The sequence below is a fragment of the Narcine bancroftii genome, chromosome 4 (genome assembly GCF_036971445.1).
Source record: "Narcine bancroftii isolate sNarBan1 chromosome 4, sNarBan1.hap1, whole genome shotgun sequence".
Lineage (NCBI taxonomy): Eukaryota > Metazoa > Chordata > Chondrichthyes > Torpediniformes > Narcinidae > Narcine > Narcine bancroftii.
In genome coordinates this window covers 277606762-277852262 of record NC_091472.1, presented here as the reverse complement: position 1 = coordinate 277852262, position 245501 = coordinate 277606762, and the positions used below count along the sequence as shown (strand labels likewise).

General features: G+C 40.4%; 1 protein-coding gene across 3 annotated transcripts; it reads right to left on the bottom strand.

Annotated features, from left to right (window-relative positions):
• Positions 1–90932: 90932 nt before the first annotated feature.
• On the bottom strand, positions 90933–236833 carry nxph2a (neurexophilin 2a). 3 transcript variants are annotated; one of them, XM_069935120.1, is made up of 3 exons: positions 236351–236833; positions 235116–235270; positions 90933–92333 (listed from the first exon to the last, which is right to left on the bottom strand). In XM_069935120.1, exons 2-3 carry the CDS (start codon positions 235167–235169, stop codon positions 91584–91586), a joined length of 804 nt encoding a protein of 267 aa, XP_069791221.1. In that variant the 5' UTR covers positions 235170–235270; positions 236351–236833; the 3' UTR covers positions 90933–91583. The 3 variants fall into 3 exon arrangements, 2 of the variants coding, with proteins under 2 accessions (XP_069791221.1, XP_069791220.1); XM_069935119.1 differs by lacking the exon at positions 236351–236833 and adding an exon at positions 235417–235710; XR_011356706.1 differs by lacking the exons at positions 90933–92333; positions 236351–236833 and adding exons at positions 215629–216052; positions 235417–235710.
• Positions 236834–245501: the final 8668 nt, after the last annotated feature.

The following is a 245501-nucleotide window of genomic DNA, read 5'->3' as shown; positions in this document are numbered from 1 at the left end:
AGAGCTCCATATACTTTCCCTCCTCCAGTGGCTGCTGCAGAAAATTGGAAACATGGCATTCCGTCTCTTGATCCAGGGAACTTGCTACTTAGTAGTACCACATGATCAGATGTTATCTGCCTCAACTGGAATTGGACTTCTGCTTGATCAAACCATACACATGGTTGTGAAGTCCAAACCATTGGCAGTTTCAGAGCCACAGCATGCATCAAAGAAAAAATTTCCATGTTGGGGTCCAAATATCATTTGGACTGTCAGGGTCACCAGTGTAGTGATGTATTCTATACTGAGGTACTATAGGTGTCAGTGAGCATATTGTCAAATCACTGTGTACAATGTCAAGTTGATGTATATGCTGGGAAGCTGATATTCACACTGTGGAGTCTAATGCAAGACTGACACCTCCAGGCTTGTATGCTGGGCCTATATATCATCACTGCTTCTGTCACATGGACAGGAAGTGATGTCATCAGCCCAGATTAAAAACCTGTGTTGGATGCAGGGCAATTTCTTATGTTTTCCACACCACGTCCACCATTTTGGGAGCCAGTTTGGTTGCTGGTAAGTGGGTCACCACAATGTCAACTTTCTCTTTACCGTCACAGAAATTGCTTGACCTTTCGAATTCCTCCAGGAATTTGTTTTTGCATGCAGTTCAGTCACCCTTAAAACTGTTTGCGATGCTTTCCATATTTATCATGTGTAATATTAGAAACTTGGCATTCTATGCCATCGTTGATGTAATTTATAAATGCATAAACATGATGTTGTAACTAAACATGGATCTCTCTAGAATTGATTAATGCCAAGTTGACAAACTAAGCTACGTCTCAGAAACGTGGTTAAAGGATGGAGAGGATTGGGAATTAAATGCCCAAGAATATCAGGTAATAAGGAAGGACAGGCAGGTAGGTAAGGGAACTGGGGAAGTGTTCTTACTTAAGGATGGGATCGGGGCAACAGTGAGAGATGATTTAAGATCTAATAAGCAAAAGGGTTGAATCTATTTGGGTAGAGATTAGAATAGTAAACAGAAAAACAGGCAGGTGTAGCTGGGACTCATGGAGGTACCCATGGCTATTCCTTTGATTTGGAGGAAGTGGGGTGAGTTAAGAAGATGACTATCTTTTCTCCTCTGTTCCAATCCCTCCCCTCCTACATCCGCAACACCTCACATACCTTCCATCTCCTCAATGACTTCAGATTCCCCATGCAATCCCTTTATTACCTCTATCCTCCATACACAAGGTCTGAAAATATTTTGCCTCTTCTTGGACCAAAGACCTGACCAGTCGCCCTCTACCACCTCCTTCCTCCACCTGACAGAACTTGTCCTCATTCCAAACAACTTCTCCTTTAACTCTTCCACTTCATTCAAATTAAAGGAGTAGCCATGGATACCTGCATGGGTTCCAGCTATGCCTGCCTGTTTGTGGGCTTTGTGGAGCAATCCATGCTGCAAGCCTACACAGGCATGACCCCTCAATTTTTCCTCTAGTATATCAACGACTACATCTGAGCTGCCTCATGTACCACCATGTACTTGACAACTTCATCCACTTTGCAGACAACTTACACCCTGATCTCAAACTCACCTAGCCCATCTCCAACAATACTCTCCCCTTCTCGATCTCTGTCTCCATCTCGGGAGACAAGCTTTCCACCAACATATACTACAGACCCTCCAACTCCCACAACTTACTCACACCCTGTCCCTTGCAAGGATTTCACCCTTTTTTTCTGTCTCTGTCACATCTGTTCCCAAGATGAGGTCTTCCAGTCCAGATCTTATGAAATGTCTGCCTTCCACAAACATTGCTTCTCCTCCACCACCATCAACAGCCCTCACCCACGTTTCCCTGCTCATCTGCTATGGCCCCCTCTGCCCCAAGATACAACAAACAGAATCTCCCTCATCCTCACCTACCACCCTCCAGCCTCCACATCCAACACATTATCCACCGGAATTTTTGGCTCTTGCTACAGGATCCCACCACCAGATACATTTTTCCTTCTCTTTCCCTCTTCACCTTTCGCAGGGACTGTTCTCTCCGCGATTCCCTCGTGCATTAATCCCTCCCCACCCATCTCAGCCCTGGCACCTTCCCCTGTGCTCTCAGGACGTGTAACACTTGTGCCCACACCTCCTCCCTCACCATGGTCCAGGACCCCAAATAGGCATCCAGAGAATGTATTTACTGCATCAGTTGCACCCTTTGTGGCATTCTCTACATCGGAGAGACCAGTCGCAGACTCGAGATCTCTTCGCTCAGCACCTCTGCTCCATTCACAACCACAGCATCCAATTATTTCAATTCCCAGTCACACTCCCACGCTCACATATCTGTCCGTGGTCTTGTGTACTATCCCACCTTGACCACCTGCAGATTGAAGGAATAACACCTTAATTTCTGACTGGGCACCCTCCAGTCACATGGCATTAACATTGACTACTGCCTTCCACTAAACCTGCTTGCCTTTTCTTTCCCCTTTCCCTTTTCCTGTCTTTCCAGTTACTTTACCCACCCAGTCATCCCTCCTCCCTCTCATTGCTGTTGACCCCTCCCTCCTTTTTCCACCTATCATCTCTTGCTTTTGCCTTCATGCCTCCCTCCACCATTTTGTTTGGATGTTTGCTGGCATTTTCTCGTACGTTGATGAAGGGCTCAGTGCGAAACATCTGCTATGTATCTTTACCTTTGCTACATAAAGGACACTGACCTGCTGAGCTTCTCCGGCATCGTGTGTTTGACAACATACTTCATACAAAACCATGAAATGCAACATGTCATTGAAAATTAATTTTCTGCATTCACACCTGGACGTCTTCCCTGATAACCTTGGTGCAGTCAGTGATGATCACGGTGAAAGGTTTCACCAGGACATTGCAACCATGGAAAAGCGGTATCAGGCATCTGGAAACATTGGCCTCCTATTGTTGGACACTGACATGAGAGGCATCAGATGCTGAGTATAAACAAAAATCAGCAGCAAAACATTTTGGGGTCAGTTGAATAATGCGATATAAATCATTATATGATTTTTTTTAAATTAAATCCTTTATTTATAACTCACAAAACTTGTAACCTTCCTCTTTATTGTTCTATGAAAAGTCTTTAAGCAACATTCTAAGTATTTGATTCTTAATAACAAAATATTGGTGTAAAAGTTAACGTCTTAACAATATTTAATAACGTTGAACAGTATTCAATCTCTTAACGATGCTTAACAATGTTCAACAACCTTTAATGTTTTTTTTAGGATGCTTAACTTTCTTTAACAATGCTTAAATGTCACTTAACGTTGTATGATTAAACACATTCTAAATTAAATAAAAGTTAATGTTTCTCCAACTTTCTACTTGATAGAGCAAATCTAAAATTACTTTTGTGTTCAGCTTGAATTTGTCTATCATGATCTCCAATTTTTTTTTCAAGCGGCAAACCTTTTGGGGGAAAAAGAATTGGTTGTCCAGTGATATTTGGACTCTGGAACAAAATTAATTTTCTAGAAATAAAATATGCAATTAAAATGTTTTTTTTGTGTGTGGATAATAATATAGTGTCTTCCTTTGATTTTCTGTTTCAACTTAATTGACTATCATGCTTCAAAAGGTTCTAATGTTGCTGGAGGCAAAACTGAGATGCAACAAAGTCTTTTGAATCAAAGAAAAAAGCACATCCAATAATGGACCCTTGCAGCTATTTCTGAGGACCATGTCAGATTGAAACAATTTGAAGAAATAGATGGTATCAAAAGCTGAAATGATTTATGCTGACAACATTTCATTGAAATATTTCCATGTAAAAAGGGAATTAGAAGAAGAAACTGATCTGTTCCTGTTGTCAGCTTTGTGAGAATGTAGTGGACAATAAGATCCACTGTGTCTTATCCACTGTAAAAATATCAGCACTTCTCGATTCACAAAGTCATGGAAATGATTTGTATCTGTAGTAGTTGGGGAAATAAACTCAGCCTATTTCGAACTTTAAGCACTTAGACTGTGATCCTGCAGCACACTGCTCTTCAAGAGTGCATTAACCTCTACAACTCTGAGGCAATGAGATCCTGGCCCCACACCTCCACTCCCACACCTATCCAGCCCCATTTCCATATTTCCTCCAGTATTCCCTGTCACGTTAAATCTGTGTGCTTCATGTTTTTAAACCACTCCTAAGAGAAAAATATGTATTTTCTATTTCCTTTATCCTGCCCTTCAGGTGACTCCCTTCTCTTCCATCAAATTAACTTATCCAATCAGTAGAAAGTTTCCCACACATAACTTTAACTATACACGTTTATAGTAATATAACTGTTAGCCTTATCTTCAATGGTTATCTGAAATTGGCCACGTTTTTTCTTTGGTTTTTCATCTCCCCAAGAGCCACACTACCAGCATAGTGGACAGAGATAAGAAGTGAGACGGAGAGTGGGACAGAGAGAGTGGGATAGATAGGGAGAGTGTGGTTACGGAGCCTAGGGCAGGGGGAATGCTACTCTTGTACGATGTGGATTGTTAGGGAAGTCCGTAGTTTCCCTAATGACTACAAAAGCGAGAAGAGCTCCCAGCTGATGCTCTTGACAAGTCATGTTGAGGCTTCAGAGCAGGTGGTGGATAAACCCTGGAGCATTCGGAAGGATGAAGGTGTGATAGATAGGAGTTACAGGGACTCTGTTACACCTAGGAGACAAGGAGACAGTAGTTGGGTTACAGTTAGGAGAGGGAGAGAGAGCAGGCAGGCAGAGCAGGGCCCCTGAGTGGATGACCCCCTGAAAAATATGTATACCTTTTTGGATACTGTTGAGGAGGATGAGCTACTGGGTACAAGGCATGGCAATCAGGTCTCTGGCACAAAGTCTAGCAAACTTTAGTGATAGAGGATTCCATAGCTAGAAAGACAGATGAAAGGTTCTTTGGAGGAAATTGTGAATCCCAGATGGTATGTTGCCTCCCTGGTGCCAGGGTTTGAGATATCTCAGATTGAGTTCATGACATTTTTTGGTGGGAGGGTGATCAGCCAGATGTCGTGGTCTATGTAAGGACCAATGACATATGTAGGAAGGCTGAGGAGGTCCTGCAAGGGGAGTTCAGGGAGTTAGGTGCTAGGTTGAAGATGAACTCCAGGGGAGTGATCTCAAGATTGCTTTCCATACCATGTGCTGGAGAGGTTAGAAATAGGAGGATAAGGCAGCTTAACACGTGGCTGGAGACATGGTGTAGGAGGGAGGGCTTCAGGTTTCAAGATCATTGGGCTTTATTCCAAGAAAGGTTGGATCTGTTCCAATGAGACAGGGGATTAATATCCTTGGGGGTAGATTTGTTAGTCTTGTCTTGATGAATTTAAACTACATTTGCAGGGGGAGGGGAGCCAGTATTTTGGAGCAGTTCGAGAGAAAAAGGTCATGCGAGACTACATGAATAGACAGAAATCAAAGGTTTGTACATGATGCAGATTTTCTCAGGTGTATTTATTTTAATGCATGGAGTATTGTTAGAAAGGTTGACAAGCTTAGGGCATGGATTTTCATGTGGGATTATGACATTATTGCTATTAGTGAACCTTGGTTGTAGGAGGGGCAGGACTGGCAGCTCAATGTTTCAGCATTCCATTACCTCAGATGTGATAGAGGGGGAGGGATGAAGGGGGAGGTGTGCCATTGCTAGTCAGGGAAAATATCTCAGCTGTGCGGTCAGAATGGCCAGGAGGGTTTGTCTACAGAGGCCATATGGGTGGAGTTGAGGAATGGGAAAGGTGTGACCACACTGATAGGTTTGTATTATAGACTGCCCAATGGAGTGAATTGAAGTAGCAAATCTGTAGAGAGATAGTAGACCAATGTAAGAAGCAGAATGATTAGATCTAGGATATTTTAACTTTCTATATATTGGCTGGGACTCTTGTTATGAGCCCAGAGGACCCCAAAATCCAGCAGCAATATATATTCACCAAGACAAATGGTTACTTAAACAAAAGTTGCTTTTAATTATCTTTAAACATGAAAACAGAATCACACTTTAATTTAACTAACCTAACTTAACTCCCTTCTAATTCTAAGCTCACATGTATATAATGTGTGTGTAAGTTCAGAAAAGTTTTTTTATTCACAGTCTAATCTCACTTCTCATTGCTCCAAATTGCAGGCAATTCTTATACTGTGCACAGAATTTAACATTTATAAAGTTCACCAGGCTTTGGTGGTTGAAAGGTAAATGGTTACCACTCAGGAAGGTTCTTGTCAGTTTTCAGAGAGAGATTTATTGTACACTGGCAATCACAACTGATTCCTTTTTTAAATAAGCTACTTCCTGAAGAAACTTTCCCCCTCAAGGTTCTCCAGATGATAAACTCTTTATTTCAGGACACAACAAAGTGCCTTTTTGTTTCTCTTATTCCAAGTGAAACATTAGATAGCCAATCCTTTCCTTTTTCATGAACCACAAGGGCTTTGACCAGGTTGAACTAAGCATTCTCAACCCATCTTCCAAATGGGGTTTTCCACAAGCTTGTCAGCATGTCCTTTTCCAGTCTCAATTGCTGAAGCTGAAGAATCTCTCTCTCTCTCACACACACACACACACACACACACACACACACACACACACACACACACACACACACACACACACACACAGCCTGTTTGACTCTCTCTGCTTGAAAAACCACATGACCCTCTTAGAAGGGCAAGTTCCCCTCCAGACTATCTGTGGCTCCGACAAGCTCTTTCATCTGTTGCCTTTTTGTTCACAACAATCCATTAGTGAAATCTCTTGGGCACTCTCCAAACCATTTGCAAAGGCTCTGAGGCCCTGACATGTCCAGCATTAGCAGAGTCCAGTATTTTAAATAAGATCTGTTTTAAAGAGTTTGTATGTGACCTACACTAACAAACACTGCCCAAATTTATCTCCCAAAAACTATATACTGTCACACTCTTATTCTGTAAATGGGCTGGATGGATTGGAGTTTTGAGAACTGTGTTCAGGAAAGTTTTCTAAATTAATATATAGAGATACCAATGAGAGAGGATGCTGTACTTGAGCTTCTATTAGGAGACCAGACAGATCAGATGACAGAAGTATGTGAAGGCAAACATTTTGGGTCCAGTGACTATAATGTCATTAGTTTCAAGTTAATTATGATAAGGATAGGCCTTGTCCTCGAGTTGAGATTCTAAATTGGAGAAAGGCCAATTTTGTGGAAATGAGAAGGGATCTAGGAAGAGTGGATTGGGATATGTTGTTTTCGAGGAAGGGTGTGTTTAGTAAGTGGATGGCCTTCAAAAGCAAAATCTTGAGAATGCAGTTGGAATGTTCCTGTTAGGATTAAAGGGAAATGTAACAGTCATAGGGGACCACTGGTTTTCAAGGGATATTGGCGATCTGGTTAAGAAGGGGGTGGTGTATAGCTGGTATAGGCAACAAGGAGCTAATGAGGTACAGAAAAAAGCAAGAAAATACTCAAGAAAGAAGTCAGGAAGGCAAAAAGAAGACATGAGGTTGCTCTGGCAGTCAATATGAAAGTAAACCCGAAGGATTTCTATAAGTATATTAGGAGTAAAAGGATAGTGTGGGACAAAATTGGTCCCCTAGAGGATCAGAGTGGCCAACTATGTATGGAGCCTCAGGTAATTGTATCAATATTTACTCAGGAAACTGCCATAGTGCATGAGAAAGGAGGGGGAGCAAATAAAAGGCCCATGGAACATATGGAAGAGGTGCTTGCTGCCTTACAGTGAATAACATTGGATAAATCACCTGGGCCAGATATGATATACCCTTGGACCTTGAGGGAGACTAGTGTAAAAATTGCAGGAGCCCTGGCTGATATGAGGTGCCAGAGGATTGGAGGGTAGTTAATGTTGTTCCATTTTTTTTAAAGGCTCCAAAAATAAAGCATGGAATTATAGGCTAGTGGGCCTGACATCAATAGTAAGTAAATTATTGGAAGGAGTTCTCAGGATATATAGGTATTTTGACTGTCATAGGCTGATTAAGGACAGTAGACTTTAGTAAAGCCTTTGACAAGATCCCACATGGGAAGTTAGTTCAGAAGGTTATGTCATTAGGTTTTCATGGAGAGATTGTAAACTTGAATTATAATTGGCTGCGTGGGAGAAAACAGAGAGTGGTAGTGGATGATTGTTTCTCAGACTGGAGGACTGTGAAATAGTGGTGTGCCTCAGGGATCCGTGTTGGGACCATTGTTGTTTGTTGTCTATATCAATGACCTTGATGATAATGTGGTAAATTGGATCAGCAAGTTTGCTGATGACACAAAGATAGGAGGTGTTGTGGACAGCAAGGAAGATTTTCAAAGTTTGCAGAGGGATCTGGACCAAATGGAGAATGGGCCAAAAAATGGCAGATAGAGTTTAATACAGACAAGTGTGTGGCGATACATTTTGGAAGGGCAAACCAGGTTAGGGAATGCACAGTAAATGAGTGTGGAGGATCAGAGACCTGAGGATATAGGTACATTGTTCCCTGAAGGTGGTGTCACAGGTGGACAGGGTTGTAAAGAAAGCTTTTGGCATCTTGGCCTTTATAAATCAAAGTATTGAGTATAGGAGTTTATATGTTATGTTGAAGTTGTTCAAGACATTGGTGAGGCCAAATTTGGAATATTGTGTGCAGTTCCAGTCACCTAACTACAGGAAGGATATCGATAAGATTGAAAAAAATCGAGAGAATATTTATTAGGATGTTTTCAGGTCTTCAGGAGTTGAGTAAAGGGAAAGATCAAATAGGTTAGGACTTTATCCCTTGGAGTGAAGAAAAATGAGGAGAAATTTAATAGAGGTTTACAAAATTATGAGAGATATAGACAGAATGGATGTGAGTAAGCTTTTTTCCCCAAAACATTGGGGGGAGGTAAATACGAGAGGTCATAGTTTTAAAATGAAGCGGAAAAGATTAGGGGGAACATTCTTCACTCAGAAAGTAGTGGGAGTGGAAAGAGCTGCCATCTGATGTGGGATGAATGCAGGCTCGATCTTGTGCTTTAAGAATAAATTGGATAGATTCGTAGATGGGAGAGGTCTGGAGAGTTATGGAATGGGAGCAGATCAGTGGGACTAGTGAAATGATGTTCAGCACAGACTAGAAGGGCTGAATGGCCTTTTTCTGTGCTGTAGTGTGCTCTGGTTCTATCTAATAATCTGAGCATTTCATGCGCTATTAATAATTGACTAAAATAGCAAATATAAATCATTATTATTTAGATAAAATTAATTTATTCAACTTATTACTCTCATCCAAGAAAAAGTAATTAAAGTGTAGTGAAATTAAAAGAAAGAAAAATAAATTTACATAACTATAAACAAAACAGGTACATCACCCCTTCCAATTTATAAAAGGGAGAGAACAGCCAAATTTCACCTGATCAAGAGAAAAAAAACAAAAAGCTTTAGACACTAAATAATTCATGCAAAATATGATGTTGAAAGAGAATCTTCCAAAAATATTTTTGCCTCTTCTACCAAATTCAAAAATTCCTTGTGACCATTGAAGAGGGCTGGGGATAACAAAGCAGGGTTAAAACCTCTCTTGTACAGTTCAGCCATGACTTCTCTATGTTCTGTACATAGATTCATCACTTCACAACAAAGATTTTCTACAAATCTGATCTGTTGTTCACGATATTGAAGAGTTCCTTTCTGACGGGCTTCATCATTAACAAGATCTTTTATTTGGTAGCGAGGAAACTGAAGAATAACTGAATGTGGGAGATGTTCCGGTGCTGGCTTGGGTATCAAAGAGTGATGTGCTCTGTCAAGCTCAGGCTTAGTAGGAAAGAACTCCTTTCCAAAAACTTCCAAAAGCATCTCCAAAAAAAGTTGGTCATTTGGCCAGTTTCAGTGTTTTCAGCCAAGCCCAAAATTTGTATATTTTTTTTCTTCTGCTTCTGCTCTCCATGTCGATAACTTTCAAAGTTAATTTAAAGTTGTTCTCATTTATCCACATGATTATTTACTGTTTCCAAGTCTTGCTTCACAGATTCCAGATGTACATCAATTTCAGATAATGACTCCAAAAGTTTTTTCAAGTGTAGATTAGACTTCACATTGATATTCTTTCATGGTTTCAGTTATCTCTTGGGTTTGCTTGTTTAAGAGTTTTCTGGCTAGATTGACAGCAGTAGTTAGGTGCTCCTGTTCTTTTTAATATTTCTTCCATTCATTCATTTCTAATGTTTTAGTCAAAGTGATTTATACTTTATCCCTCCCCCCCCCACCTTGTTACTTATCATTACTAATTATAATGTCTACAGAGAGTGCTAAAGCTGAAGCTGAAAAAAAAATGCAAAAAAGGAGGAAATGGCAGCTACTTTAACTATGGGCTTCATTTCTGATCTTTTTGAAAATTTAAACATTTTTCCATAATCACAAAAAAATCTGGCCTATTTTAATAGCATTGAGTTAAATTTCCATCTATAAATTGATTCTTCTTTATCTAACATTGTAACTGTCATTAATAAAGGTGAAGGATCCAATAAAATTCTTGTTTTGTAATCAATTTGATTAATTCTACCTTGGAGAGATGCCAATATTAAAAATCTATCTTTGAATATGAATCATGTCTATTTGAATAAAATGAATAATCTCTCTTTCTCTCTCTTGGGTGAATTCTTCTCCATTCAACAATTGTCTATTAAATTCAAGTCCTTCATTAATGTCAAGGTGGCATTCACTGACTTTGCTCTTGTTACTGCTCTCACTGGTCTATCTAAAACAAATTAAGAAATATTTATTGTATAAATTTTTGGTCATCCATATTTGGTGCCTACATAGTCAGAAGAGTCCAGAATTCTGGAAAAAAAATTGACAATGTACTATAATATATCTTCCTGCAGGGTCAATCACTGCATTTGGTATCATAACTGGAAGAATCTTTTTTTATCAAGATTGGCACTCCACTTGTTTTTGAATTAAATTAAGAAGCTGTAACGTATCCCACCCAGTCTCCTTTTAATTTCTGATGCTCTGTTTCAATTAAATGAATATCTTGTAAAGAAGCTACATTGTAGCAAAGTATTCTATAGTGAGCTACTATAGACATTGATGTACACGTTGTGGAATCTCCATACACGTTGTCAAGTTGATGTGTACATGGGAAAGTCAATGTACATGCTGTGAAGTCTTGTGCAAGACTGACACCTCCAGGCTTGCATGCTGGGCTTATAAACATAATTTTATGTCACATGGACTGGAAGTGACATCATTAGTGATGTCATCAGCCCAGATAAAAACCTGTGTTGGATGCAGGTCAATTTCCCACGTTTTCCACAGCACGCCTACGAGTTTGGGAGCCGGTTCACTTGCTGGTAAGAGAGTCGCCACTTGACCCACCAGAACCAACAATCCCGCTGAGAACCCCCAAAATCTGTCTTTTTTTGGGGTGGCCTTCCACTCTGCCGAGGTGCCTGAACCAAGAATGGTCCATCCAGATCCAGATGGGCAGGTTTGAGGTGGTCAATTGCAAAAGCTTCCTCTTTACCTCCGATGTCCAAAACGTACATTGACCCATCGCATCTTCGTACCTCAAAGGGACCTTCATATGGATGTTGGAATGGTGCTCGGTATGCTCCTGTCTGTACGAAAACGTACTTTCAGTCCTGCAAGTTCTGGGGTATATAGGACCTGGCCTAACCATGTTAAGATGTCGGTATGGACGCTAAAGAATTGAGCTTCTTGCAGAGCTTGCTTAGGAACACTGTGGGTATCTCCTCCAGTCCTTGTGAGTCTGATACAAATTCTCCTGGAATTATCAGGGGTGCGCCATAGACCAGCTCTGCCGATGAGGCACCAATATCATCCGTTGGTGCTGTTAGTATGCCCAATTTTGTCATTCCAGTTTAGTTCTATGCAGATGTGCCATAAGGACTGATTTCAAATGCCTGTGGAACCTTTCTACTCATCTGTTGATTTGTGTGTGGTGCAACTTGGTTCCAAGCAGGGTGGCTATTACTGACCACAGGCTTGATGTGAATTGGATACCCTTGTCAGACGTGATGTGTGCTGGCAAACTGAAATGTGCTATCCAGGCAGAAATTAGGGCCCTGGCGCAGATGTTGGTAGTCATGTCTGCCAGTGGAACTGCGTGGTCCAATCCACATAGTGAAAAGAAAATGAGAACCATGTGACACCAGCAGGGGCCAACAATGACCATGTGTACACAGTCAAACCTCCGATGCATTGGCTCAAAAGATTATAGTGGGGCTTTCATGGGTTGCAGGACTTTGGATGCCTGAAAAACAAATGCACGTTTTCACCTAATTGCTGACCTCTTTTCGAAGGCCATGCCACACAAATCTGTTGGCTACCATTCAGACAGTTGTTCTGATTGATTGATGTGCCAACCGATGTACTGTGTCAAATACCTGCTGCTTCCAGGTCACCAGAACGATTAGGCAATGGTGACCTGTAGATATGTCACGCAGGAGTTTGAGCTCCCCTAAGTCTACCAGATTTTCTTACAGCTGCAGGTTTGAGTCTTCTGTTTCATAACATGGAATTCCTCTGTCTTCCTATTGCGCTTTATTGAGCGCAATGTAGTCCACCCCTTGAGCTAAGGTCTGCCCAGATTGTATGGCCGGGTGAGACAGTGCATCTGCCACTATGTCGGCCTTTCCTGAGATGTGTTCAATGGCCATCATCAGCTTAGAAGTATATGAAAAATGTCTCTGTTGATGAGCCACCGTGGATTTGATGCCTTAGTGAAGGCAAATGTTAGTGGCTTGTGGTCCATAAAACACCGTGAAATGCCTTCCTTCTCGAAAGTACCTGAAATGTCTGATGGCTTGATTCAGTACCAACAATTTGCAATCAAAAGCACTGTACTTGAATTCTGGTGGTCTTAGATGCTTGCTATAGATTGGGCATTGGAAACCATTTACATCGATGTACTGTTCAAGCACACCTCCTACTCCCATACTGGATGCATCCACTGTCAGGGCTGTGGGAACATCCAATTTTGGGTGGACCAGCAATGCAGCATTAGCCAGTGCTTCCTTGGCATGCTCGAGTGCTGCCCATGATTCTTTGAAATTCCAGGGCCCTTGGTCTCTCTTTAGTACCTTGTTCTGCAAGAGCCAACATTTTCTCTCTGCCTTGATAACAAAGATGTTTTATCAACATAGACCTTGGCGTCTGATCTGACGGAGGCTGCAGGTCTCAAGGGTCTATTTGCCCTTTCAATTTCAATAATATTTTCAAATTTAGCTGGTCCCAGGACCTCTGGAATCCATAGTTGAAACAATCTTATCAGATCATCATCTTCTTTAAGTCCAACAATTGTAATATCATATCTTCTACTAGTTTTCTAATAAATCAACTTTTCCCCAAAGTTGCTTCTTTTCAATGGCCCTTGGATCAGTCCCATTTTTCATTCTCACTATTTTGTCTTGTCCCTCCTCCATACTGGACTCTGCAGTTTCAACTCTTTCATCTACATTGTCCAAATTATTTTGCAATTTATGTACAATAGCAAAGTACTTCATCAATTTATCTGAAATTTTCATGTCTGCTCTCATCTCTCTCAGTTCTTTTAATAGCTCAGCATTTGTGTAGTCTTCTTCCTGTAGCATTTTAAGTTTGGAAGCTTTTATCTGCTCTGCTTCTTCCTCTTTCCTCCACTTCATCACTGGCCTGTGAGTCAGATAAAGACATTTCATCTTGTTCTTGTGGTAACAGTTGGTATTTATTGGAGCCAGCAAAAAAGCTGCCGGCTCCAGTAACATCTTGGAGCTCTTCTGGTCAGAACAATGCACGGGAAGATGCCGAGGAGTATCAGAAAGCCCCCATAGGGGTCTGACTCATCCAGGGATGAGCTCTCACCCCAACTCCCAGATCCATCCAAACAGCAGGCTAATTTCCTTGTCATGTTGATGTCCTGTCTGTGTCTCTGACATGCCAGTATTAGACTTCCCTCCTTTAGGTGATTCGTAAGCAGTTTTTAACAGTTTTGGTTAAATGGACTTTGCTTATTTAATACTTTTTCTACTAATTCTTGGAGAGTCACATTTCTACTTCCTGACTCTACTGCATCACGTGACATCCCTCCCCCCCCCCCCATTTCTGATCTCTTAATCAAACATAATTTTCACAGATATAATTATTTCTCTCATCTATATTGACAATCCCTCTTTGTTTTCACCCATCAATCTCTTCTCTCTCTACCCACATCTCATCTGAAAATATTGCAGCCAAGAATGTTCAGCTTCCAGTCCTGCCCCTAATTCAGACCTATTGCATATCTGTGTGTCTGTAAATGCCCTCAAATCATTTGGTTTATTCATCAAATTCCTTGCACTTAGCTACATGTCATTAAATGCACATGTCATCTTTAACATTTTGTGCTCTTTGATTTTTTTTCATCCCTTTAATTTTCTGTCATCAGAGTTGCTTTTCTTCTTTCTGAATCTCTGTTCAGATCCCACCCCACCCTTGCCACTCTCAAATCTGTTTGCAACTTGTCAGTCCTGTACAGGTCCCATCTTCCCCAAACCAGCAATTTCACCTGCTGCTGACAGCAGGATATGGTAGTCTTAACGAATTTTGTCAGACCATCAAATGAGGAGAATTTGATTATTCAAATGGCAATTAGATTTTAACCATCACTGCATCCAAGCATCTGACTGTTCTGAAACATTGCAGAAATAGATGAGATTATTCTTTATTCCACTGATGGAATTGCTGGTCTGTGACTGATGAAGCAAGCATATTTCATGTACTGCAGTGCAGACAGAATTGATTTTACTCAAAATAACTAGAAAGGTAGATTTGATATACTAACTACCTTTTTGTTCATTTAAACAATACTGAAAAATCAGTGTCTAAAGAGAGTAAGAAGAATGAAAACAATTTATCTTCTAAATAGCCACATAGGAAAGCGATGTAGGCGCCACAAGACTCACACTACCAGAATCAGGAATAGCTGCTACCCCTCCACCATCAGACTCCTCAACAGCAAACTCCATAAGGGACTCGTTTATGGACTCACTTTGGCATTTTTTTTCTCTCTGTGGTTGCACTGTCAGTTTGTTTACATTTTAAAATGTGTTTACATGTGATCATTGTGTACAATTTTTTTTTGCACTACCAATAAGAGGTAATTCTGCCTCGTCCACAGGAAAAAGGAATCTCAGGTTGTATGTGATGAAATGTATGGTCTCTGACAATAAATCTGAAATCTGTTTAATAGGTAAAATGCCTTTTTCCTCATATAAGCACAAATATATACCTGTGAAATGCAGAAGAGTAGATGCTGTGATTGGAGTAAACACACAAAGCTGCAGAAGAAACTTTTTATCGATTCTGATTTAGAATCTCAGATTTTAGATTCTGACAGCACAAGTGTGATATCCACACTGTTTAAATACTCAATGGACTACCAAAGAAAAGCTCTTTGGGGCTTTAGATCAAATGCACTGGTAATGGAAATATATTTAAAACATTCTAACCATTTTCAGCAATAATAGGACTACAGTTTGCAGTTGTTTGTGTCGGGCACTTTTAGTAGTTTTTGGTCATTGGAACTGTAGCCATTCGAACACTAATTTTTTTTTGTGTAGTTTACTTTAGATTCAATTAAGAGGAATGATCTGTTAAGTATTTAAGATGCCTCCAACATTGAGTACTGCTAGTGAGACCAGCCCAGCTGAGATAATTGCTTTCAGGAAAAGATGCCCTGCACATCTGTCTGATGGCAAAATGTTAGAATATTACAATTTATACCAATTATACAATTTATGAAGGTTAAATTCCAGTAACAGACCAACAAAATGTCACCTAGAAGCAAGATGTGGATAAAATACCTCTAAGCTATACAAGCAGTTCCCGGGTTTACAAACAGCCCATCGTTACAAACTGGTAAGCCGAATGGAAGTAGAATGGCGTTTCGGTTTGAGCATAATTTAAATTTTCAAAAGAGGTGCCCCCCCTCCCCCTCCAACGCAGTCCTTACCCCCCCCCCCCCACACTTGTTCTGTCGTGGCTGCCCTGATGTGCTCCCTCCCCACTCACACTGACACAGTCTCTCCCCCGCTCACTCTGACGTGGACCCCACCTCGCTCGTTCCGACACGGTTCCCCGCTCTCCACTTGCTCTGATGCCCCCCCCCCCCACTGAATTGGATAATTTCTGAAACCAATGGAAAAATTGACTGCAGTTTTCCATGTCACCCAAATAAAACTCTTATCTGGTCATTTTGGTAGCTACACCTTTATGAGAGATGAAAACTTGTACTCCAAACCAGCATTGTTCAATCTCAGAGTGAGAGCATTTGCTGCTGTGTCTTGAATTGAAAAGTTTTCCTCTTGGTTTTCTTCTGTGACCAGTCCGAGAATACTGGTCACTTCAAAGGCTTCCCTTCTCCTGTTTGATCCTTGGATTGTTCTTAATAGAGTGTATACTAAACAGATAAATAATCCACAAATACTCCCTTCCTCCACCCCGTTCTAAAGTAGTCCTTAATACTGAAACTTCCAGCACTTATTGACCTATAAAGGGGGTGCTGAATTGACAATAAAACTGACGCGATTTCTTATTTTTTTTATTTATAACATTGATAGGGTCGTCAAAGACTGGCTATAGAACTCTAATCTGTTTTGCTTAAAGATAAATCTTGGGTTTTATATACAGTACTGTATTATCATGTACTATATTGTTGTGGTTCTGGGAGAACATTTTCGGCGACACTAGGTATTATTCTATTTAGGAGAATCCTAGCGAAGATTTTGTCTGCAATGGAGAGCAGCGTGATTCCCCTGTAGTTTGAGCAGTCTGATTTCTCGCCTTTGTTTTTGTACAGGGTGATGATGATGGCATCACGAAGGTCCTGAGGCAGCTTTCCTTGGTCCCAGCAGAGCTTCAAAAACTCATGCTGTTTGGCATGCAGAGTTTTGCCTCCCGCCTTCCAGACCTCTGGGGGGATTCCATCCATACCTGCTGCTTTGCCACTTTTCAGTTGTTCAATTGCCTTGTATGTCTCTTCCTGGGTGAGGACCTCATCCAGCTCTAGCATTAAGGGCTGTTGAGGGAGCTGGAGCAGGGCAGAATCTTGGACTGAGCGGTTGGCACTAAAAAGAGATTGGAAGTGTGATGAAAGAACTCAACAATAAAGACACTGTTTACATCCAGTACCGCACGGATGGCAGTCTCTTCAATCTGAGGCGCCTGCAAGCTCACAACAAGACGCAAGAGCAACTTGTCCATGAACTACTCTTTGCAGATGATGCCGCTTTAGTTGCCCATTCAGAGCCAGCTCTTCAGCGCTTGACGTCCTGTTTTGCGGAAACTGCCAAAATGTTTGGCCTGGAAGTCAGCCTGAAAAAAACTGAGGTCCTCCATCAGCCAGCTCCCCACCATGACTACCAGCCCCCCCACATCTCCATCGGGCACACAAAACTCAAAACGGTCAACCAGTTTACATATCTCGGCTGCACCATTTCATCGGATGCAAGGATCGACAACTAGATAGACAACAGACTCGCCAAGGCAAATAGCGCCTTTGGAAGACTACACAAAAGAGTCTGGAAAAACAACCAACTGAAAAACCTCACAAAGATTAGCGTATACAGAGCCGTTGTCATACCCACACTCCTGTTCGGCTCCGAATCATGGGTCCTCTACCGGCATCACCTACGGCTCCTAGAATGCTTCCACCAGCGTTGTCTCTGCTCCATCCTCAACATTCATTGGAGCGACTTCAACACCAACATCAAAGTACTCGAGATGGCAGAGGCCGACAGCATCGAATCCACGCTGCTGAAGTTCCAACTGCGCTGGGTAGGTCACGTCTCCAGAATGGAGGACCATCTCCTTCCCAAGATCATGTTATATGGCGAGCTCTCCACTGGCCACCAAGACAGAGGTGCACCAAAGAAGAGGTACAAGCACTGCCTAAAGAAATCTCGGTGCCTGCCACATTGACCACCGCCAGTGGGCTGATATCGCCTCCAACCATGCATCTTGGCGCCTCACAGTTCGGCTGGCAGCAACCTCCTTTGAAGAAGACCGCAGAGCCCACCTCACTGACAAAAGACAAAGGAGGAATAACCCAACACCCAACCCCAACCAAACAATTTTCCCTTGCAACCGCTGCAACCGTATCTGCCTGTTCCGCATCGGATATGTCAGCCACAAACGAGCCTGCAGCTGACGGGGACATTACCCCTCCATTAATCTTCATCCGCGAAGCCAAGCTGTAATGGAGGATTAAAACCATGTACTCAGATGCTTTTTGCTTATGTGGAACTGACGACACTGGGTCCACACACAGGTCACCTTACTTTCAGAACTAGCAGATGTAATTAAACTCAGCCATGGGGACTTATCTGAAGATACACTTTGAAATGGAATTCCACCGTGAGGCCCAGGGAAAGCAGTTGTCAAATACGACACTCTGAAATTGACGTATTGGTCACAACCTGTCTTGCTCAAGAAGTTTTCATGAGTCCTTGTATCTACGAGATAAACCAGGATATCATAGCATCCTGCTCCATAATAATTAATCTTCTAAATTGTAGAATAGTATGCTCAGCTTTGATTTTGACTGACAAATGTTAGAGGGAGTGGGTGCATGATTAATTGTTTTTGGGGTATAAAAGTCTGTGGTCCTGCTGCTGAAGTTTAGACTCTCCGAGGGGTGGGAACACCCCTTGTCAAGAAGGAAGAACAGCCAGAGTCCGAGCAACGTCCCGGTCAGGGGAGGTGGAGAAGCTGCTACCAGCGCCCTGACAACCTACTACAAGTGTGCAGTTGTTGCCTCGCTTCGGCAGTTGGGACCAGTCCAAGCGTTGATAAGTATAGTTGGGAAGGGCTTGCATATTGTAGTGTGAAATCAGCTTTTGAATTAGTAATAAACATTTGTATAAACTGAACTGCTCTCGGTGTGTGTGTCTATTTTCTTTCGGTAGCTCAAACACTGTGACCAATCTAAAATGAACAAAATGAGAGGTATAAGTTTACCCAAGACACAAGCCAAAGGAAGGATTGTTGTGGTGGGGATATTTTGGTGTTGGGAAGTGTTTTATATGCTTTGAAAGGTAATATATATGTAAATATCCTATAGACAGTGGAATCCCATTATTACGTGATGGTTTGTGTCCAAAAACCATGAAAATGTAGTGTCACGCTAAATTGAGGTTTCAGTCCTGTGCTTCTTTCTGTTCATGGCAGCACTCACCACCCCCCCCCACCGATCGCGGCAGAACCTACCCCCAAATCCATTCACAGAAGCACTCACCACCCCCCCCAACACCCCGTACACGGAAACACTCACCTCCGACCCCCTGTTCGTGGCAGCCCTCACCCCCACCACCTTCATGGCAGCACTGACCCCCCCCCACCCACCCATCAATCCCCTTCATGGTAGTCCTCACCCCCCCACCCTCTGTCTGTGGCAGCATTCAAGCCCACACCCATTTGTAGCAGCACTCACCCCAATCCCACCCCGATCCCGATCCCACCCCGACCCCGATCCCACCCCGACCCCGATCCCACCCCGACCCTGATCCCACCCCCACCCCAATCCCACCCCCATCCCACCCCCACCCCCATCCCACCCCCACCCCCATCCCCATCCCCATCCCACCTCAACCTCCCCGTTCGCAGCAGCACTCAACCCCAATCCCCGTTCATGGCAGCATTCACCCCACCCCATTCGCGGCAGCATTTGAACCCAACCCCCATTCACTGCAGCACTCGCCCCCCCCCCCTTCATCCATGCGATGAATTCCCCAACAACATAAACATTTCTGCATTTACCTTAATCATTTGGATGCACCATTTCTAAACATCCGCTGCGCCACACGGTGGCCATCCTTGGTACAACAGCTTTTAAAATGAGCTCACTCAATGTCCTATATCTCAAAGAATGGAACATGGATGTTAAGGGGTCCAATAACTCATTGCATTATATCCAAATTTGCATTAAATCAGGGCATATTAAGTTGAGGTTCCACTGTAGTAAGATAAACATTTGCCTAACTGATGCTAAATAAGGACCATATCTTCTCAATCCGACTTCAATACAAACCCGAGTTAAAGACAGACCTAGGTAACGGAACTCGTGTTTAACCCAGGACTGCCTGTATCTTTTGCAAAGAGTATGCAGTGACTTTGCCATTAATCTCAAATTCCACAACATCATTCTGAATATTAATATCATCTTTGCATCTCTCAAGAGTAACAGATAACATTTGAGATCAGTAACATTGTATGGTGGAAAGGGCAGGTAGGTCCTTGGCAGTTGCATGAAAAAGTGATGAAATAATGTGGAAAGTGGAGTGGTCACTGGAGATGGAAGAGAAGAGTAGGAAATCTTGGAGGGGGCCATGTCTTTAGTGTGCTGTAATGGGAGGTTGAAGATATACCTCATAGTGGAATCCATTGAAAGTAATGCAAATTACAAAGGATGGTCAACTTCACCAGTGTCTGCATTCATTGGAAGATACTCTCCTTGTTCTGGGCAAAGTAGGAGCGGGAGTAGAAGTACTGGAAATAAAGAGGAAACTGCCGACAGTTAACAATACTGAAAGGGAAGCTACATTTAAAGATTAAAAAGATGTTTCGAAAGCACTGACAGGAGAGGTTCATTTGCAGAACTGATGCAATGAGACGAGATAAACTGGGAGAATAGCATGAGAAGTGGGAGGTTATGAATGGACTCACCCTTTCCACTACAAGTGGAAAATGTTTTCAACCCTCTTTCTCGTTTCCTTTTTAGCACTGCAGAATATTACTTTCAAACATATATAGTTCAAATCAAATTTATTACTGAACATGTTTCCATTTTTAAAACAATATATTTCTAGCTTATAACTTGGCTTTCTCTGCAAGTTCTCCAGTATTATAATTTTATAATTTGGTTTTCCACTTCATTCTTTGTACCTCTTAGTTTTGGAATCAAATGCTGCTTAAAATGTACTTTTGTCTAAGTGTTTGCTTAATTTAACCTTTAATTTGATGTGCATTTCCCCACTTGTGAAGGAAACTGTCATCTCTTACTATGCTAAAGATACCATATAAATGCTTGTGTTTGAGATGTGTGTAAAATGAAGAAAATGCCAAACATCCCTTTTTCTCAGAATGATGAGGGAGACCATCTTTTCTGACATCAGTGGGATCTTGGTGGACAGTCAAATTGATGTATGTAACTAAAACATAATTCATGATCTTTCTCACTAAATCCTGGTAATCCACAAGAAGAAAAACAGCAATGAACAAATGTATTCCAGAGTTTAAAATGTTGTCGTTTATTTTCAACTGATTAAATGTTAAACTGTAAAACAATGTTTGCAATCCAGTAGAGATTTGCTAGAGTACAGGAGTTGGTTAATAGAACATTACAGCACTGTACACTCTCGTCAGTGCTTAATGTTGTGCCAACCCATATATTCCTACCAAAAAAAAACAAACCCTTCCTTCTTCATAAACCCCTATTTTCCTTTCATCTATGTACCTGTCTAAGAGTAAATGCCCCAAATGTTTCACCCTCCACTACCACCACCCCTGGCAAAGCATTTCAAGCACTCAAACCTCTTTTTTAAAAAAAAAACTTACCCCTGATGTCTCCTCTAAACTTTCATCCCTTCACTTTGTACAGATGTCCTCTGGTATTTGTTATTCCTGCCCTGGGATTTTTATAAATAGATGCAATCAGTTCATGTGCAATCAGATATGTGACAATTACAGTATCAGGACATAAAAAGGCAAAAGGAAATGAAGAGCGTGAATCCACTGTTAAATTGACTTGATCATTGGTGGAAATTTTATTATTTTTCTACATATCCAGCTGAGTTGAATTTGAATCATGACTGACAAAACTGCTTGTTTCATCTTAAAATAAGTGTTCACCTTTTCCCCAAGCTCCCTTTTGTTTTACGCCATTCGTCATCATAATTCTCATTAAATTGAGAAAATGACAGGACACCTGTTTCTTTGTCTATTAAAATGTGGAAACCCTACTCTCTTGACCAGTTTTAAGGAAATTATTCTCTGCTCTTGTGGAACATTTGTAACTTGGAAAAGCTATGGAGAAAAATATCAAGGCATTGCCGCCTTTCCACAAATGCAGAGTTTGGGATTACGTACAATATAGAGGACTGAAGCAGTCCATCTTACCACCCTGCATGCTCCATATTCCATCTGCTTCCTCTTAGCCTTTCAGCATAATTTTCTATTTGCTTTCCTCTCATGTAAAATCACTCAATCTGTTGATACAGGCTCATTCTGTTTTGGCATGTTCTGCATTTTAACGACATCGAGTATAGAAATACTATTTCCTGATTAAATAATTAGCTTAACCCTTTGGACTCTAGCAATTTTTAATCTTTCATAATATATACTCTGGACTGGGTCCATGGACAAACTACAGTACAAACATCAGTATGAACCAGATGGTGGTTGGATATAAAACCAGTCCCGGAAAACACAAAGTATATGCGCTTGTTGGTAGTTTCTGAAATCAGAGTCCAAAAAATTAATTCTTCAAAAGATGCATAAGGAGAAGGGGTCAGAGATACATCTGAAAGAAAATGGGAAAGTGAGACTTGGGGTGAAGGTTAATGGAAATTGGTGAAGTTGATGTTAATGCTGTCTGGTTGGAGTGTGTGCTGATGGAATCTAAGGTGCTGTTCCTTGTATCTCTTTATTTGTCATTTGACAGGTGTGTGAGGATAAGGATCAAAAACAATGCTCTCAACATATTCACACTGAAAAGTCCATGCTGAGAAACACACCACTGATGTTACAAAATCTAAATTAAAGATTGGTAAAAATGGTGATTAAAGTGGGGGGGGGGGGGGTGATTCAAGGGCCAGGAAAAAAAAATGCTGTTTTCATTTGACTATTCCATGTTTTGAAGGAATATGATTCCATGTTATGGTGGTACACCACCAGACTACTGCAGGGGTTGACTTCTGTACCTGCAGAAGAGCACAGGAGGACAAGGCAACGCCTGGCCGGCTGTCAATCAGCTGACCTGAATGGACCAAGGCCCACCCGGTCAGCTGTCAATCACCCTCCGGGACATAAGCTAGATCCGGCCCTTCGAAGACAGCCTCGGAGCTTGCAACAGCATTCTCACAGCCAGCTCTGTGGAAGTTTATGTTGAATAAAGCCTGTCGAACAGACTTTATACTTTGTGTGTTTGCTTCTGTTCGATAGGGCACCACAGATGTAAAAAAAATCAAACCAGGCAGGTTCATAGATTAAAAAAAACATTTGTACATGTAATTTTCTGTCATTTTTTGAGAGTAATAAATATTTTCATGTCTTTGGATGTTTACACATAATTCATCCTGGGATTATCAATGGACTATTGATGTCCGGGAACTCATTATTGTTCTTTGTTTTCTTGGTGTGCATATCCAGTAATTGCTATCCAATTTATTATAACAAACTATAATATACCTCATTGTTAACTTTGGTAAAGTCTAGGACATTATTATAACATTCTTTGCCATCTAAGTATGGCTTATCTTTGTTATCCTTTCACATATTTTGCAATTTTGTACATTAATCCAAGCTATTTCTGTATGGGTTGCATTTGATGCATCAGTGGCTGAGACATGTATCTATCTTTAAACCTGAAACAATTTTTCTTGAAGTCCAAGCATTTTAGATAATTGCATTTTTTTGGATAACTGTGTTTTAAAGTAATTTATCACAATTAGTTTTTAAAATATATGGTGTAGTCTCAAACCATAATTATTAGATTAATTGTTGTTTGTAAATAGACTGCCTACATTCCTCCATTCTTTAATCACTTCAGATGATGTAAGATTAGTCATGAATTGGTTGGGGACATTTTTTGGTACAAAATGAAATGAATACCTCTTTAATAGCGAGCCGACTAATGAATGATATCCAATATTGTTATTCGAACTAATGCATGATGTCAAACGAATCCATCTTAGAAATTGCTTTGAGATTTATATGAGATTCATTCATTATTCTGGAATGGACTTCCTATATTGAGGACTATTAGGATTTCAGACAAAATATATTTCTGACCTATGCAACTACCTACCTCATTAAAAATTTGTCTTTATTAACATGGAAAAACTAGAGGTCATGTGCATCAAACCAAAACAAAGTCGCCTTTTAACTTATAATTTATTGTGATTTTCAATTTATAAAAAATTTTTTTACATTGTTAACCAGTTGCCCCTTTAACTCATCATCTTTCAGACTAACATAATCAATCTCATCCCCCTGCGTATTTCCCTGTATCTTTATTTTCTGTCACATGCCCATTCCTCAATTCTCCTACCACCCAAACATTTATAGTAGACCATTCCCCTGACCATGCATACATTTTTGGGATTCAGGAGGAATGGCGAATGTTCAAACGTCACACAGACAGCGCCTGAGGTCAGAATGAAACTGGGTGCTGGATCAGTGTGCCAGCTGCACCACTGAAGTTACTATTGTTGCCTCACTAACCTAGAATTAGTTTGTATTTCTGCCAATAAATCCAGAAAAACTGAAGCCAATCCAAGACCGTCTTAAACTTTAGATCCTGTAACTGGATTTTGCAGTGTAATAAACAGTTCTGAATGCTGTCTTGTATTCAATTGAAAATTCCAGCAGGACATATGTTTAAGTAAACTAGTACACACTTTTGACACAACTAATGGTATCGTGAAGAAAGCATGTCAGTACCTCAACTTACTCAGAAGTTTGCAGAGATTTGGTATGACATCAGAAATCCTGGCAATTTTTTTATAGATGTGTGATGGAAAGTGTGTTGACTGGCTGCATCATGGTCTGGAATGGAGACACCAATACCCCTGAATATAAAACCCTCCAAGAACTAGTGGACACAGCCCAGGACATCACAGGCAAAACCTTCCCCAGGATTGAGAACTGTCGGAGAGGAGCAGCAATAATCAAGCATTCCCACCACCCAGCACATGCTCTGTTTTCGCTGCTGCCATCAGGAAAGAGGTGTACGTTCCACAAGACTCACGCCATCAGGTTCAGGAACAGCTGCTACCCCTCCACCATCAGACTCCTCAACGACAAACTCAGCCAGAGACTCGTTCAAGGACTCGTGCACTTTATTTTTTTATTCTTTCTGTATTCCACTGTCAGTTTGTTTACATTTGTTATCTGTTTACTTTTCTTTATTTGCTTACATGTGTACTTTTTTTTTACATCACCAATAAGTGGAAATTCTGCCTCTCCTGCAGGAAAAAGAATCCTAGGCTTGTATGTGATACCATGTATGTATTCTGACAATAAATCTGAAGTTAATAAGTCACCAAGTAGGATGAGAGTGGTTGTTTTAAAATTGCCTTTAGGAGTCCCTTTTAAACGAAATTCCGTAACAATTATGCTGCAGTTATTGACCTGGAATTTCTTGAGAGCATGCATTTTCTCCAGAGGTTGTTGCACCCGTTATCCAGACATATGAAGGCAAGATTCACTCAGGAAGCTCCAAAATTGACTGATCAAAATAGATCAAAGGCAACCCTTTTTTATGTGAGTAGCACAGTAAGGAAAGCCTCGCCATTGAGTCTAGTAATGATAAATTATAATTTTAGAAAGCTTTGGATTTTTTAAGCTAGAGGGTGGTGAATTTATGGAATTTGTTGCCACAGACAGTTGTGGAGACCAAATCATTGGTGTATTTAAGGCAGAGATTGATTGGTTCATGATTAGTCAGGGCATCAAAGGTTTTGGGGAGAAGACTGGGAGTGGGGCTGAGTCTGAGAATGAATTAGCTTATGATTGAATGGTGGGGAAGACATGAATGGCCTATTTCTGCTTCTATGTCTTGTGTTCTTACTTTTTTACAATGTGCTTTTATAATGTTATCGATCATCTTATTTCTTCTCAATTCCATTCAGAATCTCTTAAAGTTGACTTTACCATCACTCTGCTCCATTATCTTAAACAACCCTACTTAATTTTTATTCACCTGTTACTTTTGTTGAAGAATCTTTAATTCCCACTTTGTCCTTTGCTAGCTACCTCAGAATTCACAGAAGTCGGTACTGTCAAACCAAGACCACCCATAAATTGGAGAAAAAACATTTAAATTTCCATCTGGGCACTTTCCACCCAGATGGCGTCATCATCAACTTCTCCGGTTTCTGCTAGACCACTCCCTGTTCTTCCCCCATCTCTCTGTTTCCTCTCCTCCAGCTTTCGACTCCCTCCCCTCTCCATTCACAGAGCCACCCTCCTCCATTTGTTTGCTGGTGTGCCCTCCCTCCCTTATCCACCTATTAGCTCCTGCCTGTGGCACTGTGCTCCTTCCCTGCCCCTCCCCATCACCATTTTGTTCAGGCACCTTGCCTACATTTTGCTCATCCCTTGATGAAGGGCTGAAGCCCAAAATATTGGTTTTTTTTTCTTATCTTTGCCCTCTAAAGTACACTGTTTATCCTCCTGAGGTTCTCCAGCAGCAGTGCTATTGATCAACCACATTAAACAGAGAGTCATGATTAAGGGATCAACACATTTCACATGTTGCTGGCCCAGTTCTAAAGCAGGTAATGAGGGAAGAGTTTGGGTGTAACAGCCTTTATAGGGATTTCTGGGAGGGAGGAGTCACAGGTTCAGGGGGTGGACCAGCTCACACAATACAAACAATACAGTGGTTGCACCACATTCACCCCTTCTTTTGAAAGAAATCCGGCAGGGTGAAGTGATTTAATGTTCGATGCAGGGTCAGCTTGTTGGTTGGTCTCATCTGTCGCTGTGACTGTTGTAATGTTTGATGTGGTTCAGCTGCTGGTTCCCAGGCGGTGTCTTGTGTGACAGGCTGTGACTCCAGTGGCTGGAGGGTGGGGGGTGGTGGGGGGTGGTTAATAGGACCATGGGGTTTCTTGGTCCGGGAATGGGGCACTGTATCAAATGTAATTAGTGGGGCTGGTTGGCCGGGGGTTACCATGAGGGGATGTTCATTGGTTGGTTGAGGGGTTCCCTGCTTGCACCAGGTCTCAGATGGAAACCATGTTCTACCACTCATCCTGGTAGTCCATGTAAATATATTGGGGGTTTGCGTGGAGGAGGTGGACCTTCTCGACCAGAGGGTCAGTCTTGTGGTTTCTGAAATGCCCCCGGAGCAATATGGGCCCAGGGGTCGTCAGCCAGGACGCCAACTTCCTGGAGAAGGAAAAGAGCCTTTGATGCAGTGTCGCATTAGTAGCGGCACAGAAGAGGAACTTGGTGGCATGGAGTCCCTCAGAGAGGACATCGACACTGGGAGATGGGCAGGCTTTTGATCTGAAGGCTAGGAGGGCAGCCTTCTAGATGGTGGCATTCTCCATTTCTATCTAGCCATTTCCCTGGGGGTTATAACCTGTGGTCCTGCTTATGGCTTTACCCTTGGCCAGCAGATACTGGCACATCTCCTCACTCATGAACAAGGATCCCCGGTCATTATGGATATAGCAGGGATACCTGAACAGAGCAAATATGCTGCACAGTGCCTTTATGACTGTGGCCATGGTCATGTCTAGGCAGGGGATAGTGAAAGGGAAGTGGGAGTATTCATCAATGATATTTAGGAAGTGTACATTCCTGTTGGTGGAAGGGAGGGGGCCCTTGAAGTCCATACTCAGTCATTTGAAAGGGCAGTTGGCTTTGATGAGGTGGGTTTTGTCTGGCCTATAGAATTGGGGTTTACACTCAGAACAGACTGGGCAGCTCTGTGTCAGCTCCCTGATATCCTCATCCAAGTAAGGGAGGATTCAAGCTTTAACAAAGTTATAGAACATGGTGACCCTGGGATGGCAGAAGTTGTTGTGGAGGATTGGATGTGGTCCAACTGCGCATTGGTGCATCTCCCCCAGGACAGGGCATCGGGAGGCTCATTGAACTTCCCGGGCTGGTCCAAGATCTCATAGTTGTTGATGGATAACTCAATTCTCCACCTCAGGATCTTGCCATTCTTAACTTTTCCCCACTGTTTGTTATTGAACAGAAAGGCAACTGCTTGTTGGTTAGCCAGCAGGATGAACGGTTTTCTGCCAGGTGGTGCCTCCAGTGACACACAGCTTCCACTATGATCTGAGCCTCCTCCTTGATGGTTGAGTGCTGAAGATTGGTCCTGGAGGGTTTAGGAAAAGAAAGCCACTGGCCTTTCTGCCTGGTTGAGCATGGCAGCCAGGACAAAATCGGACATATCACTCTCCACCTTAAAGGGGATGGATTCATCCACAGCTTGCATCACCGCCTTTGTGATATCACCCTTGATGCGTGTGAATGCCGCTTGGGCTTCCGCCAACAGGAGAAAGGTGGTAGATTTCACCAGGCGCAGGCTCTGTCTGCGTAATTTGGGATCCAATGGGCATAATACGAAAAGAAGCCCAAGCACATTTTCAGCTCCTTGAGGGTATGGGGCAATGGGAGCTCTAACAGGGGGCTCATGTGGTCAGGGTCAGGCCCAATGATGCCATTCCACACCACGCAACTGAGGATGGCCAGCCATGAGGTGATGAACACGCACTTCTTTAGGTTATATGTTAGGTTGAGGCTTTTGGCTGTCTGGTTAGCATCATGGTCCTGCTGGTCATGGTCACAGATGATCACATTGTCCAGGTAAGGAAATGTGGCCTTTAAGCCCATAGTCATCCACTATCCAGTCTATCTCTCTCTGGAAGACAGAGACCTCACTGGTGACCCCAAATGGGACCTGGAGGAAAAGGTAAAGGTGGCCATCTGCCTCGAAGGCAGAGTACGGGCTGTTCTCTGGATGGATTGGGTGTTGGTGGTAGGGCGATTTGAGGTCAATGATTGAGAAGACCCAAAACTGGGAAATCTCATTTACCATGCCAGTGTTGTGGGGGAATGGGTAGGCATCCAGCTGGGTAAAATGGTTTATGGTCTGGCTGTAGTCGATGATCATGCAGTGTTTCTCTCTGCTCTTAACAACCACTACCTGTGCCCTTCAGGGGCTGGTGCTGGGTTTTATGATTGCCTCTGCCAACAACCTCCTTTGATGAAGGCTCTGTCCCCGCGGCTGTATCACCTGCTCTTGGTGGTGACCGGCTTACATTCAGGGTGAGGTTCTCAAATAGTGGCGGAGGTGGGTCCTGGAGGGTAGAGACACCACATGTCATGTTTGGAGGGGGGATCAGGTGGTTTAAAAATTGGCAGTTGCAGAATGTGAAGGGGTGTGGGATGGGTCATCCAACTGCATTTGGATACTCTTTAGCTGGTGGTAGAAGGTGACTGGTGCACAGAGCTGTAGCAAGATGTGGAGCTTAAAGTTCTTATACTCTGTGCCCCGCACAGTCAGTGGCAGCTCCGTGGATCTCAGCCAAGTGGGATTTGGAGGCCAGGAGACTTTACACTTTGCTGGGGTTACCATGAGGGAGTAGCGTTGCACTGTGCCCAGGTGAATGAAGCTCTTCGTGCTCCCTGTATCAAATAGGTACTTCATGACATGACTATTTACCTCATGGCCCTGGCCGGTTGATGTGAGTTGTCCTGATCCAGGGTAATCGAGACCAATGTCTGGTCGCTGTCTGATTCATAGCTGTAGAGTTGGTTCAGAGGTGCCCTCCAAGATGGCTACCCCCATGCTGAGCATATGGTGCTGCTCCTTACCACTGGAAGTGGTGCTGTACTGATTTGCCATCCCCATGGTCCCTCCGAGCCCTTTCCCATGACCTGAAGTGACACCGGAGGTAAAGCCAAAAGTGGCGCAGTTCAAGATGGTGGTGGCTGCTGGCCGCACATGGAGCTGCTTGAAGGGAGTTACAACCTACATAGAGGCAGAGCATGTAGCGCTTCGGGCCAGGCAGTTCATTCAGGGATGTATCGCATGTCTGCTGATGTAGCACTGTGGGTGCTCATTGGTGGCAGTGGTGTCCTGGGAACCCACATCTCAAGATGGCAGCACTCAAGCTCCCCACGTGGCAGCCGCGTTCCCAATGAGAAGACCTCTGTATTCAGCTGTGCTGCCTCAAGCGTGTTAGCCAGGTCGATTACTTCTTGCTGGCTTCGATTACCTTTTTCCAAGAGTCTCTGTCTGATGTGTTCAGACTTGAATCCAGCCACACATGCATCGTGTATCAGTCCTTCTAAGTGGGCAGCAGCAGAGACTTCTCTACAGTCCCAGGCTTACCCCAGCTCCCACAGGACCTGCATGTACTCATCGACTGAACTCACTACAACTGCCCAGAAGGTACCTAGTATAGATAACATTCATCGAGGTCTGATACTGCTTCTGCAGGAGATCCATTACAGCCGAGTAAGTATCTCAGTCCATTATCATCTAGAAGACTCGGTAGCCAACCTGAATGAAGAGTAGATCTCATTTGTCTTCCTCACTCTGCACATCATTGCATCTCATGAAAACGTTGAGGCAGTGCAACCGTTGATTGAATTTGACTGAGGCCTCTGGATCTTTAAGGTCAGTGTCCAGTTTATTCGCACGTATTGCCTTGTCCATGGCCCAAAATTTAGGTGATTAACTTATAGCACTATCGATCAATCACATTAGACAGAGAGCTATGATTAATTCGCTTTAATAACCTTAAGGTATCAACACACTTCACATGTTGATGGCCCGGTTTCAAGACAGGTACTGAGGGAGGATTTTGGGTGTAACAGCCTTTATTGAGATTTCCGGGAGGGAGGAGTCACAGGTTCAGGGGCGGGCCAGATCATACAATACAAACAAATCAGTGGTTGCACCACACCAGCATTGTGCTTTTACCAGAAACATTAGAGTGAAAGTCAGTCATCCTTGATACTGGGCAAGTGTCCCAAGAGAAGAATGACAGAAGGAAGTTGTTGAAAATAATACTATAGATCTGTTTAAGGGAGGTTAGATAAGTAAAGAAAAGTGTTTGGAATATGTTAATGATCATGTTGAAAGTGATTGGATGAGGTTCAAATGGAGCATGAACACTGTTATAGATTAATTTGGCTATGTTCTGTTACTACATATTCTATATAATTTCTGATACTGATAGAATTGTGATGTGTTTATTGTAGCTAAGTACATATATTTCAGAAGAGAGTGAGACTGTGAGTGTGTGTTACTTTGCCAAGAAGAAATCAATAAACCTTGTTCACAGGCATGCAACAAGCAAACAAATTTAAGCACACAACAACTGTGTAAAATCAATTAAAAAATGTATCTTTTGGATGCGTAAAACCTTGAAAAAGAATTTTTATAAAAGAATTGGGTGAGTGATCTGTCATTAAATGTCTTCAAATTTTTGCAAAGATTTAAAGAAATGGTCTCCCACAATGTTTTGATCGGAATGTCCACCCATGCATTCCAGTGGAGAAACCAAGAGAAAGCTCATTATCCAAGGAGTAATGAGAATGAGAGCAGCCGACTGCATGTCCCATCCTACATCCACCACATCCCCTACTGTCGAGGAATCTGTAGTTCCCTCATGCCTTATTATCCACCTCAGAACCCATAAAGCTAGAATGGAATTAAGTCATCAGTGCCCCAGGAAAAGGAGCAGCTACTATAGGCAATATTTGAAAAGGATATTATAAATTCATTAAAGGGGTGGTTGGATAAGCAATCATAGTAAAGGGGAAGAGAATACAATTAATCACCTCACATAAAAAATGATAGGAGGAGCCTCAAACGGAGTATAAATTTGAGCAAATACTAATTAGACAAAATTGTATGTTCTATGGAATTTTATGTTGCCTTTAATCTGTAGACTGGATCAATTCTAACTGAGTAAATGGGTCAACTAATCACGAAAATCCAAAGGTTTTTTTTCCTGAGATTATTTGTTTCTATTCATTATTCTAAGATGTCCCCTTCACAAATGTCAAAATCAGAATTTATTGTCATGAGATTTGGTGTTTTGTGGCTACGTCACAGTGTAAACATTCATATTATAACCATCTTACAACATTGCAAAAAAAAAACAATAACAGTGCCTGAAGGGTAAGGCCATGTCTTTGGTTCATTGATTATTCAGGAATCTGATGGCAGTGGGGAAGAAGCTGCCCTTGTGCCTTTGAGTGCTCGTCTTTAGGCTCCTGTACATCTTCTCTGATGGTAGCAGAGTGAAGAGGGCGTGGTCTGGGTGGTGGGGGTTTTTGAGGATAGAGGCTGCCTTATTAAGACACCACCTTATGTAGGTGTCCTTGATGGAGTGAGGCCTGGTGCCTGAGATGTCGCAGGCCGAGTTAGCAGCACACTAGTGTTTATTCTTGTCCTGAGAGTTTGCGCAACCATACTAGGCTGGGATGTAACCAACCAGAATGCTCTCCACAGGGCACCTGCAGAAGTTTTCAAGAGTTTTTGGTGAAATACAAAATCTCCTCAGACATCTCACCAAGTACAGCTGTTGGTGAGCCTTCTTTGTGATTGGATCAAAGTGGAGGCTCCAGGACAGATTGTCAGAGATGTTGACACCTAAGAATTTGAAGACCTTGACCCTTTCCACTACTGAACCCTTGATGAGGACTATGTCGTGTTCCCCTGACTTCCTCCTGAAGTCACAATCATCTCCTTGGTTTTGCTAAGATTGTGCGCAAGGTTGTTGCGTTACACCATTCAATTAGCTGATCTATCTCCCTCTTGAATGCTTCCTCATTGCTGTTTGAAATCCTGACATCAACTGTGGTGTCAATGGCAAGTGTAGGTGGCATTGGAATTGTGCCTGGCCACGCAGTTATGTGTGTATAATGAGTAGAACAGTGGGCTAAGTACGCATGTGGTGCTGAAATCATTAATTGTCTAACTTGTGTTATTTATTCACTGACCAATTATGCACCAAAATCTTTTGTTGTAAGTGTGGAGTTCCATTCCTCAAAGGAAAAGGGGTGACACAGTTGGCATAGCAGTTAACGCAATGCCTTTACAGCACCAGTGATTGGAGCCAGGATTCGAATCCCATGCTGTCTGTAAGGAATTTGTACGTTCTCCTCGTGTCTGCATGGGCTTTTCCCAGAGGCTCTGATTTGCTCCCACTGTTCAAAAAAGTACCAGGGATATAGGTTAATTAGGTGTAAATTCAGTGGTATGGACTCATGGGCCAATATCCGCTGTTACTGTGGTGTATGTATGTATGTCTAAATTTTAAAATTTAAATTAAAAAAATATTTTGTTAAATTAAAATGTTTTCTTTCTTTTTCAATCTCTGTTTTCTATTCTTTTCCTCTCTTCATGGTTTCTTGATATCCCAATATGTTTTGCTTCCTAAAGATCATATTTTTTGCTTCAGGTTTAGTCTTAGTGAAGATTCTTTAGGCTGGTTGGAGAGACTTGCTCTTTCCTGCCTTGTCATAGATGCTGCAGATTTCCCCTAGATCTCTAAGTTGCAGTGCAACATAGACTCTGTGACAGTAGAGAGGAGAAATTAACCTGGTGTCATCTGTTCTGCACCAACAATAGTGACATGTGCATGCTGAAGTCTATTTCTTGATATTCCTGTTTGTGTAAGTCTCCAGACAAAAGTCTGCAAAATGTCTGTAAGTGACTTTAACGCAATAACAAAATCTAGACCATGTTTTCAATATAACAGCTGATGCTGCCATTTGCTGCCTTCAGAGTTCTTTACCATCAGCATTCATATTTCTGTGATGTAAATGGATGCATGGACTCCTCAGGATACTGAATTATATTTACTTTCTAATTAATAATTGAGAGACAGAATCACTATGGACTTGACTTCATGCCCAGTGCTGTTAATTATCATTGTCAACGTAAATATAATTGAACATATTGTGCCAGGAAGATTTAATAGAAATTAATAAAGAATAACATGTGTGTCAACTTGTATGTATTCTGACAATGCCCATTTCTGATTTTAAAAAGAGTTGTGGCAGTTAAAAATGGAGGGTCTCAGTCTTTCTAGAGTATAAATCTTCAATTGCATTAGGCCTTTTGCTCTATAAGAAAATTTGTTTACCACTCACTCTTTCACAAAATGAAGTGGGTGGAGTACAGTAATGGATTGAAACTTACTGAGTTGAAAGGTTCTTTGTTTTAACTTTAAACAATTCACATGCTAAATCTTTCCAATTGGCAAATAGAGTTCAATTTTAAGTAATATTAGTTGTGAGGGGAAAACATCAATGCAACTTTTCATCAGAATTATAAGATTATGTTGTTGAAATTTTGCATTGTTTAGGAAAAGACTGGCAAATTACTGTACTTTCTGTTAAGCATAGCATTTGTATACAATAACATCTGGATGACCTGAGTTATTTATTCAATTTTCTGATTTTATCCCTTCTTCTTTCTCTTCTTTGGCTTGGCTTCGCGGACGAAGATTTATGGAGAGGTATGTCCACGTCTGCTGCAGGCTCGTTGGTGACTGACAAGTCTGATGCGCGACAGGCAGGCACGGTTGCAGCGGTTGCAAGGGAAAATTGGTTGGTTGGGGTTGGGTGTTGGGTTTTTCCTCCTTTGTCTTTTGTCAGTGAGGTGGGCTCTGCGGTCTTCTTCAAAGGAGGTTGCTGCCCACCGAACTATGAGGCGCCAAGATGCATGGTTGGAGGCGATATCAGCCCACTGGCGGTGGTCAATGTGGCAGGCACCGAGATTTCTTTAGGCAGTGCTTGTACCTCTTCTTTGGTGCACCTCTATCTCAGTGGCCAGTGGAGAGCTCGCCATAGAACTCGATCTTTGGAAGGTGACGGTCCTCCATTCTGGAGACGTGGCCCACCCAGCGCAGTTGGGTCTTCAGCAGCATGGATTCAATTCTTGCGGACTCTGCCAACTCGAGTACTTCGATGTTGGAGATTAAGTCATTCCAATGAATGTTGAGGATGGAGTGGAGACAGCGCTGATGGAAGCGTTCTAGGAACCATAGGTGATGCCGGTAGAGGACCCATGATTCGGAGCCGAACAGGAGCGTGGGTATGACAACGGCTCTGTACACGCTGATCTTTGTGTGTTTCTTCAGGTGGTTGTTTTTCCAGACTCTTTTGTGTAGTCTTCCAAAGGCGCTATTTGCCTTGGCGAGTCTGTTGTCTATCTCTTTGTCGATCCTTGCATCAGATGAAATGGTGCAGCCGAGGTAGGTAAACTGGTTGACCGTTTTGAGTTCAGTGTGTATCCCTTATTATCTTCCTAAATGTATGTGGGTGACTTTCACATTCTTCATTTAAAATGCTCTTTTAATTAAAGGTAGTGAAACTTTTCTCATGTTGGATCTTACCTGATCAGAAGATTCCATGGATTTTTTTATTCCCACTCAAACTTTTTTTTGGCTATGGCCCACTTAGAACTCTGTTCAAAGTTTAAGGGCCCTCTTCCCTGTGAAGCAGTCAAGTTTAGTTGGTTTCTTGCACACTTCTTTCCTACCGACAACATAAATAACATAAAAAAAATTTATGTTAAGCAGTGAAAAGAAAACACATTCTTTACTCCAAGTGAAACAGCTGTAGCTTGTGTCTACAGAACAGATAAATAGGAAATCATTCTTAATAAACATGTAGCAAAGAAGAAAACATAAATGTACATGCGACCAAAAAAAATGTTAAAAACATTCTCAGATTGCAATGAAGCATAAACTAGAGGATGTGAAAACTTAATAAAAAGGACTTTAAAAAGTAATTCTTATAAAATGAACGTTTTAGTGAGATCGTTATGTTCCTGTGCAAAATTCTTTGAAGTCTGGCTCCAAATTGGATATTAATATTGGAAGATCACCTCTGGTTATGATATCAGGTCTGCTCCTACATTTTGTCAAGGAAACTACCCTACTGAATCCACACTCAACTCAGTATGTTTAGGGAAAGGCAATGAATTTTTTTATTTGGCCTTTTCCCATAATTTTGTAAATCCACTTGGCAGATCACTCTTAACTCAAAACATGTTTTTTTTAAAAATTGATTGATTGAATAGGGTGCAATTGTATCAGTCTGCAGATCAATCAACCTCTTTTGAATTTCTGCATCAACAATGTTGTGCTTCTCCTCAAATGGATCTAAGATCCAATTTGGAATATTGAGGTTTAACAGGTCATTAGATCAATACGGTCAACCAGTTTACCTATCTCGGCTGCACCATTTCATCGGATTCAAGGATCGACAACGAGATAGACAACAGACTCGCCAAGGCAAATAGCGCCTTTGGAAGACTACACAAAAGAGTCTGGAAAAACAACCAACTGAAAAACCTCATAAAGATTAGTGTATACAGAGCCGTTGTCATACCCACACTCCTGTTCAGCTCTGAATCATGGATCCTTTACCGGCATCACCTACGGCTCCTAGAATGCTTCCACCAGCGTTGTCTCTGCTCCATCCTCAACATTCATTTGAGTGACTTCATCTCCACCATCGAAGTACTCGAGATGGCAGAGGCCGACAGCATCGAATCCACGCTGCTGAAGATCCAACTGCGCTGGGTAGGTCACGTCTCCAGAATGGAGGACCATCGCCTTCCCAAGATCGTGTTATATGGCGAGCTCTCCACTGGCCACCAAGACAGAGGTGCACCAAAGAAGAAGTACAAGGACTGCCTAAAGAAATCTCTTGGTGCCTGCCACATTGACCACCGCCAGTGGGCTGATATCGCCTCCAACCGTGCATCTTGGCGCCTCACAGTTCGGCGGGCAGTAACCTCCTTTGAAGAAGACCACAGAGCCCACCTCACTGACAAAAGACAAAGGACGAAAAACCCAACACCCAACCTGAACCCACCAATTTTCCCCTGCAACCGCTACAACCGTGTCTGCCTGTCCCGCATCGGACTTGTCTGCCACAAACGAGCCTGCAGCTGATGTGGACATTTTACCCCTCCATAAATCTTCGTCTGCGAAGCCAAGCCAAATAAAAGATCTTTCCTGCAAATCTGTATGTATTTCCTTTTGCTATTTCACATAAGCCGTAATATTTTTGTCCTTCATTGTCTCTCTGTTAGTGTTCAGATTTGGAAATTGTAAAAGTTCCTGACATCTGATATTGCCCCAATTGATTTGAACTTTTTTAAGGAAAGAAACAATGACTTATTTACTATCAATGAGGTTATAATAGTTACACTGTAAGGTCTTGGTAAATAAATTAAGTTTGTCAAAGATACCACCTTAGCATCAACAAGTTTTTATCCATGTTTGTTATGGAAAAAAGTGAAACTATCATGTCCTAGAATACAGCAAAATGACAAAGACAATTTACTTTGGAGAGTCACTTCACCTTGATAATGCAGCAGCAATGTCTGGAAATGTTAGTCATTTTCTTCATATAGCTGCCAGAATAGATGGTCTTGAAGGAGATGTAATTTTATTAAGTTTAGTCTTTATGACAATTGCAAGCAAAATATTTAAACATCTTCCTAATTTTGTAGCTACTAAGTGTTCCCTATGAAATGTGCAATGAACTACAAAGTCTGAAGTTATAACATTTTTCAGACTTGTAATGAACCCTCTGTGGACTCGGGAGAGCCAGTGGATGTGGTGTATTTGGACTTCCAGAAGGCCTTTGATAAGGTACCGCACGGGAGTCTAGTGGGCAAGATCAGGGAGCATGGTATTGGAGGTAAGGTGCTGACATGGATAGGAAATTGGTTAAGAGATAGGTTGGAGTAAATGGGTCTTTTTCAGAATGGCAGGATGTGACGAGTGGAGTGCCTCAGGGATCGGTCTTGGGTCCTCAGTTGTTTGTAATTTATGTTAATGATTTGGATGAGGGGATTATAAATAACATGAGCAAATTTGCAGATGACACTAAACTGGGTGGCGGTGTGGGGTGTGAGGAGGATGTCAGGAAAATGCAGAGGGACTTGGACAGGCTGGAGGAGTGGGCGGCTAAATGGAAGATGAATTTCAATGTGAACAAATGTGAGGTTATTCATTTTGGGGGAAGTAATAGGAAAGCTGAGTATTATTTAAATGGAGACAAGCTAGGGAGTGGGGAAGTGCAAATGGATCTGGGTGTACTTGTTCACCGGTCACTGAAGGCTAGCATGCAGGTTCAGAAAGCTGTGAAGAAGGCAAATGGAATGTTGGCTTTCATAAAGAGGGGATTGGAGTATAGGAACAGAGACGCCCTTCTGCAGTTATACAGGGCCCTGGTGAGACCCCACCTGGAGTATTGCGTCCAGTTCTGGTCTCTAAACTTGGGGAAGGACATACTAGCTATAGAGGGTGTGCAGCGCAGATTTACAAGGTTAGTTCCAGGGATGGCAGGGTTGTCATATGCAGCAAGGCTAGAAAAACTGGACTTGTATCCATTGGAGTTTAGAAGGATGAGGGGGGACATGATTGAGGTATACAAAATCATCAGGGGGATAGACAAGGTGAAGTCTGATTACTTGTTCCCAATGATGGGGGAGACGAGGACTAGAGGGCATAGTTTAAGAATACAGGGTAAGCCCTTTAGGACGGAGATGAGAAAGCATTTTTTTACCCAGAGAAGTGTGAATCTGTGGAATGCTCTGCCACAGAGGGTGGTAGAGGCGGATTTGCTGACTATGTTCAAAAGAGAGTTAGATAAGACTCTTGTGGGTAACGGAGTTAAGGGTTATGGGGATAAGGCTGGAAAGGGGTACTGATGGTAATGATCAGCCATGATCTAAAATGGCGGTGCTGGCCCGATGGGCCAAATGGCCTACTCCAGCTCCTATTGTCTATTGTCTATTGTCTATTGTCTATTGTATCGTCCAACCATTATGTGGCACCATCAGTTGCAAAGGCAACCATTTTCTCAATTGGAATACTGTTCTTGATTATGTAATTCTTAATGTCTTCAAAAATAGTCAGTACCTTAGTTTTTGCTTTAATCCTTCTGCCAAATATCATCTCTTCCATTAGTTAGTTTCCTTTCTAGAATCTAACATAAATTATGAGAAGAGTATTGTTCTCTTGCAGAATGGATTCATCGAATTGTAAAGAAAATTTCTTGGATGGTAATGAAGCGACTGACTGTTTTTCAATATTTCTTGTCATCTCATCAATTCTTCTAGAAACCGTGGAATTATTTAAAGGAATTGATTAAATTGTTTCTTTTTAAGTTCATAACGACAGATTCATGCTGAAAGCAAAATAAGTGACTCAGCAACAAGTGAGCATTTTCCCTTTGACTGATCAGGTCACTTGTCTTGTATGATGCAAGAAGACTTTTTTTCTAATTTATTTGATGTTTCAGTAATCATCCCCTTGAACATTGGCCTTCTCTTGAAATTATCTTGAATGGTTTTTAAGTAACCCAAGGGGTTTATCTTTCTTCTTTTTATGTACGGTCTCTAAAAGTTGGTTAATTTTACTTGGCCTCATGTTTCTGTTTGAAAATGTATTCAAACAAATCAAACTGATAGACACCATCAATAACCACAGTCAGGACTGAGGGAAAGACAGGCTTTAATATACACAAGACTCAGGCTGGCTCAGATCTAGGTACAGGAATGGAGGGAAGGGAGAGGTGGCTCGACCTTTATTGCCAGGACAGAAGGGGAGGAGATATAGGGGATGAGTCATCAGTGGATGGGCCAGCCTCATATGTACAGAGGCTGATAGGAACAATATACATTGGAGGAAAACATATCATTACACAAACACATGGGAAGAGAAGGGTTTTGCAGAGATTTCATGACACCATACTATAAGGATTCCACTGAATACTGCCCACACCCTTTTTTGCTGACCAATTCATAGGTAAAATTATTTCTGGAGGTAACAAAACTTAACTATTACAAATGAAAGCACTTCTTTCATTAGCTTCAACTTTGGCTTAAATTTTATGGAAAATAATGAACAATACATTCTTTCTTCACTAACAGCGAACAGAAGGAGACATTCAATCAATACCCATCACAAAAACCTGAATCAAAATGAGAGCGCTTGTGGATGCAAGAAATATGGAGCAAAATATTTCAGCCTGCTATTTCCCAAAAATGAACGTGATAGAACAAAAGAGGGGAATTCTGTGGAAGGCATTGCCAAAGTTAGTCAAACACAATCATGCCAAACTAAGGAGAGATCTAAAAACATTGCAAATTTTCCACATTTATCGCTGTCATTCTGGGCTGTCTCTAAATGCCTTCAACCTTGAAAAAAATCTTGCATTGCTTGGCAGCTATACATCAAAGTCTAGCTGAAAAGTCCTTTCCTTTTCCAAAAATTGTTTAATCCATTCAGTTTCCAAACTTCCTTATACATCGTTGGCCCCTGTTATTAATGATTTCAGTCCATGGCCCCCTTTAAATGTACTGTGGCCCTTGGTGGGGGGAGCACCAGGGCATATGGCCCCCCCATTCAAAATGGCTGATTTAGGATGAGAATAGTTAAGGTACTTTTCATGATAGTGCTAGTGATCCTCTTGACCATTAGAGGGAATAGGAGACTAGTTTGTTGCAGCTTCAGTAGGATGGATGCCTCCTCACAGTCCTGAGTAAATGCTTTAGCTAATAAAATATAGTTATTTTAAAAGAACCCAAGTTTCTTTGTTACAAGAAAATAAATATTACATGGTATCAGGAGAGTCCATGCACATCAGCAGATAAATGGAGAGTGTAAATGTTTTGATGCTGTAAATTAGACTGGAAATGTTGACCACAAGTGAAGGTTGTTCAAACAAAGATTCATGCTGTATATGCAAGCCATGGGACTTGACGGCAAACATTAGGTACAGAAGATTTCACTCCTAATTACTGTTGTGGGACCACAAGCACTAGAGATTTTCAATATATGTATTTTTCCAAGGCAGAAAACCAGGGCAAGTTCAACAAGGTGATCGAGATGTTTGATGAACACTATTCACCAAAGGAAAATGAAACATTTGAGAGGTATGTGTTTCACTCACACACGCAGGTGCATGGAGAGAGCTTCGTACTTTATTTTAATGGACTTGAAATTAAAAGCAAGAACATGCAATTTTTGGATCGCTACAAAAATCAATGATCTGTGATCAAATTGTGTTTAGAATTTTTGATGAGAAAGTGAGTAAGGTTGCTGTGAGAGACAGAGCTTACCTTAGTTGGACCTGTGAAAACATGCCATGCCAGTGAATTAGCTATGTAGCATGCAAAAAAAATTTCAGTGAGAGTGCAAAAGCCAGTTAAAACGAAAGCATAGCTGTAGCCACAGTATATGTCCACACACATAATCAAAAAATAAGACATAGGAAACAACAAAAAGGAGAGACATTCATTTGTAAAAGATATGGCAATCAACATGCACCAAAGCAATGCCCAGTCTATGGAAAAGTCTGTAATAAGTGCAGCATCACAATGCAAAGCAATGTTTTTCCAAAGGGAAGCAAAACAGAAATGAAAACGTACACATTGTAGACACTATAGAAGAACTGCCCTCAGTGATACACTTTTTTTGGTACGGTAGTGTAGGAAGATTATAAACCAACAGACACTGAACAACCAATCATGAACAGAGTCAAGAAGAATAATGGACTAGTTTGTTGCAGCTTTAGTTCGATTCAAGATGGATGCCTCCATGTGGTCCTGAGAGAGTTCTTTAGCAAATAAAATATAGTTATTTTAAAATAACCCATTTTTTAAAATTACAGTAAAAAGAAACATCACTATACTTTCTGTCCATTTTTTTCCTTTGAAAAACTGAATGGATTTATGCTTCAAAATTTGGACCCAAATAGATATGCATTGTGGAGTTTGATCTTACAGCCTGATTCTTGTTTGAAGCTTTTGTAGATCTTGATCTAGTTAAACAATTCCTATCTTAATTTTAATTTTAACAAGCCATTTCAGCCCATGAGTCCATGCTGCCCAATTTACACCCAATTAACCTACACTCCTGGTATGCTTTGAAGAGTGGGAGGAAACCAGAGCCCTGGGGAAAACCAATGCAGACACAGGGAGAATGTACAGACTCTTTATAGATAGCACGGGATTTGAACCCCAGTCCTGATCACTGGAGCCGTAAAGGTGTTGCGCTAACCTCCATGTCATCCATGCATATCGATTGGAATCAAATTGTATTGTTAAATCTTTCAGCTTATGTTCTTGTCTACCAAGGTTCAGCAGAAGAAGTGAGGTGGCCAAAATATTGAGCAGACTTTGCAAGGATGTTTGCTGCAGTCAGAGGAATTGCAAATACTGTACAGGATTTGTATTTATAACAGTCACTGTTATTGTGAAGTCGACTATTTTCCCACAATCCTAAATTTGATATTCACAGCAATAGCTTCTGAAATTCTAGCTCAACAGACTTCTCCCCTTGGAGTTACAAGGATTAAGCAGGTGCATGCTTAATTTTATCGGGCCATACTGTGCATGCACATTCATAATCTAAATTTATACATTTATGTTTTGGGATTATTATTGTGGAGGTGGGAGTCCTGTGCTTCTGCTTGCCTCATCTACATCATGTATTTGAACCTGCTCTTCCCAAGTTGGTGATTTGAAAAGAGTGTTTTACTATCAATGACATTCGATATTCAACAAGACCTATTCATGAAAATAGTGTTAACCTTTTGCTACCATCTTTAATTGAATCCAACACGAGTTCTGCCTGTTTCCATCAAATTATGCACCAAACATATTGCAATGTCTGCCTGAAATGTGAGTCAGATTTGTATCTATGACATTTTCTATTTAAATGAAAAACATTACTTCAATTCAGTGCAAGTATGGATGACTTCTCTCAAATTAAGAGGAATTTGAGACTCATCTAATCTTACAATCCATTTGACATAAGATTATTGGCAGATTTATTCATGTCTGATACTCAAACAATTTTTAAGAACTTTGGTGTAGATTGAGTTAGCTGTGATTTAAGCATAACTTTTAGAGGTTTCTACACTGCTTTCCAAAGTGCCATAGCTTCAGAATTAGACTCAGTAATATGACTTCTCTCTTCCTCAGTGGTGGGTGCATTGAAGATCTGGTCATTTTGCATTCGTTAGAGAATATGTGGGTTATTTTCATGCATTGATTTTCATTACATTTCTTACAAATCATAGACAGTAGAAGAAAGAATGAAAACAGTTTCCCTATGACGTAACTGACACCAGGCTGCAAAACCATTGTGCAGAAGGAGGCAAATCACTCAAGCGCGTCAAAAACCCAAACAGTTCTTACTTCCATGCCCCTCGGAATAGAATGATTATTTTCTAGTTTAGGTCATAGTTCATATTAAATTCGGATTCTCCGGTGTCTGGGTTCAATACTCTTTGGTCTGGTTTGAGTGTGATGATAAACTGATGTTCATTTCATTGGCAAAACTGGTCCTGGCCCCAAGTTGAATAAATCACATGTTGAATTTCTTCCACCTGTGCTTTGTTTTAGATGTTTTAGGAAGCTTGTAAAGAATAGGTATTTTATTTTGGAGCAAGGATATCAAAAGGACATTTTTAATGATTTTCTAAAAGTAGTTCATTTACTTACAACAGAAACTAATAAATTGCTCTTCCTAGCTTTTTAAATTTAACTTTAGACATAGCACAGTAACAGGCCCTTTTGACCCATCAGCCCATGTTTCCCTATTACACTCAATTAATTGGCAACCCTGGTATATTTTGAACACTGGGAAGGAATTGGAGTACCCAAAAGGAACCTACACAGGCATGGAGAGAACACACAAACTCCTTGATTTGAAACCGCATCACTGGCACTGTTTCAGTTGGCACTAACCATATAACTGAGCGCCCTGCTATATTTAATATTATCTTCGCACTGTTGTGCACTGAGGTAGCAGCAAGCAAGGACAAAACTCGAAAGACTGTACAACAGGCTTTATTCAGATAAAAGTCTTTACACCAGTTCATGCTCAGGTGGCTCCTGTGTGACTGGCTCAGGAGGGGCTGGCTCAGGTCTATATTTGGGTCTACTGATTGACAGCCGGCCAGGTGGAGTCGGCCCCCTAGGGGAGGATCTATTCAGGTCGGCTGATTGACAGCCAATCAGGTGGAGTCAGTCCTCAGGTGGTTTTCCTGCAGGTACAGAGATCGCCCCCTGCAGTAGGCTGGTGGTCGTATCACCACACACACACATAAAATCAGGCTCATGGCAGATTTGACATGAACCAACATTTCACGTTATTTGTTATAAGCCTATTTTCAACTGCATTAGTGCAAACATGCAAGGTATCAATACTTAGGAAAGAATAGGACTGCTTCAAAGATTCCTTTTATTGTCATGTAATAATACATTAAAAATGTAGTGTACATGATATACTTGATCTTTTGCTTGCCTTAAGGCAAACAAAGGGTCGCCCTGAGCATTGCTCAGTGCCCTAACAATAAGAGAAAGAGGAGAAAAAGAGAGTCCCTTCAGAGGTACCAGGAATCCTTGGATTCATCTCCAGTGTTTCTGCAGCCGCTGCAGCTGCACAAACCGCTGTTCAAATCATTGGGCATCTGAGCTCCAGATCCAAACCTCCAATACGATCAGGAAGCATTCAGCCTGGCCAAAAAAAGAGGCCGATATCAACTATAGGTAGCTGGGATTGTGAATTCCTAGAGCAGTGCAGTGGATGCAGGTGTACACTCAAGGAGTATCAGGCAGAAATGAAGGGTTTAAGCTCAGACTTTTTTTTCCACTGGGGCATACAAGACTCAGGGTGATTCCCACCACCATCCCTCATAGTAGTCTCCACCTACTTTACTCCGCCTGTCTCCCCACTCTACCTCACCCACATTTATCTGGCCAATATCCTATTTCTCTCAGTTCTTCCCTAGCTCTTCCCCCACCCCAGTCCCCTCTTAATGCTTGCAATCTTCCCTTCCCATCTTGTTCTCAAGAAAGGATCCCAACGGCCATTTCTTGCATCAACTGTACCTCAAACCACAAAAATTACACAAATCCAAACCAGAAATTTCAGAAATGCGCTTTCGGTGTGGTGTGGGGATTGGAACATTTATCCGTTCAACCTGACTGTGTACAAGGGTGAGATCCTTCTGGAAGGACCTGGGAGACATTCTGAAAAAAAATTACAAAGGTGGATTTTCCACAGGATCTGAAATTGTACCTTTTGGGGAACATTATAGATGTGAGTTTTAAAATGTCTAAGTACCAAATTCAGTTTGTGAGTGTTTTCTTGGTGGTCTCTGGGAAATGTATAGCAATCACATGGAAGTCTGACTCCCAATATTACATGACAAAATATGGAATGCAGAGTTGTATTCCCCTGGAGAAAATTACATAAAATTTAAGGAAGAAATATGATAAATTCTATGGGGTATGGCAGCATATAGGTACACAGATGTAGCTACACCCCTTCCAAATAGAAGAAAGGTAAAAATCCATTCTATTAGTGAAGTAACTGAGTTAAGTGAAGTGGGTCGGGGCACAGATGACATGCTCTTGTTTTGTATCTTTTTCATTTCACTTTATGTTTCTCTGGGTTTTCATTTGGTTCCTTTAAGGTCAGTGACTCTATAGATTTTTGGTTCTTTATGTTTGTGTTTCATTTACATAATTGTTTCCTTGTGGTATTAGGGTATAGGAGGGAAAGGAGGGGGTGGGGGAAATGAATGTAATGTAATATATCATTGTTGAGAATATTGTTCTGTTTTGGATTTGTGTGAGTCTTGGAAAATCAAAAATAAAATATTAAAAAGGATCCCAAGCCAGAAGATTAACTCCATCTTTCTCCATGGATGCTACCTGACCCACTGAATGCTTCCAGCTTCTCATTACTTGCTCAGGGGCAAAGGTAATGGTCTTTTCCCCAGCTGAGGTGAGTCTCAAACTAGAGGCCTTAGATATAAGGTGAGAGGGGAAATATTTAAAGGAGCCCTTGAGGGGCACAGTTTTCAGACAAAGAGTGTTGTGTATTAGGAAAAAGTGTTAGAAGTAAGTAGAAATGCAACATTTAAAAGGCAGCGATATGGATGGGAATGATTCAGAGAGATATGGACAAAATGTAAGCAAATGGGACTATCTTAGGTAGCCAAATTTGGTCGACATAGACAAATTGGGTCAAGGGACCTGTTTCCATCTATATACATTAACTCTATGAATCCATTACATGGATAATCTTTTAAAAACAAAAATTAAAAGATAAACTATAAAAATCAAACCTGATATTGAGTATTGATATTTACTTCAACCTAAAACATTAACTCTATTTCTGTTGCATGAGCTGTTGAATGTTCACAGAATTTGTTTTTTGTTTCTGATTTCCATCATTTGCATTTTTTTTGCCTTTCCTGTAACAAGTTTAGTACAGGATCTGGAGTTTGCATAGATTCAAAACTTTGATTTATTTTTTTTTACATAACATCTGTAAGTTAGATTTATAATAGTGCTATCCAAAACAGTCATTGAGTCATAAAAAAAGTAGCTAAAGTTTTGATTAAACATTTTAAAGTATTACGATGCTTGACTTAACTTGTGTGAGAAGTCAGTTGTAGAGTGTACCTAATATGTTTAGAGGCTATCTTGTTACAGTGGTTGGCCCATCTGTTCATGCACAAGGATTAGTTATTACTTATTTGTAAGTGGCATGGCATTCAAGTGACTTACTATTTGAATGTTTAAAGGTTAAAAATTCTCAAATTAATTTGCTTGTAATTGAATCATGAAATTAAAACAGTCAAATGTATATAACGATGACAATCTTTATCTTTTGCCATTTTTGCCTCAACTTTAAATTTCATTGTAGATGAATAAGCTTGAATATCTTTGTTTATAAGTTTCCGATGCAGCTATTTTTCTTCCTTGGCACTTCAAATTACCAATCACAATTTACAACAACTGAGAAAAATCAAGAAATTGCATATGAGAGATGCAAATCTGTTTCTATTTCAGTAATTAAGGTGAACTGAAAAGCAATCAGTAGCTCCCACTACAGTGATTTTCGTCCATCTAAATAGACTGCAGAGTAACAGCATTTTTATTGTCTTGCAATAGCCGCCTAGTGGGACCACAAATTCTAATGTTTCCTCTATCAAGACACTGTGAAATTCATGCTTCTCACCTCAACACTTTATCACACTATATAGAAGCACCTTGCAGTTTACTGGTTGCAATTGAGTGAAACTGATAAAGATAATCAGAATACCTATTTATAAGACTTGGATATAGAGAAAAGGTGAATTCTAGCAGCTACATTAGTGAACCTTTCATTTCCTATATTGCTTTTTTATTCATAGCAGTGCAGTAGGTAGGGCTGCTAAAACTCAGCTCTAGGGAATCAGGTTCAATCCTGATCTGTTTATACACAGGTTACAGGTTCCTTTCTCATTCTAAAAAATATTTTGAAAGCTTAATTCACTTTTGCAACTAGCATATGGTATATAGTTAAAGAGCTAAAGAATTGAAAGTGGGGGCCGTGCAGGGAGGGTGGGGGAAGTGGGGGGGGGGGGAATCAATGAGCAGGTGAGAGATATTAAACTACTAAATCAAAGGGAAATAAGAACATTAATAGGACAAATGAGACTGCAGTTCTGGTAGCTATTATTGGCTCAATGGGGCTTCCACATCATGATGGAGTTTACAGACAACAGTCTGACAAGAGCAAGTGGCATTCATCCTCAAGACACATTCAAAATCTGTACATTATATCATATCTTAAATCTAGAAATATTATCTACCCACTTATTTATACTTTAACACATTAAACATGCCATGATAATAGAATCAGACTAGGAGAAGAAAAAAGATTATGGCTTTTTTTGCTGGAAGCTTTAGGTGACCAGAATTATGTCCAATTAAGATTGTAATGTCTTCTGTACTCTAACTAGTGCTATCAGTTCCATCCACCACTCAGCCTGTGAACAGTATCACCTGGGAGGTCTACATCTCTTGTGGAATTCATATAGATACTTACTGGTCCTCTCTGCAAAGTTTCTGCAAGTCTTTGAGAGTCATTTCGCCAGCCTGACAGCTAAACTCGTCCAACAGAGTCATCAAGTTTACAGGTGACACAACAGTAGTTGGCTTCATCAGCAACAACGATGAGTTGTACGACAGAAAATCTCATGATATGAGATGAGAATGACAACCTGAGTCTCAATGTAGACAAGATAAAGGAGATGATTTTGGGCTTCAGGAGGACGAAGAATGACCATCCTCCACTACACATCAATAATGCAGTAGTAGAGAGAGTAGAGCACCCCAAGTTCCTTGGAGTCCACTGAACAAGTCACCAATCATGGACACCTATCTCTTCACTTGTCAGGAAGGCACAAGAGTGACTGTAATTTCTGAGAAGACTGAAGCAGGCAAAGCTACCAGCCACCATTATGTTAACCTTCTATGGGAGCTCTATTGACCAGCTGCATCACAGTGTGGTATAACTATATACAGCTGTAGAGAATTGGATTGGAGATCAATCCACAGGACCAAAAGAGAGTCTCCCTCCCCTACATTGACATGATCTACCAGCATCATTGTCTGAAGAGGGCACACAAAATCATTGAGAACCTCTACCACCCCACACATAGCACATTTCAGTTACTCCCATTGGGAAAAAGACACAGGAGTATCTGAGCCAGCTCCACCAGACTGAGAAGCAGCTTCTTTCCAAGGGCAAAGAGAATGCTGAACGACCAAAGGTACTGCTCACACTAACCATCTGAGACTCTAATGCTAGTAATATTTAGTAAATAATATTTATTTTTATATATGTATATTTTGTCCTGCATATGTATTGTTTGTCTGCATGTCTGTTGTGTCTGTTTTGCAATGAGGTCCGGAGAATGTTGTTTCGTTGGGTTGTACTTGTGAAATCGGATGGTAATAAACTTCAACTTAAACACTTAAATGGGTACCAAATTTCTTCATATGATTTCATTGGAAGAAAAGAAGAAGAAATCTGGGAAGTCTATAGAGAAAATCTTGTATCATAGTCAAAGAAGGTCTATAATAAGGTCATGAAGGCAGTTTCCCACCAATTTAAGGATGGGTATTAAATGCTAGCCTTGGTTGTGATCACCTTGTGAATAATGGGAACATTTTATGGGAGAAATAAATCCTGCTGCAGATAAAAAGGTACTTTATTACATATATAAAAATATATGTGTTGAGGATGGAGTGGAGACAATGCTGGTGGAAGCATTCTAGGAGCCGTAGGTGATGCCGGTAAAGGATCCATGATTCAGAGCTGAACAGGAGTGTGGGTATGACAACAGCTCTGTATACGCTAATCTTTGTGAGGTTTTTCAGTTGGTTGTTTTTCCAGACTCTTTTGTGTAGTCTTCCAAAGGCGCTATTTGCCTTGGCGAGTCTGTTGTCTATCTCGTTGTTGATCCTTGCATCCAATGAAATGGTGCAGCCGAGATATGTAAACTGGTTGACCGTTTTGAGTTTTGTGTGCCCGATGGAGATGTGGGGGGGTGGGGGGGGGTGCTGGTAGTCATGGTGGGGAGCTGGCTGATGGAGGACCTCAGTTTTCTTCAGGCTGACTTCCAGGCCAAACATTTTGGCAGTTTCTGCAAAACAGGACGTCAAGCGCTGAAGAGCTGGCTCTGAATGGGCAACTAAAGTGGCATCATCTGCAAAGAGTAGTTCATGGACAAGTTGCTCTTGTGACTTGGTCTGAGCTTGCAGGCGCCTCAGATTGAAGAGACTGCCATTCGTGCGGTACCGGATGTAAACAGCGTCTTAATTGTTGAGATCTTTCATGGCTTGTTTCAGCATCATGCTGAAGAAGATTGAAAAGAGGGTTGGTGCAAGAACGCAGCCTTGCTTCACGCCATTGTTAATGGAGAAGGGTTCAGAGAGCTCATTGCTGTATCTGACCCGACCTTGTTGGTTTTCGTCCAGTTGGATAACAATGTTGAGGAACTTTGGGGGGCATCCGAGGCGCTCTAGTATTTGCCAAAGCCCTTTCCTACTCACGGTGTCAAAGACTTTGGTGAGGTCAACAAAGGTGATGTAGAGTCCTTTGTTTTGTTCTCTGCACTTTTCTTGGAGCTGTCTGAGGGCAAAGACCATGTCAGTAGTTCCTCTGTTTGCGCGAAAGACACACTGTGATTCTGGGAGAACATTTTAGGCGACACTAGGTATTATTCCTCAACATTCATTGGAGCGACTTCATCTCCAACATCGAAGTACTTGCGATGGCAGAGGCCGACAGCATCAAATACACGCTGCTTAAGATCCAACAACGCTGGGTAGGTCACATCTCCAGAATGGAGGAGCATCACCTTCCCAAGATCGTGTTATATGGCGAGCTCTCCACTGGCCACCGAGACAGAGGTGCACCAAAGAAGAGGTACAAGGACTGCCTAAAGAAATCTCTTGGTGCCTGCCACATTGACCATCGCCAGTGGGCTGATATCGCCTCAAACCGTGCATTCAGCCAAGTTTTCAATGTCCCTCCTGTATGCTGACTCATCACCCTTTTTTATGCAGCCCACAATTATGGTATCTTCAGCAAATTTGTAGATGGTGTTGCATTACCAGATCCCACTCCAACAGTATCATCAAGTTTGCAGATGACACAACAGTAGTTGGCCTCATCAGCAACAATGATGTGGAAAATCTTGTGAAATGGTGTGAGAATAACAACCTAAGTCTCAAAGTGAACAAGACGAAGGAGATGGACTTCATGAGAACCTGGAATGACCACCCTCCACTACACATCAACAACTCTGTCCTAGAGAGAGTGGAGACCGTCAAGTTCCTTAGACTTCACTTAAGTAGACACTCAACATCTCATTGGTCAGGAAGGCACAACAGTGACTGTAGTTCCTGAGAAGAGAAGCAGGCAAGGTTAGTGGCCACCATTATGTCAACCTTCTATAGGAGCTCTATTGAGAGTGTCCTGGCTGGCTGCATCACAGTGTGGTACAGTTGCTGCAGAGATCAATCCACAGGATAATAAGAGTGGCAAAGAGGATCACTGGAGTCTCCATCACCCCTTCCCCCCCCCCCCCCCCCCCCACATTGACTTGATCTACTGGGGATCGTTGTCTGAAGAGGGTGCACAAAGTCATTGAGGACCCCCTCCACCTTGCATACAGCATCTTTCAGCTGCTCCTGTTGGGGAAGAGATACAGGAGTATCAGAGTCAGCGCCACCAGGCTGAGGAACAGCTTCTCCTCACGGAGAATGAGAATGCTGAATGACCAAAGGAACTGCCCACACTAAACATCCAAGACTCCCATTTGTACAAAACAAAATATATTTATTTATTTTAATAAATATAAAACTTGTCCTGCATATGTATTATTTGTCTGTATGTGTGTTATGTCTGGTTGCTTTTGCACTGAGGTTAGGAGATCACTGCTTCATCTAATCTTATTTGTACAATCAGATGACAATAAACTTGTCTTGAAATTAATTTAGAGGGTAGTTTAATCTTGATGAAGTTCTGCTTCTTAACATTAACACATAAACATGACTTGCTGTGAAAGAAGAAATTAAATAAACACAAGAAGAACGAATGTGTCAAAGGATAAATTATGGGAGAATAAATCCTGAAAGACTTTTTTTAGACATACAGCATGGTAACAGGCCATTTTGGTCCAAGAGTTCATGCCCCCCAATTAACCTACAACACCCCAGTACGTTTCAAATGGTGGGAGGAAACCAGAGCCAGCAGGGAAAACCCATGCATACACAAGGAGATCATAAAAACTCCTTACAGACAGTGTGGGATTCGAACCTTGGTCCCAGTCGCTGGAGCGGTAAAGGCGTTGCACTAACCACTATGTCAACCATGCTGTCCATCTACTTGTTGAAAAGAAAATTAAAAATTGCATAAATGTAAATGATCATCAAATAGATATTGCACTTAAAGCAAAACAGAACATTGAAACTAAATTGCAGCTTATTGAGCATTTTGGTAAAATGCAATAAATTAATTATTTTGGAGTTCTAAGATTATTTGATTCCATATTTCATTTACATCTGAAATGATCTGAAGGGTCAATATAAATTTTGGCCCAACAATTAAGTACAGTGTATATCATCTCTGATACTGAGAAAATAGGATTTTAGATGAGAAAGTTCAGTAATAATACTTCATAAAATGTGATTACATTATCCTCTTATTTCAGTGGCATTTTAGTCAATTATAATCATATCTAAGTCTCCACATGTAAATATTTGATAGTTGATCAGGAAAAAAGATGCAATTCATATTAATAGTTATTTCTATTGATATCAAATTATTTAATTGAAGTCAAAAAGTAATTACAAATTATATTTTCACTGTACTCAGGCAAAGCAGTGCATGAAAACTAAGACATAAAAGAATCTAATACAGAACATGATTTCTGAATTATCAAATTAGTATATGTAGCTTTCAAATAGACTACATTGCTTCATTGAAATTCTTGGAATATTTGTGTAAGGTATATCATCTTATGAATTCTTTGGATTGCAATATTCAGGAAACATAGATAGCTCTGAAAGATTGGTCAAGTTCACTTGATGATCTTTTTCATCTTTAATGTACAAAGTGATTCATGCAAGGGCAACTACGTTGTAAATTATATCACACTTATTTGTACACCAGTGGTTTTCAACTTTTATCATTCCAATCACGTACCACTTTAAATATTCCCTTTGCAATAGGTGCTCTGTGGTTAGTAAGGGATTGCTTAAGGTGGTATGTGGGCGGGAAGAAAAAGTTTGAAAACCACTGTTTTAATCGTACCTAATTGACTCATTATGTGTACCATTTCATAACTCCAAAGGGAATGGGCCAATGACAATTTTTCTCATGCAAAATATTTCAGTAACAATTGGGTCTAGAGCAGTGATTCTCAACCTTCCCTTTCCACTCACATACAACCTTAAGCAATCCCTTACTAATCACAGAGCACCGATGGCATTGGGATTACTTAAAGTGGTATGTGAGTGGAAAGAAAAAGGTTGAGAACCATTGTAGTAAACCGTACAAGTTTGCTTGATTGCCTTTGGCAAGTTGCCTTTAGTTGAACAAAATTATGTACATTGTGTTCAGCATAATAGGATTTCCATGATCTTTTATGCTAACGTTACAAACCTTGTGTTTGAATCTGGCTCCGCTTCTAGACCAGTGATTTACAAACTGCACCCCAAAACTCACATTCCACTTTAAGCAATCCCTATGCCATCAGTGCTCTGTGATTAGTAAGGAATTGCTTAAGGTGGAATGTGAGTGGAAAGGGAAGGTTGAGAATCACTGCTCTAGACCCAATTGTTACTGAAATATTTTGCTTGAGAAAAATTGTCATTGGCCCATTTTCTTTGGAGCTATGAAACTGTACACGATTAGGTACAATTAAAACAGTGGTTTTCAAACTTTTTTTCTTAAACAACCCCTTACTAATCACAGAGCATCTATGGCATAGGGATTGCTTAAGGTGGAATATGAGTTTGGGGGGGGCAGTTTGAAAACCAGTGGTCTAAATGAATTGCACACCATTATGTATTCCTGCAACAGTAATTGTTTGCTGGTCTTTTAGAAGGCTCTATAAAATGAGAATGGGACTTCTGAGCTCATCTATTAATGGGTTTGTTTTCAAAGGTTTGACTGCATTGTTCATTGTACTCAAGCACTGACTATTCTGCTTTAAATTTTAAATACGTTTAAAAAAAAAATGTTGACATACACCCCAGTAACATGCCCTTCCAGCCCACGAGCCTGAGCTGGCCAATTACACATGATTGGCCTACACCCTCAGGACATTTTGATCTAACTTGAACCTATTTTGTATACTTGTATTAAAAAATACTTCAAAATTAAATTCAAGTCATAATGGATTGAGCTTCAAAATGGTTACATTTTATAAAAACCTTTTTTTTGAATACAATTGCTTTTTGCACTGGGTTTATCAATGTGAAGGGATTTGTGGAGATAAAAATCCTCTCCAAAATTAGCATGAGCTGCAGTCACTAGAATACCATATTTGTGAAATTCCAAGCTTGAATCAATGTCTTGTTAAATTGCCTCTTAACAATCACATTTCTGATTGGGAATAGAATAGTAGATTACAGCTAGATGTGAAGCAATTAAATGATTGTTCTTGTAGTATTGGCTCTGGAGGAGTGAAATGATAAGATGGATCCCTTATTATTGGTCAGTCAGAGTGGAGTAGCAAAGGTAGGCAGACAGGATGGACTATGAATGGTCATGGATCATGGGTGAACTATGAATGCTATTTGATGGATTTCTTGTCATTTTCTTTTTTCCCTCCTCTTTTATACATATCTGTTCAAGCAAACTTTTTTTGAATATTTTATTTGTTTTAAGAAAATACAGAACGTAGGACTCAATTAATATAATAACAATAATACATTCATGAAGTCTGGAAAAAAAAACAAAAAGGAGAGTCCCTCTTCTCCCAGTACCCCCCTCCCCAGATTCAAAAAAGGGGACAGAGAGCAGGGAATGAAAAGAAAGACATAGAAAAGAAAAACCAACAGAAACAAGGTTCAACATCTCAGAGTCAGACCATTTCAAGAGTATTACATTTCCAATAAGGAGTATACTAATTGACAAATATCAAAATAAATTATTCAATCTTGACATTTAAGTAATCTAAATAAGGTTGTAAAATTTCGCCGAACATAATACAGGTGCTTATCCTTTTATCTGGGGTTCCGAAAAATGGCAACCTCCAAAAACTGGCACTTTTTTATGATGGATGGCACCTGTTCATCAAAGATGGGAGTTTGGCACCAAACATAACCCAATGTGACCCTCACTCAACTCCTGTGTATCCCGTCATGTTTCGTGTCACTAACTAGTGGTATTATTACTTTATAAGTACCCTACCCATCGAGAATGACCCTCACACAACTCACGTTGGAATATGCCGTGTTGTTCCACTACTTTATAAGTGCCTCCTAATTGCCGGATACTGACATCTGTCCAGCATCGTGGTGCTTTTAGTCAGCCTGGCAGTGACTCAATTTGAATCAATGGCTGTCATCGTTACCCATAATCCCCCATGTAGCTGAAACCTCCATACTAGCACCAGCACAGGGAACTGAGAAGGAGGCCTTTCTGCTGACACTGGTACAGCAGTGAGGGGGGGAGGGGGCAAGCAATGGGAGCATAACTCTGCCGAGAAAGCAGGGGGGAGAAGTGGCAGGCGACTCGAGTGGGTGAGGGGGGTAGATGTCAGCGTGACTTGAACAGGTGGGCAAACAAGTGGGGGGAGAGACGACAGCATGACTCAGGCAGGCAAGTAAGCGGTGGGGGAGAGATAGCAGTGCGACACAGGCAGGCAGACTTAAAGGCACTGCCATTTAAAAATTATTCCGAAATCCATAAGATTCTGAACAAAGGCAAGTTTCAGGTCCTGACAATCCCAAATAAAAGGTTACCCATTCCTAAGGCTATAAGTAATCTTCTCAAGGGGAATATACCTTTGCACTTCCATGTTCCAATGTTAAATATGTAGTAGGGAATTGGATTTCCATGTTACTGCTATTCATTTCCTGGCTATTAACATCACAATTATAACATATTTAGATTTACTTCTGAATAAGTTAACTTTTACACTTGCCAAATGCCCCAGAAAAAAAAACAATTCCAGGTCTAGAGGGAAGTTTATGCCCACAATTTTTGTCCACAGTCCCCCAATTCTATCCAAAGGGGTCTTAATTTCATGCAAAACCTGTTGGAATGTCAATACCACACCTAAAACACCTATCAGAAAATTCTGGTTTATTTTTATATATCTTTTGAGGTGTGAGATATAATTGGTGCAGAAAATTATAATGAGTCCTTTTATATCTAGAATTAATTAAGGTAGGCATACTATCTACATGTACATCTGACCAGCATTATGGATTGATTACAATGCGCAAATATGATTCCCATCTCTCCCTCGATCTATGTAGTCCAGATTTTGGGCTTTGATCTTTGATCAGAGCATATATATTAGAGATAAATTTGGTTTCATTCCTCATTCAAATTAAAATTTCCATGTGGATCACATTGGTATGACCATTAACAGTCCACACTTTTCCCTCAAAAAGTATCTCAATTGGAGATGGCAGAAGAATGTGTTTTTAGGTAAATTATATTTATTTTTAAGTCCCTCAAAAGACATAAATTGCCTTTATTGATCATAACAATCTTAACATTGTCAATCTTAACAATCTACCAGGTAGCCAAGATTCTATTACCCAAAGTCATGGGAATTAAACTGTTTTGAGGATCATCCATCTTTTAATCCCACAAAATTTTTAATTTTAACCCAAATATAAATTACATGTTTCAATAATGGGTTATTTGTTTAAGTGCAAGTGAACTTCAACATGATACTCCCCTCTTGCCATTGAAGTATAGGTTTGATGTTTTAATTCTAATTGGTATATTAACAATTCCCCCCCTCAAACTAATGACCATTTTCATCAGATTAATCACAATATCTAACATGTTTTCAATGTCACAGCACACGGCTTATTAGTGTTATTCTACTCCGGTTTTATTAAAAATGTAAGGGCTTTCATGCTTACATTGCAAAGCATAACACCAGGACTTTAACATTTCATCAAAAAGAATGTTGCAAGTCTCTGTAGAACAAGCCTTGCCCAGCATTGAGTTACAAGGTAGTAATTTAACTGAGTGTTTTGGTGTCACAATTATATCCAATTATATCCAACTGCTGTAGTCTCAAAGATAATTTTGCTGTCTCCTTATGTTGCTGGTAAGACCATCCATTTTCGTTTACAGAGGGATGGAGGGGCCCAGAAGTTGCTGTCTTGACCTGGGTGTCCAATTCTGCCACTTTTGTTTCCATTCCCAGCATCAGGTGATCCTTCCATTTTATTTGCAGCAAGAGATTCCATCAAAAACCATCCCTTGGATTAGACATTCCATTGTGGTGAGAAATAACATAAGGCCATGCTTTTTGAGTGACTGTTGGAATTAGGCCCATTGTGACACACAAGTGGACCTTAGATCTGTGATTCACAACACTCATGAGTTTCTTGAAATTTAAGTTGTCGTTTCAAGTTCAAGTTCAGTGGGACATTTACAATGATACAGTGAGAAGGTTCATTTTGTTAGCAGTTCTGCTGGTATATCTATACATAGTACAAGAGTAAAAACAAAAACAGAGTGTTGAGTTACAGAGAGAGATCAGTTAGTACAGAGCAAAGACAACGTTATTTATTAATTCAGGAATCAGATAGCAGCAGGAAAGAAACTGTTGTTGAATCTGGTGGCACATGATTTTTAATTTTTTTTTAATTTACAGCGTGGTAGAAGTTGATTCTGGCCACTTATACCCATGCTGCCCAATTACACCCAAATAAACTGACAACCTTGTACGTTTTGAAGGGTGGGAGGAAACTGGAGCACCCGGGGAGAACCCACACAAACATAGGGAGAATGTACAAATTCCTCACAGACAGGGCCAGAATTGAATCTGGGTCACTGGCGCTGTAATAGCGTGAAACTTATTCCCCTTGAGATGGTCTGAGCTGCGTACACATTTTCCAGCTGTTACTGATGTTCTTGGGTGGAGCAGTTCCCAGAATATGTAGTGATACATCCTCACAGGATAGTTTCAGTGATGCATTTGCCTAAGTTGTTGAAGGATGCAAATAATATGTCAAATTCCCTCAGGCTTCTGATGAAATAGAGGCATTTGTGTGCTTTCTTGTCCATTTTCCACCATGGGGGACCATGACAGATCATTGGAAATGTTTACTCCTGGGAACTTAAATCTGATGTGAATGGGGGGGGGGGGGGGAATGAGTTCAAAAACTTCCTGAAATCTACAACCAACTTCTTAGTCTTAATGACTTTGAGAGAGAGTTTGTTGTCCTTATACCAAACCATGAGTCCTTCCATCTTCCCTCCAAATTCCATCATTATTTGAGATCTGGCTGATAATAGTGTTGATGGAGTTGGAATTGTGTTTGCTCCTAGAGTCATGGGTGTAGAGCGGAGATCCCTAAACATTTTAGACCATTGACCCCTTCATGGAATACTTGATCCCTCATCAACCTCCAAGGCATGAATCCAAGCACTGGATGGGGTGGGGATGGGCACTGGATGTGTGGAGGTGATGCGCTACAAAAGGTACAAAGAACACATGCTCATGTCCGCCCATTCGCTCTCAACTTGTTCAAAGGCCAAAGCCAAATACAACATGGTGGCCACAAAGGCCCGCTCTCGCAAGAGGTTGGCCACTACTGCTATAGGCACTATTTTCCATTGATCTGCCCCTCCTTTCCACCACAAAAGTTCAACTGACCCACCCCTTGGCATTAACGACCCCCTTTTGGCCCCCTGGCATCTATTTACCCCTTGGATAGTGTCATTGACCCCCAGGGGTTCATATCAACCACTTTGGAGACCCCTGTTGTATAGTAGGGGAATGAGTATGTAACCTTGCAGGGCATTGGTGATGAGGGTGATTAGGGATGAGGTTCTGTTATCAATCTTCAACGTTCTGGAAACTCATAATTTCAGTTGTCGAAATGGGCACTGAGGCCAAGGTCATGAAATTTGGGGATAAGTTTATTTGGCACTATTACATTGAAGGTGGAGCTGTTGTCAATGAATAGCAGTCTGATACAGGTGTCCTTGTATGCAAGTGCTGAATGTAGAGCCAAGGAGATAGCAACTGCATGGACCTATTGTGGCAGAATGAATTGGGTTGAGGCTGGCTGGGAGGCTGAGTTAACGTGACCAGTCTCTCAATCCCCTTTATGATTCAAGATTCAATTTATTGGATAGTATTAAAAAAGGGTACCATTACATTAAATTCTTTTTTGCCTGCTGCAAGGCAGACAGATTTGTCACCAGCAGAAGTTACCTCAGCATCTCTTACATTTCCTTGCAGTCAGAGAAAGAGAAGCAAAAGCGAGTCCCCCCCCCCCCCCACCCCACCAGTGTCACCCAATCCTTCTGCAGCCTCCGCAATCATCCAGAGTCCAATCCAAACCTTGTGCAACCCGAGCTCCAGCTCTGAACTTCCGACATGGTCAGGGACCCTTCGGTGCCCTCAGCACCTCCTCTCATCCCGGTTCTGATACCTGGTAACCCTCTGGTCAGCTCAAGCCAGTCTTCAGCTGTCCGGAGCCTGGCACGTATCCCGACAGCAGCCTGCAACTTCTCTGGGTCACCAGCAGCTTGCCTCAGAACCCCCCCCTCATTGGTCCACCTCCGTGGTCCTATGGGTCATCTCTTCAGCTTCTCCTTCTCAGAGAGGGATCGGTCTTCCCATCATCTGGTGCTCTGCTCCACTCCTCCACTTCCCCGGAGTCTGCAGCTCCTCTTGGCTGCTGTCAATTAATAGGCACCTTGGGTGCAGACCCCAAGGTCGGGGGGATTTCAAATAAAAACCACTGGCAGCTCCCTCAATGGGCCGTTCAAAGCCCGTGCAGAGCTAATAGCAGTCGACTGGGTGGCTGGACCCCATGGGTGTGTTGCATCTCTGCTCCCCTGCTCCCTGTGGGTCCGCAACCAGCGGCAAAACTGCCACTGCAGCGGCTCTGGCAGCGCCCCCACCTTCATGCATGATAGTGGATGTGTAATGGCAATGACTTACCCCAGCTTACAAACAAATATAGAATAGACTCACTCGTTTCTTTCAGCACAACATGGTAGACTTTCTTCCATTAATCACCAGACACAACATTGCATTTCTCAACTCTCCAAACACCACCCAGCCAAACCCCTCTGACCCTATGCTCCTCCTACATCTGAGATTCATCATACCTGTGCATGCGCGTAATTGCAACCCCCCCCGGACATCGCACCGCTTACATCGTCAGCACCAACCGACAGCACTCCTGATAAAGTTAAGCATTGCACTCTGATAGATGTCAGAGCTAGAGGGTAGTAGTCATTTAAGGCCACTATTATGTTTTTACTTTTGCACCAATTCTACGAAGAAACTCGGTTGTTCTATAACACACAACAAATAATTAATGTATATGCATTTCAATTGTTAGAACCCTTATTCTCCCTTTGAGAATTATATTTTGAATAAAAAATAGCTCCATAATTTGCTGCAAAGAGATGAGGTGACTTTGATGTTGTTTATAAAGAAAATATAGCCAGCGACTCTTGGTGTTGAAAGTAATGAAACTTAAATGTTTAAAGAAGATGAAAAAGCATACAAAAATTATGTTTATCTGAACCAAAATTTTAATTTTATGAGAAGAATACTTTGATGGGATATGCTTTATGTTCCTTCCTCTTGAACAGATTTATAAGTCTCTGTTGCAAATATAAAAACAGAAAAAGCTGGAAATATTGAAAGAGTCAGATGGTATCAGTAGAAGAGTGAAATAATTCATGTTTCAAGATCTTTAGTCAGAACTGGAAATGATGGGAAATGAGTAGATTTTAAATGCAGAGAAAACTAGGATGTGTGGAGCGAAAGGAACGTTTTGAGACTGGGTGGAAGACAGAAGAGATTTAATGACAGAAGGATTGGTAGTGCAGGGTCACGGATGGCCATGGATTTGAAGCAGGATTTTTTTTTCTCTACCCTCTTTCCTCATTCATCTACATACCAAAAAGAATCCCAAGATTGTATCTAATGTCAAGTATGTACTCTGACAATAAATTTAATCCTGAACTTGAATTTGAAATGGCTCCAAATACATTCTCCAATTTCAAATTTATTATCTGAGTACATACATGACATCACATACAACCTGAGATTCTTCAGTCTCAACGTACATGTGTAAACAAATAAGGAAATGGAAACAAACTGTGCAATGGAGAGAGAAAAAAATCCATAAAGCACACAAGCAAGAGTCCTTAAATGAGTTCCTGATTGAGTTTGTTGCTGAGGAGTCTGATGGTGGAGGGGTAGTAGCTGTTCCTGAACCCCGTGGTCTGAGTCTTGTGACACCTATGCCTCTTTTCTGATGGCAGCAGTGAGAACAGAGCGTGTGCGGAGTGGTATGGATCTTTGATGATTGCTGCTGCTCTCTGATGGAATCATTCCCTGTAGATGTTCTCAATAGTGGGGAGGTTTTACCCATGATGTCTTGGGCTGTGTCCATTACTTTTTACAGTCAGGAGCATTGGTATCCCCATGCCAGACCGTAATGCTGGTCAGCACACTTTCCACCTCTTTTGGTCAGCTGGATAACCTTTGTTTCTGTTCTATCGCATCTCCTTTGACCTCAGCATCCCTTCCATCTCTGCAACTGAAAACACTTTTGTTTTCTTACTTTTCTTGTTCTGATTCAATTGTTTTCATCTGAAACATTAGCTGATTCTCTGCACAGTTACTGCCTGACCAGCTGCGTATTTCTAGTATTTCTGGCTTTATATAAATGTTCTCCAATCTGTTGAATTTTCTTTCATTGATTTTATTTTTACTCTCACTGAACCTGCTGTGTTGTTCATAATCAAATTTATGACCTGCTTTGATCTTCTGAACCTGATGGAGTGTTTAATCTGCTATCTGGAACACAGGGGAATGTGTAAAGTATTTTTGTCAATTACGTGTGGTAATTATAGTTAATGCCCATTTACAGTGCCAAATTTGCCTAATTTACACCCCATTAACCTACACCCCCTGTACGTTTTGAATGGTGGGAGGAAACCGGAGTCCCCAGAGAAAACCCACGCAGACACGGGGAGAACATGCAAACTCTTTACAGGCAACACAACTCGAGCCCCAGTCTAAAATAAGCACATAAGTTCACATTCTGCTTCATAAGGAATGCATTAGATGAGCAGTATTTGTTCTTATAATTAATTCCTTAAAATAACAAGGTATACAACGTTAAATGTCATTGGTTTCAGATTTACTAAGCATTCAATAATTAAACATCACAGCAATTAAACAGAACCTTGTGAGTTTTAGCCAGAGAATTTGAGCATGTTACAGTGATAAGCTCAGGTTTACAGGTTGATCCGACTTTAATCCAACATTGAAGTGTGTTCTCATTCCACAGTTTTCCAAATCCCTTTTATGTAATTACAGAACTACACCATTTTAATAAACATCCATTTATTGTCAAAAACCTTGTGTTATTTTGTCTTTGATTGGGGCAAAAAATGACTGTTTTTTACATAATGAGAATAACTGTAACAAATATATTCACATTTTCTCTGTTACTTTCTGATGAAAGGTCTCTGACCTGAAATGTTGACTCTCTACCTATATATGCAGTCTGATTTACTGAGTTTTTTTCAGCATTTTCTGTTTTAGATTTAGATTTCCAACATCAGCACTTTTTGTGATGACTTCTTCTGTATCCACATTCATATATACCCACTCGCTGTTTTCACTGGATTATTATCAGAAGGCGGTAACACTGGTTTCTTTTCTCCTTCCACTTCCTAGCTCATGAATTTAGTGGATGCTCCCATTACAGTTGAACTTAGCTCAGTAAACTCTGACCAGATCAGAAATTGTATCTCGCCTCAGCCTTGCCTGAATGGCTCAGAGCTGCATAAAAACACTGCACCTCCATGACGTTAATATTCTTTCCTCTACTGATACAAATGCTGCTGTTACTGAAGTGCCTGGAAACTTGCATCGGCTTGTTCTAATAACTGTGAAATTCAAATCAAACCAAGGCAAATACAGTGGAGCAGTGGGTTGTGTTCCTACCCCTCAGCTCCTGCAATTCTGGTTCGATCCTGATCTCCAGCACTGGCTGCTGTAAGGTAAAAACATCATGAGTTGGGACCGGAGAAGGAGTCACCCAGTACTAAGGAGTAACAGGATGCAGGTGTGACCTTGTATGCTCAAGATAAGTGTGGCAATAACAAGAATGATGTGCAGCAGACTAACAGAGAAGGGTAGCAACAGCTTATTCATTGGACAATGTAATGGTATGATAATTTACTAAGTGCGTGTCCTGGGGTATAAAAAAAACACCACTTGCTGATATCGTTAGAATGCGCCTTCTCCAACTAACACTGTTAGTTGCAAGTGTTACAATCCGGTAATAAAGAACCTTGATTTCGACTCAGTCTGGTGTCTGACTCACTCATTCTCGAACAAAGCAGACCTAACACTGCGTGCAATTTGCATGTTTGCCTTGTGACCATGTGTGATTCCCCACAATGCCCAATGGAATCGTAGAAACATAGAACACAAAGATAGGCCCTTTGGGCCAGTCCAAACATACTGACTGTGATGCCCTTCTACATTGATCCATTTACTCACATTCAGCCCAAAAAAATCTTTCCAAATGCCTTATAAATGTTGTAATTATATTTGCCTCCACCAGCTGTTCTGGTAGCTTGTCCATATATTTACCACCCTCTGTGTGGGGGGTAAAAACCCTACCCTCAGATTTCCATGGTTCCCACATCCCAGAAATATGAGGTTGATGTTAATTTTGTCTCATGTGAATTACCCTCTAATATAGGTGAACGGAAGAAGTATGGGGGGGCGGTGGGTGGGTGGGTGTTGATGGGCATGTGGGAGAAAATAAATCACAGGGAAATAAATGGGGTATAAAGTTGAAAAGAATTCTCTGAAGGCTGACTTAGATCTGATAAGGCAAATAGCCTCCTGGATTGTATGAAAATAGAATAAATGCATAAGAAAATTTTGCCACTTGTATTGGGATAAGTAATGCATCAATTTTAAAACTAAATATGTTGAACTTTTCTAATTGTCAGGGTTTTCACACATTATTCCTTGTTTGATTACTTAAGATCAATGTGGAACCAAAGTTTGGAAACAGAGTATATAATGTTTTTGCTGCTACTTTTCATAGTGCCTCCATGGCCAGGGGGAGTCATGACACATACCAGATGGTGGGTCAGTGGTTGAATGGCGAGCTGCTCTGATTTTTTGGCAGCAGCAAAGTGGGAAGAATGGGTGGCAAGTTTTGAGGGGGGGGGGTGGTGTTGTCAAAACAGGGGGTTGATGATGTCAGATTGGGGTGGGAAGGGTGGTTGAACTGATTTGAACAGATGCTCAAAAAAGCACATGAAACTGTGGCCATTGGAATGGCAGTGGACACGATAAAATAACCGTGCAAGGTGTTTTTCAAGTGAATCAGATTGATTTACTCTTCATAACCTGCGCAACCTTTTAAAACCCCGTATCACATGCCTGACATGCACCGACGTCATCACACATTCATGTTACATGGCCAGTTCAATGCCTTCTGGGAGTTGTAGTGCCGCCATAGAGCCCCCTCCCCTCCCCCATAACTGCTGGTTGATCTCTGAAACAGACAGTTGGCTGCTGAAGTGGAGAAAACTTGTTCACGAAAGCTGGTTTAAGCCTGTCAATAGTGAATGACTCTGGCTTCCGTCCAATGTTCAAAATACAGGTTGATCTAGTTTGTATGAGTATCTTATAATGTCCTTCATAAGGAGTCTGCAAAGGTTGACCAAGTGTTCCCCTGCAGATGAAGACATATTTGCATCATCATTTGAGTTGGAATGATAGGAGACAAACTCCCATGGGACCACCAATGGTTTGCCATCCATGAGCTCTGCAGATGAAGCTTGGAGGTCCAACTTTGGAGTTGTTCTAATGCCCAGCAATACCCAGGGCAGTTTATCAGCCCAGTTTGTGCCATCTAACTGAGTTATCAAGGCTGATTTGAGATGTCAGAAAATTTTCCACCATTCCATAGGTCTGGGGATGATGAATTGTTGCACTGAGCAAGCGAGACAAAGCCATCCACATCAGGGATGTAAATTGTGGTCCTCCATCCAAAGTAACATGTGCCAGTAAACCAAAATGAGACATCCACGAACTGAGGAACGCCTGAGCACAAGTGTCTGCAGTAGCATCTACCATAGGCACAGCCTTGGGCCATCGAGTAAACCTGTCTATTACTGTAAAAAGATAATAGTATCCTTTTGAAACAGGAATCGGACCAACATGAGCAAACTGATGATTAACTGCTGGGAAGGACTGCAATGGTGCCTTAGTATGCTACTGAACTTTTGCTTTATGGCAGGCAATGCAGGATCTCCTCATTTGTGTAATGTGTTTTTTTAAGACTGTGCCACACAAACCTGCTGGAAACTATAAAAATGGAAGATCTAATCGATGGATGTGAGGGACCAATTCATAGAATTAAATACTTGACGTTTCCATGATGCTGGAACTACTGGGAATGGGTGTCCCATTGATATATCACAGAGGAGTATCTTGCCATGAACTCCAAGCTGTACATCCTTCAATTGCAGGATCATGATTGCACCCGCACCCTCACCACAGTCAGAGGTCTCAAACAGAGATTCCTACCCTGAAGAAATTTTGTGTATTATTGTCTTCTAAACTCCTCTATTTGATGACAAGAAACTGAATAAAAGTTATGTGATTATATGTTAGCTGCAATGAAAAGCACTAAGTCACAACTGTTGTGTATCCACTCACAGAATTAAGACTTGGAGATGTGATGCTTTATCATCCTTTACTTCTAATAGACAAACATGACTACTGAGGCACAGGGTTTATATATATATATATATATATATATATATGGAAGGGTGACATAATGAAGTGAATGTCGTGATGTCCACCAGAGGATGGGTTTATACCCAACACTCTCCCCCCGTACAGTAAATGCTGACTGTGCCCCTTCGAACAAATAAGATTACATCGGGCCCAGGACTACAAGTGAGAATTAGAATACATCTCATGAGTAATTATAATTATAAAAGGGAAAGTATTTAATAATAATAAAGGCACATAGTCCTTAAAGCATTCAGGTGGTCTTCTTTCTCTTTTGGACGCCTCGGTGTAATTTGCTGCGCCGGTCTTTGCTTGGGACCTGTAGATAGTCGGGTCAGCAGTCGAGTTGGTAGCAACTGCCCACCTTCGCTACCCTCCTGACTGCATGTCTCAGTTACTGGACTCCTCACTGGACTCCTTAGCTCCGTGTCTGTCTCTACCCCCCTCACTCAGCCTGAGGAGTAGGATGGTTGGAGCAGGCCATGCCAGGTCTGGTTCCTCTTCCTCCAACTCACGAGGCAGTTCCTGGTCCTTAGTGTCAGTCAATGCTCGTAATTGGTCAATGTGTTGCTTTCCACAATCTGTCCCCCATTAGAACAGAGTATGAGCAGGGGCTCAATTTTTGTAAGATTACTCCTACCATCCATGGGTCTTTATATTGTCTATAATCTTGTATCAGAACTCTTCACCCACTTCCAATATTTCTAGGTGAGGTCTGTGGCAATGCTGTTTTTTTGCAATCTGAGACCCAGATCTGGATGAACTGTGGACCAAACATTAATTCTTCTGGGGTGCATTTTGTGGTAGAATGCGGCGTGTTTCTGTATCCCAATAGGAAATCTGCAATTTTGTGTGTCCAGGAGATATTTAGAAGTTTCATGGTTTTCATTGCTTTTTTTGAACGTACAAAACATTTTGCCTCCCCATTAGTACTTGGGTGATAGGGTGTGGGCAAAATATGTCCAATTTTGTTGTCGCACATAGGAACATAGGAACATAGGAAGTAGGAACAGGAGTAGGCCAAAAATGGCCCATCGAGCCTGCTCCGCCATTCAATACGATCATGGCTGATCTAATTTATGACCTAACTTCACCTACCTGCCTTCTCCCCATATCCCGTAATTCCTCTATCATGTAAAAATTTATCTAACCGAATTTTAAATATGTTTAATGAGGCAGCCTCAACCACTTCCCTGGTTAGAGAATTCCAAACATTCACTACTCTCTGGGAAAAACTATTTTTCCTCATCTCTGTCCTAAATCTACTCCCCCGAATCTTGAGACTGTGTCCTCTCGTTTTAGTTACCCCGGCCCGCTCAAAAAACCTTCCTACATCTATCCTATCCATACCCTTCATAATCCTATATGTTTCTATAAGATCTCCTCTCATTCTTCTGAACTCGAGCGAATACAATCCTAAACGATTTAATCTTTCATCATAAGTCAACCCCTTCATCCCAGGGATCAACTCACATAAATTTTTAAAAATGTTCTGATGCAAATTCAGGCCCATTGTCCGTAACTAATTCATGAGGCAATCCATAAGTGGCAAAGATAGTTCGTAGACAGTCAATCGTGGGATCTGCTTTTGTATTTTTCAGCTGTGAAGCTACTGGCCATTTGCGTCCACAGCTATTAGGAAAGTCTCTCCCATGAATGGTCCAGCGAAATCTACATGAATCCCATCCCATCCTTGTTACCACTGTTGTGTATACACTCGGAAACGTGACGCTTCCTCATCCTTTTTTTCTATTAGACTAATATGGTACTGACACACGGGGTTATATATATGGAAAGGTGACATCATGATGTGGGCGTCATGATGTCCACCAGAGGGCGGGCTAATACCCAACACTAACAATTTGGGAGTATTGCACAAAATTCATTCTTTTTATAGGATGCTTACATTTTCCATTTCAGTAATAGATCAGATGGACTTCAATCTCAGTTCTTTGTCTAAATGAGCAATTATTCCATGAGTTTGGGTCGACAGTCAAGCAGTGTGAATCTGACCAATATTTTCCTTGTGAGTGTTCTTATTAATAGAATGTAATCTATCTGGAGAGGAAGAGAATTCTTTTTTAGTGCAAAGCATGACTAAATCCCCTTATGCCTTTAGTGAGAGAGTTTAAATCGCAGCAGCAATTACCAGAGACTGGTTGGAGCTTTGTTTAATTACTGCCTGAATGAGAAGTTAAGTGAGCCTGTTGTGCATCTGGACTGATAGTCTCAGTCAAAGCTTTATCATTGTTATGTCCCCTGGGCTGTATTAATGGGTAGGTAATGCCAAGTGGAAAGTCAGTGATTACACTGAGAGGAGATTTCTTTGGTAGCACTCATCGATTATTTTCACAAATATTTTCATGAAAATGTCTTACTTGCACACCTAGATTTTGATGTTGAATTTCATGAGTTGTATTTTAATATAGTGCAAGGCCAATCCTCTGGATGCTTTCAATAAATAGTTAGATAGAGCTCTTAAAGATACCAGAGTCAAGGGATATGCAGAGAAGGCAGGAACGGGGTACTGATTGTGGATGATTAGCCATGATCACAGTGAGTGGCGGTGCTGGCTTGGAGGGCCAAATGGTCTACTCCAGCACCTATTTTCTATTGCAATATTTCAGTACATTTTTAGTTTAAAATATTCATTTTTGTTTTTAATTGTAGTTATTTCATTTATAACTTGCAGATTTTTCCCCCCTATGTCTTTCTAAAGGAAATAAATTATTTGTCTGATGCAAGACATCTCAACCATTGTTCAAAGTGCCATTCATTTTCAATGGCTGGCATCTGTTCCACACTAAGGATTGGTTTCAATGAGGAACAGGATGAAAGTAAGCTGGTTTGGGCCAGTGTGACATACTAGTAAGGGAGTAGCAATCCCTTACTAATCACAGAACATAGGGAATACTTAAAGTAGTATGTGAATGAAGAAAAAAAAGGTTGAGAACCACTGGGTTGAACAGTTAAGTGATTAATTGCTGTGAAGTGTTGAGGCTGTGACTTGATTGTTGAATACAGGTGTGAGAAATTGTGACAATTGTCCATGGCTGCACAGTAGTTGTGTTGATAGACTTAAAGTTTAATAACAGGAGGAATAGTCCTGGTTGTTGTGAGAGATGGAGTGGCTTAGAGACATTGAAATTGTGCCTTTGTTGAGCAGTGAATGAGGAGAGCTGCTTGCTTGAAAATGGAGAGTTAAGACCAGGTAAAGAAGTTTATCATACAAGTTAATGGAGACTGCTAGGGCTGTAGATTTCTCTGGCTGTGGCAGATTTGGGATGGTTTACTTGTCCCAGACAACCACACCTGCAGAAAGTGTTCTTCTCTAGCTACTTACAGACTGAGTTTGGCAACTGGATTTGGATTAACTGTGGATTATTCAAGAGGCTAAGGCAGTAATAGAGAAGACTTATAGGGAGGTGAAAAAATGCTGGAGAAACTCAGCAGATTGAACTGTGAATTTATGTAGCAAAAGTAAAGCTACATCACTAGTGTTTTGGGCTTGAGCCCTTCAAGCCTGGGGGAACATGAGAGATATCTGAACAAAAGGGGGGTCCTGAGGGTGGAAGATTATAGGTGGGGAAGGACCACAGGAAAGGGGGAAGGAGTCTAGGCTAGGTGAAGAGAGAAAGGAAGTAGGAACTGGATTAACTAATTAAAGGGGGGGGGGGGGGAAGGAAGGTAACTCTGGGGTTGGAGGGTGCCCAGATGAAAAATGAGGTGTTGTTCCTCCAATCTGTGGGTGATCAGGGTGGGATAGTGTGAAAGGCCATGGACAGACATGTGAGCTTGAGAGTGTGACTCAGAATTGAAATGGTTGGCCACATGGAGGTCTCTTTTGTTGCGGATGTAGAGGAGGTGCTGGGTGATGCGATCTCCTAATCTGTGACCAGTCTCTCTGCAGAGAAGGCAACAGAGGGTGCACTGGATGGAGTAAATTAGTTCTTTGGAGGTAAAGGTGAAGTGTTGCTTCACCTGAAAGGTCTGTTTGAGACCTCTGACTGTGGTGAGGGTGCGGGTGCAGGTATTACACCCCTACGACTGCTGGGGGGGGGGAGATGGGTGGGCAGGGAAGAGTGCACAAGGGAGTCACAGAGGGAGTGGTCCCTATAGAAGGTGGAGAGAGGAGAAGGAGGAAAAATGTGTCTGGTGGTGGGGTCTTGTAGTAAGTACTGGAAATTCTGATGGATGATGTGTTGGAAGTGGAGGCTGGTGGGGTGGTAGATGAGGAAGAGGGGGATTCTGTGTTTATGTTTGTTGTTGGTCATCACAAGTAGATAGGACACAGATAGCTGGGTGACTATCTGGGGAAGAAAAAGGAAGACACTGGTAGTGCAGAGTACCCTGGAGATGATCCCACTGACAATCAGTTTACTGTTTTGGATACTGTTGGTGGTCATGATCTACCATGGACAAGTCAAGGTGGTTGAGTCTCTGGCATTGAGGCTGGTACCTTGGCTCAGGTGGGAAGGGCTGAGGAGAGGAAAGCCTTAATAGGGGGCTTGTTGGTGAGGAAGGCTGACAGGAAGTTTATTGGAATATATTGAGACTCTAGGTTGGTATGTTGCCTCCCAGGTGCCAGGGTCAGGGAGGTCTTGGATTGACTCTGCAGCATTCTGGAAGGGGAGGGTGAGCAGCTGGATCTTGTGGTCTACTTGGGGCAATGACTTAAATAGGAGTAGAGATGGGGTCCTCGAGAGAGAATTTAGGAAGTTGAATGGTGGGACCTCAAGAGTGGTAATCTTGAGATTGCTGCTTGGGTTGTGTGCTACACAGGGTACAAATAGGAAGTTGTGGCTGATGAATGTATGGCTGAAGAGTTGGGGAAGAACTTGATCTTCCTGGATCATGAGACATGGGCAGCACCTGAACTGGAATGGGACCAATATCCTGGCAGGAGTGTTTTCTAGAGCTGTTGGGAAGGGTTTAAACTAGTTTGGTAGGAGGGTGGGAATCAAAATGAGTGTGAAGAGGTTAGGGTAGTCGGGAGCTACGATGGAGAAAGTGGAAAATAGAAAAGTCTGGTGACAAAAAGCAAGACCAGGTAAGCAGCCAGGAGAAAGTGCTGTTCAACAGAAATACAGTAAAAATGATATCCGTAGCAGATCTAAGGGCACCATTCTTAAATCTAAGTAGCATTAGAAAGAAAGTAAGTGCGGAGATTCAGCTTGGAAAATATGACATTATGGCCATTACTGAAACATGGCTTAATGAGGCATGATTGGGAGCTCAATATCCAAGGGTGGACAGTGTATAGGAAAGGTAGGCAGAGATGTAGGTGTGGCTCTAACGGTAAGTAATTCTATTAAATCAATAGAAAGGGGCATGGGGTCAGCAGTGGTAGAATCATTTTGAATTGAGAAATGACGAGGGTAAAAAGACCATATGAGCAGTTGTATATACCAAACAGCAGCTGGGAAGTGGACTATGAAATAGAAAGAGCATGTCACAAAGATGATGTCAAAATAATTATGGGGGATTTTTTAACATGATGGGATTGGGAAGAGCAGGAAATGACTGGATCCGAGGGGAGAGAGAGGTCGTAGAAACCTCAAGGGATGGCTTTTTGTTACATTGCTAATGATCCCACCAGGGGATCTACAGTTCTGGATTGGGTGATGTACAAAGAACCAGAGGTCATTGGGGAATTAAAGGTATTGGAATTTCTAGGGAGTAGCGATCATAACATGGTTAATTTTTTTCAAATTTGAAGTAAAAAGTTAAGGGTGTATCAATTTTTCAGTGGAATAAAGGAAATTACAGGGGCATGAGAAAGGAATGAGCTCCAGTTGACTGGCAAAGCAAACTAGTTGGAGGGACAGCAAAGCAGAATTGGAAGCTATATTTACAAATAAAAAAATATGCAGGATAGATCTATTCCAAGAAAATTTCTCAATGGAAAGTTGGCACCAATGTGGCTAATGAAAGGGGTGAAGTCTAAGATTAAACAAAGGGGAGGGCATACAAGGAAGCTAAATTGAGTGAGGGGAAAACAGCACTAGGACTTTTAGAAACTTGTGGAAAGAGACAAAGATGGTTATTGGTCGAGAAAAGATGTATTATGAAAAGAGATTGACAAACAATATAAAGGATACCAAGTTTTTAAAAGCATAGAGTGAAAGAGACGTAGACCTAGGACTGATTGAAAATTATGCTGGGGAAATTATAATGGGTAAGAAGTTGTTTCCCAGCCTGGCAGTTCTGAGTTTTATGCTCCTATATCGCTTCCTTGAAGATGGTGTCTCAAAGATACTGCTGGCTGGATGGTAAGGGTCCTCTATGATTCTCTCTGCCTACTTGAAGTACCGCTCCATGTAGATGCCTTTGGTAGAGGGAAGGGAGACTCCAGTGAACTACTTAGTAGTTTTACTTGCCCTCTGTACTGACCTCTGATCTGATGCCTTGCAGCTACCTTACCACACTATGATGCAGCCAGCCAGGACCCTCTCTACTGTGCTCCTGTAGAATGCAGCTGGGATGGTGACTGTAACCTTGCCCTCCTCAACCTCCTTTGGAACTATAGGCACTGCTGCCCCTTCCTGACTGAGGTGGTGTTCTGGGTCCAGGATAGGTCCTGCTATAAATGGGCACCAAATAACTTTGTGCTCCTTCATCTCCCTATGATGGAGCTACTGATGTGTAGTTGGGAGTGGTACTTTATCCTCCTGAAGTCAACAATCTTGAGCATGTTGAGACTCGGGTTGTGGCAGCACAGGCCTTTCAACTTCCTCTCAGTTAGCTGAATCTTGTCATTATTACTGATGAGACCAGTTACTATTGTCATCCACAAATGATGATTCTGTTGGCGTTAAACCTGGCATTAGGGGTGAGCTAAGCACACAGTGTTGAGGTTCTCTGTGTTATGGGGCTTGATGTTTTACTGACAACTTGGACAGATTATGGTCTTTCAATCAAGAAGTCCAAGATCCAGTGGCAAAGAAGGGTACCGAGTCCCAGTGAGGGCAGTTTATCCACCAGCCTCTGACGTTCAATCATATTGAATGCTGAGCTGGTCAAAGAAAAACAGCCTGGCATATGAGGCAGCATTTTGTATAGGTGAGTCAGGAAGGAGTGAAGGGTCAAGGCTATTGCATCATCTGTGGATCAGTTGGCAGATAGGCAAACTGGTATGGGTCCATTGTCACTAGTAGGTGCTCTACTACCAGTCATTCAAAGCCCTCATGATCATGGAGGTCAGTCCCACTTGTGCCTCCATTCCAAAATTTGTTTTTTCTGCTTAAACATAATTATAGCCTTGTTCCTTTTCACCTCAAATGCCAATACTACCCCCCCTCCATTGACCAAACCAGGAAATCTGTTTCCCTGCTCTGGCCTTCTGTTTATAGATGACCAACCTTTCTGCATCATAGACTCTGGAATTTGTCCCCTAAACCACTTTTCTGTTTTCTTAAAATCTATCTCCTTTTCCAAACTTTTGATCCTCTGTTGTACTCTCCCTTGGTGACTCAGTGCTGTTTTCAAAAGCAAATATTATCAACTTGAACTGTTAATTTTGTTTCTATTGCTTTCTCTTATTAAGTTGGCCAGACAGCATCCATTATCAGAATTTATTTATTGACAAAGTCATAAAATTTGTTGTTTTGCACCAGCATCATTAGTGCAAACATTTATAATAGAACCATCTTACAACATGACTATTTATTTTAAAAAAAAAATGTGCACAAATGCATGGCATTCATTAATAATTCAGGAATCTAATGGCAGCGGGGAAGAAGCTGTCCTTGTGCTGTTGAGTGCTCGTCTTTAGGCTCCTGTACCTTTTTCCCGAAGGTAGCGGAGTGAAAAAGGAATGGTCTGGTCGGTGAAGGTCTTGGAGGATAGAAGCTTCTGTTTAAGACACAGCCTCATGTAGATGTCTCCGATGGAGTGAACTGTTGCCTGTGATGTTGCAAGCCAATTTAACAACCCTATGGAGTTTATTCTTGTCCTTAGAGTTGGTACCTCCATACCAGGCAGTGATGGAACTAGAAAGAATGCTCTTCATGGTGCCCCTGTAGACATTATTGAGAGTCTTGGGTGACATACTGAATCTCCTCAGACACTTCAAAGTATAGCTGCTGGTGAGCCGCCTTTGTGATTGCATTAACATGGAGGCTTCAGGGCAGATCCTCAGACACCCAAGAATTTGATATACTTGACCCTCTCCACTACTGAGCCCTGGATGAGTACTGGGTTGTGTTCCACTGACTTCCTTCTGAAGTCCACAATCATCTCCTTGGTTTTGCTGATGTTGAGCGCAAGGTTGTTGTAATTACATCGTTTGACAAACTGATCTATCTCCCTCTTGTACACTTCCACATTGCAGTTTGATTCACCAGCATTTTTAGTTTTTATGTCAACTTTTGTCTGTTCATTCTGCTGTTATTCATCTTGGAACTGCACATCTTGTTAAAGTTGTTTATTCAGACCTGAGCCATCATGTAAACCACTGGAAACCAGAAGGGGTGTGTGGCTTCTCAGTGTGGTAGGGTAACTTAATTACATAATTCAAAGGCAGAGGTCTCGGATAAAGAGCAACGGTGCAATATTTTGAATGGCTCTTTAAAAATTCATGATTTTATGGAAAAAAAATTAGTAAGGCAGAAGTGTCAAAAAGGTGGTGGTAGATGATGCTGGGCATCTGTGTACCTGAGAGTGTATGAATTCTCAGTACTATCTGATGTCATGCTTTTGATGTTCCACTCGAATGAGGGGAAAAATATCAGAAGCTCCTCAGAGATGCATGAGGCAATGGTGTGTTAATGGGAACCAAAGCTGTTTCAGGATATTATCTCGACAAATACAAATGAAACCAAGGGAGCTGAAGGGTGAAATGCCTGTCCAGAGAAGTGTGTGCTGGGAAAATTGCTCCTGATCACAGCTCAGTGAAGGATTAAAAAAAAAAAAGTGCACATTTAGCCATCTGGAGAATTCTACAAATTTGCTGATGACACCACTGTTATTCACTGAAAATTTGGAAATGGCAGGTCAGAATAGAGGATGGAGGATGGGGATCGAGAATGTGGTTGGGTGGTGCCAGAACAAGTCTTGCTCTGAATGTCACCAAGAACAGAGCTTATTGTTGGTTTTTTTTTTTTGGAAGGGGAACCAAAGGACCACGCATCATTCCACGTTGATGGGGCAGAAGTAGGGAGATTTAGTATCTTCAAGCTCTTGGGTACTTCAGAGAACTCTCCTGGAGCCAGCACATCAAGACAACTATGAAAAAGGAGTATCACTGCTTCTACTTTCCCTCAAGTCTGAGGAGATTTGGCAGGTTTAGGAATACATTATCCAATTTATTTCAGGTGTACTAAGTATATTTATTGGTTGCATCGCAGACTACTTTGGTAATTCAACTGCAGTGGAACAAATAAAGCTATAGAATGCAATAAGCATAGCCAAATCTATCACAAAATATGACCTCCCAATGCATTGGACATCTATGTGAGGCAAGAAGGCAGCCAACATCATGAACCCCCATTAGCCTGAACATAACCTATTCTTGCTACTACCTTTGGGTAGAAACCTGGAGGCCAGCATATCTTGGTTCATGAGCAATTTCTTTCCAATGGCTACAAGGCTCTTGGACCTTCCTGTTACACTAATCATGCACTGCTCTGACACCACAGAAACCTTTTATTTCTTGCATCATGGTAACTTCATTATCCAACATTTGTATTTATTACCTCTTTAATTTAATGCATAGTTGTTTTTTTAAACCATATGCCTGTTCAACTGCAGAAAGTAAGAACTTTGTGCAATATACAAATGAACCAATGTATATGACAATAAGCTCCTTTTAGTCACAAAATACTTTAAAATTATCACTTTTTTCTCATAAAATGATTACCTTTCATGTAAGAAAGTGTATTAAGTCAGTTCGTGTTTGATCTAGACTACTACTCATTCTTGCTCCTCGTGCTAATCCCATGGGTGTACTTGTTCTGGTAATGATAACCATTAAGGGAGAGCCGATGGACCCATCGGAAACTGACGGGAAGAGTGTGTGTGGTATGAGAATAGAACCAGGAAGGGCAGGAGGATGAAAATCGGTGGTGATCAATATGGGAAAAGGCTCAAAAATGTGAGGAATGAAGCTGGAAAAGGAAGAGGAAAGGTTACCTGAAAGTGGAAAAATAATTGTTCATAATATTTGTTTTTAGAATACAAACAGAAATCAAAGCATCTTTTTATCAAATTTGTCATCTGATGGCACAAGTACAACCAGAAGACACAGTATTCTTCAGTCTTTGGTGCAGATACACAACCAGACATAACATATGGAGAAACCATGCATATGCAGGGCCGGTATTTTGTACTAATAAATAAATAAATATTGCTTTGTACAAATGGGTCTCTGATGGTTAATATGAGCAGTTTCTTTGGTCATTCAGCATTCTCACTGTCCCTGGGGTGAAGCTGTTCCTCAACCTGGTGGTGTTGGCTCTGATACTCCTATATTGCTTTCCCAATGGGAGAAGATGAAAGATGGTGAGTGCAGGGTGGAAGGATTTTGTGTGGCCTCTTCAGACAATGATCCTAGTTAACTTTTTTTTTGGGGGGGTGGGGTGGGGAAGAGAGAAAGAAGGTTAACTCCACTGATTCTCTCTGCTACTCTTATGGTCCTTGGATTGACCTCTGATCCATTTCTCTGCAGAAACTTTATCACACTATGATGTAGCCAGTCAGGAAGCTCTCTCTAGCGCTCTTATGGAAGGTTGACATAATTGTGGCTGGTAACCTTGCCTGCTTCAGCCTTCCCAGAAAGTGCAGTCACTGTTGTGCCTTCCTGACAAGTGAGGAGATATTGACTGTCCTTAATGCTTCTAGTTAAGTGAAATCCAAGGAATTTGGTGCTCTCCAATCTCTCTTCTGCAGAGCTGTATATGTGTAGTGGAGGGTGGTTGTTCTTGGTCCTGGCATGAATGTTGCAAACATATAGGTATAATATTTTTTCAAGGGAATGTTCATTATGTTTCTGCTGAGAGTTGTAGAGCAGTGGCTCTCAACATTTTTTTCCCCACTCACATACCAGCTTAAGTAATCCCTTACTAACCACAGTTCCTCTGGCATAGGATGCTATTTGCAGTCTGTGGTTAGTAAAGGATTACTCAAGGTGATGTGAGTGGAAAGAAAAAGGCTGAGAGTATTGTTATAAGCCCTTTGGCTCAACTTGTTCTTGGCAGCCAAGTCCAATTTGTCTGAGTTTTGCTTGTATCTCACTAACCCTTCCCTATTCATTTAAATTCTAAATATTGTAATTTTACCTATGTCTGGCAGCTCGTTCCACCCTCTGTGTAAAAGTTACCTTTCAAATATAGTATATTTTAAGCATAAAAGTGGAGTTGTGAAACCCTGAAAATAATTCTCAAAAAGGGGGTCTACTTATGCACTCAATATACTTCTTAGATTCACCAAATTTTTTTTTTGGTCAAATTTGCACATGGATCAATGCTGCAAGCACCACCACCACTCCCTTGCACCTCCCCACCACTCCTGCCTGGTAGGTCAAGGTTCCTGCTTCTGCCGGGAGCACGTTGTTGGTGCTCCAGCTCTGTGCGCCATTGTTGCTGCTGCTATCTGGTATGCCAAGGTTTCTGCTCCTGCTTGGAGCATGATGACATTGCTCCAGCTCTGGGCCATTGCAGAGGTTTTTTAATTTACAGATTTGATAATTGTGACTGGGATTATTTGTATATAAAAAAAAAAAAAAAAAGTTTCTGGGAGGCCCAGACAGCCTGAAAAACAGTGGTTTACTTTTATGCCAGATATACCATAAAACCCTTTAATTAAAAAAAATACTGAAAAATGGGGGTCAACTTGTATGCCAGTTGACTTGTTTACCAAAATATATTGTATTTTTGTTGCACGCCTACAAACATGTGCCCTTTAGTTTTAGACTTGCCTACCTTAGGAAAATGCACCTCATGATTTTGTCTACTGTTGTTGGGTCATCTGGTCAAGCTCCTATATAAAAATGTCTTCGCCTATCCACTCTAACTCAAACCCTCTAGTGCTGGCAACATCCCAGGGAATCTTTCAGCTGTTGTTTCAGATCAATTGTGAGAATATATTACCTTAATTCTGCTCAAATAATTTTTCAGTTTTTGTCTGATAAACACTTGTTATAAGTGATGCATTCCTGATCAAAACAATTTCCTGCATATAGTTTCTTTCAATGTAGTTTCACTGATTGGAAATGTAAAATGGTAAATGATATAAATTAAAAGCCTGAATTAAATTAAAACATTTTAGGGGTATAGATTTGGATAATACATCTTTATATGTTTTATTTTTAATTCCACAAGGGTAGGTAATTTTGATGCTCATTAATGCAATGCATGTCATTCTAGTATCTTTTCTAATTTACAATGAGTAGCTAGACTAATGAACATCTGGAATTTGTTGATCTGCATTAATAATATTCCTTAGAACCACCTTAACCCTTTGTTTGTTTTGCTCATTTATTCTCTTAAATTCAGGCCTCTTCTGTTTGAGATTTTTAAATCAAATGACAAATTGAAGAGGAAGTTTAAGAGCTGGAATACAGTGTTAGCACGATCTGTTTCAGATCCAGAAGATGTAGACTTAATTTCCAGGGATACCTGCCACTTAAATCATCCATTTTTAGAATTGGTTCTTCAGTCTTTTACCAGCATTCATTGATTTGGTGATAATTAAGCATGCTGCCTCTTGTGTGTGAAGTCGTGAATGATCTACTCAGTGCCAGAAGCTGATTATTTCTTATCTGCTGGAGTCACACATCATGATCTTTCAGTGGAAAGGTTTGGGGGCATAAAGTAATTATTTTAAAAGGTTAGGTTTCATAGAACAGAGTATTTATGCATATTTAAAATAAAAGGCCCTGCACTAGCTTTGAAGTTGTTCCTTTTCAAACACTAATAATATGCAATTAATATGCTTCTTCAACATTTGAATAGCTCCTTATCCTACTATGAGGTAAGGGCTTTGACTTATTTTTAGTTCTGCATAAATAAGAATAAAATAAAACACGACTGTATGCAGTTCTGATTTTACAGATTTTTTGAATTGAATTATCACAGGAGGAAAATGATGGCAATATTTAATCTAGCACATCTTGAGGCAAACCTTGCAGAATCAACAATCAAAACAAAAACTACCAAACAACTGAGTTCCTCCAGCATTTTTGGTTTTTTTAAACTACAAAGCATTTGCAGACTTTTGTTTCACTTCCTGCCAAATAACATTACCTCCTTGTAGGATGTTGGCACATTATTTCCCTTAAGAGGGAATTAGCCACAAAATGGAAATAATTCTGACTAACCAAATAGTAAAAATGAGGATATTTCTCGTGTCAAAAACTGTAGTTGTTTTATTTTTAATTGCACTCTAAATAATTCTCTAGGGTGAATTACAAAAAACAATGTGGATAACATTGGAAGGATCATCCATCATCAACGTGGATGGCATGGTTAGCACAGCCAAAGACAAAGGTTCTAATCTGACACTGTCTGTAAGGAGCTTGTGCATGGGTTTTCTGAGGGTGAATGTTGATTGGGTGGCAAGGCCTCATGGGATGAAAAGGCCTGTCTGAATTTAAATTTAATTTTGGCATGATTTTTGACCAAATAAAAGATGTACACAACTTACTTGCATCATAATATCAGGAACCTGTGCTGAAATTGGAAGAACTGCAATATGGTCAAGAAACCAACAGACTACAATATAGCTATACTCCTAATAACTTCACTTTTAACCAGAGTCAAGTGAAAATTGAACAAAATAAGTACTTTGATTTTTGTTTTGAATACTATTTTAGTTTTCAAACGTGGATAAAATGTACATCTTTTACATCAATATAGTAAAATGGTCTATATGCTGCTAACATACAAAATAAAAATCTTTTTTAAAAAAAAAAGACAAATTTTCATAAATGGAATAAAAAAATTCAAGCAGCATTTCTTTCTCCTTCCCCCCCCCACCGAGCTACCCCCCCTTCCCCTCAATTTAAACAGGACAAATGGATACAACTTCTTTCCGTCCACCACTGGAGCTTAGTCTATTTTACTAAAAAAATAAATGGTATAAAATTGAGGGAAGATCATAAATTGACAATAGCAATATTATACTTGTGCACCAATATAATTCAAATATGGTTGCCAGGTCTTGAGGAATGTATCATATTTGTTTTCCTAGGGATACAATTGTCCATTTCTGATATCAATCTTGCCAAAGAGATTGGTGTATTTGACTTCCATGTGACTGCCACACATTTCTTGGCTATTGCCAGTACAATCTTAGTAAACAATATTTGATGCTCTAAATAAAATGTTGGGTTGCCAGGAAAATTAACTCCAGTAATCTTTGTTAAAACTTCTGACACTTTTTGTCAAAAAGAATTGACCTTGGTACTTGACCACACTGAATGGAGAAATAGTCCTTCCTCCAGTTCACATTGAGAACATCTGTCTAATATTTCTGTTTTTGATTTGTGCAATCTTTGCAGAGTCGAGTATAATTGATGCAAAAAAAATTATACTAAATCATACCTCACATTGATAATTGAAGTTACCTCATCTTTACACCTTTCAGCCCAAGATTGTTCTGATATGTTCACTGCTAGACCTGCTTCCCATCTTTCTCTTAACCTATGTATTCTAGACTTCTTCCCATCCATTTGCAAGACATAATATATTTGAGTTAAAAATTTAGGTGTTCTACCCATCCATAATGTATGCTCCAATTGACTCACTCCTGGAGGAGTCGTATCATTTCCTCAAGTTTCTCTTAGAAAAGCTGTTAGTTGTAAATAACAAATAAAAGTGCCATTTGGAACACCATAATTTTGTGTCATTTGTTCAAATGACATTAAAACCCCATTTTTGTAGCAGTCAGCAATGTAGCAAATCCTTTTCTGTGACCATATATTTAAAATCCTATTTCCCATGGTCATAGGGAACATTGGAATATTTCATAGTGGAGCTCTTACAGATATTCCAGTTGTCCTTCCTATACTGTCATTAATATCTTGCCAGACCTTTGTCACATGAATCAATATAGGGTTTGATGTCTTTTCTCTTAATTTCCAATTTCATCTATAGATGAAATCTTTAGGCAATATCTCATCCATCTCATGCACCCATTTTGGTGAATCAGTTATGAAGAAAAATGTCAAAAATCTCCACTGTGAAGCCAGATCATTTATAAAAAAAAAAAAAAAAAAAAAAAAAAAAATCTGGGAGCCTCAATCCCCCTAATTTATGATCCCATGTCTATTTTTCTAATGCTATTCCACATATGTTATTATTCCATAAAATGTGTCTTGCCAAACAATCTATTATTTTAAAAAAAAAACTTGTTTGTTAAATATATTGGTAATGACTTGAACAAATGTAGAATCCTTGGTATAATCTTAATTTTAATAAAATTAACTTTCCCTATCAACATTAAGGGTAGGTCCTTCCATTTCTATGTCTTTTCATATTTTTGCCAGCAGAGGGGAGTAATTCAACTTGTACAAGCTATTCAAGTTGTTATCAAGCATAATTCCCAAGTATTTAATCCATTTAAGCATACTGTTCACTTTAAAACATTTGCAGTTTCACTTTTATCTATATTTACCTTCTATCCTGATACTCTTCCATATTTTGTAAACATTTCCTGCAGCTTTTCCATTGACCTTTTGGGTTCAGACATGTATATCATTGGCAAGCAAACTAATTTTGTGTTGGACTTGCCTGACCTCAAAGCCTTTAATTTCAGAATCGCACCTCATCGTTTCTGCTACAGGTTCTCTCACCATAACAAATAATGCCGGAGAGAGGGAGCAGCCTTGCCTACTCGAAGGACTCAACAGGAGCATTCCTGATGTTTGACTATTGGTTGTTATTTTTGCTTGTGGTTTTTGATATAATGCCCTAATCCAGTTCATAAATCCTTGTCCTATTCCTAACTTTTCCAATCTTTTAAACATAAGAGGCAATTCAAGTCAATCAAAAGCTTTTTCTGCATTTCGTGATACTATATTGGGGTACTTGATTGAGCTAAATGTATTATGTTAAATAATCATGCCATGAAACTCAAAAATCTTACCAAAATGGGTTGATGATGGGCTTCACCCATTCTCCTCGGTCCAAGCATTTGGTGAGCATGCTTAATGTTGACTCGTTTAGAGTTCTTCAGTTAAAAGGACTTGAGGAATCCAAGTTCTGAAGAATTTCACAGCATTTCTGCCTCCTTCACCTTCTCTCAGGCTGACAATTCTCCATTGTCCCTCTGATTGAAGTTCACCATGTGATCTAGTTTGTCCAGAAGAAGTGGCTTATTTGTCTCCCATTTTTCAGCTAGCTTTTTCAATTCTTCAGTTTGTTTATCGATATCTCTCTCAGCACCATCCATTCTTTCAGTTAAATCACTAATGACTTCACCCATCTCTTCCACTGAAGTGGTGAGCTCCTTAATAGCAATCTCCACACTTGTGAAATGTTGTCCCAGACCTCCGAATTCTTGCAACTGAGTTTGAAGATCTAGCGTTCATTGGGAAGAAGAGGCATCTCCACCCACACTATCCATTGGAGTGGCTGGCAAAGCTGGAGCTTTTTCCATAGCTGATTTTTGTGTTTTTCTGTGCATTTTTTCTCTTTCTCTCCCCCCCCCCCCCACCCCACTCATCCTTCAACAGTTTTCTAGAAGATGTATCATACTTTTTCCAGTCAAAATACCTCTATCAAGGCCACTTTTTGGTTATCTTTTGGTAACTTTTCTCTGAGAAGCGTATGTCTGTTCAGCCATCCAGCATAGCCATGCCCCCCCCCACCCCACCCCAGTACTTTGATCTTGGGTAGATTGCTGATGTGATGGTTTCCAGGTGAAATTGTGCTCACCAGGAAATTAGCCTGCTGTTTACTGCTATTTGGACCAACCCATCTATGCTATCCAAGTTGGCCTTCTGGGTAGTCTAATTGTCTGCATTTGGCCTATATCCTTCTACACACTTCCTATTGATATATCTGTCCAAATGTATTTTGAATGTTGAAGTTATACAGTACCTGCTTATTCTGGTAACTCTTCTAGATACAAACTACATTCTGAATGAATAAGTTGCCCTTCAAGTTCCTCAAATATTTCATTTCTCCGCTTAAGCCTATCCCCTCTAGTTCTAGAGTAATCTACCCTAGGAAATAATCTGTGATCATTTATATTAAAAACAAAAGGCCTTTATGATCTCTATAAATGTCAGTTCTTGGCCTCCTACACTCCAGGAAATAAAGGCAGCCTATCCAGCCTCAGTCTTTACTCAAGTCCTCCAATCTGAGAAACATCCTGGTGTATCCATTCTATCTTAATTATATCCTTCCTCCTGCTGGAGTTGCACATATAGAGCCATTACTGCATTTCAAGCAATACATCTGTCCTCCCCCACAACCTTTGTGGAACAGAGAAAAATGAGTAGCAAATTGTACAAATGTTGCCTTTGGAATATCTATTGAAAGGTCTGCACTGTGACGACTTTCACATTGCATCTGATTTCAATGTGCAGATTAATGGGAGCTGTTATTTTGATCATTTCATGGACCAGCATGTTTGCAGCCACCTTGTACAGATCACATCAGAGGTTCACCTTGAACATGCTGTCTTCACAAAGGTAAAGGAAACTCGTGGCCTGAAATTTAATCAGGCAGAGTATTTCATAAGAGTTACACAGACACATGAGAGACTCTTTTCCTCTCCCACTTGGTATTTCATTCACAGCTGTGGCAGCCTTTTATGTGGCTGTCCTGTAACTAACATGAGATAAGTAATTTAATATCTAATGTTATTTCTAGCGATTGACATACCAGTTAACCTATATTTTGATGTATAAGTGGAGTCTTGAAACTCTCAAAAATGAGGGTCAACTTGCATATCAAATATACTTTTGAGACCTTAAATTCAACTCAACAAACCGCTCAATGCCAATTTGGTGTACAAGTCAACTCTTAGGGGAAAAAAAAATTCAACTACATCAAATGTTCATGCTACCAGTATATTTGAATGAAATTTTTATTGGGGGAAAAAAAGAACACACTTCAAATCCTTCAAAATCACTATCATTGTCTGAGGAAAATATTGCAGCAAGAACATTCCTACTCTCAACTTATGGGTCTCAGTCTGCATCTGATGAGGTGGCTTCAGCTTTGTTGTTAGTGACCCACAATAAATAATTTTCAGTACCATCAATTGCACAAGAGGTTCTGCACTTTCTAAATTATTTTTATTACAGTCTCTACTTTGACTTTGTCCTATGGCATGAGCACAAAGTTATACAGCACATCAAGTAATGCAGCACATATTTCCCTGGATTTTGTGAACTATTTTTCTGCACCCATCGTCCGTGTATTCCATTCTTCATGCACGTGATCTTTGGCATATTCAAGCAGAGATTGAGAGCTGCAATGGAGATGTCAACCATGAAGGATAGCCACCATGTAATTATTATGTAGTGCAAATCTACTTTTAGTTTTCTCAGTTAGGTGGCTATGAAACATATCCCAGACCAGCAAATTCCATTCCTTGCGTAGACCACATGGCTGCCTGTTCCACATATTGTTTTACACCATTTTCGTCTATCCATTATTTTTCATGAAAATGTACAAAAATACCTGCAGGGAATTTCATTTTGGATTTAAATTTGCATTTGAAGATTACTATGGGTCTTAATTTTGCCCTGTCGGCCATGCATAATAACACCACGGTAAACCTGGTTCTTTCGTGGCCTGTACTTCTGGTTTGCATAGTTTTAATACCTTTCCATTCCACTTTTCTATTGCCTATTATGTCAAAATTCATAGGGGTTTCGTTCATGTTTCCAATATTTGCCAATGCAAACTGTTGTTTCTGCCAGTTGTGTATAATAAACTGGTGAAAACCTACAATCTTATGATCAAGATCTTTTGGTAGTTTGAGCAATTTTTGTCTTTTCTTATAATATGAGAAGTTTCCTGTTCATGAAACTGTTGCACAAGCCTACTGTAGCTTCAAAATCTTTACTGCGTTCTGGGGGTGACTTGCGCCACTTCAATGCAAATGTTCTTATTTTGTGTGACTATGTAGCAATCTTGCCTCTGTTCACGCACCCAGGCTGAGACATTATTTTCCAACTCTGGCCAATGAGTGATTCCTCTTCTCAATGAACATTGCCTTTTTGGTATTTTTCTTAGTCTATTTCTTCCTCCAGTCTCCGACCAACTTCTCAAATATATATCAAATTTTCTTAAAGCAGCAGTTTCTGGATTTCTTGGCCATTTGTATTACTTTTAACTTAAAACTAGTTTCATATTTTCATCATTTTACTGGAGCCTCCAAGATGACAACCATCCTCAGCCAACGCCCAACAACTCAGTCATTGCAATTTTCGGGGGTCAACATATGCCTGATGTATGATAAAACTATTAAAATGAGGCTGAAAATGAGGACCCGACTTATCTGCCGGTTGACTTGCATGCCAAAATATATGGTATATACTAGTTAGTTATGAACCTTTCAAGCAGTTACTGAGAGGAATTGCACAGTTTCCCTTTTAGGAAACTATTCACAGTGCAAGATTCAATAGTGCTGTATTTTAACCTTTTGCTGAACTTCAAGTTTTGTGGGGGATCAGTGGAGCATTACTAATAGATGCAATACATGCTGAACACAACTTATGTGATTCACTTTTGAGGCACTAATTTCTATGTTTGCAATGACTAAAAGATGTTCAATAGATGACCTATATTAAAATAATTTTATCACAATGTTGCCCATTCCCAAACCTGTTACTAAATTGAATTGTTCATTGAGATTTTGTGACAACATGCAATCTGGCCAAGTCCATCCTTATGCAAGTACAGGTTTTACAACTCTGTTATAGTTACGCTGGCATCTAGTTTTATGTCTTTTGCGAACACCACAGATACCTTTTAAATCCTGTGAATAGTAATTTACTGTATATCATGGTGAACAGCTATAGCCCCAATGAGAAACAGGACCAATGTGGCATCCCGACAATTTGAGCACCTGACTATTTTTGGTTTCCATCTATCTCCTGCTGCTTTATGCCAGAATCATGTCTTGCTTGGAATTCCATAATCTTCAATATTCATAGACTGTTATGAGAAATATTAGAAAATGCCTTCTAAAAGTCCACACAAATGATGCCCATAGTTTTTTTATTCCCATGAGAATTTATGGTCAGATTTCTTTGGGCAATCACTTGGAGGTCATCCTTAGCCAAACTTTGGCAGCTGTTTCTGATTCTCACAGTTCGGTCAAAAGATAGTCAAACAATTTTGTAGTTATAAATAACGTTGCAGCATTTTCTATCTCAGTTCAGCATTGTTGAGCATAATTGAAGTGTAAGGAATTGCAAAGAAATAGTGTGTGAAATTTCCAAAATTCCATTTTGGTATTGAATTTTCCAGAACACATAATTTCAACCTCCATTGAGTCATTAAAAAAAAAAACAAAAAAAGAAGTACTAAAAAAAATCAGTAAAATGATTAATAAAGAGCTTCTAAAAAGGGGTGAAAGGACCCATTTCATGAAAATCTTCTCTAATATATTGCTGATCCATAAGCTAATAGGAGCTTGAAACATTTGTGAGCCTTTCCACTATTGTGTCACACAGAATATCAAGATCTGTTTACATTGGATCCATTTTGTTTATTCTCTCCATCCCACCACCTACCCTTCATCAACACCCTGCAGATTGTGTCATTCAGCAGAACATGAGAGCAACTTTTAATAGACAAATAACCTACATGTCTGGTATGTGGAAGGAAACCAAAACACCCAAGTGAAACCCACATGGTCATGGGGAGAATGTGCAAACTCTATGCTAACAACACCCAAGGTCAGGATTGAATGTGGGCCAATGAAGGCATGAGGCGACAGCTTTATTGGATCATAGCATTGAAGGAAACCATGTGATCCATTGAACATGCAAGAGCAATCCAGTCAGCCTGACATTGCTGCTTTTTTGACTGGCATGACAACAATTACTTTTAGGTATGAAATTTGTTGCTTTCTGGGTTTTTTTTAAAAAAAGTTCTTGTATAACCTTTGATTCTTTTACCAACAACTGTCAGGATCTAGACATAGCTTGCTTCAATTATATGTTCTTGTAAGAGTGATTGTTTCTTGATAATGAACCTCTACACATGTATTGTTCCAATTGCAATTTCACTTTTCACTGTAAAACCACTGTTATCTAGTACCTATGGGGATTGGTAGATGTCGGATAAGTGTATTTTCTGGTTGTTTGATAGATGTCAGATAAGGGTATTTTCTGGTTGTTTGAAACTTATTCTTACAATGGCTAACTAATGTACCTGCATTAATAATAAATAGTTTAAAAGACAAAAATGTTACACTAAACAAACTTCACCTGCATGAATCTGCAGGTTTCTCCCCCTCTACAGAGCTGCCCAAAAGACCAACTATATTATAGATAATTAACCCACTCTCCACCAAGTTTACAGTTAATGCCTCTATTCAGGACAACTCCTAAGGAAGGTTAAGGAGATTCTTTAAGAGAGTCATCCCCCAATGTCGAGCAGCATCACTCATTTCTTCCTGGTTATTCAAACAGTGGCCACAAGCAAAGAAAGTCCAAGGCACTCCACTAGCTGAATATTTACTTCAGTGTTCACCAAATTTTTCTGTTTCTTCAGAGAACATTTACTTTTACAATTTTAAACTTGTTTTTACTTTATTTTTAAATTGATTTTCCTCCCTTTTTTGAATGTTGTTTGAGGTTGCCAGTTGCTTGACATCTGGATACCAGTGGTTTTACTGTACAAGTTTAGCTGAGTGCCAAACGATCATTGCTATTTTTCTTCAAATACTTTGCTCAACACTGATTTTTGTGAGATGTAATTTGTGTTTATGGTGGTGAAGTTTGTGAAAGAGTAGTTATCAGCGTATAATTTTACTTTGTCAAAGAACAGTTCCACTGAGTAGAAGGCTTAAATCTTGCCGGTAAATGCTGCTGTATCCCAACAGAACTGCTGTTACCTGTTTAAATGGAAGCAAGTGCTGGGTTTTGTCGATATTGTGAAAAGCAGCAGTTTCAACCCTACTGATGAATTCTGAATTCCATATCCCTACACTCTATGTAGAATCCAGCAGTAGAGGCTTATCTTACAAAGTGTTGTCTGATTTTTAATCTCTGGAATCCTGTGCACAGTCAGACATGGCACAGGGTCTGCAAAACAAACAAAAACAAATGGTAAAAGGAGCATGGGAGAAAGAACATAGCATGATGTTGAGCTGAGTTGTTAACTGCTTTCTTAATGAACAGAAGATGAGGGGGCGGGGGGAAGCATCACAGAACAAATTACTCCAGTAGTTGAAACTCTCAGGCTTTAATTTTCAATTGAAATTCAGTTTTTTTTAAACAAAAATCTAACAAATTAAATAGCCTGGAAACAGTACAGGTTAGAATGAATTGGAATAAGAGTTGGCTGCATTACTTTTTGTAACTCTCCAGTCTTTTAGATGGTGTGACAGTTTGTTAAAAGCACTGGGATAAAAGGAGGACTATTATACATACACTGCTTTATGGCTTGCATGTGTCATTTATCAAATATATATTGCTTTACAAATGTAACCTGATTTTATTTTATCCAGTTGGAATTCTCAGACATGAAACATTTGCACACCGAAAAAGTTTTATATTTTTGCATTTATACAAAAAGTCATGCATTGTACTGAAATTATTATTGTAATTAATGCACATATATTGATAAATTCTGTACTTAACATTTTATTTAATACTGTTAAATAGTTATAATATGTTTGAATTTTGTACATAAAGATTTTAATGTAGTTTTTTGTTGATTTAAAAATCATAGAATAATGAATCATTGAACTCCAGCCATTTCAAGTTCTCTGTTTAGATGAGAAACATTTATTCAGTCTCCAATGCATGCAACAGGTGATAATTTAATCCAGAAATATGTGTATGTTGTTATGTCACAGACCAGCAGCAATATTCACCAAGACTGTGTTATTATTAAAATAATATTTATTAATTACTAATAATATAAACACCTTATCTAACTTAATTAAACTTAATCACCGCAACCATGCACAGATATACTTAAGTATGTGTGTTACCCAAACCATTGCAGCTGAGGTACAGTTCTCAGATTTATTCCAGACAGTCTTAGAAATTCCAGTGTTGATACAAAGACTCTTAAACTGAAGCAAGGAAGTGATTACAAATGAGGTGAGAGAGACTGAGAAACTGACTGCATGAAACTCATGAAACTTTGACGAGTTGCTTCCAGAGCGAATGTCCTTCCGGACAACTCCAATTTCACAATCTTCCAGAACCCAGGCGAGGGTCAGTGCAAAGTGACCTTCCTTTTGATTATGGTGTAGTACTCTAATTCCCCTTCGAAATGATTCTTCTTTTGGCCATGGTGGGGATCAAAACTTCATCCGGTGGGGAGAAACAAACAATTGTCCATTACCACATGGAGCCACTCCATCATAGTCTTTTCAGATGCTGCTGCTTTAAAATGACCCCTGAATCACAAAATTTGCTGTTCCTTTAAGTCTGTCTCTCACTTGACTCTTCACACCTGTGCCTGGATAAAAGCAACAAATGTTCCTTTGCTTCCTCCACAGGATAAACTTTGGGCACAGTCTGCCCTGGTTGTTGCCAATTCAGTTCTCTCCATAGTTGTGAATGGTCGCAGCTTATACTAGCCCTCAATTTGTTAACCCTTAAAGTAATAGTCACACTGAAATGGAAAGCCTTGTAATAATGTCTAAAATGCCCCGTGATAAAATTCATTGCATGTGCATTTTTCAGATTATAAAATGCTGGCAATTCTTAAAAATCACAAAAACTGAGGCTGGTTCAATGCCAATTTTCAGCTGAAAGTGAAGACCACAGGCACAAGGAATTGGTGCGTAATTGAAAGAAGGATTTATTTCAATAAACCAAAATATATCTATAGTGTAGGAAAGCATAAAGGGTGGAATTTAAAAAAAAAAAAAAAAAAGTTTTCTAGCAATTGTGCTTGAGATGCTCTATGCCTGCTGTTGCGAGCCTAAAGGACCCCAAAACTCTGCAGCAATACATTCACGAAGACAAGTGGCTTTCAAAACAAAAGTTAATTTTAATCCACTTCAAACATGAAAATAGAATCAAACTTTAACCTATCTCTATACTTACACTATCTTTGGCTTGGCTTCGCGGACGAAGATTTATGGAGGGGTAATGTTCACGTCAGCTGCAGGCTCGTTTGTGGCTGACAAGTCCGATGCGGGACAGGCAGACGCAGTTGCAAGGGAAAATTGGTTGGTTAGGGTTGGGTTTTTCCTCCTTTGTCTTTTGTCAGTGAGGTGGGCTCTGCGGTCTTCTTCAAAGGAGGTTGCTGCCCGCCGAACTGTGAGGCGCCAAGATGCACGGTTTGAGGCAATATACACTATACTAATAGGCAATATACAATATACTAATAGGCAATATACACTATACTAACCCAAATTAACCCCCTTCTAATTCTAAGCGCATGTGTGTGTAAATTTAAGAAAAGTTCTTTGTTTCACAGTTCAATCTCACTTCTCTTCCAAATTCTCTGGTTGCAGGCAATCACAGTACTGTGCACAGAATTTAACAGGTATAAAGTTCACCGCACTTGGTGCTTGAAAAGAAAATGTTTACTGCTCAGGAAGGTTCTTGTAGGGTTTGTAGAGAGAGATTCATTGTTCCAGGATTTCCACAACTGAGGTACCACCATTAGTCACCTCAATGTCTTGCTGATGAAACTTGCCCCATCAGGGTTCTCCAGATGATGACCTCTTTCTTTCAGGCTATCACAGAGCTCCTTTCTGTTCCTCTTATTCCAAGAGAAACATCAGACAGATAGCACTTCCAGCCACTCATCGCTTTTGGAACTTTTCATCAGTTCTTCCTGGATTGCACTGATCAGTGTCCCACACACACACTGACTGAGAGAGGTTGTGTCCTCTATCTCTCTCTAACTGAAACTTCCAAGAGAAATGTGACTCTTTCTTCAGCAAACAGGAGTTCTTTCTTCTGCTCCCATCCATTGTTAGATAAACAAAATCCAGGAGTGACCTTTCTATGAGCACTTTGCAGAAAGGGTACTTAGCCTGACTCCAGCATATTATGAGCCATTACCACCTACTTGTGAAATGTGCTTAACATTTTCCAGAGAACTTGCAATGTGAATTCTCCAGTCTTTCAAATGGTATCTGTTTTAAAATGTGTGCATGTATGTAACCTACTCTAAATCTTACAAATTCCCCAAAATATTATGGTCCTTGCACTGCATTTGAAAAATCTGAAGACTGATGAGCAATGAGGCAGAAATCTCTCGCTTATGCTATAGTACAGTGAAATCTTGAGAGTCGTTTGAATCAAGAGCCAGAATGGTAATAGAGGAAAAAAACTGAGGAGGAACAGGACAGATTGCTCAGAGATGTATTTGGCAATGAAAAGAAATCTCAAGGCAGCATTTCATTAGTAATAAAATAGAAATAAATAGCTACAACTGTGGATGGATAGTTGCACCATTAAAAAGCAATGCTGAAAAGCAAATGGTATTCCTCATATTGTTAAAATCAGAACCTTATCAGCAATGCAGGTTTATATATGTTTGATTTAAAAGAATTAATCAGTGAAATGATTTGGATTAAGTGAGGTGATTGATTGAAGAAAATGGTCTTGTTTATATAAGTTTGCTTCGATTCAGAACATTTGTTTTTTTAAAAAAATTATATATATCAATAAATGATTAAATACAACCACACATTGAAGTATTTCCAAGACTGTTTATTGAAGGATTGCACAACAAAGGGAGGACCAAATAGTTAATTTCAAAGTTGCTTTCTTTGTGACCTCTACTTTAGTCTGTTTTTTAAAATATTTTATTGAAGCATACACAGCCTTTTATAAAGAAGCAGTTTTACAGGACCACATTTCCAAAACACACTATATTTATACATTTAAATGTGTTGAACTATTTTTTACAATCCTATATTATGCATTGGCTAGTTGATGAAACAATTTTGTAATACTCTTTTATTGCCCCAAAAAATCCCAATAAAATCTTTGTGAATGAATTAATGCGCAAATTTGATATTCAGAAACGTATTCATTCTTGTGCAATCAAAATATAAAGAAGCAGTTCAGCCGTAGGCTAATGTTCCAAGACCAAGTTTAGTTTTTATATCTACATATTACATTAATTTTCTTTTTGATATGAGGAGTTTTTGGAACAGATTCTTCGTTTTACAAAAGCTTATCATGCAGTTACACTTTCAGATGCTCCCTTTGAGGTAACAGCTGTGCTAAACCAGATGTGCCTGTCTTAAACAGTTATGACCATTAATCCATGATACTGACAATGTACAAAGAAATTACATACAGAAAGGCAGTCTTCCCCTATCATGCTATGGCTGTTTTGTTAACCAGATGAATAATAAGGAGTTTCACTGTGATAATTGTAATCAGGACAAACCTTTTGCACAAGTTTATAATCTATACTGTAGAAAGCTATATAAATGCATATAACCTTGAATGGTTTGGAACACAACCATGAAACATGACTTTGGGTCTGTTCCTGATAACATATCTTTGAAGGATCATAATTACATAGTGCGGTCTTCTTTGCTCTGTCTGTTTTCTCATACTCAATTCGACAGTTGAATGTCTTGGAATCCTTGGTCTCCAATGTTGACTGCTGAGAGAATTCAAATTCCACAACCTTGGATGGTGGAACCAGGCTTACAGATACATTGCCAAGACCAGTTGAGTTGTGTCTAAAGTAAACACTAAAAGTTCCATTCCCATGGTCAACTATCTTCCCAGTAATGAGAAGATTCAGTTTAACAGTTTTGATGTTAGAATGGAAGTCACCCCAACCGAACATTTTCTTGAATTTGCCCGTTTTAACAATGGGTCTACGTTTGGTCCGTGAATGAGATTCCCAAGGATCTGTTAGGTTGTTTAACCATGTCCATAAATCATCAGAATTTTTTATCCGTGGGGCATGAGAAATGTGCTGTTTTGTCTTTGGAATCTCCTTCACAAACAGCCGCAAAGGATTTACTCTCTGTTGAGCAGCCAAACGATCCACAAATGTTGGACCAGCTGCTTTGTCTTGTAATTCCAACAATTCCAGTCTCCTTCCAAAATGATTCTCATGAGAATTGATCTAGAATTAATAAGATAAAGGTTAATACAAAGGAAAGGACAAATTAACTCTACCAAGTCATTACCAAACCTTCAGGTGAATTGTATTTGATACCCATATCGCCAGCTTTTACTCATTATTATTATTACTACAGCATTTTGAAGGATTGCCTAGTCATAGAAGGAAATTCATTGATCACATAAGAATTTAGCACTGTAATTGAAAACATTAATGTTAATCAAAATTATGTGAAGTATGACCTGTCACTTCATTTATCTTTTTGGTGCCAATGTAACACTGAATCCCAAGAGTGGTTTCCAATCTCCCTGAGCTGGGAGGTTAGATATACTGCATCTACCCCTCTGCTTTATGGCAGCTTCAGTTTGTGTCCAAATGGCAACCTTTTTCATTTGAGATTTTACTTAGTTTATTTAACAAGGATGTTTTTTTTAATTAATTGATATAAATCCTATGCATTTTAAAATTTGTATCTAAAATATTATAAATATATTTTATGCATTTTAATTATTTAAATGTATTTCCAAATGTCACTTGTAGAGAAACTGGAAAATGTCTTGTGACATGAGCTGGCAGGATACCATCAGGTTGGATTGTGGATGTAGTTCACAATGGTCATGTCAAACTTGCTGCTTGTGGGTGACTTGCTTTGTGCAATAGTTTTCATGCAAAAAAAGTTAAGATTTCACCCTGGGTGAAAGTTTTAAATTGGGGAAGGCTTAATGCAGCCACATTAGGCAAAATTGGGGAAAGTATGGTGTGTATGGCTGTATGGTGATAAAAATGCATTTGACGTGTGGGAGTGTTTTAGTTAGGAACCAGCATATTCCTATGTGGGATGAAAAATGAGGATGGCAATGCTTAGAAACCTTGGATAATAGGATATATTGTGTAGGTTTAGTAAAAATGAAAACAAAAGTATAAACAAGCTCTGTGAAGCAGGAATTGAATAAGCCCTTGAGGAATGAAAATGAAATATGAAAGAACTAAAACAAGGAATCATGAGGGCTAAAATGAGCCATGAAATTACTTGGGTAAGTAGAATTCAGAGGCATTTAAATACTAGGTATTTCATTGATATATTAGGAGTGAGAGGTAACTAGGAAAAAAAGTTAAGTCCTCTCAAGGACAAAGGTGGGTGAGGTCCAAAATGAGCACTTTGTATTTATCATGGAGAACTTGGACAATGGTAAAATATGGGAGGAGGGTGCAGGGGTTTTGAGAGATCTTTGCACTCCTCTTTAGCCACAGGCTAGGTCTGATAAGCCTCTAGAATAGTCATTTTAATTTTTTTGAGTTTGGGGTGGCACAATTGTTGTAGTGGTTAGCACAATGCCTTTTCAGCACAGGCAATTGGGACCAGGGTTCAAATCCTACACTGTCTACAAGGAGTTTGTATGTTCTCCCAGTGTCTGCATGGGTTTTCCCTGGGAACTCTGGTTTCCTCCCACCATTTAAAGCCTATGCGGGGGGGGGGGGTGCAGGCTAATTGGGTTTAAATTTGGCGGCACGGTCTTGTGGGCTGATATTGCCTGTTAACATAGTATATGTCTAATATCAGTGTTAGGAAGATTATTAGAAAACAATTTAAGGACAGGATTGAATCATTTTTGCAAAGACATACACTTATTAGGGATAATCAGAATGGCTTTGCGAGGAGGAGGTCCTGTATCCTTTTGAGGGGATGAAGAAAATTATTGATGGGGTACAATAGTAGATGTTGTCTACATGGACCTTGGGAAGGCATTTGGCAAAGTTTTTCCAGAAGATTAAGTAATATGTGATCTAGAGTGAGTTCTTAAATTGGATACAAGATTGGCTTGGTCATAGAACAAAGATGTTCAAAGTAGAGGGAGATTTTTTTCAGATGAGATCTGTTAAGAGTAATGTTCTACAAGGAACAATGTGAGGGTCTCTGTTTAAAACATACATAAATGATCTGCGTGAAAATGTTGTGGTCCAATGAATAAGTTTGCAAAGGACACAAAATTTGGTGGAAATGTGGAAAGTGAGGAGGCGGGTCATAAGATCCAGCACAATATTGATCAGTTGTAAATTTGGTTGGAGAAATGACAAGTTGAGGTGATTCATTTTGGGTGGCCAAATAAAAGAGGAAAATATACAGTAAATGGCAAAACAATTTGAAGCATTGAGATAGAGTGATCTCAGGATGCATGCCCATTGCTCCCTGACAGAGGCAATAGAAGTGGAAGATGTGGTAAAGAAAGCACAACATGGTTGTGTTCATCAGTTGGAGTAGTGAGAAGAAATTGACAAGAAATGATGCAACTGTATAAAACTATGGTCAGTGTGGCGAACTGCAGAACACTGATTAACCTGCTCTGTGACTGTACCTGTCGATCTTCCCTCTTGACCCTGTATAAAGGAACACCATAACCCCTCCCCAGAAATCCTGGGTCACAGCACAGGATGACCTTCAAGTTTATTGTAAATAAAAGCCTATAGTTCTGTAACTCTAGTTTTTTGAGTTATTGACAGTGCATCAGTTAGTATTCTAGAATATATTTGGAGTATTTCATGCAGATATTCTGTGTATAATTGGAGTGTTGGAGTAATCTGTGCAGTTCTGGTCACCATGATCTTCGAGCAATCTGGACACTTCAGAGAGGGTGCAGATAAGGTCCACCAAGATGTTTCCTGGATTGGAGTATATTAGCTATAAATAGAATTTGAGTAAGCTTGTATTATTTTCTCTGGAGTGTTCGAGGCTGAGAAGTGACCTGATAGGAGAAATACTGTAATCTGCCTTTTCCCAGATTATAAATGTCAAGAGCAAGATGGGGTAGGTTTAATGTGATGGGGGGAACATTTAAAAGAAATGTACAGGGTAGCTGGTGCAGCTGCTGCAGAGCAAGGAGAGGAGACACAGCACTCCTCCACAGGGTTCTACTGCCATGTCCAACTGCCGATGGCTCTGTTCAGTCTTTAAACAGCCCATTAAGAGACAACGTGGTTTATTTTAAAAATCTGCGATCGTGGGGTCTTGACATATGATGGTGGTGCCTATGTTCAGCAACCTCCAGAGAAGCAGAGGACTGGTGCAGAACATTAGAAAATGAGGAGCCACCTGCTCCTCCCCCTCCCCCCCCACTTTAAAGAAGGATAAGTAGAGGAGATGACCCTATGGTATAGTAACCATGGTGGTGGACCAGTGACGGGCTGTGCATCTGAAGAACACACAAGTGGCGAGCTGTTGGTGACTTGAGGTGAGGATCCCCCACAGGTTGCGGGCTGCTGGCGACAGCGATCAAAGGACTCACCAGGATTTCCTCAAAATGGGCTGAAGGGGTACCAGGTATCGGAATCGGGATCTGAGAGGGTGTTAAGGGCAATGAAGGTTTCCAGATTGTGTTGGAGGGTTGGATCTGGAGCTCGAGTTATTGACTATTTGGACTGATGGGTGTGTAGTTGCGGAGGCCATAGGAACACAGCAGATTAATGCAAACTTAATGTAATATTATACGATTTGTGACATGACAATAAAGAAATCTTGAAGTTGTCAACTCAGAGGATGGTTGAAGCCCAGAATACTCTGCCATGGGAGGTAAAAGAAGCAGATACCACGGTAACATTAAAGAAGCAGTTACACAGATAAATGAACCAGAAGAAGATCAAGGGACACTAGCCATATACAGCTAATTGGATTAGTCTCATAGCACAGACATGATGGGCTGAATGGCCTATCCTGTGTTGCAGCATTGAGGCCTTGATAATACTACAAAGCCACAAAAAAATGTGGGACTAAAGGGATCACTTGAGAGGTGTATAATAGGTGGTATGGGGAGAAATATTAACTTTTAATTTATGCAATAATTTATAATTCGTTAGACCAATTTATTATGTGAACATAGAACACTTAGTAAATAGGTCCCAAACCATGGGCATTAGTGATGCATCTCCATTATTGTATCTATCACGAGGAGATATATCAGCATAGAAGTAAAATAATTTAACATTGGATATGTGGGGCCTATGGACTACTTTAAATTGTAGGAGAGAGTGGTGAGCACATAAAGATGAGGTATTAACCAATTTTTAAAAAAAATAATTACATTCCAATTTTCTTCAGAGATTGAAAACTGTAGGTCCTGTTCCCAGACTTTTTAAAATTTATCAAAAGGAGCCCTCTTTTTCCCAACAACATTTAGATATTGAACCATTATAAAAAGGTTGCAAATTAAAAATTACATGTGTTAAATTCTTGTCAAAGCTCTTAGGCAATGTATATAATTGAGGTTGCAAACAAAATCTCTAATCTGTAATAACAAAAAAAATTAGTATTTGGTAAAATATATTTAACTGACAATTGTACAAAAGAAGCAAGATTTCCTTCAATAAATAGATCTTCAAAATATTTAATACCATTCTTTAAAAACTCCATCAATCAGGAAGGTTTAAAGAAATAATTAGAAAAAAAATAGGACTAGAAAGAGAAAAGATCAGTAGACCAAAATGTTATCTAAACTGTACCCAGATTCTTAAAAGTATAATTAATTACTGGATTGTCAGTTAATTTACTTAAAGATGAGGGAAGTGAGGATCCAAGAAGAGCGATGAGAGAAAATTTGTAACAGAATTAGATTCCAAAGCGACCCATACTGGACAATCTTCATGGTTAGTATAATATGACCAAAAAAGTAAGATTTTGTATGTTGATTCCCCAATAATAAGAGTTTGGTAGGGCTTAATGACCATTTTAAAAAAAGTTTTTGAATGTGAACTTTATTTAGGTGTGAATGTTTGTTCTTCCATATATAAGAAAATAAGATGGAGTCAAGGGAATAAAAAAGACGTAGGAATAAAAACAGGCTAAGCTTGAAAAAGGTACATAAATTTAGATAAAATATTAATTTTAATAGTTGATTTGACCAACCAATGATAGAGGTGACCAGTTTGACAACACCCCTTTCATGTATTTTACTAAAGAGATTTAAAAAAAAAATAAGTGCTTATAATTCTTAGTAATTGTTACACCCAAATACGTAAATTGATTTCTTACAATTTTAAAAGGAAGGTTGAGTTTTATTAGTGCCAAATTATTCAAAGAAAAATGTTCACTTTTATGTAAATTCAACTTTTAACCTGAAAATTGACTGAAATGAGAAAATAAAGAAAGCATAGAAGGGAATGAGGTCTCAATATTAGAAATAAAAAGCAATAAATCATATGCATAAAGAAAAACTTTGTGGGCACTGCCCTTCCTTAAAATACTAGTAATCTCATTAGATTCTCAGAAAGCAATAGCTAAAGGCCAAAAAGCAATGGACTTAAAGGGCATCCTTGTCTGTTTCCACAATGGAGTTTAAATGGTTATGAATTCTGAAAATTAGTAAGAACACAAGCAGAGGGGAATAGAAAACAACATGTCCCAATTCACTCTTTCTAGATCCATCCACATTTCCACACAATTTGCCTTCCTCCAATTTAGAATCCCAACATCAAGATCAGACTTATCCTTTTGCATAATTAACTTGAAGCTAATGACATTATGGTCACTGGACCCAAAATGTTCACCTACACATACTTCTGTCACCTGACTCATCTGGTTCCCTAATAGGAGATCAAGTACGGTATTGTTTCTCGGTGGTAACATTATATTTTGATTTAGAAAACCTTCCTGAACAAATTTGACAAAGTCCAAGCCCTTTTTCAGTATGGGAGACGCAGTCATATTTGGAAAGTTACAGTCTCCTACTATCACAACATTCTGCTTCTTGCATCAGTCTGCTGTCTCTCTATAGATTTGCACCGCCAATTCTGACTATTGGGCATTTTATAATACAACTCTATAAGTGTGGTCACACCTTTCCCATTCCTCAGTTCCACCCATATTTCCTCTGTAGACAAACCCTCCTGGCTGTTCTGACTTTGCACAGCTGAGATGTTTCCTTGACGAGCAATGCCACTTCTCCCCCTCTATCATGTCTGAAGCAATGAAACACTGGAACATTAAGATGTCAGTCCTGCTCCTCCAGCAACCGTTCACTAATAGTAATGTTATAATCCCACATGCCCTAAACTTATCTGCCTTTCTAACAATACTCTTTGCATTAAAATAAATACACACCTGAGAAAATTTGTATAATGTAAAAACCTTTGATGTCTGTCTATTCATACAGTCTTGCATGACCTTTATCCTTCTGCTTCTCTATAATTGCTCCAATAAGCTGGTTTTCATCCCCCTGTAAATTTATGACAAGACTAACAAACCTAACTCCAAGGATATTAATCCCCTTCCAGTTCAGATTTGGTACAAATGCAACCTTCCTTGGAATAAAGCCCAATGATCTTGAAACCTGAAGCCCTCCCTCCTACACCATGTCTCCAGCGACATGTTAAGCTGCCTTATCCTCCTATCTCTATCCTCTCCAGTACGTGGCATGGGAAGCAATCCTGAGATCACTCCCCTGGATGTCCTCTTCTTCAACCTAGCACCTAACTCCCTGAACTCTCCTTGAAGGACCTCCTTATCCTTCCTACCTATGTCATTGGTCCCTACATGGACCACAATATCTGGCTGGTCACCCTCACACCTAAGAATATCCCATACCCTGGCACCAGGGAGGCAACATACCATCCAGGATACATGCTCTCCTCCACATAACATCTATTTTGTCTTCCTAACTATTGAATCCCCTATCACTACAGTCATGTCTTCCCCCCTCCCCTTCCTTTCTTAGCCACAGCACCAGACACCATGCCACAGACCTGATTGTCATGTCTTGAACCTGGTAGGTAATCCTCCTCAACAGTATCCAAAACAGTATGCTTGTTTTTCATGGACACCCACCAGGGAGCACTTCTCTGCTTGCCTGTTCTCTCTCCCTCTCCTAACTGTAGCACATCTACCCTCTTCCTTTCTCCTAGATATAATAGTGTCCCTGTAACTCCTATCTATCACACCTTCTGCCTTTCAAATGCTCTGGAGTTTGTCCACCTCTTGCTCCAAAGCCTCAACACAGCTTGTCAGAAGCATCAGCTGGATGCACCTCACATTTGTAGTCATCAGGGAAAACTAACGACTTCCCTAACAATCCACATCCTACAAGAGGAGGATTCCCCTGCCCTAGATTCCATGTTGGTAAGTCAAGATTCCCTGAAGGGGTTCTGAAGGAATTACCTGGAGACTTGCTGAAGAAAATCCACACTCACCATGTGGGATGAAGAAAAGAAATGTTGGAGATACTCAGCAAGCTGGACTGCATCAGTGGAGAAGAATAAAAGGAGTTAACAACTCAGGTTGATAACCTTTCATCAGACCTGTCTGTGAAGCAATGAGAATTTTAAGAAGAGGGCACAATTTCACTCAATCTGATGAAAGTCTATGGGCCTGAAATATCAATTCAGTTGGTGAATTTTGTTGTTTATTTTGTTGTTAGACAGGAAATATTAATGTATATACCTGTCGGTGTATCTGTGAAACCTGATGTATCTTTAATTTGTTACACGATTCTTGAGTTCAGAGGAGAATTAATGTGTTAACAAATCGTAGTTTGTTTGCTCTAAATTTGTGATTTGCGTATGCAAGAAACAAGCCAAGAATGCTACATCATACAACTCGTCCACCTTTTGTGGTGGATACTGGAGTTGCAAACTATGAAGAAAAATGCATCTGTCTCTTTTGACAGCTTAGAATAAAACTCAACATTTCCATCTGCCTTCTTTAGTTTTCTTTTTTCTATTTGTCATGTCCTCCCAATATTAGCTGCACAAGTTCTCTGTTAGCTGCCATATAAATAATTTGGAAAACGTAAGACAGGCTGGAGACTTTACACATGATTTCTGAACCAAACTCATCTGACTTTGATGCAAGTTCCCATTTGGAATGTTCAATGATTCCAACATTGGGGAGTGCTGAAGCAAATCCATATGACAATTCACAGAATGAGAATGCTGTTCACCATCCTGCATGTCTTAGCTATCGAAATGTGCATTCTATTTTATTACACAGGGATATACCAGCAGTGGATTAATAGTTTAAGGACTGTTATCACCAAGATTTAATATTTTTCATTGGAAAAATTTTCTGCATCAGAGATGCTAAAGTAATGTAGTTCTTGACAAATCTCTGAATTGGTTCCTTGTTTGGCTGCAAATGAATATATGCTTTATAAAAATATTTTCAATAGTGCAGAATTCACACACAAAATACCAACACAAAAATGATTTCCACAAAAGTCAACAATCAAAAGCTCAAGCAGCAAAACTTGTGAGAACAACCAAAATTTCCTGCATGTGATAAGAGTGTTACTTATTTGTTTGCAGGACACTTCATGGAAAATGCGTTTCGCAACATCACGGATTAAAATGCCATGTACATGATTGAAAAATAATCTCAAAAAACTGTCTGAATTATAGGATTAAATTGTTCACCATCAACTTTAATATCTAAAGAAGCAAAGGACAATTATATAGTTGAGATTTTCAAGGACGCAGTTGAAATTGAGGAAATTTGATTCCTCTGATGAATGGCCTGAACTACAGGTGACAGAAGAATTAAAACGAGATCTGAGAGAAAAAAATTATCACATGGAGTTTTTTTTATAGTAAACAATCTAGTTAATGGACAAACATCTGGAAAGGAGGTAATGGTGCATGATTCCAAGTTTCCATTCAAGTTATGCTCTATTACAAAATCCTGAATCTATCTTCTCAATCAGACCACTCTTTACATGCAGACAGTTCTGTTCCTAAAGATGGTTTACAATTGGCATTCTGAGGCAATTATAAGTGGACAATATAAGCAAATTAAAAAGATTGTTTATTGTTCTTTTTCTTCTTTGGCTTGGCTTCGCGGACGAAGATTTATGGAGGGGGTAAAAGTCCACGTCAGCTGCAGGCTCGTTTGTGGCTGACAAGTCCGATGCGGGACAGGCAGACACGGTTGCAGCGGCTGCAGGGGAAAATTGGTTGGTTGGGGTTGGGTGTTGGGTTTTTCCTCCTTTGCCTTTTGTCAGTGAGGTGGGCTCTGTGGTCTTCTTCAAAGGAGGTTGCTGCCCGCCAAACTGTGAGGCGCCAAGATGCACGGTTTGAGGCGATATCAGCCCACTGGCGGTGGTCAATGTGGCAGGCACCAAGAGATTTTTATTGTTTATTGTTAATTCAAGAGTAATCATACAAAGAAAGGAGCAATATTCCTCTCACTTATCCAAGTTTCTATGTCTTTTTATCTTCTTGACTTTTCTTTCTATCTGTTAAGTCAAAGATTAAATTTTAATGATTAGTGGCACATAATACTTAGACTGCCCGATAATTTGTCAGACTGCAGCCAAACTGTTTTTCTTTGACCATTTAGTAGCAGCTATTGTGTGTTATATACATAGTGACACCTTCACCACTGTGAACACCTGGTTAAGTGCAGAGTATAATCCTCTAATCAACCTGAACAGAATATGCTTCAATGTGAGAAATTAGCAAAAGTCACAGCCTGCCACTATTTTAATGTGTTTCCACAATCTAGTTGTAACTTAATATGTTATTCATGTATTATTAAAGGAATAGTTGGAAGGGCCATTGCTGTCTAGCAATTTTGGTAAATTGGCTCCATACAGTGCCATCAGATTGATCAATGAATCTGAAATGAAGATTGAATGTGCTCCAGGTGTTTCTAATGAAGGTAACCCTGCATAGATTCAAGGCGAGTAGACTTTTAGCATAGACTATAATTAACAAATTAAAGCTAGAAATTACAATGAATAATTAGCATAGATGTCCAATTTTGCACTCCATAGTTTTCCTACATAAAGGACATTTTTTCATGTTTTTATTTGTCTGATAATCTATCAAGTCATCCACTGTATTGAGCAACTGATGGTGGTGCAGAGGTTCAGGAAACAAAAAAACTGCCAGCTTCATTGTATCAAAGCTACCATGTTCAAATGCTGTTTAAAACTACCATCACATTTCTCTTGCCTTCATCTTCGTTACTTCAACTGTCACCTTCTTCTTTATTAACCAGATCATCAAAATTCATTTGCCAAACATTCTGACCTATATTAAGTCAGAATAAACATTGCACCTCAATTGTTTTCTTTCAGTTAACTTCTCATCACTCATATGCCAATCTAAATCAAATAATTTATAGACACACTGGTAGTTAAACATACTTTAAGGATCTGGATAAATCCTTTATCAATCTATGTTTGCTGTATAAATGCTCATAAATATCTACATTTCAGAATAAATTTGACAATGAACCAGGACAAATCTTCCCATAGGATCAGTAAGCACCCTCTGAATTATCAAAGGTGATGTTTTCTTAAACAAAATCATCACACTTCTTGCTTTAGAACTAAAAGTTGAAGCTACCACTTGTCCTACCCAATCTCTTTACAATTTCTGCTGTTCCTTCTCTGTTAAATGAGTCTCCTGTAAAAATCGATATAAACTTTAATTTTCTTCATATAAATGAATACCCTCTTTCTGTTAATTGTATTATTAAAGCTAATTTATATTCAGATTTGCAAAATTTAATACCTTGTTATTAGCCATTAACCTACTTTCCAAAAATTCAAAACTCCCATTTGCCTCTCCTCTTGAATCACCCACATCTTAAAACTATTAACCACACATGACATCTCTCTCCAAAGAAAGAAAATTTAAAAAAGTTGCCCTCCCCCCTCCCCAAAAAAATGTACCATCCAAAAAAAAGACAAGTACTTGTGCAGAATGTGGCTCTCACCAATTGATGGCAAATAATAGCTAGGAAAGGAGAAGGAAAAAACCCCTCCTTGCCCCCTCAAGAGAAGAATCATTATATGAATTTCAAAAATAAGCAGTTGATCTTTAAGTGTAGGCAGCCGCTTCAAGATCTCCATTGATTTATTCTTCATCAAGGTCATCCATTCCTTGTTGTATCAACCTTTCCTCTCCAGCTTGTACCTTCTCAGTTTCTTGAATATCTGCAGTTTGCATATTGACTTGTTGAACCTTTTTATTGCTTGGAAGAGAATTAGAAAATTCCAAAGCTTCCATTTCATTTACAAAAAATCTTGCTTGGTTATCTTCTTGAAACACAAAGTGTAACAGGGTGATGAAAAGAAGACATATCCTTTCTTTGACAATGTTGATTTAGCTGGGTAAAATTCCTTTCTTCTTCTCACAATCTCCCCTCTCAAATCTACGTAAAAAAATACTTTATCAGCCACTATCAATCGTTTTGAAATTGATGAGCCTTCTGGACAGCCATTTTTAAAATTGTCTCTTTATCCTAATAATGTCGATATCTGAGCAGAACAGCTTACATGAAGAAATAATGATGAGGGGATTTTAATTATCTTGAGCCAGTTTTGGACAGATCAATAAGATCAGTTTTTCGAGCTAAAGCAGCAAAGGTGTCCTTCAATGTCATGAAAGAGTTAAACTTGATAGACATTTGGTAAAGGTCGATTCCTAAAGAAAGAGACTATTGTAGCCACAAGTTACTCGAAAGAAGACACACACATATGTAGTGTGGTCAGGTTAAGCTCTGAGTTTTAGTAGAGTTCAGGCCCAACTTTTATACTTGTACTGTTCCCACTGTGGTCCCCCCTTGGCTGACGTCTCAAAATGCATAACAAAAGTGGATTTCTTGCACGTGGGTACTTTCCTGCATAGCAATGCCCTTCCTCCCTTGAGCTGTCCCTGTCAGTTGGCTGTGCAGCAAGGCCAGCACCATTTTGGGGTTGCTGGCCTTTAAGCTGCCTTTGCTGTTCACCTGCAGGTTTGCATGTTGGGGCCAGTGCTGCTGTGCAGGCTGCTGGTCTTTGGCTGCGCTCGCCACCTGGAGCACCTGCTCGATCGCCGCTGTGGAGGGCCACCACATGAACCCCGCCTGCCACGAATCAGTGTTATTGACCTTGGTATCTGGAGGCAAAGTCTCTGGAGCCTTCAGTGGCCTGCCTTTTCAGCATGGTGCTGGTGTCTTGACCGGGCATGCCAGGTCCAGGTGTGCCAGCTTCAGCCTGTCTGTAGTGAAGACCTCCATTTTGCCTCCAACCTCCAGTTCAAACGTGACCCCGTTGTTGCAGATGACCCAGAACAGACCCTTGTATGGCCTCTGAAGTGGTGGACAATGTGGTCCCCTGTGAAGGAAAACATTCAGTCCTGCAGGTCTTTGAGTTTGTTGGTCCTCGTGTGACCATGCCTAGAAGGTGGAATCAGGGCCAGGTTGTGACTCTTTCCCTTAACCTGCTGACGAATGCTGTAGAGTTGTCTTGCTGTCCACCTGGGGATGGTACGAATTCTCCCGGGACCTGTAGTGGAGCTCCGTAGACGAGTTTGGCTGAAGAAGTGTTGAGGACCTCCTTGGGTGCTGTGTCAATGCCCAACAGGGCCATTCATAGCTCGTCTACTCAGTTGGGTCCTTGGAGTCTGGTCATGAGTGCAGTTTTGAGGTGCCTGTAGAAGAGCTCTTCCAACCTATTGGACAGTGGGTGAGAGGCTGTTATGTGATGCAGCTGGGCACCCCACAGGCTGGCGAGGTTGGACCATGGATTGGAGGTGAACTGGGCCCCTCTGTCGGATATGTGAGATGGTAACCTGAACTGTGCCACCCAGGACAAGATGAGGGCCCTGGCTCACAAGATTGTGGACATAGCTGCCAGTGGGACTACTTCTAGCCACCGAGTGAAGCAGTTGCCCATCGTGAACAGATAGCGGAAACCTTGGGATACTGTCAAAGGTCCTATTATGTCCACGTGAATGTGGTTAAACCTTCATTCTGCAGGCTTGAAGTACTGAGGTGGGGTTTTGGTGTGCTGCTGTTCCTTGGTTGTTTGGCACCACGTGCATGCCTTGGCCCACCCATTGACCTGTTTCCGCAATCGATGTCACACATTTTCTGGCCATCAGCTGGACTGTGGTCCTAATGCAGGGGTGTCAAACTCAAATTCACAGAGGGCCAAAATTAAAAACTTGGACTAAGTCGTGGGCCGAACTAAATATTTATTGAACATTTTCAGCAACATCTGCATGTTTTCTCTTCTTTCAACATATGTAATGTTAAACTTTTACTTATTAAAATAAATGTTTAATAATAGTTTTGGTTAAATTCTTTCCAGAAGAAGCATTAACAAATGAGAAATAAAATATTCAATAAATAATATTTCTCTATAGCCTTTAAGCTCCTTTTAAGTATATATTTTTTCACAAGCCAACAAGTCAAAAAAATAACAACTTGCTTCAATGAAAATCCAATCTTTCAACTATGAACAGTCCAAAGTTAACCAAAGAAAATATGAATCCAAGCTTAGCTTGCAACACTGTGATTTACTCTGATGCACCTGGGTCTAAACCAGATACTTGGCATCTCTTCTTAGATGCAAGTTCATCAAACTCTGGGGTCAGAGTTTGCCTCCCACCTGTCTTGAAAGGTCCTGTTTTCTGTCTTTCGTTTGGCCATTTTTCGTAAGGGGTTTATTACATGTGAGTTGGGCGACAGGTCACAGATGCTAATGAAAGTAAAGAGAGGAGGTGGGGGCGATTAGCGGGCTGACGGGCCGGCGCCAACACATTTGCAAAGCATTCTGGGATTTGTAGTATTAGCTGTGCTTGCACTATACTGACGCGGCGGCCAGCGGGCCAGCTCTAATACATATTTGATATGATCTTGCGGGCCAAATATAATTATATCACGGGCCAAATTTGGCCCGCGGGCCTGAGTTTGACACGTGTGTCCTAATGGATGGGTTAGCCAGTCCCTGGATGGATTTGAAAACCTGTCGTCTCCAAGTTGCTGGGACCTGACCAGTGGCCATGTCGCACAGGACAGTGGTTTTACCTATGCCAACTGTGATGTCCTGGAGCTGTAGTCCTGATATGGTAGTCCTGTATTGGGGCATCTCCTTGTCTTTCTTCTGCACTTCTGCCAGTGCCATGAAGTCCACACTCCTTGATATCACATGGATACTTTGTCTGGATAGTGTTTTGGCCACCAGGTTGTCCTTGATGGAGACGTGCCTTATATCTGTGGTGTATCCGAGATGTACGACAGATGTCATTGCTGGTGGGCTGACCAGGGGTCTGAGATCTGTGAAAGCCATGAAGGACCTACCCTCTAGTAAATACCTGAAATGGCAGATTGCTAAGTACAGTGCCGGTAGTTCTATGTCAAAAATGCTGTATTTCAGTTCTGGAGGCCACAGATGTTGGCTGAAGAAAGCCAGCGGCCACCAACTTCCTTCAATCTGCTGTTCCAGAACTCCACCGATCACCATTCCTGAGTCATACACCATCAGGGCAATTGGAGCGTCTGACTTAGGATGTGCCATAGCTGCCTTGGCCTTCACGAAAGCTTCTGCTGACTCCTCATCCCAGGTGATGTCCTCAACCTTGCCTGCCACCTAGGTGAACAAGAGCCACATGATCCAGGCAGCTGAGGGGATGAACCTATGATAGAAATTGATTATCCCCATGAACTCCTGTAGTCCTTGGTCGTGTTGTGTCTGGGGAACTTCTAGATGACCTCCACTTTACTGGGTAGTGGTGTGGCTCCTTCCCTGGTTATCCTCTGGCCAGGAAGTTGATGGCCTCTGATCTGAACTGGCATTTGGCTGGGCTGATCATCAGGCTGAACTCACTCATTCGGGTGTAGAGATTGTGAAGGTACACAATATGCTCCTGTTGGTTCCTGCTTACCACCAGGATGTTGTCCAGGTACATGAAGGTGCTGTCCAGGTCTTTGCCCACTGCGTCCATGAATTTCTAGAAGATCTGTGCGGAGTTCTTTAGACTGAAAAGCATTTGGAGGAATTCGAAGAGGCCAACCAGAGTGATGATGGCAGTCTTGGGGATATCATCGGTGTGTACTGGGATCTGATGATATCCCCTTACAAAGTCCACCTGGAGAAGATCCTTTCTCCATGCAGGCTAGCCATGAACTCCTGGATGTGCGGTACTGGGCACTGATTCAGCGTTGTCCCCTCATTGAGCTGGAAGTAGTCATCACATGGTCTCCTGCCCCCAGTTGTTTTGGGTATCACGTGCAGGGGAGAAGCCCATGGGCTGTTCAACTGCCGTACGATGCCGAGCTCCTCCAGCTTCCTGAATTTCTCCTTCACAAGCTGGAGCCTCTCTGGAGGAAGGTGTCTTGCCCTTGCGTGGAGCAGCAGGCCCTGAATCAGGATATGGTGCTGTACTCCATGTCAGGGCATCACCATGGTGAATTGAGGGGCTTGGGGGCGGTGAGCACTGTAGGGAACTCAGCCAGGACCCTGGCGGACTCATTGTCTGATCTCTGTATGGAGTCCAGGTGGAGTGCTGGGAGCCTGGTGTCTTTGAGGGGGAGGTTTGAAATGTCTTGGCACAGACAATCTCCTTCCCTTGAGGTCTACTAGCAGGCTATGGGTGCACAGGAAGTTTGTCCCGAGGAGCGGTTGTTCCACTGCAGCCAGCATGAACACCATAAGAAGAGGCTGCCTCCCAACTGCAGTTGGACCTTACAGGTACTATAGGCCAGAATCATACTATTGTTGGCAGCCCTCAGAGTAGCAGATGTGCCCCTCTCTCATGCCGTGAGAGCCTGAAGGTCTTAATAATCAAGTCCTTGAATGCGTTGTATGCACCTTCTGAAGGGAGCTCCTGGATGAAGTTGGCTACCTGCCCTGCTGTGTTCTGGTCCAGGGTGCTCACCACGTGGTAGTACCAGATGGATTCTGCTGTGATTTGCCGGATCTGGAACTGTGCCTCAGCCTGGTGAAACCACATAGGTAATTGATTCATCCAGAAGGTCGGCAGCTTGAGAGTGACCGCATTGACTGCTGCCTGTTCACTCGTCGCTGGGTTTAGATGCCATCTAAACCATCGAGGTCACCAATTGTAGCTGCGTGCTACTCAAAAGAGGACACACACATGTAGTGTCGTCAGGTTAAGCTCTGAGTTTTATTAGGGCTCAGGCTCAACTTTTATACTTGCACTGTTCCCACCATGGCTCCCCTTGGCTGACATCACAACATGCATAACAAAAGCGGGTTTCCCGCATGCAGGTACTTTCCAGCATAACAATGCCCTTCTTCGCCATGTACTGTCCCTGTCTGTTGGCTATGTAGCAATGCCAGAGCCATTTTGGGGTCACTGGCCTTTAAGCTCCCCTTGCCATTCACCCGCCGGTTCACTAGTTGGGGCCAGTTGCCGCTGCGGCGGGTTGCCACGCTATTTTTATTCACAAAGGCATGATTCTTATTCCAGGATAGATTTATTTTTGATGTGAGCGCAATTGGAAGGAAGAGTTGTGAAAGTGGACTATAAGCCTAGAATTTTATCTGATCATTCACTGCTTTTAATGACGTTTGCTTCCTGAGACTTAATTCTACATTGTTTAACTGGGGGAATTTTGTGATTTTATAAGAAAGCAAAATCAAGAAATTTTAGAAATAAATTCTAATTCAATAGTTAATAAATTTATTGTTTAGAATAAAAGGCACATTTGAGAGGACAGATAATAGGCTTCACGGCAAAAATTAATAAAAGTTATATGAAAGAGGTTGACCAATTAGAAATGAAAATCAAAAATTTGGAGAAGGATATACAAAGAAAGATTTCAGATGAGAAAAGAAAGAAATTAATAAAGAAAAAACTTTATTATAATATGATCCAAACTTATAGATCAGAAAAAAAATAATTGAGAGAACTAAACAAAGATATTATGAATTAGTTGAAAGGGCCCACAAGTTTCTAGCTTGGCAGCTAAAAATAGAATAAACTTCTAGAATAATTAATGCTACTAGAGAGAAAAAAATTAAGATGATTACTTATAAACTCCAAGAAATGAATGATTCATTTAAAGATTTTTATTCTAATTTATATAAATTTGAGTTTATTAGAGATTAAATGAAAATTAAGTGTTTTTAATCTCAAATCAATTTATCTAGCTTGAAATTCCAAGATCAAAGAGATTTAGATGCTCCTTTTATGGCAAGAGAAGTCAGTGAAGCACTTAGTTCATTGCAAAATGGTAAGTCTCCCAGGGGGAGGATGGTTTTCCTCCTGAGTTTTTAAATATGTTTAAGGATCTTTTAATACCTCCTATTATGGAATCTCATTCCTTACCAGTCTTTTTCAATTGCAATAATTACAGTTATACCAAAGAAAGATAAGGATCTGTTAAATCCAGCATCTTACTGTCCAATATCACTATTGAATCTGATGGCACCGGGGAAGAAGCTGCCCTTGTGCCACTAAGTGCTCATCTTAGGCACCTCCACCTTTTTCCCTGATGGTACCAGAGTGAAGAGGGCATGGCCAAGGTGGTTGGGGTCTTTGAGGATAGAGGTTGCTTTTTTAAGACATCACTTCATGTAGATGCCCTTGATGGAGTGGTCTGGTGCCTGTGATGTCGCTTGGAAAAATTGTCATTGGCCTATTTCCTTTGGAGTTATGAAAAAGTGAACATAATGAGTCAATTAGGTACGATTACAATGGTGGTTTTCAAACTTTTTCTTTCCCCCCACATACCACATACCACCTTAAGCAATCCCTTACTAATCATCGAACACTTATGGCATAGGGAATACTTAAAGTGGTATGAGAGTGGAAAGATAAAGGTTGAGAACCACTGCCTTAATCCATTTTCAGGCATTTGAACAATTGATTTATCACTTTAAGATTTGATGGTTATCTTCATTATGTACCAGGTTATGGTGTCTTCATTGCTTTGTTGATACTCCCAAAGCCAACTCATCAGAACTCCATCAATAATTGTACTTGACAATGAAGATGTTGCTTTTATGGATTTTGGGTTGTTGATCATAAAAATCACTTCAAAATCTTTCCTATCATGTACCAATTTTTAGATACAATCTATTTTGTGATTTCCTGTTATATTTTTAATATGCTTCAAACATACATGAAGTGTAACATGCCAGTGAAAATTCATTTTCTGCAATCGCACTTGGACGTCTTCCCTACTGATTTTAGTGCAGTCAGTGACGTGAGCATAGAAAAGCAGTATCAGGGCAACTGGAATCCATCAATGCTGGCCAACTATTGTTGGACACTGACACGAGAGGCATCAGATACTGAGTATAAATGAAAATCAGTGGCCAAACATTTTTTAAGTCAGTTGAACTCACGCAATGCATGAACACCATTATGTGATTACGCATACTTAATTCAATAAAAATTTATTTCATATTTCTTCAACTTCTTGCGTGATACAACAAATCTAAAATGATCTTTGTGCTCAGCATCAAGTTGTCTATCATAATCCCCTGCTTTTTTTCAGGAAACAAATCTTTTGAAAACATTTGCTGTCCATTGTTGCCTGATCATCTGCAGTATGACTCAAACTGCTACGAACCACCTTCATATGCCATAAGGGTGCCAACACTCAAACACCCCTAAAATCTTTGAGACAAATAAAAATCAGGACACATATTTAAAAATATTTCATTGCATCTACCTTCATAAAAAAATTAAAAATCAATTGGGAATGGTCTATTAGAATTGTAGAAACAATCTCTTCATTTTCATCCCTGAATATCTCCTCTGCAATCTTTCTCATGTGTTCACATTCTTTCTATTGGGTGGTGAGCAGAACCCTTGGCTGATGTTTGATGCAATTCAAACATGACCTCTCTGCTCTTGTATTCTTTGCCTTGGCTGATTAATGTAAGAATTCTATTTGCTTTCTGACCCATCTTGTTGACCTTTCCTTTATGCGTATGTGAATATGCACTCCATGAATTCTTTTTTCCATTCAAACTTCTTGCTATCTCATCATTTATTCCCCATTCCCTTGCCTTGCTTATCTCTACATATTAATAACTTCACATTTGTGCAGATTAAATGCCATTTACAGCCTCTGGGCCCTTCTGACCAGCCTGTCCATCTTCCTATAATGCTTTAAGTTTCTCCCTCAACAACAACCATGTTGCTAATTTTGATATTATTAAAATATTTATATTAATCATGGCCATTTCTCTGGCTGGAGAGTCTAGAACAACCATTCACATGTTTTCTTTTGGCCTTAGCCCCCTTAGGTCTCTTCTCAAAGTTTATGGGCCCCCTTCCCTGTAAAGCAGTCAAGGTTAGTTCTTTCCTTCTGTACTTCTCTGCTACTGACTACATAAAAAATAAATTTATTTTATGATTTCAATTCATGACCCACCTTAAATATGCTGTGGCTACCATGGAGGGGATGGGGGTGGGGGTGGGTGCACATGATCTCTGTTGAGAATGATTGTTCTAGAACCATGAATCAGTATCAAATTCAGGCATTGGCCATTCAGATAAGGAGAAAATTCATCATCTTGAGGAGTGAGAATGTATGGAATCTAAACCCAAACAGATTTTGGAGGATTAGTCGTTGAGGATGTTAAAGACTGAGATTCGTGGATTTTTAGATGTTAGCGCAGGAATGCAGTGCTGAGGTAAAAGATCAGCAATAATCTTACTGAATGCTACAGCAGGCTTCCATTTCTTATGCTTTTACATTTATATCCAAACATCACACCAAGAAATTGACCTCATATTGAGCACCATGAAAACTCACCAAATTTCTCAGTTTTTTTTGCTTTATTCCACTATATTTATTTTAACCCAACTTACAACTTCCCTTTGGATCCTGTGTATCTTTACTTCCTGATAAAAATGCCTTGTGGGATTATGTCAAACATTTTTTTATATTAAAAAAACCCTCTTGACTTTGTCAAATGTTCTATTGATCTTTTTGTCACCTCATAAAATGTAATTGTTAGTCAGGCATGATCTTCCCTTAACAAATATCCCTGTCTTTGATCAACCCATGGCTCTCTAAATGCTAATTATGCAATCTCTCAGAAATATTCCTCCTTAATTTCCTCACAGCTCTTGCTTATATTGATTCCAATCAGGTTAAACAACAGACATATGGCTTGGCCTTGCAGCTTTGGACTAATTTGTAGGTACTAGAGTAACACAGCACAGAAACAGGCTTTTAACCCCAACCTGTCTATGTTACCTACCTAAGTTAGACCCGTTAGCATGTGTTAAGCCCATACCCTTCAAAATCCTTCCTACCATTGTACTTGCCCATGTCTTTTCAATGTAATTGTATCTGCCTCTAGCTCTGTGCACCCACTATTCACCATGAAAACCTCTTTCAATCATTCCCTTGCATATTCTCTAGTTTTAGATTCCCTCTACCTTGAGGAAAAAAGACTGGCTACCTTCTCTATTTATGGCTCTTGTAACTTTAGAAACAATCATAAGGTCACTTCTCAGTCTCTATCGCATCAGAGAAAAAAATCTCAGCCTATCCATTATCTCCATATGATTCAAACCCGCCAGTCCCTTCAACATACTTGGACTTATTTCTGCACTCTCACGCTGAATCATATCTTTTCTCTCAAGTGGCAACAGGAACTGCAATATCATACTCCAACTGTGATGTAACCACCATTCTGTACAACTGCAACATTACACACCAGTTCATTTACTCAGTGTCATGACAAATAAAGGCAGGTATGTCACATGCCTGGTTCATCATCCTGTTGCACTTATGTGATATTTACTTTCACTAATTTCATCCTTTTTACATGCTAAGTTAAAGTTTTACAATATCTTCATATTCCCTTTGCCAACTTTTAATAAATTTTTTTTAGACATACAGCACATTAACAGGCCCTACCAGCCCACAAGCACATGCCACCCACATATGCCAATCAACTTACAACCCCTGTACATTTTAGAGGGTGGGAGGAAACCCATGCAAACATGGGGAGAATGTACAAGCAGCACTGGATTCGAATCTAGGTCGTTGGCACTGTAATAGCATTTCACTAACCGCTACGATATTTTGCTTTCTCAGTCTTTATTAATTTTCTGATTGGTCACTTGATTCTAAAATGTATCCATTCCTCAGGTTTACTGTTCTTTTGGTCAAATCGTAAGTTTCTCCTGATAATTTAATATTTTATTAATATCTGTCAAACATTGTGAGAGAACTTTCCCATGAAGACCCAGCTCATAAAACAAATGTATTTTTATCTCAAATTATGAATAATTTATTTGAATATAAAGCGATCATTTAAATTGGTTATCATAATATCTTTCCATACATTTCATATTGATCATTAAAATCTAAAATTATTAATATGAACCAACTTCAGAAGAGGAAAACCAGAGGGGTACGATCAAGTGATTATTGGGAGATCAGAAGTGGATAGGGTGAGCAAATTAAAATTCATGGGAGTCACCATTTTGGAGGATCATTTCTGAACCCAGGACATGAATGTCATCATGTAGAAAACACATCAGTGCCTCTATTTTCTCAAGAGTTTGAAAAGGTTTAGGGATATATAGAAAACTTTGGCAAACTTCTAAAGATGTGTGTTGACTGAGTGCATCATGGCCTAGTATGGGGGCACCAATACCTCTGCCCTTGCAGAATGCAAAACATTCTGGACACAGCCTAGTACATCACAAGCAACACTCTCCCAAAAAGAGAGAAAATCTACATCCAGCAATCGTCAAGGATCCACCTCACCCAGGTCACACTCTATTCTTGCTGTTGCTATCAGAAAAGAGTTATAGGTGCCACAAGATTTGTGCAATGAGGTTCAGGAACAGTTGCTACCCCTCTACCAACAGACTCCTAAATAACCAACTCAATCAGAGACTCATTTAAGGAGTTTTACTTTGCATATTATTTATTGTTGAATATTTATTTTCAATCTTGTACATTTTGATTGCTTCCTGTCTACATTTCTCTCTTTTGTACGTGTATCTCTCTTGAGTTCAGTTTTTTTTTTAGACTACCAATAAGTAGAAATTCAGCCTGGCCCACAGGAAAGAGAATCTTAGGGATGAAATAATATGTGATATCATATAACCATATAACAGTTTATGGCATGGAAACAGGCCATCTCAATCCTTCAAGTCCATGTTGGTTCACTCAAACAGCTCCTCTAGATCCAACACCTATTTTCTTCCCATAACCCTCTAACCCCCTTCTATCCATGTATATATCCATCCTCCTCTTAAATGAAAGAATTGACTTTGCCTCAACTATTTCCTCCGGAAGATTATTCCATTTAGCCACCACTCTCTGAGTGAAGAAGCATCCTCTAACGTATCTCCTAACATTTTGCCCCATTACACTTAACTTGTGTCCTCTTGTTTCAACCTCCCCTGCTCACAGGGGGGAAGAGTCTACTTGCATCTAGTCTATCTATTCCCTTCATAATTTTAAACACCTCTCAAATCCCCTCTCAACCATCTATGTCCCAATGAATAAAGGCCTAACCTCTTCAATCTTTCTCTATACTCTAGGTATTTTAAGCCAGGCAACATCCTTGTAAATCTTCTCTGCACCCTCTCCACCTTATCTATATCTTGCCTATAATTTGGAGACCAGAACTGAACACAATACTCTAAACCTGGCCTCACCAATGCCTGAAACAGTCGCAGCGTCACTTCCCAGCTCCTATACTCTATACTATAATTTATGAAGGCTAACATACCAAATGCCTTTTAACCACCCTGTCAACGTGGGAATCCACCTTCAAGGAATGCTGCACCATAACTCCAAGATCCCTTTGTTCTTGTGCATTCCCCAGTGTCCTTCCCTTTACTACATATGTCCTATTTTGATTATTTTTTTTCCCGAAATGAAGCATCTCACACTTCTCTATATTAAATTCCATCTGCCATCTTTCAGCCCAATTTTCCAGACAAACCAAATCCCTCTGTAATCCCTGAAAATCTTCCTCACTATCCACCACTCCCCCTATTTTCATATCGTCTGCGTATTTACTTACCGAGTTAACCACCCCATCATCCAAATCATTAATATAAATTATGAACAACAGGGGACATAGCACCGATCCTTGAGGCACTCCGCTTGTCACAGGCTTCCATCCTGACAGACAGTTGTCCACCATGATCCTCTGCTGTCTCTTCTCCAGCCACCTCTGAACCCATCTTAGTATTTCTCTATCAATCCCTAGTAACTGAACCTTCCTTACTAACCTTTCATGTGGAACCTTATCAAAAGCTTTGCTAAAATCCAGATAGACTACATCAACTGCCCTAACTTCATCCACTTTTCTTGTCACTACTTTGAAAAACTCAACAAGGTTAATCAAACATGACTTCCCCTTCACAAACCCATGCTGGGTGCTCCTGATCAATCCCTGCCTATCCAGATATTTATACACACTATCTCTAAGAATACTCTCCATAACTTTCCCTACCACTGAAGTCAAACTTACAGGCCTATAATTACTTGGCCGACATCTCTTGCCTTTTTTAAACAACGAAACTACATTAGCAACCCTCCAATTCCGCGGCACCACACCCTCCTCCAGTGATCGTTGAAAAATCACTGACAGTGCCTCCACTATTTGCTCCCTGACTTCTCTTAATGTCTTGGGGAAAATCCCATCATGACCTGGAGACATCCACTTTTTTTACTGACCCTAGAATCTCCAAAACCCTCTCTTTACTAATCCCTATCTTTTCCATAATTAAGCCATCTGCCTCAGTTATCTCACATAGTCCAATGTCCTTTTCCTTCATGAACACATGAGAAAATATCATTTAATATCTCTCCCATCTGATACGGTTCCTCTCACAGTTACCCGCTGCCCGGTCCTATTCTATCCTTAACCCTCCTTTTACTATTTACATATCTGTAAAAACACTTAGGATTCACTTTTACCTTATCAGCTATTGACATCTCATACCTTCTTTTGCCTTTCTGATCTCCTTCTTTTCTGCAATTTATGTAATTATCATATATCTTATTTGTTTTTTGCTTCTTAAATTTAGTATATGTCCCTCTCTTATCTCAAACCAACTTCCTATTTTTTCCAGAAAACCACAGTTCCCTTGAACATTTGGCCTTACCTTTCGATTTGACTGGCACATAAAGATGCTGTACTCTTAATATCTCTTCTTTAAATACCCTCCAAATCTCTTCTATATCCTTTCCAGAAAAAAGATCAGCCCATACAATTTTCTGCAAATCTTTTCTCATTTCTTCAAATCTGGCCTTCCCCCACTCGAAGACCTTCAACCTCGAACTTTTCTATATTTAAGTTGAAGCTAATGGACCCATGATCACTGGATCCAAAGTTCTCACCAACGCACACTACCGTCACCTGCCCTATTCCGTTTCCTAACAATAGGTCTAACACTGCCTCCCCTCTAGTAGGCACCTCAATATACTGCTGTAAAAAGCAATCCTGAATACATTGTACAAATACTAAGCCATTCTGCCCTCTTACTGGTTGCATTTCCCAATCAATGTTAGGAAAATTGAAATCCCCAACTATCACAACCTTATTTCTACTACACATCTCAGCTATTTCCCTGCACATTTTCTCTTCCAGTTCCCTATCCTCTTTTGGCAGCCTATAATATACCCCTACATTTGTAGCCTCACCTTTCTTATTTTTTTAGTTCAACCCACAGAACCTCCCGTGATGAATCCCTCAGTCTATCTTGCCTCAACACCGCAGTAATATTTTCCCTGACAAGCAATGCCACACCTCTCCCTCGTACCCCGCCAATTCTGTCATGTCTAAAGCAGCGAAATCCCGGAATATTTAACTGCCAGTCACAACCTTCATTCAACCATGTCTCACAAATTGCTATTACATCATAATGCCACATGTCAATCCACACCATTAGTTCATCCACCCTGTTTACCACACTCCTTACATTGAAATAAATGCATCTCAGAGATCTTCTACATTTAACTTTCTGCCTCTCACCCTCTCTACAATTGTTACTATGGCCACTATTTATTACCTGCTGCTGTTCCACCTCCAGATTGTGTGAAAAAGCCTTTTTTCTTTGCCTAAAAACTCTGTTCTTGCTCTCCTCCCTGACATGAACCTTTGTCCCCAAACATACTAGTTTAAAGCCCTAGTAAATGCTCCTGCCAGGAGACTGGTACCTCTGGGATTTAGATGTAACCCATCCTTACAATATAGTTCCCATCTACCCCAGAAACAGTCCCAGTGGTCCAAGAACTTAAAACCCTGTCTTTTGCTCCACCCCTTCAGCCACACATTCAGTCTCCACCCGACTATATTTTTGCCCTCACAATCGCATGGCACAGGAAGTAATCCAGAGATGATACCCTTAGTGGTCCTTCTTTTGAGCTCCCTTCCTAATTCCTTACATTCATTTTGAAGGACCACTTCTTTCTTCCTACCAATGTTGTTGGTACCGATGTGAACCACAACACCTCAGGCTCTTTCCCTTCCCCCTTTAGGATGTTCTGGACACATGTAGCCACATTCCAGACCCTGGTGCCAGGGAGGCAAACCATCATCCAGTTTTCTTTATCTCATCTACAAAAACCCCTGTCTGATTTACCATCGAATCCCCTATAACTATTGCCCTTTTCTTCCTATTACTTCCTTTCTGGGCTACAGAGGCTGACCCTACACCTCTGCCTACCTTAGCCTGACTATCCCTTTCCTCAGTACTCAAGGAGGAGTACCAATTTCTGAGGATTTCAGGCTCAGATGCTCTCTCTGGAGCCCAACCTTTCTCTTGCTTCCTCCTAACAGTAACCCACTGCCCCTTCTCCCTTGGGCCAGGTGTGACCACCTGATTATAACTCCTATCTATGATGGCTTCGCTCTCCATGACCAAAGTGAGGTAATCAAGCTGCAGCTCAAGGTCACTGCAGCTCAGCACACTTAGTGCACCTGTGGACATCTGGAAAGTTAGAAGACTCCATGACTTCCCACATGTGACAAAGGGAGCAGAAAGCTGCCCTCATACTCATCCTTCCTCCTTCTCCTTGTACCTTACCAGATTAAATATAAAAAGATATATATTAAATTAAATGTGACCGTCTTACCTCAATTCAAATATGCTGGAGCCTCTCGAGCCAAAGCCTCGTGAAGAAGCCCCACTTCTTCACCGGGCCACTCGCTCACTGGGCCGCTCCTCGCTGGTTCATCTCTAATACCCACCCTCCTTTTATTGGCCCGTTGACCAATGAACCCCTCGAGCTCTCCAAGCTCCTCCTCCTTTCAACAGTCGCCTGAGCTCCGAATCGCCGCCTACTCCTCCGACTCCTCGCCCGAAATAGTTTGCTTTACTGATTTTACATATGTTGTTTATATAAAATTCTGTCAATTTATTATCACTTTTCCTCAACACTTCCTTTATTACAAAGTTATTAATGAATCATGTTTTGTGCTATGGAGCTCCATATATAAAAGAACATTGAAATATCATAGACTGTTGCAGAAATTAATTAAAAATATTAATGGAGTGTTAGCTTTAGATCTTGACAATTAGAAGACAAGAGGGTAAAAGTTGAGCTACAACTTTAATAAACTTGTTAGACCATGGCTCAAGCAGAGGATATATCAGGCCTTGGAGAGAAATCCACACTAAATTTTCTGAACTTCAGGGATCAATTTATGAGTCATATCTGCACAAATTCTAACCATGATCTCACTGAGTAGGGTGTTGACATCTTGATCTTTCAAGAATGTACAATCCTAGGTTGGTAAAACTAAGCCATTTATCATGGACATAGTGTCATGGACTATGGAAATATCCACCAACCTCACGTCCATGCCGACCATTTTCAAGATTGTTCCATTGTAGGGGACATGTACAGTCTACTATATCCACTTACTGTCATGTTCTTCTTATGGTGGGTCTGGCAGGTCTCCTGTGCTCCAGAATGCTGACCCTTCTTTCTTGCATGCATTTCATTGACTGGGGAGATTTGGGGGGAATATGTGAGCTCTGTCTCTTACTCCTGCAGACTTTGTCCCTTCCATAGCAGCCTAAATGTGTGTTGTTGCCATCAGAGAGTGTGCCTTCAAAGGTTAACACTATCCTTGGCTGATGTCTAGGAAAACCAAACTTCTATTGTAAAGGAATATTCAATATGTTCTGACTTGTCATAACATCAGTGCCTTTTATATCACTTCACAGCTATGAAGTAGTTTCATTTTGTTCATGTCTTGATAAATGTTTAGATGGTATAGTCTCAAAAAAGACAAATAATCGATGATCCATTAGACTATTTCTCTCTGCCAGTATGCCACTAAAATCTCTCAGCTTCTCTGAATTAAACATGTTCTCTGCTGGCATCCAAGAGGGAGCTGATATTCACATCAACTGCTACAAGCAATCAAGGTGACTTCCAGCAGGTAAACCCACAGACTGAAAATGTCCAAGTTAAAGCCCCAAGACATGACCTGAAAGGCAGTGTAGATCAATTGGTGGATGTATTAAGGACATAAGAACATAAGAAATAGGAGCAGGAGCAGGCCACCTGGCCCATCAATGAGGTCATGGCTTATCTGATGATAGGCTCATCTCCACCTACCTGCCTTTTCCCCATATCCATTAATTCCTCAACTTTGTAAAAATTGTATCCAACTTTGTCTTAAATATATTCACCGAGGTAGCCTCCACTGCTTCAATGGACAACAAATTCCATAGATTCACCACCCTCCAGGAAAAGCAGTTCCTCCTCATCTCTGTCCTAAATCTTTTAACCTGGATCTTAGGGCTCTGTCCAATACTTCTATGATCCCCTATTCACCACAGGCCAAAGTTGCTATGCTTCAGGAAGATCACCATCTGTTCCAAAGAAGAGCATTATAATGGCCCAGATGAAGTATTTGAGAGGATGGTCATGGCTCAATCAATTCCAGTCTCGCAGGCAGCCTCGACCCACTTTAATGTGAAACCATGTCCATTAACTCTCCACTTGGCCTTACAAAACTTGGCCATCAAGGAAATCACACACTGCAGCTCTGCTTTCAATATCATAATCTGCAGCAAACACACTCCAAATTTCAGGAATTCAGCTTCTGTGCCCTCCTCCCTTTTGCAACTCGATCCTTGACTTCCTGCCTAACACACTCAGCATAAATGGTAACCACATCTCTTCCACAAATATACTCAACACCAGTACTCCTCAAGGATGTGTACTCAGACCCCACCTATACTCTCGCGACACCCATGACTGTACAGCTAAATACCTTTCCACCTCCATTTTCAAACTTGCCAATGACACCCAAGTAGTGGGTTGAATATCAAATAATGATGTGGAATAGAGGAAAGAGAATGAAAGACTGGTGGCATGGTGCCAAGATAACAATCTCTTTCTCTCATAGTCAATAAGATGAAATATATAATCATTGACTTAAGGGGAGGGGGCAGAAATCACACCCCCATCCATATTTTTGACAATGAAGTTGAAAGCATGTATAGCTTCAAGCTCTTAGGAATGAGTATCTTAGTCTGGGACAAAAACATTGATGTGATGATCAAGAAAGCACAACAACACCTCTGCTTTCTCTAATAATCAAGAAGTTTGACATGTTACCCTTGTTCCTCAACAACTTCTACAGGTGCACCGTCGAAAGCATATTTACTGGATACATCTCTGCGTGTTGTGCTCAAGATCAAAGAACCTTTAGAAGGTAGTGAATATGGCTTAAAACATAACGGACACTCCCACATCTCTTAGGACACCATCTTCATTTCCTGCTGCCTGAGAACGGCAGCTTGTGCACAAAGATCTATCATGTCCAGGACACTCTCCTCCCCCTCCTCCCCTTGGGGAAATGGCTTAAGAGAGTGAAGGCATGAATCAACAGGCTTAAAGGGGGTTTCTTCCCTGCAGCCCTCAGGCTCCTGAATACACCACATAAAAATATTCTCATGCTGCAAATTAATCTTCCTTTCATTGTAATCCTATACTCTGTAATTTGCACTCTTTACGTGGCTGCATGCACGTGTCTGTTTGCAGAATAACCCTTCTCACTTCACTAAGTATTTTGTGACAATAAACTTAAATTTAGACTGAATACTGTCAAGCACTCTTGTATCCATTTGATCAAGGAGCTGGGCATTGGTTTCATATCTCAGGTGAAAGAGCACCTTTGGAAATATACCTCCCATTTTATTCTGACGAAATGTGGGAAAATCAATACCAGTGTTTCTCTCACAGACAACCTTACTAGAACAAATACAGAATATCAGGGCACTTTCAGGTTGGTTTTATGGGAGCTTTCTGTGCATGAATTGATTTCATTACTCTCTTCTTAATGGTGGTTTCAACAGTCAAGAGTACTGTAAAGTTCTGTGGGATCTCCTGAATGGTGTTATATAAAGATAGGTATTCTTTGCAACACTGAAGTGTCAGCATCTGCACAGGTTCTGAAATAGGAGCTGAGCCTGTAGAGGAATTAGAAATGAGAGTTCATAGAGCAGAGCCCAGTTCAAATTTATGGAATTATTTTTGAAGGTTGAAGTACAAACAACTAAAAATCTTTTCAAATATCGAATAATTAAATGATGTTTTTCACTACCCCAATGCACACATCAGCAGTTTTCTGGACTGACTTAAAACGTGGCCTGCCCATCGCACATTCATTCTTTATTGCAAATCTAAAATGGTTCCCTACAGCACACAATATATATGCGTTATGACATCATACATCGACACCTGCGTATATCCACAACATTCTTCCTCCTCATTAAATAAATGTCGTTTAACTGTCACATAAGCAGTAAGCATACTAAACTACAGTAACTAAGAGGTGCACATATACTAATTGAGTTAATTATTATCTCACACAAAAACGTAACTCTAACATGCCAAGTGACAAATCACTGTACATTCCAGAGGACATCTTTCGCTTTATGATCTTCTTGGCGAGGCAGGACCTTTAAGAAGACTTTGCGATATCTCAGGACTCTTGACCTTTTCGGGAAATGGCTCCTCATTGGCCGGTTCTAAGGACGGTGAGCCCTGTCTTTGCTGAGCACCATTTGGAATTTGGGCTGCACTACTCTCCTGAGCAGCTGATGTTGAAGTGTCACATTGTTTGAAGTTACTTCCGGAATGTCATAATTGAATGTGCACAAAATGGACAGTCTTAGATGTTGTCCGCATTGGACATGAACCCTGGATCATCTACCACCCTCAATTTCTTAGTTTTCATGGCTTTTTAAAATATTTGTGTAAAACGTTCAGCTTTTCCATTTGTTCTTGGGTGGACGGGTGTCAACAAAATGTGCATTGTTATTATGTAGGAATATGTTAAAAGGCTTTGATACAAATTGTGGTTTGTTATCAGAGATGAGTTTCATAGGTAATCTATATGATGAGAACATATTTCATAGTCTCTCCACTGTCTGGTCTGTTATTGTTGTCCACATGTGTGATTCTACTCACCATTTGGAGTGTGCATTGTTGTGAGTGAAGAAACAGGTTTGGTAGGTCTTAAAGGCAAGGACTCTGAACACAATTTTGATGGAGAAAGATTTCATTTACAGAATGCAAGTGTGGGAAATAGTAACTGATGCAACACACACATGCACACAGTTTACAGAAATAGAGGAAAATTAATAACAAGCATGGGGAAAACAGCATGGGAACAAAATACACATACACACACACACACACACACATACAATGATCAAAGAAAAGTCACTACAAGGCCCCACCACCCTTTGACTCAGTGCAGGCATGGCTCTATGCTACAAGGGACACTAATTAAATACTCCCAACCCTTTTAACAGTGCACATCTAACCAACAATTTCTCCAACACTCTTCCACATTCCTAGGCTTGGAGTGAAGCAGGGTAGTCCCAAGATAGCAAAGAGAAATAGAACAAAAAAACACATGGCACCTTTATAGTGCTGGAGGGTTCAGCCAGCTCATTAGCAGGAGCCAATGCCTCAGTGTCAGGACGGTTAATCCAATTACAACAGCCAATGGCCTAAGACCAAGTATAGACAGGCTGGAATGTCCAGTCCAGGTAATTTACATTGACCCAGTAGCAAGGTGTGCACTAATGGGTGGGGCGGAACCAAACCCTGATTGGCAGCTGGTGTGTCCTCCGCCTAGTTTGGGGGCAGTGCTTTCACATGACAGCCACAACACTTCCCAATGCATGCATCGATGACAATAAGGAAAATTTCCTCCATAAATGGACCAGCGAAATCCACGTAAATCCTGTGCCACAGTCATGATGGCCATTTCCATGGGTTAGCTTCGGCTTCATGTGCTTTGGGCTGCATCTCCTAAAAAATGCAATATCTTCTCACTGTCTGTTCAATATTGATATCAATTGATGCCCACCAGACATGCATACGTGCCAAGGTTTTCATTCAAACCATCCCTGGGAGATTGTTATGGAGCTCTGATAACATGGCAGCTTGCCATTTCTTGGGAACAAATGTTCTGGTTCCCCACAATAAACAGCCTTCTTTGATCGATATTTCATTGCTTCATGTATAATAAGGTTTCAGTTCAGGAGAAATAATGGTGACCTCTGGCCACCCATTCAAAGTAAAATATAGGACCTGTAATCAGTAAGTGATGACCTTGTTCTTGATGAATAGCCATAGTTTCCGCCATCCGGTTAATGATCTCTTCATCCTGTTCATTTTCAGACAGATGCAAGTGTGATAGGGCATCGGCATGGCAGTTTTGTTTTACCAATTTATGTTTTAAGTCATTATTGTATGCAGTGAGCTCCATGACCCACCTCTGAATTCTTGTCGCCTTTTTTAGGGCCTAAAATTAAACTCAGTGGCTTGTTGTCTGTCATTAAGGTGAATCTTCTACCATAAAAATATTGGTGTAATCGTTTGAGATCAAATATTATGGCAAGTCCTCCTTTTTCCAGTTGCGAATAATTATGTTCACAAGCCGTCAAAGTACGGGAGGCATAAGCCACAGGTTGTTTTCCTTTTTCTGTGACCTGTGACGATACTGCACCTAAACTTATTGGCGAAACACCAATCACAAGAGTCACTTGTTTGTCTGGGCCGAGGCAGCTGACCAGGGCAAGTTCGACAAGGTTATTAAGATGTTTGATGAACACTGTTCACTAAAGAAAAATGAAGTATTCAAGAAGTATGTGTTTCACTTGTGCACGCAGCTGCAGGGAGAGAGCTTCAATAATTTCTTAACGGACTTAAAACTAGAAGCAAGAATATGCAATTTTGGATCACTGCAAAATTCAATGATCCTTGATCAAATTGTGTTCGGGATTACTGATAAGAAGGTGAAAGGGAGGTTGCTACGAGTGACAGAGCTTACCTTAAGTGGAGCTGTGAAGATATGCCATGCCAGTGAATTAGCTCTGCAGTAAGCAAAAAAGTTCGGTGAGAGAGCTTATGTCAGTGAAACTGAAAGCATAGCCATAGTGTGTGTCCACACACAAAACAGAAAAGATATATAGGAAACAACAAAGATGGAGAGACATTCAATCGCAAACTATGTGGCACTCAACATGAACCAAAACAATGCCCAGCCTATGGAAAAGTCTGTAATAAGTGCAAAGGGCAACATCACTATGCAAAGGAATGTTTTTACAAAGGGAAACAAAACTGCCTTCAGTGATATACTCTTTGTGAGCATAGAAGTGCAGAAAGACTATAAAACAACAGACACTGAACAGCCAAATGTGAACAGAGTCAAGCACAATAATTAGACTATGTCATTACATACAAATGAAATATATATTCCTTTCAAGCTGGACACAGGGGTAAAGGTTAATACCCTGTGAGCACGACATCAGGGTAATGAAGATAAGGCCATACATCGATGCAAATCCTGTACAGCTCAAAGCATCAACACAAAAGGTACATGTAAATCAAGGTGAAAGTTAAAGATAAAGAGCAGCACCTCAGGTTCACAGTAGTCCTAGATGGATGCGAAGCACTGCTTGGTGACAAAGCATGTGAAAACTTAAGCCTAATTAAGAAGGTGTACCTCATTAACAGCACCAATCCATGGAACAGTGTAGAGAAAATTCTGGATAGATTTCGAGACATCTTCAAGGGGTTTTGAGTTCTACCATTCATGTATAGAATACAGTTAAAGGAGAACACACAGTGCATTCCCCAAGGCAGGTTTCAGTGCCACCAAAAACAAGCTCAAGCAGGAACTTGACTGAATGACATCACTAAGGTCATAAAGAAAGTGGAGGAGTCCACAGAATGGGTGAATTCAATTGTGTGTGTCTAAAAGAAGAGCGGTGACTTACACGTGTGCATGCACCTAAAAGACTTGAATGTTAATATAAAGAGAGAACTTATCAAATTCCAACCAGGGATGAAATTACAAGTGAGATGGCCGGTGCAAAATTTTCATTAAATCGGATGCATCCCATTGCTTCTGGCAAATAATACTGCATAACAATGGCACTAAATACATTTAATACACCGTTTGGCTGATACTCCTGTCTGAGGGTGCCTTTTGGAATTTCCTCAGCTCCAGAGGTGTTCCACAGGACAATGGAGCACATCATTGAAGGCGGAAATGGGGGTATGTGTGTATATGGATGACATGATCCTATGGGGATCCTTATAAGAATAACACAATGAGAGGCTCATCAAAGTACTACAACATATCCAGAAGTATGGATTAAAGTTAAACAGAAAAAATGTCAGTTTGGTGTGAGAGATAAACTGTCAGAGGCAGGTGTGGAGCCAGACAAGAGCAAGGTGAAAACAATTTTAGAGATGCCCAGACCCACTGACAAAAAAAGCCATATTGAGAATGGTGGGAATGATCAATTTCATTGGTAAATTTATAGAAAATATGTCTTCCAAAACAATATACCTAAGGAAGTTATAACAGAGCAAATGTGAATGCAAGTGGACAGTCAACAAGGAGGAAGGAAGAATGTGGACAACTAAAGTCCATTCTAACTGCAGAACCAGTGCTTTTGATGTTCTTTGATGCATTTGTAAAGACAAAAAATATCTATGGACACTTCAAAAGATGGAATAGGTACTATACTACTTCAGGCTGTGGGAGAAGATTGGAGGCCAGCAGCATTTGCATCAAGGACAATGACATCATCTAAATGTCGATATGTACAGATCGAGAAATAGTGTCTAGGTCTGGTCCATAGATGAGAAATTCCACAGTTATGTGTATGGTCTACTAGCATTCATGGCAGCAGGGTTGGCTCCAGAACAAGTCTTAGTGGGGGGAGTCAGAAAAACTGCAGGGGGCACAATCTGATGCTCGAGAACTCGCTCATTGCGGTGGGGGGGCGGGGTGGTACCTACCTCCTCCGTGCATCGCTGCATTCACACTTCCCCCTCCTTCCAGGGTTTCATAGAAGCTCGCGTGGTTTCAGAAACCAAATGACTATTTTGGTGACACCCGCTCTGATGGCTTTACCCGCAACCCCAAGTGATGCGAGTGCTGGGATTTCTGCACTTGGACTTGAGCTTAAAGACCTACAACTTTGGATACTGCTCTCGAGCATCCATGGAAATAAAGCTATTTTCAAAAGCAACCATTTTGTGCTTCACATGTATTTATCATCTTGTCAATGCTATAAATAAGATGAATGTTAACCTTCAAACTTTATTCACACACAATAAAGCAAATTCAAAATGAAAATGGTTCAAAGTTCCATATCCATAAATTTCCATCATCATTTACATTTGGCAGAGACGCCCTTCTGCAGTTATACAGGGCCCTGGTGAGACCCCACCTGGAGTATTGCGTCCAGTTCTGGTCTCCAAACTTGAGGAAGGACATACTAGCTATAGAGGGTGTGCAGCGCAGATTTACAAGGTTAGTTCCAGGGATGGCAGGGTTGTCATATGCAGCAAGGCTAGAAAAACTGGACTTGTATCCATTGGAGTTTAGAAGGATGAGGGGGGACATGATTGAGGTATACAAAATCATCAGGGGGATAGACAAGGTGAAGTCTGATTACTTGTTCCCAATGATGGGGGAGACGAGGACTAGAGGGCATAGATAAAGAATACAGGGTAGGCCCTTTAGGATGGAGATGAGAAAGCATTTTTTTACCCAGAGAAGTGCGAATCTGTGGAATGCTATGCCACAGAGGGTGGTAGAGGCGGATTCGCTGACTATGTTCAAAAGAGAGTTAGATAAGACTCTTGTGGGTAACGGAGTTAAGGGTTATGGGGATAAGGCTGGAAAGGGGTATTGATGGTAATGATCAGCCATGATCTAAAATGGCGGTGCTGGCCCGACGGGCCAAATGGCCTACTCCAGCTCCTATTGTCTATTGTCTATTATTTATTTACACCATTACCAGTATCACCACCACGGCATCCTTTAACTGCACACAACTTGCTTTTCCATCAACAACCAACATACCAATCTAGTTCCAAATTTAAAATGTGCTGCCAAGTCTCTCTTTCACACACACACATTGCACTGTGCGCATTATTAGAACGTTATTTGAAGTAGACTATATAGTCCAATGTTAACGAATAAATGAAGACCGTCCCAAAAATCATTCAACATTTTGTGTAAGAATCATGAAAGCCAAAGTTGGCATTATAAAGTGAATTAAACACATGGCTTAGCTTCAGAAGAGTTGCAGGTGCCGAGTGTCATTGGTGCTGAATCTTCTAAGAATGGTGCCTTTCAACTTATTTGCGTATTTTTAGGTTAAGTCCCTCACAAACGCTGAATCAACTGGGCCTTTCTTTTGTGGAGCATTGTCTGTGATCCAAAAATACATTTCTCAGAGTGGAAAATTAATTCTCACATATTGCTGTGGAGCACCAAATGTTAAGGCATGTTTGAAAGTATTCCGCTCAGATGTGTGTGGTACTTTTAGAGATTGTGCTGTATAGTCCAATCCCCCTTGATTGGCTGTGATTGTTTTTGTGAGCTGAAAAACTGTTCAGCAACTTCAAACTCTGTCTCAATTATAGGTGATTGTGAGAGGTCCATAACATGCCTCACAGGCTTTACATCAAAAAATGTATCACTTTCTGGATTCAATGCAACAAGTGCATTAGCCAACTGTGAGTTGCGCTCGCTGAATTTGTGATCTATGCCTCTAAGCACTAAATCAATAGTGTTGTAGTAAAGCCTCCGAAATTCTGTTTTTTTTTCATCATCATTCCTGTGTCCTGTAGTTCCCATAACAACATAATCATCCATAATTGTGTTCACTTTGAAACTCCGTTTAGTGATCGCGGGTCTCAATGATGTGCTGGCTGCTGGGGCCATGTCCCTGTAGAGCGCGTTGAAAGAACCAAAGACTTGTTGATCCAAACCAAAGCTTTTGTTAACTAAAAGACTGGAGCACATCACAAGTAGGTCGACCAGTCCAGAATGACCTGGTCTGGTTAGGAGCAATCCTTTAAGACCTGCCAGTAGGTGTGGCTACACTCTCAGCCAATCACAGTCATGCTACACTACCATCTGTACATATACACATTGGTGATAGAATCTGTACTATCACAGTCCTACACCTTATTAAACTCCTTGTCACAAGCTGATCATGAGTAAGTGACCTCTCTCTGTAGAAGATATAAATGACACTTTCCAAGTTCTCCTATTTCCCAATTTCAAAACATGTCATCTTCACAGAAACGTAAGCGATGATATTCCAATTTACAATCTCATTTCAATAAACCAAACTTTGTATATGCAGTTTCTGTAGCTTTAATCTGTTGATAAAAATGGATAACTTCGCATCAAGATTATCATAACAATAAATAAACAAAGCATTCGGTTATATTTAAAGACATAACGATATAAAACGATAATAAGAGATGATTAAGATGAAACAAGATGAATTCAAAGAAAAGTATCTCAAGACCTTACATCTCTGACACGATTCTCCAATGAGAGCAAGCTTCCTGTAAGCCCAAATATTACGACATATGATGTCATAATAACTATGGTAACACTATGAACATCAATCTTACTTAAAGGGATAGTCATAAAATTAACTACAAATCAAAAACACAAAGTTTTAAACTTTAGAGGGCCCAACAGAGCAAGAACTGTGTGCACTAGCTTGGCAATGAATGAGAAGCTGGGCTCAGCCATCTCAGAAAGCAGGCCCACAGCCTCAATTTGTATATCTGTGCTATAGACCAGCACAGAGTCAATCCCACTAGTCAAAAGAGATGTTATGTCTTTGAAGAATTTTAGAGTGGCTGACACAGTGGGAAGATGTCTTATCCATCTATGTTCCAGAAGGCATTTAAGATGCACACCCTTATAGTGGACAGCAATTATGGGCTTCCTGCAGAATTTGTAGAGGGCATCACACACATGGAAATCCACCACAGTTTTCTCTTCTCACACTGCATGTACTACCACTAAGTGTAGCTGGTGGTTAAGACAGTGTGCATGAGGTATCTCACAACCTAGTTTCTCTTGCAATAGCATTTGGAGCCCCCAGAACAGAGCATTAGAGCAGCCCCATCAAATACTTGGCTTAGAATCTTTGATGCGTTCAGCCCAACTTCATTTAGCTCTGCCAAAATAGTGTCTGCTTAAGTCTGTGCATCACCTTTGCCAGCTGTTGCTATGGTTAGCAGGCACTCTGTGACCTCATATGACTCATTTACAAATCATTTAACAATTAATATATTTTCACACCCAGCTGGGTCATGGGTTTCATCTACTTTCAAATCGTAATAGGAGTCACCTACTTCATCCACTATAGCCTCTGTCACCACACTGCTGAGTGTACTTATGAGTTGATTTGCATGGCATTGTGAGGGATCATTTTCACAAGCTCAGCTAATTCAGAGTCCTTTTATAACTGTATATTCCAGTAAGGAGAGGAAAACTCCACTCCCACTCTGACATGTTATCAAAAGCTCCTCTCTTCACTTGTAAAGGCAATTGGTTTCCACCAAAAATCGAAGAACATTGATGAGAGAGGAAATCTGTCCTTTCGTAGTTGATCTGTGTTGAAATCTCCTTTCCAGTATTGACACGCCACTCCCGCTCCTTCGACAGTGCACAGCAAGAGATATGCTCTTTTGAGAATTCTTGTTTATGAAATCCACAATTTCTCTCCACAGCATTTTTCCTGTTACGAAAACCCACACTCACAAAGGCATCCAGTATCTGAGTCCTCCGATTGGCGCTAGACAGCAAAAACAAAATGCTGCTTCGACCTTGATACTGTATTCAAGCCGGTCTCATTTGTGATACCAAGCGGAGACAAATGCGCCTATGCTTCCTACCTCTGAAAGTGCTTGCAGGGTACTTACGTAAGATGATTTAGTTGGGCTGGTTAGTCCCGAGGTCATTTAAGTCTATGGGTTGTCTTCCTCATCTAGTGCTTACTTTAGCATCATGGCTGCTCATAGAACGAGCACCTTGATTTATAGAAGTGGCCATGTTGGAGCTGTAGAATACCTTGAAGAAACAGGCAAGTCCAGCAATTTTCTTATGCCCATTTCCATTGTGTATGTATCTTTAAGAATCGATTTTCAACTTTTTTCAAGTTTAAATCTGGCCTGCATGCTGCTCACAATCCTGATGCAACTTCCATGCATTGCAACAAAACTTCCTTCCTGACGTTTCAATAGGTGGTCCGACATCTGGACAGTCCAGCTACTGGGGACTCTGCCCTCTGTCTGGCGCCACCTCGAGCCGTACGTCAATTTGTCTTACATTTCGGAGTAGGCTTTACAGTCTGTAATGGAGGATTAAAACCATGTACCCAGATGCTTTTTGCTTATGTGGAACTGACGACACTGGGTCCACACGCAGGTCACCTTACTTTCAGAACTAGCAGATGTAATTAAACTCAGCCATGGGGACTTATCTGAAGATACACTTTGAAATGGAATTCCACTGTGAGGCCCAGGGAAGGCAGTTGTCAAATGCAACACTCTGAAATTGACGAATTGGTCATAACCTGTCTTGCTCGAGAAGTTTTAATAAGTCTTTGTATCTACGAGATAAACCAGGAAATTATAACATCCTGGTTCCATAATAATTAATCTTCTAAATTGTAGAATGTAATGTTCAGTTTTGATTTTGGCTGACAAATATTAGAAGGAGTAGGCGCATGATTAATTGTTTTTGGGGTATATAAGCCTGTGGTCCTGCTGCTGAAGTTTAGATTCTCCGAGGGGTGGGAACACCCCTTGTCAAGAAGGAAGAACAGCCAGAGTCCAAGCAACGTCCCGGACGGGGGAGGTGGAGAAGCTGCTACCAGCGCCCTGACAACCTACTACAAGTGTGCAGTCGTTGCCTCGCTTCGGCAGTTGGGACCAGTCCAAGCGTTGATAAGTATAGTTGGGAAGGGCTTGCATATTGTAGTGTGAAATCAGCTTTTGAATTAGTAATAAACATTTGTATAAACTGAACTGCTCTCGGTGTGTGTGTCTATTTTCTTTCGGTAGCTCAAACACTGTGACCAATCTAAAATGAACAAAATGAGAGGTATAAGTTTACCCAAGACACAGTCCCAAATAGAGGACAAATTAAGGGTTGGATGTTCAGCAGAGGGGTCAGGCGCAGGTGCGTACTTGTGGCGTGAAGATCTTCGGCTGCATCTACACATCATCATTTCAGTCGATGACAACAGACAATGTCGAGTGGAGTGGAGTGTGTTTGTGGGCTGTGAGTTTTGAAGGTGGGTGAGTAACTCAGTTTTGATTCAATTTTTAAAAAATTATACATTTTCTAAAGTAAAGAATTATAAATTTTCTAACACATTAGAACAATAAGACTTTTATCAGTATTTGAAGATCATGAGAATTATGTTAATAGGAAAGTTAAAAATAGAACCAAGGCAACATGTTTGATACCTACTGTTTTTATTTAGCAGCATATCATTCAGATAATGGTAGTAAAATCATTTCAAGAGGATGTTTTGGGTCTCTCAAATTTTAAAATATGCTCAACTTCATACATTAAAACAAAAATAGGAAAAGGAAGGAGGGATAACTTCTGAGGAAAAATAGAAAATAATATAGAGCAATGAAGGTGTCAATGGAAGATTGTAATATGTAGAATAATAAATCATTGAAATGGAAAAAAGGGCTCCAGCAAATAATTGCTGATTTATGTTAATAGTTAGATTTTTTCTGGATTTATATCAGCAAAAAAATGTTTAATGTTAGAATTTCTATTTAACAAAATAACTAAGGTGATCATCTGTTTGCATTTGTTGTTTTTGGAATACAGTTTAAATTTAAAATCACTCTATCATAACCTATGACGATGTCCTCAGGCCCGGTGCCAAAGCAGGGGGGGGGGGGACATTGGCAAGCATTGTTCCCCCCCAAAAAGTTATCGTTCCCCCCCCCGGCAACACTAGTGTCACTTGCATCAACACGCAATATAAGCACGCGGGTTTGTGCGTTCTGTCGAAGGGAGGGAGAAGTGTGACAGCGGCGCACAGGGGTTCATGGCAGGTAAGGGACCCACACCCGCTGAGACCCTGCACATCCTTCTTTTTGGTAATTTGGAAATGGCTAGCCTACATCACGAGCATATGTCATTTTCTTTACTTATTTTTGTTTTTATTTTATTTTATTTCATTTAGCAAAAAAGTTTATCTACGATAAATATAATTTTATTAAAAAGATTTTGCTCCAAAAGCTTGGCCTATGGGTGGATTCATGGATGGGGGTGGGGGGGGGGGAGTCACAATACCTCGTTTGGCAGGGCAATGCTGGTAAATGCCCAACCCCCCTTGGCGCTGACTCTGCATTGCATAGACAGACAACAACCCATTAATAGTGATAATCAAGAAAAATCATAGTGAAATGTCACGGAGAATCCAAAGACTGATGATGAAGCTACAGCATTATGTCTTTGAATTGGTGTACAGACCAAGGAAACTCATTGTGTTTGTTGATGTGTTATCCAGGGCAACATAGTGAATCACACAATGAGAGTTCGATGGAGACAGATGTGAATCTCCTTGTGAATCTGATCACTAAATTTCTTCCAATATCTGGCATGAAATCCAAGTGGAACACAGATGAAACAGAAATGGACACAGTTCTACAGAAGGTTATCAGTAATCTGAATGACGGTGAATGTCAGCCATACTACAACATCAGAGCAGAGCTGAGTGTTGTCAATGAGCTTCTACTCAGACAGAGCAGAATTATCATTCCTTAATCACTGCAACAGGAGATGCTGAAAAGGATGCATGAGGGGCACCTTGGAATGGAAAAATGCAAGAGGAGGGCCAGAACTGCTGTTTATTGGCCATGGATAAATGCTAAAATTGACAAGATGGTTTCCAGCTGTAAGACCTGTTTGAAACATCATGCAAAGCAGATAAAGGAACCCACGATAATAACTGACTTACCAGCAGACCCATGGCAGTAAGTTGGGACTGATCTGTTTCGTGTGGATGGAAATAATTACTTGCTGTTTATTGACTTTTTATTGAAATATCCCGAGATAATGCTGCTTCCTAATATGTCTACTGCTTGATTGATCAAATATATGAAATCAATCTTTGTAAAGCATGGAATCCTCAAATTATCTACAGTGACAGTGGAGCATGCCACAGCTGTAGAGAATTCCAGAACTTTGCTGAAGAGAATGATTTTCAACATATGATTTCAAGTCCTCTGCATCCCCAGTCAAATGGTAAAGCAGGGAAAGGAGTTCACATAGTTGCTCAAGAAAGCACTAGACAATGGATTAGATCAGTATCTAGCTCTAGTGAGTTACAGAGCTTCACCACTTGAACAAAGCATGTCACCTGCTGAGCTTCAGCTGGGGAATAGACTATGCACCACACTTCCTTACTCTGCAGACCCAAACAAGAACTGAGGTGTCGAAGATGTTGAATGTGAACAAAATGGAGACAAAAAAATTGAATTATGACATGTCAGCAAGAAACTTAGGGTACAACATGACACTGAGACTTAGAGATTCCAACACTTCTGGATGATGTATGTCCATGATCCTATACTATCAGAACAGAGCATGATCAAATACTGAGAAGGAATTGAAAGAGCCTGCTGAAAATGCAAGAGTCACTGCAGGAACAGTCAAATGCAGAAGATGTAGTCTGCACACCAGTAGAGGAAACATCAGCAGTGCTAGACAATAGTGAAGCAGCAGAGCTGACACAAGCACCTGTTATGAAGAATCACACCTGTTATCCAAGCACGTGACAGACTGAATCTCTAAAAAGTTTGTGCTGCCAATGTTTGTGATTCCATTTGTGTTGAACTTTAAACTGAAATGAATTAGTGTGTCATATTGTTAGATTAAACATCTCATGGAAAGGAGTTGTACTGCTCGAGTGCTAGTGCAAGTTGTAGTGCTAAATCTGACCACTAGGGGAAGTTGGGAGATAGCTGTTGCATCTTGGGTATATTCCAAATGGATACCTCCACAAGGTTTCGTCTGTGTGTGTTCTAGCTAATACAGTTGTTTTGAAAGAACCCAAGTTTCTTTATTAAAATAAAGAATAAAACCTGGGAGGTTCTAATTATTGCAGCAGACAGAGCAAAGGTGCTGAATTAAACAATTTCCCAATCTGTGTCTAGTCTCTCTAATGAAGAGGAAGCCACCATAGAAACACCAGATGCAGTAGATGACCCTGCTGATTCACTTGGAGGACTTGTTTGAAGCCTCGAATGATGGTGAGGGAGGAGGTGTGGGGAAGTGTAGCATTTCTTGCAGTTACAGGGGTAGGTACTGAGGGAGTAAATTAGTGGGAAGAGATGAGTGGATCAAAGAGTCTCAGAGGAAACAGTCCCTGCAGAAAGCAGAGAGGGGAAGGAAGAGGAAAATGTGTCTGGTGGTGTGATCACATTGTAGGTGGCAGAAATAATATTGCTGGATGTGGAAGCTAGTGTGGTTGAGGATGAGAACAAGTGGATTCTTGTTCTTGTTGCATCTGAGGGTTGAAGATGTACAGTAAATAGAGGAGATGTAGGTAAGGGCTGATTGATGGCAGTAGAGGGTACCATGGTTTTTAAAGCAGGAGGACATCTTGGATATTCTGGATTGGAAGACCTCATTCTGCGAGTAGAGGTGATGAAGGCTGAAGAATTGAGAGAGAGAGAGAGAGAGAGAGAGAGAGAGATATTAGGATAGGGCACAGGTTGTGAAGAGGCTTTAAAAAAAAAATTAGACATACAGCACTGTAACAAGCCTTTTCAGCCCATGAATCCAGGCCGCCCAATTTATCTCCAATTAACCTATACCCCTGGTATGTTTCAAATGGAAGAAGGAAACCAGAGCCCCATGCAGATATGGAGGGAATGTACAAACTCCTTACAGAGAGTGCGGGATTCGAACCCTGGTCCCCATCACCGGTGCTGCAAAGGCACTGTGTTAAAAACAACTTTCAGAAAGAAGAAATTATAATGATTGTTAATTGATCTTTCAGAAATTAATAAATTCTGTTATGATCCAAGAGGACTGGAAAATTGCAAATGTCACCATATTATTCAAGAAGGGAGGAGGTAAGAGAAAGGAAATTATAAACTGGTTAACCGCATGTCAGTGGTTGAGAGATGTTGGAATCAATTGTCAAGGATGAGGTTATGGAGAATTTGAAGTCACATGTCAATTTAGGCAAAAATCAGCAGTTTCCTTATCAGAAAATCACGTTTGAAAAACCTATTGGAATGCTTTCGGATTTTGCGCGTATTTCCAACACTAATATTCTGTTTTTTAATTTACAGTTTTATTTTAATGGTGGATTAACATCATGTCTTTATAATAATTTATTGGATTTAAGTTCAGCTCCCATGGGAGGTATTAATAGTGATTGGGAACAAGATTTTAACTTAATATTCTCTGATTGGTACTCTACTCTCAGCTTGATTAACGATTCTTCATTTTGTGCAAGATATTGCTTATTACAATTTAAGATGGTGCACAGAACTCATGTCCAAACTTAAATTATCTAGTTTTTATACAGATATTGATCCACTATGTGAGAAATGTAATTTTTTTTAAGCCTTCCTGATCCATATGTTTTTGGAGTGCCCAAATTTAGAGAGGTACTGGAAAGACATTTTTCAACTTTATCAATGATTCTTCAAATTAATTTGGAAGCTTGCCTGTTAATTGCTTTGTTTGGTTTATCTCATGATTCAGATAAACTTATATCGGCATCTCAGGAAAAAGTTTTAGTTTTATACCATGTTGATAGCCAGACGAGCAATTTTATTGAAATGAAATCCCCTACTCATACACAGTGGTTACATGATGTAATGTCCTATTTAATTTTAGAGAAAATTATATATAATATAAAAAATAGAAAGTTTCAGTTTATGAAATTGTGGGGCCCATTCTTAGATTTTTTTTATAATTAGAAGAATTAACAATTATAATATGGTCTGGTGGTTCACTGCCAGTTCTCTGGGGGATCACCAGTGGTTTCACATTATTGAATTTTAAAAAAATAATTCTAAAAGTAACCTTGATTAGAGGGAGAGGGTAGATTAGAGCTAGCTTTAGTTTCAGATTTTTTTCTTTCCTATTTTCTTATTTTATATGTTATTTCAATAAAAGGGTTTAGCATGGTTCCACGGATCAATTCAATTAAATGTTTTTGAGGTATTACAAGCAATTATTGATGTAGTTTTATCTACTCTTGTTTTCATTGAATTCTTTTTTCTTTGTGCTTGCCTACTTGTACACAAATTAATTATTATGTAATTGTCATTTTTTGTATTTATGGCTATATGTTAAACTTAATTTAAAAAATAAATATAAAAGAATGCTTTGAAGAAGTGACACGCTGGCTAGATCAGGGAGATACATTGAATATTGTGTGTTTGGACTTTCAGAAGAGTTTTGACCAAGTTCTGCACATGAGGCTACTTAACAAGATAAGATCCCATGGGCTAACAGGAAACATACTAGCGTGGGTAGAGCATTGGATGATTGGCATGAAGTGGAGAGTTGGAATACAGGGATCATATTCTGATTGGCTGCCATTTATTAGTGGTCAGGCGTCAGTGTTGGGGCCATTTCTTTTTGTGTTGTATATTAATGATTTAGATTATACAATGAATAGCTTTGTGGTCCAGTTTGCAGATGATATGAAGATGGGTGGAGGAGCAGATAGTATTGAGGAAACATGGAAGCTGCAGAAAGACTCATTAGGAGAATGGGGAGAGAAGTGGCAAATGAAATATAATGCCAGAAAGTGTTCAGTCATGCACTTTGGAAGAAAAAAATAAATGGGAAGACTATTTTTAAGTGGGGAGAAAATTGAAAATACCCAGATGCAAAGGGATCTGTGCATCCTCAAGCAGGAAAACATCATGAGTTGGTGGTGAAGAAGGCAAATGCAATGCTAGCATTCATTTCAAGAATGAAACATAAGAGTGGGATGTGATGTTGAGACTTTATAAGGCACTGGTGAGACCTCACTTGGAGCATCGTGGGTAAGTTTTGGGCTTCTCATTTAAGAAAGATGTGCTAACATTGGATGATTCTGTGAATGAAAAGGTTATCATATGAGGAGCGTTTGACAGCTCTTGGCCTGTATTCATTGTAATTTAGAAATGTTGAAAGATGAGGTGTGGAAAGAGTAGATGTAGAAAGTTTTTTTTTCCTATTGTGGGAGAATCTAGGACAACGGCACAATTTCAGGATTGAAGGGCATCACTCAGAGGGTTATATATCTGTGGAATTTGTTGCCACTGGGTGTTGTGGAGGCTAGGTTATTGGATGTATTTAAGGCAGCAGAGATTAATAGGTTCTTGATTAGCCTGGGCATCAAAGGTTATGGGGAAAAAGCCAGGCAGTGGGATTAAGTGAGAAATTGGATCAGTTTCATCATTAAATGGTGAGGCATACTCAATGGACTTGATTTCTACACCTATGTCAAAGGGTCTTATGGTCTAGGAACTTGCCTGGACCCAACACATTGATGTCATTGTGAAGAAAGTATATCAGCACTTCGACTTCTTCGGGAGTTTGGGGAGGATGGTATGACATTGAAATCTTTGGCAAACTTCTATTAATGTGTAGTGGAAAGTGTGTTGATCACCTGCATCATGGCCTGCTATGGAACCATCTATATCTCTGTATGGAAAGCCCTGTAGAAGGTACTTGAAAGAGTCCACTACATTACAGGCAAAACTCTTTCCACCATTGAAAAAAATTCAAAGGGAATGCTGCTGTCAGAGAGCAGCAAAATATTCAAGGATCCACATCACCCAGTATCTCCTTTATTCTCATTGCTGTTATCACAAAAGAGGTATAGGTACCACATGACTCACACCACCAGGTTCAGGAACAGTTGCTACCAACCCCCCCCACCCCCCCCCCCCCCCCACCATCATCAGACATAAACAACAGGCTCAATCAGGGACTAATTTAAGGACTTTTATTTTGCACAATATTTATTTTTTTGTACTGCACATACAGTTTTTCACATTTTTTTCTTTGTATATAATTTTCTCTTTTGTATACATCTGTTTTCTTGAGTACAAGCTTTTGCATTACCAATAAATAAAAAGTCTGCCTGGCCTGCAAGAACAAAAGAATCTCAGGGTTGTATGTGATGTCATGTAGGCACTCTGACAATAATTTTGAACTTTGAACTATAGCAGTATTTAGCATTCTGCATGCATATGGCTTGCACATGAGTATTGTGTAAGATGGTAGTCACATTATTTTTTAAAGCACTGAGTGAAGTGTAGAGTACTGTCTGATCAAGGAAGAATCATTGCAATTCAGATTGACAAATTGGAGTGAGTGGCGTAGAACTGATTAGTGGTATGCAGAATAGTTAAAAATAACATGTTCATTGACCCAAATATGCAGCATAATTGACTTCGCCAGACAGACACTAACAATTGCTTTAAAGTATCATAAAGTGTGCTTGAGAAATAAATAGTATCACCAAATGTGTGAATCTTGGGCTTGATGATGTGACAGATTATGTTATATTTTATATAATGTATAGATATGTTTTTGGAAGGTAGATTGTGGGAGTAGTTAGGTCACAAACAGATGCAAACACTTCAAAACAGATCCCATTTTAAAATGCAAGAGTTACGCATAAGATGGTGCCTACAAGTCTGCAAAGACAATAGACTCTTGTGCTGAAGATTTTCACAATAAGGTGCAAATGGAAGGGCCCATCTCAAGGAACTGATAAGATCTGTCATGAATTGATTTTGGGAATCAGCAAGCTGTTTTGGTGGAGTGTGCAGTTTTAAGAAGGTCATGTGGTTTTCAAGCAGAGAGAGTCAAACAGGATTTTTCTCTAAGTGTATGAGAAAGAGAGATACTCCTGGTTTTGTGTAGTGACTTTTGGAAGCTGGTTTGAAACCCCATTTTTAAAATGGGTTGGGAGTTCTGAGTTCAGCCTGTTCAAAGCCCTTGTGGTCCATACAAAAGGAGATGTCTGGCTTATAATATTTAGTCTGAGATAAGGGAAACAGAAAAGGAACTCTATGGTGACCTGAAAGAAAGTGGTTATCATCTGAAAAACTCTGATGGGGCAAGAAACTGAAGTGGCTGATTGCAAGGAATTAGTTTGTGTGTATCCAACGAGCAACAAATATCTCTCTGAAAACCAACAAGAATCTTCCTGAATAGTAACCATTTACCTTTCAAGAACCAAGGCATGGTGAAGATTCATAAATGTTAAATTCTGTGCACAGGATAAGAATTGCCTGCAACCAGTGAACTTTGAGGAGTGAGAAGTGAGATTGGACTGTGAACCAAAGAACTTTTCTGAACTTATACACACATTACACAAACGTGCGCTTAGAATTAGAAGGGAGTTAAGTAAGTCAATAGAGATAAGTTAAAGTTTGATTCTGTTTTCATGTTTATAGATAAGGGTATAAAAACTTTGCTTACCAGGCTTTCGGCCTATAGGTTCGGGCGAGGAGTTGGAGGAGGTGGCGATTCAGTGCTCGGGCAATCACAAGAGAGGAGGAGGAGCTACAAGAGGCTGTGGGGTTAATTAGTTAATTGGTCAGGGGCAATAAAAGGTGGGTAAGACAAAGGAATGGCCAGCGAGGAGCGGCTGAGCTGCAGTGTCTAAGGGACCGAGTTAGGGAATTTGAGCTGCAGCTCGATGATCTAACTCTGGTTAAGGAAAATGAGGCTATCACAGACAAGAGCTACAGGCAGGTGGTCACACAGGGGCCACTGGAGGAGTGGCAGTGGGTTACTGTTAGGAGGATGAAAAGGAGGGGTCAGGTTCATGTGCAAGCACCCGAGTCTGAAATCCTCAGAAATTGGTACTCCACTTTGAGTACTGAGGAGGGGGACAGTCAGACTATAGAGGGCAGAGGTGTGGTGTCAACCTCTGTGGCCCAGAAAGGTAAGGATACAAGGAAAAGGTCAATAGTCATAGGGAATTCAATGGTTAGGAGGACAGATAGAGGTTTTTGTGGACCCGATAAGGAAAACCGGATGGTGGTTTGCCTCCCTGGTGCCAGGGTCCGGGATGTGACTATGCACGTTCAGAACATCCTAAAAGGGGAGGGTGAGGAGCCTGAGGTTGTGATACATGCTGGTACCAATGATGTTGGAAGGAAGGAGGAAAAGGTCCTGCAGAATGAGTATAGGGAGTTGGGTAGGGAGCTTAAAAGGCGAACGGCTAGGGGTGTAATCTCTGGATTGCTTCCTGTGCCACATGACAGAGAGGGGAGAAATAGAATTAGGTGGTGGTTAAACACGTGGCTAAAGGGTTGGAGTAAGAGACAGGTTTCAAGTTGTTGGACCACAGGGACCTTTTTTTGGGGGAGATGGGACCTAAACCATAATGATGGGTTACATTTTAATCCCAGAGGGACTAGGCTCCTGGCAGGGACATTTGCTAGGACCATCGAGGGGGGGGGGGGTCTAAACTAGTATGGTTGGGGACAGGAATTTCAAGTTAGGCAGGACAGCAGTGAGATGGTTTGTAGGCTAAGGAAAGAGGCATGTTTAAATAATTTGAGGGAGGAACAGCAGGAAGTAGTAAAAAAGATGTTGTAGTGACAATTATGAGAATGGTAGAGAGGAGGATAGGCAGAAGGTAGAATGTAGGAGATCCCTGAGATGTATTTATTTTAATGCAAGAAGCATAGTAAGGAAGCTGGATGAGCTAAAGGTATGGATTGACACATGGGATTATGATGTTGTGGCCATTAGCGAGACGTGGTTGAAAGAAGGTTGTGACTGGCAGTTAAATGTTCCAGGATTTCGCTGCTTTAAATGTGACAGAGTTGATGGATTATGAGGGGGTGGTGTAGCATTACTAGTCAAGGAGGATATTGCAGCAGTGCTGAGGCAAGATAGACTGGAGGGCTCATCGAGGGAGGTAGTGTGTGTAGAATTGAAAAATAAGAAGGGTGAGGTTACTATTATGGGGGTATATTATAGGCCTCCAAGTGGGGAAAGGGAACTAGAAGAGCAAATGTGCAAGAAAATAGGTGAGATGCACAGTAGAAATAGGGTGGTGTTGGTTGGGGATTTCAATTTTCCAAACGTAGATTGGGAAACACAGTCAGTAAAAGGGCAGGATGGCTTAGTATTTATGCATTGTGTTCAGGATTGTTTTTTGGAGCAATATGTTGAGATGCCAACTAGAGGGGGAGCAGTGTTAGATCTGTTGTTTGGGAATGAAATGGGGCAGGTGATGGAGGTGAGTGTTGGAGAAAACTTCAGATCCAGTGATCACGGGTCCATTAGCTTTAGGTTAATGATGGAAAGGGATAGGTCGGGTTCAAGGTTGAATGTCTTCGAGTGGGGGAACATCAGATTTGGAGAAATGAAAAGGGATTTGCAGAGAGTTGTGTGGGTTGATCTTTTTGCCAGAAAGGATGTAGAGGAAATTTGGGGGGCATTTAGGGGTGAGATTTTGAGAGTACAGGATCTTTATGTTCCAGTCAGGCTGAAAAGGAAATCTAAAGGTTCAAGGGAGCCATGGTTTTCTGGTGAAATTAAGAAGTTGGTTCGGGACAAGAGGGAGGCCTATACTAAGTATAAAAAAAACAAGGCATTGAGGAAATGTATGGTTGTTACTTAGATTGCAGGAAGACCCTTAAGAGGGAAATTAGAAAGGGAAAAAGAAGGTATGAGCTGTCCATAGCTAATAAGGCGAAGGTGAATCCTAAGAGTTTTTACAGATATGTGAACAGTAAAAGGAGGGTTAAGGATAGAAAAGGTCTACTGGATGATGGGACCGGTGAACTATGTAAGGAACCGTATGAGATGGGAGAAATATTGAACAATTTTTTTCTCAGCCATATTCATGAGGGAAAGGGACATTGGGCTATGCAAGATAGGAGAGGCAAAAGGCTTAGCTATGGAGAGGATAGGGATTAATAAAGCGAGGGTTTTGGAGCTTCTCGGGTCAATTAATGTGGATAAGTTTCCTGGTCCTGATGGGATTTTTCCCAGGACTTTAAGGGAGGTCAGGGAACAAATAGCAGAGGCATTGACAGTGATTTTTCAAAGATCACTTTCAAAGAGGGTGTGGTACCACAGGTTTGGAGGGTTGCAAATGTTGTTCCATTGTTCAAAAAAGGCAGTAGGTATAGGCCAAGTAATTATCGGCCAGTAAGTTTGACTTCGGTGGTAGGGAAGGTTATGGAAGGTATTCTTCTAGATAGAGGAGGGTGTGGTTAATTGGGTAAGCAAATATGCAGATGATACAAAATTAGGGGGAGTGGTGGATAGTGAGGTAGATTTTCTTGGATTACAGAAGGATTTGGTTTGTTTGGAAGAGTGGGCTGAAAGATGGCAGATGGAATTCAATGTAGACAAGTGCGAGGTATTGAATTTTGGTAAAAATAACCAGAATAGAACATATGCAGTTAAGGGGAGGACACTGAGGCATGCAGAGGATTAGAGGGACCTGGGGGTTATGGTACAGAGTTCACTGAAGGTGGATTCCCATGTAGACAGGGTGGTCAAGAAGCCATGTGGTATGCTGGCCTTCATAAATCATAGTATAGAGTATAGGAGCTACGAGGTGATGCTGCGGCTGTTTAAGGCATTTGTGAGGCCTGGTTTGGAGAACTGTGCTCAGTTCTGGTCTCCAAATTATAGAAAGGATATAGATAAGGTGGAGAGGGTGCGAAGAAGGATTACAAGGATGTTGCCTGGCTTACAGCATCTAGATTACAGGGAGAGATTAAGAAGACTGGAATTTTATTCATTGGAATGTAAACAACTGAGAGAGGACTTGATAGAGGTATTTAAAATTATGAAGGGAATAGATAGACTAGACATAAACAGACTCTTTCCCCTGAGGGCAGGGGAGTTTGGAACAAGATGACATGAGTTAAGGGTAAGGGGGCAAAACTTTAGGAGAAATATTAGAGGATGCTTTTTCACTCAGCAAGTGGTGGCAGAATGAAATGATCTTCCAAATGAGACAGTTGTGGCAGGGTACTTTCTGTCAGTTAAGAGAAGGTTGGATGTGTGCATGGAGGTGAGAGAGTTGGAGGGTTATGGGTGGAGAGCAGGAGGGTTGAGCTAGTGGAGTTGTTCAAGAGAACTGGTGCGGACTCAAAGGGCCAACATGGCCTGTTTCCGTGCCATAAACGGTTATACGGTTAAATATGGTTAAAAGCAACTCTTGTTTAAGTAGCCATTTGTCTTGGTTAATTTCTATTGCTGCTGTGTTGTGGGGTCTCTGGGCCCATAACAATGGTGAGACCAAATGAAAGATACACAGGAACAGAATTAGAATCCAAATTTATTGTCATGAACATGTCAAGGAATTTGTGCTTTGCGGAGCTTCACAATGCAAACATTCATACAAATAAATAAAAATAATCCATGAAAAGTCAAAGTAAGGCAGTGTCTTTGGTTTATTGATCATTCAGGAATCTGATGGCAGTGGGGAAGAATCTGATGTCAGCAGGGAAGAACTTGATGGAGGCAGGAATGAAGCTGACCTTGTGCCACTGAGTTCTCATCTTCAGGCTCCTCTACCTTTTACCTAATGGTAACAGATTGAAGAGGGCATGGCCTGGGTGGTGGGAGTTCTTGAGGCAGCTTTCTTAAGGCACCAGCTTGTAGATATACTCGATTTAAGTATATCAATCCACTTCCTTTATGCCCACAGGAGATACAAAACTTGTGCCCTCACCATGGTCCGGGGCCCCAAACAGGCCTTTCAAGTGAAGCAACACTTCACTTGAACATCTAGAGGATTCATTTACTGCATCTGATGCACTCTTTGTAGCATTCTCTACACCTGAGAGACCGATCGCAGATTTGGAGATCGCTTCACTGAACACAGCGAACTCCCAGTGGCCAACCATTTCAATTCCAAGTCATATTCCTGTGCTCGCATGTCGGTCCATAGCCTTTTGTACTAACCCACCCTGACTACCTGCAGATTGGAAGAACAACACCTTATTTTCCATTTGCCCCCCCCCCCCTCCAGCCAATGGCATTATCATTGACTTTACTGCCTTCCACTAAACCTGCTTGCCTTTTCTTTCCCCTCCCCCTTTTCCTGTCTTTCCAGTTCCCTCCTCTACCTCATTGCTCTCCTTTTCTCCCCCTATCATCTCCTACCTTTGCCAATGTCAGTTCTGTATCTTTCCCTTGGCTGCATAAAGGACACTGTTTGACCTGCTGAGCTTCTCAAGCATTGTATATTTTTTTTTCAAAGTATGGACACTGATAAGGATACGCCAGTACAGCTCCTCAGAGATGTTGACACCAAGGAATTTGAAGTTCTTAACCAACAGAATTTGAAGTTCTTGACCAACAGAATGATTTAGCACTGTTTACATGAGCCCATTGCTTGAATTACAGAAGATTTGGCCAAAAACTCAGAGGAGCAGAGCTTTAATTAATTTCAATGAATGTGCTCTTAAGAAAACCTATGATATTGGGCATCCACGATTGGGTCCTATCTTTAACCTCAAAGTAACTAGCGGCGGGGAGAATTATTTACAATACCACCACAAACATTTGTCAAAATGTGATCCAATTTAAATCTTGTTATGCGTGCAAATGGATGTAAATCTTTAATTTCTGCCCCAAACATCATTGCTTTGTGAATTAATAGTACAGGCATTAACTTTGATCTCAGTTACACTTCAGTTTCTTCATTAGTGGAAAACTTAATAATTAAAGAGGCATACCAGCAAAACATAGAATTCCATTTCAGATTTCTTGCAGATAGAGACATGCTCAATAATTCAACATGATTATTTGATTTAACATTTTGTTAGCAATTAGATCCTGATTCTTTTAATAAGCTAAAGGATTTTGATATGAGTCTTGGGAAATACTACAACACTCTCTAATATGAAGCTTTGCAGGAGAGCTAGAAACGAAGGCAATAGCATTGGATGAAAGTGCAGTTTGTCACTTCTGAATAAGTGAATACACATCCTGTGAAAGTTATTACAAGTTCAAATTAGTAGATTGATATATCTGGAAGCCAACACAGGAAATATTAATTTGAAGTGTTGCTCCCTCCAGTAAATGGCTTTGGCGTTAAGGAGATTGATTATGCACCGCCTGCAAATCAGTTTGTCCAAAATTTTAAATTCAGTTAAAATTGTTGCCTACTGTGCGGTTTCACCACGCAATGTGTGAAAAGAATAATGGGGCTGAGCTTCCATTTAGAGTATGTGTGTGAGTCATATCTGGGTGGAATTAGATAAAGCTGCACAGGTCAGAGAATTTTAACCATAAATTACATTTAAACTTGCAATCATATTTTTTGTGATCATTTATGTGGTTCAGGATTCAATTTGTCTGGATCAGATATTGACTTCTATGGTTTAACTATAAGTAGAGACTGCAACAGGCCCTCAAAAATATATGATTATTCAGCAATTAACTTTTAGATTTGTTTGAAAAGATTGACTGTCATCAAGGTTAGAATGTAGATTATAGGTTTTATAATTGAAATTGAATCTGGACAATTAATGCCCATAGGATCATTTTCATTTACTTGAAATACACTTATTGACATCTATGACAATTAACCCCTTGAATTCCATGTCCCTGTTTTCAGAAACTACCAACAAGTGTGTATACTCTGTGTCCCCATTTTCTGGAAATGGTTTTATACTCAACCACCAGCTAGTTCATACTGCCGTTTACCCATGGACCCAGTGCAGAGTTCATATTATGAATGGTTACAAATGGCTGCAGTCCAAAGCGTTAATGCTTGTGGTAAAGAGCTATTATTTAAACAAATATGTTTAAATGCAACCTTCTTCAAACATTAGTAAAAACTGATCAAACTTCTTTGACTGGCTTTACAAATACTGTACATTGTCAAATGAACATTATATATAAAAAAAAAACCAAGGGCAGCATGGTTAGCACCCATGCTATTAAAACAACCCAAATTCTTATCCTCTGCTATATGTAAGGAATTTGTATCTTGCCCCATGAACACATGGGTTTTCTCCATGTGTTCTGGTTTCAGACCATGTTGCAAAGACATACAGGTTAGTTAGTTGATGAGTCACATGAATGTAATTGGGCAGAGGGGAATGGAAGGACATATTACTGTGCTGTATCTCTAAATTAAATAATAAACAATTCTAATCAAAATTAAATAAATTAAAAGTATTCTACCATGCTCTAACTTGTGTTTTGTAGTTGAAGGAAGGGCTTTGGGATGTTGGGTTGTGAGCCACTTTTTAATAATATACCCTATATGTCTACGCAGATAACAAGTATTGATTTTTTCTCTATTTGCAGTTTATTTACATTTATTTCTTTGTTTAAATTTATCTTGTTTATATATGTATCTTTTTCTTGAATACAGTTTAAAGTACCGATAAGTAGAAATTCTGCCTGGACTGCAGGAAAAAGAATCCCAGGGCTGTATGTGATGTCATGTATGTACTCTGGCAATAAATTTGAACTTGAACTTGAAGTCCAGTTCAGTTTCTGGTCAATTGTGACCATACCCCAGTATCCTGTCCAACAATATCGATTAAGGTCATTGTATGATAGTAATGTCATTGAATGTCAGGTGTAGGTAGTTAGATCCTCTCTCATTGCCTGGAACTTCTAAGGCATATTTGCAATTTACCACTTATTATCCCATATCTGGGCATTGCTGCATTGAGAACTGCATACCATTTACTGACAGCTGTTAACTGAATTAAATCCTGTGTCCTCATGAGCAAAAATCCCCATTTTTGGCTTCATGAAACAGCTGAAGGTGGTTAGGCCTTGCACATACCACAAAGGATCTCCTGAAGGGATATTATAGGGATGGTAAGATTTACCTTTAACAATCACAACCATCACCCTATATACTAGCTATGACTCCAACCACTACAGCATTTTTTCTTTGATGCCATTGACATTACTTTTTTTCTTAGCCCGTTTGATGCCACCTTTAATCAAATGCCACCTTGGTGTCAATACCCAGATACCATAGCAATGTAGAAAAATCATTCCCTTTTAAAATGGTAAATACATGGTATAACCAATATGTGAAGACATTCAGCAAAGTTAATAGAGATTCTGATTCTTGACATCTAAAACATGTACAACCTTCTCATACCATTCTAGCAACAATATTACAATAAAATTGGAAGTGGTGTATATGAAATTTCCACAGGGATTTAAATCAATCTCAATTTCTTTTTAATTGGAGTTCCATAACACTGGATAATGATGGTTTTGCTTCCTGAGTACTTTTGGGTATATTTTATGGATTTTTGGCTGCTAATCATGAAAATCACCTTAAAAATGGCCTATCATGTACCATTTTTAGATATAACCAAATTACCAAACTACATCCAGCTGATTGACAACATGTTTCAGGTGTTCAAAATCATGAAATGCAGCATTTCATTGAAAATTCATTTTCCCTACATGTCATTGAAAACTCATTTTCCCTACTGATCGTGATGAACTTGCTGGAAGGTTTCACAAAGGCATCGGGACCATAGAAAAGGAGTATTAGGGCAACTGAATCTATCAATGCTGGCCCACTATTATTGGACACTGACATGAGAGGCATCAGATGCTAAGTCTAAACAGAAATCAGCAGCGAAACATTTTTTTTAGGTCAATTGAACTCATGTAATGTGTCAGCATCCTTATGCAATTAATCATGTCAGATTCAATAAAAAAAAGTTAATTTAATGTTTCTCCAAGTTCCTACATGGTACAGCAAATCTGAAATTATCTTTGTGTTCATCTTGCAGTTGTCTATCATAATCCCCAATTTTGTTTCAGAATCCTTTTGAAAAAAAATTGGTGTCCAGTGCAACTGAAGCAATATAAATGTTCCTAGATTATTCAATGCAATTTAAATTCCAATAGTAAGGTGAGTTGATGAGTAAAACTCTGCGCTAAAATATTGTTGACAATGCATTCCATCACTTTGCTAAAAATGAAAAAAAATTATTGCTCAAACAATTTATTCCAATTTGAAACCCATGAGAATGTTAGAGAAATTAATATAAGTTCTGTGCAAGCATACAATCCAGTGAAGATGCCTTAACCACTAAACCCATTGTTGCACAATTTTTGGAATGACTAAAGATGTTGAAATAATGAACAGGGTGAAAAGGCTCTTAATAGGTTTCCTGAGAAGAATTTTCAGAGAGCACCAGTGATCATTATGGAGGAAGCTCCCTTTTATGGTAAGAATAATAAAGTTCAATGAGGTTCAATGAGTGAATAAACTCCAACCTAACTGAATATATATAAATGGTAATGGATATTTTGTCTTGTATTTGTATGTGTGAGTTCTTGGACAGCACATGGATGAATCGAAAAGGTTCTTTACTTTAAAGTGTTGTAAACAGCACTATGAGGCATTACAGATCTAACATACTGTGTCAGCCCCCTGCTGGCAGCCAAGTCTAATCAAACAGGAACTATAATCAAGGCCTTGCTAGTGGCCATGCAAACATGATCACTATCATTACAATAAATACCTGTATATATGAGTTACCTGTAATTTAGAGACATGCCTATATTGAATCCATTATCAATCTCTCCTGCAAAAATTGAAATTGTTTTCAACCCCTTGAGAATTGAAGCTCCCTTGATTGAATTTTATATACTAACAAGTTTATCTTAATATTATTGCTAGAATAATATTTGAAGGTTATATATGAAAATGTTTTAGAATTCTCCTTCTTCAAGAAATCATTGAGATGCCCCCTTCTTCAAAAATCATGGCTTCCCCTTGGCTCTCACCTGTATATCTTCCTTCCCCATGCACAACAAGGACAGGATTCAGCTTGTCCTCACCTATCACCTCATGAGCCTCAGCATCCAACATATCATCTTCTGCCATTTACTATGTGATCCCCCATCAGACAAATCCTTCCCACTCTCCTTTTTCTTTCAGATATATGGCATAGCAACAGGTATTGCACTCACCACTATGCCAACCATGCTACCCCTTCTCTCTGGCTTTCATAGGGACTACTCCCACTGTGATTCTCTCGTCCACTCCTCCCTTCCCACCAATCATCTCTTTGGCACTTTCACTTGTCAATCTGCAGGGGTCATCTACAGCATCTGGTGCTCCCATTGTGGTCTCCTCTATATTGGAGAGACTGGATGCAGACTGGGAGATCACTTTGTTCAGCTCCTTAGCTCTGTTTGCTGCAAAGGCGGGGACCCCCAGTGACAACCCCTTTCAATTTCCTGCCCGACTCCCATTCCAACATTTCTGTCCATTGTCTCATACATTTCCAGACTGAGATGACACCCAAATTGGAGGAACAATACCTCATATTCCACTCTGACCAGATGGCATTAAAAATTTACTTCACTGGTTTCCATTAGCCCCCCCCCTACCAACCCCTTCTCCCCCCATCTTTCCCCTTTCCCATCTCTTTTTCTTTTCCTCTACTTTTCCCTCAGTCTAATTTCCCACATGTCTTTCTCTCCATGTCCAATTATCACCTTTTGTCTGTTGGCCTGCACTTCTCTGCCTGTCCTTTCTTCTCCTTCTCCAGTCTCTTTATGCAGTCTCTTGCTTGATTTTTGCTCATCCTTGAAGAAGGGCTCAGGCCTGAAATGTTGGTACTGCTGTCTGTACAAAGGTGTGACCTATTCACCGAAACTCCACCCTGGCTCTGGCAGTCACCAGAGCGGTCTTCCGGTTCATATAGGGATCCACGATGGAAAGGGTCTGAAGGGCCACCAACCACATCGATAGATAATGGGGACAACAGCAAACCCAATGCGGCCTATTCCTGATGACCACCTTCATATGTGGCTGCATCAGGCTGGATGTGGGACCAAAGTATGAGGGGACCAAGTGCCATTATGTGCCGAGGTTCTACTTGTACCAGGTCATGTGAAGGATAGGCCTGGTCCTGTTGCCACATAATGTCCAAGTTAGCTGGACTTTGCCATAAGACCTATCCTTTGCAGAAAAGTCTTTCTAGACCCCAGACCACAAGGTCATCATGCAGTGATCAGCTTGGAACATACTGCAGAAACTGAGACAAGGACTCTATGGACACAGGGTGGGGTGGGGGGGGGGGTGTGTTTCACAGAGCAGACTGTCCAGGTCATCTGATAGAATGTCTGTTTGCAATTGATTACAAACAAGCACCAGGACTTGGCCTGACTGGCTGTACAAGGAGGGTAACCGGCCAGAACTTCCTATGCAACTGGATCATCACCCACAATGCACATTGTCCTTGTGGAGTGGAGACAGTCTATCATCTCTTTGCAGAATGCAGCTTTACTTCAAGTGTATGGAGAAGGATGAAATGGACTTTTTTACAGTTCACCTCAGCAGCAGTGTGACAGAGGACTCTTCGATTTACAGCTGTTCCAGAGGACGCACACAGACATCCAGAACTTCTGGAAGACAATCAACTCAGTGAAAGAACCAATTTGGTCTGCCCAAAACTCATTGATCTTTCAGCACACAGAGATGTGAGAATGCTTCTGAGTAGCACATTCCAGGCTCCAGGAGAATGTACTGAAAGATGCACTAAGGCTTGGTGCAACCAATGCGAGGGTGCTGTGGGGAAGGACACTGGGCATTGAGGGACTGAGACTGAGTGGAGGACTAAGAACAAGGTGCCACAGTGATAGTAATGGTGTAATTAGTGAATGTATGTAATAATGTACAGAGATGGAAATGTCTGTACAGGAACCTAAGGGTGGGAAGAGACTTCGAACAGTCTTCCTTTTAAATACCAGTTAGTGCAATTCCATTACAGCGCCAGCGACCCGGGTTTGAATGTGGCGCTGTCTGAAATGAGTTTATATGTTCTCCCCGAGTCTTTGTGGGTTTTCTCAAACTGTAGGGGTGTGGTAGATTAATTGGGCTATTTGGGCTGTAAAGGTTAATGGGTTGGAAGGGTTTGTTACCGTGCTGTATGTCTAATTTTAAAATTTAATTGGATAATCATAAGTTCTATCAAATTTGCAGAAATTCTGCAAATAATGGAGACAGCATTAACTGTTCTAAAATGAAAAGGTTTGTCAAATTCACCTGCCATCCTCAAACCACACAGTTTGTGCATATGGCGGTTCCTGTATAATCACTGTGGGTGATACCTAGGTCACAGTGGTGTTTTCAGTTTCTGCCATTCCAAAACGAGTTATGGATCTGTTCTGCAGCACAATTTACTAATGTGAAAACTGGTGCATCTTAGTACTTTCTCAAGCAAAACTTTTCCAACTGGCGTGTGCAGCAAAGCAGAGAAGATAAATATGCTGATGCTTCATATGTTCCTTGGAAGGTGCCTGAGGCAAACAAACAAATAAAACACTTGTCACCTTTATTGGCACTGTAGAGATACCAATCAGCAATTGCAAGGTGCAAGTAACCTGAAAGTTTAAAGAAAACTACAAATAATAAATGAGCAATCTGCTGCAGCTGTTTACAAAATAGGTGAACACACCAAACTGCTCCAAGTACATTTTTTGAAACCCAGCCAGGTTTTCTATTCTTTCTTTGGCTTGGCTTCGCGGACGAAGATTTATGGAGGGGGTAAAAAGTCCACGTCAGCTGCAGGCTCGTTTGTGGCTGACAAGTCCGATGCGGGACAGGCTATTAAGCAAAAGAAAACCCTGCAATGACTGAAAGTCTGGAAAAACAGCACAGAAAGCGAGAAATATTTCTTCAATAGATTTGGATCCCTCCTGTGTGGTATCCCCAGGTTATTTTCCTCTAGCTCCCAGTGCAGAAGCAGAATGAGGTCTGAGTTAAACCATGCAAAAAATCCAGCAATGACAGCGGATGCAATGCCAATCGGCTGTGCAACCTTCAGCTATTCCAAAATCACTTTGCCATATCAGCTTCCAATTATTGTCTGTCTCCATAGAAGAACTCAAAAGAACTCAACTGCAGCCAAGCAATGACAAAACTGCACAGAGAACTTTGGTGACATTAGTACATTATTCCATAAGCAATATCAGGGATAAAATCAATGCGGAATCCATTTTAATACAGCTCCCTTGCTGTACGTTGAATTTAAGTTTTAGGATTGTCCTCCAGGGTTGCATTTTAATACAGCTCCCTCGCTGTACGTTGAATTTAAGTTTTAGGATTGTCTTCCAGGGTTGCATTCTCTTCTGTTTTAACCCATCATCATAAATATGTAGGAAGGACAGAATATAACCACAAAAGGTCTATTACTTTGGTTTCCTTCCCCAAAATGTGGGACGGCATGTTTGGCATAGCGGTTAGCGCAAAACCTTTACAGCGCCAGCGATCGGGTCCAGGGTTCGAATCCCGCTCTGTCTGTAAGGATTTTGTATGTTCTTCCTGTGCCTGCCTGGGTTTTAGCCAGGGGTTGCGGTTTCCTCCCCCCCCCATTTGAAACATACCGGGGATGTAGGTTATTTGGGTGTAAATTGGGCAGCACAGACTCATGGGATGAAATGGCCTGTTACCGTTCTATATGTCTAAATTTAAAATTAAATGCTCACAGAATAGATCTACATAAATCTTTAAGCAGAGGAAAATTGGTTGCATCAGGCCTACCTTCTGCTAATTAGATACTGAGTTTACAGTCCAAAGCATTTAATTAAAACAAAGAAGTAATCTACCTGTTAGGTTGATCTGTATTGAAATTTTTGTTACAAGGGTATTTCTTTCAGTCCAGTTTAATTTTTGCAAAACAGTAACAAATTATGTTGACTGATCAGGATGCTAACAAACAATCACAAGGTTGCAAAGGAAGAAAGCCCCCGATACACAAAAAATGAGCAATTTGATAAGTTGGCATTTAGTACAATTTGTGTGATGCTTGTACATTTTCCATTGATTATGTGCATTTCTATTGAGTGCTCTAGTTTCCTCCCACATCAGAGACATATTAAATTATAATAGTCATGGTAAATTCAGATTTAAGATTTCAGATTTATTGTCAGAGTACATTCATGATATCTCATACAACCCTAAGATTCTTTTTCTGTGGTAATGCAGAATTACCACTGCAATTCAAAATAAAACTGTACACAATGTATACATGTAAACAAATAAAGAAATATAAACAAACTGAGAAAAAAATACATGCATAAGTAAGAGTCTATAAATAAGTTCCTGATTGAGTTTATTGTTGAGGAGTCTGATGGTGGAGGGGTAGCAGCTGTTCCTGAATCTGGTGGTGTGAGTCTTATGATGTCTATACCTCTTTCCTGACGGTAGCAGAGAGAACAGAGCATGTGCTGGGTGGTGTGGATCCTTGATGATTTCTGTTGCTCTCCGATGGCAGCGTTCCCTGTAGATGTTCATGATTGTGGGGAGGATTTTGCCTTGTCCTGGGCTATATCCATGACCTTTTGGAGGGTTTTATCTTCATGGGATTGGTGTCCCCATACCTGAGCGAATTAACCCTCGAGTGGGAGAGTCAGAGCAGGATAACTGGATATAAGAGGAAGATTAGATTACAAAGGGGTCATTGGATTATTCTGAGTGCTGTATGCACTAAATGGCTTCCCCTGTATATGAAAAAAAATGTGAATGAAAGAAATGAGGATAGATTTCCAGGCAGAAAGGTCATAGGTGTATAGGAAGAGAGCAGAAATATGATATCGAAAATGGGGATCAGCTGTGATCTCATTGAATGGTAAAGAAGGGATGAAGGAGTGACCAGCCTATTCTTCATCCTATTTTTCTACCTTTCTATTTCTAGGTGTCCCTTTCCAGAAGTGTATGGTTCCACTTGAAGAGACATGATTAAAGTACTTACTACTGCTTCACACTGAGACTTGCAGAGCAGATTTGCATTGGATTGATTATCCAGGGAAGGAAAAGAAAGGCAACAACTCCCCCCCCACCCCTGCTCCCCCGAAAAACAAAAGCCTATAAACCTAAAGCAGAAAATGCTTAAAGTATTCAGCAAGAGAGTAAATAGTGAAAATAAAATCAATAATTGTTTCAATTGCACTGAATGGCCTTTAATGTTAAATGCTTTTGCTTCTCATGCTACAGATTCAAAAAATCTGTGGATTTTTTTTGTTTTATGTGAAAAGCACTCTACTGTTTTGCCCATTAAAGAGCTGGGTAAGAGTACAAATCTCTCCTGCCAAATTGGTAGGATCTGGTCATTTTCAAACAAAACTTTTCAAGGTATGTAACGATAAACCTATCTCCAAAACTTTTCAAGATATGTAACGATAAACCTATCTCCAAAACTTTTCAAGATATGTAACGATAAACCTATCTCCAAAACTTTTCAAGGTATGTAACGATAAACCTATCTCCAAAACTTTTCAAGATATGTAACGATAAACCTATCTCCAAAACTTTTCAAGGTATGTAACGATAAACCTATCTCCAAAACTTTTCAAGATATGTAACGATAAACCTATCTCCAAAACTTTTCAAGATATGTAACGATAAACCTATCTCCAAAACTTTTCAAGATATGTAACGATAAACCTATCTCCAAAACTTTTCAAGGTATGTAACGATAAACCTATCTCCAAAACTTTTCAAGATATGTAACGATAAACCTATCTCCAAAACTTTTCAAGATATGTAACGATAAACCTATCTCCAAAACTTTTCAAGATATGTAACGATAAACCTATCTCCAAAATGTCAGGACTGGGAACTAAATGTAACAACTTATAGGGTTTACGAGAGAAAAAAGGAAAACTGCACAAAAGGGAACTGGCAGTGACTAATGATAAAATCACTTCAAAGAGAGAATATAATGAGAAGTAAGCAGGCCCATGGAGATTACGGGTAGAATTATGAAGAAGATTTAAGATTGCAGTGGGAGTTGTTTAGGGTTCCTGGCGGCCTTTGTGAAATATTACACTGCATAAATGTAGAAATTAGACAAGCCTGAAAAGGCAAAGGCTGAAAAGTTTTAATGAGGGATTTTAACTTTTGCTTGGATTAAGAGAAACTGACTTATAAATGCCAAAAAGCCAGTAAATTCTTTGAAGATATTCATGAGGTTAATATATCACAGCGATATGTCCAAGAACAAATAGTGGGACAGATCACATAAGAATTAATGATGAGTAATGAGCCAGATTTAATTAATAGCTTAATAGTATGTAAATCTTTATCCAATGATAATCATAATATTATTTCCCATGACTATCACACTACTGAATGAACCTGACACGAGTAAAATCATATTGCCCCTTACTCTGTTCACACAGACCTCTCACTGTAGCTCTATGCTCTCTGAACTTGCGTTTTATTCTGCTGTACTTATGTATTAGACTTAGGATAGCATGCAAAACAAACCTTTTCACTGCACCTCAATACAGGATGTCAATAAACATAAACCTGAACTTAAAACTAGAGGTAATGGTGACTGCGATATGGAGAAAAGAATGTAGTATAAAAAAATCTGCAAAGGATATAAAATTTATTATAAACATGTCTATTTGGAAAAGAAAAGTGGCCAGGAGCAATATTTCTCTCTTGAAAACTGATCTCAATTGCCAACTAAAAATGAAGTGGCAGATCTGTTTAACAATAATTATCCATCTGTATATTTCCAAGTCAGCTCAGTCTGTGCTTTGGTGGATGCCTTGTAACTTGTAGCTCTGGGTGGTAGAGGTTATAAGTTCAAAAGGTATTATTGGAGTAGCCTGGGTAAATAATTCCAGTATATTTGCCGACAAAAGGGACTATACACCCTGCTGCAAAGGCAATGGAGACAGTGAATAATTATTACACTGGACAACAAAGATTTTGCCTTTGGATTTTGGGATGTTGATTGTGAAAATCACCTTAAAAATTTCTTATCACGTACCGCTTTTTAGATATAATATATTTTTGTGATTTCCTGTCATATTTTAACAGGCTTCAAGCCTACAAAACCATGAAGTGCAATTTGTCAGTGAAAATTAATTTTCTGCATTCACACTTGGTCGTCTTCCCCTGCTGATCTTGGTGCCGTCAGTGATAAATATGGTGAAAGGTTTCACTGGGCTATGGAAAAGCAATATCTGGACAACTTATGCCTCTCATGTTGGACACTAACATGAGAAGCATCAGAAGCTGAGTACAAATGAAAATCAACAGCAAAAGATTTTTAGGTCAGTTGAACTAATGTGTCAGTGTCATTATGCAATTAAATGTTAAATTCAATAAAAGTTAATTTAATGTTCCTCCAACTTTCTACATGATACAGCAAATCTGAAATTATCTTTGTGTTCGGCTTGAAGTTGTCTATCATAATCCCAGTTTATTTTTTTGCCCGGTGTTATGGTAATGGAATGCCAATCAAGTGAGTATTATGTTTCTTGATTATTCCTGGAACTCTGCTAAATAAATAAATAGGGAGTGCTCCGTTACAACTTAGTTCTGGAATTTAGCTCCTTGATCCACATTTGTACCTCTGTTGGAATGAGCTGAGAGCGCAGAGGACCTGCTGGATCCCAGAAGGAGAAGCAATGAACAGGCCATTGGAAAGTAAAAAGTTTCTTTATAGCACAAACAACTGGAAGATGGCAGATTGGATGGTAGATTATAGTCAAGAAAAAAAAAAGCTTGGTGACAGAAGAGTAGAATGTAATTTAAGAGAAAAAATTAATATTTCAGATTAATGGTCATTGACTCAAAATATTCACTCTGATTCTCTCACCACTGATGCTTCCTCATTTGATGAGTATCTTTTTATTTCAGTCTTCCATCTTCTGTATTTTTTTCTTTTTTAACTACTGAGAAATCTGTGTATCCTTGTGCAGAAGGAATCAGAGGTATGGCAGGTAATTCAGAAAATGTGGAATACTGAGTTTTATTGAAGGTGATGAAGAACAGAAGTCAGGAAGTCTTCAGTGCATTAATCAGACCACACCTAAAACACTTAGATTTGGTCTCTATATTTAAGGTAAAATATACTTGCATTGAAAGAATTTCACTCGATTACTTCCTATACTGAAACATTTGTTGAATGAGAAGTGCAGTGTTTTGCCCTGCACTCACTAAAATACAGAATAGTAGGTAATCTTATTGAAGCATATAAGATACTGAGAAGAGTTGACAAAGTAGATGGTGAGAGTCTGCTTCCTCCCACTTCCTTAGGGGAATCCATTTTCAAAATTTGTTCACTCTTCTAAAGCAGAGAAAACCAGGATTTCTTCTCTCAGAGGTCTGTGATTTGTTGGAAATGTCTACTCTAAGGGGATGAGGAGAGTGAGTCATTTAATATGTTTAAAACCAAATGGATTTTGATTGGGTAATGGAGTTAAGGGTGATAGAAAACCACCAGGAGTTGAGATCAAGGTCAAATCATCCACAATTTTAGTACATAGTTTGCTACAGTTAAGGTAGACACCAGTTTCATTATTGTACTAGAAATAGTTTGGGTAGTGGTACCAATGTTTCTGGAGTGCTGACAAGAATTCAGCACTCCTATCTATTTCTTGTGGAATGAATTGAATTGGGTGAGGACTATCATATTAGCATATATCAAGGATGTTGCCAGACCATGAAGCATTCGAACAAAGGCTGTCCCTTAGGGATTGGGTGGGCACATCTTGGTACATTTAGTTTTCACTATTTCACATAGCAATGGAAAACACTTTTTAATGTTAAGCATAATTTCTATTTTGAATATTTAGTGTGTAAAAGATTATCTCCATCAGGCAAGATGTGCCTGGGAATGTAAAGTGAATCATGGCATATATAACACTACAATCAGCATTATATAAGTGTCATTGTGGCAAGAAGACCAAGAACAGTTGTCTGCACTATTGAAATGTAACTTTTTTTTCTTGCATTAACTACAGCTGTGAATATTTATCTATTTTTTCACATTCATTATCTCTCTGTGTAGTTCTACGTGGTGATTCTTTTGTGCTATTGCATTTGGTTAAACCTTATGCATCTGTTTGGCTGCAGCAGGAAATAATTTAGGTGTATCTATGCTTGTACAGTGTACATGATAAACTCTCTTCTCATCTCAAGTATTGGTTAATACAATTTCTAAAAAGATGTTTTATGTAATTTAGTTTTATGCATTAAACCTATTAAATATAAAATGTTGTTGAGGATGGCGTGGTTATCTTAACAGTTAGAGCACCAGTGACTGGGACTGGAGTTTGAATCCCGTGCTGTCTTTAAGGAGTTTGTACCTTCTCCCCATGTCTGCGAGGGTTTCCTCCAGGTGCTCTGGCTTCCTCCCACCATTCAAAATGTACTGGAGGTGTAGGTCAATTGGGTGTAATTGGCCGGCATGGGCTTGTGGGTGAAAAGACCTATGACCGTGCTGTATGTCTAAATTGAAATAGTCAAAGTTAACAATTTTGATAAATTATATTTTTTCTTGATTTATTAATACTGGTGCCTGTAAATGAACTCCACCATGAACAATGTACCATACTTACTCATGGCTTTGTAGCCACGAACAAGTCTAGTAAATTGTCGAGCAACATCAGAAAACATTTCCAAGTCTTTATATATTATCTCACCTTATCATAAATATAATCTCTAAATTTAAGGTTCTCACTAAGAAAGATGTGCATTTTCTAATCTTTTCATGAACTTAGGATATTCCAAATTGAAATAAACTGCTGATGGTTTCATAAAAAGAAAGGAATATAAATCCAAAGTATCTTTCAGCAAGGAAGTCTGTCCCCCCTTACCCATACTGACCTTTTTGTAACCATATCGATTGCAATGTGGTTAATCTTCAGTGACCTCTCTCTTCCCCACCCTCCAAGAGGTCATTCCTTTTAAGGGGATGTTATTCCTGGGTATGCACACAGAAATAAAAATCCAGAGCTGCTGGAAGATCATCAACTCAGTGAAAGATGCATTTAGGTCTGCCTAAGACTTGTTGGTCTTCCAGCACAGTGAGCTGTCTCCGACGGAATGTTGCTAAATGGCACATTCTGGGCTGCAAGAATATGAGATGGGGATGCCAAGGCAAGGTCACAGACTAGGTTCCTGCCACTGGGCATTGAGGGGTTGAGATTGGTGGGGATGTTCCTCGAACAACAAAAGGGAGAGCTATCTGGGGAGAGGGCAGGATCACATTCACGGGAATGGTGCTATAAAGTACTATAACAGACAAACCAGTTTGGCACTCCTTTGTCTACATACAAATCTGACACTAAGAATGAAAAGGACTTTGTGCTATATAATTTACTGAGAATAGTTTATTTTGAAATAAAGGAATTAGGGGTACATTAATAAAAAAAAAAAATAATCTAATACAGGCAGTCCCTGGGTTAAAAACAGGATCTGTTACCTAGGTCTGTCTTTAACTCAGATTTGTATTTGGGTTGGAATAAGTACATACTGTCCTTATTTTGTGTCAGTCAAGTGTTTATCTTAGGATATAGCATATATAGTATATACTTTATATTTCTATGCATGTAAAACATATAAGAAACACTTCCAAATACACTACAACATCTTAAACATAATAATACAGTACATAATTGGATGATGTTGGAGAAGATGATGGAGAAATTGCTACTCTTGGAGAGGGTGGATATGGCACTGAAGAGTCAGGGTTTAATTTTTGCCACGTGAATCTTGGAGGTGAAATCAGCTACAAAGAAGCATCTGCTCATTTCCAGCTGCCTTTAACCCAAGGAGGAAGTAAAGAGTCACCAAACTGTTGGTTCATGAGTCACTTGTAAACCAGACAAAATAAGAGTACAACATAATTAATATGTTCCAAACAAGTTCAAAGCATTATTACAATGCACTTTAATATATACATTCCAATCCTACAAAAGGGATATATCAAGCTGATCTTTATTGGCAATAAGTGAACATCGTTTATAAAAGAAAATATTTGACTAATGTAACCATAACCCCAACACTAACCCTAATGCATTGTTTAGTGGTTTGTAAACTCATGGTCCGCCCCTAACACTAACCCTAACCAAGGGGTTCCCCTCTATACAAAATGGCATATTCAATGGTTTAGAAACTCGCTGTTCTGCCGCATCAGAGCAGAGATGAAAAAAATAACAAATTCCCATCAGTGTAAGGCAGTCTGCTGCGGACACACTTAACTCTTTCCATTCCACAGCTCAGCACCCATATTTCAAATAGTTTCAAGTCCTTCAAAGTATTATGAGGTGGTTTAAATAGAAACAACAATAAAACTTTAATGTTGCAAATTTAAAACTGTGGGTATCAAACAGCATACTCTCTCGTGATGCTGACTCCATGATCGAACTGGAAGTTGACAGCGTTCTACTTCCAGATGGCTTATTGGTTTGTAAGTACAAGTTGTTCATAAATCAGAAATTTTTAACCCAGGGACTGCCTGTATTTCCTTTGTATAGTATAACAACTAACTGAGCAGTAAATTATGCAAGGTGATCAAGAAATGACATTCAATGTTATAAGGCATATGTTTCAATCTATTTATACATCTATGAGTGCATATATAAATTAGATGAGGTAATAATTTGGTTTCTTGCCTTTTCAATTAAATTCAAATACATTTTAATTTTAAATTTACGCATACAGCACAGTGACAGGTCATTTTGGATCATGAGTCTGTGCTGTTCAATTTACACCCAATTAACCTACATCCCCAATATGTTTTGAATGGTGTGAGGAAACTGGAACCCTTGGGGAAAACCCACACAGAAATGGGGAGAACATACAAACTTCTTACAGGCGGTGCTGGATTCGAACCCTGGCCCTGATCGCTGGCGCTGAAACAGCCACTACACCAACTGTGCTGTTGCATTAAATTTCTGTCATTAAAGAAATTCAATTTTCCTTCCTCCAGAGTTTATTGTTAACAATGGAGACATTTTCAGTGTGTTAATTAAAAGGACCAGAGTGCACTTGCCAAAAGACTTCAGGTTGCCAAACAGCGCTAATTAGTCTAAAAGACTGGCAGCTATGCACCATCATAAATAGATGTTTGGTTTATTACATGTTTGTCCCAATTCATTCATTCATAAGATTTAAAGATCTGAAGAATATTGCAAGGAAATAGTTTCCTGTTCATCTTTTCCCAAAGGCAGTTACCACGGATAAACAGCTGCTGATCTACAGAAAATTATTCACGTCAGAAGGTGCTTATTTAAATTGCTTTCTTGCCGTGGCAATCTGAGCAATGGCTTTAAAGTGACAATCTAAGTTGAAATGTATATTCTTTTTATGACAAAATTTGATATTAATGCAGCGTCGTCTAGATCACCCATCAGAAATAATGCATGAGATGGGTTAGAATGATTTCTGCAAAACCCATGCTGTGAGCACAACACGATATGTAATAATAAAAATGGTAACGGAAAATATAACGCACACATTAATGCAAAAAAGCTGAATCAAAAATTTGTAAAATAAATTGAGTCAAACAATCATTTTTCATGATTTTTCCAGGATGATAAAATTCTTTTACCATATTATTTAAAAACAAAGAAACAATGCATACATGGAAAATAAGGTGTAATAAAATAATCACTGAATTTCCAACTACTCAAGGATAATGAGAAGAAAATCGGAGAGAACACAAAGGAGAGCTACTTGAATGGCATTTGCATTCTTTCTTTGGCTTGGCTTCGTGGACGAAGATTTATGGAGGGGGTAAATGACCACGTCAGCTGCAGGCTCGTTTATGGCTGACAAGCCCGATGCGGGACAGGCAGACACGGTTGCAACGGTTGCAGGGGAAAATTGGTGGGTTGGGGTTGGGTGTTGGGTTTTTCCTCCTTTGTCTTTTGTCAGTGAGGTGGGCTCTGTGGTTTTTTTCAAAGGAGGTTGCTGCCCGCCGAACTGTGAGGCGCCAAGATGCACGGTTTGAGGCGATATCAGCCCACTGGCGATGGTCAATGTGGCAGGCACCAAGAGATTTCTTTAGGCGGTCCTTGTACCTCTTCTTTGGTGCACCTCTGTCACGGTGGCCAGTGGAGAGCTTGCCATAGAACATGATCTTGGGAAGGCGATGGTCCTCCATTCTGGAGACGTGACCCACCCAGCACAGCTGGATCTTCAGCAGCATGGACTCGATGCTGTCGGCCTCTGCCATCTCGAGTACTTCGACGTTAGGGATGAAGGCACTCCAATGAATGTTGAGGATGTTAAATATTAGGTGTTAAAAAAATGGAGAAAGAGAAGAAAATAAGATTGTTTGCATTAAGTTAGGGAATTTTAAAGGAAAATGGAACAGGTTTCAGTAACATCACAAAATTCATTGTTTTGTGCCAGCATTACAGTGCAAATATTGGTATAAAATTACATTTAAAAATAAATAAATTAGTGTAACCATAAGAGAAGGTGATATAGTGTCCGTGGGTTCATTGTCCATTTAGAAATCTGATGGTGGAGGGGAAGAAGCTGTCTTTGTGCTGCAGGGTGTTCATCTTCAGGCCCAATGGTAACAGCGTGAAGAAGTCATGGCCTGGATTGTGAGGGTCATTGAGGATAGAGGCTGCTTTCTGAAGATGTGGCTTCTTGTAGGTTCTTGATGGAGTGGAGACCGATGCCTGTGATGATACTGGCTGAGTTCACAACTCCTTGTAGTTCTTTTTTCTTGTCCTGTGCATTGGCACCTCCAAACCAGACAGTGATGCAACTAGTCAGAATGCTCTCCACGGTGCACCTTTTGAAATTTGCAAGAGTCTTTGGTGCATACCAAATCTCAAACTCCACAAGTGTATCCATGGTGAGCCTTCTTCATGATTTCATTGAAATGAAGGGCCCAGGACAGATCATTTAGAGATGTTGACATCCAGGAACTTCAAGTTCTTAGTCCTTTCCACTGCTGACCCCTTGATGAGAACTGGTATGTGTTCTCCTGATTTCCTCTTTCTGAAGTTCACAATCAGCTCCTTGATTTTACTAAGGATGAGTACAAGGTTGCTGTTGTGGCACCACTCAGCTAGCTGATCTATGTATCTCCCATCTGTACACTTCCTCATTGTCGCCTGTGATTCTGCTGATGACCGTGGCATCAGCAAGTTGTTAGATGACAAACAGACAGGAGATGCAGAGACAACATATGCAGATGAAATGTATCAAGGAAATTTAGCAGGGATATGAAAAAGACATTGGACAGCTCTTTGGAAAGGGTCAGTAGTCTCTTTATGTGCAGTAAGATTTCATAATCTAATAACAATTGTTTCCTCTATTCTGTTTTTGTGACAGTTAATGCTAGAATACATTCAGACAGCTAAGAGCTGAATTAAATATTATAATTATGAAAAAAAACATTCACACTTTATCAGATAGGATTTTTAAATTTTAATTGGAGTTGGTTATTCTTGAACCTGAGTTTGACTAGAGCCTATTGTGCAGCACCCAATGGGAATACATAAAACATAGTTATGAGAAGATCTTACATATGTTTAATTAATATTATTTAGCCTGAAGTTTAGCTTAGTAAGATTAACTCATTCTTCCAGATAACAGGCTCTTTAATTAATATTCAATGAATAAAAAATGCCAAAGCATCCTATACAAAAAAATTATCTGCTTTACTCTAATCTAGAATCATTTTCACAAATTATGTCACTTTTTATACCTTTAGTCATATCACATTACAAGCTATAACTGCAGATAAATCCTATGCATAGCTGAAACTTTATTGTGCATTAAAATTTGGGTCATAAAGTGGATCCTTCAAATAATTACTCTCTTGAGAATACCTTTACTAACTACAGTTAACAGCAATGCCATTGGCTTGAAACTAATATCTGCTGAAGAATAGATTCCTATAACTGATTACTGCTGTGTTTCATTCTGTGATTATCACGACCTGACATCTCTGGATAAATGTCACTATCAGAGCTGCATCTATGTGAAGAAACAACTTGGGGATTCAAACCATTATAGACTGCTTTCTAATAATACCACAAACTGTAAAAATTATATCTTGAGATTCATATGCAGTCCAGAAAATACTTAGAAAGTGCCAGTAAGTGTTAATTTATCAGGTAAAGTAGATGACTTTAGTGAAGACTTTAGCATTATACAAAGATGATCATTAAAGCCTGGAGGAGGAAGCACCTTGGAATTCATTACCGCCCATACACATATTTGGATCCTGTTTTCAATAAATATTTAAATTTATGTCCCACGATTGCCCATAATTTTCTTAAATTTAACATAATACAATGGATATTTTCATGCCATACTCAGGTCATATGGTGATGCAGACAGCAGGTTTTACAATGAGTCTTGGTAAATAAAATATTGAAAGCTATGAATGTCTTGAAAAATATGTTGGACTGTTCTCATATCAGAACATTGAATATCCCACTCCAGTTTTAGCATGTAACCTCCTTACATTCTGAAAGATAATCAAATTAGTTAATAGAACTATTGATAAGAAGTTGATTGCAGTAATCGGACCATAGATTGGACCAGAGAAATGCCTTTTGAGACAAAATCTTGAATTTGATACTCACCATATCTTCCAGGGAATTTTAAGTTCATTTAATTAAATAAATTGACAATAACATTGTTACTATCTGAAATGAAGGAATACTTCAAATAACATAGTACACGTCCTGCGGTCTACAGTGTTGTGCTGACATAATAAATTACTCAAGCTACTGGCTAGACTTTTGCTATTGCATAACCCTTCATTTTTATCAGTTCCACGAACCTATCTAATAGTACCTTAAAATATTCTATTGTACCTGCCTCTGCCACCGTTGCTGACAGTCCATTCCATTCACCCACCATTCTTTGTAAAAATGTACCTCTTACATCCTCCCTGTACTTATTACCAAACACCTTTAAAATGATGCCCCCTCATGTTAATCATTTCAGCTCTGGAAAAATGCCTTTGGCCACCCTCATGATCAATAGCTTTCATCATCTTATATACCTCTATCAGTTCACCCCTCATGGTCGCTCCAAGGAGAAAAACCAAATTCACTCAATGTATCCTTATGAGGCCTGCTTTTCAATCCAGAAAACATCCTTGTAAATCTCTGTGCCCTCTCTCTATAGCATCCACATCTTTCCTATGGTGAGGTTACCGGAACTGAACCCAATATTTGAAGTTGGGTCTAAGGTCTTTTATAGCTCCAACATTACCTCACAGCTCTGGAACTCAATCCCAACCCATACGCCTTCTTAACAACACTGTCAACCTGTGCTATGAGTGACAGAGTCCTCCCAATAACATTGTATTCTACCTTCAAATATGACCTACCAAAATGAATCACTTCACACCTTTCTGGACTAAACTCCACCTGCCACTTCTCAGCCCTGTTCTGCATCCTATCAATGTCCTCATAGCCTTTGTCAACCCTCCAGACTATCCACAACACTACCAATCTTCATGTCATTCCCAAACCTACGAACCCACCTTTCCACTTCCTCATCCAGGTAATTTATAAAAATCACAGAGGGTCCTAGAAAAGATTCCTGTGTAACACCATTGATCTCTGACTTCCAAGCAGAAGGCAAACCATCTACATCCACCCTCTGCCTTCTCTGGGCAAGTCAATGTTATATCCCCAAAACACAAACCTCCTTGGAGTCTATGTCACACTTTGTGAATGAGCCTTGCATAGCGAATCTTATCAAATGCCTGACTGAAATCTATATGCATTGCATCCACTGCTCTACTTTCATCAACATATTTTGTTGTATCCTCAAAAAATTCAATTAGGTTTGTGAGATACGGCCTTCCCCTGATGATGCCATGCTGACTATCCTTCATCAGATTATGCCACTTTTATATTTATTTTCTTCACTTGAATAGCGGATCATGATCATAAAATAAAGGAAGGATTTGGTTGTTCATGAATGTGTAAAGATAGTGGATTGCAAGGAGGGGATTCACCAAATGGTGTTGTTTTGGACTTGAAGTGGACTTTCTTGTTCCTTTCCACTGCAAGCATGCTATGAAGGTGCTTAACTCATTAATTATCCTCTTACTTGCTAGGATTTTGCAACAAGTATAATTTTCACCCTGTTCTCAGTCCCACCAACATTGCATATAATGTTGCTTGGTATCCCATTTTAGATTTCTGACCTTTTAACCATGTCAGAACAAAACTCATTTACTTTTTTAAAGGTAGGTGAGGGGAAATGCAGGTAAAATTTATCCTCAAAAGCCTCCTGGCTTTGGTTGCAGTAAGTTCTCAATGTCTTGCCAACATTCTTCTCTCAGCTCATATAGTAAAAATAAATCTATGGATTCATTTCTTTCTATTTTTGTGATTTTGCTCTCTGCAAAACAATATTTGCTTCAACTACACTGTAAAGTTCAGAGGCTAATACTATACAAATTACACACTTTTTCCTGTCTTGTAATCTCTTTGGTTTTATCATTGAATGGCATAGTTCAAAGACAGGAAATGTATTTTCTTAGTTAGGTTAATGGAGAAAAGTATAGGAGAATAAGGAGAAGTAAAATTGTTCATACAGAAGTGTAATTTGTCCTAACAGCATGGGAAACAAATCACTGTTGTTAAATCTTCATGAATATGTTTATTGTACCTCAAGGAGAAGGTGTTCACTTTTGATGATGTTAATTTTAATTAATCAGAACATCTATAATTCAATTAAATACTCAGACATAAAGCACCATGTTATAGTCTTTGAGCTTTACTGTGTTGAATTCTGTTCTGCATGTGCTATAGAGTGGTACTGAACATGCTATATTTGCACATTATAATCTCCCTCCAGCATTCATGCTCTAACAGAAAGAATTTTGGAGGTAGAACACAATCCCCTGACATTACTACTTAACACGTTTAGTGCAGTAGTACCAATCAGGAATGAGTAATGATTATGTTCAAAGTAAAATTACTGCAAGAACATGGAAAAAATGTTATCAAGTTAAAAGGCAAAATGGCTTATTTCTAAGTTCATCTTCAACAAGAGAAAAAAACTCAATTGATGATTTCTCAGTTAATTCCAAATTTGTCATGGCACAAAATGTAGTAACTTGTGTTCTTTTTCTCAGTTTTATCATCTTAAAAACCAGAAATTGATTACAGAAACTGATAAGATCATTAATTCAAAATAAGGGATAGACATTAGAATAGTTGAGATTGTCATCTGTTGATCAGAAGGATGGATGGATGGATGGAGGTGAGGTAGTGCTAAAGGCATTTACTTGAAGTTTTAGCAGTATGATTGAATGTTCAATGAAGGTGCAATAGTTTCAATCACATGTTAGGAGACGTTGGAAAGAGAGTTTCATTGAAAGGTTGATGGAATCAAGGATAAAATGATAAAAAGTTGGGCGGGCGAGGGGGGAGACTGGCAGTGCGAGTTGGGCAGGCGAGGGGGGGGAGACTGGCAGTGTGAGTTGGACGGGCAAGGCGGGGAGTGACTGGCAGCACGTCGGACAGGCAAGAGGGGGAGACTGGCAGCGTGAGTCGGGCGGGCGAGGCTGGGGGTAGACTGGTAGCACGAGTCGGGCGGGCGAGAAACCGGCAGCGCGAGGCAGGGGGGCGGGTGGCAGAGACGGCAGCGCCACTGGAAGGGGGTGGGGGTGGATACGGCAGCACAGTTCAAGTGGGCTTAAATCTGGCTTTCCGAAATCCAGAAAAATCCAAAATTTAGAACACACTGATCCCCAAGGGTTCAAGATAAAGGATTGTGTACCTGTAGCACTACTGTGACAATTAGCCACATTAGGGTAAGCTCTTGGTTTGATTTCCTGATAAGCCCGACTTAACCAATTTATGATGGCCAGCCTGATCAAATCTTGGAATGGTCAATTTTATGCAAGATTTCCACATAAATATGCGCAAAAGGGTCCAATTTCTATGTTAGTTATCTTTTGTTTTTGACATTTAAATGAATGCTGTAGACTAGAAATGAAATATTATTTTTTACAATCTTAATACATTGGAAGTAAAGATTGTCAATGTTACAAACTGCTACTGGTTAAAAAATAGTTAAATCTGGCACCGTTACAAGTTTGGTTTATTGGAATGTCGAAGATCATTGATAATTCATTATGTCCTCTGATTATCACTGCGGGGAATGCAGCTTTACTACATTAACCCAAGTCTCAATGGTGCCCATTCATTTTAATAGCCCTTCATTTAGAGTTAATTACCCTGCTGAGATTTATCATGATTAATACATAGATCAGGAAATAATTTAGTGCAATGACCAAGCACTGATTCTTTAAATAATTTGTCTCTTTATTTCTTAGGAACAGGCATTAAATGCTGGCACCTTTGTTGAAGAGGCTAGTCAACTCATACATAGTATCACAGTGAAGACAGCGCAGAGTGAGAGAGGTGGGGCGGGGGGAAGAAAGAGATCAGTTAGTACCATGCAAATATACTATGTTATTAGCATGTGGTTCACTCAGGATTCTGATGGAGGTAGGAAAGAAACTTGTTCTTTAATTGCCACTGAGTACCATCCCGAAATGCTATAGAACTTCAAGTAATGGTACTCCCACATAGCTGGTGAGAATGGAAATTTAATGTGATGAGGTGAGATAAACTGCAGTGCAGGTTGTAGTTGAAGCACACAGTAACAGTCCTAAAATCTGGACTTCTTGGGGAATAGGTCAGTCCAGAATTTTGGATTCTCCAGATTTTTGGGCAGTACATCTGTGGAAATTAGCACACACACACACAGGTGAGAGTTTTCGAGAACTCAGCCTTCTCAGGAGATCCAGATTTCTGGCATTCAGATTTTCTGACCTTTACTGAACTGCAGCTACAGCACATGGAAGCAATAATTTTTAGGTGACTGATTGGGTACCCACCAATGGGGTTGCTTTGTCCCGGAGGGTGTTGAGCTCGTCCAGACAGGTGGAGAGCATTCCACCATATGATTAAGGATTGCTTTGTGCATGGTGGCAAGGCTTTGAGGTATTAAGGGATGAATCATTCCCTGCAGGATTACCACTTGTATTATTATTATTGCTGATCAGTTGGAATTCAGCTCAATCGTTATCATTATACATCAAAAAATAAATTTGTGTTCAAGTTCATAATCATCTGACGACATGCACAATCAGACCAAACAGTGTTTCTCTGGACTACTGTGCTCCCACACACTGCACATAATGATCACATAGATACATAAAATATTATCTAAAATAAACATGTGTAAATGGATCAGAATAATTTATTCTTCGAAAGCACTCTTCAGCATTTAAAATGTTGACCTCTCATTCCACTCCTATCATAGATGGTATCGATTACAAATGGATCACAACGCAAGATAGCGCCTGAATCCTTGTTTTGTCCTGGTGAACAGCAAATTCCAAGATGCTGAAGATTGCATACTCAGCAAGGGTAATGCCTCTGGATGGTAAGGCTAAGCAAAAGGATCCTATTGTGGTCATTTTCAGGCAGAGGGGGATATTAGTGTTATTGCCATTTATTAGCCGATGTTGGAATGTGTTTTTTTCACATAAGCAGAGAGCATTACATTTATTTTTCAAGTTAAAAATTGAATTAAAAGGTGTAAAACAAGTTGGTTTGGGTAGCAGCTAGCATAATGCTGTTACAGCTACAGTGACTTGGGTTCAAATTCAGCGCTGTCTCTAAGAAGTTTGCATGTTCTCCACATGTCTGTGTGGGTTTCCTCCTACCATTCAAAACATAATGGGGTTGTAGGTCAATTAGGTGTAAGTGGGCAGCCCGGGCACGTGGGCTGGAAGGTCATATTACTGCGTTGTATGTCTAAATTTAAGAAATTTAAAGCAGCAATCATCTCCACACTTGGGCCTCAGATACGACCCAAATGAACTGATACCTTAGAGCTGCAACAAAGATCTGCCAACCTTTGTAAATTCTGAAAGAAAAAATAAGTCAAAAAATAATTCCTAATTCAAGAAAGCAATATCATTTTCTTGTCCATTGTTTAACTGATATTCTTGAAGAAATTACAAATTATAATTAATCAATTTAGTATATACAGTTGGATGTAAATGTCCACTCATTTTCTTTCAAATTAGAGAGAGAGAGAGAGAGAATTTTTTTCAGAGTTCAAGTTGCTTTGAAATTTGAATTTAATTTATGAAATATTATCATTTGAAAGTGGCATTGCAGTTAATAGATGCTTTTTCTGAATAGTTTAATCTTATCCAAAAAAACCTCAACAGAGGTCCATATTTTTAATGTTCAAATACGGAATCTGTTTTCATCAAATATTTCAAGCTTCAATTTGGCTTTGTTGATAGGCTTCTCTTCAGAGTCAGGGGTTTGAAAGCTTAAATCCTGCTCCAGCACTTGGCCACAAAATCTTGTCTGAGTCTTCAGTGCAGCAGTCAAAGGTTTTGTAAAGCTGCCTGGTGCTGTCTGGAAGAGGAGATATTAAACTGACGCTTTGTTATTTGGATGAACAGGAAGAATCCAATTGTACTTTTGAAGAATATGAGGTCTCTAGGTTTCATGGCTCACATTTTGCTCCCTACTAACACCAGTTTGTTTATTTAATTGCTAATTAAAGAACCATTATCTGGTAAATTACTTCCATCGCATAATTGTGACTTTGCTCTATTGGTTCTGAGAATTTGATAGAATAGCATTCAAATGTAAATTAACATTTTACATTAAAATGACATATGACATAAATATAATTTTTCATCCTCGAAAAAGTTTTTTTTAAAAGAATAGTTATTGTTCTACATTGTAATCGTCCCTTAGACAATGAGGACTGTAGGCTCTTCCAAAGATTCAGTTTGGTCATTTACACGCAATATATTTTGATTAAAGGTTTTTACGGAACAAATGTATTAAAATATTACAAGTAAACTTTATTTGCTTGTTATTTTTTTTTAAAAGCTGACCACACCCAAAATTAACAATATTTAAATTGCATAATGATAACTAAATATTCTGTTGTTACCTGAATTTTAACATTGTTTATTTCCCCACAGATCCTACCTGATTTGCCAAGACCAAGGCCAAATAGCTTACTGTGGGCTGAGGGACTATGTACTTTTCTGCATTGATGAGATGGCTGTGAAGTACATTAATAGTACCTTCAAGTTCCTGGAAGTTCACATAAAGGAGGGCCTCTCCCCGAGTCAACAGAGCAAGGCAAACGTGAAGAAGGCACTTTCCTTTGTCTGAGATTTGGCATGTGCTGAATACTCTATCAAACTTCTACAGGAACACTGTGGAAAGTATTCTGACTGGTTGCATCATGGCCCAGTTTGGTCATTCAAATGCCCAGGAACACAGAAGGCTGCAGGAAGTAGCAAATATAGCTAGATCCATTACAGGCTCTGATCTCCCATCCAATGCAGCCAACATCATAAAGGACCCTATCACACTGGTCACAACTACTTCTGCTGCTACCTTCAATCAGAAGGTACCGAAGTCTGAAGTCCAGCACCTCTAGGTTCAAGAGCTGATTTTTAAAAAATGAAATGGCTACGGGTAGACCCTGACTTACGATGGGGTTCCGTTCCAGGACATCCACTGTAAGTCAATAAATATCATAAGTTGGAGTCTATCTATAAAGATCAAAAATAAACATACTGTAATCAGCTCACCGCCCCCCCCCCCCCCACCACCCCGTGTGCTGGTACTCCAGCCTGGCTCCCCAGCACACGAGGGTGCTCTCTGTGTACGGCATATTTGGACACTGTAACTGATCAAATGTGTGACCCTTGTCAGAGATTCGCCTTCATGTTTACACAAGGCAATCTTCCTAGGATATGGAGTCTGGGTGAGGGGTGAACAATCGAGTGGAGTGGAGCTGAGACCAACAGTGTGGGCGGATGAGTCACGCAGAGAACCTCGGGTGTTGGGCAATGGTTGGGGCCTTGCTGCAAAGGCAAGGGATGGGCGCAAACAAGCACTCAGTGACCGAGGAATCGAAGCTGAGGCAGAAGTCGCCAAAATGTCCAAATCAAAGCTGTGTGTGTGTGTGTCTGGACAGTGCTGTGCCAATGAGCTGGGTTGGGCTGGAGCACCAGTGCACAGGGGCTGATTACTGCATCAAGTGTGGACCAAAGGGGCCCTGAGAGCCAGGGTTTTCACACTGGTACAGCCCCAGGGGTTGCAGAATTGTGCTCATGTGAAAGCTCTTGCAGGTGCAACAAATGCCAATGTCCCGCTGCAGAAGGTGGTGTGCAAGTCCAACAACAAGGGTCCACAACAAGGCTGAGCTGAGCCGCCCCCTTGGCTCACCACAGTCCCAGTGGAGAACGCACACCCAACGCTGGGGTGATCTGGAGTGAAAGGGAGCGGTGTATTTCTAGACTTACAATGAGTGTGTAGAAGGGAGAAAGGTTGCACTTACGATCAGACAAGATAAAAGCTCAACATGGACACAGCAGTGAGAGGGGAGTTAGTGTGTGTGGATGGATTTTCACCATAGTAACTTTGAAATATCATAAATCAGGGTCTATCTATTTTCAGCTTTAAACTGCCACTTATTACCCAAACAATAAACTACTTTAGCACCACAAAAAAGACTTGCCTTTGTTATTGTATTAGGCTGCTCTAGTTTCCTCCCACTGTTCTCAATGTACCAAGAGTTGTAGGTCAGTTGTGTGTATTCGGGCGGGCTGAAAGGGCTTATTACCGTGCTGTATGTCTAAATGTTAAAAATTTCATTTAATTTACTGAACATTTTTTCCTTGCACTAAGAGTGTGAATAATCATTACTTATCTATCTTTCATATTTATGATCACTTTCCATAATGGGGTAATTTAATGTATTTTTTTTATTTAAGAACCTATTCGACTGCAGCAAGTAAGAATTTTGGTGCATATGACTGTATCATTATCTTATATGAAGTATTTTCTGCATTGTTGTTTTTAAGATGTTTTTATTTAAATCTAACTTTTGTTTGTTGTGTTAGAGTGGGATGTTGCTGTACTACGGTCAGATAATATGATCAAGTGTCATCACCAAGTATTCCATCTCATGTAACCACAATATTTATGTGGTGTTTATCATTGAATTACCCATCTGTTCCCATCACCAAGGACTCTACATCACCTTTGTTGACCTCACCAAAGCCTTCGAAACCGTGAGCAGGAAAGGGCTTTGGCAAATACTAGAGCGCATCGGATGTCCCCCAAAGTTCCTCAACATGATTATCCAACTGCACGAAAACCAACAAGGTCAGGTCAGATACAGCAATGAGCTCTCTGAACCCTTCTCCATTAACAATGGCGTGAAGCAAGGCTGTGTTCTCGCACCAACCCTCTTTTCAATCTTCTTCAGCGTGATGCTGAACCAAGCCATGAAAGACCCCAACAATGAAGACGCTGTTTACATCCGGTACCGCACGGATGGCAGTCTCTTCAATCTGAGGCGCCTGCAAGCTCACACCAAGACTCAAGAGAAACTTGTCCGTGAACTACTCTTTGCAGACGATGCCGCTTTAGTTGCCCATTCAGAGCCAGCTCTTCAGCGCTTGACGTCCTACTTTGCGGAAACTGCCAAAGTGTTTGGCCTGGAAGTCAGCCTGAAGAAAACTGAGGTCCTCCATCAGCCAGCTCCCCACCATGACTACCAACCCCCCCACATCTCCATCGGGCACACAAAACTCAAAACGGTCAACCAGTTTACCTATCTCGGCTGCACCATATCATCAGATGCAAGGATCGACAATGAGATAGACAACAGACTCGCCAAGGCAAATAGCGCCTTTGGAAGACTACACAAAAGAGTCTGGAAAAACAACCAACTGAAAAACCTCACAAAGATAAGCATATACAGAGCCGTTGTCATACCCACACTCCTGTTCGGCTCCGAATCATGGGTCCTCTACCGGCATCACCTACGGCTCCTAGAACGCTTCCACCAGCGTTGTCTCCGCTCCATCCTCAACATCCATTGGAGCGCTTTCATCCCTAACGTCGAAGTACTCGAGATGGCAGAGGTCGACAGCATCGAGTCCACGCTGCTGAAGATCCAGCTGTGCTGGGTGGGTCACATCTCCAGAATGGAGGACCATCGCCTTCCCAAGATCGTGTTATATGGCGAGCTCTACACTGGCCACCGTGACAGAGGTGCACCAAAGAAAAGGTACAAGGACTGCCTAAAGAAATCTCTTGGTGCCTGCCACATTGACCACCGCCAGTGGGCTGATATCGCCTCAAACCCTGCATCTTGGCACCTCACAGTTTGGCGGGCAGCAACCTCCTTTGAAGAAGACCGCAGAGCCCACCTCACTGACAAAAGGCAAAGGAGGAAAAACCCAACACCCAACCCCAACCAACCATTTTTCCCCTGCAGCCGCTGCAACCGTGTCTGCCTGTCCCGCATCGGACTTGTCAGCCACAAACGAGCCTGCAGCTGACGTGGACTTTTACCCCCTCCATAAATCTTCGTCCGCGAAGCCAAGCCAAAGAAGAAAGAAGACTCTATTCAAAAATGTTCTCTAAGTTTTGCTGCTTGAAGGATATGGACTGCTTCATTTACTGAGCATTAAAACTTAAGAAATAGAAGCAGGTAGACAATTTAACTCTGCATGTTTACTGCACCATTCAAAAAGAGCATGGCTGATAAGAAAATAAATAATAGCAGGAGTAGGCCACTCAGCCCATCGAGCCTGCTCCACCATTCAATGTTCATGGTTGATCTGATAGGCTCATCTCCTTCATCCCCCATAATCCCTGAATACCCTTACTTTGTAAAAATTTATCCAACCTAGTCTAAAATGTATTCACTGAGGTAGCTTCCATGGGCAGCAAATTCCAGAGATTCAACACCCTCTCAGAAAAGCAGTTACTCCTCATCTTCGTTCTAAATCTACTACCCTGAATCTTAAGGCTACTTCCCCTAGTTCCTCCACCAATGGGAACAACATCTACCTTTACCTTATCTCATCCTGATTTTTTACCAACATTATTTTTCCTGCACTAACTCCATTTTTCCCGTAATGAGCTGATAATAGAATTGTACAATAATGAATACATCTCCAAATTTATCCCCTTATGATGGAGGGAAGGTCATTGGCAAAGTCACTGAAGATAATTGGACCCAAGATGTAGTCTTGCAGTGATGTCCCAGGACTGGAATGGTTGACCTCCAAAGAACACAATAATTTTCCTTCATGTAACCATAGGAATAGCAAAAGGTTATTCAGCTCATTGGTCTGCTTCATCATTTAGTCATGAGTGATCTACTTTCCCACTCAACCCCACTGCCTGGCCTTCTCCCCATAAACTTTGATGCCCTGGCTAATCAAGAACCAATCAATCTCTGTGTTTAATACACCAAAAGACTTGGTGTCTATAACCACCTGTGGCAACAAGTTCCACCCTCTGGCTAAAGGAATTCCTCTGTATCTCTGTTCTAAGCAGAAACCCTTTTATCCTGAAGTTGTGCCCTCTTGTCCAAGACTCTCCCACAATGGAAAACAACCTTTGTACATCCATTATATCCATGCCTTTCAACATTTGAAATGTTTCAAGGAGATCACCCTCATTTTCATAAATTCCAACAAATACAAGCCAAAAACTATTAAATGTTCCTCATATGATGACCCTTTCATTCGCAGGATCATCCTTTTGAACCTCCTCTGTATCCTCTCCAACCTCAGCACATCCTTTCTTAAATTAGGAACCTAAAACTGCTCACAATACTCCAAGTGAGGTCTCACCAATGCTTTATAAAGCCTCAACATCACATCCCTGTTCTCTTTTGAAATGAATGCCTGCTGAGTTGATGGGATAATGTAGGATTAGGTTAAATCGATACTTGATGGTTAGTTATTTTTACCAAAGGGTCCACTTCACTGCTGTATGATAAAATACATTATTGGAAACCAGTTACTTTCCAATAATGATTGGATAGTCATTAAAAAAAACCCCAGCACTGCAAAAATTGACGATGCAAAATTTAATGGAATGAATTCAGAGATGATGTTATCACCTGTCATGGTGTTTTTGGCAGTCTGCAGAGAAAGTCCAGCTGCCTTTGTTCCTCCATGCAGTTCAGAAGACTGATTTCTATCTCTTATTATTGTCCTCTGTCTACTGTCATTTTTCGATTTTCAAGACCCAGTTCTTCTCATAATATATCCTCACTCATTTTTGATTTGACAAGTCACCATTTTGCTGTCAATTCTGGTTTGCTGACACTAGCTGTACTCTGAAGCTTCAGGCAGACAGATACATTTTGTCATTTCCTGTCACGTCAAATGGATGGAAGCTCCCTTTTAACCCAAACAATTTGGATGATTGCCTTGAAATGGCAAGTAAAAGTAGTTCTTAGTGATACACAGCAAATGGATTACACACTGAAAAATTTGAAATCAATTGCCAAAAATATACCTGCAGCGGCCAAATTTTATGATAGGAAAATGCAACACAAATCTTGCACGTTTTATGCCTGTGATTACATACAATCACGTTTTGGATAAAGTATAATGTTTCCATTTTGAATTTCACCCTTTTATATAGGTAACACAATTCACTGCATCACTCATTATCTTGATTGCATCTCTCAGGCAAACTAGTTCTGATTATCTGAAGCTTTGGGAAAAAAAGGGCAGAAACCTCTAAATTAGCCATGCAACTGTGCGGGCCTAATTTGCAATGCACAAAGCTTCCCAGCCAGCGATTATCAGGGTTCGAATGAAGTCCTCTTACTCACATACACAAAACACATTTGCACTGCATGTACATTTAATTTAGGACCTTGCAGGCAATGTTGTCTACAGCTAAGGAGCTTACCTGCAGTTTGTTACTGACTGTTCTATATCCATCATTGTTGCTAACTTTAAAACAAAAACCCTTTGCTCATTTTTGCTACATTCTGCACTTTGTTATTTCTGGTAGTCTTGATCTTTTTGCTATGTATATGTTTCTCTCATCTACATAGTTCCTGCAAGCTATTTTGAAACAACACAGAAGGCATGGATCCAGAATTACAGCTTAGAAGGAGGCATTTTGGCTGTTGATTAAGCCTAGGCTGGTGTTATAGGGAGGAATCTGTTAAGATGGAGATTTCTGGGAATACTCAGCGAGTCAAGCAGCATATGTGGTGATTGGATCTTAAAGTCACAGTCTCAGAATAAAGGACAGAGATGAGGAGAACTGTCCTTACACAGAGGGTACTGAATCACTACCTGATACAGAAAATTATAGATTATTAGATATGAAGCAAATCATAGGTCAAGGGGAAAGCTGCTGATCAAGTGAAAAGGTCAACTGTGATATTATTAAGTGATGACGCATCCTACTTCCACCTTTATTTCTAATGCTCATGTTTTTTTTCTTGCTAATTTTACTCCAAAGCTGAAATGTCTCATCCCAGAAATTACCTCTGCTCCCTCTCTGTGACCTTTTTTGAAAACACAAGCAGAATCTGACTCAATATCCAAGATGTGGCCTAATCAGTGTTTGAGAAAGCAAAGCAACATACTGCTGGAGGTAGTTAACGGGCCGGCCAGTATCTATGGAGGGCAAAGAACTGTTAATGTTTCAGGTTGAGATGTGTAATCAGGACTGAGAGTAGAGAGGGAAGGTAGCCAATATTGAGAGAGAGAGAGAGAGAGAGAGAGAGAGAGAGGTGAGATGGTACAGGGGAGGGATGAAAAATGATGAGCAGATGGAACCTCTGGGGAAAGAGTGGAGATAGGAGACGACGCTAGTGGGTGGTAGGTGCAAGAAGACAAGGGAAAATTGTAAAAAAAAACAAAGAAAAGGCCAGGTGGTGCAGATGGGGAAGGAGAGGGTGAAGGTGGAGATGAGAGATTTGTCTGATGTAAGGAAGATGATAAAGGTCATCATTTAAGGGAGAGATAGGCAGATGGAACCAGATGGAGGAAGGCATGCATTGGATGGTGAATGGGAAGAAGGAACAAGGAAGGGTAATGGGTATGATGTTTCTTTAATTACAAAACAGGTTTATTTTAAACAACTAGATTTATTAACAAAGCAAACAGCACTAAGAACAGAACACACACAGGCATGTCCTCATGTGGAGGATCCATCTTGAATCTACCAAAGTAACGTTCCCTAGATGTCTCTGACTCCTACTGGTGGTATAGCGCTCTATCACTACAATGGGGAGCTGGAATGAGTGCATGGAAAGATGATCTGAAATGGAAAAATGAATTTTGATATCACTGGGTTTTAGAATACCCCATTCTCTTTGCCATAAACACTCCAGACTCTAATCACCCATTTTCATTCCCCCCCCCCCCCCCCCCGCTGCCCCTCTAATCAGGTCATCCTTAAATAGTTCCCATTGTCACCTGCCTCATTTATCAGAATTCAGCTCCTTGCCTTTATGACCCCACTCTGACCTTTACCTTCCCCCCCCCCCCCAACTTGGCTCCATTTGCTGCTCATTCTTTTCCTTGGTTCTGCTTCCACCTATCACATCCCTCTCCTAACTTCACCCCTCCTGACTCCATCTACCCTTCAGCCTTCACCTCTCCTCTGTCCACCTATCACCTAGCAGCCTCTGTCTCACCACCCCCATTTTCCTCTTTATACTGGTTCCCTTCCCTCTCTACTCCAGTCCAGATACAACATTTCAACCCAAAACATCAACAACTTCTCTTGTTCTACATCTCCTGTTTGACCTGTTGAGCATGTCCAGCAGATTCAGTCAGTCCATATTACAGCATCTACAGTCTCTTGTGCCTCTGTTTTAAAAAAAAATGTTCAATATAAAGGCCTGAAATCATACTCTATTATGTAGAGATTGGATTGCATTCATTTTTGGTTTACAGTAAAACATGAATAATAATGCTCAAATACTTAGAAAATTGCAAATGCTGTCCAAACTGCAGCTATAAACAATCTAAGAGCAGTGTATATTCAAAAAACAAGGACTAAACTCTGAAGTTCCCAGGGGAAATCTCATCCATTTTAAAGCATCTCTTGATAATGCAGGATATTTGCACAAGATTTTCGAACATCATCTCCATGGAGGTTATGGCAATGACAAACTCCACATGACAGAGTAACATTAAAGGACATTTTGTGATCATAAAAATGTTGGAAATATCTGGACACAATTATTCATAATTGCAGCTCGAGGTCCTCACAGAAAATGCTATTGATACAGAAGGCTGAGTTCTTAAGAAAAGCTTCTCTTGGCAAGGATCATAGAAATACTGTTGAAAGCCATTGAGTAATTATAGTAATGGTGTATTCATTCATATATAATATACAATATACCTCCACAACAGGATGTGAAGTGACTTTTGTGTCATTATATCCTTTCTAACTGATTATTGGTATGCTCTATTGTTACTAAAAATATACTGTGGAGCCAGTCACTTGGTTTGCAAACTTCTTATCAAAATACCTTTTGTATTTGGGAATCCTCTATATCCCAGGCAGCAATGCCTGCCTCCACAATTCTGCTGGGAAATATACACAGAGAGATCCAGAAAAGGGAGAGAACTACTGGAGATTAACTAAGTGGGAAAGGGGAATCTCTTTTTCCACTTTCACAATCTCTGTCTCCATTACAGGAGACAAGCATTTATCTACCCTGCTATGTCTCAGTTATTTGGGAGGGTTTTTAAATAACTTTGAGAAGCAAAATTCAAATAAAAAAAAACAGACTTTACTTACTGATGCCTTCCATCATCTCAGGAAACTGCTCAAACACACACATATACATACACCCCACAGTGGTGGACTACTGTGAGAAGGGTGTATTTTTATGTGATTACAAAACTGTTCACATTATCCTGACTATATAACATCCCTCCTTCTCAAGATAAAGATAAATTTAGTCATCTTTATAACTTTCTTTCCACTGCAACAAATAATTAAACTTGTACACTAATTTATCTACACAACTATTTTTAAATAGTTCTTATCGATATCACAGTGGCAGTAATATGTTGCTTTGCCATCTTATGGATTTTGCTGTGAATGTTGGACTCTGTGTTGCTGGTACACGTGAAGGTGTACTTCACAAGACAAATGCTGTGTTGATGTTTTGGTATTAATGGTTGTGGTCTCTTCACTTGATACCTCACTTGTTATTGGTGTTGCAGGCTTTGCTGGTATTAAAGCTTTCTGCTTCATCACATCTTGTGTTGGCCAGATGTGAATTCTGTTCCTCCTCAGCTGATTTCCAGAATCTGTTTCAACAATGTATGATCTTGGTGTCTCAGCTTCTCTGATGACCTTTGCTGGGGTCCATATTTTCAACATCGACTCTTGAATATGCACATGCTGCCCTCTGAAGAGTTCTGGTAATGTTTGTGTATGTTTGTTATAATGCTGGCGTCCTTCTTCTTGCACATCAGCCAGTCTTCTTCTGGTTTCCTTCTGCTCTTCTGAAGGGTGTATTTTGTTTGGCAGAGTTGTTTTATATCTCCTGCCATTTAGAAGTTCTGCCAAAGACTTCATGTCAGCCCTTAAAGGTGTTGGTCGTAATGATAGAAGAGCGAGGGATGGGTCTTCTTTTGTTTTTTGACACTTAACTAATGTGCATTTCACAATTTCACAGTTTCAATGAACTTTGGGGTAGTATGGGGATGATGTAATGATAACAAATCCAGCTTTCTGAATTCTTGTGATGTAAACTGTGTTCCATTATCACATGTTACTTGCCCGGGTATTCCTTGTTCAGCAAAGAGCGCTCTTATTTCTGAGGTGATAATTGGCACTCTCAGCTCTTTCACCCTTTTGATGAATGGAAACTTAGAGTAGCAACAGACTACTATTAAATACCACTCCTGATTCTCGGTGAACAAGTTTCCTCCCACGGTGAGCCATGGCCTGGCAGGTTCTTATGTGGAAATCATTTCCTCTTTTTGTTGTGTCTGTCTTTTGATCCTTTTGGATATCTCCTTCATCTGGATCTCATAATTGGCAGAAATCAACTGCAACTCCTAACAGCTCTCCAGACCTAGAAATGCTGGCACATCTGCCTCTGCCACATAGAATGTACACAGGATGCTCTTTCCCTTATGGAAGCCATTGATCTTAACTCTCCCTAGTTGCTTGGTCATGGGTCCACCATAGCCATTAATGTGACATTTGCTCTTTCCAATGCACCATCTTTTGGATATCCTTTATTATGTTCTCTGGGAACATCTGGGAGGTAGAGTCTGAATGGAAGGAAGTTGCTTTGTGATTCAGTATCCAGCTTCAAATTTTGGTTAAATATCGTCAGCTTATTCTGGATGGTCCTCTGTGTTGGGATCCTTGTGTGCAACTCGGTTCCTTCATTCATCTCACCCAATATCTCATGAATGTGAATGGATTCTATGTCCAGTATCTGGGTGATGGAGTTCTCATTGATGTTTCCTTTTATGTGATGGATCTTCTTCTTGTCTTTTTTCTTCACTGATATTACTGTTTTCTTCATACCAGACTTACACATCTTCGCCCACTGGTTTGCTTTACCACAGTCTCTACATTCAGAACTGTATGCGGGGCATCGAAGGGGTGTTGTCTGCCACACTTTCTGCAGGTCTTGGTGGTTGGCACTTTTCTGATTGTGTTCTTTATAGTATCAACCCTTCCTTCTCTTTTCTGTGGGTGGACCTGCATAGATAGTGATTTAATTTGCATCCTCGTGGCTTCAAAGACTCTGGCTGTGTCTATAGCTTTGGCCAGCTTCAAGCTATCCTTCCCTATAAGAGACTTTTGCACTTCAGGATGGGCACTCCCCCATATTAGTTGATCAACTAATCTTCCCTCTATATCCTTAAATCTGCATTTTGTAGCCACAATGTTTAGTGAAGAAGTTATCAACAGTTTCATCAGTCTCTTGCATTAAGCCTTGAAATTCATACCGTTTAATTCAAGGTGAGAAGCAAACTTTGCAAATATCTACTCTGGATCATTTTTTCCCACTTCTGTCAACTTCCAGCTATTAAATAAGTCAAGGTCTCCTTCCCTGTCCAGAGATGTACATAACTGACCTTCTCTTCTGCTGTTGCATTTTTAAAATAGCTTTTAAATGTTAAATTGTACTTCTGCTGAAACATTTTAAAAGATTCAACAATGTCTTCAGCCTCCCAGTCAATCACTGGGTGAACTGCTATTGCTCCAGCCATTTTTTCAGTAATGATTTTTCTCTTCTTCTCCTTCGTATTTCAGTGACTTACAATCAATTGCATGACTTTATTCTTGTTCTCTTATACCCCTGCCACCGTTAGGTCTCTGTTCCTTGGGAGGCTTCTTATATAATTTAGAGATGCAAGATTCAAGTAACAGAAGAGAGTTTACTTACTGATGCCTTCCACTATCTCAGGAAACAGTTAACACACACTCATAAACACATACATATACCCCACAGTGGTGCACTACAGTTACTACAGTGAGAAGAATGTATTCTTACAAGGTTACAAAATAGTTCACATTATCCTGACTATATAACATATTTACTAACTCCCACAATTACCTTGACAGTTACCTCTTCCCATCCTACACCCGATAAGGGTTCTATTCTTTTTTCACAATTCCTCAGTATTCACTATGTCTGCCCAGGATGATGTTTTCCATTCTATGATGTCTGAGAAATCCTCCTTCTTCAAAAATTGTGATTAATGTAGCCCTCACCTGCACCTTTATTTCCTGCACTTCTGTCCCCACAGGCACAACAAGGACAGGGTTCCCCTCATCCTCATCTACCACCCCAACAGCCTCCACATCCAACATATCATTCTCTGAAATTCCACCATATATAAATGGATCCCACTACCGGGCATATTTTCCCTTCCCCTCTACTCTCCTCTCCACTTTCTCCAAGGATCACTCTCTCCATGACTCCCTCTTCCATTCATCCCTTCCCACCAATTGCTTCCCTTGTAAACTACTCACATGATCACAAGAAGAGCTACACTTGCACATACACCTCCTCCCTCACCACCATTCAGCCCCCCAGACAGTCATGGAAGTGAAGCAAGACTTCATTTCTGAATCTGGAGGTGTCTTTTATTGCATTTGGTCATTCTGATGTGACCTTCTCTACATTAGGATGACTGGATGCAGACTGGGAAATTGTTTTGTTAAGCACATTTGCTCTGTCTGCTGCAATTGCCATGACCTCCTCATGGGCAATCACTTCAGTTCCACACCCCATTGCCTCACTGGCATCTGTCCACGGCATCACGTACTGCCATGTTGAGACCACTTGTCAATTGGAGGAATAACACCTTGTATTCCACCTCAGCAGTTTCCAACCTGACAGCATCAGTATCTATTTCTCCAGTTTTTGTTAACTCCATCCCCTATCTCTCTCTTTCTCTCATCCCAGTCTCTCTTTCTCCAGCTCCCAAGCCCCTTGTAATCTTTCTCCTTTCACGGAGCTGTCTTTCTGCTCTCTTCCCCCATCTCCTCCTAGTTTATTTCTCTTCTTCCCCTTCACTCTGTATCCACCTATCAAGTGCTAACTCATGCTCCTCGTCCTTCACCTTCCCTCTACCATCTTATTCTGATGTCTGCCTGATGTTTGGCACTGCTTTTCATTTCACATGGATGCTGCCTGACCTGCCAGCGCTTTTGTAAACTATACTAGACCTCAGAATAAAGCTGAAGGCTTGCAGTAAGATTGGATGGACCAGTCACTCAGTAGATCTCAGACTTTCATGTCCTGCAGCATAGGTGTGGAAGAATAAGACCTGCTGAAGGTTTGCAGGCTAAAAGTTAGCAGTTTTGAATGGAACTAATAAAATTCACCCCAATGATTTTTAATATTTTCAGAATAGAAAATAGAACATTAATACAGAGGACAGTCCCTTTGACCCACGATGTTGTGCCGACCTATGTAAACTTACTCCACATCAATCAAATCCTTCACTACCTTACATCCATAACCTTTTATTTTTCTTATATCCATGAGCTTATAATCTAATGTCCCCATTGTACCAGCTTCCACCACCACCCCCAGCAATGCATTCCAGGTACACACTACCCTCCAAATAAACAAAAAAATAACTCTGATATTCTGCACTCACCTTAAATATCTCTGGTGTTTGCTACTGTCACTCTGGAACAAAGGTTCTGGCTCTCTGCCCTATCTATCCTCCTCATATTCTTATACATCTCTATTAAGTCTATTAAAAGTTTAATATATCTCAGAAAGTTTCACCACCGTTCAATACCTTTGAGCGGTCTGACACTGCCTGTTGGTGCAGTTTTGTCAGCTGTCAAAATGGAGTGATTTTGTTTCCCTACAATCTTGATGTTGTGACATTGTGAAAAATCCCAGGAGCTGCATAGACCTTAATAATTGAGAATTATGGCAGCTATGGGCAGCGTCAATGCTGACAGATCTAGATAAAGTCTGGGCTTCAGGCAGGTTAGCAGGAAAGGGTTTCTAGTACCTGTTATCAGCCTAATGATTTACTTTCCAAGACAGAAGTAAAATTACAGTAAAACTCCTGGTATCCAGCACCTATGGGAATTGGTAGATGCTGGAAAACTGTGTTTTCCATTTGCTTGATACATACTCTTAAAATGCATAACTAATACACTTGCATTAAGAATAAACAATTTAAAAGACAAAAGGCCACATCACTATACTGTACGTAGATTGAACAAACTTACCTTACGTGAATAAATAAACCTTAAATTATTTCATTTTATTTTTAGTCATATTCTTTGAAAACATTTAACTGTCGCTGCCTCTGCAGATTCCTCCCTCTCCACAGAACCACTCAAAAGACGAACAATAATATTACAGATCATCAACCTCCCATCACTCTCCCAAGTTTAGAGATAAAGTCTCTGACCAGACCAGCAGGAAAAATGTAGACACTTCAAGAGAGTCACTCCACTGGTGAGTGGCATTAACCATCTCTTCCTTCTGGATGATGCCATTGCGTTTCACACAAGTTTATTCAAACAGCCGCTACGAGCAAACCACAGCGGCCCTCTGCTGACTGAATATTTGCTTCCTTCTTCATCAAAGATTTCTTTGCCACTTTAGAGAACATTTACAATGTTAAACTTACATATTTTATCTATTATTTTCTCCCTATTTATTTTAATTTTTAAATTTATTTTTCTCAATTTATTTTTGCTGGTGGCTTGAGGCTGCCAGTTGCTTGAATTCTGGATACCAAAGGTTTTACTGTATATTATTTAAAATAGGAACTAAAACAATCATTAATTGTAGATTAAATAACTGGGCAGACCAATTATATTGAGTTAAACAAGAAAGTCTTCAGTTGCAGTGATTGTAGTTCAATACACAAAAGTTATGGGGAAACTCAGCAAGTCACACAGCATTCTTTATGTAGCAAAAATATGCAACCAATGTTTCGGGCCTGAGCCCTACTTCAAGGTGTGAACAAAAAGCAGACAGGTGCATGAATAAAATGGTGGGAAGTGGGGGGCAGGAGCACAGGCCCAAAGGCAAGAGGTCATCGGTGGATATTGCTGGGAGGTCATTAAAAAAAGCAGGGAAATGATAGGGGGAATAGAGAGGAAAGAGGGGATTGGGAGCTGAAAGGAGACAGAGGGATAATGAAAGAGAGAGAGAGAGTGTGGGGTGGAGAGTGAGTATGTGTGTGTGTCTGTGGGGGGGGGTGTGTGGGGTGAGAGAGAGAGAGAGGGAGGGAGAGAGAGTGTGAGAGAGTACCTTATGGAAAATGAAGGTCGATGTTAATGCCATCTGGTTGGTGAGTGCCCAGATGGAAACATGAAAATCTGCAGACATTGTGATTGCATTAAAAGCATAGAAATGATGGAGGAACTCAGTAGGTCTTGCAGCATCCATAGGAGGTAAAGATATATAACCGATGATTCGGGCCTGAGTCCTTCTTCAAAGTATGAGTAAAAAGCAGGCAGGCACCTGAATTAAAAGATTAAGGAGATGGAAAGAAAAAGCAGGGGGAGGAGCACAGACAAAGGGTGATAATTGGACACAGAGAGGAGGATAGGAGAGGAAAAGTAAGAATAGATTAGGGTATAGTTGGCCCTGTAGAGTGAGTGAGTGAGTGTGTGTGTGTGTGTGTGTGTGCGCGCATGTGTGTGTGCGCGCGCTAGAGGAAAGGAGAAATAGGGAAAGGTAGGGGCTAAAAGAAACTAGAGATTGATGTTAACACCATCTGGTTGGAGGGTGTCAGATGGAATATGACCTCTTATTTTCAGGTGGTCTTAGTCTGGCAGTGCATGAGACCACAGACAGACATGTCAGCATGGGAATGGGATAGGGAATAGAAATGGGTTGTTCTGGGAAGTCCTTGCTATTGCAGCAGAAGTACTGAATGATCTCCTAGTCTGTGTGCAGTCTCACTGATGTAGAGGAGAGCACATCAGCAGCACTGGATGCAGTAGGTGACCCCTGCAGGTTCACAAGTGAAATGTTGCTTCCCTTGGAAGGACTGTTTGGAGCCCTGAATGTTGGTGAGGGAGGAGGTGTGGAAGCAAGAGGAGCACCTCTTGCAGGGACAGGGGTAGGTGACAAGGGGGGCAATTAATGTGAAGGGACGAGTGGACGAGGGAGTCACAGAGGGAGAGATCCCTGTGGAAGGCGGAGGGGGGGGAAGCTAGTGGAATGGTAGGTGAGGGCAAGGGGAATCCTGTCCTTGTTGAGACTCAGAGCGGAGGGGGCCAGGGTAAATGTACGAGACTATGCTGCTGAGGTGGAATTGAGGGTAGTAGAGGGGAAGTCACATTTTTTGAAGAACGAGGACATCTTGGATGACTGGCATGAAGACTTCATCCTGGGAGCAGAGCAATCCAATTTCTTTACTTAAGAACAATAATGACAATCCAAGAAATATAAGCAGGTCAGTCTTACATTAGTGGGATGGAAATGAATGGAGAGGATTCTCAGGGTCATAACTTACTTACATTTTTAAAACTGTTGGGGGGGGGTCCTGTTTCATAAATCTGATTGTTTTTTGAGGAGATGACAAATATGATTTATGAGGATAGGCAGTGGATGTTGTCTCAAGGGTCTTTAGTGCAACATTTCTCAAGATCCGTCATTCTTGTCGTTCTTATAAACTGGGCACAGAAATGAGAGACAGAGTTTAATCCAGGCAAGTGTGAGGCAATGCATGTTTGGAGGTTAAATGCAAGAGGGAAGTTTTCAGTAACTGGCAGGACCATCAGAAGCATTGATGTACAGAAGGCAATTCCCTGAAAATGGCAACACAGCAGATATGGTAATTAAGTAGATTTTCAGCATTCACACATTACTTGGCAAGGCATCGAGTATAAACGTTCAGAAATCATTTTGAAGTACTGTGTAAATCTTTGGTTCTGCCACATTTGGAGTGCTGTGTGCTGTACTGTTTGCCACAACATAGGAAAGATTTAGAAGTATTGGAGAGAGCACCAAGATATTGTCGGGATTGAAATGTATTGGCTGTATGAGTGGTTGGGAACATATGGATAGTTTTCACTGGAGTGTGGAACGCTAAAGGGAGACCTAATAGAAGTGCATGAAATTATGAGAGACCAAGATAGGGTAGTTTCAGTGTCTTTTTTTCCCACAATGGAAATGTAAAATAAAAGAGGGTATAGGTTTATCTTGAGATGGGGAAAGTTTAAAGATATGCCTGCAGCAAGTTTTTTTTTTACCGCAGGTGTCTGAAACGTGCTGGCAAGGGAGGTGGTAAAAGCACCTCCCTTAAGTAAAGAAATAATTGCATCTATTAAGAGGAACTAAGAAAGGCATATGAATAGGCAGGTCTAAAGGAGGTATAGATCATGTGTAGGCAGATGAGGTGAGTTAGACTGACATCATGGCCAATGCAGACATGATAGACTGTGCTGTTCTGGTTGACACTCTCATGTACTAAATAAATCACAGTTTTGTGCGTATGCTTTTCTATGGTCGAAGAATGAGGTCTTGAACACAATAGAAGTTGTTTTTTATTGATATCCAACAATTAATAATCTAACATGAGTCAGATTATTCTGGCTTTTGATGATGATGTGTGTGTGTGTGTGTGTGTGTGTGTGTGTGTGTGTGTGTGTGTGTGTGTGTGTGTGTGTGTGTGTGTGTGTGTGTGTGTGTGTGTGTGTGTGTGTGCGCGCATAAACAGATTTGTTTTCTCTTTTGCTCTTCTAACTGAGGTCTCCCATGAAACTTCAGAATGATTAAATATTGTATGCTGCCTGTATAGTTTCATAGATGTGATCAATCATAATGTCATAGTAAGTACAAACAAATGCATTTATTGTAGTTATGCAATTGATATTGTTATATATTGACTTTATTCTTAGCTGTGCAGTTGTGCAGTATGTTTGGGGATCGAAGTTGAATTGTTGGATCGGTTGACATTTTACTTTCACATAAATCCAGAACCAAAATCAGGATTTGTGATCACATTCTCAGATTATAACTTTAAAGATGTTCATGTATAAAGGCTTTTATACACACACATACATATATTAAGATTAACTCAGCTGACAACAATATAAATTTTCTGTGGAGCTGATTGATGAAGCAAGTACACAATTTTTCATCCCAGAAAAGTGGATTTAAGATCACTTTTCTTCAATATGCTTAATGCTTTGTCTTTTGTTTTTGTTTGTTTAGCTAGCAGATTGAAAAGATTTTGGGAAGCCAGAACCTTTCCTAATGAATATGAACCTTTAGATACAAATGGAGAACAATGCGCTCTGGTCACAAAGGTAATGGGGGGAATAAATATAATGATAGAGGAACAGTTAAAGGTTTTACTTAATTTTTATTCTGGATGAAATGTATCCCACATCTATTAAAAGAAGCAAGGGAGGAAATGTTGGAGGTTCTCATCATTATTATCCAATCTTAGTGGCTACACACATGGTGCTGAAAGCTAAGAACAATTAACTGTAAATTATTGATCACAAAATTATAGAAATGGGCAGTGTGATTTCTGGAGCGTTGGCCCAACTTCAATAGTGTGTAAATCATTGGAAAACACTTAGAAAGTCATAGATTATTCATGGCCTGTCAACGTGAATTATTTCAGGAATGGCTGTGTCTGAAGAATGTGAATGTTTTGAGAAAATAGTAAGGAGGGGGTAATGAAAGAAATAAAATTGATATGATTTTTAGCAAGATTTTGCAACCTTTCACACATCCAATGAACACCCACGGGATACAAAGAATCAATCTCTCTCTCTCTCTCTCTCTCTCTCTCTCTCTCTCTCTCTCTCTCTCCCTCTCTCTCTCTCTCTCTCTCTCTCTCTCTCTCTCTCATTTAAATCTCTAAGTGATTTAATGATGAAGGATTATGGTTGACCATTGCTATGATTGGAAGTTTATTAATAGTGGGGTTCTTCAAGGCTTAGCTCTGGAACTCATGTTTAAATTGTATATGTTAATAGATTAGATTTAAATATAGTGTCATAACAGTTTTCATATACAGTATTATAAAATTTAGACGTGCTTGATAATTTTAGAAGCATTCTAACTTGCTAGTTAGTGACCAGTAAAAGGACAAATATGATTCAATCAGATGTTTGAGACATTTTGCTGACTGAAACTTGGAATTATTAAGTTTAGGCAAGGGTAGCCAACCTCTTAATTTTTAGTTTTTAATTTAAACATTCAGCATGGTAACAGGTCCATGCCGTCCAATTAACCGACACCCCCATATGTAAATGCGGACCAAAATGGCCTGTTAGCGTACTACATGTCTAAATTAAAAATTAAAAGATTGACCACCCCTGGTAGACAAACTGTTGGAATCCATTGTTGAAACTCTGTTCTGATGAGAGTACCAAGCAATAGGTGGAAAGAGAAGAACTTTAGAATGCAAGTCCACAAATCCCAAAGATAATAGGAGGGTTAAATAGTTAGTTACGTCCAGGAGGCCAAGGCATAGCATCAAAGAGCACTGAGGTCATACCATAGATCAATAAAGCACTGATCAAACCTTAGCTAACTTGTTTTTCTTCTGCTTTCCTTCTGATCTTTGTTAAAAGTTGACCAAAACTTGCTTTCACAGGCACATCTCTTTCTTCAGCAAGTATATCTAGTTCCAACTCATCCTGTAATGATTCCAACTGGCATTCCACCCTCAATCCAAGATCATAGGCATGTTCATACTTTCTTACATTTCTCTAGGCACTATTCTTGCCACATCTTTCTTAATGCTAATCATGGCACATAGAAATTTACTTCATCATATATGTATTTTCTGCCTCTTGAAGACCACAAAGGAACCTGGTCCCTCTGATATTTACTGGCAACTGTATATAAAATAACAAAGAGTTCCTTGAGGAAGTTGAGGGTCTGGAACTAATTTCCTGAAAGATCTATGGAAGGAGACCATTTATTGAGGTTTACGTGGACCAAAGGAGAGAAATGGAATTTGACAGCTTTGTTCTTTGTTCTCTCTGCAGTTTCCTTCTGTGCTATGAATGCATCTAATGCTCCAACCATACAAAGCTGACAATCTGACAATTGTAATCAAGGACACAGTTTAAGAGTTGTGATGAATGGAGGGTATTTCACAGGAATATTAAATTACATTCTGAATGGAGGTTTCTTCTCAAAATTGTTTGTTGGGAATGATTTCCCAAGAATAAGTGTTGACTTATTGAATATTTCCAACATTTTCAGAATTATTTATAAGAGAGAGAGAGAGAGAGAGAGAGTGTGTGTGTGTGTGTGTGTGTGTGTGTGTGTGTGTGTGTGTGTGGATAGTGATTGTATGTTGGTGTGGGGGTGTGTGTGGGGGGGAGTGGGGTTGTGTGCGTGTGGGTAGTGTTTGTATGTTGGTATGGGAGTGTGTGTGGGTGTGGAAGTGGTAGCGTGAAGGTTGCTGGTGGTTCAAAGGGTCTAATGTTAGGGAAACTGAATTGTACCAGCAAGGAAATGAGTCTCTGCTATACATCTTTAGGAAATATTTAGTTTGATTTAATAATGTTTCCATCTAAATAAAGATGGAATAAAAATATGTATTGTTAGCAATCAGATAGCTTTTAATTCTTATTACAACTCACTGGTGAAACATTTATAGAAATATTAAGCTGATATATATAATATTAAAATGATAATAATATCCAATTACAAAGTTTTTAAAAATTGGTTGAACAATATGTTTTTACTAATTATCTTAAATTGTATAAATTACTGCATGATTTAAAATTAGCCAAATGAATTCATGAAGAAGACAAAACATGACTTATCCTGAACCATTTGAGGCTGAATAACAACTTCGGTCAATTCAAAACCATAAGGATTATTTACAGTCATTATGAATTTCAGACAGCATCATCGTCTCAGTTCTACAGCTCAGAAACAGACCACTGACCAACGTCTATTCCAACCAGTTATCTAATTCAGCAAATTCAATTTGCCTACATTTGGCCCCGTAGCCCCCAAACCTTTTCTCAGGGCAGAACGATTAATGTAGTGGTTAGCGCAACACTGTTACATCAACAGTCACCGGGATTCGAATGTGGCGCTCTTTTCAAGGAGTTCGTATGTTCTCCCCGTGTCTGTGTGGGTTTCCTCTGGGTGCTCCGATTATCTCCCAGCCTCCAAAATGTACAGGATTGTGGTCAATTTGGTGTAATTGGGCCTGCTACCATGCTGTATGTCTAAATTAAATTTAAAAATTCATGTTCTTTTCTAAGTGCCTCTAAACTTGGTAATTCTACCCTCCTCTACCACTTTCTCATTCACATACTTAGTACCCTCTATGTGTAAAAGGTACCCATCAGGCCCCTTTTAAGTCTGTGCACCCTCCTCACCTGAAAACAAAGGACAAATTTTGAAATATAGCAAGGATATGAAAAGATTAAAAAATAAAAATAGAGATTTCATTTGCTATGGACATCAAAAGCATTTAATGAATTACATGTTCTAATCCTACGACTGATATTACTTCCTCAAGTTGCTCAAAATTCTGTTCCGAAGACTAACTTAAACGAGTTTCAGCGATGTCTAGTTGTGACTACATTGGCTTTTGCTTACAGAATCTACTTTAGTGGTATTACTAATATTTAATTCAAGGATAAGGAATGGGGATTTTTATGTCTGGAGGAAATGTTATTAAGTTCAAGTCAAAACATACATAATTCTCAGCTAGTGACAGATAATGATTTTTGATTACAGAGAGCATTTTGATATGGGGCCTAGGAAAAAAAATGCACAGAGAATGGTTTGTCAAATCAGAGATTGCTCAGAGATTCCTGAAACATAACATAACATAACAATTACAGCACGGAAACAGGCCATTAGGCCCTTCTAGTCCGCACCGAACCAAACACCCCTTTCTAGTCTCACCTCCCTGCACAATGCCCATAACCCTCCATCTTCTTCTCATCCATATACCTGTCCAACCTTTTCTTAAATAATACAATTGACTCCGCCGCCACTATTTCTCCCGGAAGCTCATTCCACACGGCTACCACTCTCTGAGTAAAGAAGTTCCCCCTCATGTTACCTCTAAATCTCTGCCCCTAATTCTTAACTCATGTCCTCTTGTTGTAATCTTTCCTCCTCTTAACGGAAATAGTCTATCCACATCCACTCTGTCTATCCCTTTCATAATCTTAAATACTTCTATCAAATCCCCTCTCAACCTTCTACGCTCCAAAGAATAAAGACCTAATCTGTCCAATCTCTCCCTATACTCTAGATGCTTAAACCCACGTAACATTCTGGTAAACCTTCTCTGCACTCTCTCCACTCTGTTTATATCCTTCCTATAATTAGGCGACCAGAACTGCACACAGAACTCCAAATTAGGCCGCACCAACGTCTTATACAATCTCAACATCACCTCCCAACTCCTATATTCCATGCAATGATTGATAAAGGCCAGCACACTAAAAGCCTTCTTCACCACCCTATTCACGTGAGTTTCTACCTTCAGGGAACGATGTACCGTTACTCCTAAATCTTTCTGCTCTTCTGTATTCCTCAATGCTCTCCCATTTACCACGTATGTCCTATTCTGATTCTTCTTACCAAAATGAAGCACCTCACACTTATCAGCATTAAATTCCATCTGCCATTTTTCAGCCCACTTTTCTAAGCAGCCCAAATCCCTCTGCAATCCTTGAAAACCTTCTTCATTATCCACTATTCCATCTATCTTAGTATCGTCTGCATATTTACTAATCCAATTCACCACCCCATCATCTAGATCATTAATGTATATAACGAACAACAATGGGCCCAATACAGATCCTTGAGGCACACCACTGGTCACCGGCCTCCAACCTGACAGACAATTATCCACTACCACTCTCTGGCCTCTCCCTTTCAGCCAATGTTCAATCCATTTGACTATCTTAAAATTTATACCTAAAGACTGCACCTTCCTAACTAACCTTCCATGTGGTACCTTATCGAAGGCCTTACTGAAGTCCATATAGACAACATCCACTGCGCTACCCTCATCCACATTCCTAGTCACCTCTTCAAGAGGTGATTCTATCAAACTCACAATATTTTACATTTAATGACACAACATAATATCAAAATGATCAGACTCTTAAATAGAATTTACACTGGAAAGGAGATGTACCATATATTCTATAGAAATCACAAGTTCATTTTGGCAATTGTCATATCGATTATTCAAATTATTGTCAAAGTAACTAACTGAATGATGCAAAATAGGTTTTGCAAATATTCTTCCTGGAATCAAATAATTACATCACGTTTCCAACTACTCAATGACCTTAAACTGCTGAGAATTCAGTAAATATTGATTGAAAATATTGTTTTATCCATGTAGTGAAATTTCTATTCATTTAATTTGAAATATCAGTCCTAAAAACCAAAGTGTATGATCTCCTGGAAGAAAATCCTTTAATTATTCTTTATTGCATTTTGTTGTCTAAAAATTGACCATTTTAACAAACCAGATGTTAACAAGACACTACTAACTTCATGACAAAATTTATTTAAGCGTGAGATAACAAAGTATTTAAAAAATAGAAAATCAAAACTCTACAACTTTTTTGGACAAAGCTGTTTGATACCTTGTAGAGTTTCTTTTTATTAAGTTGATTAGACCAACAAAATAAATATGCCTGTAAAATAAAACAATACATTTTTGACCATATGACTCCAAACAGCTTCTACATTCTGAACTAATGCAATGGCTGAGGTTTGAATGAAGTTCATACAGAGATTTTAATGTAGTTTTACATCCTATAATTTATTGGTAGGTTAAGGCAGGAGGGAGGGTGATGTTAAGTTTGTTCTATAACAGTGGTTCTCAACCTTTTTCTTTTCACTCACATACCACTTTAAGTAATCCCTATGCCATTGGTGCTCTGTGATTAGTAAGAGGGATTGCTTAAGGTGGTATGTGTGTGGAAAGAAAAAAGGTTGAAAACCACTGTTTTAATTGTCCCCAATTGACTTGTTATGTGCACACGTTCAAACTCCAAAGGAAATGGGCCAATGACAATTTTTCTCAAGCAAAATATTTCAATAACAATTAGATCTAAAGCAATGATTTTCAACCTTCCCTTCCCACTCATATACCACTTTAAGCAATCCCTTACTCATTACAGAGCACCTTTGACATAGGGTTTACTTAAAGTGATATGTGAGTGGAAAGAAAATGGTTGAGAACCACTGTTCTATAATTTAGATAAAATTTTCTGTGGTGTGTTATAAATATACAAGATTAGGGGTTCATTACTCTTATGTTTGAGGCCCTATAAAAATGCTCATGGCTTTTATGTCAAAGCAGCTTTATCAATAAATGAATTGACCAAAGTGGACATGGTAAACAGGCTTATCGCATCTTTCTGGTTTTCCTGGGTGAATATTTAATTCAGAAGAGAATCAGTCAAAATAATATAAGCCAGAATGAAAAGCTCTTGGGAAATAGGCATCTTCTATTTTGCATTTCAAACTGCTATAATTTATTAAGTGCTGTCATGACCAACACAATCTATATGGTTTTATCAACAATGAAGAAATATCTTTGCCCAAGATGAGAGATGAAAATAACATACAATTTCTGCCTAAACATCAACAAGGTCAATTAGCTCCCACAAAGCCTGGGAGATAGCAAATGTAATATTTGAAGTGAGTGCATTCACACAGTGTTAATTAAGAGAGACTTACAGTTACAGTAAGTAATACAGCTGTGAAATGTTTATTAGCTGCAGAGGAGAGATAACAAGATTCTTTTAATGTCTATTAACTATTACTGCTTAGGGGCTGATCAGGCAAGCTTTTATTTTTAAACATCTTATTTTGCCATGGGACAGCAGAAAATAAGAAAATCTTGGTGATGTGCTCCCTGGTGTTTGTTCTTTTATTTGTTTATGACAATGAAGCCTTCCTATAATAAGCCACCAATATGCCATCAGAAAAAGTAAATAGCATTCTTGTATTGAAAATTTAATGAAAAAGCATGTCAGAACATTGTTACAAAGATCAGAAACTATTCATAGTTTTGTTAAATATAAAATATATTCATCCATGATTTACACCATAAGATTTTTTTCCTCCAGATTTTAACATTAACAGAACCACGTTTAGCAGTGTTTTGTTTGCTCATTTGCCAGGCTATAAAGATACTATCTGGAGACTAAATGTCCCTGGCAGTGATCACTGAAATCAAATAGATGTCACAAAATGATTGCTGAAGGATTTATGTGAAATTCATTCTGTGTTCTAGTGTGTAGTCAAATCTCTTGTGGTTTTCAATGCAACGTGCAATTTGCACAGTCATAATTCTGAATATGGTGGAACAGTCAGGCTTACTTTCCCTTGAAGTGAGTCCAATTCCATGCATAAGGAAGTCAATAAACAGGCACAGCTGTACCTTATCTGTTCACAATTTAAAATGTTAAAGCAAATTCCACAGTTAATATAAACTTCAGTAGGTAGAAAAAACGATTATTGAAGGCAATTTGTTGCCAAAACAGAATATTTTATCAGAATAAGGTTGTTTAAGTATCATTTGTACATCCCACAAGAGCACCTGTGAAGGATAATAGTGACTTTCCAAAACAATGCAAAAAATAATCAACATCTGAATACTACATAGAAACATAGAAGATAGGAGCAGGAGTAGGTCATTCGGCCCTTCATGCCTGCTCCTCCATTCAATGAGATCAAGGCTGATCTTAAAGTTCAGTATCCCATCCCCGTCTTCTCTCTGTAACCCCTAATTCCCTTATACTGAAGAAATATATCTAATTCCCTCTAAATATATTCAATGAACCTGCCTCTACTGCTGTCTGTGGCAATAAATTCCACAGGTTCACCACCCTCTGGGGGTGCACATATTATTCATTCCCACTTTATCATGCAAATGACCCCAAAGGATTGGAAAACATTTTAAAATTCTGTATAAAGGTTCATCCCAATTTTTGACAATCCATGTAAAGAAAGTATGTTGTTCAGGAATTCAGACAATGCTAGACTTGCAGATAACCTATTGCACTACATTTTAAGTAAAAAATAAAACAAATGCGTTGTGTGTTACTTATGGCATCTGGTCTGATGGTAATTTTGGCATCTTATTTGCTTTAATGATTTCAGCAAGCACATAATTTAAAGGTCACTGATCAACCAGCATTAATAAATGAGTTTCTGTGGTGAATAATCCAGTCAGTTCAATGGCCAGACATTTTTTAGCCAGTCTTTATGACTGATCTAACAGCCGAAAAATGTAAAAGCTTATCAGAGATAGAAATAGCTAAAAGTATTTCTGACATTTAAACATATTTTATCTATTTCAAATAGTCCAGTCTGAATGTTTTGTTGTGATGAAAAGGAAATAAAGAAATACAATAATTTCATGAACTTGATGTATATCCTCGTGAGTTTTACCATTTACATTCATGAAGTACATTTTGTTTTGGAAACTAAATATGTAAAATTGTTCATTGAAAAGCAAAATAAACTAGTCATAAATTATTTGAAAACTGTGAGGGTTCAAAAACCCATAACTAAAATATGTCAGGTAATACAATTTGCATTTTTTTTTCAGGGAGAGCCCAGTATGGTGCTTTCACATAAAAATGTTTTGAATGATAGAATCCATTAGTCAATATTACATTCCCTCCTTAATATTTAGAGAGCTAAATTGCATGCCAAAGGACATCTAAATGTCAAAAGGCCAGTAACAAAACTGATAATAATTGGATTGCATTCCATTACATTAATAAATACCCTGCACAAAACAACTTAAAGTCAATGAACATTCCTCATATTTAGCGTGGTATTGTCAAAATTCAATGTGTCTCCAATCTGTCTTGGCTAACCATGCTGCCTAGCCTTGATGAAGTGTCTTTATACTACCGAGTCTAGGGTGAAAAAAATCCCCAGGTGAACGTGCAGCATATAGATAGACACTTTGGTTTGTTTTCATTGAGGATATGGCTAGTATTTTTAAAAGAGAAGTCATAATTAAAATTTAGAAACTGCAGGAGATCTGACCTTGGTTTGCCTGTTTTCCCTGAATGATTATTAACTTGTTTGTTCCCATTCTTCAAAACAGATTTTCTCATCTGGAATATTTCATTTTTCAGGATCAACAAAACATAATGCAACCAGACCCAATGAATTTCTGCATTGTAATCTACTGTAAACTGCATTGTAATCTACTGTAAAAACAAACAAGTCAGACCCCATATATGAAATAGCTGAAGGAAGCAACAGGACTCCTGGAACTATGAGGTGGAAAATCTATGGAGATAATCGTATGGATGATGAGATGATGGAAGCAGATGATTAACAACAGAAAATCACAATTGTGTTGTATCTGAACATCAGACAACGCAAAGCTGTGAAACTCAGCAAGTCAGTGTACTTTATGTAGCAAAGATAAAGACACATAATCAATGTTTCAGACTTGAGCCCTTCATCAAGGTATGAGAAAAATGTGGGCAGGTGTCCAAACAAAATGGTGGAGGAGAGGGGCAGAAGGAGGAGCACGGCCCCACAGGTAGGAGGTAATAGGTGAATAAGGGAGGGAAGGCACACTAGCAAACAGGAGAGGGGAGTGCTTTGTGAATGGAGAGGGAAGGGGGTGGAGAGCTGAAGGAAAGAAAAATAAGGGAGAGTGGGCTAGCAGAAACTGGAGAAGTCGATTTCCCAGTCTGCATCTAGTCACTTTGATGTAGAGAAGACCACAATAGAAGCATTGAATGCAGTAGAAGATGACCACAAATTCGCAAATAAGGTGTTGCTTCATTTGGAAGGAATGTTTGGGGCCCTGTGGTTGTGAGGAAGGAGGTGTGGACACAAGTGTGACACTTCTTGTAGCCACACAGGAAAATGCCAAGGGTGATTAGTGGGAAGGGATGAGGATGAGTGAGCAGATAAGGTACAGCTGTGGGACTGTGCTCCACTCTGCACCATTTTGTTCAGGTGCTTGATTACATTTCGCTCCTAACTTGATGAAGGGCTCAAGCCCGAAAAGATGGTTATATATCTTTATATTTGATATATAAAGTGCACTGTTTGACCTGCTGAGTTTCCACAGCTTTGTGTTTTTATTTCAATCATAGTTTCACATTCTTCAACGATAGGTTCATTGTCAAAGAAGATGACATTAATGCAGATACTGAATGTTTGGCAAATGACATGCTTCAGTAATTTGTAAAAAAATAGACTCTTTGAAGAAATTAATTCCATATTCTGAGATCTAAACAATTGTGTGGGTGACAATAATGAAGCTAAAGTTGGGAAGCATGAAAATAACTAAGGGTTTTGGAGGAGATTATTTGGCAGGCGGAAGGAGGCTGGACCAAGCAGCAATTACGAGGCTGATGATGAAAGAAAAATGGTTTAGTACACAAGCAATGGATGATTAAAAACTCAGTGCAAGACAGGATGCAAGCAGTAGAGTTTTTAATGAACTGAAACTTGGATTTGAGTTTGTCCAGGATAGCATTGGAATAATTAAGTCAAAATGTGACAACATCTGGAGGCACATTTCAATGGCTGAACTGTGATGGATGTGAAATTAAATGGATTCTGATGAGATTAAATTAAGAACTTAACAAGTCACACCTGAAACCTAAAAGAACTAATTACAAAAATCCTAAATTAGGTAAAGAGTTTGAATTCTTTCATTTTAAGCTCTTTGCAATCAACCCTAGTCTACCAAAGAATTCTGCTGAAGGTTTCTATTAGTTTAAATGAAGTTCTAGCTTGGTTCCTGGAGGCTCACTTTGCAAGGTGGGCTGAATTTCTTCCATACTTCCAGCCTGTTTAACTGTTGATTTCTTCCTAATTTGAGCTTTAATTTCCCTCAGAGTTGTAAGGCAGATCTACTCACCCGTACTTTAAGTATCTTTAAAATTTTTTTCCGAAAGTTGTAATTTGGGATTTAATTAGTTCTGTCAGGGAGAGGTGTTGTTCCATGTCCTCTTCCTACGACATCACGCCATGCCCCTTTAGAGATACCTTTAAAGTAGTTAGTTTACTTCTCAATCCAACATTTAGTCCTTGGATCTTGGTAAATTATTAACTGGTAAAGGTTTTTAATGGAAGGTAAAAATGTTGAGGTTCTACCTAAAGTAAGTGGATTTGGAGTGTTTAATGAATCATATAATGAGATCCTTAAAGAGGCCTCAGAATGGTCAGCTAACTCAAGGTATGCTTTGTATTTGAATTAACATGTGGTAATGTGTAAAGCAGTGTTTCTCGACCTTTTTCTTTTCATTCACATACCACTTTAAGTAATCCCTATGTCATCAATGGTCTGTGATTAGTAAAGGATTGTTTAAGGTGGTATGTGAGTGGGAAGGGGAAATTGAGAACCACTGCTCTCGACCCAATTGTTGTCTGAAACATTTTGTTTGAGAAAAATTGTTATTGACCCATTTCCTTTGGAGTTATGAAACTGTGCATATAACGAGTCAATTGGGTACGATTAAAACAGTGTTTTTCAAACATTTTCTTTCCACCCACATACCACCTTAAGCAATCCTTTACTAATTACAGAGCACCTACGACGTAGGGAATACTTAAAGTGTATGTGAGTGGAAAGAAAAAGGTTGAGAACCACTGGTGTAAAGGGAAGTAACAACCCAAACAAGATTTGGGTCAATCAGTAATACAGTAAACACATATGAGATGTGGGAAGGGAAGACAGAAGGAATAAGAAAAGAGATGTTAGGAGGTGATTAGACCAGGAAATTAGAATGAGAGAAGATATTAGAGGAAAATGAGATTTTGGAGACCAGTAACAGTGTGGAAATTACACGAGAATGGAAAGGAGTGTGTTAGAACAGAGTAGAAGGGATGGTGAGGTGTTGTAGCAAAGAAGGAAAGGATGGCATAGGAGATGAGCAGGGAAGAAGAAGAACAAAGAGAAGAAACAGGGGAAAGAGGAATTGAGGGAACAGGAATAGGAAGAGCAGGGAGAGGAGAACCAGAATGATCAAACCTGGTTGTGGTTGGCAACTTGAGGGCTAATAGAAATTTAATGCAATTAAAAATAATTAGGGAAAATGTATGTAGACTTCTTCTGGTCAGAGTGCCCTTTCTAATGTCATAACCTGTGCATATCTCTCCACATTAACAAAGGATTTTAAATAATATTTGAGAAAGTGCTCTAATTAGTGGGGGACAGGGTGATATTTACTTAATTGCAATAGCTGCCAATCAACTTTGCTTTGCTTCAGAACTTTTTTAATGAAAGAATACTTAAATGAAGTTGTGCCTGATATTAAATATTGAAATTTGCTTCTTACCTACAAAGATGTTGAATGAATTACCTGGCCTAAGATACCTGTCAAGTTTAATATCATCTGATAACACCAATACAACCTGACGAAACAGCGTTCCCCGGTCCTTGATGCAAAACATGCAGACGCATGAAGCTTGATCTCTTCAATCCTTGTTAGTAATATTTAATTAAATGGGAAATATCAGCAGTTCTGTGCAGGTCTATTAATAACGAGCTCACATTTACCCAATTTCATTGGTTTTACGTTGTGATTGTGCAACCTATATTTTAAGCATGAAAATATTTTGCTCTCCAAAGGGAATTCTGTGGGATTCTCTCTCTCTCACTGCTCCTCATTTGTAGTCCTTTACCTTGCTGAAGGGCTCAAGCTCAAAAGGATGGTGATGTACCTTTTATCTAGGCTACATAAAGTCCACTGTTTGACCTGCTGAGTTTCTCCAGCATTGTGTTTTTACTTCTGTCAAGTGTCTGATCAGTTCCTCCGCTAAATAGTAAAGGCTGAACAGATTATGTGAAACAATATTCGATAGAATGAAATTTCAAGCTGGTCCATGCTCAGGTATGCATTGTTTATGCATAATATGTACTGAAAGTAAGAACAAGGTTACAGAACAAATTAATTGATAATTCCACGTTTTGAGATTCCTTGCCATTAGCCGAGAATAAAATTCATGCTTTTGTTTTGCAGCTCTTGGTGCCCTGTTGGTATTATTTCCAGATCAAGTATTTTGATTAGAGCATTAATGTTTACCTCAAAATTTAGCCTGAAATGTCATGCACCAGCTTAAAGTTTGGAGGCAGTGAAAGATGGGAAAATCAGAACTGCATGAAAGGTGTTGAAAGGGGGCTCTGCTCGAAAGGTGTAACATTTCTCCATTCTGCTCTTGTGCAGTCCAAGGGTAGAACAAATAGCAGTACAGCACAGGAACAAGCCCTTCAGCCCGTGATGTTGGTGCAGAGCACCATGCCAAAATTAAACTAAAACTCTGCTTCTTGCACAGTGGAGGAGGGAGACAATGATGTTAAAATTACATGCACTGTTAGAAATCAACAGGTTGTATGTGGTGGAAATTTTCTGAAGTGCATCAATTTTAATGCAAGGACTATAGTAGGAAAGGCAGACAAGCTTGGAGTGTGGATTGCCACGTTGAATTATGACATTGTGGCCATTAGTGAAATTTGGTTTCAGGAGGGACAGGACTGGCAGCTCAATGTTTTGGGTTTCCGTTGCTTTAGATGCAATAGCACAGGGTGGGGAGGAGGTATGAAAGGGGGAGGAGTGGTGTTCCTCATCAGGGAAAATATCACAACTGTGCTCAGGAAAGACAAACCAGAGGGTTTGTCTACTGAGGCTATATGGGTGGAGCTGAGGGATCAGGAAAGTATGACCACAATTGTACCCAATAGTCAATGAGAATTGGAGGGGCAAATCTGTAGAGAAATAGCAAACAGCTTCAGGAACCAAGGTTGTGAGAGTAGGGAATTTTAATCTTCCACATATTGATTAGGATTAACATATTGTAAAAGGGCTGGATGACTTGGGAGTCTGTCAAATATGTTCAGGAAAGTTTTCTAAATCAATATATAGAGGTACCAACTAGAGAGAATGCATTACTGGATCTCCTTTTAGTGAACAAGATACGTGCAGGTGAACATTTTGGGACCAGTGATCAAAATGCCATTAGTTTTAAGTTAATTATAGAGAAGGATAAGTCTGGGCCTTGGGTTGAGATTCAAAATTGGAGAAAGACTAATTTTGAGGAAATGAAAAAGGATCTAGAATGCATGGATTGGGATAAGTTGTTTTCAGGCAAGGATGTGCGAGGTAAGTGCAGGACCTTGAAAGGTGAAATTTTGAGAATACAGAGTTCGTATGTTCCTGTCAGGATTAAAGGCAAGGTTAGCAGGCACAGGGAACCTTGATTTTCAAGGGATATTGGGGATCTAATTCGGAAGAAGAGAGCAATATATAGCAGGTATATGCAATGTGGAGCAAATGAGGTACTTGAAGAGTATTTTTTTAAAAAATGCAAAAAAAACCTCAAGAAAGAAATCAGGAAGGCAAAAAGAAAACATGTTGCTTTGGCAGAAAATGTGAAAGAAAATCCTAAGGGTTTCTACAGGTATATTAAGAGGAAAAGGATGGTAAGCGACAAAATTGATTCCCTTGAAGATCAGAGTGGTCATCTCTGTATGGAGCCAAAAGAGATGGAGGGGATCTGAAATGTTTTTTTTTTTCAGCAGTATTCACCCAGGAAACAGGCACAGAAGTGTGGGAAGTAAGGAAAATAAGCAGTGAGGTCATGGACTGGGTTATAGAGGAAGTGCTTGTTCTATTACAGGAAATAAAGGTGGACAAATCCCAAGGGCCTGACACGATGTTCCCTCAGAACTTGAGAGAAGCTAGTGGAGAATTTGGGAGGGCTCTAGTAGAAATATTTAAAATGTCCTTAGCCACGGCTGTGGTGCCGGAGGATTGGATGGTAGCTCATGTTGGTCTAGGCTCCAAAAGTAACCCTGGAAATTATAAGCTGGTGAGCCTGACGTCAGTAATAGGTAAATTATTGGAAGGTGTTCTAAGAGATCAGATATACGATTATTTGGATAGCCATGGACTGATTAGGGATAGTCAACATGGCTTTGTGTTTAACCAATCTTGTAGAGTTTTTGGAGGCGTTTACCTGGAGAATTGATGAAGGAAAGGCTGTGGATATTGTCTGCATGGACTATATGAAGGCCTTTGACAAGGTCCTGTACTTGCACTGATTTACAATAGCTTAAATAAAGAATTCACTCACTCATTTAGCACACCACGAATCGACATACATTTATTATTCACTAGACACAAGATTTCATTCAACTCCCCAAATGTGACCCAGCTAAACTCTCTGACCTTCTCATTGGCTCACTGCCACACGGGTGTTCCAGACATTCTCACTTTCCTCCTCCTGCATCTGAGAATCATCACCTGTGTACTGACACTTGACACACCTGCACATGCGCACTATCACCCCTGTGCTTCACATCTCCTATGTGATCAGCAGAGGCCAGCACTACTCTCAATAAAGTCAAGTACATGACCGCGACAGCCACACCCCCTCCCCCACCCCACTCAAGCCTTTTAGCTATTCAAGGAAGCAACTAATTGACACTGGCCCGCAACAGAGAGTTGATAGTTCAGCCCAACCTCATATAATAGTGCAAGTCGGATGATACACGGTCCGATAGTGGGTAATCTACGAGCCCGCGCTACTACTAGAGGACCCTGAGTCTCTATGTTGGGTTACTGTATGTTTAACATCTGTGTGATGATACAATGGGGTCACTAGGTGAGGGAATCAACTGAGCAAGGCTCAGAAAGGGCAGGAGCCAAGTTAAAGACTACTTAGGTGGTGGACAACATTGTAGGGACGACAGATGCAACTCACAAGAGCTGTGGTCCTCGATGCAACATTTTTTCAAATCCAACAACAAAGAAAAATGTGACAAGAAATCCACTCCCAAAATGGAATTTGCCACATTTGAAATTGTGAAAACCCAGCGCGAGACCAAAATCCAATGTGAATGACCTTTGAATGTGAGAATCATTCGCGGCTGAAAAAACACATGATATATTGGACTGTATGTGTTCATCTGTGGTTGAATGGACCATTGAAATCTGCACCAGAATCAACAAGAAATTGAACACATGAGAGATGATCTCTGAGGAAACGACAGTGGCTGAAATGCCCATGAGCAGCAGTTGCCTCTATTGCTGGGCCTGGTCGTTTTCTGGCTACCATTTGTACAAGTTGCAAGGTGGCTGACAGGACCAGGCAACAGCACCAAATCTCTGCTTTCAACAGATATCCCATCTGTCGCCTCTACCACATTCTCAACCACCATGATTCCAACCAGGGAATTCTGTTGTGAACCCAAAGCATAGTCAGTGCTGACTTTTGCTGCTCCAACTGGGTTATCCTTAATTGATACAGTCCTGGTGCTACCTTTGATTGATAAGGTGCTGGTGCTTCACAAGGTGCAGTAAGCAGTTGTTGCAGCTCCATTTGCTCCTGTTGACGAGGGGAAGAAGACAATAATTTTATCTTCAATGCCGAGATCAACATGATCGGCCAACTGATCGAAGGTGGACATTCGAAAGATGCTCAGCAAATGTTCTTGAACATGATGCGGTAAACATCGAAGGAACCTTAATTTCCAAAAATAGCCTTCAACAGGGTCTGTTTGAGATACCCTGCACCACCTCCTCAACCTCTGTGATGTTTGCATATTGCCTGGGCTGTCGTCAGTTAGTAACTGGGCAATAAGAGTCTCCTTAGATGGCTGAGTACTTCGCTCCTTCCCGCCCCCTTTCCCATCCAGCTATCCCCTCATTGCTGCTGTCCCCTCCCTCTCCTCATCCACCTATCTTCTCCTGCCTTTTCCACTCCACCCCCACCCCCAGCCTTACCATTTTGTTTGAACACTGCTGGCATTCTCTCATACCTTTGATTCTGATTTCCTCACCTCCAGACTACAATCAGTGAGGATTGGTAAGAACATCTCTTCCGCAATCTCTCTCAGTACAAAAGCACCCCAGGGCTCTGTTCTTAGCCCCCTTCTCTACTTGCTTTACACCTTTAACTGTGTGGCTCAGAACAAAAACTCCATCTACTAATTCACTGACAATACCATGACAGAGGGTTGTATAAAAAGGGGTAATGAGACAGCATACTGCAAGGAGGTTGAAAATGGCCAAATGGTGCACCAATAAAAACCTTGCATTCAATGTCAGCAAAACCAAGGAGCTTATTGTAGACTTCAGGAAGGGAAAACCAGAGGTGTAAGATCTAGTGATCATTGGAGATCAGAGATGGAGAGGGTGAGCAAATTTAAGTTCTTGGGAATCACTATTTCAGAGGATTGTTCCAGGATCCAACACACTAATGCCACCATGAAGAAAGCATGTCAGCACCTTTACTTCCTTAGGAATTTGTGGAGGTTGGTATGACATCAGATATCCTGGCAAATTTCAACAGGTGTGTGGTAGAAAATGTGCTGGATTTGTATGGGGAACACCAATGCTGCCAAGTTTTAAAGTCTTGCAAAAGATAATGAACACAGCCCAGGACATCACAGGCAAAACCCTCTGCACTATTGATAACATCAGCAGGGAATGCTGCTGTCAGAGCAGTAGCAATCATGGATCCACACCATCCAGCACACGCTCTGTTCTGGCTGCTACCATCAGGAAAGAGGTATAGATTACTTCAAGCCTCTCACCACCAGCTTCAGAGGTTCAGTAGCAGCTGCTTCCCCTCCATCACCAGACTCTTCAACAATGAACTCAATCAGTGACTCATTTAAGGTATCGTACTTTTGCATTTTATTTTTATTTTTTAAATTCTCTGCATTCCACAGTCTGCTTGCTTACATTCTTTTTTGTTTACATGTGTACAGTTTTTATTTTTGCACTATCAATAAGTGGTCATTCTACCTCACCCACAGAAAAGAAGAATCACAGGGTTGTATGTAATGTCATGAATGTACTCTGATAATAAATCTGATATCTTCTTCCACCACTACCCCTGGTGGCCTACTCCAGGCACCTTCCATTTATTATGTAAAAACCTGCCCCACATATCTCCAATAAACATTCCCCACCTCACTATAAATGCATATCCTCTAGAATGTAACATTCAAACTTTGTTAATAAGATTCTGACTATCTACCCTATCTATGCATCTCATAATTTTGTAAATTTCCATCAGGACTCACCTCAGTATTTGTGCATTCTCTCTTTGCATCTCATACCTTCTAATCTAGGCAGTATCCTGTACTGTTCTGTACCTTTTCCAAAGCTTTCACTTCCTGTAATGGGGCAACCAGAATTGCCACAATACCAAGTGTGACCTGACCAATGGTTCAGATAGCTACAACATGACTTTTATATTCAATGCCACAACCAATCAAGGCAAGCATGCCAGAAGATAACAAGCATGATGGTAACTGTCTTTTTTAAATATTTTATATATTCAGCATATATAATATCAAAAAATTAAGAATGTAACAGCATAGTTACATAATTAAAAAAAATTAACAAGTATATATTGAAAATCAGTCACTTTGTCTTGATAAGATGGACAACCCATCCTCTGGCAACCCATTTCCTAACTCACAATCCTTCTGTGGAACAAAAAAAAAATCTCCTTGGGTTCCTGTAAAATTTCTTCCCCCTATCACCCCCCCCCCACCTTAAACCTATGTCCTCTGGCTAACAATTCCCCTACTCTGGGCAAATGACTCGGGATTCAACTAATCTCATGATTTTATATTCCTCTAGACGATGGAACCAATTTTGATGAAGTCCTTAGAATGGCTTACACACGATTCCTTTAAATTGTTGTTTACCTCTTTCCTGACCTCAGTACTATGAAGATCCTGAAGCTGCTGTGGCCTTATTGTACTCCCCTCTACAGTGACTGTGCTGGAGGACATGGCTATTGTGAGGCGAGGGACAAATGGAGGAGGTGGAATGAGTGACAGCAGAGACATGGAAGTTTGTGGCCATCAACCAAGTTCCATTAAGCAAATGTCTCTATGCTATCACAAAACACTGGATCAGTAATCTGCAGAGGACATGGCATGAATGCATTGCGATTACATTCATTAGGGACTATGAGACCCAGCACTGAGAATTGCAATGTACAGACCACTGGAAACTTTGGAGAGAACAGAAATGGATTTCCCAGTTGGACAATTTAATTTGTGTTTGTTTAACCACATGCTGCAGGCTCTGCTCCTAGTTTGACTGGAAGTTAAAATCAAAGATTGTAGGCAGCACATGATTGATTAATTTCCAAGTGCAAACCTGGGTGAATTACATCCACATTGAAAACTGATAGTCTCGCAAAGATGAATCATGTAAGTCAATGTCTGGTCCAGTTTCCTAGTGGGTAGGACTGCGATTGAAATAAGCACAAACTTTTTGAAATTTGCATTAAAATGATTTAATGAACAACGTGAGCGTGTTAAAACACATGCTGGGTGTTCAGATCCTAGGTAAATATGTATCCTTTGACAGCCATCAGTACTGATGGCCGTAATAATATAAAATTTCAGTTTCTTGAACTCAGCTCTTACTTTGTGTCACCTAACAAAAAATGTCAGCTCTATGTGCATGTTTGTGACCTTGATTTTGATGCCATTTACATAAAGAGCAATTATTGAGATGATGGAATCAGTGATTTACTGCTGAAAACAATCCTTGTTTAGTATGTATTTGTCAATTTTGATCCTTTAACATGACTATTAGCACAGACTGAAATAAAGCCCAACCTAACACACTCAGTGACAATCTGGTCTGCACCAAGTAAGACATAAAACTGAACAAATGCTTACACTACGAAATAAGTCGCACATTCTCTCTTGAGATTTATATTGTCATTCTTTCAGCAATGATGTTCATTTATATTATTAATTTCTTGAGACTGGAATGAATATTTAATACTCAAAATCTCTCTGATACTGAACAAAATAGAGGTTAAATGAGAAGTCAGCAGATGCTGGAGAACTGGAACATGAAAAGAGGAGAAAATTTTCTTCAGGGTAGGCATACCTCGAAGAAACTTCATAGTGGAGCAGCAAGCAATTTTCCAGGGACACTGCCTTGCCGCTGCGTTTTCCAGCACATTTTTTGTCTATTGTTCCTGCACAAAATAGAGTAGTGAAATATCCTAAAAGTCCAGGAACAGGGAATCTTAACTACCCAGCGTCACTTCTGTAGTTCTAATATGACAACACTAGATATCGGTAAATATATATATTTTTTCCATTGAACATAATTTTTAAAGTGCTCACACACTAAAACTCCACCTGAAGTCAACTAAGGTGGTGCAGTGAATACCATAGCTAGAGACAACAGGGCAGATGAGATGGGCAGATATTTTGGCTGAAATCACCATTTTAAAAAAAAAACTGAAATCTCCATTAGCTTATGTAAATAAGTCCCACTGTAGCACTTCCATGACTCCCATAATTGTAAACATGGGAAACATTTTCTTATTGATCTGCAGAATGTGATTGTTTACTGGCAAAGTGAACCTTTATTCCCCATTTCATGAGATGAGCTCTCTACAGTGTAATTGGGAGGAATTGAGCTTAGTGATGGCAATGTATTCCCATGGCAAGAACGTGTTATTTGAAGGAAAACATATATGCACTTGTGTTCCCATGCCACTACAGTAAAATCCTGGGTTTATGGTACCTACAGGGATTACGGATGCTGGATATGCAAATTTTCCGGTCTCCTGAAACACCCTCTTGCCTAATTGCGATGCGCTGCAGCAGCAGAAAGCAGACACAAAACTCAAAAGACTGTACAACAGGCTTTATTCAGTTAAAAGTCTCTGATACAGTGGTAGCTGTACTGGTGACTGCCTCAGGAGGGGCCGGCTCAGGATTATATCCCGGGCGGTTGATTGACAGCCAGCTGGTGGAGTTTGGTCTATTCAGTTTGACTGATTGACACCCAGCCAGGTGTGGCCTGTCCTTCGGTGATCTTCCTGCAGGTACAGAGATCGCCCCCTGCAGTAGGCTAGTGGTGTATTACCACAGTAATACACCAGTATTAAGAATAAACAGTTTAAAAGACCAAAGACAATGCAAAGTAATTTGAAAAATAAATCAGTATTATGTAGTTCATTTTAATTGGGTAATTCCCGTAACTTACATACCATATATTTTGGTGTATAGATTGTCAACCAGATAGGTCCTTTAGCATCATTTTAATCGTTTTATGGTGTATCCAGCATATACGTAGACCCCCACTTTTTGGGCTGTCTGGGTCTCCAGGAACAACCCAATTTAAAAAAATTAAAAAAACCATGCAAATTGCAAGTAACAAAGCTGTAAATTAAGTTTAAAAAAAAAAACTCGGCCAGCATTGGCGACGGCCCATGGAGTTGGAGCAGTGGGAGCATGGACCACTGCCTACCAGGCAGGAGTGGTTATGCTGGTGCCCAGTGGTGGGGAGGTGTTGGGGACTGGCATCGGCAGTGATGGGGAGGTACTTCCAATATCGACTTGTATGCTAAATCGCCATCGATCTGGTTTTCTTGGTGAATTTAAGGACTCTAAAGTATATCTGGCATAAAAGTTGACCCCCATTTTTTAAAGTGATTTTTGAGGGTTTTTATGACTCGACATGCCAAAATATATGGTAATCTAAATTTGAACCCAGAATGCTGGTGCTATAAACAGCATTGAACCACCCACTATGCTAACCAGGCTGCCATCATAATTAACTGACCCTCCCCCAAGTTTAGAATCAAGCCTTACAAGTACACCTAATACTAATAAAAATAAAGACTTACGAGGCAGGGATATGGAGGCATTTTGAGAGCATTTTCCTAGCAGCAAGCGACATCGGCCATCTCTTCATCCTGGGCACCACCATTTTATTCAAGCACAACATTATTCAAACAGCTCCTGCGGCCGTGACACACGAGTGTGTTCTGCTGGATGAATATTTGCTCCCATTTTCACCAAGGGTTTGTGCGTTGCTTGGGAGAACATTTAGAACCATAGAACCACAAAACATTACAGTACAGAGACAGGCCCCTTCAAATCTTCTACTCTGTTCTAATTTTTTTTTGCTAGTCCTACTGATCTGCTCCCAGTCCACCATCCTCCATTCCCCTCCCATCCATGCATCTGTTCACATTCTTAAATGTTAAAATTGAGCCCGCATTCACCACTGCAGCTTGTTCAACACTCCTACCACTCTGTGTGAAGAAGTTCCGCCTAAACGTTCCCCTTTCAGTCTTAACCCATGTCCACCAGTTTGTATCTCACCTACCTTTAATGGAAAAAAGCCTATCTATATTTACTGTCTATCTCCCTCATAATTTTTACCACTATCAAATTCCCCCCTCATTTTTCTATACTCCATGAAATAAAGTCATAACCTGTTTAACCATTCCTGATAACTCAGTTCCTGAAGTCCAGGCAACATCCTAGTAAATTTTCTCTGCACTCTCTATCTTATTGATATCTTTCCTGTAGTTAGGTGACTAAAACATTGGCCTCACCAATGTCTTATACAACTTTACCATAACTTCCCAACTCCTATATTCAATACTTTGATTTATGGAGTCCAATATGGCAAAAGCTCCCTTTACAACCCTATCCATTGGTGACACCACTTTCAGAGAATTATGGATCTGTATTCCAGATCCCTCTACAATTTTTGAGAAGCCTCTTTGCTGTCCACAACACCTCCAATCTTAGTATCATCTGCAAACTTGCTTATCCAATTTAGCACAATGTCATCAAGATCATTGATATGGATGACAAATAACAATAATCCCAGCACCAATCCCTGAGGCATGCCACTAGTCACAGGCTGTGAAGCAGTTATCCACCACTACTCTCTGGCTTCTCCCATCCAGCTACTGTCAAATCCAGTTCACTAATTCACATGAATACATGGCATCTGAACCTTCCTGACTAACCTCCCATGTGGGAACTTGGCAAACATCTTATTAAACTCCATGTAGACAACATCCAAAGCCTTCATTAACTTTCCTGGTAGACTTATCGAAAAACTCTTAGTTAAACATGAACGATCATGCACAAAGCCATGTTGACTATCCCTAACCAGTTTCTGGCAATCCAAATAATTGTATATCCTAATACTGATGTAAACAATCGAACAACGTGAGCTACCCTCCAATCCTCTGGCACCATACCTGTGGCTAAGGGTATATAAATAATTCTGCCACAGCCTCTGTAGTTTCTACACTAATCTCCCTCAAGGTCTGAGGGAATATCCTGTCAGTCCCTGGGGACCTATCCACCCTTATTTGCTTTAAGGCACCAAGCACTTCCTCCTCTTTAATCTGAATAGGTTCCAACACAACTCTGTGCCCATTTCCTGAGTGAATACTGATGAAATAAAACAAACATTTAAGATCTCCTCCATCTCTTTTGGGTCCATACAAAGCCAACCACTCTGATCTTCAAGTAGACCAATTTTGTCCCTTATTGTCCTTTTGCTCTTAATATACTTGTAGGCTACCCTAAGATTTTCCTTCACCGTTGTCTATCAAAGCAACCTCATGTTGTCTTTTAGACTTTCTGATTTCTTTCTTGAAGTGTCTCTTACATTTTTATACTCCTCAAGAATCTCATTTGCTCCACGTGGCCTATACATGCTATATACATCTCTCTTTTTCTGAACCAGATCCCAAATATTCCTCAAAAACCAAAGTTCCCAAATGTTTGCTAACTTGCCTTTAATCCTGACAGGAACATACAAACTCTGTACTCTCAAAATTTCACCTTCAAAGTTTCCCCACTTATCTCCCGCATCTTAACTCCAAAACAATTTATCCCAATCCACGCATTCTAGATCCTTTCTCATTTCTCAAAATTGGCCTGTCTCCAATTTGGAATCTCAACCTGAGATTGAAACTAATGGCATTATGATCACTGTTTCCAAAATGTTTCCCCTCCACATCCTTCTTTCACCTGTCCTGTCTCGTTCCCTAATGGGAGATCCAGTATTGTACTCTGTCTAGTTGGTACCTCTATATATTGATTTAGAAAACTTTCCTGAATATATTTGACAAACTCCAAGCCATCCAGCCCATTTACCATATGTAAAAAGTTAAAATCTCTTCCTCTTGCAACCTTATGTTTACTGAAGCTGATTGTTCTTCCAATGCTCATTGACTATTGAGGTGGTCTATAAAACAATCCTGTGAGTGTGGTCTGATTTTTTTTTTCCAGTTCTTCTGCTCAACCCTCATAGCCTCAGTAAATGAGCTCTCTGGTCTGTCTTGCTTGAGTACAGATATGATATTTTTCCTGAAGAGCAATGCCATTCCTTCCCCTTTCATCCCCTCCCCTCCCCGGTTCTATTGTGTCTAAAGCAATGGAAGCCTGGAATATTGAGCTGCCAGTCCTGCCCCACCTACAATCAAGTTTCTCTAATGGCCACACAATATCATAATTCCACATGTCAATCCATGTTCTAAGTCCTTCTGCCTTTCCTCCAACCTCCTTGCATTGAAATAGATGCTCCTGTTGACTTGGTGCATGCCATTTTTCACATCATCTTTTTCCTCCTCCACTTCTCCATCGGCTCTGGCACTCTGGTTCCCCTTACCTTGCAAATCTAATTTGAAACCACCAGAGTACCACTAGCAAACCTTCCCACAGGGATATTAGTCCCCCTCCATTTCAGATGCAAGCCATCCCATTGGGGCAGGCCCAACCTTCGCTGGAAGAGAGCCCACTGATCCAGAAACCTGAAGCCCTCCCTCCTGCACAATTTTAAACTTTAATTTTTGATCCTCAGTTGCTTTTATTTTAACTTATTGATTTATTTCCTCAATTTTATTTAGTTGATTAGGGTTGCCAGTTACTTAAACTCTGGATTCTAGTGATTTTACTGTACTTTTCTGATTCTAGGTGATAGAGCTTGGACTTAGAAGAGATTGCAGATGGTGGAACACAGAACAAACTAAAAACAGCTGGAGGAACTCAGAAGGTCAAGCAGTGTCCATGAAGGTCAAGGCATGGTTGTTGCTTCTGCATCAAGACAGCTAGAAACCGTAAGGGACAAGGTAGCAGTGACCATAAACTACAGTACGGAGTGTTCATGAGCTGATATGATAAACAGTAGAAATAACAATTGGAGAACAGAGAAAGAGGAACCACCAGGCTGCTTGTAAAAGAGGGGATGGAAATTTCTTTAAGATCAGTGTGTCAGACAATTTAAAGTGCAGGAGTAAAATTGAGACTGGAGATGCTGGAATCTGAACCCAAAAAAAAAACAAACTGCTGGAAAATCTCGAAGGGTCAAGCAGAATCTATGGAAGCAATATTTTGGGTTGACATCCTACATTGCGTGATTGGGAAGTGCAGCAAGAGAAGGTTTGGCAAGTTGTTGCAGCCCATTTTGCACGTTGCAGGCAATGTGGATATGGGAGTTGCTGGCAGATGGAGCAAATGTTCTGGTGAGGAAACTGTGTGCCATTCAAACAGCCTCATTTGTACTGGATGGTATTAAGCATCAAGAGTGTTGTTGGAGCTCTGCTTATCTAAATAGATGGAGAGTATTCCATCATGCTCCCACATGGCGGAAGGGCTTTGGAGTGAGTGGAAGTGAGTGCTATCATTATTTTACACCAGTATATACCTATTAATGACTTATTTTGAGCATAATTAAAATGGTATATGTTTCTGTTCTAAGCAGATTGAATTGAAAACTTTTTGCTCATGCATTATTAAGCTAAGTCGGTTGCTCTCATAAAGATGTTATTTTATGGTATATCTGTGCTGGTGTTAACTCATTTTTTGCTTTAAATAAGAAGCTGACATTTGAGTTAGACAAGGATACTCTTATTTAGTGCTTTGGAATGGGGCTATTAAAATCACTGTCTACTTAAATTTCTCCAAAGGGAAAGAAAAATCAGCAATGGAATGTAAGTAAAGTTTGGGTGGTCAATGGCTACAGGTCTCATAGACGTGATAATTTTTTGCCATGTTTAGCCAAGTTAGAGAATAAAATGACTAAATTAATGTTATTTTCCCTTAAATATTTCCATAATAATTGTCATATTTGTCTCCAATGTAAAGTCTAGTTTCTCTCTCTCTCTCTCTCTCTCTCTCGATAGAATGATAGTAAGCCAAGATATATTGCAGATATGCACAAACCATAATGAAATACTGGATGACTTTTACTGAACCTCATTTGAAATTTGTACTGTGAGCTAAACCTGACTTGCAACCTAGAATGAATAATAAGTGGAACTTGAAGCAGGAATTCTACAACTCAAGCAATTATTAGATTCCAGTGTTTACAACCAACACATACATAATGCTTTCTCAGCAGTAAAAATGACCAGACAAATGTTAGCAGTGAGTAATTAATAGGATACCCATCCCGCAAAATGCCTTCTGAAATCCTATTTGCATAACGTTGCTTCTGTAGAATTGGCAAAATGGAAGCAGCAGATGCTAGAATCTAAAGGCAAAAAAAACCCACCCAAACTGCTGGAAAATTTCGAAGAGTCAAGCAGAATCTATGGAAGCAATATTTTGGGTTGATACCCTGCGTTGCGTGATTGGGAAGTGCAGCGAGAGAAGGTTTGGCAAGTTGTTGCAGCCCATTTTGCACGTTGCAGACAATGTGGATACTGGGAGTTGCTGGCGGACAGAGCAAATGTTCTGGTGGGGGAGACTGTGCGCCATTCAAACAGCCTCATTTGTACTGGATGGTATTAAACATCAAGAGTGTTGTTGGAGTTATGCTTATCTAAATAGGTGGAGAGTATTCCATCATGCTCCTGCCTTGTACCTTATACATGGTGGAATATATCTCAGAGAGCTTGTATCGTCGCACTGGTGAGGCAGCTGCAGAAAGATGGCACCGTCAGGGCTTGCTGATGCCTTGTGGCTTAGGCCACCTCTCTCTCCTCAGGCAACGTGGTGACATCACCGCTGCGCGGGGGCGGAACTCTTGCTGACCTTAAAGGGGCATGCGCGAAATTCAAATAAACAGTTCAACTGAAACCTCCACCGTGTCCAGTGGTGTGTTTCTGTGTGTATGGCAGTCGCTACAGTCTTTTGTTTATTTGATAGAAAGACAGTGAAGGAGTTAACCGACAAATATTCTGAGTTACAGCAATCTCATGGGCTGTGTCCACCTGCACTTTAGCTGAATGGACTGGAACTGTTCTTTAAAAACAATCATGATATTTGGACTAAGGTTTGTGATATATGGTAGTGGCTGGAGGTGCGATGTGGCTGAGACAGATCTTAGCAAAATATCAAATGAAGAGTGTAGAGCATGTGGAAAGAACCAAAGACTTGTTGATCCAAACCAAGGCTTTTATTAACTAAGAGACTGGAGCATATCACAAGTAGGTCGACCAGTCCAGAATGACCTGGTCTGGCTAGGAACAATCCTTTAAGACCTGCCAGTAGGTGTGGCTACACTCTCAGCCAATCACAGTCATCCTACACTACCATCTGTACATATACACATTGGTGATAGAATCTGTACTATCACATTCACCCTTTCTTTGAGAACTGACCCCAGGATGGATGGAGATTAGGGGCTGTACCGGTCAGGGGGCCTGACCATCCGGCGTGACCGCTGGGATTGGGGTTGCCGGAATCGTGTCGCCGGCAGGCCCAAAGGGTACGGCCACTGCTTTGCTCAATTCCCCAACGGCGTTGTCGACAGTCTGGCCTGAGCTAGTGGGATGGTCCTGGTCCCTCTGTTCAAGCACATGACCTGGGGGGGAGAAGAAATAGGGGAAGGTTGGGTTAAAGGCACTGCTGCGCCTGATCCAGCTTGGACTAGGTCCCTTACCAAGACTGTGTCCTCCCGCCCATCCGGGTACTCAACATAGGCATAATGCGGGTTCGCATGGAGCAGAGTTACTCGGTCAACCAACGGGTCATTCTTTGAGTACCGGACGTGGCACTGTAAGAGGACCAGACCAGGAACTGTGAGTCGTAGCCGACTCGGATTTCCTCGGGAAAGAGAATATCTTTTCATGGGTTGTGGTGCATAAGAGGGAGTGGATGGAGTGTAGGGCACTCGTGAACACGTCCAACAGTGAAAGGTGGGGAGACATTTGGTCCAGAGGGCAGGCGTAACCGCTTTCCAGACGGTGGCGTTCTCTCTTTCGACTTGCCCATTACTGCTTGGGTTATAGCTGGTGGTCCTGTTTAAAGCAATACCATGCTCCAGAAGGTACTGCCGCAGCTCTGCACTCATAAATGAGGACCCCCTGTCACTGTGGATGTAACTGGGGTACCCGAAGATGGTGAAGATGCCGTGCAGGGCCTCTATAACTGAGGAAACCCTCTCTCTCTCTGTGCAGGACACAGCGAACGGGAAGCGGGAGTACTCGTCGATGGCCATAAGGATGTAGGTGTTACAGTTGGCCGATGGTAGGAGCTCCTTGAAGTCTATGCTGAGACGCTCAAAGGGGTGGGTGGATTTGATGATGTGGGTGTTCTCCGGACAGAAGAAATGGGGCTTGCACTCAGCACACACCAGGCAGCCTCGGGTCATTGAGCGAATCTCCTTGACCATGTAGGGCAGGTTGCGAGCTTTGACAAAGTGCGTGAACCTAGTGACCCCTGACTAACAGAGCTCCTCGTGGAGTTTCTACAGCCTGTCCAGTTGTATGTTGGCGCGTCCCCCTGGAGAGCGCATCTGGAGGGTTGATGAGTTTACCTGATACAGTATGTCATAAATAAAGGTGGAGAGCTCGATTCTCCACCTGGCGATTTTGTCATTCTTGATCTTAACTCGCTGGGTATTGCTAAACATGAAGGAGACCACGCATTGGTCGGTCAGCAGCGTAAAGCACCTGCCAGTGAGGTAGTGTCTCCAACAATGTACTGCTTCGACTATGGTCTGGGCCTCCTTCTCGACAGAGGAGTGCTGGCTCTCAGGACCCTGGAGGGTTCTGGAGAAGAAGGCTACCAGTTGGACGGCCTGGTTCAAGGTGGCTGCCAGTGCAAAGTCAGACGCATCACTCTCAACTTGGAATGGAATAGACTCATAGATGGTGTGCCGCGTTGCAGCAGCGATGTCCGATTTGATGCGGTCGAAGGCCGCTCTGGCTTCGGTTGACAGGGGGAAGGAGGTGGTCTTGATGAGTAGCCATGCCTTGTCGGCATAGTGTGGAACCCATTGGGCATAGTAAGAGAAAAAAACCCAGGAAGCGTCTGAGTGCCTTCTGTGTGTGTGGGGGTAAATCCATGAGAGGACGCATCTGGTCAGGGTCTGGCATGACCACCCCGTTCTCCAACACACAGCCCAGAATTGCGAGCCGAGTGGTCCGGAAGACACACTTGTCGAAATTGTAGGTCAAGTGCAGCCGAATTGCAGTCTGAAAAAATTTCTCAAGGTTGGCATCATGATCCTCCGTGTCATGACCACAGATGGTGACATTGTCCAGATACGGGAAAGTATCCAGTCAGCCCGTTCTGGCTTACCATCCAGTCCATTTCCCACTGGAAGACCGCGACACCATTTGTGACCCCAAAGGGTACCCTGAGGAATTGATACAGCCGCCCATTTGCCTCGAAGGCCGTGAAAGGTCGGTCTTCTCAGATCGGGAGCTGATGATAGGCTGAACATAAGTCAATGGTGGAAAATACATGGTATTGAGCTATTTGATTCACCACATCCGTAGAAGGGGGTACGCATTCAGAAGCGTGAAGCGGTTCATTGTCTGGCTGTCGTCAACCACCATCTGCGGCTTCTCCCCGTTTTTAACAACCACCACCTGGGCCCTCCATGGACTCGAGCTAGGTTCGATAATGCCCTCATCCAGCAGTCTGCGCACCTCGCTTGTGATAAATTTCCTGTGTTCATAAATATATTGCCGGCTTTTGGTGGCCACAGGCTTCCAGCTAGGGGTGAGATTTGCGTAAAGTGCTGGTGGAGCAACTCGGAGGGTGGAGAGACTACATGTGAGACCCCGGAATGCGGGGGAGGGTGGCTCGGGCTGTGCTGGCAGGAGGTTCCTGGGGTGGAGTGGTTACAGACAGAGAGAGGAGCGTGAGGCCCCCCAAAGAGCAGGGAAACTGTTTGAAACTGGCACTGAAAATCCAGTCCCAGCAGTGCAGGGGCGCACAATTGGGGAAGGTCTAATAGTTTGAAGTCTGTGAACGTGATGCCCTGGACTTTCAGGGTCACCACGCAGTACCCCTTTACCCCAGTTGAGTGCGATCTGGTCACCAATGAAATTCTCTGTGCAGTGGGGAGAATAGCCAGTCCGCAACGGTGGGCCAGGTCTGGGCGGATAAAACTGTCAGTTGATTCTGAGTCAAATAAGCAATTGGTATAGTGTCCATGTATTTTAATCAGTTCCATTATTTTTGTGAGGGGATGGGGGAAATCCTGGTCGAGGGTTATTGATGCAGAGACTTGTAATGGGGACAGTGGAGTCCTGCGTGATGACATCACACAAACAGGTGGACCTTAAAAGACAGTGTCGAGGAATTGGTGTTGTTGCCTGCAGCCAACAGTAAGTGTTGAGGGTCGCTGCTTGCCTTCGGCGGTGGGGCAGTCAGCGGTGCCAGGTCCCCGGTCGGCAGGGTCGGGTCCCCGGTCGGCAGGGTCGGGTCCCCGGTCGGCAGGGTCGGGTCCCCGGTCGGCAGCGTCGGGTCCCCGGTCGGCAGCGTCGGGTCCCCGGTCGGCAGGGTCGGGTCCCCGGTCGGCAGGGTCGGGTCCCCGGTCGGCAGCGTCAGGTCCCCGGTCGGCAGCGTCGGGTCCCCGGTCGGCAGGGTCGGGTCCCCGGTCGGCAGGGTCGGGTCCCCGGTCGGCAGCGTCGGGTCCCCGGTCGGCAGCGTCGGGTCCCCGGTCGGCAGCGTCGGGTCCCCGGTCGGCAGCGTCGGGTCCCCGGTCGGCAGCGTCGGGTCCCCGGTCGGCAGCGTCGGGTCCCCGGTCGGCAGCGTCGGGTCCCCGGTCGGCAGCGTCGGGTCCCCGGTCGGCAGCGTCGGGTCCCCGGTCGGCAGCGTCGGGTCCCCGGTCGGCAGCGTCGGGTCCCCGGTCGGCAGCGTCGGGTCCCCGGTCGGCAGCGTCGGGTCCCCGGTCGGCAGCGTCGGGTCCCCGGTCGGCAGCGTCGGGTCCCCGGTCGGCACCGTCGGGTCCCCGGTCGGCAGCGTCGGGTCCCCGGTCGGCAGCGTCGGGTCCCCGGTCGGCAGCGTCGGGTCCCCGGTCGGCAGCGTCGGGTCCCCGGTCGGCAGCGTCGGGTCCCCGGTCGGCAGCGTCGGGTCCCCGGTCGGCAGCGTCGGGTCCCCGGTCGGCAGCGTCGGGTCCCCGGTCGGCAGCGTCGGGTCCCCGGTCGGCAGCGTCGGGTCCCCGGTCGGCAGCGTCGGGTCCCCGGTCGGCAGCGTCGGGTCCCCGGTCGGCAGCGTCGGGTCCCCGGTCGGCAGCGTCGGGTCCCCGGTCGGCAGCGTCGGGTCCCCGGTCGGCAGCGTCGGGTCCCCGGTCGGCAGCGTCGGGTCCCCGGTCGGCAGCGTCGGGTCCCCGGTCGGCAGCGTCGGGTCCCCGGTCGGCAGCGTCGGGTCCCCGGTCGGCAGCGTCGGGTCCCCGGTCGGCAGCGTCGGGTCCCCGGTCGGCAGCGTCGGTGGGTACCGGGTCGGCGACGGTCGCGGCGTCGTGTCCCCGGACCCCGGGTGGCGGCAGCCTTTGAGGTCGGAGCTGGGGCCTGGTCAGACGTTGCTTCATGAGGTAGGCTGAACGTCATTGCGGCAAGGGTGGGTTGTACCTTGCGCGCTCAGTGCCAGCCCCGTGATGTCAGGTGCTGTCGTGCGGTGGAGTCCTTGCTCTCATTGGACGAGAGCTCTGAGGAAGAAGTGTTTGAAATGGAGAGTGGTGATTGGACTTCACATGAGGCCCTGTGATTGACGGCAGCCATTTTGGAGTGACAGACTACAGCAAAGTGGCCATTTTTAAGGCACTTCTGGGACTTGGCTTTTCTCACCAGGCTCTGGGACCTGCAGTGCTTGTTCCTCCCACAGAAATAACACTTTTGGGTTGCACCGGGCAGCGTAGCGGCAGTTGTAGGGTTGAGGGAGGGCATCCTACTCCCATCAGAGTGTGGGGTCCAGCCCCGAGAGTACATGTCCATACTTAAGACTGCAGCCTCCATCGTCTCTGCGATCCGGATCATATCCTCTAGGTTTTCTCCCCCGTGCTCTAGCAGGCGCTGCTTCACCTCATTCGATCGGACCCCGGCCACGTAGGCATTCCGAATCAGACCGTCTGTGGTCTCCACAGCAGTTCTGTCTGTGCAGGTACAGTCCCTGCCCATTGCCCTTAGTGCCTGAATATAAGCTCTACAGGATTCACCGGGCTGTTGCCTCCTTGTAGCAAGTTTGTACTGAGCATAGTCCCTGTTCACCAGTCGCTCGTAGAGCCCTTCAGCACCTTCATGGCTGCGGCATAAGTGGTCGCATCCTGGACACTCTGGTAGACACTCGGGGACATCATAGACATCAATATTAGTAGTTGATGGTTGTCCTCTATCAGGGCATGGTCAGAGAGCTGTAAGTATATTTCGAAGCATCTCACCCAGTTCTTAAAGTCATTCGAGGCTGTAGCTGACTGTGGGTCGATGTCGAGGCGTTCCAGCCGTAGCATAAGCTCCATCCCTTCAAAACTTTTTTTTAGTTAATAAAATTGTAGAGCGCGTCGAAAGAACCAAAGACGTTGAATCTAACCAAGACTTTTATTAACTAAAAGACTGGAGCATATCACAAGAAGGTCGACCAGTCCAGAATGACCTGGTCTGGCTAGGAGCAATCCTTTAAGACCTGCCAGTAGGTGTGGCTACACTCTCAGCCAATCACAGTCATCCTACACTACCATCTGTACATATACACATTGGTGATAGAATCTGTACTATCACAAAGAGCAACAGAAAAAAGTTATTCCTTACTACAGATCCAAATATAGTTGCACCAACGAGTTAGAATTTAATCCAGTGGTCAAGAAATATTTGAAAATTAACAGCAGAATGAGGGGGAATTCATTGAGACATTTCAAATATTGAAAGGTTTTGACAGAGCGAATGCGGATAAGATGTTTCCTTCGATGGGTGAATCGAGGACAAGGGGTCATAGTCTTACAATTAGAAGTTATCCAATTAAAACAGAGGAGAGGAAGAGCTTCTTTAGTCAGAGGGTAGTGGACCTATGGAACTCACTGCCGTACAAAGCAGAGGAGGCCAGATCACTGGGAGAATTTAAACAGGAAATGGATAAGTATCCCTTTAGTGAGGGATTCAAGGGATATGGGGAAAAGGCTGGAAATTGGAACTAGTTGTGAGCGTAGTTCATCTTAGTGTAGTCCTCTACCGGCACCACCTACGGCTCCTAGAACGCTTCCACCAGCGTTGTCTCCGCTCCATCCTCAACATCCATTGGAGCGCTTACACCCCTAACGTCGAAGTACTCGAGATGGCAGAGGTCGACAGCATCGAGTCCACGCTGCTGAAGATCCAGCTGCGCTGGATGGGTCACGTCTCCAGAATGGAGGACCATCGCCTTCCCAAGATCGTGTTATATGGCGAGCTCTCCACTGGCCACCGTGACAGAGGTGCACCAAAGAAAAGGTACAAGGACTGCCTAAAGAAATCTCTTGGTGCCTGCCACATTGACCACCGCCAGTGGGCTGATAACGCCTCAAACCGTGCATCTTGGCGCCTCACAGTTTGGCAGGCAGCAACCTCCTTTGAAGAAGACCGCAGAGCCCACCTCACTGACAAAAGGCAAAGGAGGAAAAACCCAACACCCAACCCCAACCAACAAATTTTCCCTTGCAACCGCTGCAATCGTGTCTGCCTGTCCCGCATCGGACTTGTCAGCCACAAACGAGCCTGCAGCTGACGTGGACTTTTTACCCCCTCCATAAATCTTCGTCCGCGAAGCCAAGTCAAAGAAAAGAGTCACAGAACAGAATCTATGGGCCTAGTGGTGTACTTTTCTTCCTTTATCTTGTGATCCATATAACACACACTATTATTACTGTGAAAGTTGGCTAACAAATCCAGGAAATTAAGGGGAACCCTGTTAATTTGTGGATCACTGAAAGCAGATGGTTCACAAAAACATTATATATGCTCAGTTAAATTCAGTAATTAATATCACAAATAATATTTAACCACATAATTGTTAATGATTGCTCGTTACCTGTCTGGTGGAAAAAGTTAACAATTAAAAATAGTATTCATTCTATAGAGTTGTAAATTGTTGATGGGGACTTAAAATGCATTTACCGGTACTTGTATTTTGAATTTCTTGATTAATTTAAATGATGTTTCTCGCTCTTTTTCTCTCTTTCTTTGACTAATTTAACATTGAAGACATCCACTCTAAATAATTCGGCTTCTCAATTCCCTACTTTTTCAATCTTTGATTCTTATTAGTTAAGGAGCAAGACCTTTGGGTTCATTCTTCACCAAGATGGCAGGTGCCTGTTACTCCCTTCCTGCCATTATCAACATGTACAGCTGCCAGTTTACAGGGTAAAGACATTTGTAGTAAAGGTTTAATTATAAAACAAAGTCTTATTCCATCAAATCCCAGACTGATGATATTCTATTAACTCTTTAATTTGTGAAAAATGATAATGAATTATTTAAGATGCCAGTACAAGGTAACTATGATCCTAGTTTCATTCATTTATTTTTGTGAGCTGTGGCTCTGAATTAATGATTAAAATAACCTCCTAAGTAGATTTTTAAAATTATTTTAATGTTTTTTTTTGCTGCATTCCCATCTCATATTGTGTTCAGAAACCTGTTTTCAACACTTATTATTGCTAATCACTGTTAAAAGTGAAATATATTATGACTTGAAAGCTATTTATAATCACATGCACCAGTGTATATTTTTCAGAATTTGCTACATATTTTGTATGATCAAATCAACACGATTTCAGATCACTACAAATTAATGAGACCTGATAGTTAAGCCTCAGCCTAAAGTTATCAACAGATGGATTATTCTACATAGGATTTAGATCTAAATCATCTGGGGAAAGTGAGTGATGGAATGGCAGACAGAATTTGATTTGACACATGCGATTTTTTTGCATATTAGTAAGTTGGTCCAGGGCATGGCGGGGTCCTGAAGCTTGTTGTAGAAATGAGAGACAGGGCTCAAGATGTATAGTTATTTAAAAATGGTGATACAGAGTAGTAAATAAGGCATTTATCATCTTTCCTTCCTTGATAAGGGCATTGAGTACAAAATCTGAGAAGTCATTTCACAACTGCACAAGACATTGGTGAGAAAATGTTTGGAATACTGCACATGGTCCTAGTCATCCAGCTACAGAAAAAAAAATAATTAAAAGGGTGCAGAAAAGATTAATGAGAATGTTACCTGAACTGGAGGGCTTGAGTATTAAGGTGAGGCTGGATATGCTGGGACTTTTTAACTGGAGCATAGGAGGCTGAGGGGGTAATCTTATTAGTATTATGAGGGGCACGGGTAAGGTAAATTGCCATAATTTATTTCCCATTTTGAGGTTGTCTAAAACTAGTGGGCATTGATTTAAAGAGTGAAAATATTTAAAATGAACCAGTGGGATTTTTTCCACGTAAGGTATGTGGAATGAGCTGTCAGAAGTAGTGTAGAGATGGGTAAAATTACAACACTATAAATACCCACCTCACTGACAAAAGGCAAAGGAGGAAAAACCCAACACCCAACCCCAACCCACCAATTTTCCCCTGCAACCGCTGCAACCGTGTCTGCCTGTCCCGCATCGGACTTGTCAGCCACAAACGAGCCTGCAGCTGACGTGGACATTTACCTCCTCCATAAATCTTCGTCCGCGAAGCCAAGCCAAAGAAGAAGAAAAGAAATACTTTTAGTTAGGTCTCCTAATCTCTCTCTTGGACTGTTCCTTGTCTTATAAAATAATTAAGGACCACCTCTTCCTCTCACTGCATCAAATTTCCCCCGTGACCAACATTCAATGTGTAGTGATGAGTGGAGCTGCACTCCGTGCTACTTTGTGGGCTGACAAAAGTCTCCTGCATTTATTTATACTGGCAAGATATTCAAAGCAATTTGCAGCTTATATTTTTACAGTATGGGATGGTGGAGGAGCAGTTTAAGGCAGGAGCTATTGGAATGTTTAAGAAATAAATTAGGCAGGTACATGGATAGGATGTGTTTCGAGATTATATGGGCCACGTGCAGAAATGAGGGAGTAGTGTGGCTGGGACATTTTAGTTAGCATTGGCAAACGAGGCTGAAAGACCTGTTTCCATGACATGATTCTTTTCTAATTCAAGCTCATTATTGAATCTAGATCTGTCATTTCTGAGAATTTTTTGTTTATTCCTCTGTGAAGCCAAACTTGTCATTCGTTTCCTATGTGATTTACTTCTCCTCAATACAATTTACCTGCCTTAATCTGCAAATGATAAACACTTGGTAATCTTTTTACCTGTGTAATCATTTTATGCTTCTTGTTAGCCTCATCTTGTACTCTTTCCTTCCCTTTCCTCATTCATTCCATGGTGCAGGCTGTAAATACTGATATTTCCCCACATTTCTATTGCTACCCCTAGCAGGACCATTACTTGCCTTCATGAAATGTTTATCACTTGTCAATGTTATTTAATGTTAACAACTGCTCATTCGATGACGTACCTTTTTAACATAGCTTTCTATTCACTATTCATGTTTAAAAATGGAATTAAACAAACTATGAAGGCCAAAAGCATGAATCACTTTCTATGTTCAGATTATGATTACTATTACTAAAATGTCTTAATTACTGTATTGTCCATCAACTCGTGTCAAGCAATATTAGACCTAGATTTGCCTGCTCCCTCATTTGTCAACATACTGTGTAAGGAAACCATCTCTTACGCATGCCATCAATCTGTCATCGTACTACCACTAATGCATTTTGTCTCGTCTATATGCTGATTAAAGTCTCCCAAGTAATACTCTTGTTAACATGTAGCTTTAGATTCCTGGTTTATTCTATGCCTTACAATTTTGAATCCTATACACTGCTCCCACCAATATTTTATCCCTTGGTATTTGTTAGCTCCGCCCAAATAGATTCTTTATTTTGATTTTTCTCAAACAAGATCATCCCACTCTACAGCTTTTATCACTCATTTAATATCATAACTACTAATTTTCCTTTTTTTCCCCTTTTAGCTTATCTTACTAAAAATTAGCCCAGTCCGTTTAATTTTCAATTTTGGTCTCTCGGCAACCACATCCCTATCATGGCTCTTCTACTGTACATATTTATTTCTATCTATACCATTAGTCCATTTATTTTGCTTTAAAAATGTGCATTAAAAAAAGCTTTCAGTTTGTTCTTTCTACCATTTTTCCCCTCTGACTAATTGGCATATCAAAATGGCCTGTTACCATACTGTATATCTAAATTTTAAAAAAAATAAATAAATAATGGTTTTGTTCCTAATCTAAGTTTTTTATTTTATGGGTCTACACTGTTGAAATAGTAGTTTTTAAATAGGTTCCATTGGAAATGCACAGATGTCTATAAAAAATAACGTTAAAACAATTAGAATCATAGAAAGTGACACTGAAGAGGGTAAATCGGCCAAAGATTATGTAAAACATTTGAATAAACCACTTTGTCCTTGATGCACCATCAATGACTCCAAAAGACTGAAGTTGAGCAGACTGATAGATGTTTATTTGCTTTGGAACAAAGGCATGTCCCTGCTGCTTGACTGTCCTGCTCTGGGGAAGGGGCTGTGGAACAGTCACCTTTATTCAAGAGCCTGTGGGAGGGGGCAAAGGTACAGTCGGCCAAACAGATAAATATATACATCACTGGCACATTCCTGGCAGATTTTGGTTACCCATTTTGCTCTTGTTTCTGGATGATACATTTTACATAACTTTATTCAATACATGTGCCTGTTCATAAATAAATTTACCATAATCATTTTGATAATGTTTGCTGAAATCTGAATTGAGCATATCTACAATTATTTCTAAATGCTCTTAGCAGTTTCAGTAATTGCATTGTCTTGTGCTGATTTAGGAAATCTCAGCTCGTACCCCAGTGCTACGAAAGACACATAAGGAATATTCAGCTAGCATTCTTGTTTCCAATCATTATCCTGAGATAGATGAAAAATGTCCATCCATGGATACCTGCAAATTATATGCTCAAACTCAACTCTATTGCGACTTTGGGTCAAAAAGCTTGCAAATACTTATTAGTCTCTGGATTTACGCAAGTAATCTTTTGAACAAGGCACAGAAGACTGTCCGACACCACAAAGCTCGAGGAGGCATGGTTAACGTAAAGATTAGTTCAATGCTGTAACAGGGTCAGTGATCAGGTTCAAGGTTTGAATCCTGCACTGTGTGTAGGAGTTTGCATGTTCTCATGTCGGCATAGGTTTTCCCCGAGGGTTCCGGTTTCCTCCCACTGTTTGAAACAGACAGGGTTATCGGTTAATTAAGTGTAAAATGGGCAGCACGGACTCGTGAGACAAAATGGCCTGTTACAATACTGTATATCTAAATTTTAAAAAAATATAACTAATGGTTTTGTTCCTAATCTAAGTTTTTTATTTTATGGGTCTACACTGTTGAATAAGTAGTTTTTAAATAGGTTCCATTGGAAATGCACAGATGTCTATAAAAAATAACGTTAAACAATTAGAATCATAGAAAGTGACACTGAAGAGGGTAAATCGGCCAAAGATTATGTAAAACAAATGACATACAACACATACAAATTATAACAAAATTATAAAACTTACACGATTAGTGACTAGAACAGAATAGAGACATCAATGAAGTGTACATTTTAAAATGTTTACTGGCAGACGTGATGTGGTTTAAATCACTAAATGTAACTTAATTTTTTTACAAACATTACAATTCATTGAAGATTTTATTTGCTCGTGATTTCATAATTTCTTTTCTATATCAAACACGTAATCCCAAATAGGAAACAATTATAAACTACGAACCAAAAACAAAAATGATCTAATCTATCAATGAATCTTGTAATACGGACTTGTTGACATTCATGGATGCCATTTAAAATAATTAGTATTGTGATATTCTGCTTTTTATCTACAAAAGGTAATAAAAAGCAGCCAGAATGCATTTATTCACCAAGATATAAATCGACAGGGATAGGAAAGCAATTTTATTTTTGTCACATTAACCATGATTTCAAGAGATCAAGGAAGATTATTTTTTATTCTGAAAACTTTTCCCCAACTCTTCATTTCTGATGTGACTTATTTTCCCTTTTCAGACACATTGTTGATTTTGGTGCCAGTGATGTTAAAAATGCCTAAATGCTTTCAGGATGATTTATTCAAATTCCACTTTTTTTGACCAATACTAAATACAACATATTTTTCCAAATTATTACAAAGCATATTCTGCAGCATGTAGAAAATAGCATTGAGACTATTGTTAACATTATTGTCACAATTTGTAATTAAAGCTGACAACGGTTTTAGAGATCCATTAAAAAATGTTTGCAGTAATTTGAAGGGTTCCAGAGAAGGTTTCATTTTTATTCATTATGGGTCATCAAAGCATTTAACGTCAGACAAATGTGCTGTTAGGAGCAAAAGGTAAAGGAAGAATGGGTCTGTATATCAAACGGCCATTATCATTGAATGAAATTTTGCATTGTAAATGGTTTGATACCTTGCAGGAAACATAGAATACCACATATCTAAACTGAACCACATTAAAGGCAAGCAAACATCATGATTTTGTTTCACCGGGGTCTATTTTCACCATTGGCTTCTCCGTGTCCAACAATCTCCAAGGTACTACAAGCGTTGGATATCAACTCATCTTTTCAGCTCATTGTTTAATGAACTATTTTAAAATCGGATTCTGCAAGCACATTTCTTTGCTTCTATTGTATGTAAAAACGACTCTATTACAACTTGGTGATGGAAATGCATTGAAAGAATGCAACAATCTGAGAATTGTCTGCTTGAGTGAATACTACAAAATTTGTTCCTGATTCTTGGTCATTTATTTAGATTGTTATGTTGAACAAATATTTGCATTAAATATTATGATCATTGTTCTCTCTTAGTGGCTATTCTCCTTTAGCAAAAAAAAAGGGCAAATTTAAAGCAAGTGTTTCCATTATATTTTATTCCAAGCTAATTCTCAAAAATGATATTAAAACGCAGACATCAAAATTATTAATTATTAATTTAATAGACAGATTGTGAACTAATTTTGGAGACAAAAATTGTGATGAATACCTTTACTGCTTATTGATAAATACTTACTCCTAATGTCTTATCAATTGCTGAGATTACCAGAGAGCAGCACACTTACCACAGGTTTAGATTAATTGATTTTTGTTTCAAAAATTAACCTTGCACAATTGGTCATTAAATCAATGTAATCTTTCTAAGATTGAAAGGAGAGTGGCTGATATACCCACAGTGCTACTAAATCTCACTGAAGCTAAATAAAATGTTAACAGCAATGTGTTTGACAACCTTTCAATTTTCACCAGTCTGTGAACAATTTCAAGTTACAATGAACAAACAAAACATGAACTGTCTACTTGGGGGCAAATACTTTTTGGAATATTTAAAATAGCATCTTGGTTAGTGTAGTGGTTAACCAAATGATATTACAGTGCCAGCACCCAGGTCTGAATCTGGCGCTGTCTGTAAGGAGTTTGTATGTCTTCATGGGTTACCTCTGAGTGCTCTGGTTTCCTCCCACCCATCAAAATGTACTGAGGTTGTAGGTTAATTAGGATATTTGAGTGGTACGGGCTCATAGGCCAGAAGAGCCTGATGCCACATTGTATATCTGAAATTTAAAAAAAAACACTTAAATCTGAAATTTTCAAGGAGAAATTGCAAGGTTTCTTTTATCCTTTCCAATAATGATAGAAAGGATGTGATCCACCTCACCTGGAGAACCTACATTCAGCTGAGTTGCTGATCTGAGGTGAGATGATTTGGTACGCTGCAATGTCAGTGTCTCGACGTTTGTGTGGACAAAACTGGTTGCAGTCTTCCACGTGATGAAGTTAAACTCATCAACATAAAATATAAAATGCACATTTCCATTTGGCACAGCAGAGTATTACTTCTGCCAGCATAGCCATGTTGCTTCCTTTTGGAAGAAAAAATAAAGCACAGAAAATCTATGTATAGAAGCAGATTTGAAACAAAAATATATGGGTTAAATAAGAGATGTCATTGCCACAGCAACCATTTGCCAAACCTTTCAGTTTACTTTGCTCTTTGATAAATGAATTTCAGAGTTAATCAAGTATCACTAAAAGAACAAAATATTATTATAGGTCTGATGGCGAGAGACAGTGAATGGTGAGCATTATGTGTACATCAGTTTAAATGGAATGGATAATGAAGACAAATGGGAATCAGTCCAGTTGTTTGGAAGATCCAATCAATACATTGAGTTTCATCATAGCCAATGTTGGTGTGTGGATTGAGGTTATTTATTTGTTTTTTTTTCAGTAGATAGGAAAGACCAGCAGTTTTATTCTGTAAAATGATTGGCCTAATATAAATATATCATCCTATTGGGGGTAATCTAAATCAGTAATTGTCGTCTACCGAAAATAAATTCAAGTTCATCAGGGAATCACCGTGAGACCGTTATGAACAAATTGTATTAAGAAACTGAATATATGGTTGGCAGAATTACTGAAAATACAAAGGTAGCTGGGAAGCCAAGTTATGACAAGGAAGTAGAGTCTGAAAAAGATATAGATAGATGAGACTTAGAGCAAAGTTTTGGCAGGTGGAGTGTAATGCAATGTGTGAGGTAATCCACTTTAGTTGAAGAATAGAACATGAGAATATTGCTTAAATAAAGTGATTTTAATGAAACAGAAGATACTGATGCAGTTTGAATAAGTATAAATAGACATTTCTCAAGAGGTCATTCATCTGTGACTGTTCAGGAGGGTTTCAGAGGGTTGTGGATCTTTGGAATCCACTCTTTTAAAAAGCTTTGGACACTTTTAAACAAATTCAAACTCAAGATAAAGTTTGGATCAATAGGGAAGCCAAGGTTTCTGGGTAGCAAGCAGGAAGGTGTCTGTGGAGCCAAATTATGACAGCCACAATATAATTGAATGGTTGAGCATACTCTACTGCTCTCATGCCTAATAGTTTTATGATAGTCTGGCAAGAAAGTTATGGTTTTTGTAGCACCATAGAGTGACACAAATTTTTTATCAAACTTGTTGAACTCCTCAGAGAAGTTCAGCAGTATTTTCCTTTGATGGGAGAGCAGATTTGTCGTTGTTGGTTTATTTTCAAAACTCTCTACTATTTTTTGATATCAACCATAAGAAAGTTGCAAAGGGTCAATTATGCCAGAGTGCAAACTTCAGGACAGATCATTAAATACAGTGTGTGATTTTTCTGTTTGAGGCCTTTTACATTTATGTAAAACAGAAGAGGAAAAAGAACTGAATGGAGAGACAGGATAAATTATAAAAATGAAATAAAATAGTTGAGATATTGTACAAATACCTGTGGCTGACTTAACAACAGAATACACAAACAATGTTACCAAGGGACTAACATTAATTAGAGCACAAAAGCAAATGATAGAAACAGTGAAAAACTATTGGAGAAATTAATGGGATAAAAACTAACTATTTAGTGGAAATAAAAGCTAACTCATTAAGAGCTCAGTAGTGGAGAGGATCAAGAACTTCAAATCCCTGTGTGTTAATATCTCTGAGGATCTGTCCTGGAGCCTCCATATTAATGCAATCACAAAGAAGGCTGGCCAATGGCTATATTTTGTGAGGTATCTGAGGAGATTTGGTATGTCACCAAAGATACCAGAGCATTCTAGCTGGTTTCATCACTGCCAGGAATGGAGGTGCCAATTCCCAGGACATGAATAAGCTCCAGAGGGTTGTTAACTCAGCCTGTAACATCACAGGCATGAGACTTTACTCCATTGAGGACATTGACATGAGGCAGTGTCTTTAAAAAGCAGCTCTATCCTCAAAGACTCCCACCACCCAAACTATGCCCTCTACACTGTGCTACTATCAGGAAAAAAGTACAGGTACGTAAAGTCGAGCACTCAATGCCACAAGGATAGCTTCTTCCCTGCTGCCATCAGATTCCTGAGTAGTCAATGAACCGACGGCACTGCCTTATGTTTAATGCATTATTATTTTTTATATATATATATATAGAACTGCTGCAAGATAGTGCTACATTCATGTTTTCACTCTGATGCTGCTCCAAAACACCAAATTTCAGACTTGTTCATGTCAATAAATACATTTTGATTCGGAAACTGATGGTATATAGAAATACAATTCTCCAAACTTTCAAAGGTTCTGTGGGCAGGAAGTAACACAACTGTTCAAGATAAGAGGGAAAAAATGGGAAATGACTGGTCAATTAGCCTGGCATCCCACATGAAAAATGTCCAGAATTAATTAGGATACAGAGTACTGAAAACAATCATGTATGATTAAGCAGATAAGTTGTGCTTCTATTAAAGAAAAAAATACATTTAGCAATTATAATAGATTCATGGCTATAACTAACAGTGTAGATAAAGAAAACTAATTAATTGATTATCTGTTGATATTACATTTGGATAAGGTCATAAATGTTCTTGGTTAGGATTATGTATAATATATTTCCTTAGATAAAGAAATGGAGAAAAGCAAATAAATGAGCAACTTACTTGATGGTGGATTACATCAAGAGAGTGTCAAAGGAACAACAGTGGGGCTACTGATGAATGGTTTTGATCTGAAATGTTGATCTGTCCATTTTTTCCATCTGTTCCTCCCTCCATAGATGTGTGCTTCCAGGATTTTTCCTTTTTAAGTAAAGCTCTTCATTTTGGAATTTTGTATTAACAAGGGTAACTACTGCATGGTAAAACAATCAACAGTGCTACATTTAGATTTAGATTTTAATAAACTATATCCTCATTTAGTTGAATGTCTGTTGGTAATTAGAGGTTGTGGTGAAGTTCATCATCAATGCCTGTCTTCATTTACAAGCTTCTGAGATATAAACGATGATTCACATTTCCCAGAATCTCATTGTGGATCTGGGCAGGAGATTGGGCAGGGTTGTGTGGTTGGTGCTGTTTGATAGATGATCTTTGATTTCTGAATATTTACTGTAAAGCTCTTATACACCTCGAAGTATTGAAGAAATGCATAGACTGCGGTTTACAAAATTCTCAAATCTTTTGACAGGATAGTGGAACTAATGTCAGCATCCTCCCATAAGCCAGCATCTTCTGCTTGAAGGTTCTGATGATCCTTAATCAGGTCTGGCAAGCAACCCATACTCTCCGCACATATGATACCACATTCCTAAAACCAACACTCTATGCTGAGCTCCATCATGGAGGACAGGAAAAGAAGTACTTCAAGAACATTGGAGCCAAATCTTGCTCCAATATAATTTGCATGTTGAGATTTGTTCCTCTTTCCATAGATGTGTGCTTCCACCAATTTCATTTAGTGTGAAGTTGTCCATTTTGGAAGCAAGTTTGCAGAAAATTGTTCAAGTTGTAGAACATAAAATTAATTGAAATAATCCTTGGAACAAATATTATCTTACGGCTGAAGGATTGGATAGGAACAAGTCAGAGAGCCATATAGCACAGAACGAACCCTTCAGCCTAGAATGTGGGTATTCCCTTTGCAGTTTGAAAGTGTAAGATCTCATCGTTTAAGATGCTATGAGGGTTTTGCACCAAGTACATTTAAAGCGATGAGCAAAATTATTTGCACTTTAGTAGAAATAAAGAAATCAATAGAAGCAACAGTACCCTGAATTTATTAAGTGAATTTAACTTTGGAAACTATCCTGCCACTTCCCATCCAACGACTGTGTGACTATCCTGTCACACCATGAAATAGGACACATGTTCAAAAAAAGTCAAGGAAGGAGGTTTCAAGGCATGTTATGGAGAAGAAAAACAAGAATCAAAGAAAAATTTCAAAAGGGTTCCTTCAGAACAGAAGAAAGGTAGTTGACTTAAACCATTAACTCAACTTTTTCAACAGTAGCTGCCAGACTATCTCCAGCATTTTTGGTTTTAATTCAGATCATTCGCACTTGGGTTTTGTTTTTGTTTATTACAACAGACTGTAGATTTGGAGCAAATTTCAGTGATAAAGTGAGGCTAGTCCATAGAGATACTTGAAAATATGAAAACAAAATTTCCCCAACCATGCAAGTGCAGGAGGGATGGGTGATCAGGACTTGGTGTGAGTTAGGACCATGGCAGCAGGGGTAATAGAGATGGGGTTTGAGCTCTTCAGCAGAAGGTGTGCGAAGATAGAGGAGGGCCAGGTAGAGAATATCACAGAGGTTGAATTATGGAGTCTGAATTAAGTAGCGGAATAGATTGAGGCTGAAATCGGTAGTGATTTTATTAAATGGCAGCGCTGACATGACTTGCTTTCCAGCTTGGTGACTTTTGCAGATACATTCTAAACCTTTATGGCACCATTTCTGTTCATTTATCTTGCCACAGGCACTCTAAAATTTTGCAAGTCAAGATTTACATTTTCTGTTGTGATTTTTAATTAACAATAAAATAGCTGATGCAATGTCTGCGGGCACCCTTCTTTTAATGTACATGAAAAAATAGCATGCAAAATAACACCGCAAATATCTCCTTCTGAAAGGGTTGCCTTGAAAAACGAGAATGCAACAGTAATTGGTAAATAGGGAGAGGAAATTCTGCATAAAAACAGCCTGGCAATAGTTAAGAATCACGAAAAGCGCTGGAAAATAAGCAAACTTAAGATCGTTACTCTGTGTTTTTGGACAGTTCAGGAAATCAGTTCGTCAGGAGACCGTCTCTTGCAAGGATAAGATTCTCGAGGTTCACGAGTTACGCTTTCACTTTTGCACTGATGAGAACTCAAAATCACATCGCATCGAGTTGCTTTGACATTTTGCCACAGTAACAAAGGTCCAGTTTCAAGATCGACGGGTCTGGCCGCGGAATTAAGAGGGTCAGGCTTTCTTTTTTATAAAAGACAAACGAGTCGAGGTTTAAACCTGCGTTCGAGTTACGTGAATGATCAAAATGGAAATATTTTAAAAGGGGCTGTTTTGGTCTCCAGCCGTCGCCTGCTAATTTAAAGCAATTTGATTTGAAACTTGGGTGCGGAAAAGGATGGATGAAACAAAAGGCTGGCGCGTTGCAAGGAAGGGACACGGTGAGTGCCTTATCTCCCTGCTGCAGCCCTGTAATTCATTGCGATGGAGAGAAAGCTGAAGACATTACAACACTGACACAATGCAAAAACGGATTAGACTCTGACATGAGCCAGCTCAAGAACTCATCAATCAACTCCTTGCTGGAACATCAGCCGCCTGTGCTTTATCTCCGCAAGTTTGAGGACGGAAATAGCCAGCGAGCGTGTGTTGGAGCCAAATCGAACCCCGGTGGTGGGTTGTATTCGCCGAGACGCTGAAGCTTGGATTCAAGTTCACGAATACCTTCAGACTATTATTTACTCCCGATCAAAGCAACGGCGAGAGAACGAATGTTTCTCCCTCCCCAACTTTCAGCAAATCCCTGCAACCGATTGAACCCCCCCGCGTTATTCAGCGGAATGATCTTGCTGACCCTCCTGTGTGAGGACCCCCCCCCAACTCAGCCCAACACACCCCGAAGCCAAGGGTTCGGCTCCAGCCCGCGACTGTTACTTTCACGAAGGCGCGAAATCTCCATCGACTCCATGGAAGTGATCGCCCCACGAAGTTGTTCTTTGAGCAAAGCAAGGCTGAAATCCCACTCACCGTGTGCAGGAGACACTGCAGGAGAAGGAGAAGCGGATGAAAGGGGTACCCCATCCTGGCTTGCTCTCTGGGAAGTGGCACCTCTCACTTGGCTCTCGCATAGATCCAGTGTTGAGGGTGGACTGGGACAAAAGAAGCGAACCCGGTGCTCGGCCCTGCACACAACAGACCGGAGAACGGGAGAGATCAGCGGAGGGGAGAAAGCAAAACGACTTCCCGTCCAACGACTTGAATTGAAACCTTCACTAATAACAAGGGGGGGGGGGGGGCAATGACAAGGCTTAATTCCTGGGTATCTTACCGACACTTCCACTCCGCCTTGGAGGGCGGTTAAAGATGCCTTTTCACCAGCCGACAAGTTAGCTCCTTGCATCCAGTCGCCCCGCGCACTCGGCGGCCAGAGGGTGGGTTTCTGATTTGCTTCCCTGCATTCGGGCAACCTTGCCCGAGTTTGTCCATGCGACCGACTCCGGAGAGCCCGGCGATGGTACCAATTCCCACTTGCGCTTCAGTGGCCACGTGGGTCGGCCGAAATTGATCACATACACACAATGAAACCTTCCCCGACTCGTCTTCAACTCCCGCCTCCCACCAATGATTTATGACCCCCGCAGTTTATCCTGACCAACCCACCCCCGCCCCCCCCCCACCAAAACATAACATGAGGAGAGGTCATGACTCAGCGATTGGTGGTGGTCGGCAAATCTTCTCTTCGGTTGAAAATACCGGGGCAGCTCTCTGGGGTAGGAGCTTCGAAAGGTGAGTAAGGTGTTGCAAATACCGAGGAGGGGGGAGGGGGGAGGGGGGAGGGGGGAGGGGGGAGGGGGGAGGGGGAGGGGGGAGGGGGGAGGGGGGAGGGGGGAGGGGGGAGGGGGAGGGGGGAGGGGGAGGGGGAGGGGGGAGGGGGGAGGGGGAGGGGGAGGGGGGAGGGGGGAGGGGGGAGGGGGGAGGGGGGAGGGGGGAGGGGGGAGGGGGGGGAGGGGGGGGAGGGGGGGAGGGGGGGGAGGGGAGGGGGGGAGGGGAGGGGGGGAGGGGAGGAGGGGGGAGGGGAGGGGGGGAGGGGAGGAGGGGGGAGGGGGAGGAGGGGGGAGGGGGAGGAGGGGGGAGGGGGGGGATAAAAATAAAAACGGCCCGAGAAATAAACTAAGTCTATGAAATTCCCCGCTGCAAAAAAATAGAGCGAAGGGGAACTCCACAAGTCGTTCCTTCTCTGAGACTTTCACGGAGGCACATACCAGAGTGTGCAGACCAAGCCTTTCCACGCGCGATCTTAGTCTTTCTGCCTGTCGTAGACTCAGGTGTTGTTACTTATCGAAAGGATGATCTAGTCACCTTCCCCTTCCATCCGAGCCGTCACGAAGTGGGCGCTCTCGGAATGCCTCAAGTTTGCCAAGCTTCACATTTCCAACTTGGTAAAAGGACCTCAAATTACTAATTCCCATATTAAATATTCAGCCAGTTCGGAAAATATAAAAGACATCCATGGATAAGCTCTATTTATCCGCCAAATTGGCATTGCATTCTGAAAGGAATGCCGAAATAAATGTGGACTCCTTTAGTCTCCCACCACTTCGAAGCCGGTACTGCTCAACACAAACTTTCTTCCCAACTGTTGCTGCATTTCATGAAATGATTTGGGGTGGTATGGAAGGACAGTTTATCAAAGCTTTCACAGAAGAATTGAACGTGGCAAATATCTTTAAAACAGTCGCCAATCTCATCACAACCACCATATTTCAATGGGAAAAGTGTCGTCTGGTTTGGAGTCTTCAATTCAAATAGGCAGACTGTGTCCCTGAAAACCAAAAGCATTCCATCAGCGCATTCTAGTGGTCAGATCAAGAGATGCTCAGGCCAGTCTGAGAAATTTATAATGGATTTTTTGTTGGTCCTGCAATTTTTTTAAAATTTATGTTGTTATGGTCTAATGAATAGAGCCTATTCAGCGGGGAACCGCAGAGCATCGAGCTGGATTTCAGTGCATCCCTCATGAAGAAGCACATTGTAGCCATAACTCAGTTGTTGCCAAGGACTTCATGTGGTGTGGAATAAATGCAACGCCCCAAGGCTTCATATCAGCATTGCATAAACATATGATTAATTGTACAAATAATCTGTTTAAATTCAATTTAATTCATCTGTATTGAAGATCATTATGCCACACAGAGTGCTTTAATAATCCTTAGAAGATTGCATGAACTGTCGGTCTCAGTTCTATTTTTATGATTCATTGGGCAATATCTTGCAAACCTCCATCAGAAAAGTTAAGAAAGCTGATTCAAAATAAACATAAAATGAAATAGATTTAATTTTAACAATTAAAATAAATTTAATTTGTTTCCTAAAATCAATCTAAATAAATATAAACCAAAATCTCCCTAAATTATCAAACTTATTGTTCAAGGAAAAAGGATCCTTCCTGTTTATATTGGCTCTCAAAATGTTGTCAATTTAAATTAAATCTCCTTGCAATTTTCTGTGTACTGAATTAAATTACCCCACCCAAGTAAATCTCTCCTCAAAGCCCTAATTCTCCAAAATTAGCATTTCCTTGTATATTTATTTGGTATCCTCTCCATTGATGTCGCACCCTTTCTGGATAGGAAATGTATACACTGTTCGAATTGAGAACTTTCTGGTATTTTTTTTTACAGTTCCAGTGTGACTTCCCTGCAATTATATAGTTTAAAAAATGCAGTCTGAAAGTTTCATATCAGTCCTAGCAGATACAATCAACAGAGCACATCTGCCAAAAATGGATGAGAAATAAATAAATCAAAGCAAATTACCTGTTGTTGGAGTGTCCCAATGGCAAACAATTCAATCTTGTTACAGCTGATCTTAAGGTTCGGGAGCAATTGTCAGATAATATTTGATGCTCCAGATTGCAGCATCTGCAGTCTCTCCTGGGCCTTAAGGATCAATTGTGTTCAATCATTCAGATAGGGTGGTCTAGAATCAAGACAGAATTACCTGAATATCTCCACCTCTCTGAACGAACTGTCCAAGGGAAATTGATGAGCAAGGACAACAAGTTGTGGTACCAGCTATATTGGATAGCTTAATATTCTATTTGTTCAAAACATCAACAGGAGTATTTTACAAAAATGTTGCATTTTACTCTTTGTAGTTTCCCAAACTTCTAGAATAAAAAGTTATCTTTGTATTGGTAATCTGCATTGACCAGCATAATTGCCATCCTGCATTCTGTTTATTTTATGTGACTGTTACAGTTAACATGACTAAAATGGCGATGTCGATTCGAAATGGTTGCATGATTGAGCTGACTGAGATTCTAGTGATGGTGTATGGCTTACATACATAGAAATGGAGTCTTTACAACATCATTTCACTACCCACATCTGTAACAAAGTCAAGAATCCCTTCAACACCTTGGAAAAAATCTTCACGTCCAGTCAATTGGAGCTTCTAGCTCGACTAGATGAGAGTATGGTGTTAAATAAAGTGCAGGTACTTCATATTGATATTGCAATGAAGATTTAATGCTCTTGGAATGTAAAGCTGCAATATTTGACTGATATTAGTGTGCTTTCTGCCATGAAACAATGCTAGCAGTATTACTACACCAGGAACGATGGAACACTTAAAGCAACAACTGCTGATGCTGATAAGTGCCTTGCTTGAGATACTTGTACCTTGGGAACATGGCACAACAATGTTGTGATCAGAATGTCATCTCACCTTAGGGATTGTCATGGGTTGATTCAAACTAGTGAAAGGTGGAAATGAAGATGAGATTCATTGTTTCAGGGTATTATTTTTAAGTTAATGTTTTATTTCAATTAAATTTAAAAGTTTCCCCACATTGGCATCTCTGTGTTACCAAAGATATCCTGAAAACTTTTCTTTGAGACTTTTTCCTGTTTGTTCCCTTGGCTCAGTGACTATTTTCTTTGGATCTCTAAAATGTTGAGTTTTATAATACTAGGATTAAAATACTAAAAAAATTAATTCATATTGAGTATTTCAGTATTATGTTGTTTTGGGGTACAAGTCTTGCCAAGTTTCATCCATCCATCTTTCTTTTACATATCATTAACAAACAGACTTCTGGCTGTAATGGGGACTATGATTTATTCTGATGTAACAGTATTACATTGAACTGTTTCCCTCTCCATTTGTACTGCTATGAAGTGCTTCTAATATTTTATACTTTATTTTATAATTCATTTTCTTTTTTTTAAAATTTATTTATAGTATCTCCATACATTCATTTCAAATTGACTTAGTATAATATTACATAATAGATACTAAATAATTTTCAAATTTTCACCCCCCCCCCACCTCCCCTAACCCCTTAGGAAACCACCTTGTGGTAGTTAATTCCCAAAAACCCAAATGGGTGTGGTATAAACCACAAGTGGCATATGACTTTCGGGAGCAGAAGTACCACCCCCTCCACCCCCCCTCCCCAGGCTGACAAAATACACGTATAAACCGAAAAATCATCATTTGTTATATCCATAAAACCCCGGTCCATCAATTTAACCAATCTTATTCATAAACTCTTTTTTTTTTTTTAAATCCAAACTTGATATTAAATTTTGCACCCTTTCCACCCTCCCAACACTGAGTTAAACATTGTTTACAATCAATAAAAGTTTTTTTTTTAATTTTTTTTCAAGTTTTCCTGAATTTCATCCACTGAATTAAAACACCTCTGAACATCCCAGTTCAACACCGAATCGTCCATTCTTCTCAGTCTCAAGTTGAATTTGTAGCTTACTTTCAAAAAAAGTTTTTTTCAAATCTTTTAAAATTTTCTTGAACATAATTCCTTCGGTCTTGATCTTCTAAAGCATCAATGTTATTCATAAGTTCTTTCTTCTGTGTTTCCCAATTTAATACCAAATTTTCCACTTTGTCAATCTTCTCAATGTTAAATTGAAATTATTGTTTATTTTCAAGAAAAACTTATTCAAAATTATTAACTCTTCTTGGACATTGGTCCTTCGACTTTAATTTTATAAATCATCAATCTTGTTCATAGTTTCTTTCTACTGAATTTCCAAATTTAATAATAAAGTTTCCATTTTTTCCAATTTTCTCAATATTAAACTGATCTTGTTGTTTAGTTTAAAAAAAACCTTTTCAAAACTATTAAAATCTGTTTGCAATGTATGCATACTCACAGATAATAAATTCACTCTTCCAATATTCCATCCAAAAAAAAATCACTGATAAACCTTATTGCAGGTCAAGGAGTTCCATATATATGTTTATCTTCAGAAAATATTTCAAATATTTCAAATCAACATTCGTCGCCATCTTTCAAAAAGGAGTCCGAAATCAACTTTAATAAGTTCTGTTCTTGAGAAAAATCCAGCACCAACTCCGGCTCTGTCTGGGCAAATAGGTCAAATTTCTTCCAAAGTCAAAGAATGTAATTTTGTTCTGTATTTATAGATAATAAATTCATCCTTCCGATATTCCATCCAAAAAAAATCACTAATAAATTTTAATGTTATCTGGATTTTTAAAACTCACAGGCAACCAATGCCAATTACTGCAATTTATCTTCATAAAACATTTCAAATCAATATTCATCACCATCTTTCAGAGGGGTGTCCAAGGCCAGCTTATCCGACAATCCAATTAATGAGCTCCGTTCTTAAGAAAATTCCAGCCTTGACTCCGTGGTTCTGTCTGGGCAAGTAGGCCGAGTTTCTTCCAAAGTCGGGAGAGTGTAGTTTTGTTCTGTATTTGAACTCTATTTTCCTTAATCTTTGTTGCCATTTTAAACTAAAAACAATTGATAAACAAAACAAAGACTTTTAACAGAAAAGAAATATTCTTAAAACGGGTATTTATATAACTGCCTGGGGGAGACCGGGAATGCACGTCCGCTCCCTACGCCAAATTGCCACGCCCCCCTATAATTCATTTTCTCATGTGCATCTCATAGTTCAAGGTTCAGAACATGAGATTTCTAAGACCGAGGTTCCCAAAATGGCAATGGCAGTGAATTTGTCAAGAACTATTAGGAAGATGGGTTGGATTATTGGTTGCTACATATAATTCTCATTTGTTTGATTCAATTATAGTGTGTTTTTGGGCCCTCTACAGAAAATGACATCAGGGGAAATACTAAGGTTGTTCATGTTAATGTGACAGTATCTTCCTACATCTGATACTGGCAGAATAGTTGATTTGTGTCAACAACAAGTGGAGAGAGAGTGTGAGAATGGAAGTCTTAAATAAGTGGATTTATGACAGATGGTAGTCATGAAGTTTGAAACTGATTATTCAATGGGTGATTTGGACATTTTGGCAAGAAGATAATCTCTTGGCAAGATATTCAAAGCGTGATGCAGTCTGAAATATGACAAATGTTCAAATTGAAGATGTAGGCAAAAGAGTGGGCAGGTTGTAGGACAAGGAACTCGATCTCAGGTGAATTAAAAGTCTACAACTGGTGACTTACATTTTATTGTGGCTGTTGGTTTAGGATGATGTTTAGACATTGCAAATCTCCTGGCACAGTTCCAATAATCTACAATAATTACCATGATGGAATTTTTGGACAATTTTAATGCCCCTAGCAAGTATAATGGAAAATTGACAGGAAACTATCATCTATAAAGTTTTGAGTCATTTTCATTTTGTATCATCATGACTAACGTTATTTTCAAAATATTCTATTTAATTGTGTGATTCTGTGCAGCTGTTCATTAGAATGCAATTAATATGTTGACATTTGGAAATGGAAAATACAACTAACAAAATCATGAAAATAACCCTGTGCTTATCACTTTTGTGCTTCAAGAGAGAGGAAGAGCAAATAAGAAGATCATTTGAATATAGTTAAAGGGGGTGAACTTGTGGCAACATAATGTTTTAAAAGATTGTTGTATTCCATCTCTGTGTAAAATTGTATAAACCAGGATTCCCGAAAGACCAGGGGAGAGAGGGAGTGGAATTGAGAAGTAGCATAAGCAAGAACCAACATAAGGACAAGATGAAGGAATACCTAATCTTTAGCCTAATTTGTTGTTTCAACATTGCTTGAGGAGCAGCACATATTTTTTGTTTGGATTGGTGAAGCCCTCAGGACTTAACAATTTCAGGTCGCCACTCTTTTAACATTCTCCATGGATGTTGCTGCAGTAGCTTTCTATTTCAATTTGTTTTGTTTCAGTTTGTCTCCGGCCACCAGTTTTAAAAGTAATTTTTACTGACAAATTTTGCCTGCACCCTATCACAGGCATTTCGTTTGTTCTTTCCACTTTGTCCCATTCTGCAACTTCTGAAAACAAATCATGTTTTCACACTACCCGTTCTGAGAAAGAGTTCATGACCTAAAAGATTGATACTGTTTCATTCCCCACCAGTGCTATTTGACCTGTTGAATCCTGCAATTTCTATGTATGTATGAACTTCACAGTGTTTGATGCTAATATTGGTACAAGATACTGAAAAGAGTTGAATTTTTTGTATTCACATTCTCCACATTAAGCACCAAAAAATGTTAAGGAATACATAAATCAGTGCTAGTGAACGATCATATTAATGAATATGCAAACAAGTAGCACTTACCAACTGCAGTGCGACTTGTTCGATATTATACTTGGGTCACTGTGAATGTAAATATTTATCTAATGGTTGGAAAAATGGGTAATACCTTGGAATACCACACATCCTCTATGTGATAAATACAAAATTACTGATGCTTCTTTGATCCATATGTTCTGGATTTCCTCTAGTTTAGAAAAAAATATTAGATATTTTTCAAACATTATCGGTGATTCTTAAGGATAAGTTACAGCCTTGCCCTTGAAGTCTTATTGACTCCAACTCAAAGTCGAATTTCATCGTTTGCTTTGCTAGCCAGATGTGCAATTCTGATTATTCCACCCTCATACGCACAATGGTTAAATGATACTACGTCTTATCTAAGTTTAGAAAAAAATTAAATATGCTATTAAAGATTCAAAAGTTAACCTCCGAAAGATGTGGTGCTCATTTATGGACTATTACCATATCTAAAGAGTTAACGTAGTCAAAGTGCTTTGATGCTGTGCTGTCGAGTTCCAGATTGATGTCACTTCATTTCCACATATCATTTCCTAACCTTGGTTAGTGGACAGGTTTTGAGCTACAGGTTGGGGGGGGGGGGGTACTTTTATTTCCTATTTTAAATTAGTTTATGTTTCCTTTTTATCTTTCTTTATATTTTAAACAGGATAATATACAGATGATGGCTTTGCTCAATCATGAATAACACAACTTATGATGGAAAGACAATTGTATACCTTTTTTATTTTTATTTTAAAAAATTATAATTCATTCGAAGAGAACTTTTAACTTTATTTTTCCTTTCCTTTATTTCTCTTTCTTTAGGGTTGTGTTTTTTTTTCTATTTGTTTGATTTTATGTTTTACTAAACTATTACCAATGTGCGTTGGGCCTTTGAATTATGTTCATCTTTATCCTATGCTTTTAAATGTATAATTGTATCGTTCAATTGTTTCTATTGGAGCATGAAGAAGAACGATACGCACACCAAAGCCTTGGAAAATGAGGCTGGTTTGTTGCTGCATTTATATGGGCCCCAGGGACTATCATCAGGGCCCCGCATCATCGGAGCATTGGCCTGGGATTGGCCAGCATTCCCACCAGAGTTCCTCATCTTCCTGCCGTGTGGAGATCACCTGGGACAATGGTTGGTGTTAACCACCCCCCCCCCAGGTCTGCGTGGTCACTGCGTTCATTGGCCATTTTGCAGGCTGGCCTGTGTCTCTGTGCATGGGCCACTACATGACCCCACCCTCCCCCCCAGAACTGGTGACTGGGCCATTCTCCATATCCTTAGGTGGTCTGCCCCTGTGTCATGGGGGAGGAGTGGAGACTGGCTTATTACAGACCAGGGACCCCAGGTTTTGTTTCAAGTTCTCAAAGGTTGTCATGGGGTCTTCTGGGCATTTATTGGGAGCAAGGAACGTGCTGGAGATGATAAAATGCACGCTGTAGACCATTTCTGCTGCCAAGGTATTGAAGTCCTCCTTCAATGCGCTATGATTTCCAACCGGATCCAAGGTAGTTCGCCCACCCAGTTGGGACCATTGAGCTTGGCCATCAAGGTTGTCTTGAGGTGCTGTGAAAGCGCTCCACCATCATATTTTCCTGAGGGTGATACACCGAGTGGTGGAGCTGTGTCCCCATAATGTTGGCCCAGAGCCCAGAAGTGAATTGTGTCCCCCTTGCCTGAGGTTAGGTGCTCTGAGACCCCAAATCTGAACACCCATGTGTCAATGAGTGGTTTCTGTAGTGGTATCAGCCAGCAGGACTCCGCCACCTCATGGAGCAGTCAACTATGGTCAAGAGATACCTTACCCCACAGGTGAACTTGGATTTGGTGGTACCTTTGGATGAGGTCCACCTTGGAGAACACCTGTGCCCTGTGCAGGTTGGCGGAAAAATCTTGGATGTGGGGCACGGGATATCTGTCAGGAATGCTGGCCTCATTGAGGCGGCGGTAGTCACCGCATGGTCTCCAACACCCTGCTAGTTTGGGCACCATATGGAGAGGGCAGGCCCAAGGACTGTCAGAGCCCCGCACAATCCCCAGCACATTTTCTTAAACTCCTCCTTCGCTGGGCTGAGTTTTTCGGGGGGGAGTTAGCGCCCCCTGGTGAGGAGCAGGAGGCCCTCAATCAAAATGTGGTGCCTTACCTCATGCTTTGGCTCGGCCGTGGAAAACTGTGGTGCCACTATCGAGGTGCCCTCAGCAGGATGTGGGCGAATTCATTGTCTAAGAGTGTCATAGAGTCCAGGTGGGGTGGGGGGGGGTGGGTGGGTGGGGGTAGCTTTGCTTCCCCAGAAAAAGTTCTGGTGTGCACCAAGGTTAATAAGCAAGCAGTGGTCCTGAAGGTTGTCAGCCCCCAGGAGCGGTTGTGCCACTGCCGTGATGGTGAAGGTCCATGTAACCGAAGGGGACTGATGCGGGTTCCAAAGGTCTGAATGGATGAGATGTTGGCTGCCCTCAGTGTTGGTACCTGGTTGCCGATGCAGGTGTTGAGGCCTGTGGGAGGTAGGATGCTTATCTAAGCGTCAGTGTTGACCAGGAAACGCCTGTCCAAAAAGGAGTCCAAAATGTAGAGGAGGCTGTCACATGGGCCAACTACCACAGCCATCAACAATGGTTGTCCAGGGTGTTTCCCAGAAACCCTCAGGGTGGGCAGCATCGACAGGCCTCCACACCCCATCACTGATGATAGGAGCATAGCTGTCCCAGGGTACTAACTTGCCTCTCCGCTCACCTTGATCTCACAGGGGGCTGTTTGTGAGGCTTGCTGATGTGGTCTTTGACGGCACCTGTGTCCTTCTTTGCTCTCCAGAGCATGTCTGCTCAGGCCACAATCTCCG

What these genes read in the sequence shown, in the direction of transcription:
- nxph2a (XM_069935120.1), bottom strand. Translation starts at nt 235,169, where the DNA reads ATGGGGTACCCCTTTCATCCGCTTCTCCTTCTCCTGCAGTGTCTCCTG. An exon ending in TGCAGTGTCTCCTGCACACG is followed by an intron (nt 92,334 to 235,115) that starts GTGAGTGGGATT and finishes TATTAATTCTAG; the next exon opens with ATCAATTCTCATGAGAATCA.